Below are 264,613 nucleotides of genomic sequence, written 5' to 3' on the forward strand. Positions count from 1 at the left end.
AAGAAAGAAAGAAAGAAAGAAAGAAAGAAAGAAAGAAAGAAAGAAAAAAAAAGATGGAGCACTTGACTGGCTCAGACAGTAGAGCATGCAACTCTTGATCTCAGGGTTGTAAGTTTGAGCCCCACACTGGGTGAAGATATTACCTAAAAATAAAATCTTTAAGGGGCACCTCGGTGGCTCAGTAGGTTTCAGCTCGAGTCATGATGTCAGGGTCATGAGATCAAGCCCTGCGTAGGGCTCCGTGCTCAGGGAAATTCTCTCCCTCTGTCCCTACCCCCACCTCTCTAAAATAAATAAATAAATCTTTTTTAAAAATAAAAATGAAATCTTTTTTTTAAATGTTAATTTTAGGGGCACCTGGGTGGCTCAGTCAGTTAAGTGTCTGCCTTCAGCTCAGATCATGATCCCAGGATCCTGGGATCGAGGCCCACATCGGGCTCCCTGCTCCGCGGGAAGCCTGCTTCTCCCACTCCTTCTGTCCCTGCCCCCAGCTCGTGCACTTTCTCTCAAATAAATAAATAAAATCATTTTTTAAAAATGTTAATTTTAAAAAAGGGCAGTGGCCTTAGCGGGGGCAAAAAAATCTGCTTTTGGTTTGGTTGGTTGGGGTCTGTTGTTGTTTAGTTTGTTTCTTCCTTTTTCTGCATGTGCAGAGTAGAAAAGGCTAGCCAGTGGCTTCCTCTGTGGAGGGAAAGGATATTGGAAAGGTCAGTGAAAAATAGAAAATAAGAAATTTGAGAATTCAGGGCCCAGAGAGCTGAAAATGTGGTCCTTCAACATCACAAGTCAGCTAAGTGTCCTGTACAGTGTATCTACTCCGTGTCTCAGTACTTCTTGGAATAAAAGTGCCTATTATTTCCTTAGATGGTGTTGAGGATTAATGACTTAACTACAGTAAATGCTTTGATAGCCAGCAAAGATATTCTGAGATAATAGTTTTACTCATCCATCTACTTTATAAGAATAAAATATTTTATCATCAGACCCTTGTATCTGCTGATCCCAATTAAAGAAATACACAGGGAAAAAATCCCAACTGTATCTAACCTCATATTCAGGCGGCTCTCATGCTTTGTACTTCAATCAAAGGACTAATGTAAGAGTGATGCTAAGCAGCCTGGTTTGCTGGGACACAATTAGGTCTCATGTCTGTGCTCACAGAGTGTATTTCTCAGTTCCCCTAAATATGAACTGGACAGAACAACATTTAATATCAAGCAAACTAGTGTGGAATGACTCAGTTCAAATGATCATCAGTAAAAATATCAAATGATAGCAGTTGATAGAGACTAAGAGGGAGATTAGGAAAAGGACAGTATGTACAGCAAAATAATGAATTGCACCAGACCAAAACAATCAGTGTGTGCAGGGGGTGAACTAATGCTAAACAGACACCAAGCCTGGGTGCAAAGGCCACTGTCCTACAGTCCCTGAAATTGGTATGTTGCTTATTCTACCTTCTCCATTGACTTGTTTACCAGCTTTCTTTAAGGTGTTTTTTCCCCCTAGGAAGTCATTTTTTAAAATTCTGGATGTTGGGGCGCCTGGGTGGCTCAGTCTGTTAAGCGTCTGCCTTCAGCTCAGGTCATGATCCCAGGGTCCTGGGATCGAGTCCCACGTCGGGCTCCCTGCTCCGCGGGAAGCCTCCTTCTCCTTCTCTCTCTGCTGCTCCCCCTGGCTTGTGCGCTCTCTCTCTCTCTCTCAAATAGATAAAATCTTTAAAATAAATAAAGTAGGTAATTTAATTTAATTCTGGACCTTGTTTAATAATAAAAAATTGTGCCTACATGCCAGTAAACATTAAATAGACAATAGAAAAATAAATAGAAAAAAATCAATTGACTCATGTGAGCCATGGATCAGCTGAATAACTATTCAAAATTGACTAGTTGTTTTTATTCTGGATCAACATGAGTGAATTTTTTACTTGTCTGGGTGATCTTTGACATGGTTTTGGATAACATTCAATTAGGACAGACTGCCTTCTCAACAGGCCCAGAAGGTGTTAAATTACACACTGTTTCCCACCTGATTGGGGAAAGTGTAACCAAACGGGCATAGTAGGAAGCTTCCCTGGTTGTTTGTAGCCAACTGGACTCACCCCAAGGACACCTTACTGAGCCCAGGAACCCAGAAACAATCAGTATAAAGGTTGGGGTGCCTGGGTGGCTCAGTCAGTTAAGTGTCTGACTTGATTTCAGCTCAGGTCATGATCTCAGGATTGTGAGATCAAACCCCACTTTGGGCTCCATGCTGGGCATATAGCCTGCTTAAGATTCTCTCTCTCCCAGGACGCCTGGGTGTATCAGTTGGTTAAGCATCTGCCTTCGGCTCAGGTCATGATCCCAGGGTCCTGGGATCGAGCCCCACGTCAGGCTCCTTGCTCAGCGGGGAGCCTGCTTCTCCCTCTGCCTGCCTCTGTCTTTCTCTCTGACAAATAAATAAATAAAAACTTAAAAAAAAAATAGATTCTCTCTCTCCCTCTACCCCTCCCCTCCTAAATATATATAAATATGCATATTTATATATAACATGTTTAATAATATATATAAATATATATAATTTTTATATACTGAAATATATATATATAAAGGTCAATGTAAGAACAAAGTAAGTGTATAACACAGTAATTATAGTGATTTTTTTTTAAGATTTTATTTATTTATTTGACAGAGAGAGACACAGTGAGAGAGGGAACACAAGCAGGGGGAGTGGGAGAGTGAGAAGCAGGCTTCCCGTGGAACAGGGAGCCCGATGCGGGGCTCGATCCCAGAACTCTGGGATCATGACCTGAGCCGAAGGCAGACGCTTAACGACTGAGCCACCCAGGCGCCCCTATAGTGATTATTTTTATATTTAGTTTTTTAATAGCATGAAGAAAGAGAACACAATGGTTTAAAAAGTCTCTCTGCATCAATCCAATGACTCTTTCACCAGAATTTGTAACAAGAATAAATTTAAAATAATTTACAGCTTTCTTTAATTAATCAGGCTCTTTTTTATGGAATTTATAAGCCTTGAGTAGAGAATAGGCTGATATGAACTAAAAAGATGGAGGAGATGAATTTGCATTGGTTCAAAATTCAGCAGTATTATATGAGCAACTTCAGAAGCACAGTTGTCAGAATGTATAAAACATAAATGCTAATGAGGAGTGTATACATTGACTCAAACAGCCAAGGAGAGACTGACAATTGTAGTCATCAGCTCTTCTGGCGCTGACCCACTGAATTCCCCTTCACAGGATTTGTGGACGCTGAGTTATATCTAGATTCTACCAGCTTCTTGGTCTTCCCCGTCCTATTGCCTATTGACTTTTTTTTTTAAGATTTATTTATTTATTTTGACAGAGAAAGAGAGAGAGAGCACAAGCAGGGGGAGGGGCAGAGGGAGGAGCAGACTCCCCGCTGAGCAGGGAGCCCGATGCGGGGCTCGATCCCAGGACCCTGGGATCATGACTTGAGCCGAAGGCAGACGCTTAACGACTGAGCCACCCAGGCGCCCCTGCCTATTGACTTTTTAAGCTGCTACATGAGTCTCATCCATGGGCAGCCTGAGCTTCATGAATTCACTACATCCCAGAGCGGAACCTACCGTTTTCACCGAGTCACTCAAAGCTTCCCACTGCTGGAATGTCATCGACATCTGGCTCCTGCGCCAGTGGTCATAGCGAGCACGACTCTCTGTATTAGTCAGAATCTCCTTTGCCTTCTGCAGCTTCTGGAACGTCTCCACTGGAAAACAAATCCAAAGATGAGCACTCCTCTCTTGAAGGAGTTATTTTAAACTCCCAAGCAAAGCGATCTCACTGGAATAGGTCTGTTATTTACTGGCTATGTGACCTTCAAGCTTTCATTTCCTCATGTGTAGTGCGAATCGCAAGGACAAGTGAGATCATGGATGTAAAGGGCCTGGCTCACAGTTTATCCACTCTCTTCACTGAGCTCCAGTGATGTGCCAAGTGCTAATCCAGATGCTGATGACACAGCTGTGAACAGGAGACATGAACTATTTAGTGGGATTGACATTTACAAACATCAAAAAAATTAGTTTTGTCTACTAGGAAGAAAACTACCTTTTCTAGTGGTAGTTGTGAGGAAGGGTAGTGATCAGGCGAGAGGAACAGTGTAAATGAAGACTCTAAGGCAGGAAGGAGCATAGTTATTTAGAGAAAGTAGAAAATGCCCATGTGACACAGGGCTGGGAAAGAACAATGAGGAAATGAGCAATGGGGCTGTAGAGTAGACAAGGACCCAGTCATCCAGGACCTTAGAGGCCTAAGGATTCTGGTCTGCTTTTGTTGTAAGAACAGTAAGAAGTTATTGGGAGGGTTTAAGCACAGGAAGTAACATGGTAGGTGGTTGATAAATGGTAGCTTTGTCACTGATCTATTTGACCAGATGGCATACAATAGAAACCATCCATGTCCCTTTTGTAAACACTTCCAATGTCTCTTCTGCTCTTCAATGAAGCTCAAACTTTCTATAGAACAATACACAAAAATCAATTGTGTTTCTAAACAGTATCAATGAGCAATCTGAAAATGAAATCAGGGAAGAAATTCCATTTACAACAGCATCAAAAGAATAAAATACTTAGAAAAAAATGTTAACAAAAGAAGTGCAAGACTTATATATTGAAAACTATAAAACACTGTTGAAAGAAATTAAATATCTAAATGAATAGATATCCATGTTCAAGGATCAGAAGACCTAGCATTTCTAAGATGGTAATTCTCCAAACTGCTCTATAGATTTAATGTAATCTCTGTCAAAATCCCAGATGCCTTTTTTTGTGACAAGTTGATCCTAAAAATCCATATGTACAGGCAAGGGTCTCAGAATAGTCAAAACAATCTTGAAAAACAAAAACAAAGTTGGAAGAACTCACACTTCCCAACTTAAAACTTTCTACAAGGCTACAGTAATGAAAACAGTGTGGTACTAGCATTAGAGTAAACATACATAAATGGGATAGTATGAGTCCAAAATAAACCCTCAAACTTACAGTCAATTGGTTTTCTTTCTGTTTTTTTTAAGATTTTTTTTTTAAGATTTTATTTATTTATTTGAGAGAGAGCACAAGAGGGGGGAGGGTCAGAGGGAGAAGCAGACTCCCTGCTGAGCAGGGAGCCTGATGCGGGATTCGATCCCAGGACTCGAGGATCATGACCTGAGCCGAAGGCAGTCGCCCAACCAACTGAGCCACCCTGAGCCGAAGGCAGTCGCCCAACCAACTGAGCCACCCAGGTGCCCAAGATTTTATTTTTAAGTAATCTCTACACCCAATGTGGGGCTCAAACTCACAACCCTGGCAGTAAGAGTTGCATGCTCCACTGACTGAGCCAGCCAGGCGCCCAAAGTCAATTGGTTTTCTACAAAAGTACCAAGACCATTCGACTGGGGAAAAAATCATCTTTTGGGGGCACCTGCGTGGTTCAGTCAGTTGAGTGTATGACCAGGCATTCATATGGCTTACTTCCTCCAGATGTCATCTCAGATCCTGTCTTGTAGAGGGGGTCTTCCCTGACTATGCTATATAAAATGACTGCCCACCAGCCCCACGCCTTTATCTCCCTTGCCCTACATTACTTTTCATCATAGTACTTGCCCCCAGCCATTACGTAGTTTTTTATGATCTGTCTCCTCTACCACAATACAAACTCTGTGGAAACGGAAACTTTATCTGTTTCGTTCTCTGCCGTATCCTTTGCACTGAAACAGCATAGCCCATGCTCAAAAGGTATTTGTTCAATGAACCAATAAGTGAATGCTTCCTATTTTGAGTGTGAGAAAGATAATATATAGAGCTATTCCCTGAGCTCCAACCACCAAAGAAATGACACGTATCATTAAAACATTTTGTGAATTAGGAATATTTTAATACCATCAGTGGGAAAACTAATTTAAATTGCCCAGATAGTGTTTAACAATACCTCATGGTAGGTGCCTGGGTGGCTCAGTCCGTTAAACTCCTGACTCTTGAGTTCTACGCAGGTCATGATCACGGGGTCGTGAGGTCTAGCCCTGTGCCAGGCTCCACACTCAGCACAAGTTTCTTTGAGATTCTCTCTCTCCCTCTCCCTTTGCCCCTCCCCCCACTCACATGGACTCTCTCTCTCTTTCTAAAAATAAATAAATAAATAAATAAAATCTTTTTTTAAAAAACCCATGGGAAGTAATCCAGAGTCTCTCAAACAGGTGTTGAGGCAAATGTACAGCCAATACTGACAGTATTAAAAATACTGAAATACTTCTGTACCCCAGGTGGTAAAGAATCGCTATTCCTGAGCCCCCGTCCTCCAAACACCACCACTTTTAAGTGTTCCCCCAACAACAAGATACTCCCTGCCACAGCAGGGTCCCTCCAAGACCCTGCCCCAAAGCTGGATAGCACAGTACCTAACAGGCCATTAACTACTTAATATCACCGCTGGAGGTAGCCATTAGTGAGTTAAAGGGAAGACCCTAAAGATGAGGCTATTGAAAACTACAGGAAAATAAACAAACTAATAAAAAGCATCTTGCCATAGCAGCTCGCTCCAGAGTAATCCTTCTACCACTGATGACAATTTAAATATCCCACTGTACAAATAAGATGTCACTTTTTCCAAGGCGAATAAAAAGCTCTTTAAATTATTGCCACGGATGCACATGCCAGTTACTACTACAGCAGTGTTTATAAAGATTTACATATTTATCTATGAGTCACCTTCTCTTTGCACATTACTGTTAGCCTGGTTTCAGAGTCTGCAGAATGGAAGAAGCGTGCCTGGGATTATTCTGATGTCAGTCCCTCGACAACAATTGATAAGCAGAAAGCTAAAGATACTTTATCTTGCCTAATAGCTGGCCTTTCCTTCTTCCAACCTCTCTACCACATTAAAAATGAGTTTGGGTTTATACTTGTCCTTTAATATGTCAGCTAATCAAATGAGTCACACAAGATAAACATTTACCAGTTCTGGGAAGAGAGATCTCATTTTACAAGCTTATATGAGCAAATGATGCCGGGACCTTTGAGAGACATTCTGTTTTAACTCCTGGATCTACTCTGAAAATACAGAGGTTCTTTTAAATTCATATTTCACAATTGAATTTGTATTATTATAGTCATCTTTCAAATGTAGACCACTTACAATTACTTGAAAAATAATAATAAAAACATGATGTCAGACTGTACTTTGAAAAAAATATGGAAGAAAATATACCACTGTTAATAGTGGTTCCCTGGCAGGGAGAGATAAGAGCAGACTTTCACTTTCAACATTATTTATTACTGTATGTTATTTTTATTCAAAGGGGAAAAAGCAATAAAGAGTTTTTAAAGTGAGAAAGCATGGAGACATGGAAAGATATCAGTTAGCAAGGACAAGGAGCTCTCCTTCAAATATCCAAATGTCTTTGCAGCCTACAAATCAATAAAAAAAATACCTTTCACAGATCTTTAATTTAGTCTGGAATCCCTTTCTTCAGGGTCAGGGAGAAGTTAATAAAGCATTGGCCTGAAACAGTTACTGTCATGCACATACACAGGATTGGCATGAGCACCAGCCAGGAATTTTGTGCTCAGTGACACAATTTCTACAGCACACCGGGTGTGGAACCTGCTAAAGATTCTCTCTCTGCCTCACCCCCAACCCACTCTCGTGCACAAATGCACGTGCACTCTCTTTCTAAAATTAAAAAAAAAAAATTTTTTTTTATCTTGGAATGCTGTATAAAAACAAGAAAAGAAAGTCCACTGAATCATAATTGCCAACATTCATTGAGCTATTCCTGCATGCAAGCTACCTCATTTGTCCTTCACATTAGATGCATGAAGCAATATACTACTGGTCTACCCATTTTTCCTATGAGAATGCTGAGGCTCAAGAGATTGCCCAAGGTCAACTAGCTCATCAGTGGGATCAAGGAGCAATCCAGACAGACAAGACTGTGCTCCATATCTACTACTCCATCATGCTAGCAAATTAGTAATTTCAGTGGAAATGGTTGAGACTACACTTAATGAACCAAAAAGGTATATATACAAGTTTAATTTCTCCTACAGGCAGTTGCTCTATAAGCTTTCACCTTGATGAAATATGTTTCAAAATCTGCCTAATGTAGTCTGGATTTCTGCCAAACTAAATTCAGCATCTGGGTGAAATTTTGTTTAATATTTTTTTAAGATTTATTTATTTATTAGAGAGAGAGTGCACGCACGCGTGGGAGCAGGGGTAGGGGCAGAGAGAAAGGGAGAGGGAGAGAATCTCAAGCGGACTCCCTGCTGTGCGCAGAGCCCAGTGTGGGGCTTAATCTCTTAACCCTGTGATCATGACCTGAGCTGAATCCAAGAGTTGGATGCTTAACTGACTGAGCCACCCAGGCGCTCTGTTTAATATTTTAAAATATTTTTATCAGTACCCTTAATCCTTCTCCAAGTGTATAAAGAACCACTTACATTTTCAGAAAATCGTATCAATCCAGATTGAGTAAATGGATGCTTGAACAGATTTGAAAACAATTTCTACCCACAGGTTGACTCATCTATAACTGCAAGCCTGACAGGGGACGATATTGATGTCTGTGTACCTTTCATTTTAAACAATACTTACATTTAAATGTTTCTCTGAACAAGAAGCCTCGAAGTAGCCCATATGTGAAAACTCCCATCACTATGGCAACCAGAAATGGCAATGATTGCACAGTGATTCATCGTGTATCCCAAATAGAAATTGTTTGCCAGGGACAGAGAAACAACTCAAAGCCATGCTTTATTGGAAAAGAACCCAGTTAAAGAATAACCTGGGGTGGTGGTTGTTTTTAAGTGTTTATTAAATTTTTATACTTTTATGTTAGGACATCTATCTTTTTTTTAAGATTTATTTATTTATCTGAGAGGGAGAGAGTGCGAGCTGGGGGGATAGGGGGACTGAAAGAGAGAGAGAATCCTCAAGCAAACTCCCCACCTGAGCTCAGAGCCCCATGTGGACTCAATCCCAGGACTCCGAGATCATGACCTGAGTCGAAATCAAGAGTTGGCCGCTCAACCAACTGAGCCACCCAGGTGCCCCAGGACATCTATCTTAATAGTAACTCCAGTTCAAAGAGGTAATTAATATGTCTCCTAAAGAAATGTTCATGAATTTATTCATTCAGTCATTCAATAAATGATTTGCACAAAGTTAAGTGTCCTCCATGGTAGGTGCTATGTGAGGTGTGGGGCATATTACTGTGAACAAGATAGCAGGAAGCCTGCCTCACTCAGCTTTCAGTATGACTGACAAGCAAACAGGCAACAAGGAGATGGTGTGATACACAGTTTTCTGACCGATGTATAGGGTGCTCTGAGTAGGTGGGGCACAGGTGACTTCCCAGAGGAAGCGATGGCTAAGCTGAAACCTGACACAGGAGTGACCTAACCAATCAAAGCAAAGCAGAGATGTGTGTAGGCCTCAGAGGGAGCCAGACAGAGAGGCAGCAGGCATAAAGGTTTGAAGTATAGGGGCACCTGAGTGGTTCAGTCGGTTGGTTAAGCATCCAACTCTTGATTTCAGCTCAGGTCATGATCTCAGGGTCGTGGGATCAAGCCCTGCACCAGGCTCTGCACTGGGCATGGAGCCTGCTTAAGATTCTTTCTCTCCCTCTGCCTCCCCCCACCCCCACCCCCCTCCCCCACTCTCTCTCTCTCTAAAAAAAAAAAAAAAAGGTCCGAGCTCTGAAGAGTAGAAAACGGTATATTAAGGAACAAAGGTAGTTCTGTGAGGCAGAAACATGGAGTAGTGGGCATGGTGGTGGAGAGAAGATGAAAATGGAGAGATGGGGAGGGGCAGGGAGCACATGAAGGTGCTTGTACCTAAAGGCCCAGCAATGACAAAGAATGAACTGTCGCTACATGTACAAAATGGGCAAATATCACAGACAAGGTAAAGCAAAAGAAGCCACAGACAAAGGAGGACTGTATGATTCCATTTATGTGAAATTCAAAGCCACACAAAACTAATTAGTGATAATAGAGATCTTAGGAACCTTAGGGCAGGGGCGCCTGGGTGGCTCAGTCGTTAAGTGTCTGCCTTCGGCTCAGGTCATGGTCCCAGGGTCCTGGGATCGAGTCCCGTATTGGGCTCCCTGCTCAGCGGGAAGCCTGCTTCTCCCTCTCCCACTCCCCCTGCTTGTGTTCCTGCTCTCACTATCTCTCTCTGTCAAATAAAATCTTTAAAAAAAAAAAAAAAAGGAACCTTAGGGCAGAAGAGAAGGAGTCACAACAGAGACAGAAAGATCAGCCCACGAGGTTGGAGGAAAAGTATGAGTGTTTATCTTGGTATCTAAGAGAAAAGAGTGTTTCAAGGACGCATGGTCAACAGTGTCAATTTCTGATGCAAACACAGGGAAGATAAGAACTAAAGAGTAACCCTTGGATTTGGCAGCCAGGAAGTCCTTGGTGGCTATTCCAAGAGTCATTTCAAGAAAGGTGAGGAGGAAGTCAGACTGGGATAAACTGAAAATTGGTGAAGAAAAGTAGAGATAGCAACTGTGAACTTCTTTTTCAGGAAGTTTGGCTCTAAAAGGAAAGAAAGAAGAGGAGCAGGAGGGAGACGGGTCAAGGAAGGATAACTGGTTTATATTTTTTCAAACTGAAATACACATAAGCATTTATGTCAAAATTTATGATAATGGAATTTAAATTATGATAAAGAAAAGCAAAAGTATGAATATATTATCATATGTTCAACAGAGACATATTCAGTTCCCCAGAATGAAGAAAATACAGCAAGGTTCTCATCAAGGCAATCACCTGTTACAAACATACTTAAGACCTGTTAACACTCAAGAGCTAGTGAAATAAAGCATAAAATGGACAAATTTTTTTTTAATGCTTTTTTTTTTTAAGATTTTATTTATTTATTTGACAGAGAGAGACACAGCGAGAGAGGGAACACAAGCAGGGGGAGTGAAAGAGGGAGAAGCAGGCTTCCCGCCGAGCAGGGAGCCTGATGCGGGGCTCGATCCCAGGACCCTGGGATCATGACCTGAGCCGAAGGCAGGCGCTTAACCATATGAGCCACCCAGGCGCCCCTAAAATGGACAAATTTTAAACCAGGAAGCAGCACATTACAGCTAAAGAAAAATGGAAGTTCAATACTATTGGAGAAAAGACCCTACACAGTTCCTTCCTCCCCTTCTGCCATCCAATGGTGCAAAAACATTCTTGGGCATTGAATGAAAGAGTAAGTGTGAGCATAACATACAAAAGGAAATTTAGTTATTATTCAATAGCTTTTTAGTTCTAGATGCTATTCATTTTCGTGGGAAACAGGCATTATTAAATACTTACCAGCTTTGGAGTTCTCAGGATGCTTGTCAGGGTGACATTCCAAGGCTCTGACTTTAAATTCTGCCATGATTTGTTCAACCTAAAATAAAAATCAATGTTTAAAATAAGGAATCCAACTTAAATGGCATAAAGGAAGAAGCTGGGCATCATTCCTTCTCAAAACAGCCGTATTCAACCCAACTTTTTCTTTTGATCCTTATATTTGTATTTTGACTTTTTTTTTTTTAAAGATTTTATTTATTTGACAGAGACATAGCAAAAGAGGGAACACAAGCAGGGGGAGTGGGAGAGGGAGAAGCAGGCTTCCCAAGGAGCAGGGAGCCCGACACAGGGCTCGATCCCAGGACCCTGGGATCATGACCTGAGCCGAAGGCAGATGCTTAACTAACGACTGAGCCACCCAGGTGCCCCTTGACTTTTTACTCTAAGAAATAATTTCCTCTAGGGACGCCTGAGTGGCTCAGATGGTTGGGCGTCTGCCTTCAGCTCAGGTCATGATCCTGGGGTCCTGGGATCTAGCCCTGCAACGGACTCCCTGCTCAGCGGGGAGCTTGCTTCTGCCTCTCCCCCTGCTCATGCTCTCTCTCTCTGTATCTCTCTGTCTCAAATGAATAAATAAAATCTTGAAAGAAGGAAAAGAAAGAAAGAGAAAGAAAGAAAGAAAGAAAGAAAGAAAGAAAGAAAGAAAGAAAGAAAGAAAGAAAGAAAGAAAGAAAGAAAGAAAAAGAAGAAAGAAAGAAAGAAAAGAAAGAAAGAATTTCCTCTATAATAAAACTCAGAAAGCATCCAATAAAAACTTCTATCCAAATAGTAGTCTGTGATGACAACTGAACTGCATTTAGATGATGGCCCAACACACCTGTGAGCCTAATATATATTTAAATGTCAAAAATAGTCAGATAGGTTTATCCTAAGAATACATAAATTTAGATGTGTTCACTCATCTGAGTTCATTTTTTTCATCATCTAAGTTCTTTAAAAGATGCTTAGCCATCATTCATTATTCAAGGATGAGTGTCTAGTTTATAAATTATCCATTATAAAGTTCCCTCTTTCTGCCTTTGCCCCCTCTTTTTTCTTTAAGAATTTCAAAAAAAAAAAAAGAATTTCACAATTTTTAAAAAAGGACAGAATTCAAACCTGTTAATTTTGTTACCAATTAACAGTGTGGCTAGAGACTTTGGGAAAAGAGAAACTTCTCCCAAACTAACATGAGGCTTGAGAGGCATTTTGATTTGATTTGCTTTCACTCAGCCCTCTAATCCTTGTTATCATGAATCATCAAGACTTGTCTTTGTTAATTGTAATTCCAATGACAGCAGCGGGAGACAACAGTGGTTCTGTGGCTCAGCAATCTGATTGCTTCATTTTATTTATTTATTTATTTTTAGATTTTTATTTATTTATTTGAGAGAGAGAGCACATGCACAAGAGAACAGGAGAGGTGGAGAGGGGCAGAGGGAGAGGGAGAAGCAGATCCCCCACCAAGCAGGGAGCCCAATACAGGGATAGGTGAGGGGCTTGGTGAGGGGCTCATGAGGGACTCGATGCAGGGCTCCATGAGGGGCTGGATGCGGAGCTTGATGTGGGCTCTATCCCAGGACCCCGTGATCATGACCCCAGTGGAAGACAGATGCTTAACTGACTGAGGCCCCCGGGTGCCCCTGATTGCTTTGTTTTAAATCCCAGTTCTGCCCTGAGACTTTAGGCAAGTTATGTAACTTCATGTGCCTTGGTTTCCTCATCTTTACATTGCATGCTGGATAGAAATAGGGCCTTTAACACAAAGCCTAATCATAGTAAGACCTCAATAAAAATAGCTAAAACCAAAGGTCGGTGGTTAAGTAACTTGTCTGAAATCATTTAGCTAGATACTAAAAAAAGCTGAATTTTTTGTTAACTAAGCAGTTGGACTTCAAATCCGATAATCTTAACTACTGTTTTATATGGCCAAATTCTTCAGGCTTAGGGACCTATTATCAAGTTCCATATTTACTATCCACTAATTAATGAAAGCAAATTACCTCTTGTTTGAGAAACAAATTCTCAAGCAGCTCTGCTCAATATTGTAACAAGACTCATGGAAAAACATAAATTTATCAACTCTGGGTCATCCTTAATCAATTCTTAATAAAAAAAAATCCTTAATCAAAAAAAAAAATTTCTTCACATTTATAACCCAGACTGTATTAGATAAGCATATGCATTAAGTGCCCAGACTAATAACTATTCTTTTCCGTATTAAGCATCTACTGAGAATCCCTTGGAATAACAGGAAGGGATAGACTTCCTGTTAAGAACTGTAATTAATTGTGTTTCCTCTTCCTGGGTGTTCCCTTTAACCATCAGTCACTATAAACTGCTTATATAACAAAGAAAATTGAGAATGAGACCTGCTTTTAAATTTTAAAATATTAAAAATTCTAAAGATTCTAATAGTAGTAAGCATTTTTTAATTAGGTTACTTATGATTATTCACAATCTCTCTTCGAAAAAGTTTATATCAGGGGCACCTGGGTGGCTCAGTCTTTGGGTGTCTGCCTTCCACTCAGGTCGTGGTCCCGGGGTCCTGGGATCGAGCCCTGCGTCGGGATCCCTGCTCCGCGGAAAGCCTGCTTCTCCCTCTCCCACTCCCCCTGCTTGTGCTCCCTCTCTCGCTGTGTCTCTCTCTGTCAAATACATAAATAAAATCTTTTAAAAAGAAAAAGTTTATATCAATACAGAACAAAAAGTAAAAGCCCCTTTACTCCTCATCCCCCAAGATAACAGGTTACACCTTTCAAGACACACACCTATACACATATTTATGTATATATATTGGAGGATTTTAATAAGATAAATAGATAAAATCATACCTATCTATCAAAGGTAGAAAATTTGGGGGGTTTTGCTGTAATTGTTTTATTTTTTCATTCCTATCCCATTAGAAAACATTCTAGTAAAAAAAGAAAAAAAAAAAAAACACACATTCTAGTATTAGCCCATGGAAGCAAATGTATCAAAATGGTTAATTCTCAATAGTGCTAATGTATGTGATTGTTAGTTTCTTCTTTATATTTTCTTTACTTTGCCAATTTTCTATTTTAAAAAATTAAGAATACTCCATATCTGTCTTTCATTACTGTTTATAGTTTTAGTATCACAAAATTTGTCACAAGCCACCTACGTAGGACTGGTTCTGGGTAAACTAACTAGTAAAGTGGGTTAGTTTGTTTTGAGAATATTCTATTTATCTCCTGGCATCTCCATCCCATGTGTCCGTGCCAACTGCAGCCCATGGACAAATGAGGCCCTCCACGTCAAGGTCCACTGAATCCTGCCTTCCTGATCCAGTGTTCAATGGCCTGGAAAACTGCCTATTATGCTGGCCAATAAATATACAAACAAATGTTCAGCTTTACTCAAAATCAAATAAATCAAAACATCCAAGGCATGATAATGACCAGTGTCACTGAGGGTGCAAAAAAATGAACATTTTCATGCTCTCCCAGTGAGGATGCAAATTTCCCAGGAATATATATGTACATATATACCAAAGAGTGATAGAATTAGATATACATGTATATATACATATATATATATGAAAAGCCTATAATTTTTTCACTCTTTGATACAACAGTTCCAATTCTAGGAATTTGTATAAGAAGACAGTCAGAGGTGGGAAAATTATTTAGTTATAAGAAGGTTCATTGAATAAAATGTTATAAATTTTAAACAAAAATTTATGTGTCCAACAATAAGATATTAAAGTTAATTGAAATACTGCTATAGGCTGAGATATTTTGCAGTCATTAAAAAAAATAATCTTGGGGGCGCCTGGGTGGCTCAGTTGGTTAAGCGACTGCCTTCAGCTCAGGTCATGATCCCAGGGTCCTGGGATCGAGTCCCGCATCGGGCTCCCTGCTCTGCGGGGAGCCTGCTTCTCCCTCTCCCACTCCCCCTGCTTGTGTTCCCTCTCTCGCTGTGTCTCTCTCTGTCAAATAAATAAATAAAATCTTTAAAAAATAATAATAATAATCTTGTAGTAGGAGACTTTCAGTAATCTGAGAAAAATTATGTAACATATTTCTATGAGGAAATGTAAACTACAAGGCATTATATGCAGCATAAAACCACAATATTTTACCTTAAAAAGGACTATGTAATATATATGTATATGTGTATATAGATGATAATAATAATAATAGCTAAGATTTTTTTTTTAAGATTTTATTTATTTGACAGAGAGCGAGAGCAAGAAAGAGCACAAGCAGGGTCGCCTGGGTGGCTCAGTCGGTTAAGCGACTGCCTTCGGCTCAGGTCATGATCTCAGGGTCCTGGGATCAAGCCCCACATCGGGCTCCCTGCTCGGCGGGAAGCCTGCTTCTCCCTCTCCCACTCCCCCTGCTTGTGTTCCCTCTCTCGCTGTGTCTCTCTGTGTCACATAAATAATTAAAATCTTTAAAAAAAAAAAAAAGAAAGAAAGAGCACAAGCAGGGGCAGCTGCAGGCAGAGAGAGACCAACTGAGCCACCCAGGTGCCCCATAGCTAAGATTTATTGAGACTTACTATATGCCAGGCACTGTTCTAAGCACCGTGCATATAACATCTCATTTAATTCCCACAACAACTCTGTGAGGTACTGTAATTTTTCCCATTTTACAGATTAGGAAACCAAGAAATAGAAAAGTTAAGTGATTGCCCCAAGACCACATATCTAGTGGCAGAGCCAGTATTTGAATGAAGGTAGTCTGACCCTAAATACATATGTAAACGCACTTACAAATATTTACACATGGGGCGCCTACGTGGCTCGGTCAGTTAAGCATCCAACTCTTGATTTCAGCTCAAGTCCTGATCTCAGGGTGCTGGGATTGAGCCCAGCGTCGGGCTCCCTGCTCAGCAGGGAGTCTACTCTCTCCTTCTCCCTCTGCTCCTCGCCCCCACTCATGTGCGGGCTCTCTCTAATTAATAAATAAATCTTTAAAAAATATATTTACATATATGTGCATGTACCTGCATAACACATCAATAGGGGCGCCTGGGTGGCTCAGTCAGTTAAGCATCTGACTCTTGGTTTCTGCTCAGGTCATTATCTTGGGGTCTTGAGATCAATCAAGCCTCACCTCGGGGTCCATGCTCAGCATGGAGTCTGCTTGAGTTTCTCTCTCTCTCTCTCCCTCTCCCTCTGCCCCTCCCCCTTTTTCTCTCTCTAAAATAAATAAATAAGATCTTTAAAAAAAAAACCATAAATACAGCGTATGTGCACACACCCATATGTCATACTCCAAGATGTTAAGCATTAGGTTAACATTTTTCTCCATTGTGTCTTCATACTCCACATTTCCTTATTGAAAATATATTAGTTTTAGAAATTAAGTTTTAAAACTTAAAAACTTATCTTTTCCATAGCCTATTAGCACAATATTCTGATCTGTTCAGGAAATACTTGAGTGTGCAATAGGCACTAATTTGATTCCCACTTGGATGGATCTTCTCCAAATTTCCCTGGCCACAAAAACACCCTCTGTCTCTCCCTCCATGTGTCTGAATTTTGACCTAGTAAGATCATTTCAAGCCTCATCTCTTCTCTGAAATCTTTTCAGATATTCTTCCTTTAATTCCTGTTGCATTTATAAATAGTACCACATAGCGCAGCACTTACTTTTTCTCAAATTGTTTCCTTTGCATTAGCTTTGGCTCCTGAGCTGGATGCCAGGTTTCTTATACACTTGCACTATTTCTCACCTTTTGGTTTGGTTTGGTTTGGTTTTACCCCCATCACTTCCAGTACTGGCCGGATGCCCAGTGTTGAATAAATACTTGACTATTGACTGACAGATGTTCTTTAAATAACACGATTATAGCATAATAGGAGCCTTCTGGAAACTGTGATTTATTCATTAAAAGAATGAATTGATTCTAGGGGCGCCTGGGTGGCTCAGTCGTTAAGCGTCTGCCTTCGGCTCGGTCATGATCCCTGAGTCCTGGGATCGAGCCCCGCATCAGGCTCCCTGCTCCGCGGGAAGCCTGCTTCTCCCTCTCCCACTCCCCCTGCTTGTGTTCCCTCTCTCGCTGTCTCTCTCGCTGTCAAATAAATAAATAAAATCTTAAAAAAAAAAAAGAATGAACTGATTCTAGTGATGGAAACTGATATGCTGTAGAAAAGACTCATTTCAATAAGTGAATTAATTAGTATCCAGTGATAACTATTTGAGTTGAGTATCTATGAGGATTCATTGTTTCTATTCTACTTGTATATATGGTTGAAATTTTTCATAATAAAAACATTTTAAGAGAAAAAATTCCATCACTTCAATTCATTTAGTGTGAAACTGGGTTTTCCCCCTAAAACTCCAAATATTAACAATATCCCTGAAATAAATCCCATGGGATGATCCTACATCATTCTAATGGAATGATAATTAAAACATGAGCCAGAGAAACAATTTGAGCCACAAAATATATAATGGCAGTATTGTGTTATAATCCATAAAATGCAATAACTATTAATCCATAGTGACGAAAATAGTTGAATAAATAAATAAATATGGGAGAGAGGATAACTTTTCTTTATGGAAGAATTCTGAGAAATAAATATAAAATGAATGAGGAAAATAGAAAGCCACCATTAGGCAAACACTATAGTAGTAATTGTTATAAGCAAGATCCACCAAAGGATGCTAAAATCAGTGGGTGAAAGTCTGAGGAGACACACTACAGTCTCCAAGAATCTTCATCAAAAATATTTGTTAATTACAAAAGGGAAACTAGTAACTACAATGCAAAAACCCGGCAGAAGAAACCTGACAGACACCACCTTAACTATGTGTTCAGGTCAATAAGACATATCAGCATCGTGTAGCCCTGAGGTGATACACTGAAAAAGGTACAATATCGCTTCAGCAGTGTTCTTTCCAAAAACACATAACCTCAGTCTAATCAAGAGAAAATCTGAAACAAACCAAAATTGAGGGACATCCTACAAAATAACTGACCGTTACTTTTCAAAGTGTCCACATCATGAAAGACAAGGAAGGTATGAGAAATTGTCACTGTGGAGGAAACTAAGGGAATAAGACAACTAAGTGTAATAAAAAATTCTGGCTTGGATCTTGGAAGAGAAAAAAGACATCAGTAGAAAAACTGATGAAATGACAATGAGACCTATCCTTCAGATCGGAGGTTGACTAGCTCTGGCCCAAAGGCCAAATCCGGCCTGTCACCTATTTTTTTAAATAAAGTTTTATTGGAAGATAGCCATCGTCATTCATTTCACATATTATCTATGGCTACATTCTTAAACTGGCAGAGCTGAGTAGCTGTGACAGAGATCGTAAGTCCTGCAAAATCTAAAATGTTTGCTAGCTCCAAAAAAAAAAGGTTGGGGGGGGTTTCAATGGTTCAGTCAGTTGGGTATCATTCTCTTGATCTCTGCTCAAGTCTTGATCTTGGGGTCATGAGTTCAAGCCATGCTGGGCATGGAGCCTACTTTTTAAAAAATAATAAAATAAAATAAAATTAAATTAAATTAAATTAAATTAAATTAAAAAGTAAAATGTTTGCTATCTCAGGGACAGCACCAGGGTCAGACAAGCAGGATACCCAGGTTTAAGGAGGTACTCTCTTTCTCTCTCTCTCTCTTAGGTTTCTGCACTTGCACAACCCTGAAAGTTAGTCCCTCCTTAAATTTTGTGTCCTGGGATGCCTGGGTGGCTCAGTCTTTTAAGCGTCTGCCTTCGGCTCAGGTCATGATCCCAGGGTCCTGGGATTGAGTCCCACATCAGGCTTCCTACTCAACAAGGAGCCTGCTTCTCCCTCTCCCTCTGCCTGTCATTCCCCCTGCTTCTGCTCTCTCTCTCTCTGACAAGTAAATAAATAAAATCTTAAAAAAAAAAACTTAAAAAAGAACGTAAAAAAAAATTTGTGTGTGTCCTAAGTGCCCTGCTTACCTCACTCTAGTCCTGACTCTGTCTAGCTGGTCTTTTACAAAAAAAAAAAAAAAAAAATTGCTTGCTGGCCCCTGGTTAATACTTTTATACCAATATTAATTTTCTGATAATTACTGTATAATTTTACTGTGCACGATAACTGTAATATGATGCTAACGTTAAGGGAAGCTGGATGCAGTGTATATAGGAACTCTGTATTATTTTTACAACTTTTCTGTGAGCTCAAAATTATTCAAATAGGTGGAGCACAGAGGATTTTTAGAGTAGTGAAAGTACTCTGTATGATAAATGTCATTATACATTTGTCCAAACCTACAGAATGTACAAACCCAAGAGTGAACCATAATAAAAACTATGGACTTTGGGTGATAGTGATGTGTCAATGTAGGTTCATCATTATAACAAGTGAACCATTCTAGTGGAGATATTGATAACAGGGATGCTATGCCTGAGCGGAGGGAAGGAAATATAGGGGAAAGTTCTATACCTTCTGCTCAATTTTGCTATGAACCTAAAACTGCTCTTATAAAGTCTATTAAAAAATCTTTTCTGGGGGGGCCCCTGGGGGGCTCAGTTAAGTGCCTTTGGCTCAGATAGTGATCTTGAGGTCCTGGGATGGAGCGCATTGTCAGGCTCCCTGCTCACTGGGGAGTCTGCTTCTCCCCCTCCCTCTACCCTTCCCCCACCCCCCTTGTGTTCTCTCCCTCTCTCTCTCTCAAATAAAGAAATAAAATCTTTAGGGCATGCCTGTGTGGCTTGGTCGGTTAAGCGTCTGCCTTCCGCTCAGGTAGTGATCCCAGGGTCCTGGGATCAAGTCCTGCATCAGGCTCCTTGCTCGGCAGGAAGCCTGCTTCTCCCTCTCCCTCTGCCTGCCACTCCCCCTGCTTGTGCTTTCTCTCTCTGACAAATAAATAAATAAAATCTTAAAAAAAAAAAAAGAAAGAAAGAAAGAAAATCTTTAAAAAAGAAAAAATCATTTTGGAGGGCACCCGGCTGGTTCAGTCAGTGGAGCATGGAACTCTTCCACATTGTGTGTAGATATTACTTAAAAATAAAATCTTTTCTAAAAAAGATCATTTTGGGGCGCCTGAGTGGCTCAGATGGTTAAGCGTCTGCCTTCGGTTCAGGTCATGATCCCAGGGTCCTGGGATCAAGCCCCACATGGGGCCCCTGGCTCAGCGGGGAGCCTGCTTCTCCCTCTCCCTCTGCCTCTCTCCCTGCTCATGCTCTCTCTCTCTCTCTCTGTATCTCTGTGTCTCAAATGAATACATAAAAATCTTTTAAAATAAATAAATAAATAAAAATAAATTTAAAAAGATCATTTTGGGTCACCTGACTGGCTCAGTTGGTAAAGCATATGACTCTTGATCTTGGGGTTGTAAATTCAAGCCCCAGGTTGGGCATAGAACTTACTCAAAAAAAAAAAAGGAAAAAATTTTTCAAAACTAAAACATTAAAAAAAATAATGTCAGTTATGGAGTAATCTAAATTTACAAAGTTCCAAGTGTACAGTATTAGTGTGAGGCCAAAACAATGTCCATGCCCACAGCCACACCCACAATGTGCCAGGCACTGTTCTAAGCACTTTATTTATCATGTCTCATTTAATCCCCAAAATAACTCTATGAGGTGGGTACTATCATTACCCCTATTTGCAGATTAGGAAACAAAGGAATAGAAAAGTTAAACCATTTCCTAAGGTCACATAGCTAGTAAATGGCAAGATTTAAACCCAGGTGGTCTGAAGTCAATAAGAAGAGAACTAGAAACAAAAAATAAGTATCTCCATTTATCAAGTTTATGCTCAATTTTCAAGTCTGCGAAATCTTGAAATCAGGATTGAAATGGTGACCAAATATCAAAAATTCAAGTAAGATATACACCAGAGAGGATGTCTTATATCATGAGTGTGTGGTGTATGCATTAATAAGGACTTTAGAAGATTTCATAACGTGTGTCTTTTGTGTAAAATCTGATTCAAGGCAAAAAAGCTAACTAACTTGGAATCAACCTTCAGTAAATGTTTTTGAAATGAGGGTATGCTGTTTTCTACTCAACAGTGTGGAAACCCTTCCAGGGTTTATATATGTCATTTCACTAATTTTCAACAGAAGCTTTAAATTGTAAGAACTATATACTAAAGCAAAAGAATTATATGTGTGTGTGCGTCAACACAGTTGTTATAAATAGAATCAAAATATGAAGTTGCTTTGAAATTATAAATGCTAAATTGCTTTAGAGGGGGCACCTGGGTGGCTCAGTCGTTAAGCGTCTGCCTTCGGTTCAGGTCATGATCCCAGGGTCCTAGGATCGAGCCCCGCATCGGGCTCCCTGCTTGGCGGGAAGCCTGCTTCTCCCTCTCCCTCTCCCCTCTGCTTGTGTTCCCTCTCTCGCTGTGTCTCTCTCTGTCAAATAAATAAATAAAATCTTAAAAAATAAATAAATAAATAAATAAATTGCTTTAGAGTATGAACAGTTCTGGTCAACTTTTTAAAACATCAAATCAAGGAATATTTGAAGTAAAAGAAATCCATCCAATACAAATCAAGTAAAGGAAACGTCACACTAAATACTCAAAAAATGGAATTAAAATATTTTTAGGGGCGCCTGGCTGGCTCAGTCGGTAGAGCATGTTCTCTAGATCTTGGGGTTGTGAGTTCAAGCCCCACACTGGGTGTGGAGATTACTTAAAAATAAAAAAATAAAATCTTTTTTAAATGGGAAATATACATATGAAAAGAGGGGAAAGATACATATAAAAAGAATTGACAAAATTGTGACAGGTCATTTCATTTTAAATAAATGATTGTAATCTAAACATGCTATGTCATTGTCAGAATCAGTAAAGAAGGAATGGCCAAGACAATGCTTTTAATATATGCCACAATACAGGTAAGTATGACTATAACTGGTAACAAAATTGCTAGCTATAATGAAAGAGACTGTTATAAACATTATAAATAAAAAATAGGATCATTTTTTTCAGTCTATTCAAAACTTCTCCATCTTTGTAGACTGAGGAAACAATAACATAACTATAAAAGACTGACCAAGAGGGTCTAGGGATTTATTTATGGGGATATAATGACCTTTACTTTATAACTTAGAATAACAATATTTTTTTAAATTCAAATTGTGAAGCTTATCAAGTTAAATTATGTTCCTTTGATTTTAAAAAGCTCCTTCAAAAACTAGTTGGCAATAGTATAATTCATAACAGATGGTAAAAATGTCAATAAGCTTTCTCAATTGCTATAAAAGTAAATCACCACTAAAGTAAACAAGAGTAACATATTATCCTAAAGGAGAAATATACAACTAAAGGAGTATTGGAACCAGGTGTGTGCATGTGTGAGTGTGTGCTTAACTACAAGATACTTAAGATAACTCCCTCAGTGTGATGACAATGGAGATTTTAAACCTTTATGTCCACCGTCACATTCTATTTTCCAAACAAAATTAAGCACATTTTGTTACTTAACTCCAGCCTTATGAAACAAAGATAAATAGAAAAATATTTTGCTTTAAAATATTTTAATATTAATAGGCATATTTTAGTAATAAAATTAAAACATTTTAATAATTATATAAAATATATTTAATAATATAATTGAAATATACTTCCTATTCATCTCAACAGTATTTAAAACATTGAAAAACTAGGAATAAATGAAATATTTACAATAAGGTAATAATCAATTGTGATACAACAATAAAACAAAATGTGCAACATTAAAATATGTATGAAGAATGTTTTTAATAGCATGGAGAAATCCTTGAGTGGGTAAAAAGTAGGAATCAACATGTAAATATATATCTTCCCAAACATGTCTCCAAAAAATATAGGAAAAAGACTGAAGATTAATAAACCAAGCATTAATAGTGTTATCCTTGGAAAGTAGAATTATAAATGAGTTTTCCATAATTTAAAAAACTTTTACAACCTTCATCATTGTGTGGCCCTTTAAAAACATTATTTCATTGTAGATCAAAGTGAACAACCACAGAGTTTTTCACACATTTTGTTTCAGAAGCCACCCTTTTAAGTCATTTCTCTCACATGATTTAAAACGTTAACATAAAAGGATGTTTCTTGGCTTATATGATTCAACAGCTCATATAAAAGTACATATTTTAATAAAACATTTTAAAAACACTAATTACTAGAAAATTACATTTATCTCAATTTTAGTATAAAATACCATAATAAAGATATAGCTTATGTATTCTGTGAAACACGGCCAAGAGCACTACAATAAAATTTCAAATACATATTTTTAGTGTGTTTGAAATAAGAGTCTATGGCCATGTGCCAGAATATACATACTCAATCACAAACATCTATAAAATTGCAAAAGGACTCTACCCAAGTAAAGACCCAAGATTTAAATACTTAACTTTCTCTAAGCCAAACGTGCTTTAAAAGAATATAAGATTAGGTTTCTAGGCAATGTGACTAAAAGTTCAAAGTTACCACCTTAAATAAAAACTTGAAAAAGAAGAGCATTATCCACTGTCTTACCGAGGACAGCTCATCACACCCCAGCAGCATGTAGTAATCTTCAGTGTCTTCTGACCTGTAACTTAGTATTGCATCCATTTCAATTACTAAGTCAGCTTCTCTTCCCTCTGAAACAAGAGAGAGAATAAGCTGCAAATTAATCGGAAAAGCCTTTTTAGATCTGGTTTTCAGCAGCACGTTCCAAACGGCAATAACTTGATTTGAGGCTGACCACAGTCAATACGCCAGATGTCATCCTAGACCTTTGTAAACTCTACCTTTCATTGGCTGTTTGCAGAAGAGAAAAGAATAGGCCACGGGCCGAACTGTTGCAGTGCTGCCTGGGATCTGTAGTTTGAGTTTATGTAAGTAATGCACTTGAACCATTCATTTTATGGGTTGACAAAGACTGACCATTTTTACGTACTCCCCAAATTAACCATTTCTCCATTTCCTGTATATTTTTAACTTTTTTCCTTTTTTTTAAGAGATAGAAGAAAATTTGAAGCAATATAATAAAACTCTTAGAATTTGTTAAATCTGAGTAGTGGGTGTTTTTCTGAGTGTTTTAGAAAATTTCATAATTTTTTAAAATAGTTTAAGAGTAGAAGGAAATAGATTAGGAGAGCAAATTTTCAATCATTTGATAATTTATTCATTCAACAAGTATTTATTGAGAACCTGATTTGTGCCCAGTGTGATTCTGGGAAAAGGTGTAAGTTCTTAAGGAGCTTACATTCTGATGGAGGGGGACAGACAGGAAACATGCAAACAAACAAGATCAATTAAAATAGTGATTTATACTATGCAGGAAATAAAACAGGGCAGTGAGAAGGAGAACTGTATGATGACCAGGTTTGGTTCACTGTACCTTTGCTCCTGAGCTGGCTCTCTCCAGACTCTTGTGTCCAGCCCAAGGTAGGTTCAGGGAGTGTGTTTCAGCTCGATGTGGCCCTAGGATATGCAGGTCAGGTCTAGGATTTAGAGAAGAAGGTGACTGGTCATGGATGCAACATTTTAACCACCTTAACCCTTTAAACATTATCACCTTGAAAAAAAGAAACGTTTTCATTGAGCTCACGTATATGCATCTTCTTTAAGGTTTATTCTGGAAAAGAAATAAAGCACTGAAGCACCATTTTGACAAAATCTTCATTGTATATCCTCTCTTACTAAATTTCTATATGGAATTTTATTTATTTATTTTTAAAGATTTTATTTATTTATTTGACAGAGAGAGACACAGCGAGAGCAGGAACACAAGTAGGGGGAGTGGGAGAGGGAGAAGCAGGCTCCCTGCTGAGCAGGGAGCCTGATGTGGGGCTCGATCCCAGGACCCCGGGATCATGACCTGAGCCGAAGGCAGATGCTTAACGACTGAGCCACCCAGGCGCCCCTGTTTCCTAGTTTTTATTTTATTTTATTCATTTTATTTTATTTTTTTAAAGATTTATTTGACAGAGATAGGGAGATAAGGAACACAAGCAGGGGGAGAGGGAGAGGGAGAAGCAGGCTTCCCACAGCGCAGGGAGCCCAATGTGGGGCTCGATCCCAGGATCCTGGGAACATGACCTGAGCCGAAGACAGACGCTTAACGACTGAGCCACCCAGGTGCCCCTCTGTAGGGAATTTTAAAATAAAATACAGCTATTTTTGTTTTGAGAAATTTACATCCCTTGGGGTATTTGGGGCCTACTTGGGTATCACAAAATACTGACCAGAAGAACCGACAAATGGCTTTAAAATGATGTGAAGTTGCTGCTATGGAAAATAGGGTGGCAAGTCCTCAAAAAATTAAACATAGAATTACCATACGATCCAGCAATTCCACTTCTAGGTATATACCCAAAAGAACTGAAAGCAAGGACTTGAACAGGTATTTGTACACCCATGTTCATAGCATCATTATTCACAACAACCAAAAGGTAGAAGCAGCCCAAGTGTCTGACACAGGAAAAAATAAAATGCAGTATAGCGGCACCTGGGTGGCTCAGTCCATTAAGCTTCGGCTCAGGTCATGATCCTGGGGTCCTGGGATGGAGCCCCGCTTTGGGCTCCCTGTTCATCGGGGAGTCTTCTTCTTCCTCCCGCTCCCTCTGCTTGTGCGTGCGCGCGGTCTCTCTCTCTCTGTCAAATAAATAAATAAAATCCTTTAAATAATAAAATGATGTGGAAACATACCTAATGCCTGGGAAATGTTCACACTCCATTTTTTGGTGAAGAAAAGGTTACAAGCCTGTATGTACTATGTCAAAATTCACTAAGCACGAAGACTGTAAATGTCACTGGGTCGAAATATAAATATAAAATTTAAAATATGTATGGTACAATGCCAGTTTTATAAATATATATGTTATGTATATTTATAAAATATGAAAAAGCTTATATACCAAAACAGACCAGTTATCACTAGATAATGGGGTCACAGATGGTTTACATTTTATTCTTTTTACTCATATACATTTGTTAAGGTGAACATATATTATTCTTTTTTTTAGATTTTATTTATTTATTCATCAGAGAGAGAGAGAGAGAGGCAGAGGGAGAAGCAGGCTCCCAAGAAGCAGGGAGCCTGGTGCAGGACTCGATTCCAGAACTCTGGGATCATGACCTGAGCCGAAGGCAGACGCTTAACCATCTGAGCCACCCAGGTGCCCAACATATATTATTCTTGTAATAAAAAAGGAGCAATAAAAAACAAGTCAGTAAAAACTGCAAAATGCCAAACAGCACACAGCTATTTACTGCCTTATTAGAGATGACAATTCAGAGGGTTTGTTCTTCATCTGGTTTGGTTTGGTTTCTTGCACACCCTACTGTGGCTGTGTAATTAACCAGTTTACTCATCCTGGGAAGCTAACATTGTGCTGTACAGTTGACAAGAAGAATAAAATGAATGCTGCCATCACAAGGTGTCCCCTCTCACAGGTGTTTCAGCTACTATCTCTTCCGATTGGTAAGTCCAACTGTTATATCTTCGGAAAGACTCCTTGCTTACAGGAATCATAATGCAAGGTAAACAACGCCGAACCCTGCTCCTTATTCCTAAATGATGTTTATACCTCTGAACTTCTTCTAAGGGTAAAGTATTGCATTACTATATCCAAACTAAAGTTGTGATCAAAAATACCAAAATGGCAAGAATATACCATACACTATATAGAATATACCATATACCATAGGTCTGAATAAAAGCCAACTCTAAATTTCACCGAAAGACAATTCAAAAAAACAAAATGTTTGGGTCCATATATGTATATATTAATAATCAAATGCCTACATACAATACTTTAATTGTTTAGTTATATACAAAATGATCAAATGACTTCACAATATTTAACTTTTAAGATTTACGGGACACCTGGGTGGCTCAGTCGGTTAAGCGTCTGCCTTCAGCTCAGGTCATTATCCCAGGGTCCTGGGGTCGAGCGCTGCATCGGGCTCCCCGCGGAGCGGGGAGCCTGCTTCTCCCTCTGCCTCTCTCTATCTCTCATGAATAAATAAATAAAATCTTTAAAAAAAAAAAACTTTTAAGATTTACTTTAACCTACATGTTTCGAATCATATATTATGAAAAATGTATTGTAAGTTTATAAGTACAAGGCATCTACCTTTTATTCTAAAGCATGATTTGGGGGAAAACTTTGCCTTATATCTAAACATACATAATACTTTTTTCAATTTGGGAATTCTACTTCAATAATTCTCACTTTTAAAATCATTTTCATAATTTTTTTCTCTTTTTTAAGTTGTATATTATTTAGAAAAGTTTTCATTACTTATTTTAATAAATAGAAGCAGCCCTTATGGGGCATTGTTCAGAGAAAGCAATAATACAAGATAAGCAGATGTTTTGAGAAAAGTTGGAGTGCCACTTACTTATTTCTATTCTTTCCCCAAAATAAACCTCCAATCCTGCCATAGTATCTTTGGGTATGTTTTTAATAGGGTATGTTTTTAATGTTCATTGGGGCTTTTTCCCCAATAAAGGTAACAAAAGTCATGTTGGGACCTCTGGGTAGTATTTGGAGAAATGATAAATGATAAAGCTAGAACCATTCCTCCTTATGCCAAAATAAATTGCATATAATCAAAACCCAGAAGCCATAGAAAAAATTAATAAACATGAGCATATAATTTTCTTCTTAAGTAGGCTCCATACCCAGCATGAAGCCCAACGTGGGGCTTGAGCTCAGACCATGAAATCAAGACCCAAGCTGAGGGCGCCTTTGGTTAAGCGACTGCCTTCGGCTCGGGTCAAGATCCCAGGGTCCTGGAATCGAGTCCCACCTCAGGCTCCTCCTGCTCTGCGGGGAGCCTGCTTCTCCCTCTCCCTCTGCCTGCCACTCTCCCTGCTTGTGCTCTCTCTCTCTGTCAGGTAAATAAATAAAATCTTAAAAAAAAAAAAAAAAGGACCCAAGCTGAGATCAAGAGTCTGTGGCCTTAACCGACTGAGCCACCCAGGCCCCCCAATGTGAGTATATCAATATAAAGTGCATTTGTGTGGCAAAAAAAAAAAAAATACAAAAGCAAAATCAGAAGGTTAATAATGTGGGGCACCTAGGTGGCTCAGATGGTTAAGCGTCTGCCTTCTGCTCAGGTCATGATCCCAGGGTCCTGGGATCGAGCCCCGCATCGGGCTCCTGGCTCAGTGGGAAGCCTGCTTCTCCCTCTCCCACTCCCCCTGCTTCTCCCACTGCTCATGCTCGCTCTCTATATATATATCTCTGTGTCTCAAATGAATAAATAAAATCTTTAAAAAAAAAAAAGAAGGTTAATGATGTACTAGGAGAAAAATTTCACAATTCCGGTAATAGACAAAAGACTAACTTCCTTAATTTTCAAGAAGCGCAGACAAATCAGTAAGAAAAAAATTAACAACCCTGTAGAAAATTGAGCAGAGAATATGTTTGTTTGTACAGAATATCTGTATTTCAGAAATACAGATGGCCAATACACACAGGAGTGCAACCTCATTTATGACTTGTTCACCTTTCAGAGAAGTGGAATCTCTGAAGTTTGATAATACCCAACACTAGAGCAGAAGTGAGGAAGTAAATACCTTTATACATTATTGGATAAGAGTGTAAATTGGCACAATTTGTCAATTTGGTAGTATTTATTAACTTCTAAAGCTGCATCTCCTTAACCAGGCAATTTTGTCTCTATGAATTTACCCTGTGGATTTACACCAAAATATGTTCAAGGCGATCATTGCAACATTCTTTGCAACAGAAAAAAAATTAGAACCAACTGAAATGTCCCTCAATGGAACAGAGAAGATGGCAGTAGATGAATAAATTATGATATTTGTGGAATAAACTACAATACAGCCATTGAAAAGAGAGTAAGATAGCTCTTTCTGTGCAAGTATGGAAAGATCTCCAAGATGGATTATCAAATGAAAAAGGAAGTTTGAGAAGAGTATTATAGCACTATCACTTTTGTATACTTTTTAATAATATGTACATTTGCACCTATAATTTTTTCTTTAAAAGGCTGGGGTTTTTCTTCTTACGGAGGGAGCTGGGCAGGTAAGAAGTAAGGCTTTTAGTTTCAGTCTATACCTTTCTGAACTGTTGGTACCAAGTCAACGTAGTCATACCACCACTTCTGTTTTCTTGTTATGCTTTTTAATATTCTAAAAGAGCAACTACCATTCATTTTATTTACATACGGTCATTGAAAAAACACCGTTAAAAAATACATACTGCAAAATATATAGTAGGAATCATGTAGAACTTTTTAACAGAGTTAAAGCTCTTTACACCTCAAGACTCGCTGACTCAGATGCCCAAACCCAGAACAAACCAGATCAGAAAAAACACCTAATCTCCCCTGGCCCGGGAGGCGTCGCGCACCCCAAGACTACAACTCCCAGGAAGCATCGCGGGATTAGCGTGAACGCGGCTTCGCGGGAAGTCCCAGTTACGTCCCGCCTCCAGGAACCATCCCTCCGGAAGTGTTGTTTTTTGTTTTGTTGGTTTTTACCCCCCCACCCCCCATCAAATGCGGTAGTCTTTAAGTGGGAAGGGAAAAACAGCTAAAGGTTGGTGGAAACAAAAAGGAGAAAAACTAAAAGTTAGGACACTACAAGTCTCAGAAGCGCCGAGCGAGGAAAGAAATTAGGGAGCCTATAGGGGGCTCCGCGCAGCACCCCGAGTCGTTCTCAGACTGGCTGCTCTCCTGCCCCTCTTTTCCTTCCAGTCTCGCGCCAAATTCCTGTCGTGCTAAACAAAACCGGCACTTTTCCCTTGCGGTTTTTCGCAACCCGAGCTTTGAAGGCGCTAAATCCAAGTTCCAGAAACTGCCTTCAACCGTTCGCCCTGATTTCCCACAACGCAGGCCCCTGCTCCTGCTCAGGCTGGGATCGTGGACACCGCTTGTAAGCTGTGATTTAAAAAAAAAAAAAAAAAAAGTTGCAAGCTCCCAGCTCCCAAAGCCTGCTCCTCAAACGCTACTGCGCTCCTGCGTGAGATCCAGTGGAAAGAAAACGGAGCCTGCCAGGACGTTAGCCTCCATGCGTGTCAGTGTCACCAATTTGTAAAACAAACTAATAAAATCCCTCCCTGGCCTTGAGCAAAACAGCATTTTGAGACCAGCACAGGGTGTTAAAAAGGGGTCTTTCTGTTTAGTCAGACATAGAGTAGAATTTGTGAAAGATTCTTTAAAGGCTGTTGATACCTTAGCACCGTTACTCTCAAGGATTTGTCAAAAAGAGTGACTAAAAATTCCTATCTCAAGGATAAAAATAAAAAATAACTAAACTATGGTAATAATGCCTCTGGAAAGATACATAAAAAAATCCATGAGTACTTGCCTTCAGAGAGGGGGACTAGATGGCCCAAGTATAGGAATGGTAGGTAAACTTTACTGTATACTTTCACACCTTCGGAATTTTTACTAAATGTATGTATATTTTCAATTTTAAAAAATTACTCATTTTAATAATCAAAAAAGGTTAATATGCCATTTGTTAGTAAACAAAGAAGTCACTGGTTTGTGTCTATTACTATAACAGATTTATTTTTTTAAAAGATTTTATTAATTTATTTAATTGACAGACAGCAAGAGAGGGAACACAAGCAGGGGGGAGTAGGAGAGGGAGAAGCAGGCTTCCCACGGAGCAGGGAGCCCGCTGTGGGGCTCCATCCCAAGACCCTGGGATCATGTCCTTAGCTGAAGGCAGTCGCTTAACCAACTGAGCCACCCAGGCACCCCTATAACAGATTTATTTTAAACAGTGAAATTCCTTAAATAGTCACTTGATAATGTTTGGGAAGGAAGCACTTAAATACGTCCCTGACAGGGGGTGCCTGGCTGGCTCAGTCAGTGGAGCATGCAACTCTTGATCTCGGGGTTGTGAATTTGAGCCCTGCGTTGGGTGTAGAGATTATTTAAAAATAAAAAATCTTTTGGGGCGCCTGGGTGGGTCAGTCAGTTAAGGGTCTGCCTTCCGCTCAGGTCCTGATCCCAGGGTCCTGGAATCGAGCACTGCATCTGGCTCCCTGCTTCTCCCTCTCCCTCTGCCTGCTGCTCCCCCTGCTTGTGCTCTCTGTCAAATAAATAAATAAAATCTTTAAAAATTAAAAAAAAATTTTTTTAATTAAATAAATAAGTCCCTGACGTTTCAGCCTTTTTCCCCCTTCTCAAATAGAATTACAGTGGAGTATATTAGTAATACAGTAATCAAATCAGGTATGATGGTAATTTTAGGAAAATAGTGACTTAAGGGCATGAAACTGGACCAAATCATTCATGAGATAACTCCTGGCAGTAAGATCTGTGATTCTCTGGTCCTATGAGTTCTGATTCCCAGAACCTAGACAAGTGATCCGCTAGTATGGCTACATATTAAAATCACCTGGTGAATACACACACACACACATATGTATATATGTATACCTACACACATACCAATGCCAGGACCATCCTGCAGACTAATTAAAAAGTAGTCTCGGGGCACCTGGGTGGCTCAGTTGGTTAAGCGACTGCCTTCGGCTCAGGTCATGATCCTGGAGTCCCTGGATCGAGTCCCGCATCGGGCTCCCTGCTCGGCAGGGAGTCTGCTTCTCCCTCTGACCCCCCCCCCTCATGTGCTCTCTCTCATTCTCTCTCTCTCAAATAAATAAATAAAATCTTAAAAAAAAAAAAAAGTAGTCTCTGTGGGTGTGGCAGGAGTATCTTGTAAAGTTTCTCCCAGTGATTCTAATGTGCATCAAGGTATAACCAAGACTGAGAATATTAATCTGAGGATTATTACTCAGGCAAATTAGTGGAATAAAAACAAGAAACTTACTATTTTTTAAATTTTATTTTTTTGTTATCTCTACATCCAAAGTGGGGTTGAACTCACAGTCCCAAGTTCAAGAGTTGCATGTTCTACTGACTGAGCCAGCCCAGCATCCCCAAAACAAGAAATTTTATTTATTTATTTATTTATTTTGAGATTGTATTTATTTGAGAGAGAGAAAGTGAGAGAGGGCACGAGCAGGGGGGAGGGAGTAGCCGATTCCACGCTGAGCAGGGAGCCTGATGTGGGACTTAATCCCAGATCCTGGGATCATGACCTGAGCCAAAGGCAGACATTTAACCGACTGAGCCACTCAGACATCCCCCAAAGCAAGAAATTTTGATGAATATTTTCTATGTCATAGGCCCCATCCTCTTTAGTAAATTCAGAGAATCCATCTGATTTTGTGGTAAATTCACAGATACCGTATGATTCTGTGAAAGCCCAAGCTGCCAAATGAATGTTTGCCAAAAGGAATTGAAATCTAAATATAGAGTAACACTCATGAGCAGCTTCGTGGCTCAGCACAAATTCTTTGAATACATGGTATGTACCCAGCACTGTGAAAGGTCTAAAAGGAATTTGTTTTAAGTGGTTCCTCACAAGGAACTTGCATTGCAATTAAAGAGACAAGATTGAACTTGTGACCCACAGATCAAATCAGGCCTACGAAACCGTGTTCCTAGTTGTGAATTAGTTGCCAACATTTTAAAATTGGGAAAATTTACATAAAACACCAGGCTTCTACTTCCTTTTGAAGCACTGGAAGATCTGACAGTTTGGGGTTCACTTGCCACTCCAAGTGGCAACATTTGCCTGGAGCTAAAGTGGGACTACCCCCTTGTAGAAGGAGCCTGTATTGTTGTGTCAGCCTCCTGATTCCCTGTTGTTCTCTGACACTGAGGCCAAGTGTCAGTTGCCAGGCATTATCACTTACAGTTTTATCATACAGCTAAGAGAAAAGTGAAATATTTCTTGATCCCTATTTTTTTTTTAAGATTTTATTTATTTATTTGAGACAGAGAGAATGAGAGAGACAGAGAGCACATGAGAGGGGGGGAGGGTCAGAGGGAGAAGCAGGCTCCCTACCGAGCAGGGAACCTAATGTGGGACTCGATCCCAGGACTCCGGGATCATGACCTGAGCCGAAGGCAGTCGCTTAACCAACTGAGCCACCCAGGCGCCCTTGATCCCTATTTTTATCCAATGTAGAACAACAAAAGACAGAGCAAGAAGGCCCTATGTTTCAAGAAAAACAAGAGGACATATTCCTTTGAGAAAATACAGAGTGTAATACCAAGTTCTCTGCACTCACATCCTAGTCCCTATACACATCTGAGTTTATGATCCATGATCTACACTGATTAAAATATATATATGCAATATCTATCTAGATAAGAAGCCATATATTCAAGTATAGGTAACTGGTTCAATGCATGTGGTCTAGTCAGACAGGGATTCAATTCCAACCATGATCCTATTGTAGGGCCCTGTGCCTTAGGTTGCCCTTCTCCATCTGTATAAGGGTAGTGATAATAGCAAATACGTCACAGGGTTGATTTGAGGACTGAACAAGGTAACATGAATTAACATGGTATCTGGTACCCCGTGACAGCTCCCTAAATGTCAGCTATTTTTATCCTGGTCAGGACGTACTTAGGGACGGGTTAAGAAATGGACAAAGTGAGCTGTTGGGGAAGCTGTGCAGAGGGGTGAGCTGCCTAAGATAGGAGAGAATCATAACTTATCCAGGTGGAGAAAAGACAAGGCAGTATAGGCCTGAGCAAAGGCTCAGAAGAGATGGTGACCAGGGCCTGGATAGTTGCAAGACAACTGACCTGCGGCATTTTCTTCATGTTTCAAGATCTGAAGATTTTGGGGTGCCTGGGTGGCTCAGTCGTTAAGTGTCTGCCTTAGGCTCAGGTCATGATCCCAGGGTCCTGGGATGGAGCCCCGCATTGGACTCCCTGCTCCGCGGAAAGCCTGCTTCTCCTTCTCCCACTTCCCCTGCTTGCATTCCCTCTCTCACTGTGTCTCTCTGTCAAATAAATAAATAAAATCTTAAAAAAAAAAAAAAAATCTGAAGATTTTGCTGGCCCTTGCTTCATGATGTACAGTAGGTGATTGTAACAATCACTGTAGCGATTTGGGGGTTTTCTCCACCCACCATTCGGCAAGGATTACACAATTTCAAGAATTTAACCTTCTGAGTGTGTCAGAGTTTCATTGAAGATTTTTTGGCTCTCACCATAGGTTGCTTGTGCTTGGACATAGCCACCAGAAGTACCCCAGGATGGCCACTAGAGGGACCAGAACCAAAGGAATCGTCGAGCTTCTAGGGATAGTATTCATTTTACTAGATTTCTACTCAATATTCTGCATTTAAAAAAAACTTTTTTTGAAGCATATTTCTTATTTTATGCATTTTTATTTATTTTTTTTAAGATTTTTTATTTATTTTTTTAACAGAGAGAGAGACCGCGAGAGAGGGAACACAAGCGGGGAGAGTGGGAGAGGGAGAAGCAGGCTTCCCGCCGAGCAGGGAGCCTGATGTGGGGCTCGATTCCAGGACTCTGGGATCATGACCTGAGCCGAAGGCAGACGCTTAATGACTGAGCCACCCAGGCGCCCTTATTTTATGCATTTTTAAATACTTTAAGAAATCCGGACTTCTCTTAAAGATAGAAAATTTAAAGAGTCCCCAATACCCAACCACAAAACAGCCACTTAATAATGTTAAGATTGTGTGTCCTTCAAATATTTGCAATTTCTGTATAAACATATGTATTATTTTTTTTTTAAAGATTTATTTATTTATTTGAGAGAGCGAGAATGAGAGAGAGTACATGAGGGGGGGGGAGGGTCAGAGGGAGAAGCAGGCTCCTCGCTGAGCAGGGAGCCCGATGCGGGACTCGATCCCGGGACTCCAGGATCATGACCTGAGCCAAAGGCAGTCGCTTAACCAACTGAGCCACCCAGGCGCCCTAAACATATGTATTATTTTTTAATTTAAATCCATTATTTGTTCCCTGACTACCACTCCGACTTCATCTCCTACCACTTTCCCCTGTTATGCAGGAACTTTAAGTTCCAGATCTTCAAACTTGCCGACTTGTTCCAGCCTCAGGACCTTTGCACTCGGTACATTATTTTCCTAAACCACTTTTTTCCCACATCCTCCTCATTCAGATGTCAGCTCATTTGTCACTTCCTCAGGCTTTTTGTGACATCCATCAAATAACTATTTCCCAACCGAAGTATCTGTTACCTTTGTTTATTTATGTGCTTGCATACCTACTCACTCCTAAAATGTAATCTTTATGATAACCAGAGCCTTGGCTGCCTCGTTTACTTCTATAACCCTAGATTCTAGAACATATATTATGGACTTAAAAGTATTTGTTAGATGACTAAATGTAAAAGTGTTTTATATACTATTCTGCAACTTGCTTTTTCACTTTAGTGTATCCTGTATAAGTTGTATTTTACTTTTTGTAGATAAGCTTTATTCTTTTATTCCAGTTATATTATTAACTTTAATTTAATTTTTTAGGTTATTCACATGGCTCAAAAATAAAACAATATAAAAAGGTATTCAGTGAAAAGTCTCACATCCACTTCTATCTACCATCTACCTAGTTCCCACTTAATCAGATAATCATTTATATTCATTTACTGTGTATCCTTCTTTATGCAAATACATATATATATTCTTATTCTTATTTTCTTCCCTTTTCACACAAAATAGTATATGCTATGCCTTCATTCATTTAATCAAGCACAAACCTATAATTTATATGGATTTATAATTTATTTTACTTAATACTCTATTAATGGACTTTCAATTGTTAATATTTTTCAATTGTAATCAGTGTTGTAATAATTATTTTAATGCTCAATAAATGTACAGTAGAATAAATTCCTGGAAGTGGGATGACTAAATCAAAAGGTGTATGTATATTGAATCATGAATGATCTTACCAAATCTCCCTCCAGGAAGAGTGCCTCAATTTATACTCCCACCAACAGTGTATAGGAGTACTAACTTCCCCACACTCTTGCCCATGATACATATTGACTTAAAAATGTTTGCCAAGGGGCGCCTGGGTGGCTCAGTCGTTAAGCGTCTGCCTTCGGCTCAGGTCATGATCCCAGGGTCCTGGGATCGAGTCCCACACCGGGCTCCCTGTTCGGCAGGAAGCCTACTTCTCCCTCTCCCACTCCCCCTGCTTGTGTTCCTGCTCTCGCTATCTCGCTCTCTGTCAAATAAATAAATAAAAATCTTAAAAAAAAAAAAAAAGTTTGCCAATCTGATGGATGAAAAATGGTTGCTCACCGTTATTTTGATTCTCATTTCTTTAATTATGAATGAAGTTGAACACCTTTTTGTATTTTAAAAATAGCTTTATTGATGTACATTCACATATCATATACTTCACCCATTTAAAGTGTATTTAGCATATTCACTTAGGCTCCCTGCTCAGTGGGGAGCCTGTTTCTCCCTCTCCCTCTGCCCCTACCCTGCTTGTGTGCATGTGCTCCCTCGCTATCTCAAATAAAATCTTTAAAAAAAAAATAAAGTGTATGTAGCATATTCACAATCATCACCATAGTCAATTTTAGAAATTTGCATCACCTCGAATAGAAACCTATATCCTTTTATTTAAAGTAAGCTCTATGCCCATTGTGGGGCTCGAATTCATGACCCTGAGATCAAGAGCTGCATGCTCCACTGACTGAGCCATCCAGGCACCCCAAAACCTGTACTCTTTAGCTATCCCTCCCTTTCTGCCTGTTGCCCCCAGTCCTAAGAAACCACTAATCTCCTTTCTGTCTCTACACATTTGCCTTTTCTGGACATTGCATATAATTGGAAGCGTTTTTGTTTTTTTGTGACTGGCTTCTTCCACTTAGCACAATGTTTTTAAGATTCCTCCATGTTGTGGCATGTATAGTGTTTCATTCCTTTTTATGGTCAAATACTATTCCCTTGTATGGATATACATTTTTTTAATCCAGTTGTCACTGATGGACATTTGTGTTGTTTCCACTGTATATATTTTTTAGCAACATAGAATTTTAGAGCAGTCAAGGACCTTAGAATTGTGAAGATGAGACTACATTTAGCAAATAGTCTCCTTAATTACTATAACTGAAAAGTCATTTCTGGTGGGCAAAATGTTAGGCTAGGAAACACAACATTAAAAATAGCAACTTTGCCACAGGAGGGTTCTCCGTGTAATTTTAATATGTCTCTTCTTCGAGCCTTACTTTGTGTCTTAGTTCAGGCTACCCTAACAAACTACCATAAACTGAGTGGTTTAAACAACAGGAATTTATTTCTCAGTTCTGGAGGCTAAAATTAGTCTCAGGTCAAAGCGATGGCCAATCTCGTTCCTTGGGGAAAAGCTTCTCTCTGGCTTGCAGACGGCCACCTACTCACAGTCCTCACATGGCAGAGAGAGGGAGCTCTGGTCTCTGTCTCTTAGAAGGCTTCCTCTGAGGATCCTATCATGGGGGCTTCACCCTCAAGACCTCGTCTAAATCTAATTACCTCCCAAAGGCCCCACCTCCAAATCCCATGACACTGGGCATGAGGGCTTCAATGTGTGAAGGGGGTGGGGCACGACCATTCAGTCCAGAACCAGTTCACAAGTGTGAACTCACTTCTACCTACACACCAACTAAGGAAGAGTGAAAGAGCATCAAGCTCTTTAAATCTCTTGGAGAAATGCTTACCAAAAAAGGGAAGTGGAAGGAGCTAACTAATACAGAAATATGATATCTTCTATATATTCCTGTGGAGTATGTATCACCTCAAGTATCAATCATGCCCTGATAGGTCTACCCTTGAGTTATGACAGACTAAATCAAGCAGTTTGACTTATAGGTAGATAATTTACTAAGTAAGGTAATTTAAATGTAATAAGCATTCTCCTGGAAGCTAACCTATGAAATATCACAAAATGGGGAACCACCGGCCCTGCCTACTATTATAGTATTTCTCAGCACTGGTATTTCGGATGACACAAGATGAAGACGGTCTCATACACTGTACACAGTTAACATTCTGGTGCTCCAAATTAATAAAGGCCAATAGTGGTCTTCAGTTATTGTGACTCTGGAAATTTCCCTCCTATATTTCCAAATGCTGCATGGGGGTGAGACAGTACTGATGAAATCTTCTATTATTTATAAATGAGGAACAGGTACAGAGAAGTCACTGAGCCAGGTGATCTAACTTCTTCCCAAGTGTTCTTTCCATTGTTGCTCCTCACTCTCCGTACTCAAGGTTAAAGGAGAAGCTGGTCTGCCTTGGAATCCTACCCTCACTTGCCCACATCTTTCTTGCCTTTCTTTTCTATCCCTTTTTTTCTCATTTTGCAATACAGTAGGCTCAAGAGTCCAATTAAACCATTTCATCCATTTATTTTAACACATATTCATTGGACACCTAACATGTTTCAGGCTCTGGGCGAGGGTCTAGAAACACAGTGGTAAACAAAACAAACATGGCCACCACCCTCGTGGGTAAAGTGAGGGAGATGAACAGTCTTAAAGTAGAATAAACACATATAGATAATTATTAACTGTGATAGTGGCAGAAATGAAAAGAACAAAGGAGAACGTAATTTAGAATTGGGGCAACAGGGAATACCTCTGAGAGGAAGTAACATTTAAGATGATGCCTAAAGGCCAATAGGAGTGAAGAGGGATACAGCTGAGCAAAGACGCCAAGTAGGAAGGCTCTGGGAAAGACCTGTGTGGAGAGAACACCATAACCATAATAATGAGCACAGAGTAGAGTTTAGAGACGATGGTGGAGGACTGAGAGGGATACAGGGTCTTGCTGGCCACAAGGAGGAATCTGGATTTTATTCCAAAAGTAAGAGGGAGCCATGTAAGATTTTTAGCAGAGGATTAACATGATCTAATTTGTGTTTTAAATTTTTAAAGATCAGGGGCACCTGGGTGGCTCTGTCAGTTAAGCAGCTAACTCCTGGTTTCAGCTCAGGTCATGAGCTCAGGGTCTTGAGATGGCCCCTGCTTTAGCTCAGAGCTCAAAGGGGAGTCTGCTTGAGAATTCTCTCTCCCCCCACCCCCCGCTTGCGTGTGTGTGTGTGTGTGACATGCATGCACGCGTGCTCTCTCTCTCTCTCAAATAAATAAATAAATAAATAAATAAATCTTAAATTTTTCAAGATCCGGGGTGCCTGGCTGGCTCAGTCAGAAGAGCATGCGGCTCTTGATCCCAGGGTTCTGTGTTTGAGCCTCTCATTGGCTGTAGCGATTAAATAAATAAACAAACTTTAAAAATAAATTTTAAAAGATCACTGTGAAAGAGTGCATGATGTGAGAGTCCATTTCAGTGAAGTTCAAGAACAGGTGAAACTGATCGAGGATAATAAAAGTCCAAAGGGCAGTTCCCTACAGGGAGAGGGGTAGGACAGACTGTGAGGGGCATAAAGAAATGTCTGGGGTCATGGCTGCACAGATGTATTCATTTATCAAAACATCAGAATGTTAATATTTGTGCATTTCACTGTATGTACATTTTACCTTGATTAAAAAGATAAAGATCCTTCTGGCTGCCGTTGCTTAAGTGAAGCAGTTTGGTCAAGGGCGAGTCCGTTCCCTGGCCTCGGTTCTTAAATTCGGCCAAGAAAGAATTCAGAGCCAAACTCTTAAGCAAGCAAGTGTTTAATAGCAGTTTAAGGGAAGGTACACTCTGGAGATGGAAGAGTGGGTAGGCCCAGAGAGGGGGGAGGGCGATGCACTAAGAGGGGGTCAGGGTTGTCTTTCTTTTTTTTCAAAGCAATCTCTATGCCCAAGCTGGGCTCAACCTCACAACACCCCTCCCCCTCCCCATATCAAGAGTCTCATGCTCTACCAACTCAGCCAGCCAGGCACACTTCTTTTTATGTTTAAATAGGTGATGGGTCATAGCCAGGGCAGTTCCTGACCAAGGTTGCAGCCAATCATCCAAGGGACTCCTCCTACCGGTTGGGAGGGGCAGTTTGGGGCCCTGTAGGATCCTTCCCCCAACCATGCTGTGAGGGGGTCAAAACGACAATGTAAACATATTATAATGAAGCTCTAGGTTACTGTAGGGCAGTGGTCCTAGGGAAGACCGCATGGCACGCGTATCCGCTGGGGTCTGACCCAGCTGTTTGGAACTTGGTTTCTGCCCTTTTATCAGTGGGATAGCCCTTGTTCCCTGCTCATAGCTAATTGCCTACTTTGTCAGTGTCAGGGTACAAACTACATAAAATTGAGGTTATAGACTTTTTTTAAACCTGGGGCCCAGAAAGATTAATAAATTAGAGTCTCCCAGGCCTTAAAGTACCATTTCATTTAAGATTACTGTGCTCGAAAAGCAAAAAGGAAGAGGGGGCAGTCAGCTAATAAATATGAAGGAATGCCTTCTACATAGTTCCTATGGAATATTTGCTGTAAATATCAATTATGCCCTAATATCATAACTACTCTTCAGTTTTTATTGCAGACTAAATCAAACGTTTTGACTTCTAAACAGAGTATGTTAACTTAAATTCAATGAGCGCCTGCCTGAAAGGTAAGGACCGGGCTACCCAGCTCTCTATAAAAGTGCCCATAGGTGGGGCTTCACAGCATACTGAAATCAGCTGGGCAGCTTTACAAATATTAACGCCTGGATCCCACCCCCCGCCCCCGAGATTCCAATGTAATTAGTCTGGGGTATGGCCTCAGCATTCTGATTTGTAACCACTGCCAGGCAGGAAGGTAGCCCATTCTTCTATCTTTAAAATGACTCCCATCAAAGATTGACTGAGCATTTTTGCATAATAAGGGCCCTAGAAACTGCCATTGCCTTCTGTTGGATTATGTAAAGAAAACTTTAAGATCTTACATTAAGATTTAGATTTTGGTACCTTCCCAATCCCCGAAAGTTTCAAACTGTTTTAGTGCTGACCTGCAGTCAGCCAGCTCTCCAGCGCCCCACCCCCACTTTTGGAGCTCTGAGGTGGAGATTACATCTACGGTCTCTGGATACAATCCTCCTGTGGTTCAGGGTTCCATTCCCCTTGGCAATGCACTGAGTTTGCTTTTGAGTGTGTTTTCTGATTGACCCTCTTCCAGCTTGCTAGGTTAAGGTTTTTTGTCTCCCTTATCCAGCTCTCTTAGGTCTTCGAGGGAAGGAATTAATGAGGGAAGAACAAAGCCTTCCTCCCCACTCCAGGTCACCCAGAAAGCTGGATGGCAGGAAAGGGAAACTGCAAATCCCAATGGGGGCAGAACAGACCAATTACATTCTAGCCTCAGGCAAAGCAAAACTACCTCCTTCCTTCCTGTTCTGTGTGTGTGTGTGTTTTAAGGTATATTAATGTTTGCCCTTAAACTCCCCCCAAAAATCTCCCTCAACTCATTCAGGATTTCTGAATTGCCTCATTTCCACTGTATATGTACAGTGTCATTGCAATACTCATGTGTTGACTGCCTACCAAGTGCCAGGTGAAACATCTCCAAGTACCGATGTTTAATTTACAGAGTAAAGTGCTCTCTGTAAAACACATTCAACTATGCTACAGTACTTTTCTTCCTTGGTCAGTGCAGATGCACTATTTGAGAATTTGTATTATAAAACAGTGAGATCCTGGGGCGCCTGGGTGGCTCAGCCGGTTAAACATCTGCCTTGGGCTCGGGTCATGATCTTGGGGTCCTGAGATGGAGCCCCGGGATTGAGCCACAAGTCAGGTACCCTGCTCTCTGCTTCTCCCTCTCCCTCTGCCCCTCCCCCGGCTCGTTCTCTCGCTCTCAAATAAATAAATAAAATCTTTTAAAAAGATAAAAAAATAAAACAGTGCGATCCTGTAACATAAGAACATTAAATGTTCTTTTGAATATGTAAATATGGAGATAATGCAAACTTCCTAAGTTAAAAAATTCAAGAATTACGTGATTTCAGAGCTGGGGAGCTGAGTCAATTGCAAATATTATTGATACTTTAGCTGTTAATCAAAAATCATTTCACCGCAGACCTTTGTCCAAATTAGTCTTGAAAAGCGTCATGTTTGATGTGAGATCTTCAGGAGCATAGATGTTGTTTAAAACAAAATGATCCTGGGGCGCCTGGGTGGCTCAGTCATTAGACATCTGCCTTGGGCTCAGGTCACGATCCCAGGGTGTTGGGATCAAGCCCCCGCATCGGACTCCTTGCTCGGCGGGAAGCCTGCTTCTCCCTCCCCCACTCCCCCTGCTTGTGTTCCCTCTCTCGCTGTCTCTGCCAAATAAATAAATAAATAAATAAAATCTTAAAAAAAAAAAAAATGATCCTATGTTTGGATCTTCTGTACATGAAGTTTTCCCAACTCAACTGTGAGTACCCAGAACTCAGGAACCTGCCTCTCATATCAGCATCCCCTTCCCGCACTGAAGCACAGAACTTTGGCGAGGTAGGTGTTCAACACATCTGTGTTGGATTTATAGTGCTTAGAGGAGAGTGGTTCATTTCACATGGTAATTTCTGGAGTAATGAGGTGGTAAAAAGATGGCCTCTGGGAAATAAATGTAAGCGAGAATTATGAAGCAAGAATCGGACTGGGTTATGCTTCCTTCTCCGGGAGGAGGGACGCTTTCTGGCAGACCAGAAGCTCCTGCACCCACTGAGAGGCCATTGTCTACTCTTCTATTACTTGCCTCACCCAGTGTTAAAGGAAGGGAGGACTAGACGGAATAAAGATCATAAGACACAGTCACTCACCAGGATTAATTCATATTCTAGGGCCGACGTCTTCAAACTGGAGTACTGGAAGATTTGCCAGGCAATAGGCAGGTGCATATAATGTAAGAAAATTGTATTCCCATACCCTCAACTATACCCTTCGGGAGCCTGATTCAGGCTATCCTTACCCGTTTCCCTTTCATGACAGCATTTCTACTACTTTACAAAGAAAAGTCACTGCCCACCTCTGTCCTGAATACTACTGCCCTGTAACGAAGTCCCCAAAGGTGACAACTTCTAAAATGCCGTACAAATGGACAATGGGACATGGCCCAGTTTAATGTTTAATCAAAATGCCATAAGCCCTCCTTAGCTTCCTGCCTTTCCCAGACTTAAACATATTCCTGCTAAGGGTGGAACACTTATTTACAAATGGGGTGTGCTGGCCTTGGGATGTTCTGAAATCAGCGTGGACAATGGGAGCAATGGCGATTCTTGTTTAACCTAATTTCTTTCATCCTTCAACTGTTGTCCAAGAATGCACTGTTCATGAAGGAAAGTCTGGGAAAAGCAAAGAGAACTTCAGTTCTAGAATCTTCTGGAACTATTGAAAGGCTTAAAACGAACTTGTTTGTTTATTGTTTTTGGGGGGGGGGTTGGGGGGGGAGGGGGGGGGGGGGGGAAGGGGCAGAGAGCGAGAATCCTAAGCAGAGCCCGAGGTGGGGCTTGATCTCACCACCCTGAGATCTGGACCTGAGCCGAAGGGAGATGCTTAACCATCTGAGCCACCCAGGTACCCCAGGCTGATTCTTTTAAAGGTAAGTAGAAAGTTTCCCTTGAAGTACCTTTTTTTTTTTTTAAGTAAATAGTCCACCCAATGTGGGGCTCAAACTCATAACCCAGAGATCAAGAGTCACATGCTTTACTGACTGAACAAGCCAGAGACCCCTGGAGTACCAAATTTTTCAAGTTTTTGGCACTGGATAAAATCCATAGACAAACAGTTTATGTAATTTATTTTAGATTCTGTGTGGATTATTAAATACCATAGTTACCACATGTTTTATTAAATCAAATAAAAAATATTTCTTCCCTTACTACAGGCCATCTGTATCAGTTTCCCATGTTGCATAAAAAGCCACTGTGAACCCCGAACTTTGTAGCTCTAAACAGCACACATTTATTATCGCAGTTTCCATGGGTCAGGAGTCCTGGCAGGGTTTAACTGAATCTGCCACTCAGGGTCTCACAGCCCGCAGTCAAGGTGTAGTCATGGGGGTTGACCTCATCTGAGGCTTGGGGTCCTATTCCAAGCTCACTGATTGTTGGCAGAATTCAGTTTGGCGGTTGTAGGAGCTGCAGGGGTCCTAGCTTTCTTGTTGATGTCAGCCGCTCCTAAAGACCCCTGCAGTTCCCTGTCGGATGGCCAGCTCACAGACTCCCTCCCCACAGGAGAGCTTACTTCTTGGAAGCCAGCAGAAGACTCTCTCCAGTGGGCTAAAACAGATTTATAGAAGGTGACTTAATCAAATGAGTAATTATCACACTGTGTTCACAGGCCCCGGCCACCCTCGGCGGTAGGGCTGATAGATACAGCAGGGCAGAAATATTAGGGGACATCTTAGCATGTTCTGCCCACCCCACCACCTTCACCTCATTGCCATTTTTGAAATGTTTAAAATTTTCTGCCTTCTATTACCAAAAAACAAAATTATATTTTAGTGGCTAGAGCAGCTGATGAATTTCTACCGTTATATCACTTCCTCTTTTTACTAAAATACACAGGGAAAATGTGATGATGGATCCAGAAAAATTAATAGAATAATTTAGGGTCCATCTTTAATTCATGGAATTATTTCATAATCCTTATTTAACTATTCCTTAAAAACAATATCAGAGATCAATATGCACACATAGATTTGCTGAGGAATGCCACATCTTTATAAATGACATAATTTTAGGGGACGCCTGGGTGGCTCAGTTGGTTAAGCCTTTGGCTCAGGTGGTGATCCCGGGGCCCTGGGATCGAGTCCCGCATTGGGCTCCCTGCTTGGTGGGGAGCCTGCTTCTCCCTCTGCCTGCCGCTTCCCCTGCTCGTGCTCTCTCTCTGACAAATAAATAAAAATAAAATCTTATAAATAACGTTTTGTTTTTTAAAATTTTATTATGTTATGTTAATCATACATTAATATTTACAAACAATATTCATTGTTTGCATAATAATATAATTGTATCTGTACATATTGCATTATTGTAAATTAAGTAATAAAATCCTTAGATTAGGATCATGTTTTATCATTATAATAAAAAATAGATTAATTTGTATCACATCAAAGTTGATTTAGTCTTACTTGGTTGCTTTTAATAACCTATTTAAGTGGTACATCCTTAGAAATTTTTTTTCTTGGGGCGCCTAGGTGGCTCAGCCTTTAAGCATCTGCCTTCAGCTCAGGTCATGATCCCAGAGTCCTGGGATGGAGCCCCACATCGGGCTCCCTGCTCCATGGGAAGTCTGCTTCTCCCTCTCCCACTCCCCCTGCTTGTGTTCCTGCTATCCTTAACTCTGTCAAATAAATAAAATCTTAAAAAAAAAAAAAATTTTTTTTCTTGATCAAATTTATCATTTCTGAATCAACATCTGACTTAAACCCACAAAGTTCAAGGGAGAATATCCTCTCCCAGAAAATAATGTGCTTCCTAGGATAAGGTTTTGGCCACCTAGGAATTTTACCAGTTACCTGCAGATGATAGTTAAACTTCATGGTAACTTCCCTTTCATTAGAATATGGTAGATTAACTGCAATTTTAATTATCTACCTTATTTCTTTTCTTTACCACTATCATCATAAATTTAAGTGATTTATTAATTTAATTATTTAGTGGACTTGCAGTCCTACTAGTTTATATGTATATATATATTTTTAAGATTTATTTATTTATTTTAGAGAGGCAGGGGGAGAGGGGCAGAGGAAGAGGAAGAGAATCCTCAAGCAGATTTCCCGTTGAGTGGGGAGCCCAATGTGGGGTTTGATCCCAGGACCCTGAGAACTCGATCTGAGTTGAAACCAAGAGCCAGATGTTTAACCTACTGAGCCTCCCAGGTGTCCCTATATATACATATTTTTAAGTAATCTCTACACCCAATGTGGGGCTCGAACTCAGACTAAGAGAAAAAGAGTTGCATGCTCTTCTGACTGAGCAGCTAGGTGCCCCTAACTAGCTTATATTTTAATTATAATTCCAACAGATGCTGTTAGGAGTTAGTTGGACAATTAGGTAGTCAGGGCCAGGGTCCCCAACAAGAAAATATGGAGTCAGAACAGCAAAAATAAAATAGTACTAACATCCTGTTTTGCAGCTTAGACAGGACTGCACTAGCATTCTGCTTTGCAGCCTTTGCAGAAATGACTTCTGCAAAACGTCCTAAAATAAGGCAATTAACCAGAAAACACTTATCAATATCATGGGCAAGGGGCAGTTAAGACATAAGCCCGGGGATGTCAGCCAAAAAAAGACCATCAGCATGTTGATATTAACCTAATACGTAGACAGATACATGACCAAAGCCCTGATTGGCAGGACTCAGCAAACACTGATTGCTTAAGATGGTTCTGCAAAAGAGCTCATAAAAACCCCTAAACTTAGAAACTCCGGGGGCAACCATCTCAGGCCCCCTGCCCTCTCTGGGAGCTTTATATTATTGCTCAATAAACTTTGTTTTGCTGCTCACCACTCTTCACCTGGGCTATCTCTTCAATCTCCGAAGCGGCCTGACCAAGAACCACGGGCACTAAAGGCAGAGAAATCCTGCAACAATGCTAGATTTCAAAATCCCACCTACCACAAAAAGTTTTCTCACGTACATTCTACAAATATTTATTGAATGTCTTCTATTTGAATGATAAGTGATATATTCCCCAAGTTCTCTGTGGTCAGGAATTAAGTATTTCTTGTCCATGTTCACCTCCTATTATGTATCTTCATGTACTTGGTTGCTTTTTTTAAAAAAGTAGGCTCCATGCCCAGGATGGAGCCCAACCCGGGGCTTGAACTCATGCCCCTTAGATCAAGACCCAAGCTGAGATCGAGAGTCAAACGCTTAACCAACTGAGCCACCCAGGCATCCCTAAGTGAAGATTTCAAGGTAGAATTAATATTAGTGGTAAAGTAGATTTAAAAAATAGGGCCCAGGGGCGCCTGGGTGGCTCAGTCGCTAAGCGTCTGCCTTCGGCTCAGGTCATGACCCCAGGGTCCTGGGATCGAGCCCCGCATCGGGCTCCCTGCTCAGCGGGAAGCCTGCTTCTCCCTCTCCCACTCCTCTGCTTGTGTTCCTGCTCTCGCTATCTCTCTGTCAAATAAATAAATAAAATCTTTAAAAAAAAAATACGGCCCAATAAAGTTTTACATCAAACATTTGATATTACTTGAACTGATAAACTTAGGTAGAAACATCAGAGGGCTCCATACAAGAGGTGTAAGTGGCAAAGATGTTTCCAAGAAAACATCACCTGGATTTCTGTCCATTTCTTAACTCTTCAGTAGCTGGCCTAATAATCGCGGCATCCCTTGATTTTGCCTAGAGGACTTTGTTATGCCTTTTTTTTTTTTTTTAAGATTTATTTATTTGACAGAGAGAGACACAGGGAGAGAGGGAACACAAGCAGGGGGAGTGGGAGAGGGAGAAGCAGGCTTCCCGCGGAGCTGGGAGCCCGATGCGGGGCTCGATCCCAGGACCCCGGGATCATGACCTGAGCCAAAGGCAGACGCTTAACGACTGAGCCCCCCAGGTGCCCCTGTTATGTCTTTGAGGTGAGCCTGTGCCCTCTTTGGAAACCTACAAGGCAAATGCAAAGTTCCTTCACCAGTTCTTCCTCAGAGGGTTTATGCTTTTAGCACAGAACCTCACTTACTAGTCTGAAGTTAGCTTGGTATATTTACCACTTAACCCCAAAGAAATTCCTGCCACATGAAGCCCAGGACAGATCATTAGGTAAAAGCAGATCATTCTGATCTATACCATTATCTCTCAAGAATGGGGTAATGTTTTGAATGAATAAATACCAGTCAAGAGGCTTCCCATCATTAGGAATTAGAAGCAGTAGGAGAGAATATTACTCATCTTAGTTTCCCCTGTTGGGTTTCTGGCTCTTCCTTTGAGGTACTAGTACCAAGACTTACTTGGCTATATGAAGTTATATAGTATTAATGATTATGAACTTTATGATTCATTAAAAAAACATTTATTGAGTGCCAATGCTAATGCTAGATATTGGGCGAAAAGCTGAAGCCAAAAGTGAAAAATAATCGGTGGTCACTGACCTTACAGAGTGAAAAAGAGGAGACACTCATTCAAGTTCTTGTGACATTATTAAATACATATCTTATTTTTATTTTTATATTTATTTTTTTTTAAAGATTTTATTTATTTATTTGAGAGAGAGAGAATAGAATGAGAGACAGAGAGCACGAGAGGGAAGAGGATCAGAGGGAGAAGCAGACCCCCCGCCGAGCAGGGAGCCCGACGTGGGACTCGATCCCGGGACTCCAGGATCATGACCTGAGCCGAAGGCAGTCGCTTAACCAACTGAGCCACCCAGGTGCCCCATATCTTATTTTTAAATACATATCTTTAAAATTCTAGTTATACATTAAATAAATTATTTAGAGAAGTAATAGTTTGTATTTTAGTAATTTGTGAGTTGATCTAATGAAAAATGAGTGATTAAGTATTTTTTGTTCCTTCATTTTTCTTTATGTTTTACTGAGGTATCATTGACATATAACATTAATTTCAGTTATGCAACATAATAATTTGTTATATGTATATATTGATATTATGAAATAATCACCACAATAAGTCTTGTTAATGTCTGTCACCCACACATAGTTACAGATATTTTTCTTTTGATGAGAACTTTCAAGATCTACCCTCTTAGGGGTGCATGGGTGGCTCAGTTGTTAAGTCGATCCCACGGTCCTGGGATCGAGCCCCACATCGGGCTCCCTGCTCTGCGGGAAGCCTGCTTCTCCCTCTCGCACTCCCCCTGCTTGTGTTCCTGCTCTTGCTATCTCTCTATCAAATAAAAAAGTAAAATCTTAAAAAAAAAAAAAACTACCCTCTTAGCAACTTCCAAATATACAATACAGTACTATTAACTATAGTCACCATGCTGTACAGCACATTGCCCAGAACTTACTTATTTTATCACTAGAAGTTTGTATTGACCACCTTCAAAATCTTATTTGGCTGCTTTTAGTAACCTATTTTATATGACAAATCTTTATAAAATTTTTTTTAATTTTTAAAATTTTTAATTTTTTAAAAAATTTAAGTATAGTTGACACACAATGTTACATTAGATTCAGTTGTACAACATAGTGATCCAACAAAATTATATGTTTCATTATGCTCATCACAAGTATAGCCCTTATAAAATGTTTTTATAATTTTATAAGTTATCACAGTGCATATTAACATAATTTCTTGTTGAGAAATGAAGACTTTCTGACAGAAAGTAAATCAAATTTTGCTGATTAGATAATAAGGACCAGCTTTGCGACTTATATGTGGGGCATTTTCTATACTTATACTTCACAATACAGTAGCACTAGCCATGTGTAACTAAGGTAACTGGAATTGAATTTTTTTTTTTTTAAAGATTTTATTTATTTGACAGAGAGAGACAGCGAGAGCAGGAACACAAGCAGGGGGAGTGGGAGAGGGAGAAGCAGGCTTCCCACGGAGCAGGGAGCCCGATGTGGGACTCGATCCCGGGACCCCAGGATCATGACCTGAACCGAAGGCAGACGCTCAACGATTGAGCCACCCAGGCGCCCTGGAATTGAATTTTTAATTTTAAATTTAAAAACCAAAGCAGTGGGGCGCTGGGTGGCTCAGTCGGTTGAGTGGCTGCCTTAGGCTCAGGTCATGATCCTGGAGTCCCGGGATGGAGTCCCGCATCGGGCCCCCTGCTCAGCAGGGAGTCTGCTTCTCCCTGTGCTCCTCACCCGGCTTTTATCCTCTCTCTCACTCTCTCTCTCTCAAATAAATAAAAAAATATTAAAAAAACAAAACCAAAACCAAAGCAGTGTAAGTTTTATTATATTGATTATATTTTGAAGTGATATTTTTATATATTGATCTAAATGAAATACATCATTAAATTTTAGTAATAACTAATATTCATTCATGGATGCTTAAAGTAATTGAAAAAAGTTTTCATACTGATTTGCGTCATTAGGTATACAATTCCAAAAAAAATTTATTTTTTTCTTACTATCAGAATTATATTAATGTTATTTTGATAAATTGTATAATAATAATAGTAACAATAGCTCATTCCAGAAGAAAATTTTTTTTTTGTTTTTTGTTTTGTTTTTAAGATTTTATCCACCTATTTGTCAGAGAGAGAGAGTGAGAGCACAAGCAGGGGGAGCGGCAGGCAGAGGGAGAGGCAGGCTCCCCGCTGAGCAGGGAGCCCGATGTGGGTCTTGATCACCGGACCCTGGGATCATGACCTGAGCCAAAGGCTTAACTGACTGAGCCACTCAGGCATCCCTAGAAGAAATGTTTTTAACACTCAAGTTGTTTTTTTTTAATGAAATATGTATATATATAAAATAATACAGAGGTGTAGGGACACCTGGGTGGTTCAGTAGGTTAAGCGTCTGCCTTCGGCTCAGGTCATGATCCCAGGGGACTGGGATCCAGCCCCACGTCCGGTTCGCTGCTCAGCAGGGAGCCTGCTTCTCCCTCTGCCTGCCACTCCCCCTGCTTGTGCTCTCTCTCTCTCTCTGACAAATAAGTCAAAAATCAATCAATGTAACTCCTCATTTCAGCAGACTAAAGAAAAACCATATGATCATTTCAATAGGTTCAGAAAAAAAATCTAACAAATTTCAACACTTATTTATGATTTGAAAAAAAACCTCTTGGGGCACGTGGGTAGCTCAGTCGGTTAGGTGTCTGCCTTTATCTTGGGTCATGATCCTGGGGTCCTGGGATTGAACCTCCAGTGGGGCTCCCTGCTTGGCGGGGAGTCTGCTTCTTCCTCTCCCTCTGACCCTCCCCCCTGCTTGTGCTCTCGCTCTCTCTCTCAAATGAATAATTTTTTTTTAAAAATTGAAAAAAAGAAAGAAACCTCTCAGCAAACTAGGAATAGAAGGAATTTCCTTCTCCTGAGATAGAAAGTCTACAAAACATTGCAGCTAACATTACACTTAATAGGAAAGACTGAATGTTTCCTCCTAATATCTGAAGAAGACAAGGATGTCTGCTCTCATTACTCACATTAAACATTGGAAATTATAACCAGTGCAATAAGGCAAAAACAGGAAAAGGCATATAGATTTGAAAAGAAAGAATAAAACTGGGGCGCGTGGGTGGCTCAGTTGGTTGGGCGTCTGCCTTCGGCTCAGGTTATGATCTTGGGGTCCGTGGATTGAGACCCGCATCGGGCTCCCTGCTCAGTGGGGAGTCTGCTTCTCCCTCTGCCCCTTACCCCATTCATGCTTTCTCCCTCTCTCAATCTCTCTAATAAATAAATAATCTTTAAAAAAAAAGAATAAAACTGTCTCTATTCTCAGACTAAAAAACTCCTAGAACCAGTAAGTGAGTTTAGTAAAGTCACAGATTACTAGGTTAATATTAAAAATCAAGTGCATTTTTATATTCTAGGAATGAACAATTAGAATTTGAAATTTAAAAATTACCATAGCACCCCAAAAATGAAATGTTTAGGTATAAGTGTAACGAAATATGTGCAAGATCTGTATACTGAAAGCTACAAAACACCATGGAAGAAATTAAAGATCTAAATAAACAGGAAAATATGCTGTGTTGGAATATTGGAACATTCACTATTGTTATGATGTTGATTCTCTCCAAACTGATCTAAAGATTCGATGGAATCACAGTCAAAATCCCAGCCTGGTTTTTTAGATAGGTATGAGCAAACTTAATATAAAATTTTATATGGACAGGCAAAGGAATTAGAATAGCCCAAGCAGTTTTAAAGATGAACAAAGTTGAAGGACTGCTACTACCAGATTTTAAGATTTAGTATAAAGTTATACAATCAAGATAGTATAGTTTTGATGAAAGACATATACATCCATGGAACAGAATAGAGTCCCAAAAGAGACCCACACAAAACCCACAATTGATTTTTGACAAAAGTGCAGAGTTAATTCAACAGAGAAAAGATAGTATTTTCAAGAAGTGGTGACGGGGGTACCTGGATGGCTCAGTCGTTGAGCGTCTGCTTTCTGCTCAGGTCATGATCCCAGGGTCCTGGGATCGAGCCCCACATAGGCCTCCCTGCTCCATGGGAAACCTGCTTCTCTCTCTCCCACTCCCCCTGCTTGTGTGCCCTCTCTTGCTATGTCTCTGTCTGTTAAATAAATAAAATCTTTAAAAAAAAATTTTAAGTGTACAACTAAAAAACTTCTGGAAGAAAAATGTAAGAAAATATTTGTGGCCTTGGGTTAAGCAAAGAGTTCTTAGATATAATTCCAACATCAAAATTCATTAAAAAATTATAAATTGATCTTCAGTAATATTAAAAATCTCTGCTCCATAAAGGGATCCAAGAGAATGAAAGACAAGCTACAGACTGGGAGAAATATTTGCAAATCACATATCCAACAAAGGACTTTAATCCAAAATATAGAGAGAACTTACAAGACACAATAAAACACTATGACAAAAAAGCCAAGAATATACAGTAGGGAAAGATGTTGGGAATATGGACAGCCACATGCAATAAATAGTGTTGGGAAAACTGGACAGCCACATGCAAAAGAATAAAAGTGGACCACTATCTTTTGCCATACACAATTATCAACTCAAAATGGATTAAAGACTTGAACATAAAACCTAAAACCATAAACTTCCTAGAAGAAAACACAGGGAGTAAGCTCCTAGACATTAGTCTTAGAGATTATTTTTTTAGATTTGACGCCAAAAGCAAAGGCAGCAAAAGCAAATATAAACAAGTGGGACTGTATCAAACTAAAAACCTTCTGTATAGCAAAGAAAGCCATCAATGACCTACTGAATAGGAAAAAATATTTGCAAGTCACATATCTGATAAGAGGTTAATATCCAAAATATGTATTTAAAAAATACACTCATACAACTCAAAAGAAAACAAGCAATCCAATTAAAAACTGGGCAGAGGATCTAAATAGATATTTTTCCAAAAAAGACATACAGATGGCCAAGAGGTACATGAAAATGTGTTCAACATCACTAATCATCAGGGAAATGCAAATCAAAACTACAATGAGATATCACCTCATGCCTGTTAGAATGACTGTCATCAAAAAGATAAGCCATACTAAGTGTTGACAAGAATGTGGAGAAAAGGGGTGCTTGGGTGGTTCAGTCAGTTGAGCGTCTGCCTTTGGCTCAGGTCAGGCTAAGTAAATCTAAAAGCTCATCACACACACACACACACACATACAAAATTTTGTAACTATGTGTGGTGGCGAATGTTAACTAAACTTATTCTGGTAATCATTTTGCAATATATGCATATATCAAATCATTATGTTATACACCTAAAACTGATACAATGTTATATGTCAATTATAGCTCAGTAGAAAAAAAGGGGGAAGAAAACAAACAACCCAATATGAACAACAAGACTGATAAATTAGTTTATGTTAAAATTAATGCTTCTGTTCATCAAAACACACCATAAAAGAAGTGGATGCATTCCGTGAAAGGCTAGTTGGAAACTCTTTTTTTAAGATTTATTTACTCATTTTGAGAGAGAAGGTTGGTGTGGATTCTGTAAAAGGAGAAGGTGAAGGAGTTGGGGGGGGCAGAGGGGGAAAGAGAGAGAGAGAGAGAACTTCAAGCAGACTCCCTGCTGAGTGTGGAGCCCAACGCAGGGCTTGATCTCACAACCGAGATCATGACCTGAGCTGAAATCAAGAGTCGGACGCTTAATAGACTGAGCCATCCAGGCGACGCCCCCTGGAAACTCTTTATAAAGTTATAATGAGTGGAGGTTCTCCTACATCAACTGCCTGAGTCACGCTGTAAGAAACAACAACCTCTCCTCTTCCTCTCCACCATCTGCTCGGTAGCCCCAAAGCAGCAACCATGCATGAATGCATCTCCATCCATGTCGGCCAGGCTGGTGTCCACATTGGCAGTGGCTGCTGGGATAAAACCACTGGGGGAGGAGATGACCCCTTCAACACCTTCTTCAGTGAGACAGGTGCTGGCAAGCATGTGCCCAGGGCCGTGTGTGTAGACCTGGAACCCACAGTCACTGATGAAGTTCGCACTAGCACTCAGTGCCCGCCACCTCTTCCACCCTGAGCAGTTCATTGCAGGCAAGGAAGATGCTGCCAGTAACTATGCCCGAGGGCACTACACCACTGGCAAGGAGATAGATCATTGACCTTGTCTTGGACTGAATTTGGAAACTGGCTCCACAGCTTTGGAGGGGGAACTGGTTCCAGGTTTACCTTCCTGCTGAGGGAACGTCCCTGTGGATTATGGCAAGAAGTCCAAGGTGGAGTTCTCCATTTACCCAGCCCCATCCCCCGCCCCCAGGGTTTCCACAGTTATAGTTGAGCCCAACAACTCCATCCTCACTACCCACACCACCCTGGAGCACTCTGACTGAGCCTTCATGGTAGACAATGAGGCCGTCTATGGCATCTATTGTAGAAATCTCGATATTGAACTTCCAACCTACACTAACCTGAATAGATTGATAGGTCCAATTGTGTCCTCCATCACTGCTTCCCTCAGATTTGATGGAGCCCTGAATGTTGATCTGACAGAATTCCAGACCAACCTGGTGCCCTAGCCCCGCATCCACTTCCCTCTGGCCACATATGCCTCTGTCATGTCTGCTGAGGAAGCCTACCATGAACAGCTTTCTATAGCAGATATCACCAATGCATGCTTTGGGCCAGCCAACCAGATGGTGAAATGTGACCCTGGCCATGGTAAATACATGGCTTGCTGCCTATTGTATCGTGGCGATGTGGTTCCCAAAGATGTCAATTCTGCCATTGCCACCGTCAAGACCTCATGTACCATCCAGTGCCCCACTGGCTTCACAGTTGGCATTCATTACCAGCCTCCCACTGTGGCACCTGCTACAGACCTGGCCAAAGTACAGTGAGCTGTGTGCATGCTGAGCAACAACACAGCCATCACTGAGGACTGGGCTAGCCTGGACCACAAGTCTGACCTGATGTATGCCAAGCGTGCCTTTATTCACTGGTATGTGAGCGAGGGCATGGAGGAAGGAGCTTTTTCTGAGACCTGTGAGGACATGACTGCCCTTCAGAAGAATTATGAGACGGTTGGTGTGGATTCTGTAAAAGGAGAAGGTGAAGGAGAAGGAGAGGTTGTCCACAAAGTCAGGCACCTGGGTGGCTCAGTTGGTTAAGCTTTCAACTCTTGATTTAGGCTCAGGTCATGATCTCAGGTCAGATCTTGGGCTCTGCGCTCAGCAGGGAGTCTGCCTGAGAGTCTCTCCCTCTTCTGCTCCCCTCCCCTTGCTGTCTCTCTCTTTCTCTCTAAAATTAATCAATAAACCTTTAAAAAAAAAAGATTTTATCTTTCCCTCTCCCTCTGCCGCTGCCCCCCCAACAACAAAAATGTCACAAAGGTGCTGCCTTTAGAAGAAAGCTTATTCTGTTTTGAACATTGAAAAGTTGTGCTCTGATCAGTTAATTTGTATGTAGCAGTGTATACTCTCATATACAATTATTGACCTGTGCGTTAAAACATGACATTTTGTTACAGACCCAAGCTGTCCATTTCTCTGATGGGTTTGAATAAAGTATTTCCTGTCTTAAATGGAAAAAAAAAAAGTTATAATGAGTGGCTCCTGGTCATTGTCTTCTGTTTGCCCTCAACTCCATTCTGTCACATTGAAAGATAAGGTTTCCCAGGCTTCCTGGTGTGTAGCCACTTGACTGTTTCTAGATAGTTGAATGGGAGAAGGAATAGTGTCAATTCCAGGACTGGCCCATAAAACCTTTCAACAGATGTTACCTAATTTCCTTTGCCTCTCCAATGGCAGAGCTACAGGATAGAAGGAACAAGGGTCTCTTGGTCACTTTTCAAAGGAAGCTGATCCCAAAAGCCATCTGATGAAGAGCAGCCACGTAGGATTGTTGTGTGAATGAAAAATAAGTTTTGGGGGCACCTGGGTGGCTCAGGCATTAAGCATCTGCTTTCGGCTCAGGTCATGATCTCAGGGTCCTGGGATGGAGCCCCGCATCGGGCTCTCTGCTCAGCGGGAAGCCTGCTTCTCCCTCTCACGCTCTCCCTGCTTGTGTTCCCTCCCTTGCTGTCTCTCTTTCAAATAAATAAATAAATAAAATCTTTAAAAAAAAAAAAAAAGAAAGAAAAGTAAGTTTTGTTGCATTTAGCCGGTGAAATCTATGGATTATTATTACAGCAATTAGTCTACTCTAACACAACTCTGACAGTGGCTTATTTACTATGTTCTTTTAGGACCTTAAGAATAAGTGATGTCTTGAGGGATACTGTGGTGGAAACTTGGGGAGTCTACTTCAATGAGAACAGCCTTCCTTTTATATATTTAAGATATGTAATGTATGACATACTAACACACACATGTGTGATATGTAATGATGCACATGGTGAAGACTTCAAAAGGCACAAAAGATTTTATAGTTAAAAAAAATCTCCTTTATACCTTTGTCTTTCAGTCTCCCATTTGCCCTCCCTAGGAGCAATTTCTTTTACCCATTTCCTGAGTTTAAGTGATAATTTATATGCATATAAACATATGTACTGGTAAAACATTTAACCAATTCCTCATTAATGGACAAGTAGTGTATTTCCAACCTTTTGCTAGTATAAACAATGGCACAATGCATGTTCTTGCATATACGTCATTTTACAATATGCAAGTATATCTATAAAATGGATTTCTAGAATTGAAATTGCCAGATTAAAAGGCATATGGATTTTACATTTTTTTTTTTTAAGATTTTATTTATTTATTTGACAGAGAGAGACACAGCGAGAGAGGGAACACAAGCAGGGGGAGTGGGAGAGGGAGAAGCAGGCTTCCCGTGGAGCGGAGAGCCCGACGCGGGGCTCGATCCCAGGACCCCGGGATCATGACCTGAGCCGAAGGCAGACGCTTAACGACTGAGCCACCCAGGCGCCCCTGGATTTTACATTTTTTTAAAGATTTTATTTATTTATTTGACAGAGAGAGAGAGACACACAGAGAGAATACAAGCAGGGGGAGCAGCAGAGGGAGGGGGAGAAATAGGCTCTCCGTGGAGCAGGGAGCCCAGACATGGGGCTCCATCCCAGGACCCTGAGATCATGACCTGAGCCGAAAGCAAATGCTTAACTGCTTAACTGACTGATATCCCAGGCACCCCTGCATTTTACATTTTGATAAATAGTGCCAAATTGCCTTCCATGGGATTGTACCAACTTACATGTTTACTATTACTATACAAGTGGGCCTGGCTCTTCACATCCTTTCCAATGTAACATATGGTCAAATTTTGGTTCCTTACTCTCTTGATATGTGAAAAATGGCATTTCATTGTGTGAAATTTTACATCTTTCACATGTTTATTTTTTCTTTCTTTTTTTTCCCCTTTCTCTTTCACATGTTTTAAAGCTACTTGCATTCCCTCTTCTATGAACTGAACTCTTCATTTTCAGCTGAGCTATCAATCTTTTTCTTATTGATTAGTGGAGTCCTTTAAATATTAAAGGAAATGTATCTACATTATATGATAGAGTTAAGATCATTCAATAGATAAATTCTGCTGCTAAAAACCAAAGTTCGAAAATCACTGCCTTATGCTACTTTTCTTTCTTTCTTTTTTTAATATTTTATTTATTTATTTGTTTTAATTTCTTTTTTTTTTTTAAAGATTTTATTTATTTATTTGACAGAGAGAGACACAGCGAGAGAAGGAACACAAGCGGGGCGGGGGGGGGGGGCGAGGGGGGGGGGGGGGAAGGGGGCCCGATGGGGGGCTTGATCCCAGGACCCCGGAATCATGATCTGAGCCGAAGGCAGATGTTTCATGACTGAGCCACCCAGGCGCCCCAAGATTTTATTTTTAAGTAATCTCTACACCCAACATGGAGCTTTGAATTCACAACCCCAAGATCAAGAGTTACCTGTTCTACCAACTGAGCCAGCCAGGCACCCCACTGCCTATGCTACTTTTTAACCTGGCCTTGCTAATGAAAGCTTGCCCCCTCATCCCCTTGGGAATCTTTGTCACTTAGAGTCCCAGCCAATACCACCTGTCCTTGTGGTTGAAACTCTAGGACAGAGTTTCTCAACTGCGGCACTGCTGACGTTTTGGCTGGAAAACTCTGTTGTCAGGGGCTGCCCTCTATATTATAGAATGTTTAGCAGTATCGCTGGCCTCTATCTGCTGAATGTCCATAGTCCATCCTTTCCTCCCCCACTGGGTTATGACAACCAAAAAATGTCTTCAGATTGTCAAAGATCTTCTGGAGGATAGGGGGCAAAATTGCCCCAATTGAGAGCCACTGGTCTAGGTCTTTATATTGCTGATGGAAGACAGGCTGCACTGCCATCACTATTTGCTTTAGTTTGGACATCCCGCACATCTCTCCACATGGTGTTTGATAATGTATAGAATACTCACATTCTGTATGGAAGTACAACAGTCGTGTGATAAACTAATCAAAAGACAAAATAATATACATGAAACCATGGAAGAATAACACCTGCTAAACTTGTGGTTATACCTAGGAAATTTATTTTTTTTAATTTTTTTTTTTTTTAGAGATTTTATTTATTTATTTGACAGAGAGAGACACAGTGAGAGAGGGAACTGCGGGGAGCCCAACATGGGGCTCTATCCCAGGACCCTGGGATCATGGCCTGAGCCGAAGACAGACACTCAACGACTGAGCCACCCAGGCGCCCCTTAATTTTTTTTTTTAAAGATTTTATTTATTTATTTGACAGAGAGATAGCGAGAGCAGGAACACAAGCAAGGGGAGTGGGAGAGGGAGAAGCAGGCTTCCCGCTGAGCAGGGAGCCCGATGCGGGGCTCGATCCCAGCACCCTGGGATCATGGTCTGAGCCAAAGGCAGACACTTAATGACCGAGCCACCCAGGTGCCCCTATACCTAGGAAATTTGAAAAAGAAGCAATGTACGACAGGAAAGTCAGCCACCACTTAGGCCTCACAGAGTGGGAGGAGCTTAACTTGATCTCCAGAACCCAAGTGTAGCCCTCAGGTTGTAGTTTCAAAAAATGGTTCCTCTTGGGCACCTGGGTGGCTCAGTCATTAAGCATCTGCCTTCGGCTCAGGGCATGATCCCAGGGTCCTGCAATCGAGTCCCACATCGGGCTCCCTCCTTGGGGGGAAGCCTGCTTCTCCCTCTCCCACTCCCTCTGCTTGTGTTCCCGCTCTCGCTATCTCTGTCTCTGTCAAATAAATAAATAAAATCTTAAAAAAAAAAAAGGTTCCTCTTTTCCTTTTAAATTATTATTATTAATTTTAAATTGTTATTATTATTAATTTTACATTATTATTGTATTTATTAGTATATTAGCGTATGTTATATATGTTTATCATTATATATTACATACATTATTATATATTATACATTATTATATATTACCATATTTGTATATTATTATATTTATTAAATTAAATTATTATTTCCTTTTAATTAATTAATATATAAATGCTCATATTTATTTATTTATTTATTAAGATTTTATTTATTTTTTTGACAGAGAGATAGAGAGAGAGCACAGGTAGGCAGAGAGACAGGCAGAGGGAGAGGGAGAAGCAGGCTCCCCGCTGAGCAGGGGGCCCGACGTGGGGCTCGATCCGGGGACTCCAGAATCATGACCTGAGCAGACAGACGCTTAACCGACTGAGCCACCCAGGCGCCCCTAAATGCTTATTTTTAAAAAAAGATTTTATTTATTTATTTGAGAGAGAGTACAAGAAGGGGGAGGGTCAGAGAGAGAAGCAGACTTCCCGCTGAGCAGGGAGCCCAACTTGGGACACGATCCCAGGACTCCTGGATCATGACCTGAGCCGAAGATGGCCACTTCACTGACAAGCCACCCAGGTGCCCCATAAATGCTCATTTTATTTTATTTTTTATTTATTTATTTTTTTAAAGATTTTATTTATTTATTTGACAGAGAGAGACACAGTGAGAGAGGGAACACAAGCAGGGGGAGTAGGAGAGGGAGAAGCAGGCCTCCCTGCGGAGCAGGGAGCCCGATGCGGGGCTCAATCCCAGGGTCCCGGACCACGACCTGAGCCGAAGGCAGACGCTTAACAACTGAACCACCCAGGCGCCCCAAATGCTCATTTTAATACATGAAATTTTAGCAAGAAACATTTATTGATGTGTCCTCAACCCTTCTGTTTATGCCTACCCTCTCTATCAGGGATGTTAAAGTGTTAACATTCTGACATGTAACTGTCTACACTTTTTCTAAGCCTCTATAGCCATATTTATATATAGGTTTGTATATAGGTATATAGGGGTTTTAAAAATAATAAATAAGGAATCTTTATTAAATAATAAAAAGATCATAGTATACACATTTTTGTGCAACTTGTTTTGTTACAGTGTATCATAAACGTTTCTCAAGATCAGTTGTAGATCTTTTCAATGATTGCATAATATGCCATAATAGCTGTATACCATAATTTGATCAACAGTTTTCCTGATGAAGACATCTGGATTGTTTCTTTACTTTTTTTCCTGCAACATCTATACCATAATAAACATTCTGGCATTCATAGCCTTACACTTTTATTTCATTAAGATAAATAGGGTTTTGTTTTGAAATGTATGTATTTATAATTTTAATAAATATTCCAGATTACTTTCCAACACTATGATCGCAATGCATATGTATGAGAGTATCAGTTTCCCCATAGCCTGGTATGCAATAGATGGTAACAATAAAATTTGTTTTGTGTTTGCCATTAAGAAGTGAAAAATGGTACCTCATCGTTTTATTTGCATATCTCTGACTACTAATAAATTTGAACATATTTTAAATTTTAGGTAGTCAAATATATTTTTTCATTTTTCATTTAATTTAATTTAAAAAAATATTTTGTAAAGATTTTATTTATGTATTTGACAGAGAGAGACATCGAGAGAGGGAACACAGCAGGGAGCAGCTGGAGAGGGTGAAGCAGGCTCCCTGCTGAGCAGGGAGCCCAGGCTCAATCCCAGGACACCGGGATCATGACCTGAGCTGAAGGCAGATGCTTAATGACTGAGATACCCAGGCGCCCCTAATTTTATTTTATTTTTATTTTTATTTTTTTAAAGATTTTATTTATTTGACAGAGAGAGACACAGCAAGAGAGGGAACACAAGCAGGGGTAGTGGGAGAGGGAGAAGCAGGCTTCCTGCGGAGCAGGGAGCCCAATGTGGGGCTCGATCCCAGGACCCTGGGATCATGACCTGAGCCGAAGGCAGACGCTTAACGACTGAGCCACCCAGGCACCCCACCTAATTTTATTTTTTATTTAATTTTGTTGGTGGCCCATACAGGGAAATATATATTTTATTTTATTATTATTTTTTAAAGATTTATTTATTTATTTTAGGGAAAGTGTGAGTGGGAGCGGGGACAGAGGGAGAGAGAAACTCTAAGCAGACTCCATACTGAATGAGGAGCCTGACTCAGGGCTCAATCTCAGGACCCTGATTATGACCTAGCCAAAATCAAGAGCTGGATGCTCAACCTACTGAGCCACCCAGGTGACCTGAAATACATATTTTAAATAGTTCCTGTCCTAGTTAAGATCTTTCTTGCTACAAATTATACGGTATTCTTACTGTATTTTTTAATTTGGATCCTCAGTCCACCTAGAATTTATTTTTCATTTACTGTGAGGTAGGAATCTATATTTTTCCACATTAATAACTAGTTTGTCAATACCACTTTTTTAGAAGACACAGAGTTGGTACTAACTCCCCTAATAAATCATAGTCATATGAGACTGATATTATAGCTATAAAGCCAATTTATTTGTTTATATAAATAGAACTGAACTTTTCAAATATTTTTTTCCCCAGTGGAAAATTCTATATGGGAAACTAAATTACTGTTGAAGGCTGCTTAGGGGGCTTAGCACTAGAAAGCAAGTAAAAAATCTTAGTGACTAGTGCCAGAAGTCTATGACATTGGTATAATAAAAAAATATTTTGTCCTTGTCCCTTATTCCTGACACAGAACACCCTTGTAATTTCCTAGTGATAGGAGCTTTTTTTGTTATTCATAATAAGCCCTTTTCTGTCACTTCTGAGTTCATGTTAATGAGGTAGTTCTTAGGTGGGGCCCCCAGATAGCCTCAAGATGGAGCTGGTCACCACAAAGATGAGTGATTAGCAGGTGGGAACTTTCAGCCCCACTTTAGGCCTCCAAAGACAGGGTATGGGTGTGCTGGGGATTGAGCTTATAAAGACTCTTGAACAATTAGGAGACTGCTGAACTGGTGTACAGATTCACATCCTGAGAGGGTGGTGCACTTCAGCTCCAAAGGGACATAACCTCCTATGCTCAGGACCTTTCCACACCCTGCCTTATGTACCTCTTCATCTGGCTGTTCATTTCTATTCTTCGTAAGGATACAGAGTAAACGTTTACTTTATAAATGTAAGTAATGTCTTCCTGAGTCCTCTGAGCCATTCTAGCAAATTCTTGAACTTTAGGGGGGTACCATGCAAACTCCCCATTTATAGTCAGAAGTACAGGAGTTCTAAGACTTGTGACTGGCATCTGATTGGGGGACAGTCCTGTGAGACTGACTCCTGAAGCTGTGAGGTCTTTACTAATTCTGGGTAGTTAGTGTCAGGATTGAGTTGAGCTGTTGAACACCCACGTGGTGTCTGAGGAATCAGAGAACTGGTCGTTGGTGCTGGAAGACACCTCACAGGCCGGTGCATCTATGTTCATCCCATCAAACCAGGTACCATCAACCTCATGTCATCTTTCACAAACTTTCTCACCTGAACTGTGCTGGGGACAAACTGAATTTCCTTGTCTTGTTTCTTTGCCTTTTTTCTCTTTTTCTTTTCTTTTCCTATATGGAAATAATATTCATTTACATTCTTAATTTATTCTTTCATTCAATAAATATATGTGCCAGTTACTCTCATAGAAAACTGATGATACAGAGGTGAACTGGATGAATAAAATTCCTGCTCTAGGTGGGGGAGACCATCAATAAAACATAGAGAAAAATAAGTTAACAAAGAAAATAGGGGAATGTGCTTTTTAATGTATTAAGTAAGGAGTAGAGAGGACTCGTTCTAGGCAAGGAGGCACCAGCAAAAAAGTATGAGAGATATGTGGCAGACTTTTATGTATTTAAGTGCTTTCAGAGTTATTTTCTACGTATATAAGGAAATACATATATATGGTCTCCCTTCCACACTCCCCCATCTATTTTTTTTCACAAATAGCATTATATTATACACACTGGTCTACATCTTGTACTGTGTAGCTTGGAGATCATCCCATATGAGACCTTGAAGAGCTTCCTCATTTAAAAACATGGCTTCCTAAAAATGATAAACTCAAGTTAGAGTATACTAATGCTAAAAATATTTACAAGAAGGTCAAGGTCAGATTCGGGGGAGGTTTGAAAACCTGAACGTGAACTTGCAAACTTTAAGGACTCAAAATGACTTGAATTTCAGGCAAGTAGTTCTCAACGACTGGTAGGCCAGAAGTCTAGTTGAGAGGGTTTTGTTTTGTTGTTAAATACCATTTGTGTCTCATTTATCCTACCTGTCATGTATACCCCTCTCTGATTTTTCAGCATATTAGAGATCATATTGATCACATAGCATTTAATAAATACCAGGAAGTGTCCTTGATGTACAATATATATAAATGAATGAATGAGTGAATAAGTAAGAGATGTCCATAAGCTTACAAATATCTTTCTCAAAAAAAGCTGGGAATTTTCTCTCAATTTCGTTTAAAGGTAAACTGTTCTCTTTATTTTGTAGGTTGTTGTTGTTGTTATCGTTAAGTAATCTCTATACCCAAGGTGGGGCTTAAGCTCAGAACACCAAGATTAAGAGTTACACGCTCTGGGATGCCTGGGTGGCTCAGTCTGCCTTCAGCTCAAGTCATGATCCCAGGATCGAGTCCCACATTGGGCTCCTTGCTCAGCAGGGAGCCTGCTTCTCCCTCTGCCTCCTGCTCCCCCTGGTTGGGCATGCACTCTCTCTCTCTCTGACAAATAAATAAATAAAAATCTTAAAAAAAAAAGTCACATGCTCTACTGACTGAGCCATGCAGGTACCCCAAATTTTCTCTCAATTTTAATGGGATGCTGACTCTCAACATTTCATGTATTATATCCCACCAATGTGGTTAAGAATCAATTTATGAAATATTTTGTTGGTTAAGGAAGAGAAAGTGGGGGAGAGAACAGGGTCATGACTGTCAGCCAGGAAGGGTGAGGTGCCTATGTAATTAGGAATTGAGGAGAGTAGGAGGGAAGGAAGGACAACAGGATTCAGTCAGAGGGCATCAATCTGGGGGAACACTTCAGATATGATTCCAAGGCTTCAAGAACAAAAAGGATCACTTTCAGAAATGAAAAGTGACTAGGTGGGAGTCTCTCAGTTTCGAGGGAGGGGGATGGAAAAAGAGAGCGTGCACCAGCGCACGTGTGTGCACCAGCACCAATGAGCCAGGGAGGGGCAGAGGAAGAGAATCTCAAGCTGGTGCCAACTGAGTGGGGAGCCCCAGGCAGGGCTCTATATCATAACCCTGAGATCATGACCTGAGCAGAAACCAAGAGCCAGAGGCTTAACCAACTGAGCCACCCGGGCACCCCCAACTTTTGGATTTGGATGGGCCCTTAGAGATACATTTTCAATATTCTATCTATCTATCTATCTATCTATTTATTTATTTTAAGAATGAAGAAACAGGGCTCCTGGGTGGCTTGAGTCCTTAAGTGTCTGCCTTCAGCTCAGGTCATGATTCTGGGGTCCTGGGATCCAGCCCCATGCTTCTCCTTCTCCCTCTGCAGCTCCCCCTGCTCATGCTGTCTCTCGAATAAATAAATAAAATCTTAAAAAAAAAAAAAGAGTAAAGAAACAAGTTGCTTGCCTAAATTTTCAATTGGCTCAGTATAGGCAGGCCCCCATAATAAGCTTAAGGTATGGTTTACTATAAATTTGAAGAGGTCCTTTAAGGGGTTCTAATGCCGCACTGCAGAGGCAGATGCTCTACCAAACATTGGCTCTAAATTTGCCTTAGTTAAAGGGCGCCTGGGTGGCTCAGTCCTTAAGCGTCTGCCTTCAGCTCAGGTCATGATTCCAGGGTCCTGGGATCGAGCCCCACATCAGGCTCCCTGCTCGGCCGGGAGCCTGCTTCTCCCTCTCCCACTCCTCCTGCTTGCGTTCCATCTCTCACTGTGTCTCTCTCTGTCAAATAAATAAAATCTTAAAAAAAAAAATTAAATTTGCCTTAGTTTAGGCTAGATATGGAATGACAGTGTTCTGGAATTTCAGGGAAAGTGGAAAGTAGAGGGGCTTCTAGTATGCAAGGAACTACTTTAATTATTCATTTATTTACGGGACTGATATTTTGAGCTACTAGGTACTCCTCCTCACTTTACATATATCTCAATTCTTACAACCCTAAAAATATTACCATTTTAGAGATGAGAATATTACATTTAGAAAGGCCAAACAAATTGCTCAAGCTAGCGGGCAAGAATCTCAATTCCCAACCCAAAGTCAGAAGCCTATAGGGGCCAAGTCAGGTTCATTCCGCTCTTTCCTTATCGCCTGCTTGACCCAGTACACTCAGAGAAGGTAATTCACACACCTTTGGAGCCAGGGTGGTGCCGGAAAGCCGATAGGTTGGTCTCCAACCCCCCAGATCAGAGGTTTTTCAGGGCGGACACCTGCCTTTAAGGATTTGACAATTTACACCACCCTGCACGTGATGGGGTTGGGGAGCAGTCAGCTAAAGACAGGAGCAAGAAGAAAACGGAGCAAAGAGGAGCTGTCAGAATGGTGTGAAGAGGGTGAGGCGTGAACTGCGTCTTTTATCCTCTACTTATGCTGTTAAGACTATCCAGCGTATTTCACGAAGCTAAGCCTTGGCCAGCTTCATTCCTCACCGCCTCTCAGGAACTAAGTTTTAACCTCTTAGCTTAAATCTAGAAAAGACTTAAGGCAAGCAAGGTGTGCACTTCAGACTTAAGTGGAAATTCGCAGTGTGAACCAAAACTTGAGCCATCCGGGCGACAGTGATTTGAGGCCAGTTTTGAAAAGAAGTTGGGAAACGGGCGACTTTGGCTGCTAGACGCGCCTGCCGCAGAGGGGTGGGGCCGCGTTTCCTTCCAGCCCACGCCGCCTCCACCCGCCACGTGACCCGCCGTGTTGTGGTCCGGCCCGCGTGGGTGGCGGGAGCGGCGAGAGGGCGGGGGCGACGAGGGCCTGGGTCACGTGACGGGGTTTAAATCTCCCGCAGCCGGAGCCGCGGGGGCGCCAGTGCCGCGAGTCGAGCGGGAGCAGAGGAGGCGAGGGAGAAGGGCCAGAGAGGCAGTTGGAAGATGGCGGACGAGGCGGCGCTCGCCCTTCAGCCCGGCGGCTCCCCCTCGGCGGTGGCGGCCGAGAGGGAGGCCGCGTCGCCGCCCGCCGGGGAGCCTCTCCGCAAGAGGCCGCGGAGAGACTGTCCCGGCCTGGGGCGGAGCCCGGGCGAGCCCGGTGGGGCGGCCACTGAGCGTGAGGTGCCGGCGGCGACCGGGGGCTGCCCCGCGGCGGCCGCGGCGCTGTGGCGGGAGGCGGCGGCGGCGGGCGGGGAGCGGGAGGCCCAGGCGGCGACGGCCGGGGAAGGAGACAATGGGCCGGGCCTACAGGGCCTATCCCGGGAGCCGCCGCCGGCCGACGACTTCTACGACGACGACGACGACGACGACGACGAAGGCGAAGAGGAGGAAGAGGCGGCGGCGGCGACGATTGGGTACCGAGGTGCGCAGGGCGCGGGCGGCAGGGACTGCGCATCCCCTCCTCCCTCTCTCGGGGCCCCTTCTGGTGTGGGGTTGGGGGGGGTTCTCTGAGGCGGGCTGGGGGCTCAGGTCTGGTTCTGGGGCCTCCCTCTCCCCACCACGGGCCTCAACTGTGTGCCTCCCTGGCTGCTGGCTGGGCTGCGGGAGCGGCCCGCGTACTCCCTCCCTCCGCTCCCTCTTTCCCTCCCTCCGCTCCCTCTTTCCCTCCCTCCGCGGCCCGCCTGGGCGGCCTCGCGCTTTGCGCAGCCGCCGCGCCGCGAAGCTCCCGCAGTTGGTTTTTAAAGTAAGTTTCTCTCTCCTCCTCCTCTTTAGCATATTGCCTTTGTTGAACATCTTTCGCTTTTCCACACCCCTTCCCTGCACAGTTAAATCTGCAACTTTTGCTTGGTCCTTTGCATCCTTTTGCAATTGTCTTTGCAAACTGACACACCTGTGCAATTATTGTTTTTTTTTTTAGGATCTCTATTTTTAAACTTGTTTTAAATTTTAAGGAGCAAAGCTGTCTCTAAAGTCATAGTCTGCAAAATTGCAAAAGCATAGCTTTTTGCAAAAGACATTACAGTTATTTGGTGCAGTTAATGCTGGGTACGGAGCATGATAGTACTTTAAGACTTTTTTTTTTAAGATTTTATTTACTTATTTGACAGAGACACAGCGAGAGAGGGAACACAAGCAGGGGGAGTGGAAGAGGGAGAAGCAGGCTTTCCGCGGAGCGGGGACCCCTATGCGGGGCTCGATCCCAGGAGTCTGGGATCATGACCTGAGCCGAAGGCAGAGGCTTTACGACTGAACCACCCAGGCGCCCCTGAGGGTTTTCATATTTTCAATCTGAGATGTTTCTGTCGTGGATGGATGTTCGTCTTTATCAATAAATACAATCAGTGGACATTTGACCATTTGACCATTCGTGTGCATTCAAGTCTAGATTTGTAAATTGACCCTTGATTTCAATAAACAGTTTAATATGGGAAATGAATAACGCATATATCTTTGTATGTCTAGTATTATACAAGAGAAGAACACAGTCATAGTTATGTTTGAATGACTTAAGTTTTTGACAAGTTTCATGAATTCCTATTACTTGTGATCTGTAATTTCAGTGTAACTAGATTAGTACTTCTTGTGTTTTAAGTATAACTATTTCTAGATTTTGGCGAACTGGAAGTTTTAAGATTCTTTGCAGGATCCATAAAGATGAGGCTATATTGCTCCTATGAATGGTGCAAACTGACCCAGGAGGCATTTTTAACCTAGGCACTATGAATGAATGTTCAGTGGTTTATTCAGTGAAAATCATTGCATCATAACTGTTATAGATCTTCATACATTTTAGATGCAGATTGTTTCAGCCACCTTGAGTTACTTTGGGTTCTTTTGCAGATGACCTTCTGTTTGATGATGAAATAATCACCAACGGTTTTCATTCCTGTGAAAGTGATGAGGATGATAGAGCCTCACATGCAAGCTCTAGTGACTGGACTCCAAGGCCACGGATAGGTATGGTTTCAGAACTTTAGAGAATGTCTTCTTTGTATATTTTTTAATGTCAACTAAAAATAGAGTTTTCTGGACCCTTATAACCTGGTATTGAGGTTCTTAGGTGCTTCCTGACATTTAGTGTCAGCTTATGTTTTCTAGGGAAAGTCTAGTGCTTTATTCTGTTTTTGTTTTTAAACAGCTTAATAATAAGCCCATGGAAGCTGGCACCTGGTATTTCTGTCAGGTCCTTCTCACTCCTCCAGTTCTTTCACTTGTACCCCTCTGTGTGGAGTGCTTTTTCTCCAGTTAGAGTATCTTGTTCTTTCTCAATTCAAATCTGTTTGTTTTTTTTTAAACACTTATCACTTCTTAATAACCTCTGTATCTAACTTCGTTTTATTTCCTGTATATAGAAAATAAACCCCGTGGGGGCAGGGATTTTTGACTGTGGTATAGTGTTTTGTCGGTGCCTAGAAAAGTGCCTGGCACACAGTTTGTGCTCAGTAAATATTAAATATGCTAGATAATTAACCATTTAATCTAACCAATAATCTAACCATTTAATTCTAGTAGCTTTTTTTGACATTTCCATCAAATTTCTACTTAGATGATCTTGTCTATTGCAAATACTAACAGCTTTATATCTGTCTTTCTAATACAGATTCCTTTTATTTTTCTTGTCTATTGTAGTGGTTAGTACTTCTAGTACAATATTGAAGAAAATAAAAACAAAAACATTTACCAGAATTAAATTTCTATGGTTAAGATCTAGAAGAATACACAGTAGTTAATAACAGAAGTATGTACAAAAGAGTTCTACAAATCAATAAAGAAAAGGTACCAGTCCTGAAAGCCCACAGGAAATCTATACGTAATTACTATCTCCTTAAAATTTTCCAGTAATAATAATCTTCAGTTTGATCTTAGACCGAAGTTATAGGATACATGATGATTATTTAAAACTCAACTGCATTTCTGTATATTAGCAACAATCACAATTTGAAATTTAAAAGTTGATATCATTGACCCTTTTATCATTATATAATGACCTCCTTTTTCCCTTAAAATCACTTTTTCTCTTAAGATCATTTAAAAAATCTATACTGTGTATAGATTGACTTCAAAGGGGCAAGGATGCATTGGAGATAATTGCAGTAGTCATGGTATAAGACATGATTTTAGGTTAAACCATGATAGCAATAAAGAAATAGAGAAAGAGTAGCTTTAAAATTAAATTTTGAGGTAAAATTGGCAAATTTATTGTAAATGCCAGTCATCTTTTTTTATATCTTATTAATCTGTAATTTTTCATGTCTTCATTTAGGAAGTTATTTCAGGTTAAGAAAGAGTGTATCGTTGAGAAAGAGGAGATGTAACTGAATTTGTAGAGTAACAGCAAAAGCTATTAGAGAATCTAAGATTTTTATCAAATGAAAATAGTGCTTTGATCAAGATTACCATAGATGCATAGCCTTTATATTTGTGTTAAGATAATTTTATAGTACATCTTTCAAAAGATTTTTGAAAACACTAAGTGGCAATGCTTCATTTTGTCACCTCTAGGAACAAGACACACCCCCATCTATCAAGGCAGGGTGGTGAGGATGGACTTAACAGCACCAATAAAAACATAGCTTTGGTTTGGTTTGTTGTAAAAATAAATAAGTAAATAAATAAAAATTGGTAGTTAATTTTGACTTTTTAAAAAATTAACTCTTAAATACATGGTATTTTATAGCTCAAGATAGCTCAACTTTTTTTTTTTAATTTGTAATTTAACATCTTTCTTTGGCTTTTCTTCAAACGAATGGTGCTCAAAACGATAAAAACAAACATGAAAGAAATTGCAGAAGTAGAGACAATTGCTTTGGAAACAAAATTAGAGCGTGGAATTTGGCATGCAACTCTGGGTGTGCATTATGGCCTTTGCCACTTACTAACTGGGTAGTCTTGTCAGTTTTCTCATCTATTAAAAATATTTCAGGGAAGACTTATGTGAATTAATAACTGACAGTTCCTGACATTAAATAAGTACTCAGTAAATGAAGGTAATTATTATCAGCAATTGAATAATTAATGTTGATAGTCTTTTGATCCAAAACAGCTTAACATACTAAATTTTTAAGTCTTAACATGACATATTTTTTGAAAGAGAAAATAATAATTGATCTGAAGAATGAATTTTCGTTTTATTCTTAGAAACAGGAGAGAAGACACTGGATTTAAGAGCTCTAAGAGCAGGCACATCTCTAATTTGATCTTCATCTCGTTGGGAGAGAGCACTAGCTCTAAAGAATGAAATACCTTTATATTGTGTGTTCTTTGCAAAAAAAAACTTTGAAGATTGCTAATTCATTACTTTAGAAAATGAGATTTTGAATTACTTGGAGGTGGATTCGATCTAATTCTTTTCCTTCTTGATGTAGGTCCATATACTTTTGTTCAGCAACATCTCATGATTGGCACAGATCCTCGAACAATTCTTAAAGATTTACTACCAGAAACAATTCCTCCACCTGAATTGGATGATATGACACTGTGGCAGATTGTTATTAATATACTTTCAGAACCACCAAAAAGGAAAAAAAGAAAAGATATTAATACAATTGAAGATGCTGTGAAATTACTGCAAGAGTGCAAAAAAATAATAGTTCTAACTGGAGCTGGGGTACGTAAGATGTATAAAACACTAGTAAAAGAGGGAGGTGGTATGTGATTTTTCTTGGGCCTTTTTCAGTTAGGAAACATTTTTTGTGTAGAATTTTTCCTAACATGATAATGGGAATTTGTGTTTGGAAACTGCTGTATAAAAAGTGCTGCAGCAGTTGAATTGGTTCATTACTGTAAAAACCTCTCCAACAACTGTAAAAGATTTCTGTTTGTAAATACAGTAAGTGGAATTTAAGGCAAGGTTTTTACTTACTATACTACAGCTCCTAAAGGAGATGCAGGGGATGCTGTTTGCATTAAAGTGTGTCAGGGTCTGATGGAAAAATTGGATCTTTGTTCCATCTTTATGGGGAAACCAGGAACCTAATTGGTGTTCACAAGTAAATAACAGTGTTGGGAAGGCAACAGGTAGCTTGACATGTTGCATTAGCCCCACTTTGGGTTAGCACTTAACTAGCTACCTAAGGCTATTGTGTGTTGAAAACAGAGTATGTTACATGTTAGTGACCTAGGGCAACTGTTGGGAGTAAAATTCAGACCTGTTTTTTGCCATTTTGAGTTAAGGCAGAGTGCTATTTAATCATAAATGATTATCAAGAATAGTTCTGCTTTGTTCCCAGATGTGATTGAGACAAGTTAGTTTTATTCTGAGGTTAGAGTGGAGTCAGCTGTTGAAATTGTGAAACAAAAAGTTAACTTCTGAAATTCCTATTTGAAATGTCAGTTTAGAATTAAAATATCGTATGATAGAATTTTTTTTTTTTTAATATTTTATTTATTTGCAAGAGAGACAATGAGAGACAGCATGAGAGGGAGGAGGGTCAGAGGGAGAAGCAGACTCCCCGCTGAGCAGGGAGCCCGATGTGGGACTCGATCCCGGGACTCCAGGATCATGACCTGAGCCGAAGGCAGTCGCTTAACCAACTGAGCCACCCAGGCGCCCCGTATGATAGAATTTTTAAAGAAAATACAGGAATTTAATATTCTTGAAATAGTATAACCCTGACCAGATGACAGTTTTGTTTTTTCAAATACCTGACTGCGATAGAAAATCTTGCCTGCTTTGTAGTTAAAATAATTTGAAATGATTTACTGTTCTCAAATTGCAGTTGTTTTAATGTGTTGGTTAAATGTTTAAAGGTTTAAAGTTAGCCTGAAAAAAAAAATTAGCCTGACTTAAAATTCCTTACCCTATTGTGAATGGAAAATATGGTGGATTTCATTATACTCTTGTTTTTTTGTGTGTGTGTTTATTTGAATTTGAAATTAGAGTAGGGCAGTATTTTTGTTCTCCAAGATAAATTTTAAAGTAAATATTTTTCAGCTCTTCCCTAATTATATGATGAACTAGTAATTATAAACGTAGATGGAAGATTTAATTGTACAAATTATGCCATGCATATTTCAGGTTTCTGTTTCTTGTGGAATACCTGACTTCAGGTCAAGAGATGGTATTTATGCTCGCCTTGCAATAGACTTCCCAGACCTTCCAGATCCTCAAGCAATGTTTGATATTGAATATTTCAGAAAAGATCCAAGACCATTCTTCAAGTTTGCAAAGGTACTATGAAGTCTTCTAGTTGTTCTTTGGCCTTCTCTCATGAAAATGTATTTTATTCATATTTAGGCTTCTTAAGTTGACCATTCATTGTCTAGTAAATTGGGTACTAGGACTGTGGTAGAGTAAGATCACGAAATAAAGTCATTTCGGTCAGAATTTTCTTCCCAGAAGGGGGACTATCATTTACTTTCCATTTTAGGATTGGGCTTATTTTTAAAGAGATTATTTCATATTTGTCAAGTTTGCATTTTTTTACATTGTTCAGGCTATTTTAGAGGTTAATAGACCATATGAAAGTAACATCACTGTTTTGATTTTTAATATTTTTTATGGGTCATAAAGATTGTAATCTCTGCTTTGGTATGTTTTATAGTAGACAGTTTAACATGTGAGGATGTGCCTCAAAAATCTGTGGTTAGGGATGAAAATTCTTAGGTTGCATTTTAGTCAAGATTGCTTTATTTTGCTCTAGAGTCTCTAGAGCTGCACTAATTTGGAATCCTCTAGCTACATGGGGCTGTTGAGTATTTAAGTGTCCTGAGATGTGATGTAAGTATGGAAGATATACCAGATTTTGGAAATGTAGTATGGAAAAAATAGAAAATAGTATTATTATATATTTACAGATACTGATTATATGTAGAAATAATAATGCTTTTGATATTGGGTCAAAAATTACGATAATTTCATGCTTTTAATGTGGTTACTAGGAAATCTATGGCTCACATATTTCTATTGGGCAGCTCTCCTATAAAGTTTGAGATTAAATTATACCATGCCCAGGAGATTTTAGTCATTAGAAGACTTTTATTTTTTTATTCTATAGTTCAGTCTTATGGAAAGAAATTGTAAAATTGTTATTGCTAAACTTTAGTATATTTGATAAGGGTCTTTTGTATTGACTAATTTTCGTAAATCTAGAAATTAAATGAACCTGAATTTTAATTAGAGTGCTTTTTTTTTTTTAAGGTTTTATTTATTTATTCGACAGAGAGGGACACAGCTAGAGAGGGAACATAAGCAGGGGGAGTGGGATGGGGAAAAGCAGGCTCCCCGCAGAGCAGGGAACCCAATGTGGGGCTCGATCCCAGGACCCTGGGATCATGACCTGAGCCGAAGGCAGATGCCCAACAACTGAGCCACCCATGTGCCCCTAAAAGTGCTACTTTCAAACCATATGATCTATTTATATAATTCAGAAGAGCTTTAACATTCCACTGCTAGTGGTACTACTACATGATTTTGAAGAACAATGAAATATCACTTAATTATAGGTTTCTTGATTTGGACCTAGGACATTTACGTAATAACAGCTCTAGTTAGCAGAAATGAACACTTAAGAGGGCCAGCAAGTAACTAGAAATTACTTTATCTTCTATTTGATGATAAAAGTTGATGGTACATTTATATAATGCTCACTAGATTTTTGCTGTAAATTCTGTGTTCTGAGAAGAAACACATTGCCCAAACGAACTCGTCAGCTTTTTCCCCTGAAGTATATATTAAATTGCCTAGTAAAGTAGTAACCTGACACTTGGGAAAAATGTGGTAACTGAGAATTGAAATAGCAAGGGTAAGAAACTTTAGTTGTTTAATGTACAGACTTGGGTACTCAGTTTGAGCTTAAACTAGCTTTGATGTGTAAGAATCTGTAGAAGCAATTCAGAATTACTCTACTAAAGACAAATTATAGGAACTTTAAAAAATGCACTTAACAAATCTGGACCATGCATAAGAGAAAATAAGTTGAGTTATGGTAAAAATGGCACACTGTTAATGTGTTACAGTGTTTTTAATCACTGTGTACATCTTTCATGCCACCTGGGAGAAGAAAAGTTTGGAGAGGCAGCATTTTTTTCTTCCATAAAAGCTTTAAGGAGTTATGTGTATTTTTTTAGTTTAGTGAAAAAAATAAGTGTAGTCATCTATAAAGTGCATCCTTTTTCAGTTTTGTTAATATAAGTTTAATTCTGCATGATTGCTCTGAGTTTTCATTTAAGTTATGGTAAGAGCCAAATATATTCACCTTTGTAACTGCTACTCATATAGAATTGTTATGCTTTTAATTCTCATATTAGGAACTGCCTAAACAAATGCTTTTAGTTGCTGAAGTAGCACTTAAAATTGATAGTAATGGTAACAGACTGAGTTAATTTTGGCCTAAAAATGAATAGGAAAAAGCTTAAGGGGGAAGTAAGTAAGGACAAAGAATGAAAGATCATATACAGAAATGGAGAGTGGGGAGGATATGTAAATATTACACAGTATTTTACCAGATTCTTTAAATATTACATAAATACTCATAACCTAAAATTTTTTTATCAGTTTCTCTAACTGGGCAGAAAGTTCGTAAGAATGGCTTATGATTTTAGTCCGTTATGAGAAAGTGAATTTAATATGACGCCATGAAAAGAGTAAATATTACTGGTGAAATTTAGACATTTTGGAAAGAAGGAATTTCTAAACATGTATTGAGGTAATGATTGTATATAATTATTGAGAAGAAACAGATTTCATTTAGATGGGAAATTCCAGCTGGCTCAGTAGAGCAGTTTTTCAACCTATTGACATATTGGGGTGGATGATTCTTTGCTGTCAGGAACTGTCCTATGCATTGTAGGATATCTGGCAACATCCTTGGCCTTCTCCCCCTAAATGCTATTAGTAACACTCTCACTCCCAGTCATCACAATCAGAAATGCCTCCAGACATTGCCAAACGTCCTGTTTGAGCATCACTGTATTACAGTGTGCCTACCTGTGGGGGTATCTCTTTGAATTCTTGTATGTAAGAACAGTTAAGCCCAACATTAAAGCTGTATAGCCATGTTCTGAACCATAGTGCATTGTAAGGGTTTGGATTGATAATGAGTTGTGGTCATGGTTCTCAGGAGTCTAAAACAATTTACTGATACTGTTAAAAATGAGGGGTTGTATTAAGAGTCAGGGTGAAACTGAGGATATATAAATAACTTTTTTTTGTTGTTAAAAAGGACTGTGTTCAGAGAGTATAGATGCTATCCATATTGAATTCAATGAATATCCTTTACTCTAAAGTGATTAAAAGTCAAAAAGTAGACGGGGAAATAACTGAATTTTTATGAACTAAATTCCAAACATCTTTATATATATATTCAATAAATGATCATTTTATTGATAATGTGCAAACATACCAGATTCTATAGTTAGAAAGTTAAACTCTTAAAACCAGCTCATCACCTATCATCAAAAAATGCAAGCCCCCCCCCCCCAAAAGCCACAATCCCATTCATCTGAAGACAATGTCGGTACCTATGTGTATGTAAGTCACGTATGTATAAAGGCACCTATAGTTTTATACCCGAATGTATTATTTTTGTTTTATTTACTTATTGAATGTATATTTTTATTATAAAAATGGGCTGTTTTGCCTACTGCTTTGGATTTGTCTTTTGTATTTAATAAATTTTTTCTTTCAGATATTTGAATATTTTATAATGGTCATAATGTTCATCCACTGGTGTACTATAATTCCACAAATGTACATTTCGGGTGTTTCCTACTTTCTTTTATTGTAAATAGTGTTGCTGTGATTGTACTTTTTGGTATGTTTCCAGTGTTTTTAGGATAAATTCCAAAGTGCAATTGCTAAAGGTCATGATAGGTTTTGTCTCACTGCTACCTGGAAAGGTGGAATAAAATATACTCCTATCAGAAGTGTGTTAGAAGGCTGACTTAGCATGCTTCTGCCCCCTACACACCCAAAAAACCCTCCACAGTATACTGTTGGCATTAAAATACTTAAAAAAAATCACATGCACACGTGTGTGTGTGTGTGTGTGTGTGTGTTGTATATGTGGTTTAAAAAATTCTTAACAGTACAATGTTAGTTGGCTTCCCCCTTCAGTCATCTCTATCTCCAGTCTCTTCAAAGTTTACCATGGTAAGATGTTTTCTTGGGTTATCGTTCCAGGAAAAAAAAAAAAATGAGTAAACTTGTTTGTGTATATAGGAGAGGGGCATTACTGTAAGTTTTCAGTATTTTGAAAATAATTACCAACAGAATCACACACCCTTTTCTCTACCTTGCTTTTTTTCCTGCTTAATATTCTTGGAAATAGTTTCATAGTGGCACTTAACAGATATAGGTCATTTTTAAGAAAAGGCTACATAGTACTATAGTTGTACCACCACATATTTAATCAGTCTCCTATTAATGGATATCTAGAGTTGTGTTTTTGTTTGTTTTTTTTTTAAAGATTTTATTTATTTATTTGACAGAGAGAGACACAGCGAAAGAGGGAACACAAGCAGGGGTAGTGGGAGAGGGAGAAGCAGGCTTCCCGCCGAGCAGGGAGCCCGATGTGGGACTCGATCCCAGGACCCTGGGATCATGACCTGAGCCGAAGGCAGACGCTTAACAACTGAGCCACCCAGGCGCCCCTAGAGTTGTTTTTAAGGCAGTTAAAACTATCAGTTCAATAGATAAAAATCAGTATCTTATTTATCATATCATTGTTTTGTTTTTGTTTATTAGTGTGGATGACTGCTTTGTACTACTGGCCATATGTATATCTTTGAACTGCCTATTTGTTCTTAGCTGTTTTTTTCCATTGAGATGCTTCTTTCTCATACTGATTGTGGAGACATCATTCTTGAAGAGTGTTTTTAAGTTAGATGGTGATTGGAATTCAAGTTGCAGCAGTCCTTTGAGGATGTTCAAAATGCAATACCTAATAGTGGTGCTTAATTAGCTTAAAAGAGAAATAGGAAATGATGTTGAGGGATCAAAAACTGAAAAGGCAGTATGCATAGTGATTAAGAGCCACACTTTGGTGTCAAAACTGGATTTGAATGACAGCTCTTCTACTTGCTCTTGTGACTTTTGGCAAGTTATTTCTGTGCTTTAGTTTTTTCATCTGCAAAATGGGGATGTACATGTCTACAATAGAGTCGGCAAACCTTTTCAGTATAGGGCCAGATAGTAAATATGGTTTTCTTTGTGGGCCGTATAGGAACTCTGTCATGTTTTGTTTACCTTTCCAGCCTTTAAAGTTTTTTTTGATTTTTTTTTTTTTTTGAGGATTTAATTAATTTGTCAGAGAAAGAGAATGTGCACAAGCAGGGGGAGTGGCAGACAGAGGGAGAAGCAGGCTCCCCGCCGAGCAAGGAGCCTGATGTGGACTGGATCCCAGGACCCTGGTATCATGACCTGAGCCAAAGGCAGACGCTTAACTGGCTGAGCCACCCAGGCATCCCACCTTTCCAGTCTTTTAAAATGTAAAACCCCAGTCCTCAGCCTGGTCTACAGCATCATAATAAAGGGCTCCTGTTATGCCTGGTAAATACATCTTTGTGGAAGCAATGCATTTTTTTTTTTTTTTTTTTTTAAGATTTTATTTATTTATTTGATAGAGACACAGCGAGAGAGGGAACACAAGCAGGGGGAGTGGGAGAGGGAGAAGCAGGCTTCCCGCCGAGCAGGGAGCCCGATGTGGGGCTCGATCCCAGGACCCTGGGATCATGACCTGAGCCGAAGGCAGACGCTTAACGACTGAGCCGAAGGCAGACGCTTAACGACTGAGCCACCCAGGTGCCACAGCAGTGCATCTTTTTAATAGCATTTCAAGTATGGGTCCCAGTTCTGCTTTCATTCTAATCTATAAGTACCCCTATAGCAGTAACAGAATGGCCTAGCTCACATAATTGTTTTCCTAATAGTACTTTACAATGTTGAGATTTGGGATGGTCTATCTTACTTAGAACAGGGCTAGCTAACATGTCACAGTTCCAAAATAGAAGATCAATCCATACTTTTGTGACTCTTTTTTTTTTTAAGATTGATTTATTTGAGAGAGAGGGAGAGCAGGGGGAGGGGCAGGGGAAGAGGAAGAAGCAGACTCTCCACTGAGCAGGGAGCCCAGGAGTGTAAGATCACGACCTGAGCTGAAGTCAGATGCTTAAACCGACTTAGCCACTTAGGCATCCCAATCCATACTTTTATCTGAAAGTTTTATCCACAGCCATTTGGTTTTTAGCAGACTTCATGTTAAGAGCCTGTCTTGGGAGTAATATCCATTAAAAGTCCTTCCAGGGTAATTTTTTTTCATTATTTCAGATTATATCCTTTAGTTTGAATACAGTATTTAAATCTAATGATTGCGACATAGTCCACTGTATATGCGAAAGAAAATAGTTAAGATTCAAATCACTTAGGTTCTAACATATAAAATGTAGGCTTATAAAATAAATTATTCATAATTTATCCCCAACTACAGGAATTGATTTGTAACTTTAAGGGCTAAACTACCCTGAACTGTTACGGACTGGACATGAAGGGAAACTGGAGTGTAGAACTGAATCTACCGTACCACAACATCTTTGTGCTTCTTACCTTCCCCTTTAAAAAGGGAATGGGGAGGGGCACCTGGCTGGCTTAGTCGGTAGAGCATGCAATTCTTGATCTTAGTTAGGGTCATGAGTTCAAGTCACGTGTTGGGCATGGAGCGTACTTTAAAAAAAAAATTTATTATACATATATATCTAAAAGGAATGGGGGATGATAAGACACAGAGAAGTTCATTCCAGGAGGGTAGAGTCTTGGTACTCTTGCTCCCCAAACCTGCTCTGGAGGCAGTCATTTGTTCATGTTATGAGTTTGGCATGCTGTTCTCATGTTCCTTATTAGAACCTATTTGTAGCCTAGCATATTGTAATATTTGTTGTAAAAACTTTTTTTAATAAAAATACTTTTAATAGCCATTTCCAGAGAGAGCTTCGTAAATAATTATGACGATTAATCCTTTAAATGTACTAGAACAAAGCATTCTGGGGAGAAAACAATGGTTAGTATAGCATGATACAGTGGTTCAAAACATAATGTAGCTTTCAGTTTTCTATAAACATAGCTTTATAAGCCCTTGTTAATTCTTTCTGTATGCATTGTCTGCTTCTTAAATTGCAAAGTAGTCAGTGAAATTCATGATAAAAGTTTGAATGTGAGGCAGAATCTTTGGATTTTTGTAAAACATTTTCAGTAGCATACAAACATGTATGTGGTGGTAGTTAGAGATTGCTTATTATTTTTCCTAAAAGGTATCCCTGTAGAGAGTTTCTTAAAATTTGGAATATTAAATAGGTTAAAAGTAAAGTCATCCGTAATCTTATTAAACTTTTTTGTATAGTGTCAGAAGTTGAAAGTTTCCCCACTTTTGTTAATAGCTTGTTTGTATCCTTCTTGACTTGATGTTTGTATGAATGTATCTATATATACATGTGCATATAATTTCTATTTTTGCTTAATAACAAACAACAAAAACAAAACTCTACACACTGGTGACTAACTTGCTTTTTTTCACATGTCATTGGACCATTTTCCAGGTCAGTACATCTAGACCTCTCACATTCATTTTAATGGCTGCATACTCCACTATTATGGATGTACTATATTTCTACAACCGGTCCCCTATTGACAGACATACGGTTGTGTCTGATTTTTTTGCTAGCATTGTAATAGGTTAGAGGCTGTAATGAATGGTAAGGAAGTAGGCAGCATTACTACTTTAAAGAAGAAAGTAGAGAAGAAACTTCCTTTGCCATAGTCACTTACTAAATGAAATTTAATAAAAACACTGTCAAAAGTTGAGAGGACCAAAATTGATACTTTTTCTCTGATCTTTTTGCCATGTGTATATCTGAATTCTTTGTTTTTAAAGAAGAAACAGCATTGAAGCATTATTTGGGGGGAAAAACACACACACAAAATCCAGCAACTCAGCATTCATGAGCAACTCTATACTATACCAGTATGTGCCTGTGCAGTGGAAGGAAAACAATTTTGGTAAGGAATTAAAACTTTAGCTTTAAACTTCCAACAGGTTGATATTTATAATGAATGATGAATAAACAACTTTTAATATTGTGTTGACAGTGCCTTTTAGTTTTTAAAAGAAGTCACCATATCTTTGATATCTTTAATTTCAACTTAAACTTTTCTTTTTCCTTAAAACAAACCCTGAATTTGCAGCCAACAAAAAATTAGATATATTCTCAGGTGTGTATTTCTTCTGACTTTTATTAAAATATCTGTTAACATTTATTAGAGATGCTTATGGGTTGACTTTTTCCTTCAGGGGGCAAGTTCACTAATTGCTGAGTTTTATACATATTACAGCAGCAATCCTTTTGTAGGTGTGTGTTGCAACCATCTAGATGCTTTGAGATGCTCATGTATTTTTTAATTTATACATGGGGGACTATCATTGGTAGTTATTTGGTTAAACCTAAACATGAGATGTGTTATACTTATTTCTTTACTGTAGTCTTTTTTTGCCTTTTGCATTATATAGGAAATATATCCTGGACAGTTCCAACCATCTCTCTGTCACAAATTCATAGCCTTGTCAGATAAAGAAGGAAAACTACTTCGGAACTATACTCAGAACATAGATACACTGGAACAGGTTGCAGGAATCCAAAGGATAATTCAGTGTCATGGTTAGTAAACTTCAGAATTGTTTTCTGTTATTTAATTAGTTTTATAGGAAAAAACAGGATTAGAAAGTAGGCTGCCATCCAGAAATGGAGATTAAGCCTTTTTTTTTTTTTTTAAGATTTTATCCATTTATTCATAAGAGACAGAGAAAGAGAGAGGCAGAGGGAGAAGCCGGCTCCCCAAGGAGCAGGACTCGATCCCAGGACCCTGGGATCATGACCTGAGCCGAAGGCAGACGCTTAACCATCTGAGCCACCCAGGCACCCCGAGATTAAGCCTTTTTATTTAGTCATTGTTAACTGATCAGTTGTAGATAAATTTTGAAAAGTAGAATGCAAAAAAATTAAACCAGAATTATTGAGCTTGATACTTAATTGCACAAAACATCAGATTAACGTTCTATTGTGTTTCAAAAGGTGTAGCAGTTGTATTCCATTAAATTCTTCTAAATAACCGTCTTTGATTACAAAAGTAATATGTCAATATTTTTTATATGTCAATATAATAAAAATATGACATCTTTAGTTTATGAAACCAGAGGAACAGGGGTAGTTCAGATGTATAGAATTTGGAAATATAGAAGACTTTCAATCTAAGACAACAAGTAGGCACAGACCATTTTCTTATGTATCTGAACTGCTTTTGGGGTGCCTGGGTAGCTCAGTTGGTTAAGTGTCTGTCTTCAGCTCAGGTCGTGATCCCAGGGTCCTGGGATTGAGCCCTGCATCATGCTCCCTGCTCAGTGGGGAGCCTGCTTTTCCCTCTTCTTCTCCCACTGCTTGTGCTCTCTCCCTCTTTCTGGGATGAATGGATGAATAAAATCTTTTTTTTTTTTTTTTTTTTAAAGATTTTATTTATTTATTTGACAGAGAAAGACACAGCAAGAGAGGGAACACAAACGGGGAGTGGGAGAGGGAGAAGCAGACTCCCTGCCGAGCAGGGAGCCCGATGCGGGACTCGATCCCGGGACTCCAGGATCATGACCTGAGCCGAAAGCAGTCGCTTAACCAACTGAGCCACCCAGGCGCCCCTGGATGAATAAAATCTTAAAAAAAAAAACCCAGAAACAAACAAACAAATCTGTTCTTAATGTATAACTTAATTAAGCTAAGGTCACCCAATTATAACCTTCCAACTCTGTAGAGTTTTAGCTCTGGAGGAATTGGTTTATTTTATTGAAAAGAATAGCTTTAGGAAGTGTCACTGTGTATATCAACATCTCAATGATTGGATTCTGTCTGTATTATATATAAGTATTTTGATTATTCACCCCTGAGATTCCCCTGTGGAGTCTTTTTTTTTTTTTAAAATATTTTATTTATTTATTCATGAGAGTCACAGAGAGAGAGAGAGGCAGAGGGAGAAGCAGGCTCCCCACTGAGCAGGGAGCCCGATGCGGGACTCAATCCCAGGACCCTGGAATCATGACATGAGCCGAAGGCAGACGCTTAACCATTTGAGCCACCCAGGCGCTCCCCCCCCGTGGAGTCTTAATTCTCTTTTCTGGTGTCAAACTTCATAATCTTTGTGGTATGTTTAAAGAAAGGGAAACATTCCTTTAATAATGCATGTGTGTATTGGTTGTTTTTAGGTTCCTTTGCAACAGCATCTTGCTTGATTTGTAAATACAAAGTAGACTGTGAAGCTGTACGAGGAGATATTTTTAATCAGGTAATTTATCCCCCATATTTTAGGAGTTGTGCATGTCTCTGACCTGTTTTTTCTTTTGCCTCCGCATTCTTTTTTTTCCCTTTTTTTCTGAAAGTATGGGTACAGAAAGATCCAGGAAGATAATATTACCATTGGGAACTCTGATGAAATAAATATACAAGAACCTTTTAATCCCTTAAGTTGAAAACATTGCTCTATAATGTCTCTAAAATGAAATTGGCTTCTTAATATCTAAGTTAAAATAAATCATACGTGAGATGTTGCTATATTAGAGTTTCTCTTACTTTCCCCTTTTAGTTCCTGTCGGATTTTGAATCTTAAATTAGTTCTTGGTAATCCTTTAAAACATTTAAAAAGTTATTGTAAAAGGTATTTTTTTAATCTTTTTAAAAAATTTTATTATGTTAATCACCATACATTACATCATTAGTTTTTGATGCAGTGTTCCATGATTCATTGTTTGCGTATAACACCCAGTGCTCCATTCAATACGTGCCCTCTTTAATACCCATCACCAGGTTAACCCATCCCCCCACCCCCCTCCCCTCTAGAACCCTCATTTTGTTTCTCAGAGTCCATTGTCTCTCATGGTTCGTCTCTCCCTCTGATTTCCCCCCCTTCATTTTTCCCTTCTTACTATCTTCGTGTTTTTGTTTTTTTTTTTAACATATAATGTATTATTTGTTTCAGGGGTACAGGTCTGTGATTCAACAGTCTTACACAATTCACAGTGCTCACCATAGCACATACCCTCCCCAATGTCTATCACCCAGCCACCCGATCCCTCCCACCCCCCACCACTCTAGTAACCCTCAGTTTGTTTTCTGAGATTAAGAATTCTTCCTATCCATGAGATCATATGATACATGTCTTTCTCTGATTGACTTATTTCACTTAGCATAATACCCTCTAGTTCCATCCACGTCTTTGCAAATGGCAAGATTTTGGTTTTTTTGATGGCTGCATAATATTCCATTACACACACACAAACACACACACACCACATCTTCTTTATCCATTCATCTGTTGATGGACATCTTGGCTCTTTCCATAGTTTGGCTATTGTGGACATTGCTGCTGTAAACATTGGGGTGCACGTACCCCTTCGGATCACTACATTTGTATCTTTGGGGTAAATACCCAGTAGTGCAATTGCTGGGTCACATGGTAGCTCTATTTTCAACTTTTTGAGGAACCTCCATACTGTTTTCCATAGTGGCTGCACCAGCTTGCATTCCCACCAACAGTGTGGGAGGGTTCCCTGTAAAAGGTATTTCATGTATGATCACTGTCCCCCCCCCCAAAAAAATATGGGAAAATAATGGCAGAGAATAAGAACCATCCAGATACAAATTTTATGTGCTTAGCTGCATATATAGTTAAAATTATGAGTGGAGAATATCATTAAAATGGAATCATTTCTTACAGACATTTTTTTTAAAGGATTAAGTCATATGTGTACATATATACAAGTGCTGGATTTTCTTAATCTGCAGTGGACTCTTAAATATCAACTGTAGGTCTTCATGGCTATTACAGTAGCTACATACTTAGATAATAACACCATTGTATTTCATTGTGTGTTGATAAAGTCATTGATAGTTGACATTGCCATTGAGGGTAGTATCCAGTTTTCCCTATTTATCCATAGCTTTTTTGTTTTCTTTGATAATTCCCCCCATCCCCCAAGCACTTAAGCACATGGCTCATTTCATATGCTTCTACACTTCAGTTTGAAAACACTTTTTTTTATGTGGGAATTCTAATTCTTCTTCTTTAAGTTTTTAATTTTAATTCCAGTATAGTTAACTATTACAGTATTTATATTAGTTTCAGGTATACAATATAGTGATTCAACTTCTTTGATAATTTTGAAATGCATTCTTGGGAAGTGCGTAAATGTTGATTATTTCTAACTTGAGTGCTTTCCCTTTTCCTCCCCATCTCAACCAAAATCTGGAACATGTAGGTGGTTCCTCGTTGTCCTAGGTGCCCAGCTGATGAGCCACTTGCTATCATGAAACCAGAGATTGTCTTTTTTGGTGAAAATTTACCAGAGCAGTTTCATAGAGCCATGAAATATGACAAAGATGAAGTTGATCTCCTCATTGTTATTGGGTCTTCCCTGAAAGTAAGACCAGTAGCACTAATTCCAAGTAAGTTGGTGATGATTTTTAGAAAGTATTTCTATATAGATTGCCATAGGTTGTGGGTCTGTACAGTGGACCCCGGTGATCTTATTCTCTTTATGGTTAAAGAGTGGTGAAGAGCCAAACTTTATTTCTTAGGTGACGTTCACATTCGTGAAGATTGGTTAATCTAACATTTTGGTGCGGGGGTGTGGGAAAGGGAAAAATTAAGACAAAGGGAAACAGCTTTTTAGTGGAGTATGTTTTTATTATGACAGGAGTTAGCTTCAGCTAATTTATATAACACTTAGGAAACAGTCCTTAATCTATGTGTTTCTAGTCTTAATTTGATTATAGTTGTTGATTGTTCAAATTTAGTTGATTTTACATCCAATAAGTTCAGATGTATAGCTAGATACAAGTGTAATCCAGAAGTGTAATATACTCATGTAAGAGAATTTGGGGGCTCAATACGATTGGTCTGTTTTTATAAGAATAACAGTCATGCCTTGGGGCACCTGAGTGGCTCAGTCAGTTGGGTGTCTGAGCTCAGGTCATAATCTCAGGGTTGTGAGGTCCTGTGTTGGGCGTAGCACCTGCTTGGGATTCTCTCTTTGAAAAAAAAAAAAAAGTAACAGTCATGCCTTGTCATAATCATTGTATGTGGTGTTTGTGCGTATGAAAATGCTCAAATATAATTTAAGTCCCTTTTGCTCTCAGGAATATTTAACATGTGCTCTCATATTATCTGTTTTCTCCCTCTAGTGAGGAAGCAAGGCAGGAAGATAGAGGGACTAATTCAGTAGCATCAGGTGTGCTCTAAAAGGTGAGGGAGAAAGGTGTTTTTTTTAAGATTTAAAAAAAATTTGAGAGTGAGTAAGTACAAGCTACGGGGAGAGGCAGAGGGAGAAGCCGACTCCCTGCTCAGGAGCCTGACACGGGGCTCAGTCCCAGGACCCTGGAATCATGACCTGAGCCAAAGGCAGATGCTTAACTGACTGAGCCACCCAGGTGCCCCCAAACTTTTTTTTAAGGATTTTAGTTATTTATTTTAGAGCGCATGCATTCAGGGGGAGGAGCGGGGGGGGGGGGGGGAGAAAGAAGGACGAGGAAAAGAATCCCAAGTGGACTCCGTGCTGAATGCAGAGCTGGACGTGGGCTGATCTCAGGACCCTGAGATCATGACCTGAGCTGAAACCAAGAGGGATGTTTAACTGACTGAGCAACCCGGCCGCCCCAAGAAAATCAAACTCTTTAATCAGAGGATTAAATTAGAACTCTACATCAGCAATCATATAGGCAAGCCAGAGCAAACAGTTGGAAGAAACAGGAGTTCAGCTCTACGATTGTGCATCTTTTTCCTACCTACATGTGGTGGCTTTATGAGTTTTAGTCTTCCCAAAATAGCTGTGAAATTCTTTGACAGTAGAATATAGGATAAAATTTAATGAATAAGTTCCTTTATTTTTGAGTTATTTTTTTCTCTTTAAAGGTAAGCAGAGAAATTCTTAAAAGCTTTCTGTGGGGCTCTGTATATAATACTGTGTTGCTGATACGCAAAGATAATTTTTTTTTTTTAAGATTTTATTTATTTATTTGAGAGAGAATGAGAGAGAGCACATGAGAGGGGGGAGGGTCAGAGGGAGGAGCAGACTCCCTGCAGAGCAGGGAGCCTGATGCGGGACTCGATCCTGGGACTCCAGGACCATGACCTGAGCCAAAGGCAGTTGCTTAACCAACTGAGCCACCCAGGCACCCCGCAAAGATAATTTTTAAAACCTGTAAAACACAGGCATATAATGGTGGAAAATGGACTTGTATGAATTTCCCCACACTCTCAGGAGCTATTTTGATAGAATAACTATCACTGTGTGCCAAGAGCTCTTCTATGCACTTGACGTATTCTGACTACAACCTTGTCAAAAAGTACTGTTACCCCATTAAACAGACAAGAAAATTGAGGTACAGAGTAGAAAAGCCTGAGAAGACTGCTCAAGAGGTAATCAGGTGATGGGAAGCAGGACCTGAAATTGTATAAAGATGCTTAACTGCTCATCTGTTTATTTGATAGCTTGATGAAATGTGATGGCTTGGTTAAGTAGTAGCGGTGGGTTTCTTTTTTGGTATTGGGAGCATGTTAAATTTTGGCATAGTGTATTTGTTGTGGTTTTATTAGCTCCCTTACCTTTTCCTTACGTATTTTTCATCTTCTTTTTAGGTTCCATACCCCATGAAGTGCCTCAGATATTAATAAATAGAGAACCTTTGCCTCATCTGCATTTTGATGTAGAGCTTCTTGGAGACTGTGATGTCATAATAAATGAATTATGTCATAGGTTAGGTGGTGAATATGCCAAACTTTGCTGCAACCCTGTAAAGCTTTCAGAAATTACTGAAAAACCTCCACGAACACAAAAAGAGTTGGCTCATTTGTCAGATTTGCCACCCACGCCTCTTAATATTTCAGAAGACTCAAGTTCACCAGAAAGAACTTCACCACCAGATTCTTCAGCGATTGTTACACTTTTAGACCAAGCAACTAGGAGTAATAATGTTGATGATCCTGGTGTGTCCGAATCAAAAGATTGTATGGAAGAAAAATCACAGGAAGGACAGAATTCTACTAGGAACATTGAAAGTGTTACTGAACAGTTGGAAAGTCCAGATTTGAAGAACGTTGGCTCTAACACTGGGGAAAAAAATGAAAGAACTTCAGTTGCTGACACGGTGAGGAAGTGCTGGCCACCTAGACTTGCAAAGGAGCAGATTAGCAAACGGCTTGATGGTAAGGGAATGCTGTTGGAGGTATCCTTATTTTTCCGTTTTGAAGGTATAATTATTTTAACAATATTTGTAAGAAATAAGCAATTTTGACAGGTTAGTTGATAGAGGGTAGCTTTATGCAGCTAAATGTAACAGTTGTGTTTAGAGAAACTGAAGTTGAGAATTTAGGCTAGAAAAAGGTTAAACCAGTGGTATCTTACAGTAGGGGAAGAAATTAAAATGTTCTCTGTACCTTGTGTTCCAGGGAATGAGAAGGTAAGCATTGAATTGAGAAGAAAATTGGAAAATAAACTGTGCTCTGCCATTGTCTGGTGAGCTTTAGCTGATAGAACTGATGACTGAGATTTGAGTGGTTACCATAGGGCAGCTGCTTTATTTATATACATTATTTGATTTTAATCTCATGAAGTAGGAACTGTTACTGCTTCTCTGCTGTTGGTGGGGAAACTGAGACCCATAGAGGTTAAGGACTGTGCAAGGTAACAATTAGGACATGGAAGAGCCAAATTGGATTCCAGGTCAATCCTCAGAGCCTATCCTCTTAACCACTATGCTGTGTTGTCTCAGATCTAGAAAACATCTCTGATCCTTCTCAACAGAATATTAGGAATAGCTTCTACCCAGTTTTTTGTTCTAATTGAAATATAGTTGACACATAATATCAGTTTCAGGTGTACCACATAGTGATTATATACCTTAGGAAATGATTACCATGGTAAGTGTAGTACTGTCACCATACAAAGTTACTACAACACTCCACCCTCCCTTCTCTGGCAACCACCAGTTCTGTTTTTATGAGTCTTTTGTTTTTTTAGATTCCACATATAAGTGAAACCATATGGTATTTGTCTTTGACTTATTTAACTTTGCATAACATCCTCCAGGTCCATCTGTGTCTCAAATGGCAAGATTTTATTCTTTTTTATGGCTGAGTAATATTCCATTCTTTGTATACAGCACATCTTTTTTATCCATTTATCTCGATGGATATTTAGGTTGCTTCCATATCTTGACTATTGTAAATAAATACTGCAGTGAACATAGCAGTACATCTATCTTTTCAAATTAGTGTTTTTTGCTTTCCTAAAGGAAAATACCCAGAAGTAGAATTGCTGGATTTATTTATTTTTATTTTTATTTTTTTAAAGATTTTATTTATTTGACAGACACAGCGAGAGAGGGAACACAAGCAGGGGGAGTGGGAGAGGGAGAAGCAGGCTTCCCATAGAGCAGGGAGCCTGATGTGGGGCTCTGTCCCAGAACTCTGGGATCTTGACCTGAGCCGCAGGCAGATGCTCAGTGACTGAGCCACCCAGGCTCCCCTGGATTTATTTTCATTTCTAGTTGTCTGTTTCTAACTTAAGGATCCTCTGTACTGTTTTCCATAGTGGCTGCACCAGTTTACATTCCCACCAGCAGTTTATGAGGGTTCCTTTTTCTTCATATTTGTGCCAACAGTTACTTCTTGTCTTTTTGATAATAGCCATTTTGACAGGTGTTAGGTGATCTCATTAAGGTTTGTTTGTATTTCCCTGATGGTTAATGATGTTTGGCATCTTCATGTGTCTGTTGGCCATCTGTATATTGTCTATGGGAATATGTCTATTTGGGGCCTCTACCCATTTTTTAAAAAATTTTATTTTTAAGTAATCCCTTCACCCAATGTGGGGCTCAAACTAATAACCCCGGGATTAAGAGTCACAATCTCCACGGACTGAGCCAGCCAGGTGCCCCTATTCGGCGCCTCTGCCCATTTCTTAATCGGGTTGGGTGTTTTTGCTATTGAGCTGTAGTTTTTTGTATAATCTGGATGTTAACCCTTTATCGGAAACATTTGCTGAGTATCTTCTCCCAGTCAGTAGGTTGTCTTTTTATTCTGTTGGTTTCCTTCATGTGTAAAATTTTAGTTTGATATAGTCCCATTGTTTACTTTTAGGTCTTTAATCCATTTTGTGTTTATTTTTGTATGTGGTGTGGGAAAGTGTTTGAGTTTCATTCTGTGTGTAGCTGTCTAGTGTTCCTAACACCATTGATTGAATAGACTGTCTTTTCCCCATTGCATATTCTTGCCTTCTTTGTCAGAGATTAATTGACCATATAAGTCTGGTTTTATTTCTGAGCTCTGTATTCTGTTCCATTGATTTGTGTCTTATTTTTGTGCTAATACCATACTGTTTTGATTACTGTAGCTTCATAGTATAGTTTGAAATCCGGGAGCATGATCCCTCCAGTTTTGTTCTTTGTCAAGATTGCTTTGGCTGTTCGGGGTCTTTGTGGTTCCATAAACATTTTAGTACTATTCCAGTTCTGTGGAAAATGCTATTGGTATTTTGATAGGGATTGCATTGAATCTATAGATTGTTTGGAATAATGTGGACGTTTTAATAATAATAATTCCAATCCATGAACATAGTAGGTCTTTAAATTTGTTTTCTTCAGTTTCTTTTCATCAATGTCTTACAGTTCTCAGAGTATAGGTGTTTCACCTCCTTGGTTAAACTTATTTCTAGGTCTCTCAGTTTTTGATGCAGTTGTAAATAGGATTGCTTAATTTCCCTTTCTGCTACTTCATTATTGGTGCATAGAAATGCAACACATCTATCCTGTTTTGACACGTAAGAACTCTTAACAAGTAGTAGGGTGAAAAATCCTAATGAAATAAAAGTAAAAACAAAAATATTCTAACTTAGATGTAACAATCTTGTACAATTTAAAACATTAAGTCCCATTCCATTTACAATATACTACTTCTAATCCTTTACCATAAATGAATTTCAGTTCATTTGAATAAGCCTTTGTACCTTTTCCATACCAGGCACACTGTGTAGTAAGTTCTGGATATACAGTGATCAATCTTTTGATGTTTGTGTATAATTATAAAAATAGCTGAATAAATAAAATAGGTGATATTAAGAAATGTAGATGCTACTTGGAGGGGATTAGGTTATAGAAGGCTTTCCAAAAACCCAACTTTTTCTTTTAATTTTTTAAAAATTAACAATGTATTATTTGTTTCAGGGGTACAGGTCTGTGATTCAACAGTCTTACACAATTCACAGTGCTCACCATAGCACATACCCTCCCCCAATGTCCATCACCCAGCCACCCCATCCTTCCCACCCCCCTCCACTCCAGCAACCCTCAGTTTGTTTCCTGAGATTAAAGAGTCTCTTATGGTTTGTCTCCCTGATTTCATCTTGTTTCATCTGTCTTGTTTCTCAGATTCCTCATATCAGTGAGATCATATGATACTTGTCTTTCTCTGATTGACTTATTTTGCTTAGCATAATACCCTCTAGTTCCATCCACATCCTTGCAAATGGCAAGATTTCATTTTTTTGATGGCTGCATAATATTTCCGTTTGTGTGTGTGTGTATACACCACATCTTTATCCATTCATCTGTTGATGGACATCTAGGCTCTTTCCATAGTTTGGCTATTGTGGACATTGCTGCTATAACCATTGGGGTGCAGGTGCCCCTTCGGATCACTACATTTGTATCTTTGGGGTAAATAGTGCAGTTGCTGGGTCGTAGGGTAGCTCTATTTTCAACTTTTTGAGGAACCTCCATACTGTTTTCCAGAGTGGTTGCACCAGCTTGCATTCCCACCAACAGTGTAGGAGCGTTCCCGTTTCTCCACATCCTCGCCAACATCTGTCGTTTCCTGACTTGTTAATTTTAGCCATTCTGACTGGTGTGAGGTGGTATCTCATTGAGGTTTTGATTTGGATTTCCCTGATGCCGAGCGATGTTGAGCACTTTTTCATGTGTCTGTTGGCCATTTGGATGTCGTCTTTGCAGAAATGTCTATTCATGTCTTGTGCCCATTCCTTGATTGGATTATTCTTTGGGTGTTGAGTTTGATAAGTTCTTTATAGATTTTGGATACCAGCCCTTTATCTGATATGTCATTTGCAAATATCTTCTCCCATTCTGTTGGTTTTCTTTTGGTTTTGTTGACTGTTTCCTTAGCTGTGCAAAAGCTCAAAAACCTAACTTCTGACTTTGGTCTGAACAGTAAATAGGGAGTTAAAAGAGGGGACAACTTCCCAGGAGAAACTAGGAAAAGCATAGAAGAATGCTTATGTTTGCAAATGTGGCAAGAGCTAGAAGAAAAATTGCCATTTAATGACACCTGACTCTGTTGGTAGAGCATGTGACTCTTGATCTCAGGGTTGTAAGTTCAAGCCCTAAATTGGGCATGGAGTCTACTTAAAAACTGTTTATAGTTAGGTAAATACTGCTATTTACTATATACAGTCTGCCTATGTACTGGAAGACTTTTAACACTGGAGATTTCTTTTGAGTATCTTTTTGACAGATGGGTCAAACAGAAAACTCTTTGCTGGCCCCAGGAAACAAAAAATTAAACCTGGAGCAGTCTTTAGATTTTTCTCTACCAGTTTAGGCCTTAAAGGGGCAGGCTTTGGAATTACACCTGAGTTGTCTCAGATCTACTTTGAGCAAAGTTATTTAATCTGTTTCCTAATCTGAAAAATGGGAATCAAATAGCATATACTTCAGCATTGTGAGAATTTAAAAAGATAACTGTGATGTAGAGTGTAAAATTGCAGCTGTTAAAAACAAATTACCACACTAGTCTTATTTTTGTTTACCGTGATTTCTGTTGGTGAGATCAAGGTTGAAAAAGAGAATGTGGGAGCATACATGAGGCAAACTTTTAAGTCTGTCTTGATGGTTCCCAAGAGGAGGCAAAAACAAAATAGGTACAGGATTCTTGGGCTGAGAAGTAATAGATTATTCTGTTTATCAGGGGGGCTAAGACAGAATGAAGCAGTTTTTAGAAGCATGGACCAAAACAATAGTAAAATGCACAACAGCCATGTGCTGGGACCTCTTACAAAAGATACTGAGAAGTAGCAGATGGACTTTTCTGTTAGTAGCTAGGATAGAGGCACTCCCTCTTCCAATCATGGAAATATAACACTAGTAGCTTAGAAAACTGAAGAATAATTCTTCCAAAATAGAAGGAAATAAATGGTTTTCACATAGCAATTTGTGATCTGTTCATGGAATGTGAAATCAATGTTGTGGGTTCAGATCAGAATTGTTGTGCACATATTAGGTTGTTTCAAAGTGAGAACTTTGGTCATGATGGGGTATAAAGTTTGAAAGCCATTTTGAAGAGAAACCTAGATATGCTTGGCAGATGGTGTGTCACTTCAGATCAACTATGTTAGTAGCCAGGCTTTTGTGAACCAGTCTGGGATGTGGTGCAATAAATACAACATTTATTATGTGTAGAAACAGGCTTAAGTTAGAAGTTACTTGTTCTTATGAATTCAAGGGTAGAAAATTTATTTCATCTTTTAAAGTTCCCACCAGAAACCTGGGACCCATAGCTTAGGGGAGAGAGGGAATTGTCCTTACCATCATATGGGTCACATCTTAAACTATGAATGCAAATTTGGGAGGGGATTGAAGAAAGGTTAACGTCCAGTGCTAGATCAGTGTTTCTCATACTTTGTGTAGGACTTCTGTAAAAATAGATTCAGATTCACTAGGTGGGGCCTGAGAATCTGAACTTCTAATAAACTCTCAGGTGATGCTATTGCCTGCAAACCACTTTTGAATAGGTGGTCAAGCCATTATGGAATTAAAACTATTTGAAAATAATGATGGTGCTTTGAAGGCATAGTATGTGCTTTAATGAATTTCTATTCAGTGAACATGAATTGAGCAATGTAGGCAGGCCTGGATATTTCATGTCATGAGTTCTGTTCAAAGGAGTTGGTTAAATAACCTTTATTGAACATGGTTCTCTACATTTATTCATACTTAGTTGATAGAGTTGTGAAAATTATTTAATTTTCTGGATGAGGAAATTGAGGCATAGAGATTAACTGCCCAAATAGCAAAGCTGGTTGGTGGCAGAACTAAGACTTGCAGCTAGGAGTGAGCACTTTGTTTTTGAAGAACACTATAGTAAAAGCCTCTAGTGATGATATGCAGGTAAAAGGCAGAGCTGGAACCTGTAATTAGACCAAATGAGTCTTAGAAAACTGGGAATAACTTATTTCTCTTTTATTACTGTATTTCAGGTAACCAATATCTGTTTTTACCACCAAATCGTTATATTTTCCATGGCGCTGAGGTATATTCGGACTCTGAAGATGACGTCTTATCCTCTAGTTCTTGTGGCAGTAACAGTGATAGTGGAACATGCCAGAGTCCAAGTTTAGAAGAACACTTGGAGGATGAAAGTGAGATTGAAGAATTTTACAATGGTTTGGAAGATGAAGCTGATGTTAATGAGAGAGCTGGAGGAACTGGATTTGGAATTGGTGGAGGTGATCAAGAGGCAGTCAGTGAAGCTATATGCATGAAACAGGAAGGAACAGACATTAACTATCCATCAAACAAATCATAATGTAATAATTGTCCAGGTACAGGAATTGTTCCACCAGCATTAGGAACTTTAGCATGTGAAAATGAATGTTTACTTGTGAATTCAACAGAGCAAGGAAACCAGAAAGGTGTAATATTTATAGACTGGTAAAATAGATTTTTTTTCCATGGGTAATTTTTAACTTCTTATTTCTGTACTTGTACACTCAACACTAACTTTTTTTAAAAGAAGGGTACTAAGTATCTTTAATCACCTATTGGTCAGAACTTTTCTTTTAAAGGTTCATTTGTATGATACATCCATATGTATATATAATTTTGTTCTTGCCTAGTGCGTTTCAACATTTTAAAGTTTTTAAAAGCCATTGGAATGTTAAATTAATGTAAAGGGAACAGCTTATCTAGACCAAAGAATGGTATTTTCACACTTTTCTTTGTAACATTGAATGGTTTGAACTCCTTAAATGTCTGTTCTGCTAAAACTTTTGATTCTTTATTAGCACAATTACCTATTTTTAAACACTGGCATTTTCCAAAACTTGTGGCAGCTAACTTTTTAAAAATCACATGGCATGCAGTGTGTAGAAGGAAGTCAACAATATGTGGGAGAGCACTCAGTTGTCTTTGCTTTTTAAAGTAAGACTTGGTGCTAAGAGTTTCAGGAATCTTGTATTGGTGAAATGAAGATGGCTTTTGTACTTCCTGTGGACATGTAGTAATGTCTATATTGGCTCCTTTATAAAACTAACCTGAAAAAAATAAATGCTTTGGACATGTTTCAATTGCTTTAGAAACAGTAGTGCCTGTCTGGGTACCCTTAGTTTCTAAGAATATTTGCCCTTGTTGTTTAAATACCTATCACTGTGGTAGAGCTTGCATCAATTCTTTCCCACAAGTATTAAACTGCCAAGATGTGAATATGCAAAGCCTTTATGAACCTATATAATGGTACTTCATCTGGGGAGAGTGTAATATTTTGGACCGCTGCTTTTCTTTTCCATTAATGAGGAGAGCAACAGGCCCCTGATTACGGTTCCAAAGTACTAAGATGTTAATTATAACTCAGTAAGTACATGTCTCCTGTTGGGAGGATTTGGTGTAATAGACACCAAACTGCTAGCCTCGTATTATGGAGATGAACATGATGTAACGTGCAGTAGCAGAATAGTTAATGAATGAAATTAGTTCCTATAACATCTTTATTTAAAAGCTTAGCCTGCCTTAAAACTAGAGATCAAACTTTTTCAGCTGCAGAAGCTTCTTAGCCTTTCAAAAAAAAAGTTCATACTTTATAAAATTGCACAGAGCAATTTATTTACCAGACCTTTACCCCACATTACTCCCAAATTATAAAGTATTCCTATGTTGCTTTAGTATTTATTACAATTTTTAAAAAGGGTTTGAAATATAGCTGTTCTTTAAGCATAAAATACCCAGCTAGGACCATTACTGCCAGAGAGAAAAGTTTTATTGAATGGCCACTTCCCTAAAAGATGTTTCAATCTGAATTTATTTGGCTACACTAAAGAATGCAGTGTATTTAGTTTTCCATTTGCATGATGTGTGTTTGTGCTATAGATGATATTTTAAATTGAAAAATTTGTTTTAAATTATTTTTACAGTGAAGACTGTTTTCAGCTTTTTATATTGTACATAGTCTTTTATGTAATCTACTGGCATATGTTTTGTAGACTGTTTAATGACTGGATATCTTCCTCCAACTTTTGAAATACAAAACCAGTGTTTTATACTTGTACACTGTTTTAAAGTCTATTAAAATTGTCATTTGACTTTTTTCTGTTAAATTACATTGTTCAAGGTATAAAATCTCACAGAAGCAGCAGCAAACACTGGTACTGCTGGTTGTAGCAGCTGGCGCTTCACCAAGTTTCAAAACTAGTATTTCAGTTATAGGCCCAGGAACCTTTGTAGGTGAAAAGTGGGGGAGAGGCAAGACAGGGCCTAAGAACTTGACATACAGAAGCCCGGACATAGGTTCAGGACTTTGGTATTAGGAAGACGAGAGAATAGTGGAAATACAGTGAACTCAAGAGTGTATATGCTATAAAAGCATAGTGCCTCACGGATGGTAACACGAGTCTTAACACAGGAAGGTGTGGACAAACAATGACTGCAGACCACATTTGGTATAAACTTTTCAAGGCTGACCTGCAAACCTTAGTCCATTCGAGTTCTTGAGTGACAAAGTACCGTTCAAGAAGCCAGGAGCATGCCCCTTAGAAAGTGTTCTGTGATGAATAAAGCCTTGACTGGCAGTTTCCTACTCTCAGGACTCTTGCCTTCCTCACCAGCAAACTTTTGAAGTGAATTTTAAACTAGTACTCTGCCCTGGTATGTCCTGTTTTCACTAGAAAAATTACTTGTAGGGGCTGCCTGGGTGGCTCAGTCTTTAAGCGTCTGCCTTCGACTCTGGTCGTGATCCCAGGGTCCTGGGATCGAGCCCCGCATCGGGCTCCCTGCTCCGTGGGAAGCCTGCTTCTCCCTCTCCCACTCCCCCTGCTTGTGTTCCCTCTCTTGCTGTGTCTGTCAGATAAAATCTTAAAAAAATTACCTGTAAAAATCTCATCCTCAGGTATAAAAAATAAAAATAGCGACTTCATTCACTATATGCACAAAATGGGAAGGTAGTTCATACCTTAAAAGGTGGTGTTTGGTCAGTTTAAGTAGTTAAGTACATGTTTTGACAACAGCTAATTTTTAAGCCTTGTGTTAGTACTATTCCAAGTCTCCTTGGTTAATGCAGTATATATTTCACTGGTCGTAATACCCTAATTAATGATAACATGACGGTTTAGCACTGCTCGTCGTGGTATAGAAAATGGTGTGCTTTCAATCGGTGGTTTACATCATCCACCTATGAAGCATTATTTGGTAAGTTTTATTTCAAAGAAGTCTCAACTCCTAGACTTGTAACCTAGAGGGGCAGTGTGTGTATGCAGACCATAACCTCTCCTCAGAAATGAACAAATCTAAAGCCTTAAGCTAGGATGTTACCAGAAATAAGGAGAAGTGGTCTAAGGACCTCTCCTCCCCACTTTGAGTGCCTCTCAACTGTGACTATTAAATTGCCTGGGAAACTTTTAAAAAAGAATAACCTGGGGCGCCTGGGTGGCTCAGTCGTTAAGCGTCTGCCTTTGGCTCAGGTCATGATCACAGGGTCCTCGGATCGAGCCCCACATCTGGCTCCCTGCTCCACGGGAAGCCTTCCCCCTCTCCCATTCCCCCTGCTTGTGTTCCCTCTCTCGCTGTGTCTCTGTCAAATAAATTCTTTTTTTTTTTTTTTAAAGATTTTATTTATTTGAGAGAGAGCACATGAGACAGGGGAGGGTCAGAGGGAGAAGCAGACTCCCCGCCGAGCAGGGAGCCCGATGTGGGACTCGATCCAGGGACTCCAGGATCATGACCTGAGCCGAAGGCAGTCGCTTAACCAACTGAGCCACCCAGTCGCCCTCAAATTCTTTAAAAAAATATATAACCTGGGCATCACTCCTTAGAGAACATTTAATTGGTCTAAGGAGGCCTGTGCATAGTATTAAAAGTACCTCCAGGTGATTGAAAAGTATAGCAAGGATTGAGAACGGAAAAAAATAGGGGTGTTCCCTTCTGCGTGTGACACTCCATTCCAAGGGGCTGGCCTCATAGGGAAGGTAGACTTCCATGAAACAAACTTTTCTCAATTTATCTCTAGGAGTAGTTCACCAATTAGCAAACACTGGCAAGAATAGGGGGTATCGGGGTGCCTGGGTGGCTCAGTTAGTTAAGCGGCTGCCTTCGGCCTCAGGTCATGATCTCAGGGTCCTGGGATTGAGTCAAGCTCCCTGCTCAGTGGGGAGTCTGCTTCTCCCTCTCCCTCTGCAGCTCCCCCTCCCTCTGCAGCTCCCCCTGCTTGTGCTGTCAAATTAAAATCTTAAAAAAAAAAAAGAGGAGCTATTGAAATAGGATGAATAAGGAAACTACCATAAGGAATATGGATGGCCAAAGTGCAAAAGAGCTAGGGAGCAGGAAAGTGGCTGAGAACAGAACATCTGCCCTTGCTCTCAGCTTGCCATACACTCCTTCAGGGGAAGACCGCCCTATTACACTTTGAGGACTTTTGGTTGAACTAAATGCCATAAAAACAAAATGTAAGAAAGGCTAGGACTTTATTGCAAGTCTCCAGTTTTAAAAAAGTGCATTCTGGTTTTGTTGCATGCAATGCGTCTTGGTTCTACCACTTGAGACAGGAGCTACAAACATAATTGCTCTTACTAGTAGATCTTTATTGGAAGCCAAATATTTTCAAGTTTAGTCCACTCCATAATCACAGTCTTTATAATTTAGTGAACTCAGTATTTGCTTATTTTCTACACTAATTTACAAAGCTCAAGATATTTTTCTTGCTATTTTTTTTTTTAAAAGATTTTATTTATTTGACAGAGCGAGCAGGAACACAAGCAGGAGTGGGAGACGGAGAAGCAGGCTTCCCGCGGAGCAGGGAGCCCGATGCAGGGCTCGATCCCAGGATGCTGGGCCGAAGGCAGACGCTTAACGACTGAGCCACCCAGGCGCCCCGCTATTTTCTTTTTTTGAACAGGCTCCATACCCAGTGTGGAGCCCAATGCAGAGCTCAAACTCACGACCCTGAGAACAAGACCTGAGCTGAGATCAAGAGTTGGATGCTTAACTGACTGAGCCACCCAGGTGCCCCTCATGCTATTTTTAAAAAAGCAAACAGCAATTTGAAAAATCTTCAATGGTATTTTAATTTTCTACCATTAATCTCCCTGCTGTTAATGCTACTTACTGTATGTCTTGCAGCAACAGAGGGAGAAGAGTATAATAAGACTTACCCAAATTAAGCCTTGTACTGTTGTGCTCCTAGATAAGATGTGCCAGTTCCTTGTTAAAATATTTGTTCAATGAAATCCATCTGTATTAATCCAAAGTGGCTGCTATTTCACAGATCAGTACCTAGCATAGAGGTTACTAAAGAAAAAAAAATCATCTTACACATACACATGTGTTTTCAATGTGAACAATCACTACCCTCAAGAAATAAATGGATACACAGGGAAACAGTACAAAATGAATTTTCAGAGAGAGAGTGCTAATTTGAGCTCAATTATTGTATGTGAGAATACTTATGTTTAAGGGCTTCCCTCTCTATAAAAAGACACCTATGGCTTACCAGTGGAAGTTCTTAAGTTAAACTGGAAAGTATAGGTCCACAATCCCGTCTCCAAAATACCTGGGCTCATTTGCATTTTGGAATTACGAATGTTAACGAATTTTTTAAAGCACCCCACAGGGGTCTGAGGCAGCATCTAAGATCAAACACACTAAATAAATCAAACCTATTAATATCACCACAGTAAAATGTACAAAAAAAAATGTACAAATAGTCTCATTTAATACCATAAATAATAGCCTCAACAATTCAAGTTTTGCTGCAAAATGAGATACACAAATTTTTTTCAGAGTTGTTCTGGATTTTGGAATTATAGCTAAGAAAACTGGAGATCTCTGTAAAACAGACAGTTTGTATGGCAATGGTAATACTCAATCCAAAATTTAAAGACCTTTCCTGAGACATTGAGGAATTCTGAATCTTACATGAGAACCACTGAAAGGCTAAGTATTAAACCAATAAATCTTTATTACTTAAACAATTTTCACGGCTTAAAAAATAAATTTAAAAAATAAATATTTGCATTATAGCAGAAAGTCACATGGGTTGCATCAACTCACAGTTAACCACAGGAGATAACTAAGCATCAGCACCATAAAAATTGTGTTAAGATTTGTTTCTAAAAATTCAAGGAAATAGTTCCAAAGCATTGAAAATTCTGACTAAACACCAACCTGCAGCATCAGTAGTTTTGGAAGCTATAAGCCAGTGGCTGGTTCTCAAAGTAGCCAGTTTCTATTGCTGGCAGTTGTAGGACAAAGTTCTTCTGGTACCAAATATTAAGCTTTACTGATAACCTCCCATTTATCAGTAGCATCTCCAGGTTCACAAAAGGAAAGAACTACAAGTTATTTAACTCCTATCTGTAATTTAGATTTGCACAAGGATATTTATTCTAGTAAAAAAGCAAAGGTTATGTTTCATCATGCTAATTTTTTGCTTTTACAGATTCTCAGAATAAGATTTAATCATAACTGTTAATCCTTTTAGCTCAGTTCAATTACAACCATAGAAACTGTACTGGTATCAGAACATAACTATTTTATTACAAAACTTAACATTATTTACAAAATGAAAAAATAATCGAATGACTATTGCAGGCCAAAGATAAAGGTTTTTCACTCAGTGATTGAAAATTAAGCAACATTTCCATGCACTCACACACCAGATTATTTGTGAAATATGCAAACTCTTAAAATTCATGTTAGTAAAACTTTAATGTATTCACAATACTTGTATGTTTATTGGAAGATGGCAAAAAAAAAAAATCCATGGTTCTGTACAGTAAGTTTAATATTAACACAGTTTGTTCACTTTCCATTAGTATTTTTTGGCTTTCATGAATACTCATAGCATTAAACATTTTGCAAGTAAGAATTATAATAGTACCTCTGTCACCTTGCTGAATTCATCACCACAAGAAAAACACAAATAGTTTAATGCTTTTGCAATAAACTGATTAGTTATTATTTCCAAAGTTATATTAAACTGAAGCCTTCATTATGATCAATTGCTTGAATCAGTTTAGAGCGTAGAGTTTCTTTATCTTTGTATTTTGGAAGATCCAGAAGATTAAAACAGGTATGGGAAACTGGGAGATATTCTTCGCCACCTCCTGTTGACTGGATGACTAGTTTTAGACTCTTCATACCAAGAATAGGAATGCGATCACTACCTGTCAAAAATACTACCAAGAAAAAAAAATCATTCAGCCAACCACTTTTATCAAAACAATATAGAGTACCTATTTAGTACAGCCACCATGGCAATTTACATTTACTCTAATGAAGCCTATCTCCAGATTTATGGAAGCCTGATTTTGGAGACATACTAACTATATATCCGTACAATATTTTTTTCTTTAAAAGTGTAATCTTAATGTTAGCACACAGGAGATGCTTAATAAATGTTTGATGAATAAATGACTCTTGTCCCTGACAAAACATTTGAGAGCCATTCTTTTGGGAATAGCCATTTAGTCTGCAGCTCAAATACAAAATGCAGTTTTGATTATGATTCCTTTTTCAATCTGTTTTGTTTCTAACATTTTTGAATAAAATGTATAATGGACAGCTAAAACTCAAATCACCTAAGACTTGTCATCCTTACACTATACAAAATAATTTAGCCAAGATTTTTATTTCAACTGTCAAAAAGAGATTGACAGAAATATTCTTGGCAATAGCAGGAATATCAAAGGGAGCGTCATTTCCTGACGAATGGATAAAGAAGATGTGGTCTCTATATACAATGGAATATTACTCAGCCATCAAAAGAATGAAATCTTGCCATTTGCAAAGACGTGGATGGAGGTGAAGTGTATTATGCTAATCGAAATAAGTCAGAGAAAGACAAATACTGTATGATCCCACACATATATGGAATTTAAGAAAGAAAACAGATGAACATATGGGAAGGGAGAAAAGAAAGGAGAGAGGGAAACAAGCCATAAGTGAGTCTAAATGATAAGAGAACAAAGTGAGGGTTGGAAGAGAGGTGGGTGGGGGATGCGCCAGATGGGTGAGGGGTATGAAGGAGGGCACTTATTCCCAAAGTTTTGATGCAGAAGCCAAAAAAGAAAAAAAATGGAGACTGAACAAGGAAAAAAGCTATCCTCCAGAAATCTTTTTAGAAAAAAAAATTTTTTTTTTTTTTTAGTTTTATTTACCTGACAGAGAGACACACAGCAGGAGAGGGAACACAAGCAGGGGGAGTGGGAGAGGGAGAAGCAGGCTTCCCGCTAAGGAGGGAGCCCGATGCGGGGCTCGATCCCAGGACCCTGGGATCATGACCTGAGCCGAAGGCAGACATTTAATGACTGAGCCACCCAGGCGTCCCCTTTTTTAGAAATTCTAAAAGGAATCACAACCTTAGTTGATTGTAATCAGTGTTAGAGTTTGTTTTCATTTGAAAGAACCAATTCTATTTGAGGCAAATTGAATGTAGCTTTCAAAATAAAGATGCAGATCAAAAATTTACTCTGAAAATTAAAAACAGTACCTTGGAATAATACTAATAAGGAAAAAACCTTATCCAACAAAGTAATCAATTAATCTCCTACAAAAACAGTTTAATCGTTAATTCCATTTCCCATAAAACATAGGACCAGTTAGAAATACTTACACAGAAATTGTTTTTTCTTTTCCAATGGTAATTCATGAAATACTTCCCAAAAAATTTTTATCGTTGGATGTTCTGCCCAATATTCCCCTTTGTATTCTGTATTCTAAAAACAACATAATCTTTCATTAATATTAAGTGATGTTAGTTTTGTCTTGAATCTGACAAATTTTCTGTGGTGGTGAATTTCCACAATGGCCCCTAATGGCCCCTAATGATCCCTGCCTCCTACTGCTCATGCCCTTGTGTAGCCCCTCCCACAGTGTATAGGCTTGACTCTGTAATCACTATGATTTCTGAGGCTAAATCATAAACTCGGTGGCTTCAACCTCTTTGATCATTCATTCACTCTGGGGAGAGCCAGGTGCCATTTCAAGAGGACAAATAGCCCTATGGAGAGGTCCTTATGGTGAGACAGTAGGCTTTTAGCCAACAGTCTTGTGAGTGAACCGTCTTGGAAGGGAATTTTCATCAAGTCTTCAGATGACTAAAGCACCAATCAGTATCTTGACTGCAATCTCATGAGAGACCCCTAAGTTAAAACCACCCAGCTTAAGCCATTCCTGAAATCCTAACCCACAGGAAGTGGGAAAATAAATGTTCACTGTTACTTTTAAGCCACTAAATTTTGGGGTAATCTGCAGCAATGGAGCTAGCGTACTTCTCCTTTAGAAAAAATACTAGCACTAAGAAAAGGTGAGTAGAAAGGAGAGAGGGAGTAAATCTTACGCTGTAAAGTGTTCTTTAAAATCTAGCCACAGTTGGCCTTAAATTTTAGTTCTTAGAACCTTCCAGCATCAGGGCCTTTGGACACACTGTTCTCTCAGCCTAGACTTCTTAAACACATCCTCCTTCTTCCTTTGCTCATCAGGCTAATTTCTATTTATCCTTTAGGACTCAGACTAAATGTCCCCAAATTCATTCATTGATTCATTCAACAGATAGAGTTTTAGTCAAAATTTGGAGCCCTGGAGAAACTGCAGTGAACAAAGTCCTTACTTGTAGAGACCACCATCTACTGAGATGCTTTCCCAGATTTGTGTAGCCTAGGTTAAGTTCCTCTTTATATACTATTCACTGAACACTCTTCCTTTGTATTCATCAGAGTTAAATTATTTAATGTCTATCTTCCTTATTACAGGGCAAAGACCATGTTTCAATTTTATTTACTGATGTCTCCCTAATCTCTTGTGTAGTACTAGGTATCCATAGGGGCTCAATAAGTATTTGCTAATGGGCTTCTTAAAATTTTGGGCTCTATTTGTAGCCATGATTATCTCAATGACTGATCTCTTGAAATCTACAAAATAGTTGCTATTTATTTGTAAACACGTTTGGAGAAAATGGCTGAAATTCTAGCAATCAATTAACGGATTAATGGGTATGAATTATAGTCTGTGAGCATGTTAGTGGGAAATGAAAGGAGAATGGCTGAAGTTTTTTCTTTTTTTCCCCTTTTTTTAAAAAAAACCTCTAAATGGTTCTGGGGAAATGTGTACACAGTCCTGATGAAAGAAAGAGCATTTAAAGTCAACAAATCGTAATCACTGAAATTATAATAAATCACATATACAATGGAAGAAACCAAAGTATACTAAGTACACTAAAATATACTAAACCACCATCTTACTAAATGAGTATTTCTATCAATTTTATCTTCAAGCGAGGTTTTAAGTACTTACTGAGTGCTCTTCTAGGCTCTGGGAATATAGCAGTGAACAAAGAGACAAAAATCCTGCCTTCATGGTGCTTACATTGTAGTGGGGGGAAGAAGCAACAGACAGTGACAACAATTAAAATTGTAAAATTTATATTAAGTCAAATTCAAAGAGAAAATAAAGCAGGGAAGGGAGACAGGGTATGAGTGTGGGTGTGTTGTGTGTGAACACTCAGTTTTAGATGTTAGCCAGTAAACGTCTCTGAGAAGGTATAAAGACATAAAAGGAAGTAAGGGCAAGAACCCTTTTGGAATTACCAGGTGAAAAGAGCTCCAGGCATAGGGAATAGCAAATAGAAAGGCCCCAAGACTGGCTCAGCAAAGAGGCCATTAAGGCTGAAGTAGTGTTAAGTGAGAAGAAGAATGATAGGAGGCAAAAGGGACAAATTGTGTAGGATGTAAAGTGTGATGAGAGGCCATTGTATCATTTTCATTTTAGGGTGACTGGAGGTGGAATCCATTTCCACTGAGGTCTCCTTAAGGACAGTGCAGCTTTCCTCTCTTTAGCAGATCAATTTAACCAAAAAAAGAAATCTCCAATCTCCTTCCTGGAGGATTTAAGCTTGCCTATCAGCTTTCCTCAGTTATTCCTGGTTTCCCAGATTCTGTGGCTTTCCCTAGAGCTGTCTTTTGTTGGGTAAGAGAGAGAACCTGAGGAATCTAACAATTCCTTAAATTAGCTGTGAAGTAATGCTATTGCTTTTAGCCTAACCATGCATCCTGCTACCACAGTAACCTGATGTACCAATTCCTGAGCCTTTAGAAATTCTAGGGTGTGAAATGGGTTGCCTCTTAAAAACCCTATTCCTCAGGAGGCTTAGAATTCAACTTTCTTTGCTCTAGTCACTCATCAACTCATCCATCCATGTATTTTCTGTCTTCCAAACTATTTTTTTCTCTTGTTATGGTATTTTTACGTTTTCTCTGTGTATTCCTATTTTTATTCCTTTATTGTCATTCTAGTGAGATTTTGGAAAGGAGCAGAGATAAATGTGTATATTCTAGTGTGTTTAACTAGAAGTCCTAATTGTTTTTAAATTAAAAAATGTATTCCCTAAATTATTACATAGTAAAATTGGCTTTTTCTGGTGTGTATATAGTTCTGTGAGTTTTAAGCACATGTAATGACTCGTGTACCTACCACCACAATCAGGATACTAAACACTTCCATCACCCCAAAGAACTCTCTTGTGCTACCCTCTCCCATCACATACTCCCTCTACCCCTAGCCCCAGTTGACCATAGTTTTGTCTTTTCAAAAATGTCCTATACATGGAATCATACAATATATAATCCTTTGAGACTGGCTTCTTCACGCTCCATAAGGACTCTGAGTCATCCCAGCCACTGCACGTATCAGGAGTGGATCCCTTTTTATTGCTCAGTAGTATTCTACTGTATGGATATACCCTAGGTTGGTTTATCCATTTACCCACTGAAGCACATCTGGGTTGTTTCCAGTTTTTGACATGTTTGCAGATTTTTAAAAACACAATTAGGAAAGACTGTGGTAAAATACCTCTAACAAAGTTTACCATCTTAACCCTTTTTAAGTGTACAGTTTGGTGGCATTAAGTACATTCACACTGTTATGCAACCGCCACTACCATTCATCTCCAGAACTCTTCCTTTGGCTAAACCAAAACTCCATACCCATTAAAGCAATAATGCCCCATACCCCCTTGTTTACAGATTTTTGTGTGAACATAACTTAATACCTTAGAGTGGAACTGCTAGCTCACGTAGTAAGTGAATATTTAACTTTTAAGAAAATGCCAAACTGTTTCCAAGGTGGCCATACCACTGTATTTCCACCAGCAGTGTATCAAAGTTCCCAATGCTTTGTATCTTTGTGAGACTTACCGTATTTTGTAATGTTAACTAACTTAATAGGTGCTGTTATGTATCAAACTTTTATTTATTTATTTATTTGAGAGAGTAAGGGAGAGAGAGAGAGCACAGGAGCAGGGCGAGAGGGAGAGAGAGTGGGAGAAGCAGACTCCCTGCTCAGCAGGGAGCTCGACGTGGGGCTCGATCCCAGGACCCCAGGATCATGACCCAAGCCGAAGGCAGATGCCTAACCGACTGAGCCACCGAGGCGCCCCTGTATCAAACTCTTTATGCAAAAATTGTATCAGAGGTTTTCTAGATTACAAAGATGGAAAAACTTATTTTTGTGTGTGTGTTGAATTTTTTTAAATTAACATATAATGTATTGTTTGCTTCAGGGGTACAGAACAAAGATGGAAAAACTTATAAGTCAAACTTATATACATCTTTCTCAAAGCTGATCTAACCTAGCACTTTTTTTTTTTCTTCTAAGATTTTATTTATTTATTTGACAGAGAGAGACACAGCGAGAGAGGGAACACAAGCAGAGGGACTGGTAGAGGGAGAAGCAGGCTTCCCGCGGAGTAGGGTGCCTGATGTGGGGCCTGATCCCAGGGCTCTGGGATCATGACCTGAGCCGAAGGCAGACGCTTAATGACTGAGCCACCCAGGCGCCCCTAATCTAGCACTTCTTATTCAATGTTTATCTGAAGAAATATCTGAGAATTCTTTGTATAGAGAAGAAGGAAAAGGAAAAGATAGTTTAAAAATTCCCAATCTTCTTCCTAAAAATCCCTTTATTGGCTAAGGCACTAGTGATGAAGATCATGAATATTATTTACTCTCTGCTAAAAAATTTAACACTGAGAGTAATCAGAAAAAAAGAAACAATGATCTTATGCAATGTGAGTGCTTTTCATAATGGTTTTCCTATGATTGGGCAGAATGAAAACTCAGTTTTAGCTGGGACTTCTATCTGACCTCTGTCATAAATGACATAATTTTTCATACGAAAGCTATCACTACCACAAATACAAAAATGCCATCTAACTCATATACAACTAAAATTCATTCATTGTGGAGTAAGAAGGGTACAGTGTTTTCCTGTAAATAGGACAGTAATAGTGTAAAATGGAAAACAGTAAGTGAGAGGGCAATTTTTCCATCAATAAACCGTATTTTCCTTTGCCTTTCCATTAAAACAATTTCATAGATTTGTTTTCCCCTACCTTTTCCAGTTCCTTCCAATCATAATTTGTATTTCCAATAACCATTGCTTGTAGTTCATTTGGCTGGAAGAGTTGAAGGACCTTTCCTCCACAGACCTTATGAAAGCCCGCATGAAAAGCATCAAACAAGGAAGCCACTGATTTATTGAATATGTAATCCACATAAGCATCAACAAACTCTTGCCTAGAAATGAAAAGGCACACATGGCACAGAATATAAAAATCTTTTTTTATGGAGAATAGATACGTAGTCTCATTAAAAGTTTGAGTGCTCCTGTACTTTTTGTTACTTATCTTTAAAACTGAGAAAGTATGACTAGGATTCTAAGGGGACAAAGTCTTTAATGAGAAGTTTATTATTCTTTCTATACAAAAATCCAGTTCTTATCTAGGAGGCATGTAGACTTAATTTATCATTCACAGCCCAATGTAAATGAGGCTATTCCAAAGTGAAACGTCATTTCCTAATGGGAAGAATGACGACACAAATGTCTATCAAAATAATTTTTCAATACTCACAAACTATTGAGATTTATATGCACCACTCCACATGTATCCCTAAAGAGAGTCATCTGTTAAAAATATCAGGTGATAAAAAAATGAGAGCTTTGGGATTCAGACTATTAGACAAACAACAGTCTGTTTTTCCTCGGGTTTCAAGGGATCTGAAAACAAAATTTATTTTTTAATTTTTTTTTTAAGTAGGCTCTATGCCTAATGTGGGGCTTGAACTCATGACCCTAAGATTAAGAGTCACATGTTCTATCGACTTAGCAAGCCAGGTGTCCCAACAAAATTTATTTTAAAAATTAAATACCTGAAAGGTTTATTAAGCACTCTTTTAGGATAATCATTAAATATTACAAGTACAGTTTTCTTTTCAAAAATATGTGTGTATACACATATGTACCCATACACACACAAACACTTCTGATGCTTTTTCCTGCCTGTTATCACTACGATAGAAAAGGAAACTATAAAAGAAAAAAGTCCCTTTACCCAGTAATCCAGTAATTGCACTACGGTTTTATTCAATTTGTTCTGTTAGCCACAAATATTTTATGCAGCTATCTAGTCAAACAAATAATGAGAATGGGTACCAGAGGATTTCAATATTTTATATTCCTGTCTTCCAAATTAAAAAGGGTAATTCTACAAATGGGAATATTGGCAAATTCAGTTATCTACAGATAATCATCTTAGCAAATTATGAAATAATTCCAAAGTGAATTTACAAAGAGGAAAAAAAGGTTAAAGGAGACCATTGTAAAATTGGGCAGGCCTAAGGAAAAATCAGTAGCATATGCTATTAGATTCTGATGAAAAGAAGCAGGTAATTTTGTAATGGCATAATTTTATAATTCATCTAATTGGAAAGTGAAATTTATCTGTACTAGTTAAGTGCCTTAAACACAAAAGGCTAAATTATTTTATGTGCTAACATTTTTATCTTCAACACTTTCATTATCTAACTAGGATTGGTAATACAAAGATAAAAATTCTTTAAATTATTTCTAAACTAGATAAAAAACTAGAGACTTTAAAAGCAGGAAAAAAAACCTTTCTAAATCAGTTTTTCAAAACCAAGATTTTTTTTTAAAAGAAAGGATAGTTAGAAAGACCTAAATTTTTTCACATTATTTTAAAAACAGCTTTATTTTTATCAAAGGAAGACATATGTACAGTTTAAAATGTCAGATAGTAATACTAACAGCCAACATTTACTGAGCACGTAACATGTGCTAGGTACTATTCTAAGCATCTTAGAATTATTGCCTCATTTAATCCTCAAAATAGCCCCATGAAACAGGTACAATTTACCATCCCATTTTACAGAAAAGGAGACTGAGGCATGGACACATTCCTACAGTTACACAGCTTCTAAGTAGCGGAACTAAGATAATAACCATTTGGATAAAGTCCCTGGCAACAGCCAATAAGCTAGCTCTACACAGTAGAGAACGAAGCAGTTCTGTCTTGCACCTTTAGAAATTCCAGATATTCGAAGGAAAATTCTTAACTTTTTGCTATTCCTTCTGATATTTACCTTCAAACTTCAACAACCTAATTATATTGTTATTCCTTAATTTTCAGTTTAAAATATAATCTAATGAACTGATTATCTATTGTGGAAGATAAGGGTTTACCTTTTATTTAGTTGCCCCATTCTCATTTTGTCTCCCCAAAACCTTCCATTATAACAATTTTGGTTCACTATTCACTAAAGTTAACATTTTTATGATTATAAATAGTATTCAGAATTAAGCTAGAATATTTTATGGTTACCTGCCTTTTCTTAAAAAGAACTTCTGCAGTCAATTGTTTCCCTAATTTGCTACTTCATCCCTAACTTCAACAAAAATGTCAATCTCCTTTAGACTCATTCAACTCTAGGGAGCATCATTTGTATTCCATCCTCTTGATTTCACCCACTTTGGGTGCTCTTCCTAAACCTACACACTGCTGTTCCTGCAGAATGAATTCTCTTTGCCTCTCTTCTATATTGGATCCTATTTTTCTGGATCCTGTGTCTTTCTCTTACTTGGTTTAATTCCTTGTCTGGTAGAACACATCTTCCCGTAACTTCCTGAGAAAACTGCACTGGAAGTAGATTTCTCTGAGACTCTGGATGCATGAAGATGTTTTTATATACACTCACATACTTGATAGTTTTGATACAGAATTTGAAGTTAAAAAATAATCTTTTCCCAGAATTTTGATCTCCTAGCTTCAGTGTCAATCTTTAGAAATTTGATGTTATTCTGATTCTTAATTCTTTGTATATAGCATGCTTTTTTTTCTTTTTCCTGGAAGGTTTTAGGATCCTTTTTTTCCCCTGGGATTTTGAAATTCTATTTTGCCTTGGTAGGTCTTTTTTTTTTTCCTCCCCACTTTCCATGCTTTCAATTTTAAGGCATATCTTTTAAGGCCTGTCATTCAATTCTGGAAAGTTTTTTGGTACCACTTCTTTGACAAATTTCTTTCAGTGAATTTTTTTTTTCAATTTTTAATTGAATTTTTTGATTTTTAAGTGAATAATTTTTAGTCCATATAGATGAATACTGATTACAGTTTCTTTGGAAGTTTTGTTCTTCATCCTGCATTGTTTCTCTTTCCTTGACATTCTTTTCAACTGTTTTGAAGGGCTATCAATCTTTGGCTATCCATTCATATTTAAAAGTGAGACAGTGTATCCAAAGAATCCTCCAAAATACAGTACCAAGGCGGGGTGGTTGTAGACTCAATCCACTTGTTTTCAGTTCTGCCTCTTACCCCCCTGGCTGTGTCTATCTATACTCAAATCCAAAGTCTTCTTCGAAGCCTCCCACCCCACCCCCAGGATATCCAAAGCCCTTTAGTTCAATCTCCCCAGAAGATAAATTTCTGATCATCTGCCCAGGCTACTGTGCTAATTAAAATGGGTTTCTAACTGCTTTTTATAACAGCAATCTTTCTGTTTCCAGCATTCCCCTGAACTCCATACACTTTCTAACATTTTTTATTCTCAATGCCCAAGACTTTGTGCTGCAATATAAACTGGCTGCCAGGATTCATGGCTCCTCCCAGTCCATCTTATATTGCAGCTTTCTCTGGTTGGCTAAAGTTAGTTACCCCTGTTTTCTAGCTTCCAAAAATGAGTTTGCTGTTGTCCCCTCTACCTTCTCTTTGTTTTGCTTGTTTATGATCTTTTTATCCCAAACTTTAGTAATATCTTAAAGGGATTTCAGAAGCAAAAGGCAGTTACTTCCTTACTAACCATTCAAAAAGTAAGTTTTATCTGAGTAAAAACTTAAGGTTGTGACAAGTTTCTATATACAGAAGAAAAATGCCTACGGAATCTTATTACTACCACTGATGCTGCTATAATTCACTTACCGATTTTGTTTGTTAACAGCTGTGTCTGCACCATTTAGAACCAGCTCTTTCACTTCTGTTGCACCAAAGTTTTCAACTGTGATCTATTAATTTAAATTTTTAAAAAAAGTCAATGTCAGACTCAAAACTTATTAGATTTTAATAACCTATTATTATATTCTATCTTTCCCTCATTAAATATAAGAATAAAGTTGATTCTGTTACTACCATAAGCTTATTTGTGAATTCTGCATAAAAGCACAACTAGAAATTTTCATCCTCTGTAGTAGTTTGAAATCCTACCGTGACTAGTTAATTACAAATTACCAAGTGTTTGGTTAGTTAAGAACAGGAAACTGAGTACTTATTATGTGTAAAACTTTTTTAGAACAATCACTACAGGAGTAAAATATTAGGAAGGATGTTTTCCTTGTGCACGTGACAGAATCTAAGTGTCAAAATGTATGCAGCCCAGACCAGCTATGCATTCTTCTCACATTGACAGCTACTACTACTGTATTCCTAATATCTGCCTTGTTTGCATTCTTGATCACAGGTGATTTTTCCAGTATTAATTGGATCTAGCTATTAATTGGATTTATAAAGACAGTCAATTATTTTTAAACTTTTTATTTCCCTTACAGTAAGTCTGCTAATTTTCCTATTGATATTACCAATCCCACATCTGTACCTTTTTCTAGTCCCTCTTTTTGGAATATTATTCTCTTCTATTAGAACATTTTCTTTTAGTACCTGCTATCTAGAAAATACTGTGGTGGCAGTGGGATGATAAGAGATGAATAAATCCCTGCTGTGGAGTTTACTATCTAGTTAAAGAGGAGAAATGTGTTATGTAAACAACTTCTTATAATAAAATAAATGCTATAATAATGAGACATGAACAAAACGCTATCAGACCACAGAAGAACACTCACTTCTAAGTGGAGGAAATATGAAAGACCTCAAGGAAGAAATGTCATTTGAAAAGCACCTAGAAGGATGAGTAGGCTCTCAAAAGACTGAGACGGGACAGGATTTCTGACTGAGCACAGAGATTGGGTAAGATAGATATGAGAGTAAATACCAAGTTCTGAAAATGTATGGCCCTAAAAAAACAGAAAGATAAGGTATGTGAGAGAATACTGTGTGACATGATAAAACTTGATATGAATGGAGGGATACAATGTAAGTTAGAAAGTCGTATTACACATGTTTTTGAAGGCCGTTATTGATCTATTGCTATGCAAGCAATAAAGAGCCACTAAAAATTTCTGTGAAAGAAATGGCAGTGGGAAGGAATGTTTAAATTACCATAGTTCTTGAATATACTAACCATTCACAAACTTGGTGATTGATAAGTTAGAAATTATATTGTTTGGAACCCAATGTTTCAGTCCATTGAGATAATCAATAAAGATTCAAAGATAATTGATACTGCTATAAGTGAAAGTGAATTGAAGAATTAAACCATTGGAAAACCAACCATTCAGTTGAAATGGGGAACTAAAAATTTCATAGTAAATAGAGAAAGCCCAAGGAGGACCTTTTTTCTTGAAGAAAAAAAAAAAAAGTGTTAAAATAAGTTCATTTATTTCATCTTAAATCTACCAAATTTTCTTACAATTGTACTATGTGCCAATTCTTAAAATGATAAAAAAATGGATAAACTTTTTTGATGGGGGCACATAGTATTTTTTGGCAAATTGTGGGATAGCAGAATATGGTTATCTGTCAGATCTGACCTCAAGATCATAAAGAGGACTCTTGGCGGGGGGCAGGGGGGGAGGGATGGACAAACAAATACACAATGTTTTTAAAACGAAAAGAAAAAGAAAGAAAACCAAAGGTTTTACCATTTTCCCAAGAGATTAATTTATAATATTCAAATCATTCCATTCTGAAGTGCCTTCTCATAATCCTTGCTGATTTTCTCTTCTTTGTCAACTGTCTACTTCTGGCAGGTCCTCCTTTGTCAATGGCTTTGCATTTGGATGGGTAAGTTATTCAACATCCCTTTCACTGAATTAACAAAATTCTGTATCTTTGACAAGATTTGCAATTTCATTTTCCAAATAACATTCCAACATATTTGCATTTTCACTGTGGTACGTCATTTCCAAAGTAAGATAAATGGGCAAGGACAAATATTAGTGTGAAGCAGAAAGGGATGTCTGAGTAGGAATTAATCTTTTAAGTGGTAAGTTCATTACTGAATATTCTAATGTACAATAACCTTTGCTTCTCGAAACATTCTTGTAATTTCAGACTCAAAAATGAATACTTGAATAAAGAGGTCCTCTTGCATTTATAAAGGATCTTTAGCATAATGATAGAGCACTAGGCTCTGAAGTCACAGGCCTGGGTATAAATATTATTATTGACATGTAATGATTGTTTTCAGTTTTCTTCATCTGTAAAATAAGGATAATAATACTAATCTCATAGGACTGTTATGAGGATTAAATGAAGTAATGTACGTACTGTGACTAGCATATAGTTAATGCTCAATAAATGTTAGCTAAAGGGTTAAGAATTCCACTCATCAAAATAAAAAAAAAGAACAACCCCAAAGCCATAAGGCACAGCTGTTATATAAAAGGGATGATGAATAATCAGGCTATTCTGTCTTTCCATCTTACCGTAAAATTAAGACAAAATGTTTCCTCAACATCATCTTCTGGATAATCCAGTAATTGTTGCATGCTTCTGCAAAACAATATGCATGTTTCTTTGAGGTAAAACATTATTGGGTATTTTGACTATTTTAGTTATGAATAAATATATATTTCTCATTCATTCTTGATAAAATCTTTTTATTAATCTATACTTTTATATTTGTTTCAGAATGCTAGATATACAGTGGCTAGCGAATGAACAATTCTGAAGAAAAAAAAATCACTCTAAGGTTTTTATCTCTTCTTCTGAATACAAAGGCCATATATCTACCCATTTTCAACATTTGTTCTTATTTATATACAATTTCTATTCCATTTTATGTAATAAATAAAAAGAAACTTTACATATTCCAGCTAGGAATGAAGGTAATCAGAAGTCCAAATAAATCATTTAACTACTCTCAGGAAACATTACCTTCCTAAGTTTATTATCTGATATTTGCAAAATATTGTTAAATTACTAAAAATTTAGCAAATGGTTTTATACATATAAGTCTTTCAGTAGAAAATTCTGGATCTGGGTAACATGAAGAGTTCTCCAATATCAGAAGGGCTTTTGTTTATTTTAGAAATTCAACAAGAACAAAACAGAATTATTCCTAAAAGGAAAGCTTTCTGTACATTTCCCATTCCCTATTAAAACCCTTGTCACTTTTTGTTACTAACCTTCCAACATCAGGTACTAGTTCCTTCAAATCATCCAAGGATGGCTTCTTTTTTAGCAGTTTTTTATACAAAGCCAAAGGAAAATGGAGGTCCACAATAGTAAAATTATAAATTGCTAATCCACAGATAACACCAATCAAATGGAATAAATCACTGTCTTCAAATGTCTAAAATAACAGAAAAAAAAGTAAAGACGTCTTCTCCAAGTTTTAAAATAATAAATTTTTCTGATGACAAAAACACATACTTGTAGTAAAAAATTCTGAACATACAGAAATAAGTAATGAAAAAGCTCATTCTCTCTCTTTTTTTTTTAAAAGATTTTATTTATTTGACAGAGAGAGATAGCGAGAGCAGAACACAAGCAGGGCGAGTGGGAGAGGGAGAAGCAGGCCTCCTGCCAAGCAGGGAGCCCGAAGTGGGGCTCGATCCCAGGACCCTGGAATCATGACCTGAGCTGAAGGCAGACACTTAACAACTGAGCCACCCAGGTGCCCCGAAAAAGCTCATTCTTAATCACATCTCCCTGGGATAGTATCACTATTAGTATTTCTGCACATTTCCATCCAATATATTTTCTAAGACAAAATAAAGGCCTAGCTAAGATCAGACTAAATGTATAACTTCACAATTGGCTTTTTTCCCAGAAATATAAGCATTTCCACATCACTAAGCACTAAATTAATAAGTGAAATGACTATTAGAACATTTAATCTGATTTAAATAATTGTACACATTCAAAATTTGGAAAACAAAAAGCATAAAGAAAATGAATAAATGTCTGTAATCCAATCACTCAGAAACAAGGATTTAAAAATATTTTTATATATTTGCAACCACTATAAGTTCAAAAAAATAATTTAAAAACATAGTTAAGGTTTTCTCTTTTGTCTAATCACAAGTATTTTCTTATATCATTAAATATTCTTCTAGAACATGATTTTTATTTATGTAGTTTTATTTTATTATTTTTTAAAGTAGGCTCCACAGTGAGGCTTGAACTCATGACCCTGAGATCAAGACCTGAGTGAGATCAAGAGTTGGACGCTCAACTGAGTCACCCGGCAGCCTCAGAGAACATGATTTTAATGGTTGCATATCACTCTTATAAAAGTACCAAGGTCTGCTAAATTAGCTATTTTACTATAGTTGGACATTTAGATTATTAAGTCACTGAAAACAATGCTTATTTCCCCCTATCTTTAAAGAAGCAATATATGGTCACAGAAAATTCAGTGAGCATGACAGTTAAAAGAAAAACATTTTTTATCAGATTTGGGGCTCCAGACTTAGTTCTTTCACTATCTAGCCTCAGTATTTTCAAAGATAAAAATAGTATTTATCTCATAAGGTTGTTTTGAGGATGAAATGGGATTAATGTATGTAAAATACTTTTAGCCCAGTTCCTGCAGCACATGGCAAAGGCACAATAAATGTTGGTTATTCCAACTAGCTAGTAATATTCAAAATAAGTAAGATGGTATCATTTCTGCATATATATATATATATATATATATATAAAGATTTTTTGAGAGAGTGTGAGCGTGCACAAGTGGGTGCATGTGTGAGCAGGGTGGGGGGAGGGGCAGAGGCAGAGGGAGAGAATCACAAGCAGACTCAGCACTGAGCATGGACCCCCAAGTTGGGCTGGATCCCACAATCCTGAGATCATGACCTGAGTCATAACCAAGAGTCGGATGCTTAACTGACTAAGCCACCCAGGCGCCCCATCATTTCTACATATATTTTTGTCCACAGTTTGGAATATCTACTTAGGAGAAATTTTGCTTTGTAAGAAGAATTTTGAAGTCAAATGACAGCTAAGCATATCCCGAAGCTATTTTTGTTCACACCTATTCCAATTTACCCTGACATCTGCAGTCTAGGAAAATGTCTCTTTCCATATTTTCATCTGTAATACACACAAACACACATTTATATCTGAGTTAAAAAATGAAAACTTGGGGCACCTAGGTGGCTCAGTCAGTTAAGCATCTGACTCTTGATTTCAGTTCAGGTTATGATCTCAGGGTTGTGATACTGAGTCCCTCACCGGGCTCCATGCTGGGTGGGGAGCCTGCTTAAGATTCTCTCTCTCCTCCCCTCTGTCCCTTCTCCCCCCACAAATAAGACAAGAAAATTTGTTTTAGTATGTATTTTTGTCTATTAGTGATACTGCAAATTAGGGATTTGTGTGTATTTGTGAATGCCTCTTTGTATTCTTGGCCCATTTACCTTTCAGGGGCCAGTGTTTTCTTTCTTTCTTTCTTTGGTGCAAAAAGATGATTTTATTAAAGCACGGGGACAGGACCCATGGGCAACGAGAGCTGCTGCCGCTAGCATTTTCTTATATATTTATATTTGAATTCTTCATATACCAGGAATTAATATTACCCTATGTCATATTTGTTACATATATCCCAGTCTGCTATATGCCTTTTAATAATCTTACTTTTGTCATGCATAAATGTCACATTTTTTTCCAGTGGTCAAAATTTTTTTTATTTTTTTAAAATTTTTATTTATTTGATAGAGAGACAGTGAGAGAGGGAACACAAGCAGGGGGAATGAGAGAGGGAGAAGCAGGCTTCCCACTGAGCAGGGAGCCCAATGCGGGGCTCGATCCTAGGACCCTGGGATCATGACCTGAGCCGAAGTCAGACACTTAACAACTGAGCCACCCAGGAGCCCCAATCCCTTTGTTTTAATATATCACCTACTTGAGAATCCAGAGCCACTTTGGCTCATCCTTTCCAGAAAAGCAAGGGACTTTTACCACTCATCCTATTTTCAACCCTACTTGAGTACCTCTGACTTTCAGAGTCTTAATGTCTTAACAGCTGAGCTAGCTTAGATACTAGACTTTAAAGGTATTTTCTGGTACTTCCAGTTCCTCAGCCTGAAATACAAATTAGCCTGTTTCTCATTGGCTTTTCTCTTAACAAGCTACTGTTTCAGTTTCTTCTGCTTTACTGAATCAGGTACCAGCCATCTGTCTACTTTTCATATTTTAAAATATTAACATCTCTTTAGTGATATTAAAACAATCCCCTATACTTTTTTTTCTTGTGGGTTTATTATCATTTTTATTCCTTTATTCTCATTTAGAGGGATTTCAGGAGGAAGATAGATTAACACATTATTCAATCTGCCCTATTTAAGAAGGACTTTCTAAACTTAAATGCAGTACAGGATATCACAGAGGAAAAAGATTAATTTGACCACTGGAGGGGTGCCTGGGTGGCTCAGTCTTTAAGCATCTGCCTTCGGCTCAGGTCATGATCCCGGGGTCCTGGGATCGAGCCCTGCATTGGGCTCCCTGCTCAGTGGGAAGCCTGCTTCTCCCTCTCCTACTCCCCCTGCTTGCGTTCCCTCTCTCGCTGTGTCTCTGTCAAATAAATAAATAAAATGTTAAAAACAAAGAAAACAAAAAAAAAAAAACACAAAGGGATCAAAGTGTTCAAGGGGATTAAGAGTACAAACTTCCAGTTATAAAATAAATAAGTCACAGGGATATAAATTGCAGCATACAGAATATAGTCAATAATATTTTAATAACTCTGTACAGTGACAGATGGTAACTATACTTATCACGGTGAGCACTGAGTACTGTATATACATGCTAAATCACTAATGTTACATACCTGAAACTAATGTAATACTGAAGGTCAATTATACTTCAATTAAAAACATAATTTAAAAACTTAAAATATAAAATAAATACAAAAAAACAAGACGATCAAATGTTAACAATGAGAATCCTAGCTTCCCTTTCCAGTGTTCAGAACACTACTAGAACACTGGCAGTCAAAGAGTAAAAAAAACCCAAAGAGTGAAAAACTATATACGTTGACATTTGACGGTTCCCCCTTGAAATGCCCATACCTAATCACTTTATGAATAAGGACTTTAAATCATAAATGTGTTTGCCCAGGGGCACCTGGGTGGCTCAGTCAATTACGTGTCTGACTCTTATCTCAGGGTTCTGAGTTCAAGCACTGTGTTGGGTTCCACACTGGACATGGAGCCTACTTGGGAAAAAAAAGAAAAAAAATGTGTATGCCCAAACTAAGTAGCTTTTCAGTGTCATATTTTTTTTTTAAAGATTTTTTATTTATTTATCTGAGAGAGAGAATGGGAGACAGAGAGCATAAGAGGGGAAGGGTCAGAGGGAGAGGCAGACCCCCTGCTGAGCAGGGAGCCCAATGCAGGACTCGATCCCGGGACTCCAGAATCATGACCTGAGCTGAAGGCAGTTGCTTAACCAACTGAGCCACCCAGGCGCCCCAGTGTCATATTCTTAAATGTGAATAAAAAGTCAAGGATCAGAAGAAAAAGATAAAAAAGAAATAAAAGAAACCTGGAGGAATAGTTGGTACTGTGGCGGAGGGGGGAACAAAAAATGTCAAACAACAAAAAAAGTACCCAGTATTCAACAAAAATTTATTAGGCATGCAAAAAAAGAAGAAATATGGCCCATTCATAGGAGAAAAAGAAATCCTATAAATTGTTGAGATATCCCAGACATTGGATTTTCTAGATGAAGACTTAACTGTTTCATTTTACTTATTTATTTATTTTTAAAAAGATTTTATTTATTTATTTGAGAGAGAAGGAGAAAGCACAAGCAGGGGGAGCTGCAGAGGGAGAGGGAGAAGCAGGCTACCCCCTGATCAGGGAGCCCTGATGTGGGGCTCAATCCCAGGACCCCTGAGATCATGACCTGAGCTGAAGGCAGACACTTAACTGACTGAACCACCCAGGCGCCCCTAAATAAACTGTTTTAAATACGCTCAAATAGCTAAGTAAACCATAGGGGGAGGGGGGGGGGGGGGGGGAGAAAAGAATAATAATAATGTCTCATCAAATAGAGAATATCAAAAAAGAGATAGAAATTATGGAAAAGAAGCAGAAGCTTGTTTATGGAGCTGGGAAGTACAGTAGTAACTGAAACAAAAAACTCACTAGAGGGGTATAAGAGATTTGAGCAGGCAGAAAAAAGAATCCACAAACTTGAAAATAGGTCAGCTGAGATTATCCACTTTGTGGGACAACAGCAAGAAAAAAGAATGAAGAAATATGATGAGAGCCTATGAGACCTGTGGGATACCATCAGGTGTACCATCATACAAGTAGCAGAGTGCCACAAGGAGAGGAGAAAATGAGACAGAAAAAACGTCTGAAGAAATGGTTGAAAACTTTCTAAATTTGATAAAAGACATGAATCTAACACCCAAGCAGCTCAACAAACTCCAACTATGACAAGCCTGAGATCCACATTCACACACATTTTAATCTAAGCATTGAAAGTTAATTATAAAAAGTATTGAAACAGCAAAAGAGAAGCAACTCATCACATAGACGGGCTCCTCAATGAGACTAACAGTTGATTTCTAATTCAAAACCATGCACGCCAAAAGGCAGTGGGATGACATATTTAAAGGGCTGAAAGAAAAAACTGCCAATCAAGAATTTTACATCTCAGATAAAGAAAAACAGAGTTTGTTGCTATTAGACCTTCCTTAAAGAAATGCTAAAGTCCAAAAAGAAGAAGAAGATAGCAGGAAGGGAAGAACGAATGGGGGGAAATTGGAGGGGGAGACGAACCATGAGAGACGATGGACTCTGAAAAACAAACTGAGGGTTCTAGAGGGGAGGGGGGTGGGAGGATGGGTTAGCCTGGTGATGGGTATTGGGGAGGGCACGTTCTGCATGGAGCACTGGGTGTTATGCACAAACAATGAATCATGGAACACTACATCAGAAACTAATGATGTAACGTATGGTGATTAACATAACAAAAAATTTTTAAAAATACAAAAAAAAAAAGAAATGCTAAAGTCCATCAGCTGAAAGAAAAGGATGCTTTACACAGTAACTCAAAGTCATACAAAGAAATAAAGAACTCTGCTAAAGGTAGCTATACAGGTAAATATAAAAGTTAAAATTACTGTATTTTTGATTTGTAATTTTCTCTATATGGTTCAAAACTCAAATGTATAAAATAATTATAAATCTACATTAATGGGTGCACAATGTATAAAGCTGTAAGGTGTGAGAATAATAAAGAAAGGAACAGCTGTTCTAGGAGCAGAGTTTCTGTATACTACTGGAGTTGATATTAATTCAAACTAGACTGTTATAAATATAAGGTGTTAATTGTAACCCTCAGAGCAAGAACTAAGGAAATAACAGCTCTCTCTCTTTCGCTCTCTCTCTCTCAAATAAATAAAAGCTTTAAAAAAAACCCAGCTTGAAATGTAAATGAATTAAATTCTGTAATCAAAAGGCAGAGACTAGCAGGAAGGATTTTTAAAAAACAAACCATTATTCAATGACAGCCGGTCCCTAACTTATGTTTGACATGATTTTCTGATTTTACAGTGGTGCAAAAGTGATAACTATATCAGTAGAAATCGTACTTCAAATTTTAAATGTTGCTCTTTCCCTGGGCTAGCAACATGCAGTAAGATACTCCTGTGATGCTGAGCACAACAGTCAGCCCTGCAATCATGAGGGTAAACAAACAACACACTTAATAATCCCTGTGCCCATACAACCATTTTATTTTTCACTTTCAGTAAAAATTAAGTGTGATATTCAACACTTGGTTATAAAATAGGCTTAGTGTTAGATGATTTTGCCCAACAGTAGGCTAATATAAGTGTTTTGAGCATTTTTTTTTTTAAAGATTTTATTTATTTGAGAGAGAGCTACAGCACAAGTTGGGGGGAGGGGCAGAGGCAGAGGGAGAAGCAGACTCCCCACTGAGCAGGGAGCCCAACGCAGGGCTCAATCCCAGGACCCTGGGACCATGACCTGAGCCAAAGGCAGACACTGAACCAGGTGCCCCTGTTCTGAGCATGTTTAATGTAGGCTAGGCTAAGCTATAATGTCCAATAGGTTAGGTGTATTCAATGCATGTTGACCTATAAAATTTCCAACTTACAATGGGTTTACTGGAACATAAATAACCCCACTGTAAGTCTAGGAAGATCTGCATATGCCTATAAACCTCACTCTAAATCCAAAGACACTAGATTGAAAGTGAAAGTTTGAAAAAATGATATACTATGTAAATAATAGCCAAAGAGCTGAGTGGCTATACTACTATGAGATGAAATAGACTTTAAATCAAAAAGCATCAATTCATGAAGAAGATATATAACATTTACAAACATCTACACACCTAACAATACAGCTTTAAAATATATGAAGTAAAAATTGACACAACTGAAGGGAGAGATACAGTTCTAAAATAATAGTTGGAAGCTTCAATATCCCACTTTCAATAACAGATATAACAATCAGACAGAAGATCAATAAGGAAATAGAGAACTTGAAAAATACTATAAAACAACCAGACCTAACAGATAGCTACAGAACATTCCATTCCACAACAGAATACATGTTCTCAAGTGCACGTGGAACATTTTCCAGGAGAGAGACCATATGTTAGGTCAAAAAATAGGTCTCAATAAATTTAAAAAGACTAAAATAATAAAAAATATATTTTCAGACCACAGTGGAATAAAACTAGAAATCAACAACAGAAGAAATATGGAGACAGGGCGCCTGGTTAGCTCATTTGGTGGAGTGTGCAATTCTTATCTCGGGGTTGCGGGTCTGAGCCTCACGTAGGGTGTAGAGATTACTTAAAAATAAATTCTTAAAAAAAAAAAAAAAAGGAAATATGGAGAATTCAAAGATGTGAAAATTAACACACTCCTAAACAACCAATGGGTCAAAGAAGGTATCACAATATAAAAACCTATGACACAGTGAAATCAGTATTCATAGGGAAATTTATAGTTATAAACATATATATTAAAAAAGAAAAAAACATCTCAAATCAATAACCAAACTTTATATCTTAAGGAACTACAAAATGAAGAGCAAACTAAACCCAATGCTAGTAGCGGGAGATTATCAATGAAGATTAAAGTGGAGATAGATAAAATATAGAATAGAAAAACAATACATAGAAGCAACAAAACCAAAAGTTGATTCTTTTAAAAGATCAACAAAACTGACAAACCTTTAGTTAGAATAACCAAGAAAAAAAGAAAGACTCACATTACTAAAATCAGGATTGAAAGTGGGGACATTACTATCGTTCTTACAGAAATAAAAAGGACTGTAACAGAATACCATGAACAACTATATGACAACAAAATAGATAATCTAGATGAAATGAATAAATTCCTATAAACATACAAACTATCAAACTGACACCAGAAGAACTAGAAAATCTAAAAACAAACAAACAAACAAACCCCTAAGACACAACCTATAACAAGAAATTGAATCGCTCATCAAAAAACCTCCAGGGGTGCCTGGGTGGCTCAGTCAGTTAAATGTCTGCCTTTGGCTTGGGTCATGATCTTGGGGTCCCTCTGCCCCTCCCCCGGCTCATGCTCCCTCTCAAATAAATAAATAAAATCTTTTAAAAACCCCTCAAAATAAAAAACCTTCCAAAAGGGCACCTGGGTAGCTCAGCTGATTAAGCGTCCAACTCTTGGTTTTGGCTCAGGTCACCATCTCAGAGTTGGGGGACAGCCCCATGTGGGTCTCCACGCGCAGTGGGGAGTCAGCTTGGGATTCCCTCTCCTCTCTTTCCACCCCTCCCCCTGCGCATATGCTCTCTTTCTCTTTCAAGTAAATAAAATCTTACAAAACAAAAAAACCCTTCCAACAAAGAAAAACCTAGGACCAGATCCTACCAAACATTTAAAGAATAAGTAACACCAATTTTTCCTTTTTCAAGAAATGGAAGATGAGGGAACATTTTCTAACTCATCTGTGAGGTCAAACTAACATGACACCAAAGACAGACAAAGGCATCACAAACACCAAAAAGAAAACTACAGACCTATATCCTTAACAAATAAGGATAGAAAAATCATCAACAGAATACAGGTCAACTAAATGGATTATACACCATGACCAAGTGGGCTTTATCTCAAGAATACAAGGTGGCGGGGTGCCTGGGTGGCTCAGTCGATTAAGCGGCTGCCTTCGGCCCTGCTGGGCAGGAAGCCTGCTTCTCCCTCTCCCTCTGCCTGCTGCTCCCCCTGCTTGTGCTCTCTCTGTCAAATAAATAAAATCTTAAAAAAAAAATTAATTAAAAAAAGAATACAAGGTGGCTTGACATAAGAAAATGCACCAATGTAATACATCACATTAATGGAATGAAGGAAGGAAAGCACACAATCATCTTGAAGCAGAAAAGGCATCTGAGAAAATCTTACTCTCTTTCATGATAAATATACTCAACAAACTAGACATAGGAGAGAACTTCCTTAACCTGATAAAAGGAATTTATGAAAAATCCACAGCTAACATCCAACTCAGATCAGGAACAAGAAAAGCATGTCCACTCTTACCACCTGTATTTGACAGTGTTTTGACAAAGTTCTAGCCAAGGCAAGTAGGCAAGAAAAAGAAATAAAGGTATTTAAATTGGAGGGAAAGAAGTAAAATTAAATCTATTTCATTTGTGGATGCCATGATCTCATATAAAGAAAATCCTGAAGCATCCACAAAACCACCTATTAGAACTGATAAATGAATTCAGCAAAGTTGCATGATACAAGATCAACATACAAAAAGAAGCTTGATTTCTATGCCCTAGTAATGAACAAACCAAAAATAAAATTTCTGAAAAAGTTCAATTTATGACAGCATCAAAAAGAACAAAACGTTTATTCAACACCTTCTCCATCAAATCCTTAATGGCCTTTTTTGAAGAAATGGACAAGCTAACCATAAAATTCATACAAAATTCCAAGAGACCCCTAATAATCAAAACAATCTTGGGTGCCTTCGGCTCAGGTCATTATCCTGGAGTTCCAGGATCAAGTCCCACATCAGGCTCCCTGCTGAGCAGGGAGTCTGCTTCTCCCTCTGCCTCTGCTCCTCCCCCTGCTCATTCTCTCTCTCTCTCTCAAATAAATAAAAGTCCTGGGATTGAGCCCTGCATCAGGCTCCCTGCTCAGCAGGGGGTCTGCTTCTCCTGCTCCCTCCCCCCACTTGTGCGTGCGTTCTCTCTCAATAAATAAATAAAATCATTAAAAAAAAAAGAGAAAGAAAAAGAATTAGAGGTATCAGTATGATCTTGTGTCTGGAAACCATAAGATGTGTACGTAGTTATAGCTCCTAGTTCTTTCTGTCTGCTGAGAATCTGAAAGCAATGATTCCCTGGTAGTAGTGAGTACACTTAGCATCCAGAACACGATTTCTAAATACCATTTCCATCTGAAGAAGTCAGGGCTTTTAAGGAAAAATGGCTATTGCCAGGGCTGGGATAAACACAAGAAGAGCCCGGAACATTTGTTGTACTAAATGTAAAGAATTAAGGAAAAATGGGGACATGTCAAAAGTACACAAAAGAGGAACAAGTTCAACAGGGCTCCCACTGGCCAAATCAAGATATAACTGAAAAGGTCTCACAGAAATCCATGATAAAGCTTGTTAAAACTACCCCTCCCGGGCGCCTGGGTGGCTCAGTTGGTTGGGTGACTGCCTTCAGCTCAGGTCATGATCCCAGATACCCTGAACTGAGTCCCGCACTGGGCTCCCTGCTCAGCGGGGAGTCTGCTTCTCCCTCTGACCCTAACCCCTCTTGTGCTCTCTCACACAAATAAGAGCAAATCTTTAAAAAAAAAAAAAAAAAAGACTGCCCCTCCCCTGGTTTCAAAACATTACCTCTCTGTAGAACTGAATAAAGGCCCACAGAACTCTTTGTGATCCTAGCAGGACAGGCTTCCATCCTAACCATCTGCCACACCATTAACAAACTACCCTAAGAGACCAAGCCAAGGAGGAGACTGTAATTCAGTCAGATTGTCCACCTACTGGGGTGACTAGGTGGCTCAGTCGGTTAAGTGTCTGCCTTTGGCTCAGGTCATGATCCCAGGGTCCTAGGATTGAGCCCCACCATCGGGCTCCCTGCTCAGTGGGGAGTCTGCTTCTCCCTCTGCCCCTCCCCCCCACTTGTGCTCTCTCTCAAATAAATAAAATCTTAAAAAACAAAACAAAACAAAACTCTCCAACCTGTAGAGCTCCCCCTAGACAAAGATGGGATAATATGAGCATCAATAAAGATAATAACTACAATGGACTAAAAACATCAAATATACTTAAATCCATGAATAAATAATAATATTTGAAAACAAAACTAAAAAACAAATTGTCACCACTGAAGTATGCCAATGAACAGATTCATTCTTTTGCAAAATTGGCAACTGAAGAAAGAGAATCCTTCCCCATATGAATTATACTACTAAGGAACCAAATAGTAGATGTAGGGAAATTTCTCCATATAGAAGTATCCAAGCCAATAAAATGAAATATAAATTTAAGAGTAGCACCATTTTTGCAACCTGATAAATTAATGAGCCTAGGCACTGATCAACGACTGCTAACATGACAAAGGACAGCAAGCCTCCTGAAACAATGAATAAATAACACATCAAGGTTTTTAGAACCGATAGTAAATATTCCATTCAAATTTCTTTCAACTCATTCTGTAACTGAACCATCCCCATTTCATTTAGTCTCTAAATCAAGGGTAGCAAACTTTTTCTGTAAGGGGACAGATGGTAAATATTTTAGGCTTTGTTGATCAAAGGGTCTTTGTCTTAACCACTCAACTCTGCCTCTTCCAGTTGTAGCTAAAAAGTAGCCATGAACAGGTAAATGAGTGGACATGACTTTCTTTACAAGAACATGTGTGGAAAAGAATTTAGCTTATGGACTATAATTTGCTGAGTAGTTACCTCTGCCCTAAATGATAAGGTAGAGAAATCAATGATTGCTAATGATAAATTAATTCTTCCGAGAGGAAAAGTTAATCTGGTAATTATCATCTAATCCTCAAATCTAAATCAGCAGAAGGAAAGATCACCATCATTCTCAGGCTGACCATTCCTTTAATTTATTTTGCTAATTTGAAATGTGTGAGAAGTATTAAGGTGTTCTGATGACTCTGAGTCCAAAAGTTTATAATTTTTCAAACTGTAATAAAGCAAATCTCTGAATATGTTAGGAATCCAGTAATAACTTTTATTTACTGAGTCAACTTGACACATGTAGGTATACATACATAGGTATATTTCTAAAATTATTCTTAGATTATTCTAAATTATCTCTAAATTAGAAATAATTTAGACAGTTAGACCTCACCTTATCAGAAAACCAAATGAGCCTGGAATCTTCGTAATACCTAAACATGCCATATTTAGGATCCAACAATTCTCTCATGATGAGCAAGAAAAATTCTTTGCGTACTCCTCCTGCATCAACAGCATCTTCTCCAACAAATATAACCTAAAATAGCATAATGCAAACACTGAACGTAAAGAAATGGAAGTATACTCTGGAGAGCCGAGAGAGAGCAAGAGCCCATAACATGTAATTTATTAACAATAAATGCTCAGCAATTAATAGTTTAAAAAATTTAAGAAGTTTTATACAGTAAATTTTTATACATATCTACTATATAAAACTTCTTAATTTTTTAAAACTATTAATTGCTGAGCATATGCTGTAATATATGTAACAGAAAATGTCAAATTACCTTGAGTGGCTTTTTGTAGTCTATATTCTTTGTTTTCCTAAGGACTTCCATTGCATCTCCTACAATATTTTCTCTACGTACAACTAGAATTAAGCAGGGATTCACAGATTCAATCACTGGGAGAAAAAGAGAGGAGACATTCTGTCTGTGGGCCTGGTCAATAGCCATCTAGAAAACAAAAGATTAAAATTTTAATAGCGATGCTATAAAGAAACTAATGTGACTAGGTAAGCTAACTTCTACCTATTGATTATAATCCTATATTTATAATTCCTATAATACTACCTATACTACTGAATTCACAGAGCACCTAATACAGTTATAAGCTTAATAAAACTGTATTCTCAGAATAAAGAGTGTCCTTTTGAATGTTTTTAGACTGAAGTATATCTAACGATACCATTAAACAAGCAAGGAACTATAATATAATATGGTAAATCTGAACACTGCTATTTCTCAAAAAGTAACAGGGATGAAGAGTGAGAAGAAAAAGAAAACAGCATTAAAACAACCTCTAAAGAGAATAAGGAACAGCCTGGCTAAGTAGTATTATAGAAATTCATCTAGTACAGTGATCACCACATGTGCTCACAAACCAAACATTTGTCCTCTACCATCTAAAACCTTTGGTTTTTTTGTATGGTTTTTCCTGTGTTCTTGTTCTAAAATGGAATATACTATATATTAAAAGCACGAGGCAATTATTGTTTTAACAAGGACCATCCAAAAGCTGGTTCGCCAGCTGTTAGTATAAACCCTACAAAAATATTTATTTCTTCTGTTGATGAAAATGGATATAAGCACATCTCTAAAATTCCCCTAGTATTTATGCTTTAAATATCTGGAGGCATTTAAAATACTAAATGCATTTATTTTAAAGGAATGAAAATAACTGTCAAAATTGGGGTGGGGATAATTTTTTTAAAGCATTTTTAGAATATTAAGTGCTCAAGGTTTCTTCCCATCCTTCTCTTAGTCCTTAGCTTCTACCATCTGATACTCTATGCTAGAAAATAAAACTCAAAAACTTTTTAATTTACAGGCTCAAAAGATAAAGCAAATCTACTGTAGCTCTCAAAGTCATAACATAAATCAGTTAAAAAAATCTCATTATAAATGAAAAAATGTTCAACATAAAACAGAGCAGGTTGGGGGAGAAAAGAGAGGGAGGAGCAGGAGATGACCAATCTTAGGAAAATGCCTTATTTATTACTAAAAACTTTCTTCAAGGAAACTTCATATCCTCCCCCTAACAAGTGATCAAATTCCTCTTACTTTACTTCATCTCATCTCTAGTTACTTCCATTTTTTACCAAGTATATAAATATGGAATATATAATGAAGCAAGATTTGAAACAAACCAATGTTTATCAAGGAAACTAGTAAAACTGTTTACAAAAACTGCGTATTTCTGTAACAAAAAAGGCTCATACCTTTTTTTAGATATAAAATGATTAAAGGCTAAACTATTCTATTTTCATTTAAATATATATAAGTAGCCCTCATAAGAATATACATGTAACCAATGCAACAGTCTTCTTTATAAGGTACCAAAGGTACTTTGCAAAAGCCAGACCACTGAGGTACAGAATGTTCCCAAGGATTACTGATTATAGGCAAACTTCAAATATTTACTTTTTAAAAAACCTCACAGAAACAATTCAAAAACCATTCTCAAATCAGATTTGTATTAAACTGTATTTTACCTGCATCTGTAACACTGCATCTGTTTGTAGCAGAGTAGTTTTTGCTTGGGCATCAAATACAAATGGATATGTGCAGATTGTAACAGGGATATCTGCCAACTAAAAATAAAAAACGTATTAGTACAAATTTATTTGTGATATATTTTTTTGTAGGTGCTGTCATTTCTTTTAAAGCTGATCACATTCTTGGTTTATTCACTTATCTGCTGTTCAGGAATTATAAATAAAACATATTGCTTACTTCCAAATATGGAATTTTTACTGATAATCAGGTGAGGCACTGGAATAACCCCAATTCCCAATAACCCCAATTGTAGGAGGGAATTGTATACTTCAAAGTCCATACAATTGTAAATTCCAAGATTCAGTGAATTAGGCTGCAAATATATTCTAAAACTGGGGGCTCCTGGGCACCTGGGTGGTTCAGTCAGTTAAGCATCCAACTCTTGATTTCAGCTCAGGTCATGATCTCAGGATTGTGAGATCAAGCCCCACATCAGGCTTCGTGCTGCGCATGGAGCCTGCTTAAGATTCTCTCTCTCCCCTCTTTTCCTCTCTCTCCCCTCCCTCCCTCTTAAAAATTAAAATTAAAATAAAATTGGGGGCTCCTATGTTAAACACATTACCCAGTTCTTATATTTTAGGACTACTCTAGCAACTGAGGCCAATAATAAGCAATCTGATTATTCATTCATTTAACAGATATTTATTGTATGTCATTAGAGTGCCAACAAATAAGTCCAACAATCTTTCATTCATTTAACCTACAAAATTAGCACCACCAGTATTATTTTCTGTCAACCCTTAAAGTTGAGAAAACTGACCTATTATTACCATTATCACACATTAATCACTTTATATTTATCCTAGCCAAGTAATACAGTGATTGATCGCTAAGTATTTTAACGATGCAGAAAAATACAAGAGCTATGCATTTCCAGCCACAGATTCTTGCAGTTGGAGGATTCCTACCAGGTACCCAACAAGGCAATGTTTTTGTGTCAGCCCTGAAACAGAGCCCCCTGCTGTAAAGTTTCTGTGAAGACAATACACCATGAAACAATCCACTTAAGTGCTTAGGAAGTTCTCTTTATTTAAAGTCTGAATTCACTTTTCTATACCTTACTATGCATTACTTCATTTGTATTTCAGTCTTCATTGCAGGAAAGCATACACGGTTTAACATATTTCAAGTCCCCAGGCTCTCTCTAAATTGTCTTTCTTCCACACTAAACATTCCCAGTTTGTCCAGCCATTCTGAATATGGTTTCCAGCCCTTCTCCATCCTAAATGCCTTCTTTTAAATGTATTTTACCTAAGTCTCTCTTAACGAAAACAAATAAAATAATTCAATGGGGCCCAAACAGTATAGAGTATGATGAGACTATCAACTCTTTGTTGTCAACATATAAGACAGCAGGCTGACTTATATTAACCTTAAATCATCATTCTTCACTATTTTTCATATGACAATTTTTACCTTGATCCTGTATTTGTGTCACTACCTACTGATGGCAGAAAGTGATTTCACTACTCTGAAACTCAAAACTACCAAGATGATTTCTAAGGTCCTTTCTGGTTCCAAAAGTCTATGATTTCATAATTTTATGTGCTACTTCTATGTGAAGATGAGGATGCAAACAATACTAGGCCTATGATATAAAGTTAATTCTAAATGTTTCACTGGTTCAAGTGCTGGGAAAAAACAAAACAATAAAACCTAAAGTCTATAACAGAAGTATAAAAGAAGTACTATAACAATCCCAAGTGTTAAAAAAAAAAAGGTGCTTTAGGTTTGTTGATAATGTAAACTAAAGTGCTAGAACTTTATATGTTAAGATGGTATATTATACAAAGTGAGGAAGATGACCATATGAGTTTATTTAACTTTATGATCATTCTGAGTATCAATTATTAGTTTAAAAACTGAAAATCATTTTAGTTCTGTAATATAAAGTATTTTTTACCTTACTGGGTAAGTATTTGTCAGATTTTAGAAGTCTGCTTTTATTACAAAGGACACATATTAATTTTATACTGGAAGACTTTAGGAGGGTAGAAACTATTTTAACACAAATATTGTTGAAGGGCATCATATAGGTGTAATGTTAATTAAAAAAGAAGTTTTATTCTTCTTCAGAAAATTCCTCTGAAATGTTATATAGGACAATTCCTATACACTTATTAAAAAAATAAAAGTCACACAAAACGGAACCTTTTGCTCTCCTATTACTTAAGACAAAACAGAGTATATCTCACTCTGAACATGAGACTGCATTACACCAAACTTACCTCAGTTAATCCATGGTTGACATCCTAAGAAAGCAGTGCAGAATGTAACAGTAATGAAAGAGCAATGTTAGTGTCCAGATTTAACTATTCCTATTCAAAGTAGCATTTCATATATTTTGCTACAGCAGAATACTGAATTAATGAAGTAGACCAAGATACACCTACAACAAAACTTACCCTTTGCACCTGCACCTTATGTATCTCTATCTATAAAAATAGGAACTTTGTTTCATGTATCTGTGGCCATAAAATTATCAAGGCTTGAACATAATGAAATTTGGCTTCAGCAACTAAGCACCCCATTTGTAGAATTTAGGTAGAATAGGAAAACTAAACCTAAACTTGGTCTAGAAGATGTAATTTTATGTCTCACAGTTACTCCACCTGGAAAAATGGAGAAAATATTCCCCAGACTTCAGGACTTGATTAATTTTGACAAAATGTTTGAAAAGTCATTAGTAGATTAAAACGCTATATGTAAACAAAGTGAAGAAAATTAAGCCATTAGTTATTTTAACTGACTCATTTTAATTTGTGTGCTTCCCCTATAATAAACTGTAAACATCAGTATAACGGTTGTCAGTGAGTTCTGCGAGAACTTGAAACCAATTATTGAACCTAAAGGTGGGTGTGGGGAACCCCCCAAAATTGCAACTGGTGCCAGAAGTGAGGGCAGTCTTGTGTGAACTATTCCCTCTAACTTTGTAGTATGCTAAATGCTCGCACGCCTTGGGGGTACCTTTGGACACTTTAAGATATGAGCAAAGACTTAAGGTTCTCTCACTATATTGTGCTTAAATAAAACCAAAGCAGTATGAGCATAAGCAAAATATGACTCCATACAAATCCTATTCAGAAAAACATAATTATTGATTAATATTTTCTTCTAAAAAATTCAGAGTACCAAGTTTTCATTAGATAAGTGCCCCCACTGTCAGTGTTAACAAGAACATATTTAGAAGCTGTACTGCAGAGAAAGCCTTTTAGATTACACTCAGTTTAATTTGAAACCAACTTAAAAGGAACATCTGACATTCTTTTATAGTATATCTTGTGGGACATTTTAAAAGTGCTATTATTACTATGAAAGTCTAAACAAGCAAAGAAACACCTTTCAATATTTTCTGGCTACCTATAGCCTGCTTGATAACTACACTAGATACCAAGAAAGTTTAGATCATGGGAGATTAATTTTTTTCTTAAGTAAATAATAAAACAATATATAAGCACTATTTTTTTATTGCTACATGTAAATAGATAAAGGTGCTCTGCATATCATTATGAACTGGGGAAGTCAGTAGGATTGTTAGAATTTATGGTGTGACTAAACCATACTAAAGCAGAACCTAAGTTTGACTGTAAGCTGAAAAGGATATAGGAAATAATGGGACATATGGAAAATTTGATAGATATCAAGTAGAATGATTGTCTAGGAGAGCAGCATCAAAGGGTAAACCAGATTAAGATCATTATTAGAAATTTCAGTTTAAGGGTTAAGGATCTTAGACAAAAGCTTTTTTTTTTTTTTTTTAAAGATTTTATTTATTTATTTGACAGAGAGAGACACAGCAAGAGAAGGAACACAAGCAGGGGGAGTTGGAGAAGCAGGCTTCCTGCTGAGCAGGGAGCCCGATGCGGGGCTCGATCCCAGGACGCCGAGATCATGACCTGAGCTGAAGGCAGATGCTTAACAACTGAGCCACCCAGGTGCCCCAAAGCTCAAACATTTTTAAAAAGGTAAATGCAAAAAGAAAAAAAGGTAAATACTTAAAAGAGCAATGGATGAACTCTTCTGAGAAATACTAGAGTTGCAAGGTAGTTGTTATATTAGTTGCAAAGTAGTCAGTCAAAGTCAGTCAAAGTAGTATTTCCAAGAGAATTTTAAAAGGAAAAAAAGTCAAGTGGGGGTTGGAGATAGACTATCATAAAACATGTGAGGTAAATTAAAGGTCTATTACTAAAAATTCAACATTATCATTCAATGTGTGACCTACTATTGGCTCCAAATCACATACTCAAGCACTAGTTGTTGGCTGTTTTTATTTTTTTTATTTTTATTTATTTATTTTTAAAGATTTTATTTATTTGAGAGCGAGAGAGAGAGAGAATGAGAGAGAGAACACGAGAGGGGGTAGGGTCAGAGGGAGAAGCAGACTCCCTGCTGAGCAGGGGGCCCGATGCGGGACTCAATCCCGGGACTCCAGGATCATGACCTGAGCCGAAGGCAGTCGCTTAACCAACTGAGCCACCCAGGCGCCCTGTTGGCTGTTTTTAGATGGGAGTCCTAAAAATGGGTCAAGGTATGCCTAACTTTAGTTACTCAATGTCCTAGAAGCTGGAGTGAGAAAGGCTTGAAGCAATGTTCAAAAGTCAGGTTCTCATGGTCTAAAAGAGACTTCACTAAGGATGCTTTTAACACCAATGATTAATGATGGTTCCAGTTGGTTATAGACAAAAAGATGGAGCTCCTCGGCACATTTTAGTTTCAACTAGTTACTTACGGCAAAACATTATATCATTGCTGGTGTCATCTTGATATAATGACATAACACAGGATTACTCTAAGAAGGCATAAAGAGGGGATACTGAAGTTAATGAAGTAATTCCAGTAAAAATGAAAGGTCTTGGTAACTAGATAGAAACAAGGTAACTTCTAAAACATGAAGGAAATGGAAATATGTAAACATAATTTGGTAATCCAATGCATAAGGAGTTAGTCGAAGAATTTAGTCAGCAAAATATTAATGCCATTAAAAAGGATTAAGAGAGCTTTAAAAAGCAAGGATGACCTTTTCTAGGAAATATTACAGTTGCAAAGGAGCACAAATGTACTTTTCTTCTTTTTATTTAATGAGAACAAAACTTAAACCCAGAAAGTACTGATGTATCTTTCCCAAGCTGGTCTCCCCAACTGTTTTATCAGTCTATCTTTCTAGTTTGCTGGTGAACATGTCACATAGCTAGCTCAGCACTGTCCATAGGTAAAGTACAACTTTAACTCCATCGAACAAATATAGTGATGATTTATACACAGCACAACTAATATCAAATATATAAGACTTATGATTTAAAAAAAAATGTATGTAATGCAGCATCAAAGACTGTAAAAATTTCACCAAGTATTTTCACTAGTATCTACTTGTATCTGACATGCCTTACATAGCTATACAGTTCTTGAAATAAGTATTTTTAAAAATGTGTAACATTAATCATATAGTAATTCAAACAAGCAGACCCAGCACATACCTTTCTATACTTCATTCTAAATCAGTCAATTTTTACTAAATAAATATCGATGATATGTATATACAGTAATTAGAAGTATAAGAAAGGGAAGAAAAAAGAGCAGAGTTTAGTAGCAACCACTGAAGTATTTTCAACTTAAAAGCAAAGTTAAAAGAGGGTAAGGAAATATACAACTGAGAACAGTACCTAGAAAGTGGAGAAAAATCAAATAGCAGAAGAGAAAGAGAACCCATGTGCCATTTTATTTTGCCAAGAGATTAACTGTAGAAGGAGAAAAACAGAGAAAAAGCAAAAGGAATTCAACTGAAAAAAAGTTTCATACACCAAGATCAGAGTATTGAAAAACAAAAAACAAGAGAAGCTTACATAGGATTCAAGCAAAAACTTTATAAAAACATGTAAAAAGAAAGAGGTTAAAAGGGACGGGAAAATGAAAGGAGATGAGGTAAAGTTAGAAGTCTCAGCACTACAAAAGGATATTATAAGAAAAGCAAAGAACTTCACAGAATTAGTTTTTAATGTTTAGGGATCAGGGAAGTGTATACCCGCTGGATTCTTAAAATCCTTAAATGGGAAAGAAAAGAAATGGAGGAAAAAAATAACTCAAAAGATTATAGCATGAAGACAAATATAATACAAGTAAAATAATTTCCTTGCAGTATTTAGAACAATGTAAAGTTTTCATATATATACATACATTTATATATGTATGTATACATGTGTGTATATATAATACTTATAGACATATACTCCTTTTAACTCATAGTAATTACATTTTATCAAAGAATATTTTAAGCTTCCACGCTGAAGCAATGGAATTATTTCAAGACTATAACTCTTATTCAATAGTGGTATACATGTGTGTACATATACGTTTGCATTTATGTGTATACACGTGTATATACATATGCACATACGTATACAAATACACATACATACACATCCATATCATTACAAAATAGCATGTAATTATCTTTAGGATAGATTCTTTAAAATTTTACTTAGAGTGTTAATGTGATAGTTCAGCTTAGCATTAAGGCTAGTAATGTAAGTATGAATTTTATTAAAAAGCCCCAGGAAAAATGTCTTTAGAGTTATCTGTAAATGTGAAATGTGAAAGTGCTTTGAACTCTCTGAAAGAAAGAAGCTTTCAGGGGTGCCTGGGTGGCTCAGTTGGTTGAGCGACTGCCTTCGGCTCAGGTCATGATCCTGGAGTCCCGGGATCGAGTCCCACATCGGGCTCCCTGCTCAGCGGGGAGTCTGCTTCTCCCTCTGACCCTCCCCCCTCTCATGTGCTCTCTCTCTCTCTCATTCTCTCTCTCAAATAAATAAATAAAATCTTTAAAAAAAAAAAAATAAAAAGAAAGAAAGAAGCTTTGTAAAATCCAATGTTGTAATATAAATTAATAAACTATACAAGAGTTGCACAAAGACCTTCTTCAAAGTAAATGACAGCTTTCTATTCCCAAAGGTATAGAAGAACACAAATCACGGGTTCTACATTTTGATTTCTAAGATGTGATATTAAACCCATTATGCAAATTAAATAAAGAAAAGCTTTCACTCATTCTGTCTACAAATGAAGAGAAAGGAAAAGCCTGTGGTTGAAAGAGCAGAGTAATAGAGGGCAATTATCAAGTATAGCAAACACATAATCTGGAGAGAACGAGAAGCAAAGAGGAAAGCCTAGAAATAGAAGGTACTCTTCTACTGCCTCCCCCTTAGCAGAAAACAACAGCACTGAAATAACTCCTAAGGAAATTCAATTTGATATCACTACAGCTATATACCAAGAGGAGCTTGGATACAGGCCTGCCAAACTTAAAAGTAAACAAACCACAGCTTTTCCACACAGCACCAAGATTACTACAAACTAAAAAATCCTATTAGACTGGCTAATTTAGATTTGTCCTACTTGCTCAGAATACAAGTATTTTACGACCTACATACTAGATATAAATTCAGAAGGCAAAGGTATCTAATTCATAGTGATGAAGATAATGTTTCTCAAACTAGGCCTGCAGATCCCTGAAGGATATAATTTTAGGGGTCTATGAATGCTCTGGGAGAATTTGTAATTTTAATGTTTTTATAGCAGAATTTTAAAAAATTGATTAAAAAAAATCTAAAATTAGGAAATCCATTTATAATCCCAGTATTACCATGAAACCCCAAGAGTTCCAATGGTTGTGAATGTAATCACATTGGCACCACACAGGAAGGATCTCTATGTCTAGGACTTCATACATAAATGATGTGCTTGAGGAGTGAAGGCCAAATGAGCATGACATCTCATTCTAAAAGCAAATGTTTCATTGTAGTTCAAATAGAGAAAGATAGCAAGATAATAGAGTTATGAGACACCTCAGAATAGAGGCTATTGCCAAACAAAGCCTGTGTATAGGCAGCCAGCAATAACCATCATTTTACCAAGACTTAACTATGTGCCAAGAACTGCCCTAAGCACTTTATATTGATCATACCAATTAATCTTCTCAGTAACTAGAAAAGGTAGGTACTGTTATCCCTAATTTACAGAAAAAGAATTAAGTCATTTCTTCAAGGACACAGAGTGAGTAAATGCTAAGCTGGGATTTGAACCCAGGTGCTCTTATGTTACACTACTTTCTCATCCTATTTAGGCTGTGAGGTGAGATTCATCAAAACAATTATCCTCTACACTAATATTAACTTGATTTTTAAAATTTGTAGTGTTATTTATAATTAATTTATAAAGTTGTTATGGTTTTAGAGTTCTTTTAAAATCTAGGCACCAGGAGTTCAGAACTAGTTTAGTGTTTGAACATATTTAAGTAAGACAATCATAAATAATGTAAGTGAATGCTGGACTTCTTAGAAACTGTTTTACTATAAAAGGGGTCCATATATCACTCCAGTTTCAAAAACACTGCTCAAAGACCTAGGGTACCCTACATTGCTGTGTCTGGGCTTATATACAAAGTCAGGATTCTGACCCTCTGATGGCTTACCATAACACATCAGATGAAATCCAAGTTCTTGATCCTAATTTACTAAACCCTCCATGATTTGGTGCCTGTCCATTTCTCTGATCCTTTCCCAGAACTCTTCCCACTCCCGTATTTTAGCCATACTGTCCTCCTCCTATCCTTCAAACATGTCAAGCTTGTTCTCACCTAAGGTCTTTTACTGGATATTCATTTTTCTTCAAATCCTCTTTGGTTTGATCTTACATGGTTGCTTCCTGTCACTTAGATTATAGCCCATACTTCAGCAGACAGGACTTTTCTGATTACCCAATTGCAAGAAATCAATCACAGTCTTTCTTATATTCTTTTAATTCTCTACATAGAGTGTACATTATTAGCTAGTATTTTTTGCTTTACTGGATTACTGTCCATCTTGCCCACCAGATTACCAACTGCCTAAGAACACGGCCCTTATCTGTCTGGTTCCTCACGGTATTTCCAATACCTCAATTGATGCCTGTCACTGGAGGTTTTCAATATTCTCAGTATTTGTTGAATGAGCAAATGAGTAGACCTAAATCTACAGAAAGGCTACAAATTTGACTTAGACTCCCAATGATTCCAGGGGGAAAAAAATCAACAAGTCTCTTCTAATCAAGATGCATATACCTAGGGGAGCAAAAGATGTTCTAGAAGTGACCTGATTTCTACAGATGAGAGTATTCTAAAATTAGCATGCACTAATCACACTGCCATTCAAAACTACTGTGTTTGGTGCCTACTACACATATTCCAAAGACTATTAGAAGTACTGGTGAATAAAATTATAGAGTGCCTATCCACAAGGAGTTTGCAGCTGGTGCCTAGCAAGCAGTGAAAGGCTACTCGCCCTTCTACAACTGCTACATACACACTGCTTAAATTACCTACTTCATGGGGGAAAAAGTTGGCCTCAAGTATACTACAATGGTTAGCAAATCTGTTTTAGATCTAATTGCTTATCCATTTCTATACTAAAATTTTGTGTGTCTACATGAAGCTTTATACGACTGCTATTATTTTAATGGGACATTAAGTGTCTAGTTATTAGAGACTTAGCCACACGGGAAGAATTATGTACACATGGGGATTTATGTCAAAACTCTGAAATAAAATTAAAAACATGAAAGGGGAAAAACTGGAATCAATGGTCCTACAACTCTCTTCTGGTAATTCTGAGGCACTAATCTCACAATAGTAATACATTCCTAGAGTTCCAGTATCAGGGACTCCAGTATACTCAACATAAGAGAATTAAGAGGCAACCTCAAGGAAAATAAGTGAGAGTTAAAAATCCATGTCACATCGCTTCTCAGCCTTTTGGCTAAGATCAAGTGTAAAAATCCATGTCACATTTGCATTTTTCTTTAGTTGGCTGGGCTTTGGTGTAAGAGCGGAATGTCTACTTATAAATACTGCACAATAAGTAGCTACTCCTTCCCAATGTGTTTTTATTTCAAAAATAAGCTTTGAATAAAAGCTCTGAAAAAACTGGTGTTTCAAAAACAAGCAATTGTTTCTTTTCTGTGAGAATAAATGATACATAAAAATGAAATCATAAGATGCAATAGGAAACATACCATTCCATAGGCCTGCTGTTGGACCCAGTTGATATAATCATTCCTTATGTCTATCAATTCTTGTACTTCATGTATATAAAATTTATCATACTGTATAATCTGTCCCGATTTCTCATTTACCTACAAAAAAAAAAAGGTATAATCAACATTAAGTTTAACCAGTACCCAATACAGAGATTAAAAAATGTTTTAAATAGAAAAAGTTTTGAGATTCCTTAGCTAATTTTCTTTCTATTAAAAAAAAAATTACTGAGTACCTACTATATGCAAAATGTTAGTTAAGTGCTGTGTGAAACATAAAGATGTCTAAGATGGAATATCTGCATTTAGTACCTCAAAATCTACTAAAAAAAGAAAGATATTTCTGTAACCACCACATAATATGAGATATGTACCATTAAAGTATTTATGGTATATAAAAACTAGAATCTATAAGAACTTCAGCTTAGGGAATAGGAATTAAGTAATAATAATAGCTAATGCTTATTAAGTGTTACTCTGTACTGGCATCTGAATAAAACTAAGAGGTGACATTTGGGTAGGACACAAAAAATGAAGAGAGTACAAATTACCACCCTAGAAATTACTTACTAATTACAAAGGGAAAAACAAATCTTTGCAGTGAAGAGCACTATCTTAACCGAGTGATCAAACCAATCACCATCGATACTGAGACAATAAAATATAACGTTCCTGCTGATATAATGCAAAAGGAAGTACAGGCATCATCTATGAAGCAGAAAAACGTTTAAGTTGAATCTTATCAAGCCTCCTGATCTAAATTCCAGTTCATAGGTAGTACAAGGGATAGAGGAACAAATTAAACATCACCATAGAGAAACAATAAAATATTCTGATCATAGGACTTTCATAAGAAGACTGGCCAGGAATCTCCAAACAGTTAAGGGAATGGGATAAAAAAGCGGGGGTTGCTGTAAGTTAAAAGAGACATAGAGGTGTTCCAGTGCTGGATATAGCAGAGCTCCTTATGTCAGATTAACCTCCTGACAGTAACAATTATAAACTCTGGACAATATATAAAACCCCAACAATTTGAAAATACTGGAAATCAACCAAAAGTAAGCAGAAACAGGAAAGGACACAATCTTTGAAAGGAGCATGTGTGATACAATTTTTGCCCCAAGGGAGTGCTTCCAAATCAGCATCAGGAGTAGGGGGTAAGAGCTCAAGCACAAAGCAGCAGTTTTACCAGACAGAAGAGGCAAATGTCACAAAGTGAGGCAGCAAATGTGGCAGACAATGAGGAATACAAATCCCAGAAAGGAATCCAGAGGGTGAAGCCAAAAAACCAGCATGCAAAGTCCTCCCACATCTTTACCTCTCTTTTTTTAATGTTTATTTGTTTGTTCATTTGAGAGAGAGAGCAAGTGAGCAAGTAAGCACCAGCAGGGGGAGGGGTAGAGGGAGAGAGTCTGACTCCACTCCGGGCTTCATTCCAAGACCCCAGGATCATGACTTGAGCCAAAGGCAGCCGCTTAACTGACTGAGCCATCCAGGCGCCCTGCTTTGGTTAACCTCTCAAACCGTGAGTGCACAAGGTGAGACTTGGGGGAAAAAAAACACATCCCAGCAGAAAGCAGCAACTGGGAGGCTACTCTTAGAAGTAGACTTCAAGACAAGCATTTCTAGAGGAAAAAAATGCACATTTGATAAGCATAATGATAAAAGGATTGATTTGTCAAGAAGTCATGTAACAATTCCAAATTAACAGTGCTTCAAAATACATGAAGGGAGAACTGACACAATTTGTTGCTAATTTTAACACCCCTCTCTTGATTACCTATAGAAAAAAAGACAAAACCACAAAGCACCAAAGATCTGAACAATTTCAACCAACTTGAATTCACCATAACAGAATATCCCACCCAATAATTGTACACAGAATGTTCACTAAAATACTAAAATAAAATATCATGGACCACAAAACAAGTCTTAATAAATAAATACATTTAAAGGAATCCAAGGTATAATGAAGTATGTTCTCTGACCACAACGGAATTAAACGAAAAGTCAGTAACTAAAAGATATTTGGAAAATCCTAGCACACAGGACTCTAAACTGTTAACACCTCTAAATAACCCAAAATGTCTCTTGAATCCATCAGAGTGCTAAAGCCATAAAATAATCAGGTAGTCTGAAACCCAAGGATTGACAGACAGTTCCAAAGAGAAACAAAATGCTAGAAAAAGGTCACCTGTGGCAAAGCAAGAAGAAGATACCACTGTCAAGCAAGCAGGGAAGAAGAAATCAGTTAACATTCTAAGAAACTGCTTATGGTTGAGTATGGAATAGCCTGACAGTATAAAACCCCTAGGTGCCCCAGATAGTTTGCATGCACTCATAGACTCTTTTCCACACACCTCCAATGGGTAGCCATGAGGATGACTGGAAACAGGGTAAAAGATCATGAGTCTCTCTCAGTGGTGCAAGGAATTGGCTGCCACCATGACAAAAAAAAGAAAAAAAAAAAAGGCCTGCTACCCTGCCCAGTCGTAAATCACTGAGGAAGGTGAAGCAAATTCCATGCCTCATTGTTGGAGGAGGGGAAAAAACCCTCACCTCAGTAGTCAGAAGGAATGGGGTAAGAACAGTCCCAAGCCCAGAATCTTCCATCAGTAGGACTAGAGGACCTGATGAGGGAGGGATCAGAAACTCTGAGAAAGTCCCACCTTAAGGTCCAAGCATACATAATCACCTAAGACCAATGCTATTCAATAACAACAAAGAACATTTCCTGTGTCCACTCCTCTATTAACCTTGAAAGCACTGAGTTAACAAGCAAGACCAGTTTACCACTGAGGAGGGGGCAAGAGTGAGAAGAGAAACCCCTCTATCAAGCAGGCATACAAAGCAGAATACAAACACTGAGAAAAAAACTGACACTTCACCTCTGCCCTACGTCTCAGGCAGCATTAGAGGAATCTGAGGCCTCTGGTACAATGAAGATAACTATAGCAAAATAAAAACTCAATCCCAGTTTAACTCCTGACTAGACTGACTTAAGTCCCCACATTAGCCACACAGAAGAGATGTACCCATTTATAGGCTTTAAATCTCTTTACTCCAGCCTTTACTATTTTATGGACAATCAAAAATTACGAGACATATGAAAAAGCAAACAAGAAAAACAAAACAATCAAACAGAAACCACACACAAAAAAGTCTAGAGGCACAGCAATCAACAGAGCCAGACTCAAAGATAATTCAGATGTTGGAGCAAGAAGACAGAGGCTTTAGGAAAATACTTTGAACTTAATGAAAATAAAAACACAACATATCAAAATTTGTGGGATGCTGGTCAAACAGGGCATAGAAGAAAACAGCATTAAATGATCATGTTAGAAAAAAAAGGTCCAAAATCTAAGCCTCTGTTTCAAGGATGTAAAAATGATGACCAAATTAAGGACAAATCAAGGAGAGAAAAGGATATAAAAAACAGAAATTGATGAAAGAGAAAAAAACATGAGAAAAACCAATGAAAGCAAACATGTTTTAATGAAAATATCAATAAAGTTGAAAGACTCTGAGAAAGACCGAGAAGACACAAATTACCACTATCAAGAATGAAAAAGGGGCCATCACCATACAGACATACATAAACATCACCACATGGAGTTACCAAAACTGACTCAGGAAGAAATAGAAAACATGAATTATACTCTATTTTTAAAATTTAATATAACATTTTAAAATTTCCCAAAAGAAAATTCCAGGTTAAGATAGTTTCACTATCTAACATTTAAGGAAGAAATAATACCAATCTTAAACTCAGAAAAGAAAGAAAGAGGGATTATTTCTTAATTCATTTTATGAAGTTAGAGTAACCTTGATACTAAAAGTCAATGACAATATGAGAAACAAAAATTATCAGATCAACATCCTTTATGAATATAGACATAAAACTTTCAATAAAATATTAGCAAATTAAGCCCAATAATATATATATAAAGTATAACATACAATGCCCAACTGGAATCCAAGGAATGCAAGGCTCAAATATCAATGAATTTCACTATGTTTCAGAAAAAAGGCAGAAAAGAAAAAAAAAGGGCTTGTTCATCTCAACAGATGCACAGAAAAACATCTAACAAAATTCAGCAACTCTTCATAATAAACACTCTAAGCAAAACAGGAATAGAAGGGGACTTCTTCAAACAGATAAAGCCCATCTAAAAAAAACACAAACATTTTACAGCTACCATCATACTTATTGATAAAATATTGAATGCTTTCTTTCTAAGACTAGGAACTAGGCAAGGATGTCCACTGCAACCATTAATAGTCAACATCGTACTAGAAGTCTTAGTCAATAAGGGAAGAAAATAACATGCCTGTGTACATAAAAAATCCAAATGAATCTGTAAGAGAATTACTGAAACTAATAAATTAATTTACCAAGGTCGCAGAGTACAAGGCCAATACACAAAACACAAGTGAATTTCTCCATACTAGCAATAAACAATTGGAAAATTAAAAAATATTAAATTTCATTTACAATAGCAACAACAAAATATTTAGGAATAATTTTTTTTTTAATATTTTATTTATTTGAGAGAGAGAGAGAGACAGCGAGAGAGGGAACACAAGCAGAGGGAGTGGGAGAGGGAGAAGCAGGCTTCCCACTGAGTAGGGAGTCTGACGCAGGGCTTGATCCCAGGACTCTGGGATCATGACCTGAGCCGAAGGCAGATGCTTAACGACTGAGCCACCCAGGGACCCCTAGGAATAAATTTAACAAAAGATGTGTAAGACCTCAGAACTGCAAAACATTGCTGACAGAAAATAGAGACCCAAATATATAAAGATACATACTTTGTTCACAAATAGTAAAAGACAGATAAGACTCAATAAATGTAAAAAAAAAAAAAAAAAAAGAAGGAAAAGAAATTTGACTGGACTCAAGTTTTTTAAAAAGCAGCAATACAAAAAATTTTTTGGTACAACAGAAGAAATCTGAATATGCCTGGATAGTCAGGTAGATGATATTACAGAATTACAGTTAATTTCCTTAAGAAAAATAATAGTACTGCTGTTATATAGGAAAATGCCCAAGAAGAAGAATGTTGAGGTGGTATCAGGATTTACTTTCAAACAACAAGAAAGAAGTATATACACACACATATGGAAAAGCAAATGTGACATCATATTAACAATTACTGAATCTAGAATGGGGGGCATGTACATATCTATTTCATTTGTCTTTCAATGTTTCTTTATATATAAAGATATTCAAAATAAAAATTGAAGAGTAAAGTGAATGAAAAGGATTTCAAAAGAAAGTTTGAGGAAGAAAATTATAGGCAAATAGCATGAGCTAAAAGAAAAATTTCAGAGGGAAATTAGGTTTTGGAGTCAATAAATTGATAGAATCAGTGATATTTTATTAAAATTTTCTGTTGATGATGTGAAATATAGTCAAAAATAAGTACAGAGGCTAGTGGTAGGGAAATAAATCAAGATATTAAAGACGCAAGATTTCTAGATAATAAGAAAGAATGCAGAGGCTGTGGTAGGTAACTGATACAGAAAAGAGTCAAAGCCAACTTCAAAATTCAAGCATGAAGAACTGAAGAACAAATGCTGGCAACACAAACAAGGATAAGTCAGGAAAAGATGACAGTTTTGGTAGGAGAGGAGAGCTGGGAAGGATGAGAAATTTGGTATTAAATCATTTTTTATTTTAAAATGATGGCAAGAGAAAGGTTTGCCTAAAACACGTAACTGAGAACATTTTCCTTAAAGGAGACAAAGCTGTGGCAGGAGGTGAGACAGAGGTAGAAAGTAAAACAGAAAGGGCCAAATACAGACCACTAAGAAAGATGCCACATTTAGGAGAAGAAAATAGGACATCAAAAGAAACAATCTGATCTAACATACAAACTAAATAAAACTAGCTAAATATCCTATAGAATATAACAAAACTAGTTGTTTATAATTTAAAAAAATAACTAAACCAACTAAGCAGCATTCAGAAAGGAACAAAAGAAATCATTTAGTAGAGGTATAAATCTATGAGACAATGCTTGTGTCCAAACAGGTGCTCTATAACCATGAGATGAATGAATGGACAAATAAAATGAGTAACAGATATATATACATATATCCATATATATCTATATAGTTCGTGCTTCTAATGACACAACATTTTCACTGAAATGCAAATTTTACCTTAAAATCCACCCAGATGTTATGTTCCACAAATATAACAACATTATGGACCACTTACTAAATAGACGTCATGTACATTACCTCATTTAATTTTTAAAACAACCCTATGAAATAGATGCTATTATTATCATACAGATGAATATACTAAGGCTTAGAGTTCAAGAATCTTAACCAAGGTCACATAGCTAAGAGCCAGAAATCTAACACAGGCCTCTGTAATACACATGCACTTTTTCTTAATAAACATGCATTTCTGGGGCACTTAGGTGGCTAAGTCAGTTAAGCGCTGACTCTTGATTTTGGCTCAAGTCATGATCTCAGGGTCGTGAAATGCAGCCTGAGTGGGGCTCCATGGTTAGTGGGGAGTCTGCTTGAGATTCTCTCCCTTTGCCCCTCCCCATGCACATGTGCATGCTCTCTAATAAATAAAATCTTTAAAAAAAATGCATTCTTAATTCGCTATATGACAATTTTATTCAATATATGTTCATATATATGAATACATATGAATATATGACTATTTGCATAAATAAATGTGTGCAACATATATTTAGAATATATATAGAAACATATTTTTTTCTTTCTGTTAATGTTTAAAAGCTGGCTAAGTCAGAAGAGTATGTGACTCTCAATCCTGGGGTCATGAGTCTGAGCCCCACACTGGGTGCAGAGATTACTTATAAATAAATAAGCTTTGTTTTATTATTATTTTTAAAAGATTTTATTCATTTGACAAAGGGTGGGAGGAGAGAGCAAGCACAAACAAGGGGAGCAGCACGCAGAGGGATACATTAGTATTACTGCCTAAAATATACAAAATAAAATCTATTTGATCGTAACACTTTTATTTCACATTTTCATTACTGTTTAGTGTTCTGGTTTATAAACCTCAGTTCAGAGGTAGTTTATGTTAAGTATATATGTGTGCCTTATCTGGGATCATGACCAGAGCCAAAGGCAGCCACTTAACCAACTGGGCCACACAGGTACCCCAATAAATAAACTTTAAAGAATTTTTTTAAATAAATAAAACTGTCATCAAGTACAACCAATGCTTGATCCTGTGGTCTACTCTTAAGGGAACAAATAACCCAGTTTAAGAAGCACATGTTAATAATGATGTGTTCATATCCGACTCTTGATTTTGGCTTAGGTCATGATTTCAGGGTCATGGAACCAAGGCCCACACTGGGCTCTACATTCAGTGGGGAATCTTGCCTGAGATTCTCTCCCTTTCCTTTTCCTTCCCCACTCTCCCCACCGTGCGCTAGCACGTGCATGCATACTCTCTCAGATAAATAAATAATCTTTAAAAAAAAATAATGCTGCTGTCATTTCAAAGTTGATACTTTTAATCCCTCTATTTGGTGACAAAAGCACTCTGAGCTCTTTTTTTCACTGTTTGATTAAATTTATATCTGTGGTCAGGAAACACATTTGGGAGAAACTGACCAGAGTAAAACCACTATTCCTGGCTTTCAAACAAAACAAAGATATTTAATTTATATATGGAGATCAAAACCTTCATCTTAGAGCAGGGGTCAGCAAACTATAGCCTGTGAGTGAAATCCTGCCCACAGACTGTTTTTGTAAATAATTTACTGGAAAGTAGCCATGCCCATCCATCTACATACACTCTGCAGCAGAGTTGAGAACTTTTTTTTTTTTTGAGAGTTGAGTAATTTCAAGAGAAACCATATGGCTTGTAAAGTATAAAATATTACTACCTCGCCCTTTACAGGTAAAATTTGCAGGCCCTTGCCCTAGCATCTTTTGCCAAGCTCTGTCTACTAATAAATAAAACATACACAATAATTACACAAAAAACTCTTTGGCCTTTCCCTCTCTAATATTTATGTTTATAAACATACACACCAACTTTTAATCACATTGGACTCTAAAATTTAGTGAGTCCTGTACGAAATGCTTCACATCTCACTGACCAATATATATTTTTATCTTAAATATTTCAGATTTTAAAAGGTAAACTGTAGTTTCCTTCACCAATAGCAACGAATGTTTGCAGTTTGTATATCCTGCAGGTAGATCTGTTTTTGAAAAGAAGTGCTATGTTAGAATAAAAAACAATTCAGAAACCAGTTCTGGTTCAAAAACAGCCAAATATCAAATTTACACTAGGGGGGGAAATTATGGCTGATACTTAGTCACAATGATTTAACAACTGAAGAGAAAATCAGTTAACAATGCCTTTAAAAACAGGGAAATTAAGAGACTGAACAAGAAGACTGATCTAAAAGACCTCATACATATATATATTTACATATAAAATCAACAGTTTTAAAATATATATATATAAATACATTTGTATGGTAGATAACATTGACATTATTTTGTCCAAGAAGCCTTCATTTATTCTTCAGAGTATGAGCCCTCTTATGTGTTCTCACAGCACCCTTAATTTTCCTTAATCTTGCACTTACCATGCTTTATAACACAAATGCTTATTTATTTGTATGTATATAACTGCTCTACATTTATAATCTCAACAAGGGCAGAAATCACATCTTTTCTTTATCACTGCATCCCTAATGTCTAATACAATGATAAGAACATAGTAGGCACTCAGTAAATATTTGTGAAATGAATAAAAAAGAAATCACAAGTTCAAAACAACCTATACATTAGTATTATTGCTTAAAATATACAATATGTTTGATCATAACACTTTTATTTCACATTTTCATTACTGTTTAGTATTCTGGTTTATAAACCTCAGTTCAGAGGTAGTATATGTTAAATATATATGTGTGCCTTATCTGGTTTATTTAGGGGTTTTTTACCAAAAAAAATTTTTTTTTGAAAATCACTGATTTAGAAGATTAGCATGATATGTAGCAATTAGGCAAGAGAGACCAAGTCAGTCTTCTCTTTCGGCATCTCAGTATCTCTACAATGTACTGTGTCAAAACTCAAAAACTACTAAATAACTGAACGACTTGCCAATAAACTCATTATCTGGTAATATATCCATTCCTGACAGCAAGTACCAAAGCTATCTTTCTTATAATACCATTTGGAACACTGGGAGTGATTTTTAACTTAAAAGCTTTTGAAAGGACATGACATAAGGGAGGAACCAGTCATCCACATATCCTGAAATGATTAGTAAACACACGGTCCAATTCTCTAGTTCCTAATCCTTGACCAGTAGGTCAAGAAGGCAATCACTGAGGAAACTTCTAATTTTCAACCATGGAGCAGAGAGAAGGAATATATTCACAGTTGTCATACAGAAGGTGTCTTCGAAAATACAAGTTTCTGATAAGCAACTTGGGTTTCACTAAAAATGAAAATGAATCAAATATCCACAAATATCTATTTATGGCAGATTAAGACCAAGGAAAGTTTTCTTCAAAGTAAGGAGTAGGAGAAAGATAAGTGATTGCCCTAAGGACTCCCAGTAAGAGATGCTTCAGATATTAATAACATTATCATTCTGCTTTTGAGTATGTAACAACTTCAAACAACAAGCCAGTTTCCTCATAACCCAATAAATCAAATTGAAAGTAGCCGTTTCCCATCCAAATGGTGGTAGTGGTGGTAACAAAATCAGTGCCTTATGAATGTAGAATTACATGTATTATATAATTTGAATAATACATTAATCCTGGGAAACTATCAAGGCCAGTATTTTAATCCTTTTTTATAGATAATTAATTCTCCACTTACATATATGATAAAGAGAAAGACTTGTTCAAAATTACACTGATAGGAAGCAGCAAAAATGGTCTTTTAATAAAATGCTATCTGCAATTATGTAAGTATGAACCTCTAGATCTAGGGGCATAAAATAAAAACAAACCCCTTTCTAAACATGTTCTATTACCACACTCACTAAGAGAAGTACATTAAAAATGGCAGGGACTTTGGAAGTAGATTTGTATTTGTATTTCAACTCTGTTATTTACTGGTTTATGACCTTTGACATTTAGATTAGGGGGCAAGATATAAACTATACAGAGTTTAAGAAGTTAAATGAAGACTATATGTCAAGTGCTCACATGAATTAATGTACAAGGGAGGTTCTAATCTTGGCCACTGTTAAAATTATTTCCTCTTCCCTTTTAGCCAGCAAGAACATCAGATCCTAGTATCTAGCATGGCTCCATCAAAAAGGTCTCTGGAGACGGAGCCCCATAGGGTTCTACATCTCAGTACAAGTTGAGGCTTCTGAGCTAGGCAAAGAGCTTAAGTTACTTGCTCAAGTTGTCTTTACGAAAAAAAAGTTCAATTTCCCCTCCTTGGCCCACCTTCCCTTTAACTTGTGGTAAAAGATACAGCTAAGGAAACAATTATTTTTTAAAGGAGTAATGAAGACAAGCAGATAAAGAAGTGACAGAGTGAATAATTATTTGGCAATAGGGTCCAGCTGACAAAGGATGGTTCACTGAAGTAACAGGAAAACAGAGTCCAGAGGAAAGAAAAAAAATCTAATTAATCTCTTGAATCCTAGACAAAAGGCATACAGAAAAGTAGAGACTCATCCTATGAAGACAGAGGATCTTAACAGCAGTTTATTACAGAATCCAATTAACCCTAAAATTCTGCAAGAAAGCCTTTTTTTGGGAAAGGCAAAAGACAGAATGACTTGTTTCCCCATGGAAAGAAATTGCAATCATCTCTTCAATTATAATAAGAGAAATGACTATTTTACTAGGAATCTTGAACATACTCAATACCAAAGAAAAAAGTAAATTCAAGAAGTTTAACTGAGGAAATACCCAGGAACCTCACTAAAAGAATAAGAAGGATTATCTCTTTTATCCCTTAACATTTACCTTAGTACTAGGCAAGAAGGGTCTGAAAATGCTAAAGAAGCTAAGTAAGGAGAGGAAACTAAAGATTAAAGGTTCGAATGGGTTTTTTAGTGATTCTAGAGATAAGAAATATATGCTTCTCCCTTAGGTCATGTCTCCCAAAATAGCTTCTCAAGAATACCAAATGGCATAACAGAGATATACCTACCAGCTGTCAGGGATGTCTCAAATCCATCTTTAATGAAACAGCTGAGACTCTACTTCTTCATATAACTTTGAACTGCTACAAGTGTAAAGGGTACTATTTCTTACACTGGGAAGAAGGGCAGGAAAGAACAATAGGCAAATTAATGAATTATATATGGTTCCAATTTCAAGTTAGTCGTTTGTTTCAAGTGGAATGTTCTACTTTGATTGAAACCATTAGTACCCAATAACAAAAGAACTTGAGTTTAAATATTCATAATCACAACTAGGATGCAATCTCTCTCATATAATAACCACTTATAAATAACAAAAATCATATTTAAACTAACAAATTATGTTCTTCACAAGGAAATGTAAGAATTCTAATTCATTAGTATGCTATTGTTCTGCCCAACTACAGACAAGTTACCTACAAATGCCTAACGAAGTCAAGTAAGACCAAAACTCCGAAGTATTATTTTTTTAAGAAAAATTTAGATAACTCTTCTAAATATCTGTAATCTATATCTCTTATGCTAACCTAAATCTATAATATTAATGTTAAAATAAATATCATCAAGCTGTTAGGCAGCAACAAGGAAAATAAAAGAACTATTGGACATACCCTATGCAGTATTTCTAAAACCTTTAATGCAGTATGAAGAAAATTGTTGAAAATTCTTCTTTCAGAAGGGGGAATGCCGATCTTGTAGAGTTTCAAAAGATGTACCACAACTTCCTTAAAAAGTTCTACAATCTTGAGGAATAGTGGAGGTTCAAGTACTGACCACCAGTTTTCTGTTATTAAAGGGTGAACATACAAATAAAATGAATTTTTTTTTTAAATCACAGTTTTCAAAATCATACAAGACTTTTCTTCTAAAAGCAGTAGTCTTAACCCTTTCAAAATCCCAGGAAGATCCATATAACACAGTATTTTATGTAACATTTCTAGGGTTTACAGACACCATCCTACTCTCAAGTTAAAGAATGCTGTTCTAAAAGCTCTCAGAGGCAAAAATAAAGAAAGGTCTACTGAATTTATTTCTTGGCTTCCTACATTATGTTAAAAACTCACTACTATATCTAACATTAAATCGGTTACTAAAAAGTGCTTTGGGGGTGGGGTAGCTCACCTGGCTAGCTCAACAGGAAGAGCATGTGACTCTTGATCTCAGGGTCAGGAGTTTGAGAACCATGTTGGATGTACAGATTACTAAAAACAATAAACTTAAAAAAAACCACACCACATCTTTTTTTAAAAAAAAGTGCTTTGAAAATTAGAATTTTAATTTTTAAAGATTCTAAAATCCCAATATTTAGGGATCTTTCCAAGTTATATCTTTCAACTTAACATAAAGTTGAAATATTGTGAAGTACCACCTTTAAAATGCAAGGTAATCCTAAAAATTGGATACTGAGAACAATGTAAAGTATTAACATGTCTGTTATTCCCCACAATCACTATCTGTTTGTAGTTATTAACTACAAATACCATAATCTTATGAAGCAGGCAGAAATACGAAAACTTTGACAACATGGAAGCAATACTCTTGTGAGTCCCTGCTTCACTCTTATTCACTAATTATCTCAGGATTGAGGATTCTACTCTTTGCTTACTACTTCTCTCTGCTCACTCTCAGCCTAAAACTTTTTGTACTGATTTTATGACTTCTATATATCTTAGCTTCACAAACCTATAAATTCTATCAGGAACCCATTCTATTGGGTTAAATGTAGCAAACAAACTATAATGGCCAGGAGACAGAGATGAAATCCATACAAATTGAAAAATTAAAGTGAGAAAAGTTTAGGCCAAAAAATTACAGTAGACAGAGACAGAACAATAAAATCAGATTAGTGGTAGAATCTCTTCTACATGGAGAGAAATAATATCAAACAGGGGAAATTAGCAAGTGAGAGATATACAAGGCAAAGAGTCAACAAGAGTTCAAAGAGGATTTAATACCCATGTTTGTTCAGTTTTAATTGTTCCTCCACCTTTACTTCTTTAATAAGCAAGACCAAGGGGATGAGGGAGGGGAATACAGAAAATAGTTGTTATCTTTCCTGATATGGTCTCTGCTGTTGTGTTTGATTAAAATTTTAATATTTAACATGCTTTGCCTCTAACAACCAGCATGACTAGAAAAAAGCAATAAAAGAAAAACAGGTTTATTCTTCTGTAAGACACTGTCAAATAAGCAGGGTAGCAAAATTTCAGACAGCAAAAAAAATTAAAAACTTATTAGCATTTTCATTTAAAGAGAAAAAGTTACAAAAGAAAAAAAGACTAAAATTCTTACCAAGTACTTTCAATGGTGCCTTTTCTAGGTTCACAAGAGCTGTACCAAAGGGAATTGCTATTGTTGTGAAACTGTTGGAATCACTCATCAGGGGGCATTCTGGTAGAGTAAGATAAAACCTCAGTGCTTCAACATCAGGTAAGGAGCTAGTCAGTTTAGGAATAAGATTCTTTTCCAAACTAGCTGCCACCTATATTTTGACAAAAAGTAAAACCTACTTTATTTAAAATGAATGTACTTTCCAAAAAGAAGAAAAATCATAAACACAGCAAACATGAAATGGTGAAAAAAATGTATCTTACAATGAATCAACGAATGTACTCTGAAGCACAGTGTAAATTTTTTTTTATTCTTATGTTAATCCCCATACATTACATCATTAGTTTTAGATGAAGTGTTCCATGATTCATTGTTTGTGCATAACACCCAGTGCTCCATGCAGAATGTGCCCTCCTCAATACCCACCACCAGGCTAACCCATCCTCCCACCCCCCTCCCCTCTAGAACCCTGTTTGTTTTTCAGAGTCCATCGTCTCTCACGGTTCGTCTACCCCTCCAATTTCCCCCGCTTCATTCTTCCCCTCCCGCTACCTCCTTCTTCTTCTTTTTTTTTTTCTTAACATATATTGCATTATTTGTTTCAGAGGTACAGATCTGAGATTCAACAGTCTTGCACAATTCACAGCGCTTACCAGAGCACATACCCTCCCCAGTGTCTATCACCCAGTCACCCCATCCCTCCCACCCCACCCCCCACTCCAGCAAGCCTCAGTTTGTTTCCTACAATTAAGAATTCCTCATATCAGTGAGATCATATGATACATGTCTTTCTCTGTTTGACTTGTTTCACTCAACATAATACTCTCCAGTTCCATCCACGTCGTTGCAAATGGCAAGATCTCATTCCTTTTGATGGCTGCATAATATTCCATTGTATATATATACCACATCTTCTTTATCCATTCATCTGTCGATGGACATCTTGGCTCTTTCCACAGTTTGGCTATTGTGGACATTGCTGCTATAAACATCGGGGTGCACGTACCCCTTCGGATCCCTACTTTTGTATCTAAGCACAGTGTAAATTAATGCCTAAGCATTGCTAAGAGCATTTTAAAAATCTTGTGTGTAAGTCTCAATTTAAACTCTCTATAGCTATACCTATATAAACCAACATGGTAATGTTAAGTATTAAAGGTCTACTCAAACATCTGGAGAGATTTACAGATATTTGATAGCTAAACCGTAAATTCTTTAAAATAAAACCTTATTTTAATTCTTATATTAGCTTACATAAAAAATCACAGAAACCACATCACAATGAAACATGTGAAACTATAAAGTTAATTAGGCTATAAATACACAAAATAACATGGAATATAAAGTTCAACAGGCTACATAACACAAATATAAAATACTTTAAGAACAAACCTGCTGAGATATCTGAGGATGATCAGGTTGTATAAGTTTGTGGAATAAAAGCCTAGCAGCATTCATATCAACCCCTGAAAATTTGGTGCCTGTTCTATAGTGATCATCATTGCTATAAAAGAAAAAAACAGAAAAAGAAGAGAGAGAGAAGGAAAATAATAAAGCCTTAAAGTTATTTCACTTATTTAATATATTACTTAATAGATTTTAAAAATTCCGTATACCAAAGAATTACCACTTACCTAACAGCTAGAAAACTTCCATTTAGACAACCAGAGGAAGAAAACGTTCCATCTATTTCACTAAAAAGAAAGTTAAAAATCCCCAAATCACAAAATGAGAAAATCTACTGTTCACTTTTTTTAATCAAAATATTTAATATAATATTTAATGCCACAGATCACTCCTCTAACCAATACTCAACCAGTATAAATCAAAATTTTATAAATTACTAAATTACTAAGGATTAAAGTAATACAGCTTACCCTAGACTTTCTCAAATTCATCAGACAAATCCTATGTTCGTTCTTTCTTTTTTTTTTAAAGCCTACAGCACCCGGTATTCCCAGGCGGTCTCCCACCCAAGTACTAACCAGGCCCGACCCTGCTTAGCTTCCGAAATCAAATGAGATCAAGGGCATTCAGGGTGGTATGACCACAGACACAAAAAAAAAAAATTTAAAAAAAAATTTTTTTTTACATAAACATATACATTTAATTTTCTTAACTATACATGATGGTAAATCTAATGTAGGATGTTATTTTTTTTGAAGTCCACTCTTCGGCTTTTAAGAAAAATTTTAATTTGGGAAAACAATCTATCATTAAAAAAACAGCTTCTCGGATACAGTCCCTCATCCCCAAAACCAATGCTACCTGCAGTAACAGAAAACTCTAACTACTAAACAAGTTCATCTATAAGCAAAATATTCAAGAAAGATTTAATACTTAAGTCTTTTAGGGAGTATAAAAGTTAAAAGACAGTGAACACTAGGAAGCTAGAAGTAACATTATTTTAAACCCAATCCTAAAGTGATTGTGTTTAATATTTTAAGTTATCATTTAATATTATGGATATGAAAGAATTACAACATATATAAATTCAAATGAGATCTCTTAAAATATCCATTATTATAGAAATTCTAGACATTTAAAAAAAAAAAAAAAAAAAAAAGAAATTCTAGACATTTAAACTTATGATTTTTTTTTTGGTGAGTGATATTAATAAAATATTTATTAAAATAAAAACTTCTAAGTACCAGATAGCACTACCATGGAGGTAAAAGGTTGTGTTTGTGTTGTGTAGGTAAAATGTTTTTCTTACTTGGCTATCTCCACAGGCAACCTTCCAGAGGGGTAGCTCAGCCATTTTTGAATTAGAGCTTCATTCAGAGTCCAGATCTGCTTTGAAGGATCAGGACATCTAAAGTCATCTGGTGGTCCACAGTTCTAAATTTAAAATAAGTAGATTAGCCAGAGAGAAGATATATATGTTACTTATACCAAGACATGTTTCCACTATGTATTTAGGTTTTTTTTAACAGAGTATATCTCTACTAAATACCTGAAACAATACTTATCAACTAGATCAGAAAAATTCTGTAGACTTGGGGGCAAAAAAATTTAAGGCAATTACTTTGTAACATACAAAGAACATTAATATGGGCTTTAAAAATTCTTCAAAGTTATTTGAGCTCAGTAATTATTTGTATGACTACTATTACCTGGCGATTAGAATAATGTGAAAAGCTCTGATCTCCCCCTGAGAAAATTCTTTTCACACAGAAATATTCTTCAGAATCTGTAATAAAAATAAGATGTAAATAAATTTAAGATTTATATGACATTTTCAGAGCATCAAATATGCTACTGGATTTTCTCTTAATAATCTAACTCAATTAAACCTCCCATTCAGCATTCAATGATATAAAATGACTTGGAATATTTTGATTACTATGGAAATGAGATTGACCAAGTGACACATATTGAATAATTCCATAAGCATAAACAGCACTTGGTAAGTTTGCCAAGTCTTTCTTCTGGCTTACACAAAAAGGTGCTATTTTCTAGTCTATGTCTTTTTTATCTCAATATATTTTACTTCAAACTGAAGATGATGTAAAAGTGAATGAAGCGTATAAAAGAGAGCTCAGAAGAAAATAAAGAATATTCATTTTTTTAAAAGAATGGTAACAAATGTTAAAACTTCTTGAGTAAAATACTTGATAATGCAAAATTATTTTCATTTAATATAGCTGTACAAAAGTAACATGACACACACAGCTCTTCATTGGCAACTATTTTATCAATAAAACCCAAATCCACTGCCTGGGTGGCACAGTCAGTTAAGCTCCAACTCTAGGTTTCCATTCAGGTTGTGATCTCGAGCCCTATGTCAGGCTCTGTGCTCTGCTCTCAGTGGGAGTCTTCTTAAGACTCTCCCTTTGCACCTCCCCCCAACCCCCTCTCTCTCAAAAAAAGAAACCTTAAAAAAAAAAAATCCAGTTCAAAAAAATTAGTAAGCAAATTTAGTAGCAGTAAAATTAAGTTCTTTTTCAAAAAGATATTTGATGGCTCTTCCTTTCTTTTTTTTTTTGCTTCTCAAAATGGAAAGAGTATTATCAAAAGTACTGCGGGGAGTGGGGGAGAGTACTGCTTGGCTAGTACTTAGAGGTATCACATACCAAAACATTAAAGCCCAATACTGTAACCTAAGGCTCATAATTTCCAAATATAATACATTTCTGTCATCCTACTCCTGACCCCCACACCACCCTTTAGTTTACTAGTTCTTTACCTTGTATTATTTGTGACCATGGCTGCTACAGAATTATACATTCTTAAGGAAGGACATCTTAATTTCCTTGATTATTCCTTACTACCAAGCACAATGTTTTATTTGCAAAAGAACTCATTAAATATTCGTTAACATCAATATATAATATGAAGTAATATTTACCTAGCTTAGAACATACTAAAAACCTCAGAATTCAGAACATTAACATGACTAAATTTTTCACAAGTACCAAGAATGCTCTAGATCAAAAATAACTTTTAAGAACAGATTAATGGGTAAATCTAAAATATTAAATAATGATTCCACTTAAAATCTTTTCTCTACATCATTTTCACAAATCTAAATGAAATTGTTCGCTTCCTTAAAAGATTTAGCAGGATGTTATGCATTTATCCCTAAAATGTGATTCTGCTCTCTATAAATAATCAAGAAGGATGAGTACAGCACATGAATAGGTTTCTTGGGAATATGAGGAAGGTACCAAAAATTGTTTTTCTTAATTTCCTTTTAATCCTACTCCAAAAAGTTTACATAATCTAGTTATCTGTCTTACACAGCTTCTTGCAGACTGAATTTTGCTAATTGTATCCTTAAGGTTTCTCCTCACATTTTTCTTGGTCTTCTGTACTTCCTGTAAATTGGTAGTTGGATCTAGAAAGGCTTTAATTAAAGTCTGATAGTTTCAACAAAACTATTACAAGGTGGTAGTGGGGGCTGTTATTCTATCAGGAAGCACATAATGTGTGGCTGGGTTCCTTTCTGCAATGTTAGGAACCACTGACGCTCAGTGCTTAGACTATTAATTCATTGTGGGTTGAAAAATGATGATATGCGAACATTACTTCCTCATCTTGTAGCTGGCCCATTGGCTTCCCAAACTACAGAGTTTGTTACCCTGTAATAGGAAAAAATTAACTCTTGATCTTTTCCATTTATTTGCTCTTCTCTTGCCTTTTTTTTTTTTTTTTAAAGATTTTATTTATTTATTTGAGTGAGAGAGAATGAGAGACAGAGAGCATGAGAGGGAGGAGGGTCAGAGGGAGAAACAGACTCCCTGCCGAGCAGGGAGCCTGATGTGGGACTCGATCCCGGGACTCCAGGATCATGACCTGAGCCGAAGGCAGTCGCTTAACCAACTGAGCCACCCAGGCGCCCTTCTCTTGCCTTTTAAACTTGCATTTCTTTGATACTAAAGAGGATAATAATTTTTCTTCCTTTTTAAAAATATTTTATTTATTTGACACAGAGAGAGAGCACAAGCAGGTAAAGCAGCAGGCAGAGGGAGAGGGAGAAGCAGGCTCTCCGCTGGGGCTCGATCCCAGAACCCTGGGATCATGACCTGAGCCAAAGGCAGACACTTAACCGACTGAGCCACCCAGGCGCCCCAATAATAATTTTTCTTAAAGATTTATTTATTTATTTTACAGAAAAAAAGAGTGCATGAGCAGGAGGAGGGGGAGAGAATCTCAGCAGATTCCCCGCCGAGTGTGGGGCCTCACATGGGGCTGATCTCACAACCCCGAGATCATGACCTGAGCCAAAATCAAGACTGACTGAGCCACCCAGGTGCTCCAAGAGGGTAATAATTTTTGCATGAGTTTTAGTAACATGAATTTCCTCTTTGAGCATTTCCATTAATTTCCTTTAACTATTAAGTGTGTTAATGTTTGTCTTATTTATTAGGTGTCTCCCTGTTTTTCTCACCAATATGTATGAGCACTTTGGATATTCAGGCTAATTAATCCTAGGCTGTATTTGCTACAACAATTTTTCTTAAATAATTATTTAATTTTGACTCACAGAAGATTTGTTTTTCCATTTAATCAAATGTATTTATCTCTTCCTTTATAAAGACTTTCATTGCCATAATGCTGAGAAAGGCTTTCCCATTTCATGTGTGTGTGTGTGTGTGTGTTTTTAAAGTTATCTCTCCACCCAACGTGGGGCTCCAACTCACAACCTCGATACCAAGAGTCACGTGCTCTTTCGACTGAGGCAGCCAGGAGCCCGAAGGCTTTTCCCATGTTTGAATCAGAGAATTATTTTCTTAAGAACTTTTAAACATTTAATTCTTTAATCCTTTATACCTTAGTGTTATAAACTATTAGGTTATATATATAACTCAGGTTAGGATCTAAACTGACCTTTTCTCCCCAATTTTCATGTGCTGAGTAATTCTCCCTTCTCAGATTAGTGATGCCTTGTTTTAAAGTTATGAAAAGGCACTACCTCTTCCACCTACAACTACAATGCTAAAAAATACTGACACTCTACCAAAGTGCTCTCTCAAAGTCCTTGAGAATATATATCTCCAAGAACAATCACCAAGGAACTCGAGTTTGAATTTGAAATAAAACTTATATACAATGTAAGTTATATATACACCTTATAAAATATTATATTCTTATATAAGGTTAACATACCTTATATAGGGTTTGTGTAAATATATATACACATATATATACACACTTATATAGGGTATAATATAATATAAATATTATATACAATACCTACATGGAATTCCCCTTCCTCCAGACCTTCCATTAAATTCTAATGATCTGAATATCTATGTATATACCAATAATCTGATTTGTTTTAGTTTTATATAGTTACATATTGTCATATCTAGGAGGGCTATTTCACATTCTCCTTGCTCTTTACAAAATACTTTTTACATTGTAAGAAAAAATTGTGAAGGCTTTGAAACAGGGCTCCCTGCCTACCAATACTAAGCCCTGATTAAAGCATCCTTCAGGAATTGCTGAAAGGTGTTACTGAGCTACTTACTATTCTGTAAATTGTACTTCTATTTAGGAGCAGTACTGACAGAGATACAACAATGTACGTGTTCTTTTTTTTTTTTTAAGATTTTAGGGACTGCTGGGTGGCTCAGTCAATTAAGCGTCTGCCTTCATCTCAGGTCATGACCCTGGGGTCCTGGGATCGAGTCCCACATCGGGCTCCTTGCTCGGCGGGGAGTCTGCTTCTCCCTCTGCCTGCCACTCCCCCTGCTTGTGCTCTCTCTCTCTCTCAATAAATAAAATCTTTTTTTATAAAGATTTTATTTATTTGCCAGAGAGAGAAAGAGAGCATGCATACAAGCAGGGGGCGTGGCAGAAGGAGAGGCAGGCTCCCCACTGAGCAGGGAGCCCAACACAGGTTCAATCCCAGGACCCTGGGATCAGGACCTGCGCAGAAAGCAGACACTTAACCAACTAAGCCACCCAGATGCCCCCCCCCCCTTTTTTTTTTAAAGATTTATTTATTTTAGAGAGAGAAGCACGCAGAGCTGGGGGAACAGCAGGGGGACCTTCAAGTAGATTCCCCACTGAGTGTGGAGCCCAATGCAGGGCTCGATTCCAGGACCCTGAGATAATGACTTGAGCCAAAATCAAGAGTTGGATGCTTGACCAACTGAGTCACCCAGCACCCCTAAAACTACAAAAATTTTAAAATACTGACTCATTTAAAGATGAGCAATAATGAACGTACTACATGTTAACAAAGATAACATCTTAGTATTAATACGAAAGCCATTTTGATTTCATGGACCTTCTGAGACAACACCACCATCCTGAAGCAAGTCTGTCTGTTTTAGAATATGAAAGAACATAAATGAAGACAATGGAGCAAGTGAATTTTATTTGCCTTGGTTTATATTTGACTCTGAAAAGAAGCTATAAAATGTGTTAACATCTTAGCAAATTTAGTTCAATTTTGAAGGGTGTGCTCCTATGGTTTAATGACTAATGCCTTCACCTATGATATAAAATGTTATTCTTTACTTTTTTGTGTAATCTGCTGGACAGCAAAAATTCTGTGTCTTATTAGAATAATCTTCGATACTTTGTTGACTTTATTGTCTTTCATTATTTAAGGGGGGAAAAAAGCAAATGTTCCTCAGTTTTGAAAGAGCTAAAAGTTCTTTTCAATCTCATTATCCTCTACATTTATTTTGAAATCTTTTACTGTCACTTTGATAAAATAGGTAACCAAGTACTGTTTCTACCATCTAATAGTTGTATCTTAATAAAGAGTTCAAATTTCCTCTATTTCTTTGATTTTTGCCTTCCTATTATGGATTCAATTGTTTCCCCAAAATTCGTATGTTGAAGTCTTAACCCCAGTAATTCAGAATATAACTGTATTTACAGACAGAGCCTTTAAAGAAGTGATGAAGGTAAAATGAAGCTGTAAGAGTACCTGGTGTCCTTATTATAAAAGGAAAAGACATCAGTGATGCATACACACAGAGAAAAGGCCATGTGAGGACACAGAAAAAGGCAGCCATCGCTAGCCAAGGAGAGAGGCCTCAGAAGAAACCAAACTCTTGACATGACACCTTGATCATGGACTTCTAGACTCCAGAACTTTGAGGAAATAAATTTCTGTTCTCTAAGCCACCCAGCTTGTGGTATTTTTTATGGCAGCTCTAGCAAACGAACATGATTTGCAAAATCATATCCTAAATATAGAAAAATAAAACTTCTAAGATACCTTTTACGAAAATATCTTTGAGATTTTCCAGACAGGCCTTGGAGAATTATAAAGGTTGTTCTTTTATTATACAAGAAGAGATGCGAGAAATACAGGTTTGTTTGATGTGTTACTATTTCAAGAGTTGCATGGGAAGAGTTGTCAAATCAGAAAAAATACTTAATCTTCCTGAAGTTAAATTTATATGGTAAAATGTAATTAATATAAACATTTCAAAAACTGTTTCTCTTATGGGAAGTCCCTGGGGATTTGTAAATATCCTTGTTTTCCATATGTTTAAATATGAAGTAAAACACTATTCAAAACTCTTATGAAATTGTTCTTATTTTCCTATATTTATCAAAGTTCTGGTCCTATTTTCAATTATTATTTAACTGTTATTTTAAACGTTTTGTGGTATATTCTTACCGCTTTAATTCACAACTAGTTATCTCCTTGGTTTGCAAATGGGATGTATTTCAGACTTACGCATGAAGTCTTATAAAAAATACTGATGTCTGACTTACTGAATCTCTTCACTTGATATTCTTAGTGTTATTCCTGGTACATTAGGTCTCAGGATTATCATGTTATATCGCAACATTTTTTCATCTATAAAAAGTTAGAGTCCTCTATATTTATGAATCAGATGTTAAGAGTCACTGTCTTCTTTAAGAACAAGCTTAATCATCTTTAGAAATGTGTTTTGCATGCCACAGACACAACCAAATATCCCTGTCAGCCATATTATTCCTATAATGAACCCTCTTCAGATCTTTCCATTTTACAGTTATCAGCAATAGACTAGTCACAGTCATTTTAAGCCTGTCATCTATTGATTTTACTCTAATACTTACCTGAAGTCTCTCCTATAAACTCTGGTACAGGCCAGAGTTTGTGTTTTCAAAAAAGAAGGACATCTCAGAGGCATGCAAAAAGGACTGTACTATGTATATGAAACCATTTATACTTCACAGAATAGACACTTAGGCACAGGCTTCTGAGGAAACACAACTCAGAAAACTTTCAGAACATACCCGTGGATTGCATTAGAATTACTCATAATTTCTTTAAAGTTGCTAAGTTGTTTTATGAAATTTCTTATTAGAACACCTTACACTGGGGGCTCCTGGGTGGCTCAGATGGTTAAGCGTCTGCCTTCGGCTCAGGTCATGATCTCAGGGTCCTGGGATCGAGTCCCGCATCGGGCTCCCTGCTCCTTGGGAGCCTGCTCCTCCCTCTGCCTCTCTCTCTCTCTCTCATGAATAAATAAATAAAATCTTTAAAAAAAAAAAAAAAAAAAAAAGAACACCTTACACTGGAATGAATGAACTGATGAAGAAAAATTTATTGTGGTTATCTGTTTAGAATAATGTTTAATTTTGTTTTAATGTTCTGTTTTTTGGATATATAAGGGAACTATTTGTCCTTCTTCTAAAGATATCTAATTCACAACAATTTTGTAAATTCTGCTTTGTTAAAAATGAAACATTTATAAAAATGGTACTTCCCTCTGCCTCACTTCAGCTTGCCAGTATCTCCCGGAGAGGAGCTTGTACCCTGGTCTGGCATCCCAGTTTTTGTGGCTGCTGCCCAGGAAGCACCTCTAGGTGCTCTGGGGGCCAGTGGGGTTTATGCTCACAGGTCTCACAGGACTGTAATCAACAGAAAAAGTTCTTAAACAGCTACCACCCCTAGGGTACAGCAAGAGACAACAGATGAAGATGCCCAATCTTTCTGTGAGAGTCCCATTAGCTTATCTTTGTAGCTGTGGCCTGACAGGCAGGCTTCTAATTAAACACAGGTCTAAAGGCCTACTGTAATCCTCCCTAGAGACCTCAGAAGGAGGGCCTTATCTCTGTGCTCTCCCTCTGCCACACGCCAGAGCACCATTATTTCCCCTCAGGGGAAAGGTAGACACATCTGGCCCTGGTTTTTGTGGCTGCCACCTAGTGGATACCCCCTGATTGCCTGGTTCTGGTGGACTGCGGGACTTGCATTCCTGGGACCGGGTTCCCATGGGCTGTAAAAATCAAAGAGACAGTTCTTGGCTGGCTACCACCCCCCAGTCACAGCACAAACAGCAGACTGAAATACACCCCCAGTCTTTCTGTGAAAAAGGCCTACTTGCATGTCCTGGAGCTTCGACCTTAGGGGCAGGCTTCTGGTTTAGCATACATCTATCGATTTACTAAGGTGATCTCTGGGGACTAAGGCTAGCAGATGCCTTCTTTGCCCTGTCCTCTGCATTACTACAAGTCACTGCTATCTCCTGGAGTGGAGCTTGGACCATTGTCTGGTGTCCTGATTTTCATGGCTGCTGCCCAGGGGACCCCTCTAGGCTCTCTGGTGGCTAGTGGGACTTTCACTTGTGGTCCCACAGGACCGTATATATTTGCATACTTTAAAAGCTGCTGCCTGAGAGTCTGGCTTCCAATCAGCCTGAATCTAGGTGCTGCCTGAGATCCTCCCATTTGGGACACCCACAGGCCTTGGCACACCCTCAATTAGTGGGAGCCACAAAAAATAAAAGACTGCTTGGACAATCACAAAGGTCTGAGAGACAACCAAGAGCTAGGGCAGGGTTGAACTATATTACAAAGCTCTAATAATCAAAACAGTATGGTATTGGCATAAAAACAGACACTTAGATCAATGGAACAGAATAGAGAAGCCAGAAATAAACCCACAAATATATGGTCAATTTATGACAAAGGAGCCAAGAATATACAATGGGAAAAGGACAATCTCTTTAATAGATGGTGTTGGAAAACCTGGACAGCCAATATGCAAAAGAATAAAATTGGACAACTATCTTAACCCATAAACACTAACTCAAAATGGATTAAAGACTTGAACGTTATGACCGGAAATCATAGAACTCCTGGAAGAAAACATAGGCAGTAGTTGACATCAATCTTAGAGATGATTTTTTGGGTTTGACACCGAAAGCAAAGACAAGAGAAACTAAAAAGCTTCTGCACAGCAAAGGAAACCATCAACAAAATGAAAAGGCAACCTGTGGAATGGAAGAAAATATTTGCAAATGATATATTTGATAAGGGATTAATATCCAAAATAAATAAAGAACTCATAAAACTGAATAGCAAAAAGGCAAATGATCTGATTAAAAATGGACGGAAGATCTGAATAAACATTTCTCCAAGGAAGACATACAGATGACCAACAGGTACATGAAAAGGTGCTCAACATCACTAATCATCAAAGAAAAGCAAATCAAAACCACACTGAGAAATTACCTGTAAGACTGGCTACTATAAAAAAACACAGGAAATAACAAGTGCTGGTGAAAATGTGGAGTAAAGGGAACCTTTGTGCACTGTTGGTGGGAATATAAATTAGTACAGCCACTATAGAAAATGGTATGAAAATTCCTTAAAAAAATTAAAAATAGAACTACCATGCAATTCTACTTCTGTGTATTTATCCAAAGAAAATGAAAAAAACAAACTTGAGAATATATATGCACCCCCACGTTCCCTGCAGCATTATTTACAATACCTAAGACATGGAAGCAACCTAAGTGTCCACCGATAGATGAATGGTTAAAGAAAATCTGATACACACACACAGGAATATTATTTAGTCATAAAAAAGAAGGAAATCTTGCCATTTGTTACAACATGTATGAACCTTGAAGGTATTAGGATAAGTGAAATAAGTCAGAGAAAGGCAAATACTGTATGATCTCACTTACTTCTATGTGGAATCTTAGGGAAAAAAAAAGCTCATAGATACAGGGAACAAATCGGTAGTTGCCAGAGGTAAGGCGGGTGGGAGGATGGACAAGATGGGTGACAGGGGTCAAAAGATATAAATCTGGACACAGATCCACAGAGAGAGAGAATGTCATGTGAAGATGAAGGCAATGATCTACTAGCCAGGAAATGCCAAAGATTGCCAGCAAACCACCAGAGGCTAGGAGAGACACATGGAACAGAGGCTCCCTTATAGCCCTCAGAAGAAAGTAATCCTGGGGTGCCTGGGTGGCGCAGTTGGCTAAGTGTTTTTGGCTCAGATCATGATCTCACGTTGGACTCTCTGCTTCTCCCTCTCCCTCTGCCCCTCCCCACCCAACTCTGCTTGTGCATGCTCTCTCTCAAGTAAGTAAATAAAATCTTAAAAGAAGAAGAAGAAGAAGAAGAAACCCTGCTTTTTCTTGGATTTCTAGCCTCCAGAACTGAGTCAATAAATTTGTGTTGTTCAAGCTACTCAGTTTGTGCTATTTTGTTACAGCAGCCCTAGAACACTAACACAGTTGTCCAAACTTGATACATTCTAAAGAAAGGTCTGCCCTATACCAAACTCCAAGGGCATAATCCCAAAGTCTGGAGTATCCTGTTAAGAATGTTTTTGTTTACCTGTGACCTTGAGGCCACATCAGATAGTTTATGCTAACAATGTGATTTATGGTGGGGGCCATGGGCTTCACCTCTGAAGGGACTGAGCAAATTAAATTCACATTTAAATGGGGCGCCTGGGTGGCTCAGTTGGTTGAACATCTGACTCTCTTGGTTTCGGCTTATGTCATGATCTCATGGGTCATGAGATCAACCCCTGTGTCAGGCTCCGTGCTCAGCAGGGAGTCTGTCTGAAGACTTTCCCTCTGCTTCTCCCCACACTCTCTCTCTCTCTGAAATAAATAAAACTTAAAAAATTTAAATTCACATTTAACTAGTTTTTATCCTACACAGCCTTAGTATAGTGCAAAATAATTATCAACCATTATATATATGACACACATATATATATATATAATTTGTGGTAAAATATACATAATATTTCCCATTTTACTGCACATCTATAAACAGAAAAAATGACCAATGGAAGGTAGGAACTGTGGAGAGTTGATTCATGGGAGAAAAAGGCCCCTGGCACGGCAGAGGGCAGGGAGCCCTAGTGGTGGAGTGGGTAGTGAGAGACAAGGGGAGAGAGAAAGGGGGGGAAGGAGTGAAAACACACAGAGGACTGTACAAGAGAAATGTTCCCCAAAACCACTGACTAGAAATAAGGAGAGGGTTTCAATACTGCCAGTTTTTTATAAACAGCAGAGCGCAGAGTTTGAAGTTTTGGAGGTCAGTGCCATAGCCAGGGTTACCTGGCAGCACTCCGGGAGGGAAGCAGCCGGGGCCACAGGAGCAGGCAGAGCAGGCTGAGGATCTCCTGGGTTGCACAGGGAGAAACGGTTCTCCCTGCTGGGAGTGCATTTGGTAGAGGTGATACTGGTTTTTGTTTTTGTTTTTTTTAAACGATTTCATTTATTTATTCATGAGAGAGAGAGAGAGGCAGAGGGAGAAGCAGGCTCCCAAGGAGCAGGGAGCCTGATGCGGGACTCGATCCCAGGACCCTGGGATCATGACCTGAGCCGAAGGCAGACGCCCAACCATCTGAGCTACCCAGGCACCTGAGGTGATACTGGTTTTGTTTTTTTGGATACAGAAAGAGCAATTCTTTTATTTTTTAAATTATCTATATATTTTTTAATTTTAAATTTTCTATCTTTGTCTATCAAGCTTCTCTTAACAAGCAGACCAAAACACACCTAGCTTCCTTTATTTTTTTAAATTTAAAATTTTTGTTTTATTTTGCTTTATTTATTTTATTTTATTTATTCATCCCAAAAGGAAGAACAGGAAGAAATGATGACCAGGGATTTAATCAATACAGATATAAGTAAGATGTCTGAACTAGAATTTAAAACAATTATAAGGATATTAGCTGGACTTGAAAAAAGCATAGAAGACACTAGAGAATCCTTTACTGCAGAGATAAAAGAGCTAAAAGCTAGTCAAGCTGAAATTAAAAATGCTATAAATGAGATGCAAACCCAAATGGATGCTGTAACAATGAGGACAGACGAAGCAGAGGAATCAGTGATACTGAAAATAAAATTATAGAAAATAATAAAGCTGAAAAGAAGAGGGAAACAAAGATGATGGATCACAAAGGCAGACTTAGGGAACTCTGTGACTTATTAAAACATTAATAACATTCATATCATAGGAGTCCCAGAACGATGAAGAGAGAGAAAAAGAGGCAGAAGGTTTATTTAAGCAAATTATAGCTGAACATTTCCCCTTAAGTAATCTGGGAAGGACACAGACATTAAAATCCAAGAAGCATGGAGAACTCTCATTAAATTCAACAAAAGCCAGCCATCACCAGAGATATCACAGTCAAATTCACAAAATACACAGACAAGGAAAGAATCCTGAAAGCAGCACTGTCATTCAGAATAGGAGGAGAGATGAAGAGTTTCCCAGACAAACAAAAACTAAAGGAGTTCATTGACCACTAAACCAGCCTTGCAAGAAATATTAAGGGAGACTCTAGGGAAAAAACCAAAAGCAACAAAAACTAGAAAGGAACGAAGAACATCATCAGAAATACCAACTTTATAGGTAACACAATGGCACTAAATTCGTATCTTTCAATGATGACTCTGAATGTAAATGGACTAAATGCTCTAATCAAAAGACATAGCGTATCAGAATGGATAAAAAACCAAGACCCATCTACATGCTGCCTATAACAGACTCATTTTAGACCTAAAGATCCAATCAGAAATTCTGTACCCATTATACAACTCCTCCGTTCTCCCCTTCCCCAAGTCCCTGATAACCACTATTCTTTCTGTCTCTATACATTTAACTGTTCTAGGTACCTCATATAAGAGCAGTCCTATGATATATTGTCCTTTTGTGTCTGGCTCTTTTGACTTAGCATAATATTTACAAGGTTCATCCATGTTGTACCATGTATCAAAATTTTATTCCTTTTTATGGCTAATTTTCAATTACATGCACATACCACATTTTTTTATCCATTCATCTGTTGATGGGACACTCGAGTTGTTCACACCTATTGGCTACTGTGAATCGACAAACTTCTGATGAAACTAAACTGTAGCCAAACAACTAATTTTAAAATTCCATCTCCTTTCCCATTTGAAAGCAAATAATCTCAAGGTACAGTTTCAAGGGTAACAAAATGCACCCCTGAGTGACCAAACTTTACAAACAGAAATACATGATTCTTTACAATATTCATGCTGCTTTAAATTACAGAATCTCTTGGGGCGCCTGGGTGGCTCAGTCGTTAAGCGTCTGCCTTCAGCTCAGGTCATGATCCCGGAGTCCTGGGATCGAGCCCCGCATTGGGCTCCCTGCTCGGCGGGAAGCCTGCTTCTCCCTCTTTCACTCCCCTTGCTTGTGTTCCCTCTCTCAGTGTCTCTCTCTATCAAATAAATAAAATCTAGAATAAATAAATAAATAAATTACAAAATCTCTTTGTTATGTTATTAACAGTGCTCTTCATGGAAGAAACTAATATAATAAAATACCAACATGGCACTAAGTACACAAGAACAGTATTACTAAAATAAATGCATGTTCTAAACCTAAGAGTGACTGGAAGAAAATGAAGGCATACACTAAATACAAAATGAAACAAAAACAAGAAAAAATAGTATCATCTGCTGACCTTTGCTAAATAAAAGCATAACTGAGAAAAGCCTTTTTAGTTACCAAAAAAATTTAAAAATCTTCAAGGTCATTCATAAAAAGTTATGGACCTTTTCAAATATCAACCTTCATAGTATGCTCATCACTGAATAAAATCTTGACAGACCCCAGTCCTCACAATTCAAAGAAAAATCCCTAAGGAAATCAGACACAGTAAAATGAAGAAGAAGAAAATTCTGAGGAATAGTTTAGGATGATAAAGGAAATATATTTTTAAAAGCATATTTTATCTTTTTTTAAAAAAGATTTTATTTATTTGAGAGAGAGCGAGAGAGCACGAGTGGGGTGGGGGCAGAGAGAGAAGCAGGCTCTCTGCTGAGCAGGGAGCCTGATGCAAGGCTCAGTCGTGGGACTCCAGGATCATGATCTGAGCCGGAAGGCAGACACTTAACCGACTGAGTCACCCAGGTGCCCCAAAAAGCATATTTTAGTTGCAGCATGTTAAAAAAGTAAATGAGAAAACAGCATTCAAATATTTCAAACTCCTTAGTAAATTAATACCAATGAAAAAATAACCAGATCTACTGAAAAAATACTAGAAAATAAAAATAAATCACAGATGTGGCTAAAGCAGTAGGGATGTGAAAGCAAATTTTAAAAATTTAATACTTTAAATAGGTAATATATTCATATGATTCAAATTTCAAAAGGAAAGAAATTGTCATGTATTTTAAAGTCCTGTATATACCCAAATAAATGAAAGCAGCATCTTCAAGAGATATCTGTACACCCATGTTTACATGATTCACAACAGTCACAAAAGGTGGAAACAATCCAAGTGTCCACCAACAGGTGAGCAGATAAACAAAATGTATATATGTACAATAAAATGTTATTCAGCCTTAAAAAGGAAGGAAATCCTAACACATGCTACAACATGGATAAACCTTAAGGACATTACGCTAAATTTATGAAGTCAGTCAGTCACAAAAAGACAAATACTGTATGATTCCACTTACATGAGTACCCAGAGTCAAGTCAAATACATAGAGAACAAATGTAGAATGGTGTTTGCCAGCCGTGGGAGGAGTGAATGCAGAGTTGCTGTTTAATGAATACAGAGTTCTAGTTTTGTAAGATGAAAAGAGTTCTGGAGACTGGTTGTGCAACAATGTGAATGTACTGAGCACTACTGAATTGTACACCTTAAATGGTTAAGTTCATAAATTTTGTTATGTGTATTTCACACAAAACAAAAATATTCCTGCCCACTGGCATCGAGCCACCACCCAGTTCCCATCGCTCAGCCCTCTGAAACCATTACTACTTTACCATGAGTTTGCTTATGCATAAATAAGGAAGTATAAACAAACTAAGCAAATGTATACACTATTCTGTATCTTGGTATTTTCATTAAACAACTTATTTTGGAACTGTTTCATTTCAAACATAGAAAACTTCATCATTTAAGAGCAACATTTTAACAACTTCAACGTGTGTAGCAAAGCTTTAATATAACAAAACTTACCAGTATCTGGTGGACACTGCCCATTATAAGGGAACCAATTTCCTTTCACAGTGAAAGGACTTTTCCTGTTGCTTGTTGAACCAGTTCCTAGCTGCCCATTACCACCAAGTCCAAAAGAATAAATTCGTCCTGATGAAGGAACAAAAGCAGAAGTGTGCTGCCTAGAGTAAAATGACAGAAAATCTCAGACTTTGATATCTTCCAAATAATTTACATTTAGAAGAGCACACAAATATTAACTGATAATTTCTCTCTTCAAAAATACATTAACAAAACCATTATAGTTCTAAAATGTTCTGTGCAAATTAGTTATTAAAAGTCTTACTCTATACTGAATGAATTCTCTACCCAGAAAATTTCCACAAATGTCCAAATTTAGAAAGGCCCAGATCTACAGTGGAATCCCTTATAAAAGATGACTCAGCACAAGAGGTAGCATCTAACTATACTGTCCAAGTTCTCCCCTTCCCTTCCCTGTAACATTCTAGCCTAAAGGATCTATGATGACCCACCTTTGGACACCAATCAAAAGTTTTACAGTAAGAACTGGGCAAGTAATCCAGTGCCAATCAGAAGATTGAGGGGGGGTGTGTGTGTGTGTATAATAAAACAATGCATAAATATATAAAATGAAACAATGTTTCCTTTCTTCTAAAGAAACTGATCCTTATATCTATGCACCCAGACTCCTTTGGAGGTAGCAGAGTGGAAGCAAATCTAAGAAACTGCAGAACTGAAGCTGAAAAAACCCACTAATCTGAACCTATGCAACTCCCTCTGATGTTTCACCACTGTATGTTTAGGAACCTTATATGTTTGGGTTAAAGATGATTATCCAGCTCAAGCCTTGTGTTCCTCAATCTCAGGTTTTATGGCTTCAATCAAGTCCGGCAAATTCTTTTTTTTTTTTTTTTAAAGATTTTATTTATTTATTTGACAGAGAGAGACACAGTGAGAGAGGGAACACAAGCAGGGGGAGTGGGAGAGGTTGAGAAGCAGGCTCCCCGCAGAGCGGGGAGCCCGATGTGGGACTCGATCCCAGGACCCTGGGATCATGACCTGAGCCGAAGGCAGCCGCCCAACCGACTGAGCCACCCAGGCGCCCCAAGTCCGGCAAATTCTTAAGTGTTATTTCTATAAATACCGTCTCTCTCACATTTATTCAATTATTTTCTCCTTGATAGTATTATACAAATGTTGCAACTTCCCAATATATCCTACCTATCTTTTAATGTCTCTTTTATATCCATGCCCCTTTGTGGGTAATTTCTCTCGATCTGTTTTTCAAATCATACTTTTCTTTTTAGCAGTGTGTCTAACCTGCTATTTTAATTACCCACTTTATTTTAAATTTCAGTGATGAAATTTTTATCCCATTTCTAGAAGTTTTTTTTACCCCAAATCTGCCACCCTGTTTTTCATTTAAAACCCATTATACATTGTGAAATTTAATACATAAACACCAACCCAGGGTGACTTTGACAAGCGCCAAACCCACCTTACAGTAGTCCTGTGGTTACAGATTCTCAGAGGAGATTCAAACCCGAAACTAGACCAAGGACAGAAAAGTCTCCTTATGCTAGCAAGGGAGTATTTCATGGTGAACTCTTTCCATGATGTGGTTTTACTGGGAGGAGATTGTTTCTCAGGCCTCACTAATGCTTCTATCAGTTCTTAGGTCTCATCTCCTCTCCTAAACTCCTTTGCCCTCTATGATATATTGTTTATCAAAAGAGCCAAAATTATTCTTCTCTCTATACCCATTATGCTTACAATATGACTTCTGCAGCTGTTTCCATCAAGATGGGGAATCTATTGGGGCACCTGGGTGGCTCAGTCGGCTAAGTGTCTGCTTTCAGCTCAGGTCATGATCCCAGGGTCCTGGGATAGAGCCCCCTGAGCGGGGACCCTGCTTCTCCCTCTCCCTCTGCCTGCTGCTTCCCACCCCGGCCCCGCCCCGCTTATGCTCTGTCAAATAAATAAATAAAATCTTTACAAAAAAAAAAAAAAAAGATGGGGAATCTATTTCTCCATGTCTTAAACCTGGACTCTAACCTGTGGCTTGCTTTGAATACAGAATGCAGCAGAAATGACAGTGTATCTGATCTGACATTATGCCTTACAAGTGGCTTTGCATTCTTTCCCTCTCTTTAGAACTCTGTTCTACTATCTTGAGACTAATCCAAAATTAGCATGTAAAGGATGACATATAACTTGGAGCAGAGACAAGCTGTCCCAGCTATGACCATGCCAAACTACCCAGCCCCTAGCCAGATAATCAGCTGGTGAACTGTCCAGCTAAGATGAGAACTGCCCAGCTGAGCCTCGCCCAAATTACCGAATCAAAGAACTATCAGCGAAATAAAAAAACTGTTTAAGCCACTAAGTTTTAGCAATATAGGCTAATTAATATATTACCTCCACAGGCAAATTCTTTCAGGGCACCTCCAAAATCCGTTCAAACAGACACCAATAGCTTTCAGATTTCTTTGTTTTTGCCCTGCGGCATTCCCTTTAGTTTCTGGCAAACTAACCTGATATTTAAAAAGGTGTTTTGATTCAAAAGTGTTTTCAAGTTATCTAGTCTGCCATATTACTGAAAATCTAAGTAGAATCTAAGAACCATTTTACCTTTGAGCCAAGGGAAATCAGAATTTTTTAACCAAAGATACTCTTTTAACAAATGAAATGTTAAATGGAATCCTAGCATATAAAACAGAAAAACTGCTATGCCTGAAGAAGGGGTTAACACTGCCCAGTATGCCTCCTTCAGGAAGCAACCACTGTGATATCTCGAAAGAACATACAGCTTAAAAATTATTGCAATACTAGTTCATTAAACTCCTCCTCAAAATGGTATACCAAAGGAGTGGTTCTTAAACCTTGCTGCATATTGGAATCACCTAGGGATTAACCTAGACAATAATATGTTTCTTTTTTTTTTTTACTATTTTATTTATTTTTTTGACACAGAAAGACACAGTGAAGAGGGAACACAAGCAGGGGTAGTGGGAGAGGGAGAGAGAGAAGCAGGCTTCCCGCTGAGCAGGAAGCCCGATGCGGGGCTCGATCCCAGGACACTGGGATCATGACCTGAGCGGAAGGCAGACGCTTAACGACTGAGCCACCCAGGTGCCCCAATAATATACATTTCTAAAATCTCTCCAGAAGATAAACAGCATTAAGTCAGAGTTAAGAGCCACTAAACAAACAACCATCCTAAGTCCTAGATTTGATATAATAGCTCAAAAACACTATGATATTATACCACTAGAATTTGAACCTTTTACTTCTGGATCATCTCCTTGATGGATTCACATTTCTGGTTTTCCTCAGCTGCTTCCTTCAGGAGGCTTTTGGCAATTATTCCATAAGGAAGTTATTACATCTTATGTTGACTACCTGGAAGTAAAACTGGTCAAGATACCATGTATCTACCTACATTCCCTCTACAGATAAATCCTTACATCTTAATATATAACTGAAAATTTTTCCCCAACACAATAGTTGAATAAATTAATTAAATTACTAAAAAGAATTGAATTCCTAAAGCTAAGAATAACTATCCCAATCATTCTACTTGTTAAGGATTACAAAATTAGATAACCTTAAATCATTTGTGATTATTTCACAAGGGACTGATGAAGTATTTCACCTGAAAAAAATTATGTTTAAGTATTGCTTTATAGGGGCGCCTGGTTAACCCAGTCAGTTGAGCATCCAACTCTTGGTTTTGGCTCAGGCCATGATCTCAAGGTTGTGAGACTGAGCCCCGCATTGGGCTACACACTCGGCAAGGAGTCTGCTTGAGATTCTCTCCCTCTGCCCCTCCCCAGCGTGTGCATGCACGAGCTCTCTCTCTCTCTCAAATAAATAAATCTTTAAGAAGTAAATAAATAAAATATTGCTTTATAGTCTCTTAATGAATTATGCATGAAGTAGATAAACAAGAAAAGATGAACTCTCTAAATTTTGGGAACATATATTCATGTATAACTTTAACGGTATAAACAAAATTTTAATAGAAGCACTCCTGGCTCATACATATGATGAGCTTTCATTTACTTTTTATGATAAATTCTAGTCCATATATGGGAAAAGGAAAGGAAAGCTTTTGTCAAATCACTCCCCTAATTTTTCAAATACGTGGTCAAGCACACAAAACTGGCATACAAAGAAACAGGGCACCATGAACAAAATTTAGCAGAAAAAAAGAAATAGAAATAGATCCTAAAGATTTCAGATACTGGAATTATCAAACACAAGAATGTAGAACAACTATGTTCAATAGTTTTTTAGTGTCCAAGAAATAAAAGCCAAGCTTGAAAACTGACAGACAACTGGAAACACTAAAGAAAAAAAATGTCAGATTTTAAAAAGAACCAGTAAGAAAGACGAGTACTAAGAAGTCAAAATAACTAAAATCAATGTCTTGAAGGATAGGTTTAATGAAAAACTGATATAGCATAAGAATGGGCTAAAATACAAATCATAAAAACAATCAAGAAAGCAGCAAAGAGGGTCAAAAATGTAGAAAATGAAGAATAAGGCTACAAGGCAGAGGGAGAAGATTCAATACACATCCAGAGTCCCATGAAGAAAGGTGAAGCTATATCTAAAGAGATAATAGCTTAGAATCCCCTATAACTAATCGAAGATATTATTCCACAGATTCAAGAAGCCCATAAGAAAATGAGGAAATCATACTTCGACAAATGAAATCAAAACTGGAGAAAGATTAAAAAGAAACACATTACCTTCAAAGGAGCAACATACTGATTAATAGCTGGCTTCTCCACAACAACCAAAGCCAAAAGACAACAGAATATTATCTTCATAGAACTGAAAGCAATTATACCAAGCTAGAGTTCTATAACCACGAATAATATCATTTAAGAATGAAGGTAAAATAAAACATTTTTTAGATACATAAAAGGGTCTGTAGATCTACTCAAAGAAAATTCCAAAGGGTGTTCAGACAAAAGGAATTAGAAAATATGTATGAAGAGTGAAAAAAAAAAGGTAATAAATATACAGGTATTTCTAAATGTACCTTGACTATATGAAGCAATGTTTTTGTGAAGTTTAATACATATAGAGAATGAAAAGATGGGAAAGGTAAACGGAAGTCCTTATATTGCCCAGAAAAAGAGAAAGGTATTTATTAATATAAATTAAGGATATATATTATTTCTGTTTATGTTTAATGTAACAACTAAAAAGGAAGGTATAGTTTCCAAACAAGTAAAGGGAATTAAACTAACTTAAAAAATTATCAATCTAAAGAAAAGCAAAACAGAAAAGAAAAAAAATTAAACATTAAAAATAGATGGCAAAAACAGTACAAATATTATGGCAGGTTTAAGTGCAAATGTATCAGTAATTATAAAACAAACAGAATGGTCAATTTAAAAAACAAAATTGCTAGAGTGGATTTTTTTTTTAATTCAAGTATAATTAACATACAGTGTTACAGTAGTTTCAGGTATAAAATAGAATGATTCAATAATTCTTATTTTTTTAAAGTTTATTTATGTTTTTAAAATTATAATTCCTGTATAGTTAACATACAGTGTTCTATTAGTTTCAGGTGTACAGTATAGTGATTCAACAATTGTACACATTACTCATTGCTTATCATGATAAATGTACTCTTAATCCTCTTCACTTATTTCACCATTCCCCCTACCAACCCTCCCTCTGGCAATCACCAGTTTATTCTCTATGTTTCAATCTGCTTTTTTGTCTTTTTTTTTCCTTTGTTCGTTTGTTTTGTTTCTTAACATATGAGTGAAATCATAAGGTATTTGTCTTTCTCTATTTCACTTAGCATTATACCCTCTAGATCCATCCATGTTGCAAATGGCAAATTTGCCAGACTACATTTTTAAAGATCCAACTTAATACTGTTTACATGATATTCATCTAAAATGTGCAGAAAGACAAAGTAAAAGAGTATGAACAAATATGTAAAAAATGAATATAACAGACAAAATAGGAAAAAACATATAGGCAGATATAGCTCTATTAACATCAGATAAAAGAGACTTTAAAAAATCAAAAGTATTGGGGCGCCTGGGTGGGTTAGTCGGTTAAGCATCCAAATCTTGACCTCAGCTCAGGTCTTGATCTCAGGGTCATGAGTTCAAGCCCTGTACTGGGCTCCACACTGGGCATGGAACCGACTTTAAAAAATATATATATATTACTAGAGATTTAGAGGTCGATGATGAAAAGTTCGATTCACCAAGGAGAGATAAAACTGGAATTTTATGCACTTAAGAATCAAGATAGCCTCAAAATAAAAAATTGTTTAGATCTATAAGAAGAAACTGAAAATAGTCAAACATTGTAAGACAGTATAATATTTATTGTTAACTGATTAAAAATGATCAAGCAAAACAAACAACAACAACAAAAAAACACCACATAGAAGATCTGAACATTGTTAGAAAAATTTTACATACTGGGCATATACAGAACACTGCATCCCACCACTGAATGAACTAAAGACTGAAAGGTATGAAATGAAAAATATACACAAAATACGGATCATAAAGAACAAAGGTGGATACTTTGAAAAGATTAATAAATTGATAAATTTTCCAGAGGCTTCTCTGGAAAACATAGGTTTTAAAAAAGAGATCAGGAAAGAAAGGATAATTTACCAACTTCAAAAAAGAAAAAAAAAGAAGAGATCACTATAGAGCCTACAAACATAAAAAAAAAAAAAACCTTAAGATCTGTGTATCTGTGGTATACTGAAATAGTAATCCCACTTCTTTACTATCCTGTAGTATTAAATATGCACAGTCTTGTTACAGCCTGATGGGAGATAAGCAGCATGTATTCCCCTACCTTAACCTTAGGTTTGGCCATGTAATTGTAATTTGCTTTGGTCAACAGGATTTTAGTAAATGTGATACAATCAGAAGCTTGAGATGTACGTGTACAGGTGTTACTCCCAAGAGAATAAAACCCAAAGGTAGCCATTGTCCCTCTGGCCTGAAATAAGTAACAAAGCCACCCCTCTTAGCCACAGACTGAGCAAAGTCTCCCTTAGTGGACATGCATCTTGAAACAGCTGCAATGTACAGCAAAAATAAGAGCCGCTCCAGCTGACCCATGGCCCAAAGAACTGTCTCAGAACGATCCACAGAATAAGAGACAAATATTTCTTATTAGAGGTCGCTGGCATAATTGTTTGCACACAGGAACAGGCCAATACAGACACTGGAAACTTTACATTAATATGTTTAAAATTTAAGCAAAAATGGAAAAATTTAACTTACAAATAACTGACTCAAGAAAAAATTTAAAAGCTACCTTATAAAGAAACTGAAGAATGTTTTTTAAAATTCCAAAAAATAAAATACCAGGCGCAGATGGCTTTAAATGACAAGGTCTACTAACTTCCAAAGTGGTTCTATTTCAAATAAACAGAAAACAAGGGGACAATCCTCAACATATATTATTAGACTAGCATAACCTTAGTAATAAAATCTTGCTAAAAGAATAAGAACAGAAAATTATAAACCAAGTTCAGCAATAAACATAAAAACAATTATTTAAAAAATATTGGCAAACCAAATGCAGCACTATATAAAATGATAACATGATGACTAAATTGGAGTTACTACAGAAAAATAAAGCTGTTTTTAGTTAGTAAAATCCATTTATAGAATTCACCACATTAACAGATTAAAGGGGAAAAATCATAAATTATCTCAATAGATCCAGAAAGACCAACATTAAAAACTTAACATCCATTCATTTAAAAAAAAAAATCCCTCTATACTAGGGGAAAAAAAGAGAAATTCCTTAATCTGATATAGGTATCTACAAAAAACGTATGGCAAACATGATACTGAATTGTGAAATACTGAAAGTTTTCCCACAGAGAGAATGCAGAACAAGGATGTCTGGATGTCTTGATCTTCAGCACTTTTTTTTTTTTTTGAGAGCAAGAGAGCACAAGGTTGGGGAAGGATCCTAAGCACAGAGCCCGATGCAGGGCTAGATCTCACAACCCTGAGATCATGACCTGAGCTGGAATCAAGAGTCAGATGCCTAACAACTGAGCCACCCAAGCACCCCGAGCTTCAGCACTTCTAGCGAACATTATCCTAGTGTCCCAGCCAGGACATTAGTAATGGCAAGAAATATGTTAAGCATAAGTATTATAAATGAAGAAACAAACTAAATTGATTCAGATAATATGATTGTGTACATAAATTAATAAGAGTTTACCAAAGTGGTTGGATTTAAAATTAATATATAAACGTCAACTATTTCTACATGCCAAAGATACCTTTGAAAGTAGAACTTATAAAATAATAGTATTATAAAGAAGTATCTAGGGCGCCTGGGTGGCTCAGTCATTAAGCGTCTGCCTTCGGCTCAGGTCATGATCCCAGGGTCCTGGGATCGAGTCCCACATCGGGCTCCCTGCTCTGCAGAGTGCCTGCTTCTCCCTCTCCCACTCCCCCTGCTTAGGTTCCTGCTCTCGCTATGTCTCTCTCTGTCAAATAAATAAACAAAATCTTTAAAAAAAGAAGTATCTAGCAATAAAATTACCAAAAGATATACAAGACCTTTATGATGAAAAATCTTAAACATTTAATTAGAAGACATTAAAGAAGTTTGGAAGTTGATTAGAAAAGCCATAAAGACAACTTTTCGACAAATTAATCTAGAGATTCGAAACACTACTAATCAAAATCCCCCCAAAATTTTTTTGGAGAACCCTGACAGGCTGATATTAAAATTTCTATGAAAGTAAGAGGCCAGAAATAGCCCAAGCATTTTTTTTTTTTTTAAGATTTTATTTGAGAGAGAAAGCGCACACATGTGCATGTGGAGGAGGGGAAAAAGGGAGAGGGAGAAGCAGACTCCCCACTGAACAGAGAGCCCTCCTTGGGGCTCGATCCCAGGACCCTGAGATCATGACCTGAGCTAAAAATAGATGTTTAACTGACTGAGCTACCCAGGTGCCTCCAACCCAAGCATTCTTGATGGATATGACAAAAAGGACCTGCTTTATTCCAAACAGCAGAATTACAGTGTCATAAAATTTATATAGTGTGAAAGGGGCACAGGGATACAGGTATTGAAGGAGTAAGATGAAGATCACAGAAACAGCTCCATGTATATATGGGCTTACAAAGAAATTGGGATGTGTGGCCTATTTATTTAAAGGAAAACAAAATTAACCAACATGGGTAAACAAAATGATACAGCCACTTTAGAAGGCAGTTTGGTGGTTTCTTACAAAATTAAACATACTATTACAATAAGATCTACAAATCATGCACACTACTATCAGATAAAATAGGTTTTAAATCAAAAAAGGTTACAAGAGACAAAGGACATTATATTTTAACAAAAGGTTCAGTACAGCAAAAAGAAACAATTAAAACATTTACACATCTAATAAAAGACCATCAAAATATATGAAGCAAAAACTGAAAGAATTGAAGGAAGAAATTATTCTACAATAAATGGTTGGAGACTTTAATAACCCTGCTCTCAATAATAAATAGAAAAACCACACAGAAGATAAGTAAGGAAACAGACAACTTGAACAACACAATTAAGTCAACTAGATCTAACAGGACACACACTACCCAACAACAACATACACATTCTTCTCAAACGTACACGAACACTGTCCACGTTAGATCCTATGTTCGGCCAGAAAGTAAGTCTCAATAGATTTTAAAAGATAGACACCATACAAAGTATCTTCTCCAACCACAACGGGATGATGTTAGAACTCAGCAACATAAGGAAATTAGAAAATTCACAAATCTGTGGAAATCCAATAACATGAATCAGAAATCACAAGAGAAATTAGAAAGACTTAAGAGATAAATGAAAATGAAAACACAACATATCAAAACAAAAGATGCAGGGAAAGCAGTGCTAAGGGGGAAATTTACATTAAAAACCAAGAAAGATCTTGGGGTGCCTGGTGGCTAAGTCAGTTAAGCGTCCGACTCTTGATCTCAGTTTAGGTCTTGATCTCAGGGTTGTGAGTTCAAGCCCTGAACTGGGCTCCATGCTGGCCATGGAGCCTACCTAAAAACAAAAACAAAACAAAAAAACAGAAGAGAGATCTCATGTGAACAACCCAACTTGACAACCTAAGGACCTTAAAAAAAAAAAGCTAAACACAAAACTTGCAGAAAAAAGGAAATAATAAAGATGAGAGCTGAGATAAATGAAATAGAGAATGGAAAAACAGCAAAAGTCAATGGAACTAAAAGTTGGTTTTACAAAGATCAACAAAATTGACAAAACTTTAGCTAACTTGACCAAGAAAAAAGAACTTACTAAAATCAGAATAAAAGTGGGGCTATTACTACTAATGCTATCAAAATAAAAAGGATCATAAGAGAGAACTATAAACAGTTATTTGCCAACAAATTAGATGATTTAGATGAAATAGACAAAATCCTAGAAATACAAAACCTACTAATACTAAATCACGAAAAAATAGGAAAACAGATCTATAAATAGTAAAACAATTGAATCAATAATCAAAAATCTCCCAACAAAGAAAAGCCCTACACCAAAGGCTTCATTAGTGACTTCTACTTAGCATTTAAAGAACTAACACCAATCCTATTCACACTTTCCCAAAAAACTTGAAGAGGTGCAACTTTCTAATTCATTCTATGAGGCCAGCATTGTCCTGATATCAAAGTCAGACAAGAACACTACAAGAAAACTACAGACCATTATCCCTTATGGGTACTGATGCAAAAATTCTCAATAGAATATTAGCAAACAGAATTCAGTAGTAATAATGAAAAAACTATACAGCATAGCCAAATGGGATGCAGGGATGGTTCAGCATACACAAATTCATCAGTGTAATTTACAGCATTAAGACAATGAAGAAAAAAACCCACATCATCATCTCAACTGATGCAGGAAAAAAAAAAAAAATCAACAAAACTCAACACCCTTTTATGATTAAAAAAAAAAACTCAAAAACTAAGAATAGACGAAAATTATCTCAACATAATAAAAGCCAGATACGGAAAACCCACAACAAACATCATACTCAATGGTAAAGGACTGAAAGCTTTTCCTCTAACATCAGGAACGAGGCAAGGATGCCTACTTTGAATACTTCTATTAAACATAGTACTGGAAGCTCGAGCAAGAAAAAGAAATAGAAGGCACCTAAATTGAAAAGGAAGAAGTAAAATTATCTGTGTACAAAATCACCAAAGCGCAGAAGGATACAAAATCAACATGCAAAAATGAGTTCCATTTCTATACACTAATAATGAACAATCCAAAAAGAAATTTAAAAGACGATGAAAACTACAGAAAAATTACTGAAACAAAGACATAAATGAAAAGATATCTCCTGTTCATGGCTTGGAAGACTTAATATTGTTAAGATGTCAATACTTCCCAAAGTGATCTACAGATTCAATTCAATCTGTCTCAAATCATGGAAATGCAAATTCAAATCATGATTAAGTAACACTATATACCCAAGAGATTAGCAAAAATTTCAATCTGATCAATAGGGACAAGGACATAGAGTGTCAGGAATTCTCATGCAATATTAACAAGAATGTAAATTGGTATAATCATTCTGGTAAATAGAGTGACATTAACCTGCAAAATTTCAAGGTAAGTATCCTCTATGACCCAGCAATCCCATTTTAGGTATATACTTAGAAATATGAAGGTTGGGTGCCTGGGTGGCTCAGTTGGTTAAGCGACTGCCTTCGGCTCAGGTCATGATCCTGGAGTCCCTGGATCAAGTTCCGCATCGGGCTCCCTGCTCGGCAGGGAGCCTGCTTCTGCCTCTGACCCTCCCCCCTCTCATGTGCTCTCTCTCATTCTCTCTGTCTCAAATAAATAAATAAAATCTTTAAAAAAAAAAAAAAAGAAATATGAAGGTTTATGTATATCATATAATAAATGTTCAAAGCAAAATTATTTGTAATTGCCAAAAACTGAAGTACCCAAATACCTGTCAGTAATAGAATGAATAAATAATTATATATGCATATAACTGAATAAAACACAGCAATGAGATCTAATGATGGAGAACCACAGCTTCACACATACAGATAATCAATCATATAAGTAACATGTTAAAAAAGAAAAGTCACCAAAGACTCCCTACAGTGTGATTTCAAGTATTTGAAGTTAAAAGTTGGCAAAACTGAACCATATTGTATATGGATATCTACTACGCAGAAAAAATTAAGCTTAGTCAAACAAAGTACACTTTGTTTTTTGACAGTCTACCTAATTTAAACCACCAAAGGTGAAGCTCAATTTCAAAGTTGTGACTCTTCTATTTACTCCCAAGAACTGGGAACGAGTATTCCAATTCAACTTTTACCAATAACTAATTTTATGTGTTAAATAATTAACTGCTCAATTTCCGCATTCTTTAAATTAAAAAAAAGGTGGAAAAGAAAAAGAAAAATAAGATGATTTGTACTTTCCCTTCAAGTGTGATGCTATATACAATAAATATATTATGTATTCATTATTAATATCTTGTCCCAGATAAACTTATTTCAAATAGAGAAAAGTAAAATAATCAGTAGAAAAAAATGTTTCTCCTGTTACTATTACTCCTCAGCAGCAAATTAGGCATTTAGGGAAGAATGTTTTTATCTTAGATTCCTAAATTGCTAAACAATTTGTTTAAAAAAAAATCCCTATTTCAGCTAGGAACTGCTATCTTCCAGTAATTTGTAAAATGACCAACACAAAGGGAAAAAGGAGAGACACCCCTGTATGTTCTCCAGGCCTTTTAGAAAACATGGAATTATTCCTTTGGCCACACATATGCAAATCCACAAGAAAGGTTATACTGTAGACATCAAGGGGACGGGCACTATTCAAAAAGCAATGCCCCACCAATGTTACCAGGGCAAAATGAAGTCTACAATGTTACCCAGCATGCTGTTGGCACTGTTGTAAATAAACAAGGGCAAGATTCTTTTTGCCTAGAAAATTTTTGTGCATGCTGAAGACATTAAGCACTCTGAGAGCCAAGATAGAGCTTTCTGAAACATGTAAAGGAAAATGATCAGAAAAAAAGGAAGCCGAAGAAAAAAGTACTTGAATTCAACTGAACTGCCAGCCTGCTCCACCCAGAGAAGTACACTTTGTGAGAACCAATGGAAAGAAGCTTCAGCTGCTGGAACCCACTCCCTATAAATTCATGACTGGGTAGGTGTAAAAAAATAAAAGACCTCTGGACTGTTAAAAAAAAAAAAAATCCTAAATAATTGTGTTATGGAGACTAAGATTCTCTCTTATAATAGCTTACCTTCCACAAGCAATCTGAGTGACAATGCTTCCCATAAGTTCAAAAACTTTCCTTGGGTTTATTTCATGACTGGTAGAGTTATGACCCAACTGACCATACCCTCCAGCTCCAAAAGTAAACACTCCACCTTCCTAAAAAAAAAAAAAAAAGACAAAACCCTTTATCATTAGAAGGCCTGATAAAAGAAAATAATCTTCAAGAAAAATAGGTTAATCTTTAATACATGGAGTCAATTTTTCTCTTCTATTGTCTTCACAATTTAACTTAACAACTTAACAAATAGCTGACTTTTCAAGGTAGAATGACTTAAACCTAAGAGAACTGCAGGCTATTTTCAAGTATTTTAAAAGTACTTAATTATGTTCTTATCATTATATTGAGCTGAAGCCATCATTAAAGAGATACTAGTCATTTTTTGCATTGCCTTTCAGGATCATTATAATCAGGATCTTGTTGAATCCCAAGTACATACCTATAAAATATCACAAAACCTAAAAATGGTATCATCTTCAGTTTTCAAACTAGTTATGCTTTTATATAAAGCCTCTGCAGAAAGACTGCAATTAAACCAGAGTGCACAAATACAGCTATTTTTAACACACAGTTGCTACAATACACAGTTGACCCTCGAACAATTCAGGGGTTGGGGTGTCAATCCCTTGTGCAGTCAAAAATCCATATACAACTTTTGCTTCCCCCCAAAACTTTACTAACAGCCTGCTTCTGACTGAAAACCTTACTGATAACATAAACAATACCTAACTTAATCTTAATTTTTTTTGTATTTCTAGGCTACACAGTTTACCTGTGAATTTTTCCAAATTGTTGCAAATCTCCAAAAACTTTACCAATATATTTGTTGAAAAAGATCTGTGTGTAAGTGGACCCATTCAGTTCAAACCTGTGTTGTTGAAGGGTCTACTATATATAGTCTTTTAAAAATTTATGGTAAAAACATAAAACTGGTTATGTATATAAAAAAGTAATTTGTGATGACAGCTTAACACAACAAGCACAACTGGTTTTTCAACTCAACTGTTTTTCTTCAGAGTTGTAGCTATATATACAATTTTATATTCTGCTTTCATCATTTAATAGTGTAAATATATATATGGCTATGTAAGGAAATTGATTTTTCTTTTTATCATGGAAAATTTCAAACTACATAAAAGTAAAGACATGTATATATAAATATAAATACAAATATATACACACACACACACACACACACCATCAAATAACCATCACTTGGCTTTAACAACCAGCAAAAGTTAAATAACCTTGTTTCATCGATGCCCCTCCCATTTTCCTTTTTCAGGTACTTTAAAGCAAACTGTGGACATCAAATCATTTCACCTATAAATGTGTATGTATCTCTAATGGCATATACCTCTCACATATATAAATATGTAACACAGTAATACTATTATCACATTTACAAAATTAATATTAATTTCCTTTTTTGACAGAAATGGCAAAAGTGTTCATTTTTATTTCTTATGGTTTTTGTAACTGGTATCATTTTTTTCCAGTTTTATTTAGGTATGATTGAACTGACAAACAAAACTGTATATATGTGAAGCATACAATGTGATTTCACATACGTATACATTGTGAAATGACTACCACAAAGGAGTTAATTTACACATCCATCATCTCACACTTTTTTTGCATGAATAAGAATGCTTCAGATCTACTCTCCCGGCAAACTTCAGGCATAGAATACAGTATTGTTAACTACAGTCACCACGCTGTACATCTTATAACAGAAAGTTTGTACCCTTGACCAATTTCCCATTTCCCCTACCCCCACCCCAGCCCCTGGCAAACAACATTCTATTCTCCATTTCTACAAATTTGACTTTCTTTTTTTAAGATTCCCCATATAAATGACATGATCTTTCTCTAGCTTATTTCACTTAGAATAACGCCCTTCAGGTTCATCCATGTTGTTGCAAATGGAAGTATTTCCCTCTTTTTGTGGCTGAGTATTATTCTGGTGTGTGTGTGTGTGTGTGTGCACACACGCAAATATATATATGTGTGTACATCACACATTTTCTTTATCCATTCATCTGGTAACGGACACTTAGGTTGTTTCTTGTCTATTGCAAAAAATGCTACAATGAACATGGGAGTGCAGTTATCTCTTCAAGAACCTGTTTTTATTTCCTTCAGGTATCAGAAGTGGAATTTGCTGGGTCATATAGTTAGTTCCATCTGTAATTTTTTGAGGAACCTCCATATTGTTTTCTATTTGCACAGTTTACATTCCCACCAGCAGTGGGAACAAGCGTTCCCCCTTTCTTCATATCCTCACCAATACTTGTCCTTTGTTTTTTTTGGTAATAGTCATCCTAACAGATGTGGGGTGTTCTCTCACTGTGGTTTTGATTTGCGTTTCCCTGATGATTGTGAGGTTAACACTAAGCATCTTTTCATGCACCTGTTGGCCATTTGTTATATTCTTTGGAAAAGTACCTATTCAAGGTCCTTTGCCCATTTTTAAACTAGATTATTTGGTTCTTTTAGCCACTGAGTTATAGGAGTTCCTTTTATATTTTGGATATTAACTCCTTATCAGATAAATGGTCTGCTAATATTTTCTCATTCCATAGGCTGCCTTTTTATTTCATTGACTGTGTCCTCTGCTGTGCAAAAACTTCTTTCATTTGTAGGTCCACCTATTTATTTCTGCTTTTGTTCCTTGTGCTTTTAGTGTCATACCTAAAAAATGATTACCAAGACCAGTGTCAAAGGGCTTTTCACCCCATGTTTTCTTCTAGTTTTAGTTTCAGGTCTTACATTTATGTCTTTAACCCATTTTGAGTTACATTTTGTTAATGGTAAAAATAAGGGTTCAATTTCTTTCTTTTGCATATAGATACCCGTTTTTCCAACACCATTTATTGAAGAGACCAAATTTTCCCACTGTGTGTTGTTGGTGCCTTGTCACTGATTAGTTAACTTTATATATGTGGGTTTATTTCTGGGCTATCTATTGTTTGATTGGTCTGTGTGTCTGTGTTTATGTCAGTACTATACTGTTTTGATTACTATAGCTTTGTAATATAGTTTGAAATCAGGAGCTTGATGCTCCAGCTTTGCTGTTCTTTCTCAAGATTGCTTTGGCTATTCCTGGTCTTTTGTGGTTCCATATGTATTCCAGGATTGTTCTATTTATGTGAAAAATGCCATTGGAATTTTGATAGGGGTTATACTGAATCTGTGGATCACGTTCAGTAGTACATTTTAACAAAATTCTTCTAATCCAAGAACATGCACTATCTTTCCATTTATTTGTGTATTTTTCAATTTCTTTCATTGATGTCTTATACAGTTTTCAGTGTACAGGTCTTTCACTCCCTGGTTAAATTTATTCCTCAGTATTTTATTGTTTTCGATGATATTGTAAATGGGACTGCTTTCTTAATTCTCTTTCAGAGTTTGTTCTTAGTGTATAGAGATGCTACTAATTTTTTATGTTGACTTTGTATCCTGAAACTTTACTGGTCATTTATTAGTTCAGAGTTTTGGCAGACTCTTTTAAGGGTTTTCTATATATAATATGTCATCTGCAAAGAGAGACAATTTTAGTTCTTCTTTTCTAATTTGGATGCATTTTTATTTCTTCTTCTCTACTAAAATTGCTCTGGCTAGAACATTCAATACTATCTTGAATAGAGGTGATGAGGGTTGGCATCTTCATCTTACACTTGATCTTACGGGAAGAACTTTCAGCTTTTCACCACTGAGTATGATGTTAGCTGTGGGCTTGTCACTTATGGCCAATGTTGAGGCATATTCCTCCTATACTTTACTGACAATTTTTTAAAATATTTTATTTATTTATTTGACACAGAGAGAGACAGCAGGAGAGGGAACACAAGCAGGGGGAGTGGGAGAGGGAGAAGCAGGCTTCCCGCTGAGCAGGGAACCTGACATGGGGCTCAATCCCAGGACCCTGGGATCATGACCTGAGCTGAAGGCAAACGCTTAATTACTGAGCCACCCAGGCGCCCCACTTTACTGAGGATATTTATCATGAAAGGATGTTGAATTTCACCAAATGCTTTTCCTGCATCTATTAGGATGATCATATGACTTTTAACCTTCATTCTATTAATGTGGTGTTGACTGATTTGCAGATGTTGAACCATTCTTACATCCCAGGGATAAATCTCACTTGATCATGGTATGTGATCATTTTAATGTACTGTTAAATTTGGTTTGCTAGTTTTTTGTTAAGGGGTTTTGCATCTATGCCCATCAAGGATATTGGCCTGTAATTTTACTTTTTTGTAGTGTCTTTGTGTGACTTTGGTATAAGCATAATGGTGGCCTCATAAAAAACTCCTATTTTTTGAAGAGTTTGAGATGGACTGGCATTAGTGTAGCCATCTGGTCCTGGAGTTTTTCTGTTATTGTTGGGCGATTTTTCATTAGTGATTCAGTCTCCTTACTAGTTAAAGCTCTGTTTAGATTTGCTATTCTTCGTGATTCAGTCTTGGGTGTTTGGATGTTTCTAGGAATTTATCCATTTCATCTATGTTATCTACCCAATTTGTTGGCATATAATTATTCATGGTAGTTTCTTATAATCCTTTTATTCATGCAGTATCAGTTTTAATGTCTCCTCTTCATTTTTGATTTTAAGTCTTTTTTCTTAGTCTCCCTAAAGATCTGTCGATTTTTTTTTTTTTTACCTTTTCAGGAAAACAGTTCTTAGTTTTGTTATCTTTTCTAATGTATTGTCTCTACTTTTGCTCTGACCTTTGTAATTTTCTTCCTTGTGCAAACTCTGGGCTTAGTTTGGTTTTCTTTTTCCCTAGTTCCTGGAAGTATAAAGGCTATCTTTTTGAGAACTTTTTCTTTTTTCCTTAATGTAGCTGTTTATTGCTTTATAGGATATGCGGTGGTACAGTTTATCACTATTTACCCTTACAGATGTTTTTGCTGCATCCTATAAATTTTAGTATGTTGTGTTTCCATTTTCACTTGTCTCAAGATATTTCTCTTTTACTTATTTTTTGACCCACTGATTATTCACGAGTTCCTATTATTGATTCATATCATTATCACTGGAAAAGATACTTGATATGATTTCAATCTTCTTAAATTTGTTAAGACTTGTTTTATGACCTAACATGTGATCTCTCCTACAGAATATTCTGTGGTGTCCTTGAGGAGAATGTGTATGTGCTGCTGTTGGATGGAATGCTCTGTAGATCTTTTAGGTCTATTTGATATATAGTTCAAGTCCTATATTTCCTTATTGACTTTCCAATATGGATGACCTATCTGTTGTTGAAAGTGGGGTACTGGAGGGGCACCTGGGTGGCTCAGTCGTTGGGCATCTGCCTTCACCTCAGGTCATGATCCCAGGGTCCTGGGATCAAGCCCCACATCAGGGTCCCTTCTCAGTGGGAGGCCTACTTCTCCCTCTCCCACTCCCACTCCCCCTGCTTGTGTTCCCTCTCTTGCTGTCAAATATATAAATAAAGTATTTAAAAAAAAAGAAAGTGGGGTTCTGAAGTCCCCTATTACTGCTGTCTCTTTCTGTTTCCAGCTCTGTTAATATTTGCTTAATATTAATTAGGTGCTCTTATGTTAGGTGCATACAGAAGTATAGTTGTTATGTCCTCTTCATGAACTGACCCCTTTAATTTTAATTTCTTAATATCTGATACTGAGGCCATGTTTAAATTTTCCTGATTATTTTATTATATCACACCAAAGTATATGTCTGGTTGGTAATGTTACTAAATGGGTTAACAAGTTTCACAGCCTAATCCATCCACATTAAGCTTAATGTTTCAATCTTTGTCTTGATCCACTATTAGGGAGTATAGAGATTTTCTAATATAATTTCTTCTAGATTTATTGGTTGGAATTCTTCTACAGAGAACTTAACTCATCAACTATTAAGTTATTCTGAAATACAATCTGCAAATAGGATGCAGGGGAAATGTTTCGTTCTCATTTACTAATTTTTTAAAAAAATGAGTTGTTGTCCTAGCAACTTGCAAAGATAAGCAATGAAGTTTGCTTTGTATTGACTTCAGGAAGAAAAGTATCATAACGAAATCATGGATTTTTATATATTTGGTATATTTCCATTTATTGCCATTGGTATTTCTTTTTGTGAAAACTCCTGGATGTTGTCCCCCCGACATGACCTTGGTCCTCTTTTTTGTAACACGTAATACCCAAGGCTATTCTTAGACTTTTTCCCCCCCAGATATGAAATCAGACTCTTCTCTAAGAAGCCCTGGTTATTTTTCATATAGAGTCTACAACAATCAAGGGATGCCCATTGCTTTCAGATTGTACATGGCTAGATACTTCTAGGACCATTCAGTGGTCATGGCAAAAAAACACACTTTTTTTAGAAGGAAAAGAATAAGAGTGTATAATGATACTCTTAAAAGTGACTAAAAGTAAAGATCACAGGATTTTAATTTAATTCCTATTGTTTCGTATCTCTTTTAAGCTGAAGGTCATACTTTTTTTTTTTTAAGATTTTTTCTTTTATTTGAGAGAGAGAATGAGAGAGAGAGAGAGAGAGCACATGAGAGGGGTGAGGGTCAGAGGGAGAAGCAGACTCCCCGCCGAGCAGGGAGCCCGATGCGGGACTTGATCCCGTGACTCCAGGATCATGACCTGAGCCGAAGGCAGTCGCTTAACCAACTGAGCCACCCAGGCGCCCTGAAGGTCATAGTTTCTAACGACAGTAAAGTATTTGCTTTATCCTATCCTGTATGTAATATATTGAGAATAATACTATCAATTTTATTACTAACAAGACTATAGAAGGCAGTTTAAAATTTTTGGATGAATTCAGTTTATCTTTAGGCTATTTCCTACTAGTGATATACAACAAAATATTGTATTTTAAAGGACTCAATTAAAAGAATTCTTTTGTAGTGCCACTAGTATTTTTTTATTTTTAATTTTTAAAGAATTGTTTAAAACTTTTTAATTGCTTAAAAACATGTATGTTGTAAACTGTAAAGCAAAGTACATTATACACAGCTATTAAATTTTTTAAAATGTAAATACCATGTAACATGTTCATTTTTTACCCCTGCTTATATAAAAGGCAACTATTCTGTACCTTTTTACTTAACAATATATCCTAAAGATATTCCACAGCATAATATAGAGATCTGCTTCACTCTATTTTACAAGTCACATAAACATGACTTGTAAGTACCTGTTTTACAAGTCCTGTGTGGTTACCATAGTTTATTTAACTAGGCTGCTACTGAAGGACATCTGCATTCTTCCATTCTTTTGCTATTAAAATAATGCCACAATAAATGGCTTTGTGCATATATAATTTCCTATCTTTAGGACAGATTCTTAAAAGTAGGATTGCTAAGTCAAAAGATGTATGTATATGTGATTTGCGTAATGAATTTGTAAATGAACTTGAAAAAATCTGACATCTTTATGAGAGTGTTCACACCCATTAACATACATGTCTTTACATTTATTCTGTTTTTTAAAGTCTGTTTTTAAATTGCTAAGGTAGGTTTTGCAAAAGTAAACTGCTTCATAAAGCAATTCTAATTTATTTGCAAAAAGCTCTTCCAGAAAAACAAAAGATATATGGATATGGAACTGTATTCTAACTTAAATCAAGGGAAAATAAAATATTTTCCTGTTGGGATATTTAAAACTATCTGATTTTGTTAAAAATAATACACACCAAAAATTCCAGTGAACAAGTACCACCAGCTACTATCTTGAGAGGAATACAGAATATTAAAATTAAAAAAAAAAACAACAGATAGAAATAGCTACATATCCTGGGAAAATGAGATAAGTGGTTATTTGAAGGGCTGAATTTGATAAGCAATAACATTGTGAGTCTTTTTACCACAAAGCTAGTCCTAAGGGATAATATACAAAATATTTTTTAGTATTATTTCAGCATAGCCTTATTTCTTCCAACCCCCCATGACAGAAGAGAATGACTAGATTTATAACTTGCCAACATGAGTTACTAAAACTGTAGTGATTACATTTGTAATTTGAATAATAAAAATCAATAAAATATGGTAAGATTAACAGATAAAACTTCCTTACTAAAAGGCAAATAAGTTTTTAAAAATCAACTTTTATAATTAGTCATATTTTTAAAAGTACTCTGAGTATATTATACTTGATAATGACTAAGAATAATTCTTATCAAAAAAATTCCCAATGTGGGAGTGTGTAGAATTTTGTGTATATAGAAGTCTGATTAGAAGTTAATTTTTTCTTGCTAATATTATCTATTATGCAGAATGAAGAAAGATAAAGAAGCAAAAACATTAATTTCTAATTCAGCTAATAAAAAAACGTGCCAGTTCCTTTATGTTAACATGACTAAAATAATATTCCTGGTTAAGGTTAGTTTAATGTGTTTATTTTCATTTTACTTCTAATCACTAGAGAACTACAAAGTCCTGATAACAAAATGGCACATACCCAAGAAAGTTACAGGACAGAGTTAAAACCATTAACAAGATTGTGATGAAAGCTCATTATACTGTTTGCATAATACTTAGCCTATGGTTAACAGACAGATTCATTCTCCTCTATTACTTGTTATACAGTATTTATAAGCCAAGTGGGAGTTAAATTAAAATTAGGCAGTTATGCAATATAAACAGGATTGATACACAGAGGATGGCAAGTCTGACAAACTAAAAAGAAATTTTTCATTCAAAATATTAAACGGTATTTCACATAAAGCTGAGAAATTCAACAATACATATTATCACATTTAATAGTAGATCATAATTCACATTTCATAACATAAAACAACGTTGAAAATTAAGGTAAATTGTTTTTGACAAGTAATAATCTAGTTCTTGTCTTCAAGATAAATTACATTTTAGACATCAGTAACACTCGAGTTCTAATGTAAATATCATGAAAACATTCACTAATTATAAATAACTACCATGAGTAAAAATAAAGAAGTTTTATAGGAGTACGATACCTTGGTTAGTGCAGCAGTATGATCTTCTCCACAACAAATATAAACTATTTTCTGAGTTCTTAGTGACTTTAGTAAATTAGGAACATACCTATCTGAAAATTCCAACAAGAGACGTTAACGGTATTTTTTAAGTTAAAACTCTTCTAAAATGTGTTTCCTCTACAGCTTCCCAAGCTCAGCAGACAGTGATAAATAATTTTAACTTGATCCAATGATTTTGTAGCACAAGCCTACTTAATTGGGTTCCCAGGTCTTTCTATTCATGCTGCTGTGATAGAGGGTTTTAAAGAGTAATTTCAGTGTTAAACTGCCCTAACACCAATCTGCCCTTAACTAGAAATCAAGGAATTTCAAAGCTATTTGCTTCTAATATCATTCTTTATATTCACATCATGATAATTAAGCTCACAGGATTCTATTTAAGTACTTGAAAATTATACTTTCTGCTATTTTGTAGCAGAAAAGAAATATGTCCTAATCTGACATTTTTCTTATGCAGAACAAAATATTTTAAAATTCTGAGTATTTTTTGCTTATCATTACCAGTTGTTACTAGACCAACAACTCACTTTCGTCCACTTAAGTCATGACAATTATGTTGAATTTTATGAAATTAGTTTTTGTATTTCAGGTATTGGCATCTGAATTAATGTAGTTATGAAAAATCAGTTCCAAGATCCTGACTTGTTTCAAGTAATTATAAATTTTAAAATTCAAATTATTTTCAAGACTCTAGAATCGATGTTAAAAGTGAAGCTTCAAAATAAAGATTTAATGACTCAGATTATTTTAATATTTCCTTGAAAAACTCAAATAGACTAACACTTCATGTTACTTTCCAGAATAATTTTACAACTTCTTTCCACCAATGGTGGCCAATAATGTGATTACCAATTGAAGTAATGTTTTTCACAACTTTCTTTTAATGAACATCTAACAATAAAGATTTTTCCAGATATACTTTCTAGAGTTTATATGGTGATAAAACGGTATTTTTTGGCATTCCCACCATCCCTTAAAAATATTATCTGATGGAATTTTTAAATAAACCTCTCATCCCCTTCTCCACATCAGGGAAGACCTGTGTACATTTCTTTCTGACATTAAGAATCACTGATCCATCTCAAAAGATCATTTCTTTTTAAGTACATTTATTATAAATGAGAACCTACCATTTTCATCATTAAGACCTAGTTGACCAAATTTGTTGCGTCCCCATCCAAAAATAGCTCCAGAAAGGGTGAGTACAAAACTATGAGCTCCTCCTGCTGCAACTTGCATGAAAGGGATTCCAAGCAAAGACTTAATCAGCTGTGGTGAAGCTTGCTTTTTACAGTCGATGCCTAAACCCAACTGGCCGTATTTATTTTGTCCCCAACAGAAGACTTCACTTGCTGTAAAACAGAAATTATAAAATTAACTATTTTCCTCACACACACAAAAATTTCATCTGAAGATCATCAGTTACTTTGAGACATTCTCCCTCTCATCAAATGGAAATACATACTCTCCTTTATTAAGTTTATTTCTTATATGGAAACATAATACCACCTAGAAGAACATTCTGTATTAGTACACTTTAAGTTTGACCCACTTTACTAATGAATGGGTAAGTCACATAACTGAGGGTAATCTCATTTCCTTATGTTTCTTAAGATAAGACCATTCCTTTTTAATAGTTCTCAAGTCTCACTTTTATTCTGTGATTTATCCCAAGAGGCACTCAACCAGGCTCAAGGCTTCAGTTATTGTATACTGATCACATTCAAAATTTTATCACTAGACCAGACCTCTCTTATGAGTAATATACCCATGTATCTAATTGTTTATCTGACATCTACACTTGGATATTACAAAGGCACCTCCAGCTCAGTGTGTTCCAAACAATTTATGACCCCCACCCTACCTCCCGTATCTGGACCTATTCTCAGTGTTCTCCATCTCAATAAATGATATTATAACTGATTCAGTAGCACAAGCCATAAACACAGAGAGTCATGCTGAACTCTCCTCTCATCTCTTACCTTATACACAGACTGGTATCAATCTATCATATATCACCACGTAATATACAGTTTTCCTTCTAAAGAAAAATATGGCAAATAGATCCATTCCTCACCATCTCTGCTGGTCACTTTTGCTCCCCCAACTGTCACCCTATTTTGCAATTTTAGACATCTTTTTATTTTATTAAATAAATGGCACTAATAACTGACACACTAACAACTGTTTTTAAAATTCATACTATAAAATAGTAAACATTTAAAAGTAAGTTTCTCTCTAAAATTAGACCTTGGGTCCTCTCCCAAGAGACAACCACTCTTACCAATTACTGGTATGTACTTCCAGAAATATTTTATGGACATACTAGCAGACATCTGTATATATACAGAGAGATATTATTAAAATGTAAATCTGATAAATGTGGCTAACTGAAAAAGTTATCAGAGCCTTCCCAATGACACTGGGATAAGCACTTTTAACAAGGCCTGTAATGTTCTTTATAATCTACCTATGTTTCCGAGCTCATTTCATACCTGGTTCTTCCCTCACTATACTCTAGTGATACTTGTCTTCCTTTACATTCTCCAATGCCCATTTCTCACACACTTGCAGTTCCCTCTGTGTAGACCTTCCCCTCATCTTTGTCTAGTTCACTTCTACTCTCTCCCAGCAGGAAGCTTTCCCTGGTCACCCAGATTACAATCAGTCCCCCTGTTATATGCTCTTAATATCCTAAACTTTTTTCTTTACAGTGCTTTTTCATAGTATGTAACTATACTGTTATTTGTATATGACTGTAACATAAGGGCTAGCAGCATACTCCTTACCACTATATACTGTACACTCCAATGTGCCTAGTTCATACTGAGGGATCAAAAAAAAAAAAAAAAATCATTAAATGAGTAAAATACTGCTAAAGCATGAAGCCAAACTAGGCAAAAGAATCCCTTTAAGTCAAGACAGACAACTACCCTCCTCATCAGTAAAACATTTGGGTTTAAATTAATCTTGGATCTACCTACCAAAATATCAAAAGAAGAGCTGACAAAGTAACAACAAAGAATACAGGGATGCCAGCTTCCCCACTGCCTACAGAAATTCAAATGCCTTAATAAGGTATTTAAGGCCTTTGTAACATATTACCTCAGCTGAAGGATCAGTTATGTCTCCCATGCTCACAATATCCACATAAAACTACATGCTAATATTCAAATACACAAAACACTTTCCTCATTCTATGCCTTTACTAGTACTATCATCTTAGCCAAACCTCAACACTTCCCCTAGCTACTTCTCAACATTTCTCTAATTCTGAATGTATTTTATTCGTCTTTTAAGACTTGCATCAAATGCCAATTCCTTCTTTATTGTTAATTTTATTGATTTGAACTAATTACACCTTTTTCATTTCCATAGCACTTTACTTTGACCTTGATCAAAACAGTATTTTTCTGTCTCAAACTAGTTATTTGTATTATTTGCCCCCTCCACTAGATGGTATAATCCCTAAAAATAATTCTATTATCTTACCTGTATTTCCCCACAGCTATACCCTAGTGCTGTATTCACAGTAGGTCTGGACATTTAATGAATTAAATAATACTAATAATGAAGCCACTGGAGCTTATTTTTTAAATGGTAAAAACCAACATAGTAACCCATGCTACAATCCTTAGCTGGCAGATGAAGAAGTTAAATGAATAAGTAACAAAAGCAAACAAGCCTAATAGGATGCTTAGCCTTCACTGTTTTTATTCATAAAAAGTCTGAGATCAAAGGAGACTGGTCAAGTTATAACCTTCCCACCCTCTATGAAGGCATGGCATTTAGCAGACTATAGAACAATTAGACACAAAAATCAATTCCATGTCTATATACTAGCAATAACAACTTAAAAATGATTCAATAATAAAAAATATCATTTGATATCTCGGGGAAAATCTAATAAAAGATGTATAAGACCTATCCACACAAAACATTGAGAAAAATTAAAAGATTAAAATAGAGGGATATAATATGTTCAAGAATTTAAAGAATCAATATTATAAAGATTTCCCTAAAATTGATTTATAGAAACAATGTAATCCCAATCAAAATCCCAGTAGTCTGTCTCTGTGAAGACTGACAAGCTAATTCTAAAATGTATATGGATATGAGAAGGATCAAAAAGAACCAGGACAATCTTGAATTTCAAGAACAATGTTGGAGGACTTTCTGCTCAATTCAAGTATCCAGTAATAAAATTGAAAAGGGGCAAGAAAATAAAAATAATGCTTACCTTTAGAAAGTGCAAGTGAATGATAGTAACCGCAAGCAACCTGTACTATCTGGATATCTGACAAACTTTTAATATTTCTAGAAAATAAAAGAAATCAAAATCAGTTAATTCCATTTAATAAATGGATCCTGCATACTATTTATTAATGCCACTTACTGACTACCTGTTATGTGCAAGTAGTTTCCTACTGACCTAGCAGTTCATGCTATTTTTTATATAAGTCATTTTACCCAACTATTTATGCTAACATCAGAAAACAAAATCAAATGTGAAAAAAGCTAAGAGGTGCAATGAGAAAGGACTTTGAAAAAAGAATTTAAGCAAACTATGCTCACACCTCAAGTATTCCTCACAGTGCTTTTATAATTAAGATATTTTCTTTTATCAATAGAAATCTTTAGCTCAAAGTGTGAAACCTGGCAATATATTTGTAAAACAAATGTACATGATCTAATTTGTCTAAAATTGGTGTTTGGCCTAGTTTAATACATGTTCTCTATCAGGTTCCTTAAGAACCAACAGGGATTCTTATCATGTGGTGCTACCAATTCACAAATTATGAAACCTATTCCTTTTGAGCTATCCTTTTCCTTTACATCTAAATCAGTGATATTAAACTTAATTCTTTATTAGAAAACTTTAATCAATTCATATGTATTATGATCACTGATATATTCAGTCATATTTCTGCCATCTTGCATTTTTTTCCTTATATTTTTATAGTTTCTTCCCCCCCTTTCTGATTTTTCCTTAATTGCAATATAATTCTGAAGGCTAATTTTTAAAACATTACAAAAATCAAGTTAACTTTGTGCATCAATCATCCCAGGTGTTTCTTATGTAGTACCCCTTCTCCTGGTCATTCTGTTTTTCCTGAATGAATGTTTTCAAGGTAAAAAGGGGGGAGGAAACATATGTTTCTTATTTCCCTTTACCTGATACTGCCACCTGACCTGATTCTGCCATATGAGAGTCCGGAGCAAGTTCTGACCAGAGTGTCGATACCCATGATTTTCGGGAGGCAGCTTCAGCAAATCAAATTTTGAGTAGGAGAAAGGAGAGTTACTCTAATTCCATACTGTTCTATTAAAAATATTTTTATTTAGTGGATTTATGTTCTTAACTACAAAACCTGAGAGTTGCACTGCTATAATTTAGCAGAATCCAACAAGTTAGCAGGATCCAGTGCACCTTCATATTTTCAAATGTAGCAAAATGCCATTTTTTCTGCAATTAGCAAAATCAAACTCTAGCAATGCAAAAACAGAAATAAAAAAATACATGGATATGTATAACTGTGCTGAAGTTACTAAACATTTACCGTTACTGTTTATGCATATTAGGCACATGATACACTGACCAGTGAACTCTATTAACTATTTTTTAACTATATTAACTATTTTTAAAAAAACTTGTTCCAGGTATCAAGTCCAAATAAAACATTTCAAATACTACACTCTCATAGCACTTTATGTTTTTTCCTTCACAGCATTTATCACTATTAATTACTAGTGTACTTATTCATTTAATTATTACTAGTGTACTCTGCTAAACAATAAGCTCTATAGACGCAGAGTATGTCTTAACACTCATAGGCTCCCCAGCCCTTACCACAGTGCCTGCCAAAAATATGTAATGAATAAATTGTTTAAAGATGGAGTTTATAAAGTCTTTGAGGCTTTAATATTAAACTATTCATAAAATCTGTCCCTAAAACTTCTAAATTTGCATAGCAATTTATACTCGGGTGACTTCCACATTTCCAAAATTATCATAAGGCTTGGAATATAACATAAATACTCATTTCTTTAGCCATGTTTGCTACAGCGACAAGGAACTATACTCCTGTGGCATTACTGTTTAAAAAAAATCTCCCTTCATCTCCATGTAAATTAATATACTGAAGGTTTGGGAAGCTGAGGATATGTTTTTCTTCTTTCCTTTTTTTTTTTTTTTTAGATTTCAGGAATAAAAAAAGAAAAATAGTGAATGGTAATAAGTTACCATATTAGTTCCCCATGTTTTCATTTTTCCTAAAGGGATAACAAATTATAAAATTCTTAATGAAACAGAATTTTTTAATTTATCAAAAGTAATTCTCTTTAAGTAAAAAAGCTAATGTAGATATTTGTTTTCAATTTTTTAAAATGATTCAAATACAGTTACGAAGTAAAATAAGCCAGAATAAACTTTGTAAATAAAAATACATACTTATACATACACACTACATGAAGATTCCTATTTAATCAGAACTATGAAGAGAAAAAAATCAGAATTCAGACATCTAAGGTCAATATTTTCTAACTGCTTATAAATTTGAAATAACTCCCTAAAGTTTAGAGTATGTCAAACATTTTACTTTATTTATTTATTTTTTATTAAAGATTTTATTTATTTATTTGACAGAGACACAGCGAGAGAGGGAACATAAGCAGGGGGAGTGGGAGAGGGAGAAGCAGGCTTCCCGCAGAGCAGGGAACCTGATGCAGGGCTCAATCCCAGGACCCTGGGATTATGACCTGAGCTGAAGGCAGACACTTAACGACTGAGCCACCCAGGCGCCCCATGTCAAACATTTTACATGGCTATGACATCACTAAATGATTCACTGTGAAGAACTGAATCATTTCTGTACTGTATTTTGAAAGATGTCTGAAATTTGTAAGAAAACTCTTAATAAACTTGGAAATAAGATTTGTACTCCCCTCTGTTGGGAAGTCTGCCAAAATATATTAATTACTGGATATGGGTGCTATTGTACTGTTATACTTTACAATTTAATGTACAGGGGCATTAGAGACAGAAACCAGGCACTTCGAGTTGTTTGTGAAGGTAAAATTCCAACACTGTTGACAAAGACTAGTAAAAAGTTTACATTACATAATTAAAAATTTCAGAAAACATTAAATATTTTGTCAAATTCAAACTCAACAAGGTGTTTACATTATTTTGTATGTCAATTATACCTCAATGAAGTGGTTTTAAAAATATATTTTACCAATAAAACATAATTAACAATTTTCTATTTCCCAGTGAAGCCAAAACTTCCTTAGTGAGTTGAAAAGTCTTAGCACCAACTCTTCTTTCACTTTTGAAAAATTTATGCTAACAATCTAGTCTCTACCATTAAGAAATACTTATTCTTTTTAATCTAAAATTGTATTATATGTTCAAAATTGAGGGAGGTCAAGAAAATAAATTTTACTTTTGACCAAGCTGACAAGTCAAACATATTTAATTAGTTTCTATAATCCAGAAATAGTTGTTCTCACAAGGATCATGTTATACCACCCTTTCATAGTTTTTATTGCATAGGTCCAAGACACAGAATTTAAAAAAAAAAAAAAACCCTACAATTTTATTGCCAACAACTGGTTTTCTAAAGTTTGCATGGAAAAGTATGTATTTCCACTTATATCAAACTAAATAAAAGACAGTAAAATTAGGCTTAACTTTTTTATTTTTATAAAGGTGTAACATATATCCTACATAAAAAGAAATAACTAGGCAGAAATGCAGGTCTACAGGCAAACCATAGGAGACCATTAAATATAGGGAATAAGCTGAGGGTTGGTGGAGGGGAGTTTGGTGGGGGGCTGGGGTAACTGGGTGATGGGCATTAAGGAGGGCACTTGATGTAATGAGCACTGGGTATTATATGCAGCTGATGAATCACTAAATTCTACCCCTGAAACTAATACTACACTATATGTGAACTTGAATTTAAATAAAGTTTTGAAAGAAAAAAAAAAAGAAAGAAAGAAATGCAGGTCTACAGAGACTAGCGTTAGTACTGAATAATCTTTCCCCAAGAAGTAGTGATTTCAAAACAAAATTAGAAATAGGAAAAGACTGGGCGCCTGGGTGGCTCAGTCGTTAAGCATCTGCCTTCGGCTCAGGTCATGATCCCAGGGTCCTGGGATCAAGCCCCACATCAGGCTCCCTGCTCGGCAGGAAGCCTGCTTCTCCCTCTCCCACTCCCCCTGCTTGTGTTCCTGCTGTCGCTATCTCTCTGTGAAATAAATAAATAAAATCTTTAAAAAAAAAAAGAAAGAAATAGGAAAAGATTATCAAAGTAGTAACCGTTTCAACTATCACCTATTATTAATTTTACATTCTTCTTTCATTTTAAAGGGCTGCTTAATTTAAATACTCTTATCTACTGGCATAAAAATGGATTTTGTTTTCAAGAAAGTACAGCCTAACGTGAATCTTCACTTTTCTGACCATTCTTACAAAAAAATTATAAACACTAATTTTTTAAAAATCTATTTACATATAGTTGAGCTTCCTCCTGTCTTCTACACGTTTTATTCAAAATGAATGCAAAATTTACAAAGCTGGCTGACATCTTTAAGCATATATAAAAAGTCTTGCATCTAAAAATGGTTTGGTACCACAATTAAAAAAGAAAAAAAAATCACTGGCAGTGTTCCATAAAAATATATTTCTTTGTCATATATTGATTTGATATGATTTCAAACATACTTGTTTATGACAAAATGAAACTGTTCTTAAGAGTAAAGCTGTTTAGATATAAAGATGAAGTAAGCTGTGTCAGGATGTCATTAATCTCATCTGTTCTGGATGATTCAGTGGCTCAGCTGCTGTGGGGCTCCACTGGGGGCTTACCAATAAAAACACATGAAGAAAAACTTTAGCTAGAGGACATTTAGACCAAAAATACTGAGAGTTTGTGAGGACTATCCCAGACTCTTAGGTCTTAGCTGATCTAAATAGCTCTCCAAAGACACGGCAATTAGTGCCAGCCACAATAAAAGAGACTTTTTAACCTTCAGTGGTAAAAACCAAGCAGCAGTTGTAGGGAAAAGATCCTCTCGCCCATCAACACTTGCTAGGTGTATCCTTCCTTAGCAACATGCTCTACAACAGGGGACTTTTACTTTTGTGCTGGCAGGAGGAAATCAGCTCTCCGTTGGCTAAGCCATCTCTCCCTAGTATCAAGTCATATAAAGATATACCTCAACTAAATTTGATGTTTATTACTATCATCTCCTCTTGCTTGAAACAATAGTATGATTTATCTATCACCGGTCTGGAGTATGTTATTTATCCCATATGCTACTGGCTTGTGAAATTCCTTTAGTAAACCTGTGTTAAATAGATGGCAGGCAAAGACAAACTCAGTCTCTGAGCATGATTTGCCCCAAACAAAATATACTGAAATACTAAATTGCCCTTTATTTTTTTTTTTTAATTTTTTATTTATTTGAGAGAGAGAGAGAGCATGAGGGGGGGAGGGTCAGAGGGAGAAGCAGACTCCTCGCTGAGCAAGGAGCCCGATGCGGGACTCGATCCTGGGACTCCAGGATCATGACCTGAGCCGAAGGCAGTCGCTTAACCAACTGAGCCACCCAGGCGCCCCTAAATTGCCCTTTAACACATGAAAATATCAGTAAAAACTACATATATGTTTTAACAAATTAGATCAGTCCATTGAAAACTGAGTAGGTTGAACAGGAGAAATGCCTTAACACAGAGCTTAAAAGTTAATACACATATTTAGCAAATTCAAAAACATACAAGTTTAAACCAAATGACTCAAATAAGATCTCTTTCAGGTCCCCATCCAGGTTCATGAAATAGTAAAGTCGCAAATACATAATTTATTATAGGGCACTGTCCAAATAAACTGCCATATAATAAAATTCTCTCATAATTACCTTTCTCTCCATTTACTAAGTATCTATGAATTACTGACTGAAATCCCCTATACCAGAAGTGAAGAGCAACAAAAATCTAAGTATGATTTTAAGAAACCAGTGGAGTAAATGTAAAAGAAATTAAAAAGCTTTGACATAAATCATGGTTTTGAGATGGTGATTTAGAAAATCTCACATGTAAGTCCCTTTTCAATCATAAAAACACAAAATTTTAAGAATCTTAAATTAAAAATCCCATTCTCCGACAATTATTTGTGGGAGGAAATAAAAGCAGTAGAAGATATGACAAATAAGGTCACTAAGTTTCTATGAATGCTTTGTATTATTATCTAACCAATAGCTATTTGGTTGCAAATTACCATTTCCTGATATAAATCAAAATTGAAATGACTAAAAAATTCAATTTACTTAGCTTAAGGAAAAAAGTTTTCTCCCAAGAGCACCATCATTAAGAGATATAAAAAGCATAATGGGAGTTGTGTTTGTTATTTAATTGTTGTTAACAAAAGAAATTAAGGGGATTTGGGGAGTTCTGTGGAATTTAGTTACAAGATCAATCAAGGAAACATGTGATTATGATGTATCCAAAAGTCTCAACTGACAGTTTTTACTAGAACAGATATAAAACGTTAAACCAAAGACCAAAAAAAAAAAAAAACTTTTCATAAATTAAAACAAAGCAAATACTTTTAAGTTCTCAATAAACATACACGAGGAAAGGTCATAGGCTTACTAAAGGAACTAGCTATCTTTCCTAGTTAAATAAAACTCATTTCTAACAGTAAGTTTCTGTTCTGAAATATATTATTAGTTCCTGTGTTCCATTTTCTTATCCTAGTAAGTTACATCCTATTTCTTAAACCAAAACAAACATTAATCAATAAGTTAAAAACAAAATATCTAAATGTGTGTAAAAATAATGCTACCTAGATTTATATCTAAAAGTAGTTTAATACCTTTGTTTCTCTGAAGAGTTTTCTTTTGTCCCTATAACTATTACTAGGAAGGAAGAACAAGAGTTTAAGGAAGCAAGAATTTGTATAATTTTTTAAAAAAGTGTGAGTTACTGTATTATTTATGTATTTAAAACAAATTGGATACTTTTCTTTAAATCTGTAATTTTTACCTAAATATGTTCACGCTCTTAAAATTTTTAATATTAAAACAATGGCTATGCCCTATGTAAATCTCTAAGACTACACAACATTAACAAGGCATTTATTTTTTAATTTTGAAATAATTCTATGATGAATTAGTAACATAAATTAAGTCGTGGCCACAGCTTTGTAAAAAAGTGGAAAGTGACTGAATTCTTTTTACACTAAGCATGAGGGACTTCTATATTCAATAAAAACAATAAAACACAAGATAGAGAAACATGCAACCAACCAATGTTTAATAAATATTTCAATAGCTGGGGTACTCAAGATAGAACTAGTAGTTTAAATTAGCCTAAACCACTTAAAATTTTTAGTAAGAAAATAGTTATAGTAAAGTACATATTCCCCATCCCTTTTCTTTACAAACATAAATAATTTAGAGGAAAATATGTAGTACATAAAAAATAGCACTCAGCCCAAATTAAAGGCAAGAACCTACGTAGTAAACGTCCTTAAGAACTTAAAAGGGAGAAATAATTAGATGTCAACTCTTACTTGCCCACAGCAAGCAGAATAATTTAGAAAACAAATTTATTATAAAAAATTGTTAAAGACCTCTTTTTGGTCACCTTTGTTACCTGGGTACTCTGATACATTCCTCTGATCCTAGCAGGCCAAGCTGTCCATCAGAATCGAGACCCCACGCATACACCTGGCCCTTGTCATTTAGTGCTAATGTATGAGCTTCTCCACATGAAACAGCTACGATATTTTGGGCATCCAGGGCAACAACCTGCTCTACAGAAACCAAGAAGAGAGACATTACATTCTAGTTTTGAACTACCAATGAGAATAAAACAGTCTTCATCTTGTACAAAAAAAAAAAGCTTAAGAAAATGATAAAATACAGACTAAGTAAAACACTAGTTACTCTGAAAAATTTAACAAGTATGTGCCATATAAAATTCTCATTGTGGTAAATACAGATATGCATCCTAGGGTATAAGTGACTCAAAATATTAAGTGACTTGAACATTTTGGGGAAGAAGTTAAAGGTTTATAAAGTTTCTCTCAGAAAGTGCTCTTCATTCAAAGCCATTACCAGTAACAGAAGAGTCCAGCTGAAAAGGGAGTAATTTAAATATCCTGGGCCAAATTATTTAATAATGAAATCATAATTGACATATACTACTATGGAGTGATTCTGAAATTAATGAAATAATCTGAATTGGCAATTTCTGATAGAAAAGCAAATTCTTTACAGATCTCATAAATAAAGCATCTACTAGATATGCTGAGGAGGGAATTGAAAGGCAATGTAACCATAACGAACAGGTTTTAGTTTATGGACTGCCATTTTAACATCAAAGATATAAAAACCCCATATGTGGTTAAAATATATTCAAGTTTTAAACCAGAAAATAATTCAAAATACTGGTCCTATTTAGCCACTGACAAACCAGCAAAGAAAGTGAAATTGTTTCCTTAGTCTACTTAAGATGTGTAACATCTATCAGTTACTACTCTACTACTACATGTTTTTTTTTAAGATGTCATTTGAAATGAACCTTTTTTTAGCTTACTAATTAATAAAACTATAATTTCTGTTTTCAATAAACTGAAAGCCTGTTGAAGAGCTGTTAAACTGAATCAATCAGGGTTTCTTCTGAAGCACACTTTAGCTCAATGTAGAAATGCAGCTGTTAGTAAAGAAACCAACTGCATCAAAAAAGTTTAAATCCCTATGGTTAGAGAAATTCACATTCTATCTGGATTACTAGACTGCATTTTGGGGTGGGAGGTTAGCCCGAGATAGCCTCTAAGAATCTATACAACTTTAATGATATTATTTAAAGTACTTACCTTTAAGTACTATGAGTTAGTAACTCATGAAGCTGGTGAACAGTATGTGGAAGTTCATTATACTAATCTTTTGCTATCTGTATATATTTTGTGTATATGTTTTTAATGAAATTATATTGTAGGAATATACAAAACAAGCAAACAAAGAGAACAAGATATAACACATTGTCCTCCCCAAAAAAAATCAAGAAAAAGGACTTACAAGTATGACATCATTTATTTACATCAAAACATCACCATAAATCTTAATTATGAATAAAGAAGTAAAACACTCAAAAGATCTGTTCTCTTTCACACAGGCCCCAGAAATAAGTCAATGTATCTCCAAGACTATCCTCAAAGGAAATATAGAAAAGAGCAGAAAATGACAAGATGACAAGACTGATCAGTTCAACAGCTAATGAAGAGTACTTAAATTAGATAGCAATGGCTATAAAATCAAAGGCACCAAAATCCAAGAAACAAAGAAACAATAATCATTCATACCAAACACTAGTATTTACTGTATACCCTTCTGCTCCAAAGACTGGAGACACAATGAGAATAAAACATTTCTAGCCCTCAAAGGGTTTATAGTCTACAGAAAAACAGGTGAGATAAGGACTGTGTTTAAATGCTAAGATAAAGGTAACAAAAGGCACCATGGGAACATGAGATACTTTTAAAACCTTCAAAGATACTAGGAAGAATTCTGGAAGACAGTAACACTTAAACACTAAATCCTCAGCTGAGGAAAGAGGAAGAGATTCCATGTAGCCATTTGAGAAAATTCTTATACCAAAACAAACTAAAAACAAAGTGAAAAGACTAACAGGAAAAACAGGGGAAAAAATGTTATTCATACCTCAAAGAAATAATCTCCCCAATTTTTAAAGATGTAGTTGGGGAAAAAAAAAAAAAAGAAGACCAGTAATTCAATGAAAAATGGACAAAAGATGTCAACTGATAGTTCACAGAAAAAGAAACAGAAATGGCCCTTTATCATAATGAAAAGACGCTCAACCTCATTGATGAGAGAACTCCAAATCCAAACTACATTTGGAAGCCAATAATATGTTCACTTAGAAAATTTATAAAACCACTTATAATTTTATACTTTTCCATATGGGTTAGTTAACCTTTAAGCATCAAGGTTTACATTTATCAAGAGAATGAGAAGAAAAGCCACAGAATGGGAGAAAATATTTGCAAAAGATAGCTCTAATAAAGGACTATTATCCAAAATATACAAAAACTCTTTTAAAACTCAACAATAAGAAAATAAACAGCCCAATTAAAAAATAGGCAAAAGAACTGAACAGACACCTCACCAAGGAAGATACACAGATGGCAAGTAAGCCTATGAAAGGATGTTTTCCTTTATATGTCATCAGGGAATTTCAAATTAAAATGAGATACCACTATACACCTTATTAAAATGGCCCAAATTGCTGGAAAGGATAGAGAGCAACAGAAACTCTCATTCACTGCTGGTGGGCATGTAAAAGGATAGAGCCACTTTTGAAGACAGTTTGGTAGTTTCTTACAAAACTAAACATACTCTTATTATATGATCAAGTAATCACAATCCTTGATATTCACCCAAAGGAGCTGAAAACTTATGTCAACACAAAAATCTACATAAAGATGTTTACAGCAACTTTATTCACAATTGCTAAAACTTGGAAGCAACCAAGATGTCCTTTAATAGTGAATAAACCGTGGTACATCCAGATGATAGACTATTATTCAGCAATAAAAAGGAATAAGCTATCAAGCCATGAAAAGACATGGAGGACACTTAAATGCATATTACTAAGTAAAAGAAGCCAATCTGAAAAGGTTACACTCTGTATGATTCCAAATACATGACATTCTGGAAAAGGCAAAACTCTGGAGACAGTAAAAAGTTTAGTGGTTGCTGGAGGTTAGGGGGAGGAGAGGAATGATTAGACAAAGCACAGAGTATTTTAGGGTAGTAAATAAAACTATTCTGTATGATATCATTACCATTCTGTACAATACTACATGTCATTAGGCATTTGTCAAAACCCATAGATTGTACAACACAAAGAGTGAACCCTAATGAAACCATGGACTTCGGATGATGTCAATGTAGATTTGTTAATGGTGGTAAATGTACCACTATGTATAGGCTGTGGATAGTGGGGGAGATTGTGCATGTGTGGGGATGAGATATACGGGAACTCTGTACTCTGCTAAATTTTGCTGTGAACCTAAAACCACTCTAAAAAATAGTTTATTAATTTAAAAAGTTTATGATTATAATAAAACTCACACACCAAGATACTATTTTCATAAAAATCCAAAAGTTTGGTAATACTAGGTTGGAGAAGAAAGCACTCTTATATACTGATAATAGAACTGCGAAACAGAACACTCTTTATGGAGAGGAACGTGGCAATACCTAACAAAACATATGCATTTACCTTCTGGAATTCCATTTCCACAAAAATATCCTACAGATACACCTAAGTACTTCGGCATAGGATTATTTTGAGCTCAAAGACATTAAGTAGAAATAGATACAAGAAAAGCTCTCTGCCCTCTCCCTATTTGCCTAAAAGCAGGACATAAATATGTAAAGGTGTCCACCCCTTCCCTCTCTACCAGGAAGAACAGAAGTTAATCACCAGATTAACTCTAAACCCTTATCAGCTCAGAGATGGCGCCAGGAAAACCTACATAACAAACTTTCCTAACTAGCCCTTATCTTCCGTTAGTTTCCCCACCTATTTACATTCCCACAATTTGCCACCCCAAAACTCAATCCTTTTTGCTGTTACTTCTCTAAAAATTTACTGTTCTTGGGCACCTGGGTGGCTCAGACAGTTAAGCGTCTGCCTTTGGCTCAGGTCATGATCCCAGAGTCCTGGGATTGAGTCCCACATCGGGCTGCCTGCTCAGCGGGGAGCCTGCTTCTCCCTCTGCCTGTCTCTCTTTCTCTATCTTCTATGAATAAATAAAAAATCTTTAAAAAAAAATTTACTGTTCTTTTGTTCTCTGTAAGCCCATGTTCTACCACCTGAATTACTCATTACAAGTTTATTAACACACGTGTTGAGGTCCCATGTGTAAGCGCAACGCATGTGTTAATAAACTTGTTTTGTTTTTCTCTTGTTAATCTGCCTTTTGTCTAGACAAGTCCAGCTAGAGAACCCAGGAAGGTAGAGTACAAATACACATGTGTGTACGTGTTTGTTTGTATGTGCGAACGTGTGTATTGTATTTGCAGCACTGTATATAAGAAAAGACTCGAAATGTTCCAAATATCCATCAATAAAGGATTCCATCTACACACTGGAATACTATGCTCCACAAACAAAATAATAATAATGAGGAAACTCTACATACTGATATAGAAAGACCTCAAGGGTATATTAGCAAAGAGAAAAAAAAATATCAAGATGTGGAATACTATATGATTTGCTACTTTTGTATAAGAGGTAAGAATAAGTAAATTCATACTTACTTAGATCCACATAAAGAAATTTTGAAATGATATACAAAAAAACTAATAAACACATTTATAGGTGATGCAGGTAGAGGGGGAAATACAGTAGTCAAATGCAAGGGCAAAACTTCCCAATGTGTATTTATTGATTTTTGAACCATGTGCAGTATATACTGTTTATTCCAAACAAAAAAATAAAAATTAAATACAATATTAGAGAAAACAGTTAAAGCCACGTGTTAAACCAACATTTTCATTTTAAAACTGATGTGAACTCTTTAATTTTTTCTACATACTAAAGGCTCAAGACAAATAATCTTGGTTCTTGCAGAATTTTTGTCCCACCAAATTACTGAGATACCTATTTTGAGAATGGGTAACTACTTCAGAAATACATTATTAAAGAAACATAATAACAGTTTTATGTCCCGGGAATAGCATTTAATATAGGCCTCTCAGACAACAAACACACAAAACCCATAACTTCTTGTACAAATCTTTAAAATTACTTAAGTTTTTCCCAATGGCTCATCAAAATGAATAGCCTCAACCCTACCCCCATCCCTAGGATACTAGAAAGTCAGATCAGTGGTATACTGCGACATTTCACATCTAATGAAATTAGATGGTTCAATGCTTAAAACAAGATCGCCAGAAAAGAGTCAATGATAAGCCAGAATGAAGGAGGAATAAATGAACCCAGTAAAACAAAAAAAATTCACTAGAAGCCCAACTCAATGATGCCATGTGTGAGAAAGAAAACAGAATGCATACCAAACCCAACAGCTAACATTTATTATTTACTATGTACCAGGTACTATGCTATTAAGTTTTAATCATCAAGCTACATTTGCCTTTCAAAGCCAAGTTATAATAGAGAAAAAGGAGGAATAAGTGGGAATTAAATTCACTTGAATTAGGGTAAGTATGAATATATTTAGAGGACAGAAAGCAAAAGAAAAGTTGCCAAGCAAGCCCATTAAACAGTTGATTCCTTTTATAAAGAGAGGCTACAAGAAAAGGTTGGAATTATGAATGTATGATGTTAAACTTGATGCTAAAGTTTTAATAATGGCACATGATCATAGTTATCTCTTTAAAAAAATATAAAACAGATAAAATATGTGGTGTTAACTGTTGGTCATTGTGTTATTCTTTCCACCTTTTTTATGCTTCAAATGCTCATACAAAAAGTTTGAGAAAAGTAACACTGTGTTCCTATCAGTATTTATGGCTCAAAGAACATTTAGTTTGGGGAGGCACAAAAGGGCAAAGAAAACAAGTGGTGGAGATTGCCTTGAGAAAGAAAAAAAATACATTATTCAGAGACAGGAGCAAAAACAGAAAAGATAAAGAACAAGAGAGATGTAACATATCTATCTTGTAAATACTGATAGCAGATATATTCTAAATACATCTCTAATAAGTCCTAAATCATCATTACTTCTGGTTGTCCTTACACTTAACATTGTTAAAATGCAGTATTTTTGAAAACTAGTGGTGCATCATTTTAGTAAGGAGGAAAAGGCCATCATCTTTACTCCATACATGTAAATACAGTCTCTTTTAGACTTATAAAAACCAATTAAAATGTTCAACCTAATGACAGTTTTTCAATATCATCTATTTCCTCCCAATTACCTCTGGATGTATATCTGACTTCAGCATTTGTTCATAAACAAACTGTGTCAAATAAATTTTGTTGCACAAACACTGTAAAAGAAGAATACTGCTGCACATCCTTTTAGCAATATAGGATAGATCCAGGTTCTTGCTGCAAAATGTTACATGATAAAATCCTTCCTATTCAATAACTAACTGGATAAAAACATCCTATTTCCTTTGGGTCCTAAGAAATATATTCATCAATTCTTGAATTTGTGAAAAGAGTTCATGTAGAATATTATCTCCAGACTCATTTGTTTAAATTGTTCACACAATTTGTTTAAAGAGTTCACTTAAATGATCAATTTCATATCATCATACAGTGATGATCTACATTCACCTTGAGATTTGTCTAGTAATTGTGAAACATCTTCCTCCCAATTTTGTCATTATGGATAGAAATAAAAAATCTTGCATTCTCAATTTTGCAATTTGTGCAAAAGAGAAATAAAAGCTACAAAGACAGTGACTCGAGACTTATTTTCTTAAAAACTAATACAAAACTTTGCACAACATATGAAGAAAACGATGTTAAATGTTGATTTATTTCATGGCACCATTCTTCTAGGAAACCCCACCATTGTTCCACTTACAATTTTAGTCTGTTTATTTTAGTCTACTTGAGAATACAATCAATTCTTATTATTGGCCAAAAGTTATTTTATAAAGTCACCAAAAATACTTACTTAGTGAATACTGAAACACTACCCCCAGGGAAAATACAGGGTTAGGCTCCTGCAAGCCTCTGATTACATTTTCATGAACTGATCAACACATAACCTTGTTTAATTAATGTGTGTTTCTGCTTAAAGACATCTTATAATTAATATATATTGTTGATTCACTAACATTAAATTCACAGCCATCAGCACTGTAACTCATGCTTCAATGTATTATCTAGTAGGGCATATCACAGCCTTCCTGTGCTTAGAACACCAGATAGCACTACAGTACTATACTCAGAGGCCATTTTAAACAGTGAAATCACCAACAAAAGTACAAAAATGTAAAATATGTGGGACCTAAATGTACTGCAAAAAGGATACTGGTTTACAGTATGAGAGCTGAAACAAGAAAGCAGAGCACTGTTTTGCTGAACCTCAGCTGGGAATGTGCACACCAGGAGACTCAACTATTTTGCAGCTCTGCATATGTGTGCCCAGGAATGACCATAAAATGCCCTGTATTAACCGACTACGACCTAGGTTGATTTAGTGACAGTATACATATACACTTCTTCTTAGACAACCAATCACAAAATACACAAGATGGTCTATTAGTAGTCTTTTTGCTAACCAGGGTTTAAACCTGATACTAAGATATAATCATCAAGGGGTGCCTGGGTGGCTCAGTCCATGAAGCATCTGACTCTTGGTTTCAGCTCAGGTCATGAGATCAAGCCCTGAGGGGCGAGCCCACGCTCAAGAGGGAGTAAGCTTGAAGATTCTCTCCCTCTGCCCCCCTCCCACTGGCATGTGCACGCTTTCTCAAATAAATGAATGTTTAAAAAAAGATATAATCAATAATATGCTCTGAGAATCTCACAAATAAAAAATACTAACAGTAAAGAATGCATTGTCTTCTAAAAAAAAAGAATGTATTGCCTTCTGGATCTAATAGATCCAGATAATACATACTACAAAAGATAATACATACTACAGAAACACCATTAGTAACATATTCACAACTAGCATCTCTTAAAAGCTGCTTCTTATTCAAAATTCTAAAACAGCTAATTTGAAGGAAAATATGAACATTATCATGTTACTCTGTATTCTCTTTCACCTACAGACCTCAAAATCTTGTTATAGGATGATTTGTGTTCTCCCAAAATGTATATGTTTAAGTCCTAATCCTCAGTAACTCAGAATGCAACCTTACTTGGAAACAGGGTCATTGAGGATATAGTTAGTTAAGTTAAAGTCATATGGGGCAGACTTGTACCCCTGAAACAAATAATACATTGTATGTTAATTAAAAAAAAAAAAAAGATGAGGTCATATGGGAGTAGAGTAGGCCTCTAATCCTCAGAAGGGGAATTTTGGTCACAGTCACACAAGGAGAATACCATGTGAAGGAATGCCTAAGACTGACAGCAAACTACCAGAAGCTAGGAGAGGGCCCTACATAATTCATTCATAAATCAGGGACTAGCTGGTATAAAAGTATAATTACCAACCATGATCCCAGTCCACAATTAATCTTAGCTCTTAATGTGGTCAATGAGTTTAAGGAACTTCTACACATATTTTTAAAAAAATAAATAAATAAATTCCAACAAAGGCTGAACAACTATCAATGTTTTATACAGAGAACAAAAATCTTTGCTGATATTCAAGTTTATAAAAAGGTCTAAAAAACAATACTGTTATGAATAGCAACAAGCACAGCAATTTGGTAACAAAAAACTGAGGTCTCAAAGAATAAACTTTGCTCAATAGCTAATTTTAAAAAACACCATTTCAACTTCTTACTAAAAGTTTAATTCTGCCAGAGTTTAAGTTTCAAAATCCTGTCCTACCATGCCTCATTAGTTGCTATAAATATAGGTTTCCTTTTCCCTTCTCTCTGAATTACTCAAAACTCTAACTAGAGCAATGGAAAAAATCCATCTCTAAAAATTTAAAGTTTACACAATACCATACTATGAAATTTAAAAAGTACTGTATAACCTCATTCTTATTTAAAAGCATGTCACACACAGCCCTAACATATATGCAGAGAAAATACTGAAAAATACTAAATTGTCAACAATGGTTATCTATAAGTGGCTTTTTCTTTTTTTATTGTTCTTTAACTGTTTAAAGAACTGTATGTGTAGTTGATGCATTTTATGATTTTGACTTTTTAAAGATGAAGACCTTAATTACTTGGGAATAGCGAATGGCACCAATAAATAATTCAGAGTGCTTTTCCCCCCCTTTAAATAACCATAGTGCTAATTTTGTTACAGAGATTTATAACCAAAAGGCTACTTCACTCAAGGCATATACTTCTCTATTCTTAAAGTGAAATTACTGCTTACTGACATTTTTTAAAGGATCTGTAATACAACGCATATAATGATAATAAAACAAATTAATAAAACTAAACATCTAAACTAAATAAAAACTAAAACAAAAATTAAATGAAAATGTTTATTATCTAAAATTACCACCAATAGGAATTCGGAATGGTATAACCAGTAGTCACCAAAACATTTTAATGAGTTCCCGGATAAAATCTAAAGTTAACATAAAGTAATTTACATGTCTTAGCTGACAGCTCACAATAAAATAACGTTCTTATGGAGATAGAATTAAATTACAAATTCTTTATAACAGATGTTTACAAGTTTGTACCCCTTTTATGCATTCTATACATACAGGTGCAGAGTTAGCATACATAAAGAGTTTATGGCACAGTGTTAAGCACTTTATTTAATCTCATTTAATCCTCATAACACCATGAGACAGGTGTACCATCATCCCTACTTCACAGATAAAGGTACTAAGATATAAAGGTACTAAGATATAAACATTTCCCTATTTATTGAACTGCCATCCTTTTGTTAATATTTAAATAACAAGGTTATGTTTTTATTGTTGTTTTTTAAAGATTTTATTTATTTATCAGATAGAGAGACGGCAAGAGAGGGAACACAAGCAGGGGGAGCGGGAGAGGGAGAAGCGGGCTTCCTGCGGAGCAGGGAGCCCGATGCGGGGTTCAATCTCAGGACCCTGGGATTATGACCTGAGCCAAAGGCAGACGCTTAACAAATGAGCCACCCAGGCACCCCAACAAGGTTATGTTTTAATATTTTCAAAATATACTTAAAATTTTATATTTAGGGCTTCATAACATTTTTTCTTTAGAAAAGTCCTTTCTGGGGGCGCCTGGGTAGATCAGCCAGTTGAGTGTCCAACTCTTGATTTTGGCTCAGGTCATGGTCTCAGGGTCATGAGATCAAGCCCCACGACAGGCTCGGTGCTCAGCTTGGAGTCTTCTTGAGATTCTCTCTCTCCATCTCCCTCTGCCCCTCCCTCCCCCACCTGCACTAAATAAGTAAATAAATAAAATCTTTAAAAAAAGAAAAGTCTTTTCTGGATGTCTGGGAACCATTGAAATTAACTGCTTTGAAAAGAAGTTGATATATAAAGACCCCAACATAAATATAATATCAAATAGTTGCTTTGCTTTCTTTTTAAGACAAGCAAGAATGAACCCTCAGAATATACTACCAGAGTTTTTGTTTTCTTAGATTCTTTGTATATTTGACATCCACCATTCATCAAAGGGTCAATTACATTAATTATATTTTCTTGTTTTCTGTATTCTTGAGGCTGACATTTGGGGAGCAGGAGGCTTACAGACCCCAGAAGAGATGGCCCTTCCCAGGGCTAGCTAATTCCTAAAGAAAACAACTTGCCCACAAGCATGCCTTTCATAGGCATACCACCAGGCCCTATCTCCTTGTCTCTCACACACCAAGCCAATATTTCCCTTACCCTAAATCACCCCAGGCCCAGGTACCAGGAAACTAAAAACCAACCCCACAGCCCAAAGCCTAGAGGAATTAACCAAATTAGCCCATCCAAACTGTTTATTCTGCCCAGGATGCCTTTCCCAAGGAAGTCCCAATGAAGACCATGATCTAAGATCTCCCCTGTGCTCTTGTCTTCTGCCTCTTAACTACCCTAGTGTTCTCACCTATGGCTGTGTGGCATGTGACTCCCTCTCTCTGGGACCTGAATATAATAAACTTCTTCCAACCTCATTCTTGTTTCCTCTTATGGCCACACTGACTTTACCATACTATACCCAACATGTACATTCTTACAATTTAAAATTTTACAATTTTGGTTATAATATCACTGATGGCCATCAAGTTAAGAGTCTATAATTTTGGGGGCACCTGGGTGGCTCAGTTGGTTAAGCGTCTGCCTTCAGCTCAGGTCATGATCCCAGGGTCCTGGGATAAAGCCCGCTCCGGATTCCCTGCTCAGTAGGGAGCCTGCTTCTCCTCTGCCACTCCCCCTGCTTGTGTACTCTCACTTTGTCAAATAAATAAATAAAATCTTTTAAAAAAAAGTCTATAATTTTCTTCTCTTCCTATGGTACATCCAATAAAATGCACTGATCATGTGTTTATTCAACAAACTCCTCGGTCCCCTCTGTGTGTACCAGTGTTGTCACGATAGTGATAAATATATATAAAAGTTTCTACCCTTCAGGAACTGACATGGTAGAGAAGATTTTTACCTAAATAATTCTATACAATAGGAAGACAGAAATGCAATTTATTAATTTACTGAATGCTAGGTAACTGTGCTTGATACTGCACAAAATATCTGACTTGCAGTTCTTACAAAAGTAACCATGGAGATGTAGGATAGTCCTTCAGCTGGGCAATATTCAAGAGACAGAAATGGAAATATGCTGTAGAAAGAATAACCCAGAATTACAAGAAGGATGAACTAGAGCAGGGAGATCACTAGGAAAGCTATTGCCACAGTTTTTGCATAGATAGTAATAGTCTAACTAGAATGAAAACAAAGAATTTCAGCTTGAGATAGGAGGACCCTAAGGGCCAGAGAGTTTAAAATAACTACTTCAACGTCAAATATTTAGCCATTAGAAAAAAAAAAAAAGACAGGAGAGTTACTAAAAAAACAATCAGTAAGATTTGGCAACTGAGGGGCGCCTGGTGGCTCCGCCATTAAGTATCTGCCTTCAGCTCGGGTCATGATCCCAGGGTCCTGGGATCGAGCCCCACATCGGACTCCCTGCTCAGCGGGAAGCCTGCTTCTCCCTCTCCCACTCCCCCTGCTTGTGTTCCCTCTCTCACTGTGTTTCTCTCTGTCAAATAAATGAATAAAATCTTAAAAAAAAAAAAAAAGAAAAAAGATTTGGCAACCGAGTCAATGTCCGTGTTATGGGCTCGGGAAGCGGAGCCTAAGGTGAATCTAAGGTTTGAACCTAAGTGAGTTCAAGAAACATTAATAAACAAGGAAGAGTTGTTTTTGTAGTTTGTTTTGGAGAGATGGAGATAGCTAACTTACAACTGTTTCCCTTTAAAATATTCCTTTTTCTCCACATTTTATCAGTTTTAAATTTTCAGAAATATCTATAGTTGTCTTTCTTGATTTTCTCTTTCCTATAGTCAAACACCATATAAACAGTGGATACCCTAATTATTAACAGCATCTTTATATACTATGCAAATAAATTTAGGCACATTGTCGTTAAAATAATTACAAATGCAAAGTAAGAGTAGAAAGGTGTAACCAAATGCATTATTTTAACCTATCATTCTAGGAGGAGCAGAATTTAAAAGGGTGAATAAGCTGAATTTATTCAAGTGTCTATGTTCCTCAAACTATACCTTCTGTTATACACTGAATGTCTGTATCTCCCCAAACTTCATATACTGAAATCCTAAGCCCCAATGTGATGGTATTAGGGGGTAGGGATTTTGGTAGGTCATTAGGTCATGGAGGTGGTGCCCTCATGAATGAGATTAGTGCTCTTTCCCAGAGAGATCCCTCATGCCATGTGAAGATACACAGTGAGACAATGGCCCTCTATGAACCAAGAAGCAGGTCTTTTCCAGATACCAAATCTGCTAGCACCTTGACCTTGGACTCCCCAGCCTAAAGAACCATGAAAAATATATATGTGTTATTTAAGCCACCCAGACTATACTAATTTTGTTATAGCAGTCTAAATGGACGAAGACATCTTCTAATTATTCATCATTAAATAAATTTTTTAAAATAAATGATTAACTTCTAACATTTATATCTTCTCACAGGAAATAAAAAGGGATCTTTAATTTTTTATTTTTCTGTATCCACTGTATCTCTTAAGCCTGATGGTAAAGGAATCCAATTCATTTTCTATCTTGCTCCAATATAGCATTACCTCTAAACATCACAAACATACATTTTTTTGAAATTTTGGTGTACTTTTGAAAATTTGTCATAATATGAGCTCCAACAAGGTAATAGAAGACAGAAGTATTTTCATGCTTAATGCAGTATCTGGGACATAGTAGGAAGACATGTTTGTGGAATCAATGCCTGAAGTTCAGTCATAAAAAAAAAAAAATGTGCATTGTCTATCTAAAGGCAAATATGGAAACAGCATATAGCCCACTTCAGTGTAAGGCAGACCTAAAATTAAATTCCCACTCTAATATTAATGGCAGTTTTAAGAAACATTTAGAACACTCACCACATGCCAGGCACTGTTCTTTTCACTTTATGTGTTATCTCATTTAATCATTACAACCACCCTAAGAATGTGGCATGATTATCCTAACAGAAATACTTAGGTATAGAAAGGCTATGAGATGTGCCCAAGATAACACAATAAGAAGTAACAGAATCAGAATTTGTATCCAAACACTCTAATTCCAGAGCCTATTTAAAAATAATAGATAGTATATTTACATTTTTTTTTTTAAAAAGAGTATGCAGTGAAAATCTAGGTCTACCATTCATTATCCGCTACCAACCTAGTTCTCATCCCTTATCTTACTTCTACACCAAGGTAACCACTATTATTAGATGTATGTATCTCTCCAGGGTTTTTTAAGTATATCTACAGGCAAATGCAAATATAAATTTTTTCTTATTTTATCTAAAACATAGTTTTCTATAAAATGTTCTATACCTTGCTCTTTTTAATGATGTATCTTAGAGATCTTTACATATTAGTACACAAAAAACTCCTTTATTCTTTTCTCAATTACATAGTATTACATCACATTGATTGAACAGATGACAATTTATTTTACCAGTTCCCAACAATCACAAGGTTGTTTCTAATGTTTTGCAATTATAAACAATGTTGTAGTAATATGTCAGTGAGTCATTTTGTACAAGTACAAATGGAGCTATCAGAGCAAGAGCTATATTCTTGTGCTTCTTGAAGAAAGGGTATGTGCATTTGCAATTATAACATATGTTTGCAAAATACCCTCCTAGTGTTAACCAATTTACACTAACCACCTATGAACACTTTTTTAGTGACAGCCTCACCATAGAGGATATAGCAGTCCCCTCCCCTTATTCCCAGGGGATACATCCTGAGGCCCAGTGGATTCCATTTTGAAACCATGGATAGTAATGAATACTGTATATACTGTTTTCTCTATACATACGTAATGTTTAATTTATAAATTAGGCACAGTAAGAGATTAACAATAATAAAATAGATTATAACATACTGTCAGAAAAGTTATGTGGTCTCACCCTCTCTCAAAACATCTTATTGTAATGTACTCACCCTTCTGTGAAGATATAAGATGATAAAATGCCTACCGATGAGATGAAGTGAGGTGAATGATGTAGGCACTGTGTGATAGCATTAGATGACTACTGACCTCCTGACATCAGGACCATCTGCTTCTGGACCTGCAGATGACCATGGGTAACTAAAACCTCAGAAAGTAACTCTGGTTTGGGGTTGAAGGAGCTATTCTATTATCAAAGTTAAGGATTTTTGCTAACCTGTTATGTAAAAAAATGGTACCTCAATGTAGTCTTCTGCATTTCTCTTAATATGAATGAAGCTGAAGAGTATTCATTTAAGAGTCATTTGTATTTCCCTTTTTGTGAACTGCCTGTTCATATCCTGTGACCATGTTGGTACTGGACTGTTTTCATCTTGCCAATTTCTAGGAGTGCTTTATATATGGGAAATTAGCATTTTGACTGAGTCAAATATTTTCCCATTTGTCTTTTAACTTGTTTATAGTGATTTCTACCTAACAAAACTTTTTTCGGTTTACTTTTCTGTGCCTCTTCACTTTTCAGTCAGAAAGGCTTTCCTGACTCTAATGAACAAATTTGTCCATGTTTTCTTTGAGCACATTTATCATTATAGTCTTTACATTTAAATATTTGATTCAGGGCGCCTGGGTGGCTCAGATGGTTGAGCGTCTGCCTTCGGCTCAGGTCATGATCCCGGGGTCCTGGGATCGAGTCCCACATCGGGCTCTCTGCTCCTTGGGAGCCTGCTTCTCCCTCTGCCTCTGTCTCTCATGAATAAATAAATAAAAATCTTTAAAAAATATATAAATAAATAAATAAATAAATATTTGATTCACTTGGAATTTATCCGAATATATACATGGCGTGAGGTAGTAATCCAATTTTTTTTGTTCCCTAGATGATGCTCCTACTTATTCCAAGATCATTTATTAACAGCCCCGCTTTAATTTTTCCCACTGATTTGAGGTGATTTAAGTCTATGTCTGGGCTTTATATTCTGTTTAATATGTCTATTTGTGAGGCAGTTTTAACTATTAAGACTTTAAAATATTTTACATATTGCGGCACCTGGGTGCCTTAGTCGGTTAAGTGTCTGCCTTTGGCTCAGGTCATGACCCCAGAGTCCCAGGATCAAGCCCTTCATCGAGCTCGCTGCTCAGCAGGGAGTCTGCTTCTCCCTCTACCCCTTACCCCGCTCTCGTGCTCTCTCTCGTTTTCTCTCTCTCAAATAAATAAAACCTTTTTTAAAAAATCTTTAAAAAAATGAAATAAAATGTTACATATTTCTGCTCTTATTTTTCAGTGTTTTCCTGGTTTCTTTATTTTTTCATAAGAACTAGAGAATCCATTTATCTAGTTTCTTCAAAAAAAAAAAAACCACTTGGTATTTTTATTAGGATCACCTTAAGTTGACAAATTAGAGAAAATGGACAGATTTACTTAGATTAGTATTCCTACTTAACAAACATGGTTTCCATTTGTCTAAAATTTTTGTGTTCCTCAGAAGTGCTTTCAAGTCTTCTTCAAATAGGTCTTGCACATTTCTTAGGTTATTCCTGGGTCATTTTATCTTTCCCTTGCTATTATAAATGGTGTCTTTCCTTTCATTGTTAACATCTAATTGGTTCTTGTTTCCATTACATTTTAATTTTGCTTTAGGGCAAGTTTTTAGCCTCTTGAAGTTTTACTTCCCTCACCAGCAAGATTGAACCAATATGTACTTTGCAGGGTGGTTTTATGATTCCGGGATAATGTATAAAAGATTTAGCTCAGTGCCTGGCACATAATGGTAGTTACCATTATTATTTTTAAATATCAGTGTCCCAGGATCTAAATAATATATTCCAAATATTATTTCTTGTTAAACTTCTCTCCAGTTATGAGGTTTGTATCTTTCTTCTCCCTTTACATTGTAATACCAACTTCTAATGTGTTCCCTTTCCTCCATATTTCCAGTTGCAGAGGCTTACTCAACTCCCCAACTCAGTGTAGAAATAGAGCGATGTTCAGACAGATGTAACACCAATCTGTCAGGCTTTTATGTAATTACTCTCCAGAAGATAAGTTTAGGTCCATTACGTCCATTTCTGTTAGAATGCCTAGTTATGAAATCTACAGATAAGCAATACCTGGATCAAAAATCAGAAAGTATACATGCACTAATTAATAAATACTTGGGACCAATTGTGGGAAGCAATCTAAGCTCTACTTTACTTTCATCATGCCACACTCAAAAAAAAAAAAAAAATCACAAGCTTCTTCAAAACAGGTAAAGCAGCTGAACTTTCCTGCCACTGTTTTTAGATGCTCCTAATTCTGCTCCTTTATAGCCTTATGTTGTTCCTTCCCCATTCCCATTTCCCTTTCACAGAAACAACAGCATATCTGAGGACACATTTTCTAGGGGCTCTTGCCTACATACCAACACATACACAATATATAGTAACAATTACTTCAGCTCTCAGTGGAATCAAAAGTAACTTCTAGTGATTGCATCTTCTGACTTCTAAAACTTTGTTTCCAGTAAAACCTGGAAGAAAGTCATAAAGTCAGGCATAATTAAGTAACAAGTTTGTGTCAGTTAACCAAAAATAAACAAATGAACCTCTTAATAAAATTCAAATGAGTGGGGTATCAGATGGTACCTGGCAAATAAATGTTTCAATTTTACAAAGGTGTTACATCACCAGGTACTTTAAACAGTCCCCACAAAACACAAAAATAAGTACTGTTAACAGATGGTTAATTACTCAAGTAAATAGGCTGGAATCAGGGAGAAATTTACAGTTGAAATGTTAGCCTACTTTGTACTGAAGAGGAAAAAAAACTGGAAATAAAACATCTCATGCCTTTAGCACTGATCTTTCTCCCCACTTAACAGTACTGAATTTCTTACTGATCACTAAATACTGTTAACAAGTTCAAAACAAAATTCACCCCACCATATCTTTTCTCTCCTCCTAAAATAGGACAATTAACATTCCTCTTCTTCCTGGAGTCCACACTTCTATTAAATACTAATTCAACCTCGGATCACACCTGGCTCCCCCCCTTTACCTTACTGTTACCAAAGTAGCTGGTTACCAAAGCCTGTCAGTTCTTTCTGCCTCCCTAATCTCTCCTTAATCTAACTGCTCCCTTGTATTAAAGGGCCATCATTACAGCCTAATTGATTTCTTTACCTCTAAATTCTCTCCCCTCCTTTATAAAAACCTGATAATTCTCATTAGAAACTATCAGTGGATATCCACCAAATTCAAGCTCCCTAATTTGATTAATTCTATAATCTGAGATCAATTTTACCTTTCTAACCTTCTTGCTCACATTCTCAGACATCTGAGTTAACTGGACTACTATTCCCTTAACAGGCCTCCAATTTGCCTATTGCCATTTCAGCTGCTTTACCTATAAAGCATCTCTCTTCATTCTTTCCTCCTTGAAATACTATGTATCCTTCCAGTTCATATACTATCTTCCCTATAGAAACTCACCTACAATACACTCCATTCCAAATGGTTACAATATTCCTCTGTATGCAGTAATCTGTTTATGCATCTTATAACACTTAGCACATTTATATGCATTTCTATTTATTTCTGCACTTGTTTTATCTTCCTTTCCAGATCTTTAAATGATATTCATCCATTATACTCAAAGCTTGTCATATGAATACATTTTTAAAAACTTTCATTTACAGGGCCACCTGGGTGGCTCAGTCGTTAAGGCTCTGCCTTCGGCTCAGGTCATTATCCCAGGGTCCTGGGATCGAGCCCCGCATCGGGCTCCCTGCTCGGCGGGGAGCCTGCTTCTCCCTCTCCCACTGCCCCTGCTTGTGTTCCCTCTCTTGCTGTGTCTCTCTCTGTCAAATAAATAAATAAATTCTTAAAAAAAAAAAAAAACTTTCATTTACAAATATCTTCTTAGCTTATCAACTTTGTAGGGCGAGGCACAACTATGCTTAATTTTGTTTAAATAAATTCAGTTATCATTTCTTCTAGATTTGCTAAAATTAAAGATATTCTTTTTCCTAAAGAAATTAACAGAGATGCAAATAAAGACTAAATTGACATAAACATGCATGGTATCATAATTTATAATAAAAATCTGGAAATAAGTTCCAAAAATAGGAGAACACAAATTTTGGTACGTTTAAATGATGAAGTATTAAACTATCATTAGCGATAACCCTAAACAATATTTTAAAACATGGGGAAATAATTATTTAATTATTACTGGAACAAAAAATTCAGATATAAGAATATACTCTCAGTCTGTGATCACAAACATATATGAGTATAGAAGAAGTGTTAAATGACAATAGTGTTTATCTACAAATGATGGTATTATGGTTGAATTTTACTTGCCTGTATTTTTCAAATTCTCTACCAAAAACATGAAATACTTTTAGAAAAAAACTATGAACTAAAAATGTGTTATTTCAGAGTAGCAGGACACTTAGCAAAGGAAAAAAATGAAACTAAACTCAGATATTAATAAGGAAATAATTAGGATATTTTAAAATAATGTCAAAAACACATTAAAGGACTCTAGAACATTTTCTATAAGGCCAACAAAAGCTAAACTAAACTTCTGCCATCGTGGAACTGAAGAAAAAAGAAAAATTCCATGCAAATAAAATATTATGGTTTGAAGACTGAGCCACCAATATTCAAGAAACTTCCCTTCTTAATAACAATAATTCCAAAAACACATTTATACACAGCACAGATTTTTATTGCATGTAAAGTAACTATCACAATTCGTTAAGATAATTCTGTATCTTAATAAATAATTATTGTCTTAATTCCATCAGCATGAAAAAGATCCATAGAAGGTGAAAGGAGATAAATCATGGGCTCTTTAATATGGTTTCTTTGTTAGTGCTTCCCACTTTTCTATTCACTAACACAATCCTAGCACAAAAAAGCCCTTATAAACAATATATGAATACATGTCCTCTATTAGGTTTTCTTTACTATGTATGTACCTATACCTGATATACATCCAAGTACCGATACGCTTTCTAGTCTAGGAAAACTAAATATCTATGAAGTGAGACTTATTTCTTCAAAGCAATTTTAAAAGTACATGGGGGGCGCCTGGGTGGCTCAGTCGGTTAAGCGACTGCCTTCGGCTCAGGTCATGATCCTGAAGTCCCGGGATCGAGTCCCGCATCGGGCTCCCTGCTCAGCGGGGAGTCTGCTTCTCCCTCTGACCCTCCTCCCTCTCATGCTCTCGGTCTCTCATTCTCTCTCACAAATAAATAAATAAAATCTTTAAAAAAAAAAAAAGTACATGGGGTCTGTAAGAAATGAGCTTTAATAGTACTACACATTTGTATGACATATTGGGAACACAGAACCCTAAGAACACTTACTAAGGAGATGATGGAAACTAGACCACCTAAGCTTTCACCTACAACAAGGATTCCTTCTAACTCCCCAAACCGGGAAACTGAAATCTACCATACTCCTATTCTTTCAAGGAAAGTAAGTGGTTCACTACCAATCAGATAAAAAACACCAATATACCAAAGACAAACAAAAAACTAATTGGTTCTAAATCCTCTAAAGAAGCCTCTATTTGTTAGACTGCTCAGATTAGGCATCTATTATTGTCTTCTTTACGAATTAAAGATTTTATAAAGCATGAATCAAACCAATGCATCCTATAAAGAGCTACATGGCAGGCTTAATACAATATAACTAATCCAAGTTCCAATGTTGACACCAAATCAATCACACCTGGCAGTTACTATGGATCTCGGATAGTAGCACAGCAAAGCATTAGACAACAAAGGGAAATAGAATATGATATATAACAGAAAAAGAGAAAAGACTGGGTATTACCATAATTTTTTGTTTAAATATGCCTCATACCACACAAGGTTATAATGAAGTACCAAAGTGGTAACACAAGCAAGCATCTTGGTAAAATAATGATTTATTTCAATAGGCCATCACATAAAATGGCAAAGAAACAAATTAGTATTTGATCTGCCTCAAATAAAAGATATTACTGTAAATAATTCTAAACATAAGAACAATTTAGTGAATAAGGTAGGAGACTGGTAGACTTAAATTTTCAGATTCAATTTATAGGTGTTCACCAGTCACCTGCTGTTTTGACAAGTTACTTACCAACTTGTGCTGCCATTTCTCCGTAAATTTATCCCCTAAGATGAGGATAATTCTTGCAAATTGTGTCACAAGCATTTTGAAAGGAACCATGAGTTATTGTGTAATGCTCTTGAAATTCCTCAGATGTAGGGTCCTACACAAAGTAAAGTATTATTATACATCTCTCTAACAGTAGTCATCTGTTTGCATTATGATTTTTTTTTCCCTACCCTTGACACTGTGATTCTTGGGCACTAACCTTCCTCAAAGTAAAGTGTCCAAAGCAAGCCTCCATTCCTGACCCAAGTAATTACTTTTTTCAAGTCTTCATATCATCCACATCTTTCTCATCCTTAGAAGGTATCATGAAAACTAGGAATTATAAAACATAATAAGCTTCTTTGGTATTATATGCTTTGGTTCAATAAGAAACATGTGGGATAATCTGGTAATTTTAATCTTCTCTTAAGTGAACAATTTTATTTCACATATTTATACATTTTTTTCCTATATTACTTTTTAAATTTCAACTATATTTTAAGAAGTTCATTTATAGATTTATGTTTTATGAACAGAGAGAGCAAGTCAGAAAATGATGTAGCAAAAAGGCAAGCAAGTAATTACTGCTATGTGACCAAAATGCTTTCAATGGACTGACTCAACAGTAGAAATCACCATTTAGAGATATAGGAAAAAGAATCAATGCTCATCATCTTCACAACTTCTGTAGAAGAGTTGAGCATAAGCTACAACAAATTTTATACTACTGACAACTTTATTGGCTGCTGACTTCGCTAATCAAGTTAGTCTTCAGTTAAGGAATGAAATACATATATTTGTATTTTTAGTTTATGTTGGCATGATATTACATCTTGAAAATAGGACTCTCAACCTTCTTACACAGTTCCTAAAATGACTTCCTTCTGAATTTATACATGAGAAGGGAGGAGATAATAAAATACATCTTCACTGTATAACATTAGTTATAAAAGAGTAAAATTTTGAGTTTTTTTTTTTTAACCCTCAGAATGACATTAAAATACTGATGGAAACTAGTTTCCTCCTAGGTGAATAAACACTCTTTTATCTTTTAAATATGGCAGGTGAAAACGTTCATGGGATAAAGGTAAAACCACAGCATTTAGAGAGCTCCCTTAACATTTGCTAGCCTACTAATTGTTAGTCTTTTAATCTCATTTTACTTCAGTTTTCCTCATTTGTAAAATGGGGACTGTAACACCTGCCCTAGCTACCATACAAGACTGTTGTGAGGATTAAATGAGATAATCTAACTGAAAGAACTCTGTAAACCATGAAAAACTATCAAAACAATCATTTTTAAGAGGACTATATCACATTATTTTACAAATTCATGGTCATAAAATATTTAGTACTAGTTCTAACATGAAATAAATGGAAACAGATGTGCAAAACATTAAGACCATGGTTACCAAATAATACCTATGACTGAATATACACTGAATAAATGATCTTGTTAAAAAAAAAAAAGTACACTTCCTATACATTATCTTAAAATCTTCAGAAGTGAATTTGGAAAGAAATATAAAAATAAAACAATTTATTCAGATGGACTGGTCTAGCATATTAAAGATCAGATATATTTATCTGTTAGCTATGAATTAAGAAACTAAGAGCCACTAGGTAAAAAAGAGTTTTGAAAAATTCTTATGAAGGAAAAATACATACACGAGAGTGAAACAGATGTTCACGCCTCTGGAAATAATCAGAAAGAGCTAGTAGTGATAGCAAGGGGCATACATATACAAGAGAACGGAGATGAACATGGACACAATCTGTACTTCTGGTGTATAATAAAGGATATCACTGAACCTTTCCTTTGTGGTTCCTAAAATTTTCAGAATGGAAACCTCTCCCAATAGGCCATAGGCTGAATCTATTTACTACACTGTAAGCCTGAGTCCTCCAGTAGGTTATGATAACTCTCAAGAATAGCTTATCCTTGGGGCGCCTGGGTGGCTCAGACGGTTAAGCGTCTGCCTTCAGCTCAGGTCATGATCCCAGCGTCCTGGGATGGAGCCCCGCATCGGGCTCCCTGCTTGGCTGGAAGCCTGCTTCTCCCTCTCCTACTCCCCCTGCTTGTGTTCCCTCTCTCTCTGTCTCTATGTCAAATAAATAAAATTTAAAAAAAAAATCTTAAAAAAAAAAAAAGAATAGCTTATTCTTAATGAATGAAGCGACCTGTTTCTCTTTCACTCCTTATTATAGAATATTTAGTATGCTTATAAAGCCATTATCTACAAAGAAACAATTCCTAGCTCCCTCCTTTCTGTATGCTGTCAGTTTAAAGCTCTGATGAAATGAATTATGTTTATTATATGGTCCTAGAAATTCAATCAGACTCACTCAATTAACAGAAAACTTTAAAACCAGTTACACAAGAACTCCTTACCTCCTAATTCAGTCCTCAAAAACTCACAAATTAAAAAAAAAAAAGTTGAGGAAGGAATACATTTAAATCACTGAAGAATTATTCCCAAGGGAAATAATTCTAGTTAAAAAACATTAGAAGTTTCCACTCTAACACCTTAAGTCAAAACTGAGGTTAAAAGAAAAGTCCCTATCAGAGCACTACCTCCTTTCGAACTTTTACTTTCTCCTACCTCTGTAACTCAGATATACTTCAATGTGTCATTGAACATGGACTTCCAGTAAAAAGCTTTTCTCAAGATCAGGCTCTTCTCCTTTAAAACTAAACTATTTCAGCTCCAGATTTATTTTCTGGCTATTTATGTGATCAGGGGTTGAATTAAAATTAAGACTTCAGGGCGCCTGGGTGGCTCAGTTGGTTAAGCGACTGCCTTCGGCTCAGGTCATGATCCTGTGGTCCCTGGATCGAGTCCCGCGTCGGGCTCCCTGCTCGGCAGGGAGCCTGCTTCTCCCTCTGACCCTCCCCCCTCTCATGTGCTCTCTCTCTCTCATTCTCTCTGTCTCAAATAAATAAAATCTTTAAAAAAAAAAAAAAAATTAAGACTTCATTTTCTCCCAGAAATCTTTAATCTACCCCACAATGACATTTCCCATCATTAAAACTTCCCAGTTTCAAGGGACATATCATATCATGTCAACCTTCAATCCTCTCCAGCTATTTCACTTATGTATGCCTTAACTCCCAACCCAGGCTCCAAATTTTTCAAAGACAAAGTTCATGCCTTTTTCATTTTTCCAGTCCATAAGTGTACCCTGGACAATAAGGCAATCCTGAAGAGGTATTGTAAATTAGGTAAACCCACCCTCCCAACTTTATAGTACCAAATAATGCTTCCAAGATGAATCAATACGGTATATAAATGTCACAATGCAATCATCACAATGTCAACATGACCACAAAAAAAACCTCTCCTGGCTAGTTAAGTTTCTGAGAATCTTACCTACAGAGTTAAAAGTTGTTAAAGACACATACTACTAATGCACAGTGGCACAGTGTCTACCCTTGTCCTGGACACAAAACAGATGCTTAGTAAGATTTAAAAAATTTAAACTTTAGTAAATTTCAGTAACTATACTGGCAATTCCTATGTGCTGGCTTTGTACTTTTACTTGTTCTGTAGCCTCTCAGAAATTACTAAAGCAATACAGAGATTTGTTCAATTATTTCTGTGGAGCATGTTAAGTATAAAAAAGGCAACAGCCCCAAAACCATGAAAATCTCAACTTGAGGCAGCATTCCAAGCTAAGCAAAAAAGGTAAAGGATACATCTGCCTCTGAAGCAGTGATAGCAAATATATATCAATAAATTACCATTCATGTCTACACATGACAACCTCAATACCTAAGATTATGAAATTCTGATAAGATTCCATAAAATGTTCTTAGTGAGGTAGAGTACAAGACAGCTGCCACTTTACCTTGAGTTCTGCAATAATTAAACCTACTGTATTAAGGATTGTTACCATTCATCCGAAAGACTTAAATTACAAATTAAGGCAGAAGGAAAAAGATTAAGACCCTACCAACAAAGAAAGGATGAAAACTATACAGTATTTACAAGTTAGAAAGGTGAGGTCTGGCATGGTGGTGAGATGGTATGAAAGATGAATAACATGCTTTAATATTTAATTTCTTACTATTTTATATCTACATTAACCTCTCAAAAGTAGACTAACAATAGAAACCACTTAAATAATGAAGTGGTAAAGAAAAATAATTCCATAGGGCGCCTGGGTGGCTCAGTTGGTTAAGCGACTGCCTTCGGCTCAGGTCATGATCCTGGAGTCCCTGGATCGAGTCCCGCATCGGGCTCCCTGCTCGGCAGGGAGTCTGCTTCTCCCTCTGACCCTCCTCCCTCTCATGCTCTCTGTATCTCATTCTCTCTGTCTCAAATAAATAAATAAAATCTTAAAAAAAAAAAAAAAAAAGAAAAAGAATTCCATAGAAAATACTTAAGTGCCATTAATTTGAGTTAAAAGAAGAAACTATAAATCAGTACAGCTGCAGTCTTATCTGATTTTACCATCTTAAGAATTAACTTTTAGTAATCATAACTGAAAGCAAAATTCACATAACAATATTTCTAAGTTTGGTAATATCTTATTTTTAAAATCTTGTCTATATCCAGGAAGAGAACATGACATGAGAACAAATTCCTCAAAATTCTCATTACACTAAAGATTATTTTACATTTGGCTTATATGGCTACTACAAAATCAGGACATATCATAGTCACAAACTTTTAATAGCTAGTGCAGCTACTTGAAAGTATGAAATTAGGGGAATAAAAGATATTTCAAACTAAACCAAATAAAATTCTGTATTTCATATACTACAATAGGGAGAACAAAAGAAAAATTAGGATATATTTTAGGCAAGTTTCCATCTTATTTACTTTTCTTTCTGATGTATGGAAAACAACACAATAAATTATGCATTTAAAACCTGCCAAGGTAGCTGAATAGTACTTATTACACAGGACCTACATTCTATATGCTCTATACCTATATACTCTGTCCGAAAGAAAAGGTATCCACACGGCATGCTGGTTTTCTCTATTGTTTTACAACACCATAAAATTCTGAAACCAAAGCTTCATACAATAAGGGTTTATAACAACAGTAGTTTAAAATAATAGAAACCACAAAATAATCAAGTACTTAGAAGCATACAAATGTAAAGGATATATTTAACTCCTAGTTTGCTTTTAAAGCTTGATAAAAAAAAAATATGGGTTTAGGACTAGAGAAATTATTTGACATTTCAAACTTACATGATATAATTATTAGAAAGAGCAAACAAAAATTTTTCAACTTACCTGGTTTCTTTCTGGATTTTTCATGACCTAGCTGTCCTAGATCATTACATCCACATGTGTACACTGTTCCATCATCCAGAACAAATACTGTATGTCTGAGTCCACATCCCACATCTCGGACCTTTTTATTTATAAAAAAGTCACTTTTTCTGGGCTCTAGTACAATTTCTTCATCAATTCCACCCAAACCTAGCTGTCCAAAAGATGCATTTCCCCAGCACAACATGTTTGTAATTCTTTTGGTCTTCCAGTTTCAATAAAAAACTTCCTTCTGAAACACTGGAAATTTGGAGGTATACCTATGTCTGAGGAGATACAAAAAAGTTAATATGACTTCAAAGGAAACATGATGTATAACTGTTCTTTCAAGTGCTATGCTACAATAATTACTACATAGTAAACATGAGATCTATTTTACTATATAAGTATCATCCAGTTTAAAAAACCCATCAGTTGAATTTTTAAAAACACACATTTACAGAAAATTTCACTCAAATTCTTTGCAAAATTTAAAACATATTAACTAGTTTTGACTTTTTGCTACCTTATGTTACACTAATCTAATGGAAACATTAAGTACTTTGATCAACTTAATTTTTGCTTCACTTTAAATCATTTTATTCTGAGCAAGAAATAAAACATCTATCCACTACCCCCAAAATCAAGTATATACACAGTGAAAAATTCTCCCAACTACACAAACATAAAACCTTGCAATCTCCCTCAAATCATAATTAAACCTTTTAATACCTACCTCTGTATCAGCAAACAACTGAAGTTCTTACTTTTAACAGAAATAAAAACCAATAATGGAAACTTTAAATTTCCCACAATTTAAATGATCTTCCAAGTATTCATACGAATAGGCCCTGGAGAAAAGTATGGTTCTCTCTCGCCAAACCTCAATCTTAAGACAATCGCCTCCAAAGATGTATTTTACAAATCAAAATAGTAACACTCCAACCTCACTACTTATTTAATTTTAAAACTAAGTCACCGTACATAATTATATACTCACAAAACAAAATACGCAGTTTAAGTATCAAGATGCTCCCCCAAATTCAACATTTTCTATTACGAATGGTAACCGTGACTGAAAAATACTTCTCCTGGGCAATCTGTATCGATCTATGCCTCTGTGACAAGTATTTGGAAATGGGAAAAAAATGCAAATAACCCTACCACTGCCGATTTTTCAAGAATAGGAATGGGGGATGGGACACTGATTGGTGGCGAAATCTGTAGAACTTTCCAGTACACTGAATATTTCTTCCCTTGTAAAGACACGTATCAAAGAGTCCACTTCATGTAAACCCACACAGACTTTTAAATACATCACGTTACTAAATAACAATTACAGGAAGTCAGCCTTATTCCCGTTGTAGTCACCCACATTCCTTACACAGAACCTGAGAAGTTTCAAAACCCAACTTTCCTACGTTCCGGCTAGCAATTGCCAAAAGCTGTCCATTCCATGACCTATCCATTCAGAGAAGTTTGATTTTATTCTTTTGGGACATCGGAACTCTATGGTTCCCAAGAGTTCTGCATTGTCTAACCGTATTTTTTTTTTTTTTTAAAGAATAGACGACAGAAAAATACCTCCGATTTCAGCGCATGAGGTTTAACCATCTTTTTCTTTAAAAAGTCAGAAGGTATGGGAAAGGCGTCCTCTCGCCAGCAACAGGTAGGGGAATGAGAAGCACTTTATTCCCATCATTCCCTGAACATGCACTCAGATCAGCCCAGGGGAACCAGGAGAGAGAAATCGTCCTCACACACCCAACCCCGCGGGCCGACCAGTCAACTACGGCAGCCGCCCGCTCGCAGCAGCCGCAGAGGCCAGTCGACAAGGCTCCGCACTTCGGCAGCCCTCAGTCGAAGGGAGGCCCTTCCCCAAGGAGGTGCGACATTCCAGCCCCCCGGCCAGAGAGCACCAACACAGTCCTCGTCCCCCGCCCCCCACCCCGAGGAAGCGCTGAGAAAGCACCCAGCGCCAAGCCGGCCTGTATCCGCCCAGCCCGGCCTGCCCCCTCCCTGACGCCGTCACACGCCCCCGAACCCACCGGGGCAACGACTCACCCAGCCTCTCCAGGCAGGGGAAGCCCAGGGCGACGGGGGGGGCGGCGCCTCCCCAGAGAGCGAGGCAGCGCGGCAGCTGAGGCAGGTCTCCAGCTCCTGGACCCTCCTTCTTCTGCCAGTGGCGGCGAACACCAGGGCTCCTCCGGCGTCGGTGCCGCTGCCCCGCTGCTCCCCTCCCCGGCTCCTGTGAAACTTTACCGGGTACCTACAGAAAAGCAGCAGCCACCGCTGTCCAGTCCAGAGACAGCCGTCAGCGACCCGGATGGAGCGGGCGGGGAAGGACAGGAGGCAAACGGGGCGGAGAGCGCAAGGGGTGGGGAGAGTTGGGGAAGAGACTGGGGAGGAGAAGGGAGAGGGGGAAGGTAGCTAAGCAGGCAGGAGGAGGGGGAGGGGCAGGCCGGAAGTGAACCACAGAGCACGCGCGCGAGCCCGCCCACTTCCCGGCCCGCGCGCCTGCGTCGGAATCCTCCCAGGGCACCTCGACTCGAGCGCCTGCGTAGTGTGTGCTTTGCGTTGCTTTAAGAGGAGGAAAATGCCAACTACAGAAGTTCGAGTTTGTGAAAGCGGTTGGAGGTCTTCGGCGTGTCTTGTAACAAAGCTTCGGCGCGCTGATTGGCATTTTAGTGAAGAAAATCCCTTCGTTTGCTGGTTGTCTTTCTGCTCATAGGTTCCAGTCTCTCTTATTTCATTCTGCCTTTTTCCGAGGAGAATTTGAAGTGGCAGATAAAGATCACAAATACGAATATAAAGGCGGGTGAAGCCTTTTATTTTACCCTTAGCCTCAACTGGAGCTAATCTGAGGATGCCAGGTACATTCATAGCAATGACTGAACCTACTGACCTAAAATATATCAATCAGCACCACCAGTTCAGGCTGCTGGTGTCGTGATGGCTGCCATCACATTGCACTCTGCCTGAAAGATAAACTTACACAGTGTAAGGCCTCCTTCATTCAGAGAAAATTAAGCAGCGCATGTGACTGGAGTCCCTGCTTCATAAAAACGAAGTCTGGCTTTCCTAGGGCAGTTTTCATAACAGTCTCTTTAAAAGGAAAATTTGAAACAAGGCACTCTTGAAATTTTGCTAGACTTTGCTAGAACTTGTGACTTCAGAGTGAATGTTGAGAATTCAGGAAGAATTCCTCAATAAGCCAAGTTTCTTTATCTCGTTGAAAAATGTATTTCAGATTAGGAAATGCCTGTGCTAAAATATGTGTGTGTATTATTCTTTTAGGGCTGCCATAACAAAATACCATTAACTGGGTGACTTAAAACAAATTTATTGTCTCACAGTTAGCGGAGGCCAGAAGTTGGAAATCAGTGTGGCAGCAGGATTGGTTCTCTCTTGAGGTCTCAGAAGAGAATCTCCTCCATACGTTTTTAACTTCTGGGAGTTGCTGACAATCCTTGGTATTTCTTGGTTTGTAGATGCATCACTGTAATCTCTGCTTCTGTCTCTATATGATGTTCTTCCTGGTGTGTCTGTGTCCAAATTTCCCTCTTACAAGGACACAATTCATTGGGTTAAGGCCCACCCTGATCCATTATGACCTCTTTTAACTGAATTACATCTGCAAAGACCTCTTTCCAAATAAGGTCACATTTTCAGGTACTAGAATTTAGAGGTAAGCATATCTCATTGGGGGATCCAGTTCAACTCACAGCAGTGTGTTACAGAAACAAGCATAAAAATGACAAGATACTTAAGCAAAGAAAGCATAATTTCAATATTGGGAGTGGTGGGGATACTAACAAAACATACTTTATTCTTATTTTGATAGCTTCATTGCCCTGGACTTTTGTTGTCTTTTAACCTTAAGGACTTGATGTCTCAATATATCATAAAAAGGGAAGTTATGGAATCTGGGATCTTTAAGATATGTACTTGATATTGCAACAAATAAATACTAAAATTTGAGTGACTTAACATAATGAAAGTATATTTTCTTTTATATTTTAACAGCCCAATTGAGTGTTCCTAAGTGACTAAGTGATGAAACTGATTTCCAGGAACCTTGGGAGATGGAGGCACAGGGAGCCTCTTAAAACCCTTGTTGGGGAGGTGCCACATACCACTTCGGCACCAATAACATTTGCAAAAACTATACACCTAGGTGCAAGGGGACTGGGAAACATACTACCTGTCTGAGTTCCCGGTACTTCTTTAAACTATGGAAGAGAAAGCATGAATTAGTAGACAGCTATCTCTGCCACATGGATGCATCTCTGTCTGGAATATTCTTAAAGCTTGTTAAAAAGTGGAAAGGACATTTCTAGATGTTTGCTTTAACCTTATAAATCTATGAAACTATGGTACGAGATCTTAGAAAACAACCTGTCATTATCTTTAAGTTAAGACAAGTATAGGTTCAGAGGGCTATTAAGATATTGTAAATTTGTTGTATAAAAGCAGCATTAGATCTATGAGTATGGCCTCGGGTGCTGGTTTCTCTGGATTCAGAGCCTGAGGCTACAGACCATCTCAGACTACTGCCCTTCTATTCTCCCAAAGACACCTACAGACATTTATTAATGGTCTATTTTACAGAAAATTACTTCTCAGTCACAATTTCTATAGATTGAGAATGTTAATAATCCATATTTCACTGGGTTGTGAGGATTTAATAAGGTAACATGTACAGTACCTTGTACCTGGCAAGTGTTTAAAAAATATTAGCTTTTTTTTTTTTTTCAAATACTGCAGTACTGATTTAATCAGTATAAAATCGAAAGAGTTTTAGATCTGTAATAAAAATCCAAATTTGAGTTAGGGTAGACTTTAAAAGAGCAGCCAGTAGAGAAGGGTTGGGTGGAGGGCAGGTGAACAGGCACGCTGGAACAACTGTGGGGACGTGTAATTGACCACTGTCAAACCAGTGTAAGTTTCTTGTTTTCTCATGGAAAACATTTTATATTAGCTTTTATTATTATTATTATCCTGAACTACAAGGTATAAAACATTTGGGAAAGCACTTTATCTCACCAATAATGATATAATTTTAATTTAGGAGAAATGTAAAATACCTTTTACCTATTGTGTTATTTTCATTTAAAAAAAAAAATAGTACCCACACCGTTAAAAGACCACTAAAATAGGTATTCATTCTGTCCCACTCTATCCCTTGCTACTTTCCATCCAGCCATACTGCTTGTGCTGGATCTCATCTCACCTGCTTCATTTGTGTCTCTACTGGTTACCTTTCCAGTCTTCCTTGACCACCCTATCCATAATACTACCCCCCCCTCTAGAATCTTATCATGCTTTATTTTCTTTCATATCCATTATCACTACCTGATATTTTATTGTGTAATACATAAATGTATACTATTATATTTATTATATTGCATGCCACATACTGATAAGTTTAAAAATAGATAATCAGTTATATACAATCTATATATACAGCTGACCTCGAACAGCACAGGTTTGAACTGCATGGATCCACTTATATGATTTTTTTACAGTAAAGTACTGTAAATATATTTTCCTTATGACTTTTTACATAGCATTTTCTTTTCTCTAGCTTACTTTATTGTAATAATACGGTACATAAAATATATAACATACAAAATATGTGTTAATCGACTGTTGATGTCATTGGTAAGACTTCTGGTCAACAGTAGGCTATTAGTAATTAAGTTTTTAGGGAGTCAGAAGTTATACATGGATTTTCTACTCCGCAGGTGATCAGCACCCCAACCCCTGCATTGTTCAAGGGTCAGCTGTATTATCTAGATAGATACATAACTTTTGTCTCCTGCATTACAATGAAAACCCCATAAAGGCAGGAATTTTGTCTGTTTTACTCAGTGCTCTATCCCAAATATCTTGAACAGTTCCTGGCCTACAGCATGTGCTCAAAAAAAAAAAAAAAATTATTGAATGAATTTATTAATGGTGCTGGCAGCATTATAAATTATCACAACCTTTTTATAAATAAATTTGACAGTAATGTTTCAAGAGCCAGTAAATTTCATTCAGCAATAGTTAACAATATTTGTTATGAGACATTGTACTAAATTATTTACCTGTATTATATCACACCTGCACTCTGTCCTAAGAAAATACAAGATGCAGTCAACAAATCTTTATTTTGAACACCTACTATGTGCCATGGTCCCAATTCTAATAGGAGAAATAGATAAAAACAAAGAGGCAGCAAATAAAATTATGAACAAAGATTTTTATTCTCATGTGATTTCTAATAGCAAAAATTAAAAACAACCTAAGTTCCAAAAATGGAGACGTGGAATGTATGGCAAGGTTAATCTTTTTATTGTTAATTTTGATAGAATTTGTCACCAATTGCCACCAAATCATAGGTTCTACCTCAGGGGGACAACTGGAAGAGCCTCCTCCAGTCATTTTCCCCACTCCTACTCTCCAAGTTTAGAGTCTTCAATCAAGCAGTTATATACCCACATTTACTTCAGTCCCTCCATCTGGAGAGTTCTGCTCTTTTCATCCAGTCTTACAGGCCCAATGGTTATCTCATCTCCTTGGTCTTTGACCTAGCATTACGGCTTCAGCCTGAAGTGTACATAAGGCAGGCAGATCTTCTATAAGGTTCTTCAACAAATCTTTACTGAACTCTTGTGTTGTCTTCCCACTTCTAATAATATTTATTTATTTATTTATTTATTTATTTATTTATTTATTTATTTATTGTTGAAAGACCACTGTGATTGTCTTTAAGTTAAGACAAGTATAGGTTCAGAGGGCTATTAAGATAATGTAAACTTGTTGTATAAAAGCAGTATTAGATTGATGAGTATGGCCTCTGGTGCTGGTTTCTCTGGATTCAGAGCCTGAGGCTACAGACCATCTCAGACTTCTGTCCTTCTATTCTCCCAAAGACACCTACAGACATTTATTAATGGTCTATTTTACAGAAAATTACTTCTCAGTCACAATTTTTTTATTTATTTATATTAGCTTTTATTACTATTAATATTGTCCTGAACTACAAGGTATAAAACATTTGGGAAAGTAATTTATATATATATATATATATATATATATATAAAACAAGTAGGCATCAAATAAAAGTACTTCAAACTGTAATAAATACTAAGGAAATAAACAAGAGGTAGAAATGGAGAAAAGAGTAAGTCATTGAAATAGAATAGACAGTGAAGGCCTCAATGGAGAAGTTGCTATTAAAACTGAAGACAAAGGGAAGGGGGAAGCCATAGAAGAGACGGATGAGAAACATTCTAAGTGGAGGGAGCAAAGTGAAGCCTTTGAGGCAGGAAAGAACTCGGCATTTTCCAGGAATTGAAAGAAAATTAGTGTAGATGGAGTTCAGGGGCGCTAGATATGTTTGGTGATAGATAGCCAGAGGCTGGATCAAATAGGTCATATTAAGGGATTTTACTGCAATTACTGCTCAAGGGGTTTAAGCCAGGAGAGGGGGCAACAATTATAAGTGTTAAAAAGATTACTTTTGCTGCTGAACTGGATAGGACTGCTGGAGTAGAGGCAGGTGAAATGGAGGAAGTTATTTAGGAGGTTTTTGCAATAATCCAAGTGGATTAATAGTGGTGGGGACTAAGGTGGTTGTGATGGGGGTAAAGTGAAGAAGATAGATTCAAAAATATACTTTGGGGATAGAACTAACAGGGCTGTGATGGTTTGTAGGGCATCAGAATGGGAGGAATGCTGGGTGATCACTGGTAGTTTTCTGATTTGAGGACATTTACAAAGATGAGGATGGCTGGTGAGGGAAGGGGGAGGACACATTTTAACTAGGAGAAATTGTGTTTTGTTTTGACCTTAAGTTTGAAAAATCAAGAATGTGTTTCTGTATTCATTCGGTAGGGCTGCCATAACAAAATATCACAGACTAGGTGCCATAAACAACAGAAAATTATTTTCTCTAAATTCTGGAGGCTAGAAGTCAGACATCAAGGTGTTGGCAAATTTGGTTTCTTCTGAGGCCTCTCCTTGGTTTGCAGATGGCCTCCTTCTTCCTGGGTGATCACATGGCCTTTGCTTGCTTGGTCCAGGTGTTCTCTGTGTCCTAGTCTCCTTATAAAGACACTGGTCATATTGGGTTGGTGCTCACCCATTTAACCTCAGCTTACTTAATTACTTCTTTAAAGCCCTATCTCCAAATATGGTCATATTCTGAGGTACTGGGGGTTAGGACTTCACATATGAATTTGGGAGGTCACAATTCAGCCCATAACAGGTTTTTTTTTTCTTTTGAATTGCATTATAAAAAGTCTTTCTTCTGTTATTCTAGGTGTGTATGGGCCTAGCCCAAAGTGGGTGAAATGGGAGAAAAAACTCTCTTCTGCCACACAAATGAGAAATCACAGAAGAAAATATTGTCCCTTCTTTTTAATAGATGCTAGCAAAACAATTTTATTGATAATATTATATGTTATGATATATGCCTTTTAATCTACAACATAAAGAGTAATAATTCTGAATATTTATTATAGAATCTTTCTCAATGTCATTCTTGCAATTATGCTAACCTCCTTTGCTGCTCCAAATGTACATTTGGGTTGGGCTTCAATTTTTTTCTCAGTATCCTAGTGTGAAACAGTAGTGAATGTTCATATTATGAATACCTGAAACATTTTTAAATGCTCTCTATTTATAACTCTCTCTAATTTCTCTGTGTTTACTTTTCATCCCCTAATTACAGGAATTCAACTGGCATTCCAATAGTCAAAAGCCTAAAAAATCACATGTAATGTGGTCCTTGACCAGTATGTGGGGATGTGTCCAAGCCTTTGAAATTACAGTGCGATTACTCTAGTTACTACACTTTCTAATCAGAGAAAGTTCTCAAAACACTCTGGGGTTTTTTGTGTGTCTGTGGTGGCAAAGAATAAAAATTGTTAAACAGGGGGCTTTTGTTCCCTGCGAGCTTTCCGTGCAGCTTTGGAGGCGGAGAGTGAAGGTGGCGGCCTCCCAGTCTCCGCCCCAGAGGACCCGAGAACTCGGGGCCCCGCTTCTCGGTGGGCCCCCAGAGAGAAGCCGTCGGTCGCTCCCGTCTCCCCGGTCTCTGGCCGCACTCCGTGCTCACCCGGCCTGTGACCGTGCGTTTCTGTCTCTGGCACCCGACCCTGGGTGGAGTCTCCAAACCCAGCAGATCCCTGCGGTGCACTCCCGCGCGGCTCCTCCCAGGGAAGGAAGGTGTTCAGAATGGTTTGATCCCTATCCAGCTGAATTCCTGAGAGGAGACGAAGTCCAGGTCTCCTACTCCTCCGCCATCTTGCTCCGCGTCCTAGATTATATTTAATGTAACTAGTAAGAAGATCTTTGTGGATATCTACAGGTAACCGAAGAATGTTTTCTCAAGGGAAAAAAAAAAATTGTTAAACAAAGTCCTACCTGTGTGATAAACTATACTTTAATTTTATCCCACAGCAATCATAAGATAAGGATTCTATGAGTCCAATTAATAATGAACATACCGAAGCAATAAAGTGTAAAGTATGGGATCTATACTTCTATGAATCTTTTAAGTCTGTGTTTTCTTTAAAAAAAAAAACTATTAAAATAGCAATAAAGAGGGGCGCCTGGGTGGCTCAGTCATTAAGCATCTGCCTTCGGCTCGGGTCATGATCCCAGGGCCCTGGGATCGAGCCCGCATCGGGCTCCCTGCTCGGTGGGAAGCCTGCTTCTCCCTCTCCCACTCCCCCTGCTTGTGTTCCCTCTCTCGCTGTGTCTCTTTCTGTCAAATAAATAAATAAAATCTTAAAAAATAAAATAAAATAAAATAGCAATAAAGAGGAAGAATCTCAACTATTAGAGCTTAACAGTCAACTAAAATAAAATAAAATAAAATAGCAATAAAGAGGAAGAATCTCAACTAATAGAGCTAAACTGTTGGGTAGCAAATTGAATTCTTTTGTTGCTACTGATTTCATAGAGTCTTATAAAGATGTTTGAGGTTGGAAATTTCCAATTTAGCTGTTAGAAATATGAAATCTGGGAAATTTGCTTTATTTTGTCCCTTGTCTCAGGTCCCACACCAGGCTAAATCATTAATATAGCCATCAAGTCAAAGGACGAGATTATATATATGTGTATACAGAAACACACACATATGTACACACATACATACACACATATATATTTTTTATAAGAGTATATTTTTAAATGACATGTCTCACTGCCCTCAAACAGAATCAGGACTAAGACTATAACTACAGGTCTTTGTCCAATTAACAGTACTACTTCTTTGAACAGCTGCAGCATGATTATCTTCATCTATTGAATCCTTTATTAATAACTTCCAAAGTAATGGTATAAAAGAAACAGCCTTGCTGTATATCCTAATCAATTATCACTCTTTATAAGGGGAACTGACAACATATTTCCGATTCTTACTTAAGCATTAAAAATCTTATGAAGGCAGCACAGAGGACTGCAAAATTAAGGAGATGGAAAAGCTTTTTAAACTCCCCCTCAAAAAAACAAAAATAAAGTCCCCCTCAACACATGCATACAACTCATGTCCTCTAGGACCAACCATTAGTTGCCTTCAGCATACAGTAAATTTTGCACTTACTGATTGCAAATTATTAAAAAATGTGTACTGCTACTCATGGGTTTTTTTTTTTAATAAAAAAGATAATAACTGGGATCCAGAAATAAATAAAACAGACATTTTTATGGACAGATTTTCAATAGAGTTTAAAAATGTATTCTTATAGCCTGCAGGAACAGTTGAGTAGTAGTGATTAGCAAGGACAGAGTGTTCCTAGAAGACAAATTATAGTTGCCACCTCCACATTGCCTAAATACAGTTTAACCACATTAAAATGACAGAGATGTTTGTCCAAGAGGAATGTCATGCAGTTCAAGCCTCTGTTTTTTACCTTTTTAAAAAGGGAGAGAGAAATTACTCTTCGTAAACATAGGGATATGAAAAGTTGAAGTGTTGTGTACTGTTCACTTTCAATAAATAACAACCTCATCTGTTCAGTTTCAATCAAACTGCTCCCATTCGCAAGTTCTGATAGTGTTGACAATAAAATAGAAATCCTGTGGAATGGTGAATGTTTAACTTGTTCTTAGTGTGGAAAACATCTTTTTAAAATGTAAGGTCCTGCATGATCAGAGAATCTGATTACACATCAAATTAATCTATGGTAAGCGTAAAATGTCTTATCCTTCTCTAACTTAGTTACAAATAGACTGGGTAAGATGGTTTATTTAGTGTAAAAACTCTTCTGTTTAAAATTTAAATTTGTTTAGTATGGGCAATTCTCATTTAAAAAATTAAAATAGGTTTTATTTTAAAATATTAATGTTTATTGTTAATAATTCAAACAATTTAGTAAGATACAAAGAAGAAAATAACCATCAGAAATACTACCTTAGGAGATACACATGGCTAACGTTTTACTGAACATCGTTCTGATATTTTTCCCTGCTCCAAGGTGTATTGTACACACATAGAGGTCAATGTAAGTTTACCTAATGGATCTTAGAGCTTTGTAGCCTACTTTTTGCTCAAAAGGGTGCTAAGGACCTCTTTCCAAGTATTGGGGCGCTTAAAGTTCATGTAGAAGACATGCCCAGACCATGAAACTACACGGCCAATTAGCCACAAATGTAAATAAATAATAGATATGTTCAGTCTTCTTTTGTTCAGGTTGAATAAAATCTTTTTTCCCAGTGGTATTGAAATAGAATTGACATATAACATTGTGTAAGTTTAAGGTGTACAGTGTAATGATTTGATATACATATGTATTGTGAAATTCTTACCACAATAAGATTAACACCTCCATTACCTCAAGAAAATCTTATTAACTTGAATGTATTCAGATGTGTCTTGTTACATTGATAGTCATCATCTGTGTTTTCACCATCTAGAATTGGCTTCTTCAGGTTCTTCAACCAGTCTGGCTCCATAGAATAGCAAACTGTTTATGGGGATATAAAGGAGAGCCTTGAGATGCTGCTTAGCATATCCATCTTGTCTACTACACTTGTATATTTCTATCCTTTAAGTTAATAAGCAATTTGTTTGATTATACCAATAACATATGAAGATGTAGTTGCTTTGCTTTGTAGCCATAATTATTCAAACTTTCATCCCTCCAGCACTACCTCAGTTCCAATTATCCAGCCTGGACTTCTGCCATAGCCTGTGGACTACTGATAGTCTTCTTGACTCTTTGGTCCATCCACAAAACCACTGGGGCGATATTTCTAAAATGTAGATTTGATCATATCTCCTTAAAACTTTTTATCATTTAGGCATTTAACATCATATATAATCAAGTCCTTACCTCCTCTGCAACCTCATCCCTACCACATCCTCCAAATCATACCTTATCTTTATTTTATGAGCTATGAAAAATTCTCTCTCATAACTCTCTCATACCTTCCCACATGTTGTTTCTTTAACCTAGTGAAATTATCATTTTTCAAGACTCAGCTCAAGCAGTACTTTCCTTGTGAAGACTTGCCTTCCCTGTCACAATTGGGAGAACCCCACCCTCTATTGTAGAACTTGCCACTTTATAACATAATCAACTGTCTATCTTCTCCCTCACTAGACTGCTGGCTCAAGGTCAGGAGCTTGGATCTTTTCACCCTTGTATCCCCAAAAATGAACAAATATAAATTGTTTCATATTAGTCAGAAGCTCTAGTTGGCATAATTTTTATCCTTGAATAATAAAACATGAGAAATAAATTGTTAGAAATTGTTATTTAATGTACAAAATCTTTCAAAACAATGTCTCCAGGGGAAAAAAAAGATAATTAAGAAGCCCTCAATGAAGAGGATGGATCATGTATATAATAAATACACGTTAAATATTTGTTCATTGAACAGTTATTCTTTGTTTAGATTATAATCTTTCTAAGGGAGGGACCTGTATTATGCTCTTTTTTTTTTAATTTCTTCCAATGCCTGGCAGAGTACTATGTTCATAGAATAATCTGAAGTCCGGTTTTACTGATTAACCAAATGAGTGAATCCATTCATTACATCAAAACTAAATCTCAACAGGAATTTATAAGCCCTGCCTCTTTGAATCTCTGTGCACATTGAAATACCTTATAAGTTTTTTGAAGACAGGGACTCTACCTTACTGATTTTTATATTCCTAGGTCTTAAGAGAGAGCACAGAACACAGTAGAAGTTTGATAAATCTGTTATCAAGATTACATTAGTGAAATAACACATCTGTTCTGCTTATTATTGTATCCCTGTGACCTAAGGCAACATCTCTTTTTAAATAATTTTTTAAAATTTTATTTCTAGTATAACATACAGCATTATATTAGTTTCAGGTATACAATATAGTGTATAATAATTCTATATGTTACTCTGTGCTCATCAAGGTAAGTGTACTCTTAATCACCCTCATCTATTTCAACCCATCCCTAAGACAACATCTTATCCACACTAAAAAACCAGTAAATATTTTTTAGATAAATATGATTTGGAACTGGGCGCCTGGGTGGCTCAGTTGGTTAAGCGACTGCCTTCGGCTCAGGTCATGATCCTGGAGTCCCGGGATCGAGTCCCACATCGGGCTCCCTGCTCAGCGGGGAGTCTGCTTCTCTCTCTGACCCTCCCCCCTCTCATGCTCTCTATCTCATTCTCTCTCTCAAATAAATAAATAAAATCTTTAAAAAAAATATATGATTTGGAATCTATTAGAAGGCACAATTAAAATCTAATATAAAAAAGTTTTCCTTGTTCCCTTGGATTCAGGAATAAATTCAGATTAGAATAAGCATAATTCTGAAAGATATTTTGTTTCTTACTATGAAATAGCACAACCCCACAGAGGTGGGGAGGTGGAGAAGGGAGAGAAGTTGGAAACAAGTAAGACTCAGAGGAGAAAATAGCTCCTCCGAGGGGAGCCACATGCTCTGATACCCATGGCAGCCGCATGAGGAAGCAGCCTAAAATTAGCAGAATGGGCAAGCCCAGGAAGGGAAAGCCGCAGCAGCTTTCCCTGCCCTCAACAAGTGAGGTGAAGGGCCCCAAGCCCTGGGGGAAACCTTCTTAGCCTGTGGAGCTCCACTGCAGTTTGTGCCAGGTAAGTCCCTCCCTTGGAACTCACCTTGGGAGGTAAAACAAGAGATTTCTTAAGGGCATGTCCAGACAATTGAAAGATTTAACATTGCCTACTAATGAGGTGCCTCTAGGAATCTAATGATTAAGAGAGCGATAAAAGTATTCCTTATACCCATCTTCCATAAGGTATTCAACTGAACCACCTCTTTTTACCTTGTTGAATTGTGGCTCTCTGGGGTATGTAGATGCAGGTTTTTGGTTTTTGGTTTTTTTTTTAAGTGTTGGAGTAAAGGGAGGAGGCTGTCCTAAAAAATTTGTAAAACCACGTGGAAGAGGAATGCGGGAAAGATACCTCCCAGTGGCATAAAAAAATGGTTGAGATACTGTAGAGCCAAAAAGGAAAGATTAGAGATCACACAAATAGGACTCAGTGGGCAACAGTGTGCATTTTTCACAGATGAAGTACAGCGTAGTTGAGCTGGCTGAGGGCAGACAACAGAATTCTGGGGGGCCAGGATTTCTCAGTGTTGTTATTTCATAACAAGAGACCAGTGATTTATTTTATGATGCACATATATTATTCCCAGTGGGGGTATTTATCTATCACTCTCCACGGTTTCTGTAAGTTCCTGGTTTCTGAAGATTTCATATTATCTGTAGATTTTATATTATCTATTGCTTTTTGAAGTTACAACTCATTAATGGTAAAAATCTCCAGTGCTATTAAGAGGGTGTCTCACAAAGTTGATCTGAAGGGATTGGGCAATCGGACAGCAGAAATTCAGAACTACTTAAAAATTACAGCTGTATTGAGATATAATTCACATACAATACAATTAACTTATTTAAAGTGTACAATTCAGTGGCTTTTAGTATACTTACAGAGTTTTGCAACCATTGCCACAATCAATTTTAGAACATTTTGTCACCTCCCCACACCAAAAAAAAACCCCCCAAAACAAAAAAAAACAACCAACCCAAAAATCCAACCCATACTCAAAAGCAGTCACTCTTCTTTTCATCCGACACTTCCCTCCCCAACAGCCCTAGGCAACCATGGATCTACTTTCTGTTTCTATAGATTTGCCTGTTCATTATTCAATTATACAATATGCAATCTTCTGTAAGTTTTTTTGGTGGGGGGAGGTAATGTTTAAATGTGTAGCTACAAAGAAGAGAAACCTCTTCCATTGGGAGCATTAACTGTTAGTTCATCCTAAAAGAGAGTTGTCATTGCCTCCAGTCTCCATTTAGACTGAGCATTTATAACCCATTTCTCCAAGATTATTCAGTTATAGTGGCACTTCAGTGCTATATATAATTATGTGATTAATAAATGTCAGTAATTTATCATTTTAATTTAATGATAATCTTGGATATAATCTGATGGGATAAAGTGCATCCATTCATGACATCATTAGAAGGTCTATTCTAAGGCTTAGTAAACAATAAATGAAGTAAGATGTAGCATGTCTAGAACACTGTCTGGCAGGTATTAGATTCTTAGAAAATAGCCGTTATTTTCCTCTACTCCACTTTCAATGTCAAACATTTACTCATTAAACATACAGAGCAGATTTGAAGAAACTCTTACCCTAGCAGAGTGCTTTAAGCATATTAGTTACTCAATAAATGCTTACTGAAACAGGGAAGGGAGCATTTTACAGCTGTGAGCGTTTTACAGCCATAATATTATTTCATAAGGGCCGTGGAAAACAATTTCATATGCTGGACTAGGAGGCACCAATTGTAATTCCAAGTTCAGGCTGTTATCAACTGCAATCTTGGATAACTGACTTGCTTTCTCTGATCCTCAATTTATCTACAACTCCAGACTGAGAATGATATGCTGGATCATAGCTAAAATGCCATCCCCATTGTTCATACTGTGGAAATATCTTATGGCAAGGTCTCCAAGACACTCCTGTCCTGTATTTATTTCATGCTAAAGGTCACACATTGAATTATAGGATTGCTTCTTAGGGAAGTCCAGTTGGTTGTCCTAAGATCTTGCAGCTTATAATTACCTTAATAAAATCATCAGGTTCTATCACCTGATCTTCAGCTGTCCAAGCTCAGAAACCTAATTTGTTTTTCAGAATTTCTTATAGTGATCCAGTCCTTTAGCAAAGTACTTATAATTAACCAAACTCCCACAAAAGTAATACAGCATCCACAATTCCAGTTTGTTAATTCACAATGAGAAAAATTGTTTCATAGCAAATCAAATGTCATATCCTCCTATCAACTTATTTTTTCTCTGTAAGGAAATCTACTTAAAAAATAACTAAATTGGGGCTCCTGGGTGGCTCAGTCATTGGGTGTCTGCTTTCGGCTCAGGTCATGATCCCGGGGTCCTGGGATCGAGTCCCGCATCGGGCTCCCTGCTCAGCGGGAAGCCTGCTTCTCCCTCTCCCACTCCCCCTGCTTGTGTTCCTGCTCTCACCGTCTCTCTCTGTCAAATAAATAAATGAAATCTAAAAAAAAAAACAACAACAAACAACTAAATTGAAATCAGAATGCTGCTGCGTGAGCACGGATTGGAGTGAGGCAGGGAATTGGCCATGGCATTTGGCAGTGTTGGCCTGGGGCCCCCAGCACCACCGTCATGAGCAGATAGATAGGGCTCTCTTGGATGAACACTGCTGATTCTTTCTTTGATTTCCCTTTCCTACTTGTCATTCTGATTACTTCCTCAGATATAGATGTAAATACAGATAACATGTAGAGACATTTATATTTATATATACACATATTTGATAGATAACACCAATTAGGCAATAACCAAATTTTACTCTCTTTTTTTTTTTCTTCTGGTGTCCTTGGAGCTTTTTTCTTTGTGCCTAGAGGGGAGATTTTTATTATTTTTCTCTTTATAAATATATTTAATAATACATATTATATATACATGCTTAAATATATATTATATATGTTATATATATAATACATGCTTAACAGAAGTATTTAAAAAGTACAGCTAAGAAAAAATGTGAGAAAGAAACCCCCCATAATTCCACTACCTAGATATAACCATTTAACATTTAGGTATATTTTACTCCAGAACTTTAAAAAATAAAACAGAGGCATATTATAAACACTGTTTTGGAAACTGGTTTTTTTTTTAATTTTATATATCATAATTATCTTTCCATGTTAAAAAATGTATGCTGTTTTTAATTTTTTGCTATTACAAACAGTTCTTTATGAACATCCTTATAAATATATTGGAATGATAGTTGTTCTTTTCTTAAGGTGCCTAAATTTACAAAAATTAGTCATTGTATATTGATTTTCTATTTTAATTTTCAGAGTGTTAGAGGTGCTCTGCTGATGCCGCCATGTGTTCCCTATAACATAAAATTCCTTTTTAGCCCTTTTTCTTTTTTTAAAGATTTTACCTGTTTATTTGAGAGTGAGAAAAGGAAGAGGAGCAGAGGGGGAGGGAGAAAGACAAGCAGACTCCATGCTGAGCTTGGAGCCCCACACAGGCTCTATCTCACAATCCGGAGATCATGACCTGAGCCAAAACCAAGAGTCGTCTGCTTAACCGACTGAGGTACCCAGGCGCCCCAAGAGATCCACAACATTTTTTAATGTGCCCTTGTACTTAAAAGAATTAGGAAACTGCTGGGGCACCTGAGTGGCTCAGTCGTTAAGCGTCTGCCTTCAGCTCAGGTCATGATCACAGGATCCTGGGATGGAGCCCCGCATCGGGCTCCCCGCTCCGCGGAAGCCTGCTTCTCCCTCTCCCACTCCCCCTGCTTGTGTTCCTGCTCTCGCTATCTCTCTCTGCTAAATAAATAAAGTCTCTAAAAAAAAAAAAAAAAAGAATTAGGAAACTGCTTTCAGCCTTGCTGTAGTTCACTGTATTTGCTTTCAAGTATTATAAAATGGCTTAGAACTCTTGACAAAATCATGCTATAAAAATATAGTATTTTATCACAAATAAAATAAAATTTTATCACAAATAAAATTTCCCTTGTGATATGTAAATTGTGCTGCCCTAAAATAATCTTATTGGGGCTTGCTCTTTAGCACATTCAAAGAAAACAAAAAAATAAGTGGCTAGTAACTGTGTAAAAATGTAAGACATGAAAGGAGGTGAGACATGAAAGGCATGCCACTAACTCTTTCTTGCCATCGTTTGCGGAAGTGTCCTAGGCACTGGCAAGGTAGAAAATCCAACCATAAATCACATCACAGACTGGAGGCCCCTGCCTCCGTGCTGAAGTATGAGCCATTTCACAACTCTACAAACCCCGAGGACCTAGAACTAGCTTAATGTGGACCTTCAAAGGAGAACCCATACATTTTAGAGACTGATCAGAAATGAACAATGAAGGAATTTCCCCCTAAGCTTTCTTTAAAAACACACAAAAAATTTTGAATGTTCATAATAGGTTACTGGGAACTGTAAGTGGTCAAATTTATAGGAATAGAAAGAAAATGGTTGCCAGGGGCTGGGTGTAAAGGGGAATGGGGAGTTATTGTTTAACGGGTCCAGAGTTTCAGTTTTGCAAGATGAAAAAAGTTCTGAAGATGGAAGGTGATCGCGCAACATGAATGTACTTAACGCCACAAAGCTATACACTTAGAAATGGTTAAAATGGTAAATTTTATCTTATGTATATTTTATCACAATTAAAAATAAATACATTTTTAAATAAATAAATTTTTAAAAGAAGACTATGTTACCTGGAGATGAGATTTCAAAATAGATTTTTGATTAGGACCTTTACTCACAATATCAAAATAGAACAGAATTATGCTAAGACATTTCATTTCTTTTTGTATGAATTTGATTCAGAGATGGGTAAAAGATACTGATACTTCTTTTTTTTTAAACTTTATTTATTTATTTGAGAGAGAGAGAGAGAGCATGCGAGTGGGAGGGGTAGAGGGAGAGGGAGAAAGAATCTCAAGCAGACCCTGAACCAAGCTCAAAGCCCGACATGGGGCTCGATCTCACGACCTTGAGATGAGGACCTGAGCTGAAACCAAGAGTCAGATGCTTCACTGACTGTGCCATCCACAAGCCCCAAGATATTGATACTTCTAGTAATTCCTAAATCCTATATATGTGGACACAGCTCACCAAAACTTGAAGATAAATAAAATAATAGTGATCTATGCCAATAATAACTCAACACTCAGATTTTTTTTCTAGCATTGAGTTGCTGTGTAACTAAGGTAATTATTCTTTCTGTATATCAGTTTCCTCATATGTAAAACATGAGTATTAAAACATTTGCTGACAGGACTCTGATGAGAAATAACTAACAAAAAACAATAAAATATTTTTCAAATACAGTGTTAATACGTTAAGAGCGTTTAAATAAAAAGATTTAAAACATCACTTTTCTTTATATTTGACATCTGCCCAGTTCATCATTTCCATTCCAGCATTTACTTATCTTATTCTGCATGGTCTTTCTATGTATTCAACATTAGTCCATTAGATAATTCAGAATCATGGAAAGATTAAGATATTCCTTACTTCCCCAGCTTTCTCCTGTCTAAATCACTTAACCTTAACAATTCCTTTGTTAACCTAAGTTGAAAACCAATCTTGTGCTCACATCCTTTTTTAGATCAGATGAGAAATAAGATACTCACCAGTACCCTCAATTACTATTTTCTTGTCATAAAGCACATACCATAGAGTGGATATACTGCTCTGATATTTGTCACCACTCTACTTATTTGGCTAAAGAAGTCTCGTTTGATACCTGGGTTGTCAGATCAAATTATAATTTAAATCCTTTAGCTATGTTTAGCCCCTTGGCAGTGGGTAAGCTGAGAATTTAGAATTCAGAAGCAGATGGTTCAGGAGCATGGTAACCAGATATGAAGCACTTTACCTCTATGTCATTGGTTTAAATCTGAACTCGGTTGATCACTATTGGTGTTCTATACAAGAGGTAAGTGATCTGATCTGAATCTCTAATGAACAGCACCCCATGTTACAAAAACTCATCACTCTTGGCACTAATTGGCATTCTTGTTGTCAGCGTCAGGAGAGAAGCCAAGGACTGAATCCGTCTGGAAACCTGAACTGCACTGTGTCTGAGTCATCAGTCTAGGTGGCCCATTCAGCCTTTGGCCTTTCCTTAGGGTTTACGGCTTAGCACAACTGTGTCTCCTTCATTCCCTGGGACTTCACAAAGCTAGCTTAACAGATAAATACCTAAAATATATCTTTTTATAATAAAAATGGTAATAATGGTGGCTAACATTTATGGGCCACTTGCTAGAAGCCAGGCATTATTCTAAGAGTATTAACTCCCTTCATTCTCACAGCAATCCTATGATAGATACTATTATTTTCCCCATTTTTTAGAGACAAGGAAATTGGGAATAAATAACTTGCCTAAGGCTTCTCACATAATAAGTGGTAGAGTTGGAAGCCAGCTCTCCATACAATTATTCTCTGCCTAATTATAGCACTTAGTTGATGTTTTTTTACCATATTATTATGCCACTGATATATTTTTAAAAATTCTGTGTTTAAACCAAATAACATATATTAATGTCTCAACTTTAAAATTGTTCATCTTTCTGTACTAGTTATTATTAATTTTTTCTGAAAGAGATAATGAATCTTTCTTAAATTTGATTCATGTGCATCGTTATTCTGAGCTTGGTTTTACAATGGCTTTTCCGTCCATATATTTTTTCACTGTTTGAGCTAAACATTACCTGAACTTGGAAACATTCTTTCACCTTATCTTTCTAAATTAATGGAGAAGAGATAATCAAATAAAATGAAACTCTGCCAACCATTCCATCCCAATGCCAACATAGTAAATGATCACCCAAATCTCCCACTTACTATTCATACGAAATAAGAAGGCAGATAAGAATTTTTTTTGAAAATCTGGGTCTCTATTTCATGAGATTTCCCAGTAGTTAAGGAGAAAGGTTTTAGTACATTGAAATGAATGACCATTAAAATAAAGTTCATAAGCAATTAGATCATTTTAACGAACAAAATAAATTCATTGGTTCTCACAAGTAGGTTTTTTTTTAAGTAAATGGTGGTGGTGTTGTTTTAAGATTTTTTATTTATTATTTGACAGAGAGAGAGACAGCAAGAGAGGGAATACAAGCAGGGGGAGTGGGAGAGGGAGAAGCAGGCTTCCCGCTGAGCAGAGAGCCCGATGCGGGGCTCGATCCCAGGACCCAGGGATCATGACCTGAGCCGAAGGCAGACGCTTGATGACTGAGCCACCCAGGTGCCCCCACAACTAGTTTTCTTAAGACTTAGTAAGATATTATGTGCTATAACTACCAGGTAGAAATAAAAAAGAATCTATAATCACTTTTTATGTTTCTTTTAGTTGCCATCTGTAGTCAGTTACTCAAAGCATGTTGTCTCATTTGACACATCCTTATTGTTCAATTTTGCTAACAGATAAAGCTTGGGGTATCCCCTTATTGAACTAAATTAATAGTGTAAACTTGGCAATCGGGGTTTTACTGCTAATATATATCTACATGTAGTATGGGCATTCTAGTGCTTAATTTTCCTCTGTACAAAATAACCATAATAAAGACTTCAAGCACAGTACTGTTGTTTCGGTTTTGTTTTTGTTGTTGTTTTTATTAAAGCCTAATAACCAATATGTGATTGTGAATAACTTCATAAAGATGAAATGCTAAGTAAACGTGTACTTAAAATATAGTAGCTATATGGTCTCTCATGCCTAATTTCACTAAGTCTAGTAATTTGCAGATAGAGATGTACAGAGGGAATTGTCCATTATTTATTGTTGCTTCAATTCCTTTAAGTTGTTTCTGTGACTGGTCAGAGGTAGTGAATCATCCAAATTTCTAATGATTTGGAAGGACTTTGGACAAGTCACTAAATCAACATAATCCTAGTATCACTGGAGGTCTCCTTCTCATTACTTTACATCTTCTGAGTTTTTTTTTCCAAATTGACTCCTAAAGGCATTACTAACAGCGTGGATTCCTCTGAAAGGCAGTGTGATATAATCGGGAAGAGCTTGGACTTTCGCGTTATGTAGACTTGGGTGTGAATCATAGCTCTGAGTGGCCTTGTGCAAATTTTTTCTCTGATCTTGAGTTTCCTGCTCTATAAAAACGGGATAATAATATAGTACACCTTGGACAATCTCAAAGTGTACTCCCTGAGACTTGTTCAGATCCCTGAATTTGCAAAACCACAATACCCTATAATTTTTTCAGTTTCATCCTCCATAAAATGGGGATAATGACCCATACTTCCTGGGTTGTTATATTAAATTAAATTATGTATTAAATATGAACAACAAAGCTTGGTTGATGTGGACACTGGGCTGGGTCAGCTAGGATCACTCAGAGAGCTAAATAATTCATTCTGGCTTATCTGCCTTTCAGGAAGTCCAATTTGGAGTCAGTCACAATTAGCTGAAATCTTAATCTAAATTAGAGAATATTATGTGTATTTAAGTGTACTGTTTATTTCTTTGAAAGTAGGGAGCTCAACCTGTGACTTGAGCTGGAATCCCAAAGACCAGGGCATGAGAGTGGACAGAACTGCCCCTCAGTGGCAGTAGGGTCCTAAAAACCCAAACTCAAAGAAGCAGTCTATGCTAGCACAAAAGAGTTTGATTTTATGGAGTGAACAGAAAGAAAGGACCTGACATAAAGCAAAGGTTATGCAAAGGTTAAAAGGGGGAAAGGGCAACAAAAATAGTAGTAAGCCAGTTCAAGAGGATGCAAAGGTATGAAAGGGCCTCTATGGAGCACCTACGGAAAAACTCTTAGGCAAGGTTGGGCAAGCTCCAAGCCTTTTCTGAAAGCAAGGGTACCCCATATCAACTAACTCAGGAATTGTGAGCGTCCACTGAGCCAAAGCACGTAGTTCCTTACTTGATGACTGGTGCACAATGAGCATCCAATCATTTTTAGCCCCCTTCCTCAATTGAATTGATTCTTTTTTTTTTAAATTTAAATTCAATTCGCCAACATATAGAATTGATTCTTAATAGTATTTCCGTGTTAAACTAATATCATAACCGCCAATGACAAATCACTTAATGCTGCTGAGAGTTTAGGTCGTTTAATCTTTCCTGGAACACAATAAATGTTCAGTAAATACTTGTAAAATTGAGTGCGTAATTTAGGACAACTCAACAATTAATGCATCATCTTACGGCATGCTATGGACGAATATTTATTAAGTGCCTACTTTGTGCCATGCCATGAGATTAAAACTGTTTGGCCTATAGAGAAATTTTTTTATGGCTCTGATTCTCAAGGAGTTGACCTAGTTAAATAGATAAAGCATAAATACATAAATGAAAAAATTAGTTTAATTCAGCAATATGGGAAATGTTGTGACCACTAGTTGTTTAATTATATAATAATTTGAAGAAACAGTGAACAAAGGCAAGGAGGAAAAGAAAAGGCAAGGAAATATTGGTGAAACTTTTTGGAGACAGGATTTGTGTAGAAAAGGGGCAGGTATTTTATACGATTAAAATGATCACATTTTTGTTTATACTCTTGGTTGAAATTTGCATAAAATTATGAGGCAAGTGGACTATCTACAAATAGTTTTATCCCCAGCTCAGTTTACACAGTGGTAAATTTTGTGTTTAATTGCTCTATGACACTATATGTTTACTTATCCCTTTTATGGACATTATCACATTTTGAATTAAAGCTTATTGTCTAGCCAGAAATAAATAAAAGGAAAGTATGTCTAAGATATTAACCGACTAGGTTTTAACAATCCATTAGTTTGGAATGAAGGGCAATTGGGTGATGAGCAGAATGAATAAAAGGCAAAACAAAAAAAGATTTTCCAGGACTTCCTACATTAAAGTATGCTGCCTTTACTTGACAGGAAGTTTACTAAAGCAAGAAATACCAAATGGATAGGTCCATATGCAGATAAAAATGTAAACTTGGGGGGCGCCTGAGTGGCTCAGTTGTCAGGCATCTGCCTTCGGCTCAGGTCGTGATCCCAGAGTCCTGGGATCGAACCCCGCGTTGGGCTCCCTGCTCCACGGGAAGCCTGCTTCTCCCTCTCCCACTCCCCCCCGCTTGTGTTCCTGCTCTCGCTGTGTCTCTCTCTGCCAAATAAATAAAAAAAATCTTTAAAAAGGGGGATGTAAAATACAAATTCCTTCTGAGTTTTTCATAGTTTATATTCTCAAAACTCTTCCTCTGTACTCTTCCCTACTTGCCAACAAGTTGCTTCCATTCAACATTTGCTAATTTCATTACAGATTTCATGTAATAAGATCACTGCTCAGAAATGTGTATTGGCGCTTGCTATTTCAGTCAACCAATTTTACTGAATCTTTCTGAGAAAGTAGCCCTAGATGTAGTCACGTGCTATTTTTCTGTTCTTTTCTTGATTCTGTTAAAGAAATGTCAAATTCCCAAAATCAAAGTCATAGCTTTAACAACCCTCTGCCCATTGATACATATAAAGATGATGGTGAATTTCCTCCTTTGGATGATTTCTGATTTTTGAAGTAACCTGCATAATTACTCTTCATGAGAAGGCAGTGGGGGCCAATAAAAAGAGAATTTGTTTTATTTTTTTCCTTCAAATTTTTATTTACGTTCTAGTTTGTTAACATACAGTGTAATATCAGTTTCAGGAGTAGAATTCAGTGATTCATCACTTACATATAACACCCAATGTTCATTACAACAAGTGCCCTCCTTTCTACCTATCACCCATTTAGCCCATCCCCCGCCCACCTCCCTCCATCAACCCTCAGTTTGTTCTCTATAGGTAGGAGTCTCTTGGGGCGCTTGGGTAGCTCAGTTAAGCATCCAACTCTTGATTTAGGCTCAGGTCATGATCTCAGGGTTGTGAGATCGAGCCCTGTGTCAGGCTCCCCGCTCAGTGGGGAGTCTGCTTGAGATTCTCTCTCCCCCTCCCCCTGCCCCTATCCCACCCCTGCTCATGTGCACTCTCTTTCTCTCTAGAATAAATAAATCTTAAAAAAAAAGTCTCTTATGGTTTGCTTCCCTCTCTTTTTTTTTTCCCTTTCTCCTGTGTTCATCCATTTTGTTTCTTAAATTCCACAGGTGAGTGAAATCATATGGTATCTGTCTTTAAAAGAGAATTTTTTTTAAACTAAAGTGCCTAGATTTGAATTCACCCAGCTGTGCAACTCACTGGTTGGGTAACTTTGGGAAAACTAAACTTCTTTAAGACTCAGTTTCCTCCTTGTAACTTGCAAGTAACAATACCTTGTAGAGTTGATCTGAGTATTAAATAAGAGATAACTTAGGCTACTCCTGGCTTAGAGTACACTCGGAAGAAATGTTAATTCCCATTTCCTTTCCTTCATATCATTAGTGTTAATGCGATTATCTGGGTCATGGGTAAGAACACTGAACTTTGTTTTTGGCTTTCTGAGATGCTGGTGCTACCCAAAAATAGAATCTGAGTGGAATCACCCAGAGCCTAGTATACTGGCATTTAATATATTCAGTGCTAACGTTATTAAGAGAGAATATTTCAACTGCTGTTTTCCTATCCCTAACTTGCAAAATATTTATTGCCCATATTGATGTGCTGAGAAGTAATACCAGAGCATTTAAATCTACTTTCAAAAGAGCAAAGCTCTTAAATTTTCTCAGCAAAATGACTATCATAAATAGAAACAAAAAAATAGGTCTGTCAAAGCATTCAGACTGTCTTCCAATGCCCTACCTTTCAAAATCACTACCCAATGTTTCATTGTACATAACAATTCATATTCTCAGCTAAAATATTGAAGATAATGTATCTGAAAACATTTGCCTTTTTCCTTCTGTATTTTCTCTTCTTTTTGTTTGTTTAGTCATCCAAAACACCTCAGAGCTGGTTTCAGTCAGAAAAATTATAAACTTAAAATTCTATATAGCATTCCTCTAAAATACTCACTAAAAGAGAGTATTTTTTTGTTCATTTTTATCCTTAAATTTTTTTGCAAATACCTTAGAAATGTGAACATTTAAATATTTACAGTGGTTATGAGCACAGACTTAGAGTTAACCTTATGTTTAATCCTGGCTCAGTCACTCACTTATGAGGCCTTGGGCAGATTTTAACCTCTAAGCCTCAGGTTCTCATCTGTAGAATTCTAACAATACGTACTTCAGAGACCAGGATCATGACCTGAGCCGAAGGCAGCCGCTCAACCAACTGAGCCACCCAGGCGCCCTGGAATAATACTTTCTAAAAAGTGTAAACATTGATATGTTCTCCATATCAAAAGTACAAGTAAAGAAAGTCCTATTGTGTTGGGTGCTTCGGTGGCTCAGTCGGTTAAGCATCTGCCTTCAGCTCAGGTCATGATCCCAGGGTCCTGGGATTGAGCCCCACATCAGGCTCCATGCTCAGCGGGGAGCCTGCTTCTCCCTCTGCCCCTCACTCCAGCTTGTGCATGCTCACGCTCTCTCTCTCTCTCATGCGCAAAAGTAAATAAATGAAAAATCTTTTTAAAAATGAAGAAAGACCTATCGTGTCTTCATGAAAACCACATAGTAAAGCTTTAATCTAATTACCCTAAAATTAGAGGAACACACATCGAGTATTATAATAATTGATTGTTTTCCCATATTCACTTTAATAAATGTATTGACCATATTCTTAATTTTATATCAAATAAAGGTATTTACACATGTCATCTGCATCCTGTGTATAAATATTTTGCCCATTCTTCTATTTTATTCTTTAAAATTCCATCTTTATTATCCTTTTTATCTAAGGAAAGATCAAGAAAAGTCTTTCCTTAGTCATCTTTGTCATTATCCACCCCCACCATCCCTCCAGGCTAAGAACATCGTGCAGACTGAGTTATTAAAGTTGATCTGAAAGAGCAATCTGTTCTAAATGACTGTCCCTGGATCTGCCACGGAACCCTGTAAATACCCTTCATTACTCTGGCGGGGTAGTATCATATTTCCTTCATGATACTTCTGTGGCTGACACAAGTTAGGCAGTGAGATTTGGGCTTTGGATGATCCTGGTTGATTGATATAGGAATGGTGCTTCTCCCACAGGTAACCATAAATTTACTTCTCAGGATAATGTTTTAAAAATAGGTGTTCTGTGTATAGTTTAAAAAAATGTTTTTAGTTTTTGAAACTAAATGGGTTTTGGGCTTAGACCTTTTTTAATGTTTTTGGTTTTAGTTTTAGGTAAGCATTTTCAATACCGTTTAGATGAAAAAGAAGTTTCATAAGGATTTAATTGTATTTCTCAATTACATTGTATCATGGGGTTTGGATAAGACACTCTATAGTCCACCATACATATATCATTTTGGATGGACAAGAACTTTTCTTCGGTGTATTTTTCTCATTAACAAAGGTTAGGAAATACATACATGTCTCTGTTCTTTAAAAATAAGATATAGAGGGGTTTTTGTTCTTCTCATCTGCTACTAGAGGGGGGTAAGTGAATATAAACCTGTGAACTTTAAGTAAAACTTACTGAAACTTTGATATATGTGCGCAATTTCTTTTAAAGAATTAAAATCTACAGCAATATGGAAAAATAGGAAATACAAAATTTTACATGAATCTACTAGGGCAGAATTCTTGCATGCTTATCCTCCAAGTGAAGACTTCCTCTGTCATAGATCTTCCAGGTTCCTCAGTATTCCTGTGGATCATCCCAATGTGGGTAAATTGTTTCTGTAGCTGAGTGACTGAATTAAGAAAACAGCTGAAGGCAAGCACAGGATCATGTTCAAACCACAATAAACACATGTGTTGGATGGGCCACTCAACTTTATGGGGAAGGCTTAAGACATGTAACCTTGTGTTTACTTGTCACTTCTGAAATTTCTTTTTAACTATGTCGGAATATTTTTTAAAGTTTTAAAAATTATTCTTTGTATCAATAAACTCTGGTAAAATCTAAAGTAGTGGGTGTGTGGTACAATGTTTATATAAGTACTACAGTGATACCCAGGATAGAGGCTGGGTTACTTGGGAGAAAAAACTAATTTAAAAAAACAGAATCTAGAATACCAGGTTTGATGTATTGTAAGCAAGGTGTCCACAATTGCTGAATATTATTTATTTTAATATTTACATCCAGCTTTTTTTCAGTGTTCAAAAAATTTTGTACACTGTTTTATCATGGCATAGTTTGTATGGAAGTAGAAATGTATTCACTTACAGCATGTATGTGCATTTCCCTTTGGAAAATCAAATTGTAGCACATCTCTTTTTACCTGAAATAGTTCCACTTTCCCACATCCCTAATGAAGAACTAGCAGCAGTTATATTGATTAGGTCTCAAGATCTGAGTGGGATAGTTGGGGAAGATTATTTATTTATTTATTTATTTATTTATTTATTTATTTAGAAAAGGGGAGAAAGGCTTTCTTCTCCCTTTTAAGATTTATTTATTTATTTTAGAGGGAGGTTTGGTGGGAGGGGCAGAGGGAGAGGGGGAGAGAGAATCTTAAGCAGACTCCCTGCTGAGCACAGATCCCAGTGCAGGGCTAGATTCCACAACCCCAAGATCATTACCTGAGCCAAAATCAAGAGTTGGATGCTTAACTGACTGAGCCACCTAGGCGCTCCAAGATCTTATCTTTAAATAAAAAGAAATTGTTGGAGTATCCACATAAACAGAAAATGTATAAACACAAATAAGTAGTCTTGAGGTTAGTATCAGCACAGGATTAGGTAAGAGAGCAAAGGAATCTGTCATTGAAGATCTGGACTACCGTGGTAATAAAAACAACCTATCCACATAATTCAGTTCTTTTTGTACATTTTTCCCTCCTCAGTAATAGTAATTTTAACCTGGATTATTTAAAAGTTTTCCTCAATTTTTTTTTCACTTTGCCTGTGTAAATACAAAGCTGCGTAAGAAGGGAGTAGTGAAACCTCTGATATGATCATAATAAACAAAGAAATGTTATATCTATTCAATATACAATAGGGAGTCTCAAGATGCCTAAAAAAGGTAAAAAGAGCTCTTAGTAAATTCCGTAAGGTTAAGAATTTTGGTATATTTTGTACACTGCTTTATACCCAGTACCTGGTACATAGTAGGCATTTGGTAAATATTTATTGAATGAATGAATGAGAAGAATTCCTACAAACTGTTGAGTGATTTAATTAAGAAGCCAGCTATAAGCCAATGTATTTCATGCTATCCAAATCTAAGAATGATCCTTTTAAAAAATAATCAATGACATTTACCTGAATTTTCAAAACGCAGGTTTCTGCCAAGATTAATGACATTACAGCACACTTAATCTGTACCAAGCAATGGAGTTAACTTCTTTTTCCCCAAATTTCTATTCTGAAAATGTATGAAATTAATATCAAAGAACCTATACTTTGACAAAGAAGGTTTTTGAGCAGATGATGGTTTGGTTAAGCATTCTTTTTTATTGATTGGTAATGCTTGTGAAAGAAGACATCTGGCATAGATTTTTTCAAATAATACACAAAAATGTGTTATTCCAGATACTAATACAAGAATAGGAGTTGTAATCTATTATGTTATATAGTCATTTTGACTTTTAAACAGTATCTGATTGGTTTTTTTCTTATGCAGTTTGTTCAAACTAATTCGTTACTGGGTTTACTCTCAGGCTGATGGTTTTTTCCTCTCCATTTTTTGTTTGTTTGTTTGTTTTTGTGATCTCTAATTAACAACTTTTAATGTTAGTTATCTTCTCCGCTTTTGCTTAGCCTTTGGATGAACGGTTCCAAAACTCTCCACTTTTAAAATGTTAGGCCTCAGCTTCATGTGGCTTTTCACAGCCAAATTTCCTAAAATGTATCAGTGATTAAATGATAATAAATTTTCCATTAAAATTAAAGTTCCTAAAAATTAAGAATTCTGATGTATTTCAAAAATAATGCCATTTTCTTTGACAGATGGAACATGGTGTCATGAATTTAGTATTAATTCCAAACATAAATCAATAAACAACTTGGGCCTCTAGCTAGAAGTGAAATTCTATAGGTAGGAAAACTGATTGACCCCCACTGCCCATAGGTGCTGTCCCGCTATGGAATCCCTTTGCTCAGTTTTCTCCTGTCCAATCAGGTGGAATGTTTCACAGGCACATGGTTTATACAGCTCAAAATAACTTGGGACCTGTGAGCTGACAAATGCTCTGGCTCTGGTGGTGACAGGTTGTCCAGCTTCTTACAGCCATCTTCACTGAAACTAAGGTTAACTCCTCACTCTCTATGGACGGCTACTCTCCATTTCCAAGGGCGTGAAGAATTTTCTTTTCCTCCTGTGCTTTCATCTCAAAAGTTCTCCTTGGATAATTGTCATCACAGTGGATTGCCTGGGTTGGACATCCTCATCTGGGTCAACTAAAAAAAGAAAGGTAATATCCAGATTTAAGTTCTCAAGTGTGTTTTGATAACAGGGCACTGACAATGGGAAAAGGGATATTTCAGAGACCTAGTTATTGTTGTTTAGAGTGAAACCTAGGATAGCTTCCTAATTATGTATGATGGGACACAAAAGTTTGCGAAAAAATGAAGTTTTGTTCATGTAAAGGTTTCGGAGGGGATTGATGAGACTCACAGAGATCACAGCCTCCTTGGGTCCTAAGGAGAAATACCTCAACAGAGGAAGTTGTGACATGTTCCATACATCATTGGTATTTCCACACATTCACTTATTAAAATAATGGTGTTTGTATAGAGAATATGTGTGTGATGCCTATTTCCTTTTTAAAGGAAATCAAATCTAAAATAATATGACTCCGTAGTTAAAGACTTTCATTTTAATTTTTTTTATCATGTAAAAGGATATGCTTGCTATATTTAGTGTTGGGAGATCTGCTCCCTGGATTAATGCACACAACAGCTGCAAAAAGTCTTGCTCAAAGGACATTGCTCTTTCTTTCTCCTTTCTCTCTCTCTCTCTCTTCTCTTCAACTACATCAGAAAGACACTTGACAGTCAGTGGCAAGTGTTTGGCCTGGTACATTGCACTATTAGCAGTAATTAGACGCACATCTTGAATTATATTTTAAAAACCATATAAGCAAAGAAAAAGAGAACATGGATTAATCTGTATTTCCATTCCCCAAAAGTAAACATTACAGCAGTGGTGTTAAGAAATTTTACTATTTTATCAACAGATTTTTACTCATACTTGTTAAAGATCCTAGAGTCAGTCAGTTTGAAAGAAACAAATCCAGTTTTCTTCTCAAAAAATTACGGTTCAATTACTTTCACATTGATAATAATGAAATGAATTCTCAATAAAGAATTTGTCACAACTTTTCAGTCTCTCCTTAATAATAACTCTTAAGTGCACGTAAAATCCATAATCCTTTTCTAGGAAATTGAGAATGTCTATACTTAAAGCTATAATAAACATATTTTTAAACAAAAATTAAGATATGTTGTCTGACACATGATTTGACAACAAACAAAATATTTAAAATCAAGGCCATTCCAGGAAACTTGAAATATATGCACATTATACTTATTTTGTCAGTAGACAAAATTATAGCCATTACAGAATCTTGTAATAATGGACTATGAAACAAACAGCTGGACACTATCCAAATTCTGGAAGTTTGTCTCTATTCCCACTTATAGAATATGGCTAATGCTATTGGAACTCATACTAATGTGTTAAAGCCCAGTTCTATAGATCTGTAATTTAGAATACAGGCTCTATTATATGTTCCTATTACAGTGTGCTTAGTCCATTCAGTGGAATGGACTCAGAACCACAATTCATGGACACCAAAAATTGAATGAGTTTTTAATCCAAGCTGGGTTTTGGAATTCATAGAGATGGTTTATTTTTGAAGAAACAGGACAGCTGATAAATCACGTTTCAATGTGAAGGGGCTTTAATGAAATAAAGTGACAGCTAAATTTTTCAACAGTTATTTCCTTATATGTAATAGGAGTAATGAACTCAGCTTGCTAACCTGAAAATACAAGACGAATGATGCTGCTAACCCCAGAATAATTACAGTAGTTTCCTTCATTGACACTGAGATTTGACAAAGGCATTGCTTGTCACCTGGTGTCATTACCTTTAACAAGACCCAGAAAATGAAAGAATTATCTTAACTTTTTCCTCTCTTAGGAGATATAGAAGAATCAAACACCATGGGGTATTTTCTTAAATTTCTGTGGTGCTTCATACTTGACAAAGAGCTTTTAAAACTGCTAGGGCATTGCACTTTTGCTTAAAGGGAACAACCCAAGTACAGACAGAAGAACCTGTTTAAAAATTTAAGAGCATATATTCAGCAAATACATTTTTGGTGGGCACAAATGTTTATGTGACTATTTACTTGCAGTCACCAGAGTTTGCAGAGTTCGTGTATAACCAGAGTCACCTTGACAGGCTCTGCACAGGCTGTGTGTTGCATAGACCTCCACTCGGAGTCACAATGCACTACACCCTCCAGGAGGGGCACAGCACAGCCTTCCCACCAAGCACTTGAACTAAAACTAGATCTTCAGATCTGGAGCCTCTTTGGGGTACTTGCTCCTCTCCCACTCTAGCCAGCATGTTATGTCAATGTAATTTGGGAAGTTATCGTTTTCAAATCCTTCATCATCTAAAGAAAATTGACAGGCTGAAGAGGGATGAAAATGTTCTATTGTTTTCTTATTTTTCTTATTTAAAATGAATCTTTGAGTTAATGAGATCGACGTTTTCTCATTTTTGATTTCCTGTTTAAGAGCTAAGTTCACCACAAATGGTGAGATCTTGAGAGTGCTAGAAAACCTCATTTCTTATGACTACCACCAAACTCTTTTTACATCCTAGATGCCTGAAGTCTTCTTGTTGGCCTTTCATTAGCCTTTCTACAGGTTGTAGAGTTTACTTTTACACAATTTCTTTGCTGTCAAGGTTAAATACTAACTTTGGGCTCTGGCTTCAGTATCCTTTACTTTCCTACGTGTTTATCCTGTTCTGTATTCAAAAACGTATGAAAGTATGTTTCATAGAAGCCAATCTCTTTTCTCCCACTCAAACTAAATCCTTACTTTCTTTCCTACCTTCCCACCTTTACCAATTAATTAAAACAATAATAAGAGAATGGCTTACTCACCCTTGGCCTATTATCTAAAAACCTTTTCCTTCCTTTAACTCCTGCCCTTTAAGGAATGTCCCTAATTAAACAGATTCCCACTGTTTCTCCTATGTATTAGCTCTGCTCTGCCTCTTTAGTTCCACATTCTCTTCTTTGTTTTTATCTGCTGTTTTTCCTCTTTCAAACTGAAAGAGGAATTAAGAGACTAGACCTTACACTATTTCCATATTGCTACTGACTTATTTCCATATATTTCATGTCCTTATTCTGATAATGCAACATATACTAACTTATTAAATTACTAATGTCACTCACACCAAAAGTAGACTAGAAATAAAACTAAGATGGGGGTGATCCCTGTAATAGTAATGGATGAAAACTATAACAATGAAGAAGGATTTACTTCAAAGTGCATCCCCTCTGCAGCCAACTTTTTTTTTAATTAATGCACCTTTATTTTTTTCTTAAAGATTTTTATTTATTTATTTGACAGAGAGAGAGAAAGAGAGCACAAGCAGGGGAAGCAGCGGACAGAGGGAGAAGCAGGCCTCCCTGCTGAGCAAGGAGCCCAACATGGGGCTGGATCCCAGGGTCCTGGGATCATGACCTGAACCAAAGGCAGGTGCTTAATCAACTGAGCCACCCAGGAGTCCCTGCAGCCAAATATTTAAAAGATGATCTGTACCCAACTCTCCAGGACTAGTTCCTATGTAACGGGATTTGGTTCTTGGCCCAGCAAGTTTCTCTGAAAGAACTGAATTAGATACTTCTATTGTGTGGGACATCATAGGACAGAGAAGGCAAGACAAATGGGTCAATACCAGCATTAAAGAGAGGGAAGCAAAGCCTAATTTTGTTGAAGATTCTTCCCCTAAAAACATTCTAGGTATAATAATTACACATCAGCAGAAAATTATTACCTTCAATTTGCATTTTTAAAGTACATTTTTAAAGTGCTTTCACAAACAAAACTATGAAGTAGGCAGGGGAGTTTGCTCATCCTCAGGTTAGAGGTGAGTTACTTAAAGATGTCTTATCTTGTCCCATTCCAGCTCTCTACATGAGTAATTATTAAATATTAAGCTATTTTTTTGTGTCTACCTAGAAACCAGATTTGTTTTTTCATTTAGATATCTAATGATACTTCATAGCCAGAAAACTTCAGTGTTTACATGAGTCCAAGTTACTTCATATTAGGTTTTGCCAATTCTCTGGTCAATGCCCCAGTTTAAATATTCGTATTATAACCCAAAGATGGATGTATACCACATGATATTTCCAACAAGGTCTTCTTAGAGCCTACAAAAAAGGTAGTGCCCAGTTAACATGAGTTGAGAAATATGCCCAAAGGTATCAACATCAACAGTTTTGTTATTATGAACCAGACCTTTAATTTTCAGCAAGTTCTCAGGGCAAATCCTCTCATCAGGAGAAATCCCAAGGGGAAAAAATAGAGCTATTTAGCAAAGTAAAGTAAAGAACATTCAATAAGCCTTCTATGTCACCAAATTAGTTTAAATTATTTACTAAAGTCTGTCTTGATTATTGATGCCACATTGTTTCATTTCTAACCTAGGACAATTTCACCTTATCCATGATCTATTTTCAGACAACCTAACTGATCTGCTTGTTTCCACACTTGCTCCCTTCAACTTGATTC

At 37.0% G+C, this 264,613-nt stretch overlaps 3 protein-coding genes, 1 non-coding gene and 1 pseudogene across 6 annotated transcripts in view; 2 read left to right on the forward strand and 3 right to left on the reverse strand.

The window, feature by feature from the left end:
• Positions 1–23,982, reverse strand: part of DNAJC12 (DnaJ heat shock protein family (Hsp40) member C12) — a 31,828-nt gene extending 7,846 nt beyond the window's left edge. The window contains exons 1-3 of the mRNA XM_021700081.1: positions 23,773–23,982; positions 11,320–11,398; positions 3,595–3,734 (exon numbers count right to left, since the gene is read on the reverse strand). Coding sequence (XP_021555756.1) covers positions 3,595–3,734; positions 11,320–11,398; positions 23,773–23,850 — 297 coding nt within the window. The 5' untranslated portion in view covers positions 23,851–23,982. The remainder of the gene's footprint in view (positions 1–3,594; positions 3,735–11,319; positions 11,399–23,772) is intronic.
• Positions 23,983–53,850: 29,868 nt separating this feature from the next.
• LOC110589394 lies at positions 53,851–65,839 on the forward strand (annotated as a pseudogene).
• Positions 65,840–66,268: 429 nt separating this feature from the next.
• SIRT1 (sirtuin 1) lies at positions 66,269–95,753 on the forward strand. Of its 2 annotated transcripts, XM_021699570.2 has the most exons (9): positions 66,269–66,777; positions 68,196–68,312; positions 70,721–70,962; positions 72,373–72,525; positions 80,852–80,999; positions 82,589–82,668; positions 84,638–84,824; positions 87,016–87,582; positions 93,647–95,753. In XM_021699570.2, the coding sequence occupies exons 1-9, from the start codon at positions 66,360–66,362 to the stop codon at positions 93,973–93,975; spliced, it is 2,241 nt and encodes a 746-aa protein (XP_021555245.1). In that variant the 5' UTR covers positions 66,269–66,359; the 3' UTR covers positions 93,976–95,753. The 2 variants fall into 2 exon arrangements, with proteins under 2 accessions (XP_021555245.1, XP_044772414.1); XM_044916479.1 differs by lacking the exons at positions 66,269–66,777; positions 68,196–68,312; positions 70,721–70,962; positions 72,373–72,525 and adding an exon at positions 80,311–80,343.
• Positions 95,754–99,146: 3,393 nt separating this feature from the next.
• Positions 99,147–232,103, reverse strand: HERC4 (HECT and RLD domain containing E3 ubiquitin protein ligase 4). Of its 2 annotated transcripts, none has more exons than XR_006540225.1 (25): positions 231,911–232,103; positions 229,829–230,133; positions 203,820–203,979; positions 196,398–196,474; positions 193,288–193,509; positions 192,116–192,207; positions 183,121–183,251; positions 169,800–169,960; positions 155,239–155,315; positions 154,839–154,963; positions 153,757–153,816; positions 153,515–153,626; positions 152,084–152,273; positions 150,403–150,575; positions 138,625–138,744; positions 128,520–128,618; positions 126,814–126,981; positions 126,420–126,563; positions 114,234–114,400; positions 113,532–113,598; positions 110,914–110,996; positions 107,038–107,221; positions 102,265–102,367; positions 100,531–100,828; positions 99,147–99,277 (listed from the first exon to the last, which is right to left on the reverse strand). XR_006540225.1 is itself a non-coding variant. In XM_044916044.1 (25 exons), the coding sequence occupies exons 2-25, from the start codon at positions 230,052–230,054 to the stop codon at positions 100,620–100,622; spliced, it is 3,174 nt and encodes a 1,057-aa protein (XP_044771979.1). In that variant the 5' UTR covers positions 230,055–230,133; positions 231,911–232,103; the 3' UTR covers positions 99,635–100,619. The 2 variants fall into 2 exon arrangements, 1 of the variants encoding a protein (XP_044771979.1); XM_044916044.1 differs by lacking the exon at positions 99,147–99,277 and adding an exon at positions 130,812–130,835 and having other exon boundaries at positions 99,635–100,828.
• Positions 154,059–154,177, reverse strand: LOC123325116. The gene has a single exon (XR_006540238.1). It is a non-coding gene; the product is annotated as a 5S ribosomal RNA (ribosomal RNA).
• Positions 232,104–264,613: the final 32,510 nt, after the last annotated feature.

This window comes from Neomonachus schauinslandi, chromosome 6 (assembly GCF_002201575.2).
Source record: "Neomonachus schauinslandi chromosome 6, ASM220157v2, whole genome shotgun sequence".
Lineage (NCBI taxonomy): Eukaryota > Metazoa > Chordata > Mammalia > Carnivora > Phocidae > Neomonachus > Neomonachus schauinslandi.

Bases quoted from the DNA above. Each gene is read 5' to 3' on its own strand.
- SIRT1 (XM_021699570.2), top strand. From the start codon at position 66,360: ATGGCGGACGAGGCGGCGCTCGCCCTTCAGCCCGGCGGCTCCCCCTCG. The intron at 81,000-82,588 runs GTTAGTAAACTT...GGTTGTTTTTAG, and splicing joins AAGGATAATTCAGTGTCATG to GTTCCTTTGCAACAGCATCT. The intron at 84,825-87,015 runs GTAAGTTGGTGA...TCTTCTTTTTAG, and splicing joins ACCAGTAGCACTAATTCCAA to GTTCCATACCCCATGAAGTG.
- HERC4 (XM_044916044.1), bottom strand. From the start codon at position 230,054: ATGTTGTGCTGGGGAAATGCATCTTTTGGACAGCTAGGTTTGGGTGGA. The intron at 150,576-152,083 runs GTAAGAATTTTA...CTTTAATAACAG, and splicing joins GGCACCATTGAAAGTACTTG to AAAACTGGTGGTCAGTACTT. The intron at 126,982-128,519 runs GTAAAATACAGT...TTTGTTTTCTAG, and splicing joins ATGCAGTGTTACAGATGCAG to ATGGCTATTGACCAGGCCCA.